The 219,606-nt window shown below is 40.7% G+C and overlaps 2 protein-coding genes, 2 non-coding genes and 1 pseudogene across 4 annotated transcripts; all 5 read right to left on the reverse strand.

Moving 5' to 3' along the window:
* Nucleotides 1-1,558: 1,558 nt before the first annotated feature.
* LOC100724642 (probable U3 small nucleolar RNA-associated protein 11) lies at nucleotides 1,559-72,236 on the reverse strand (annotated as a pseudogene).
* On the reverse strand, nucleotides 40,269-40,379 carry LOC111756191 (U6 spliceosomal RNA). Its single transcript, XR_002790667.1, has one exon. It is a non-coding gene; the product is annotated as a U6 spliceosomal RNA (small nuclear RNA).
* Nucleotides 72,237-79,693: 7,457 nt separating the features above from the next.
* Nucleotides 79,694-119,559, reverse strand: LOC101787904 (actinia tenebrosa protease inhibitors-like). The gene is made up of 10 exons (XM_063248268.1): nucleotides 119,436-119,559; nucleotides 102,472-102,585; nucleotides 100,567-100,770; nucleotides 96,628-96,831; nucleotides 92,627-92,830; nucleotides 90,107-90,310; nucleotides 86,108-86,311; nucleotides 83,575-83,778; nucleotides 80,317-80,508; nucleotides 79,694-79,954 (listed from the first exon to the last, which is right to left on the reverse strand). The coding sequence occupies exons 2-10, from the start codon at nucleotides 102,551-102,553 to the stop codon at nucleotides 79,920-79,922; spliced, it is 1,533 nt and encodes a 510-aa protein (XP_063104338.1). The 5' UTR covers nucleotides 102,554-102,585; nucleotides 119,436-119,559; the 3' UTR covers nucleotides 79,694-79,919.
* Nucleotides 119,560-122,272: 2,713 nt separating this feature from the next.
* LOC134475872 (NADH dehydrogenase [ubiquinone] 1 beta subcomplex subunit 11, mitochondrial-like) lies at nucleotides 122,273-127,516 on the reverse strand. The gene is made up of 2 exons (XM_063247923.1): nucleotides 127,032-127,516; nucleotides 122,273-122,588 (listed from the first exon to the last, which is right to left on the reverse strand). Exon 1 carries the CDS (start codon nucleotides 127,495-127,497, stop codon nucleotides 127,036-127,038), a length of 462 nt encoding a protein of 153 aa, XP_063103993.1. The 5' UTR covers nucleotides 127,498-127,516; the 3' UTR covers nucleotides 122,273-122,588; nucleotides 127,032-127,035.
* A 78,837-nt stretch (nucleotides 127,517-206,353) lies between these two features.
* Nucleotides 206,354-206,460, reverse strand: LOC111756195 (U6 spliceosomal RNA). The gene has a single exon (XR_002790671.1). It is a non-coding gene; the product is annotated as a U6 spliceosomal RNA (small nuclear RNA).
* Nucleotides 206,461-219,606: the final 13,146 nt, after the last annotated feature.

Consider the following 219,606-nt stretch of genomic DNA (forward strand, 5'->3'; position numbering starts at 1 on the left):
AGTGCACATTTGAGAGGTTGAAATGGTTACAAAATTGTAGTTCAACCAAATGAAACAACCTGTTATAATTAGGTCCAAAAAATATAGTGAGGATCTTGGCAGGGGTGAAACTTTCCAACAGAATGCCAACATTGCCATTCAATGTTTGAAATTATTTGTAACAGACAAAATGTACTGATGGAAAAATGGATGTCAGTGTGAAGCTTGCAGAATAATAATGACACTGAGGAGATTTGATTTCATTCAAGATTGCCTGAATTTGATGACAAAACTATTCACTAAGAAAGAAAAAGAACTGATAATCTGGCTGTAATCTACTCATTGTTTGAGAGACATGGGTAATTGGCAAACAATTTACCCATTATCTGAATGCATGACTAATTGAGGAACATGTGCAGCATTTCATGGTCATTGTAGCTTCATATTTAAGCTCTTGTAGATGTGAAGACTTATGCTTTTGATTTAGAAATTTATCCTGGAACTCAGCAACCTTATTCATATAGTAGATAAACTAAGTCACATTGTGAACAGATTTATTGCTCCCATCTCCCAAACTAATCAGAATGACATTCCACAATTGGTTTACTAGTTTCCAATTGATGTTATAGTTGCTAACAGAGCACAAGCTGGCCAGTGAAGGGACTGTACCTAGGAAGAAAGCAGAAATTCCAAATGAAATGTTTCAATTTTACAACAGAGAATTGTATAGTATAATTTTTGGATTTCAGAAAGTTATAACATTGACCTCATATATGGCAAAGAAAAACAAACTGGTACTGCTGATGTCAACATTGGATCATGAAGGAAATCTTGATAAGGAAAGTGTGACAAGCCAGAAGTCTGAGAGGAAACTCCTACAACAAAACCAAAGATGGAGTAGATGTTGTTCAGATATGTAGCAACTACAGTGCCAGTCAAAACACAAAATGTTGGCTGATGATTCTGTTTTACTTGATTCTAAACATATATAATAATATAAATATTTTGACAGTTTACCCAGAAAATGACACGTACAAAATACCACGGAGACATTTTCCTGGAGGACTGGGACTGGAACTCATAAAAGATCATTTGAAGCATAGGAAAAACAAAATGTTTTTGCCCAGAGAACTGTGCAAGAAAATTGTGGAGCATAGTGAGCTGACAGGTGAACGGAGAGGCACAGAATCACAAAGATCTACTGTTAGGGTAAACCAAGGCACAGTTGAAATTACCAAGACAGGCAAAATTTAAGCAATGTATGAGGACTTTATTGCAGACTGGGTGCAGCCAGGCCAAGTATGAAAAGATCACTGGCTCCAAGCAGGAGGTGAGAGCATGTTTTACAGGGGAGTTTACGTAGGGGACGGGACATTGCTGAGGGGAATGAAAAATTTTAGGTCTCCAAGTGGGGGCTCTAGGGCTAGGGGATAGACAGAGAGGTATTGGTACACAGGGTCCTGACAGACATAGCACGACTCTTGTAGTTTTCATGGAATCAGCTCTCTGCTGGTTGAGCTGCATGGGGAAGCTGCTGGCTTCCTGTTGAATGCTGCAGTCTTGCAATGTGAATAACAAGTTTGCTTGGGGAGTTTTTTTCTCCTAGCTGGGCAGGAGTGTAGTTCAGAGACTGACATTCTTATCTGTTGTGTTATTGAGAAAAGAGGTATTGGGGGTGTAGTTTTCAGGACTTCTTCTGAGGTATGACTGGTGGGCTGCACATGCATCCTAGAAAAGAGAGACAGAAAAAAATGAAATGAGAGAGGGGCTGGAGTGGTGGCAACATGACAAGGTACCAGATCAGGGCAAGGCAATGTAGTGCTAGGAACATGACGTTTTTTGGTTCTTGCTAGGGGTCAACTTGGGATTTCCATGGACCGTGGTGTAATTGGTTATCAGGAGGAGCTGTTTAAATGTTATGGACCAGACCTGTACTTGGATGAAATCTGTTAAGAGTTTTATTATGCAAAGTGCAAATAATAATAATAGCAGAAAAACTGGGACCAGGGGCCTGAGCATGGGGAGAAGCCAGTCTATTCAGCCAGTTTGGAACCAACCCATAGTGAAGCCACCCTTTGCCTGGTTTTTGAGACTGTGGCTTGGTCCCAGAGACTATGAACTATATGATTAAATCCCATCTGTTAACATAGAAGCAGAATCCCTCTGTGAGGAAGATGCTGAGGTCTCTTTTTTGTGGGGAGTAGATCCAGGGCTCAGCAGTTCTGGAAAGCCACCCCAGTTAGGGAATCTACTTCCTTTTGTAAATACAGGATGGAATCAGAAATCTTTGTGAGCCCCTCAGTCATTTCTTTTGAGAGTTGCTAGTGGGCTGTAGTGGAGACAGCTAACTCTGCAACTCCCATCCCCACGCCCACAGATATTTTATGGCCTACTAGTATGAATATGGATATTGGGCTCTTGGCCATTATCTGAGAGGCGACTGCACAGAGACCAGGAGCTCAGTTTGTCCAGGGGCTATACCTATTTTGGAGGCCAGGAATACCAGGGTACATGGTCCAATTCAGTTTGTGGGCAGACAGAGATAATAGATGTTCTGCACAGCCAGAAGACCTCAAATGCATTTAGGCAGAAAATGTTATGCATTATTATGCATTGTTTTTTTAACCTAGAACTCTCTTTTTGCCATTGTCCCATGCTGGTGGTAAACACAGCCTCAGTCAAAGGGAGAGCAGAACCTGTACAGTCCTTTTGAGTTGTACCTGGTGTTTTATCCTGCTAGTGTAAGATAAAGTTTACCATGTCAATGAGATAGCTCGGACCCCGGAATAAAATCCAAGGAAGCAAGGAATTAAGAAATTTGGAGCAAAGGCTTTTATTTCAGGCCTGGTGATGCAACCCCCTTAGGATCGACCCAGAGACTGCGTGCCTCACAGACTTAAGATAAAAAAAAAGGCTAAAAAAAAAAAAAAAACCCGCAGAGCTGTTAAGCTGTTGACTTAGTCCTGACAACATCTGGAAACTGTAAAACTGTCCACTTAGTTATGATAACATCTGGAGCTTTTGGTGCATTGTTACTCCCACCCTGAAGATAAACATTATCTCAGAATAGCACATCTGCTATAGCATGCAGAAAAGAAAATAGAGAGTTAATTATCTTGGAACAGCTCATTAGCAATAACATGTGGAAGGGGTAGAAAGTTACAAGAAGCTGAAACTTAAGCTTTTACAAGGATTAGAAACTTAACCCAATTGGCACATACAGAACAAGAGGAGGTGCATTGGTTAGAGTTAAGCCATAACATTCCCCTCTGATGTTGTGGCTGAGGCCAAATCTTTGGCCTAATGTTATGGGTCCTGGGGAATAAGTTCAGGCTTGCTGACAGATCATCATCAGCTTTATGTTCTGCATTTGTTGTCTAATATATGCAGTTAGTTTATTGACTACACAGGACCTACTGAAATCAAGAGTAGCAACCTTAGCAATGGTCCAAGCAAAGGCAGAAGATAAGGCAAAATTCCATTCCAGACACTCCAAAAGAGGTTTTCAAATAGCTCTCTTCTTTTTTTACCACATCTTCCTGCAATCTCCTGATTTTATCTCGAACAATGGCCGGACTTGTTTACATAAAAACAGCATCGTCCTTGCAATGCCGCACAGATCCCTCCTTGTTCTGCCATCAGGAGGTCTAGCCCTCTTCTATTTTGAAGAACCACTTCAGCTAATGAATCTATTTGATTTTGAATGTCCTGAATGGTACTAGATAATGCCTGCACATCATTGATGATCTGGTTGGAAAGTTGAGCAGAGACCCCCACCCCTGCTACCCCCATACCCAGGCTCTTGATATTCCCAGACCCACCAATAATGGGATAAATTGAACTGCCATCTTTGAGTTGCCTGTAATGTAATCCAGGCTAGGAATGGGGACTGGCTCATCCCTGAGTAAAACCTCTATGTCAGACAACAGGACAGCTGTGACACATATTCCTGACCAGTTGGTTGGGAGGAAAGTATGGGCCATATTGCCTCCACAGATGAACACTTGTCCTTTGGCAGGGCAAAGAGAGGTAGTCCGGTTAATTATAGAACTACAGTTAGCAAAAGCAACGAATCCCACGTCAATGTCAGAAGTATAATTATGAAAACTTCCTTGGAGACAAGGAGAGTCTTTAAACCCTACTGGTTGTACATTAAAGGGGAGACCAGCACTACAATTTAAGTGATCTGGTTCTTCAAGTGTGGTCAGGGGGGCATTAGAGGGGATTGCAAGAGGTATGAGAGAGCCTTGTGCCATACACAGCCAACAACATTTAGAAAAGTAGGGTTAGAAGCATTCAAGGCCCTATAAGTGGCTCCTAGAATATCAGAAGTCTGAGCATCCAAATCAATTCCCCGTGATTTAGGCAGCATCAAGGGGTGGTAATGTACCTGGGGAAATGTTATGTCTATAATCTGTTTAACCCGTTCTTCAACCATGAGTTCTCTGGTCTTATCCTGTGACCCGCCTCCATCAGAGACATGTATTGGGGCCACCTTACTCCAGCACACTGGTTTACCAATTGTGCCGTTACATAAAGCTTGGGCATACTTTGAATTTCCTATTACTGTCGGAGTGATGGACCAGTCACCCCCAGCCCTTCCAATACGTGTTCTCAGAAGCTCAGCAGTGAAATAAGTCTTGCTGTGCATTCCTGCACTGAGTCATAGCAAGAGGAATGCATTTCTAAATAATAAGGACAATCCTTAGGGCATGGCCCGGTTGGCCGCCTATTTTAAGTATCATGCGAGGTTTTTCTTTGCATTCCTACATTTGAGTTACTCCTATAGCTGTGGACCTAGCAACAAGAATGGCTATTTTGTTTCCACAATCTTTGTGATTGGTCTGAACAATTCGGTCCCCATTACTACCACGAAATTGGCCTCCTCTACAATCACAAGGACTCCCGTACAAAGATTTTAACAGCTGTTCTTGGCTTACAGGTGGTCCAAATCTGCTATGTGAGGTCGGTAACAGTGCTATGAAAATCCCCAGTAGTAGACTTGAAGGGGCAGAGACAAGCAACCTATAGCAGTACACACCTGATGCAATCTAACTAAGTCTAGTCAATTTTAACTTTAAGGGGTTACCAGTCTGCTGTACAGTCCATTGGATGTGGTCCTCGTCAACCTCCATTTCCAGTGGCTTTATGTGGGTATGGTGAATCCATGCAGTCTTTCCGACTACCTTGACTGCAGTGGGGGTACTGAGCACCACAGTGAAAGGTCCTTCCCAGAGGGGTTCGAGGGAGTATTGATGATGGTGTTGCACCAAGACTGAAGTTCCTGGCTTGATGGGTGTCTTTAATAGTGTCTCTGAAGGCAAGTCCGGGTGTTTTTGTCTAAACAGCTGGTGGATGGAAGTCAGCACAGGCTGGAGTGCCTGAAGGCACTTAATGAGATCTTGGTTAGTTATCTCAACTAATTTGTCCTCAGAGAGCCTTGGGACCAGTGGAGGGGGTCTCCCAAACATAGCTTCAAATGGGGAAATTCTGGAAATATAAGGGGTACACCTAGCTCTCAGCAGAGCAAAGGGAAGAAGGCTCACCCAAGTATCACCAGTTTCTAAAGATAGCTTAGCTAAAGTGTCCTTTAGAGTTGATTCACACGTTCTACTTGTCCTGAACTTTGTGGTCGATAGGCACAGTGAAGTTTCCAATCAATGTTTAATGCCTGGGCTAACTTTTGGGTAACTTGGGCTATGAAAGCCAGGCCATTATCAGACCCCATGGATAGTGGAAGGCCAAATTGAGGTATGATCTCTTGCAATAGTTTTCTAGTTACCACTAAGGCTGACTTGGACTTGGTGGGGAAAGCCTCTACCCAGCCAATAAAAGTATCTATTAATACCAAGAGATAGTGATGTCCCTGTAAACCAGGCTTTACCATGTTTGTAAAGTCTACTTCCCAGTGTTCTCCTGGGGCCATTCCTTGATACTGGATAGTCTCCAGTGGAGAGCTTCTGGTCGGGTTTACTAATAGGCATTATGGCCATCTGGAGCTCAAAGAGGCAGACAGTTTGGAAAGTCTTGGAATGAAAAAATGAGTTCTGAACAATTCAGCAAGTTTGGTTCCCCCTAAATGAGTGGTTTGGTGAGCCTGGTGTAGCAGCTCACATCCTAGTGCCTCTGGCAATAGCACTTGCTTATCTAGGAATTGATACCAACCCCCTGGAGTGAGGAGCTTTGCTCCCAGCTGAGATGCTAATTGTAAGTCTTTTTTTTTGTGTGTGTGTAAATCAGCTCTGATAAGGTGGGAGGAACCAACATTAGAACAGCTACTTCCTCAGTGGGCCCCTCTAATGTGGTTGCTATTTTTCTAGCGACTTGGTCTGCTAAATTATTTCCTTGGATGATAGGGTCTTCTCCTGTCTGATGAGCCTTGCAATGAATAATAGCAACCTGATGAGGTAGCCAGACAGCTGCCAACAAGTCTAGAATCTGTGGAGCATTTTTTATCTTAGTCCCAGCTGAGGTTAAGAGACCCTGCTCTTGATAGATGGCTCCATGTACATGTACAGTAGCAAAAGCATATCTACTGTCAGTATAGATATTTACCCTCTTCCCGGTGGCTAACTTTAATGCTTCAAAGCAGTGAGCTCAGCCTTTTGGGCTGAGGTGCCAGGCTCTAACCACTTAACCCAGAGAACCTTCTTTTCAGTGGTTACTGCCACTCTGGCTACTCGTTTGCCATCCTGGATGAAACTGCTCTCATTGGTGAAGTAGCTATCAGCATTCTCCAAGGGCCGGTTGGAAAGATTGGCCCATAGATTCTGCTGCATTCAATGAGGTCTGCACACTCATGAAGAGGCAGATTTTGAGTTCCAGAGTTGTCATCAGGCATAAGGGTGGCTGGGTTTTAAGGCTGAGGAAGTCTTAAAAACCACTGACTCTGGGTCTAAGAGTAGAGCCTGATAATGCAGAATTCTAGCATTCGAGAGCCACTTTTCAGGAGGGGTTTTGATAAGAGTCTCTAAACTGTGGGAGGTTACCACAGAAATCTTTTGTCCAAAAGTGAATTTCTTAGCCTCCTTAAGTAACATTGCCACAGCAGCTAGTATTCTTAGGCAGGGGGGCCAACCTCCTGCCACTGGATCAAGTCTTTTAGAGAGGTAGGCTACAGGTCTCTTCCAGGAGCCAATGTCCTGGGTTAGGACTCCTTTGGCAATGCCCCTGAGTTCATCTATGAACAAGGTGAATGGCTTGGTAATGTCAGGGAGTCCCAGAGCTGAGGCCTCTGTTAGGGCTCATTTAAGCTGCTGGAAGGCCTGTCCACATTCATCTCTCCAGTCCAAAGATTTTTGAGTTTCTCCCTTAAGGGAGTCATACAAGGGACGTGCTATCTCAGTAAATTTAGAATCCACAACCTACAGTATCCTACAGCTCCCAGAAACTCTCGTACTTGTTTTCTAGTTTCTGGGATAGGAATCTGTAATATGGCCTGGATTCTTTTCTTAGATAGAGTTCTCTTTCCCCCCTGTAACTCATAGCCTAAATAAGTCATGGTTTGGTAACACAATTGGGACTTTTTGACTGAAACCTCGTGGCCTAATTGTTCTAAGGTTCTTAATAGCTCCCCTGTGGCCTCTTGACAGGACTCCAAAGTGGGGGAGGCTATCAGCAGATTGTCTACATCTTGTAAAAGTGTCACCTCGGGATGTTCTTCATGAAACCCCAAGAGTTCTCTGGCCAGGGCCTCATCAAAAAGAGCAGGCGAGGGGCTGGGGATTTAGCTCAGTGGCATATGCGCCTGCCTTGCAAGCAGGCAGTCGTGAGTTCGATCCCTGGTACTGATAAAAAAAAAAAAAAAGACTGGGCGAGTTCAGAAAACCCTGTGGCAACTGAGTCCAGGTCAGTTGTTTCTTGACCCCAGAATCTGGGTCAGTCCATTCAAAGGCAAAAATGGGTTGACTCACTGGGGCGAGAGGCAGAGTAAAGAAGGCATCCTTGAGTCCAATACGGAGTACCAGGTGCACTCTGGGTTAAGAAGGCTGAGTAAAGTGTAGGGGTTAGGCACAGTTGGATGTAAAATTAATACCCACCTGTTGACCTCCCGGAGGTTTTGCACAGGGCAATAGTCAGTTGTCCCTGGTTTCTGGACTGGAAGCAGAGGCATATTCCAAGGGGAGACACAAGGAATGAGGATACCATTGTCTCTTAGTCTCTGTATGTGAACTTTAATTCTCTTTTGGGCTTGGAGACTTTTTGGAAACAAATGGGACATGCCCGGGATAGGAGCTCTACTACAAGGGGCACTTGGTTGATCGCCAGTCCTGGGGGGTTAGTTTCAGCCCAGACCTCTGGGATTTCTTGTCTCCATTTGTTTAATAATTCTAGTTCTAAGTCTGTAGGTGGCAGCTCAGGTAAACTGGACAAATTTTCCAGCAGGTGGTAACTTTCTCCTTCTGGGACAAGGGCTAAAACTCTAATGCTCTTTTCAGGACCTTGGGTTGAGCCCATTCCCAATCTTAGCCTCAGCTCATTTGTCAAGAAATCAATTTGCACTTGCAATTTATGAAGGAGGCCTCATCCTAGGAGGGGGTCTGGACACTCCATTGCCCATAGAAAATCATGCTGGACCAACTTGTGGCCCAGTCGAGCTAAACTGGCAGTTACCTTTGGGTATGTTCTTCATCCCCCTGTGGCTCCTATTACATTAACTGAGTCTCTAGTCAATCTTCCTAAGGGTTGGGTTAGTACAGAATAGGTGGCTCCTGTATCCACCAGGAAGTCTACCAGGTGCCCCCCCACTTGAGGAGTTATCTGAGGCTCAGGCAGTGGCAACGAGCCCGGACCTCCTCATTGTTGAGACAACAAAGACTTTGCTTCTCTCTCAAGTTTAGCCCTTAACTTTGGGCAATCCTTTTGCCAATGTTCCATTCTTTGCAATATGCACATTGTTCCTTATCTAAAGGAGGCCATTGTCCCTGGACTTCCTTTTTATTGGTATTGGCTGCCTTTTTAGTTTCTCTTTCACAGAGTAATTCTAACACTTTGGTCATTTTCTTGTTGGTGGCTTCTTGTACATTTTCTCTATTTTCAAAAACCTTTTGCTCTATTGGCTGAGGGGCATTCCCTCAAATCCCTCAAGCTTTTGTAATTTTCTTCTAATATTGGGAGCTGACTGGACACGAAAGCAATATTAATCGCGCATGCATTCTCAGGTGCCATCAGATTAATTGGGGTACGAAATCTATGTGCCTCTAGGAGGCACTCTAAAAACATAGCAGGAGATTCATCAGTTAACTGTCTTGCCTCACTCGGGACAAATTGGTGGGCTTCTTGGCAGCTGCGCAGAGGGCATCTAGAAGCCTCAGGTGATAATCATCGAGAGTCCTCTTAGCTCTGTCTGTATTGGGGCCCCAGTCAGGTCGGGAGGAAGGGAACAGCTGTTTAATCTTCTGCCGATCGGTGGACACTGACCCATCTGGGTCTCGGACTCCTTTTTGCCCAGGAGTGTAAATACGCAGCCTCTCTTCAGCCATGAAGAGGATGCACAGAATCTGTTGGCAATCATCCCAGGTGGGGCGATGAGTAGAGAACACAGATTCTAAAAGGTTAATCAGAGTTTCAGGACCCTTTGAAAAAGGAAGGTTCTGAGTTTTCCAATTATAAAGGTCTGAAAATGAGAAAGGAGTATACACAAACATTGAGCCCCCACTAGGAGCGGGGACCTCCTGTAATGGATAAAGCAGAGCCTCCGGCCATGGGTGTTGTCGCGTGTGAACGGGATGCAGTGGGGATGGAGCAGTGGAATCAGGTTGGGGATCAGAGGTGGGATATGAGGGAGGCAGCGGGAGTGCCTCCAGCAGGTCGAGGGGCTCTTCTTCAGAGGCAAGACTGGAGGCGCAGTAGGTTCAGAAGGCAGCTTTTTGAGTTTTTCTTTTGGTTTGAGGGCCGCAATGACTCCATCACAAGAGGGCTTAATCCAGGAAGGAGCAGCATAAACTATGTCTATCCAAATCTGAATATAGACAATTTGATCAGGGTGAGCAGGGGGCCCAAAAGCATACCAGCGAGTGGCTTGTGCTGTCTCCATGTTAAAAGACCCGGAGGGGTGCCAGACCCCCTGGGTCCCTAATGGCCATTCCTGTGTGACCAAAGTTGTTAATCTGGTTTTGTAAACCTTTTCCCCATATTCCTCCACTCACCACTTGAATTCTTTGAAGTGATCAAGCACAAGGCTGAGGGGCATGCTGGATTTAGATTCAGTTTGCCCCATGGCTGGCAAGGATGTCAGTTCTTTTCACCTGTGGGGGAATCTAAGAGACAGAGATAAGATTAGAAGGAAGAGAAAAAACAACAATGAGACGAGAATAATGGTCAGAATCATTTTCGCGCATTTTGGGCTCGTAGAAGGGGTTCCTAGCAGAAAATGTTCTGTTAGATTTGGGTAACCAAAAGGGGAACAGTTAGACCAAATAGACATACAGACAGACATGCAAGACAAGACAAGCTGCAGCAAAAATAGGTCAAATTTTGGGATCTGGAGGAATTATAAAATTAACCAACAGAGCAGCTCCCACCTGGGGAAGTCACAAACAGACGAGGCTCATCCCAAAAACCAATTGACTCTGCCCTCGAGAGGTCCTTGCTCCCCAAATTGAGGGTGTCCCCTCCCAAAGTACAAATTGACCGCAGTCCAAACAAACCCTCCAGAGTACTTAGTTTTAGGTGTTCAGAGTTGAGTCGGGGGTCTTGCTTCCATCCCAGATGATCCCTTAAATGAGATGGCTTGGACCCTGGAATAAAATCCAAGGAAGCAAGGAATTAAGAAATTTGGAGCAAAGGCTTTTATTTCAGGCCTGGCGACACAGCCCCTTTAGGATTGACCCAGAGACTGCACACCTCACAGACTAAGGAAGGGATTTTTAAGGCTAAAAAACAAAAAACAAAAAACCCACAGAGCTGGTAAGCTGTTGACTTAGTCCTGACAACATCTGAAAACAATAAAGCTGTCCACTTAGTTCTGATAACATCTGGAGCTTTTGGTGCATTTCGTTACTCCCATCCTGCAGATAAACATTATCTCGGAATAGCCCATCTGCAATAACATGCAGAAAAGAAAGTAGAGAGTTAATTATCTTGGAACAGCTTGTTAGCAATAACATGTGGAAAGGGGTAGGAAGTTACAAGAAGCTGAAACTTAAGCTTTTACAAGGATTAGAAACTTAACCCTATTGGCATATACAGAACAAGAGGAGGCGCACTGGTTAGAGTTAAGCCATAACATCAACAAGAAGCCATTAGGCGGAGTTTTTTAGGCTGAGCTGCAGGAGGCACTCGGCAGGGGTGGCATCCCAGTTGAGATGTCTGGCCAGAAAGTGTGGGGCCAGCTGTCAGAGGAGACCACAGAGGAAATTTAAAATATGAATGTTGATGGGATGAGAAGAACCAGAAGTTTATGTTTTGAGCTTGTTTGTTTCTATACTCAGGAGTCCTGACATTCTGCAGTGGACTAAGTCAAATGCTGTGTTCTTGCAGTCATGGGGGAAACTGGAGGTTTAAAATGAAGTTGCATTTAGAGGGGGATAAGTCTCTTAGGGTACTCCAGGGGAGCTGCTTCTGGAGAGGCATAGGTTTTTGCCTGTGGCTATTGGTGCTGTGTTACGACAATGTTTTGGTGCACTGGGTCCCATGAGCATGGACTCCCTCTAGGCCTCAGCTTCCCAAGTGTGTGCCTCAAAAATGGGAAACCAGTCAGACACGGCCATGGTCCATGTTGAGGGGGGAACAGATGTATCTTCAGTTGAGGAAATGGAAGCAGAGAAATAAATCCAGTGATTGTGCCAGTGATGGTTGGGAGTGGTTTAGGAGGGAATAGGTCATGTTTATAGTCTTATTGGGGAAGGAGGGTAGCTCTGGGGGATTGTCTGAGCCTAGAGATGCATTTGGGCTCTGGGTGGTTGGGGAAGGAGCAGTTGTGTCATTCTGGGGCTGGGGATACAAGATACATAGCAGGAAAATTAGGACCCAAATCATTAGGAGGAAGATGCTGTGAGAAAACTCTCTAGGGTAAGGTATTGCTCAAGTGCAGCCATTGGGATGTAGGTGGTGGGATAGTGCCTGAGAGTACACAAGGAAACAAGTATCGGTCCCACCAAGAAAAGGAAGATAACTGAGAGGAGGCGCCTTTTTGTGGTGCTCCAGTCAGCTGGGGATGCTGAAGTTAGGCCAGAAGTGAATATGAGAGGTAGAGGTATGAATGTGAGCAGGAAGGGAGGCGACAATGCCTGGGGTAGCGTAGGTGTTTGGCACCATTAGACAAAGGTGAAGAGGTTGACTTATTCTGGAGAGAAGTTACAGAAGGTTCCTTGGAAGGTGAGATCCTCACTCCAGGAGAAGAGGAATTCCAAAGAGTAGGATCAGAGAGGAAAACCAGGGGAAGTTGTGACAGATTTCTTGTAAAAAGAAAGAGTCTATGCATAAAGCAAGGGTTTGACATTGGGTATTGTTGAAGGATGTGAGCCAGATAGGTAAGAAAGTGCCTAGGAGGTGAGATCCACAAGATCTGTGAAAGGTCAAGCAGTGGGCTAGGAGAAGGATGAACAGATAAAGTTAGTACAAAGAGAGATAGAGAAGTTCCTTGAATGATGAGCTGTTTGACCCAAGGAAGAATCAATTTCAGAGTATGGATTGGAGGATGAGGGAAAAGGAGGCTGTCCAGGGCAGAAGAGATTCCAGGAAGTGAGCCTGAAGAAGTTGGGCAAGGGTCTGCCTTCAGGAACTGATGAATCAGCAGACTAGAAAGAGCATCTATTCCTCAGGAATGCAGGTGAAATGCAAGGAGGGGAGAGAGAATATTTGGAATTTCCAGTGAGACTCTTTGGAGGCAAGGTCATAGTGGAGGTCAGGGAGTGGGTCCAGGGAGTGGAGTTTTATATGAGAGTGATGAACCCAATGGGGTTGCTCCTATATCCAGGCTGCTGTTGGAGTGCTGTAGATGACTGTGTGGGGATCTGTCTATCTGAGTTTCAAGAGTTGAGAGTGTAAGATTTTTTACCAAAACTGATCTACCTGCAAGGTCATCCTTGTATGGCTGGATGCTGGGAAAAAGAAAGATGAGATTTTTCTGCCTTTTGGTTCTGTGGCCTGAAGGATGAGAAGGTAGTATCCAGGGGGTCAGTTTCATGGGCACTGCAGGTGCCCCAGAAGAAAGGAGTGTCCATAGAGCAGTTTGAAAGGACTGTTGCCTGGGGAGCTTCCCTGAGTCTGAGTAAAGTGATAAGAAGCATGGATATCCAGTAATTTTTATTGATAAGGAGAGTTTTGTAAGTTGAGCTTTAATTAGGTTATTGGCTTTTTTCTACTTTTTCTGAGCACTGGGTCCTGTAGGGAGTGTGGAGTTTCCATTCTATTCCAAGAGACCTCTAGGGTTATTTGGGCTGTAAAAGCTGCTTCTTACCTGACTGAATTGAGGTTGAAATATCAAATTGAAGGATTATTGATATTTGACAGGAGGCACTATGACTGCTTCAACCTTGTCAGAGGTGGTGGGGGAATGCCTCATTGTATCTTGTAAAGGTGTCCAGCTAGGAGACATTTGAGTTTTTTAACTCATAACATATGTGTGTAAAATCAGTTTGCCAGTCTTGGGCAGGGATAAACCCATAGGCCTGGTAGGTTAGGTAAGGTGGGGGAGCAGAGAAAGCCTTGGTGGAAGGCAGAGTGGCAGACTGGACAATGAGTGGTGGTCTGTCTTAGTGTAGCCTTTCAGGAGGGGGCTGAAATAAGAGGCTGGGGTAAGCAGCTGAGGTGTTTGTAGCCCATGTAAAAGTTATTGTGGATGAAGGAGAGTCTGATGAGTTTTGGAGACAGGAAGGAGATATTTCCCTTGGTTAAGGAGCCACCCCCCTGATAGAGGGAGTGTCTTGTACTACAAATATTCATCTGTGGAATAGTAAAGAGTGATTCCTGTCAAGGAGAAGTATTGCTGTTGGGGGCAGGTAGACTTCTGATGTAGGTATCAGCCTCATCGGCTGTCTGGTCTGCAAAAGTTTCCCTGTGTTATGGGGTCTCTGGGTTTTTGATGCCCTTTACAGTGAATCACTCCTGCCTGGGTGGGAAGGAGCAACACCTGTAGGTGTGAATTGATGATGGATCCTCTCTTCATAAGAAATCTTTCAGCCATATTGCTGCATGGTTGTGAAGAATGTGAAAATTGTATTTTGAGTCTATGTAGATGTTAAATCTGCTTCCCTTTTCCAGGGTGGGGGCTTGAGTCAGAGGTATGAGTTCAGCCTGTTGTGAGATGGTGTGAAGCTTGGACCTCAAATACCATGCCAATTGTAACTATTGCATCTCCTGCTCTCACTGCCATCTATGAACCAGGTGTGCTGTGGGTTCTGTACAGGAAGGTCTGAGATGTGAGGGAAGAGCCTGGTGTGTAATTGTATCAGGGGGAGGAAGTTATGCTCCCAAGGGGAGTGTGGATTGTCTTTTGCCTCCAGGGGGTGGCAGGATTAAAACTGGATCCTGAGGGCATGATAATGGTGGGAGTTTTGAGGAAGAGAGCATAGAGCTGGAGGAGCCTTGGAACTGAGAGTAGGTGGGGGAGATGAGAGCCAGTAAGAGCAGGGAAATCATGAGGGGAGTACAAGGTGATGGGAGCACGAAAAGAAATCTTTATGGCCTCTAAGAGCATAAGTTCAATGGTTGAAGTTGCCCATAAGCAGGGAGGCTGCCCCTTGACATGATAGAAAGGCAATGGGGTGAGGTGTCAAACCCTGACTCAAAACTGCAGCATCATTTGTCTCCTTTTTTTTCTGTGTGAAGCAGAAAGGGGAGGGCAGGGTTTGGAATAGATAGAACAGTGATCAGGGTTAAAGCCTTTTTTAATTTTGGAAAGAATGCCTTTTGATCTAAGTGACTTAAAAGATTGCTGTGAGTGAGCTCATAGAGTGGTTTTATGAGAATGGAGAAGTCTGGGATTCAGAAGCAGAAGTAACTTATAATTCCCAGAAAAGAAAGGAGTTGTTGGACAGTGGTAGGCATCTGGATTTTAATGATACATTTATGTGCTCAATGAAGGGTGGGGGAGTTTGGGTGCTTCTTTGTTTTTGTTTTTGTTTTTTGGTAGGAGGATGCATAGATATAGGGCTGATGGCTTTCAAATTTGGGCTTTGAGGGGGTACACTTTATTATCTAAATGTTGGAGGAGATTGAGGATATCTTGATGGTAATATTGGGCAGAAAGTCTGCAGAGAAATAGATCATCAGTATACTGGAGGGTATGGGAAACAGTAGGGTGGTAGGAAAGGAGATCATAGATGAGAATCTGGTTAAAATAGTGGGGACTACCATGGAAACCTTGGGGGAGAATCATTCACGTGAGTTGTTGTGATTTGTGGAAGTCTAGGTCTGTTCATGTGAAGGCAAAGAGCAGCTGTGATTTGGGATGTAGGATTATTATAAAAAGGTACCTGTGAGATCTAGGATGGTGTAATGGGAGGTGGATGAGGGGGTAGAAGACAGATCAGTGTAGGGACTGGGTCCTATAGAGTGGATAGGGAGCATAAACTGGTTGATGGCTCAGAGGTATGGGCTAGATAGTATAATTGGTCTGAGTTTTTGACAAGGAGGGGGCTGTTGAGAGTGGTTGACAGGCATGAGAAGGTCATGATTGAAGAGACAGATGATGATAGGCTTTAGTCCTCTGAGAGCTAAATTGGATATAAGGTATTGGCACTGAGTGAGGTACAGATGATTTGCTTTAAGAGCTATGAGGACAGAAGCTCAAAGTGTGGCTTCAGAAGGGGTAGTGATATTCCAGATGCATGCATTTAAGGAGGGAGAAATGATCAGGGAGAGGAATTTGGAGCAAGGAGGGGAGGACAGGAGTGCAATAGGGCATGTGGTGGTACTGAGGAAATTGGAGTGGCAGACAGTTTTAAGATGTCTGTCCTGTGGAATCAGGAAGACCAGGAAGGCCAGGAAGGCATGGGAGAATATGTGGTTCTGCAGGTGGCAGAGGAGCAAGGGAGTCTTGGAAGTCTAGATGTGGTGCAAGCAATTTCCACTTCAGAAATGTCACCCAAAAGGAGCTGTCTTGGAAAAGAAGAGACATTAGAATGGATTGCCCCTGTATCAATTAGGAATGAAACAATCTTACCTTCCATCTTAAATTATCCCCAAAGTTTGGTAGTTGTGATGGTCCAGGGAGTGACTGAGAATTTCAGGGTGTGCCAGTCATCAGAGATCCAACCAATCAGGTCAGAGAGAACCAGGTTGTTCTGTGGGGCATACTGGGGGGGGAACCCCTGTAACAATCCTGATTGACACAGGACAGTCCAACTTCCAGTGAGGGCCCCCACATGTAGGACAAGGCTTGGGAGAGGGTTTGGGGTTGAGGCACTATTTTACCCAGTAGTCCAACTGTTGGCGCTGAAAGCAGGGTTCCAGAGGGGTGGGTCCCCTTTTGTGACTCTGGATGTTTTGTTGGCATTTTGTTTGGGTATTGGGTTTCTTATGGTGGAGACAAGAAATTCAGGGATGAATTGCTGATAGGCAGCCTCATCTTGGTTTGTTATAGACCTTGAAGGCCTGGGTAACTCTTATTGTGGGGTCTGAGAGCCTCAATTTTTTGGAGGTGTGTGTGAATGTCAGGAGCTGATTAGATGTTAAATGCATTTTGAGAACCAATTGCCCCTCCATACTTTCCATATTCAGGGCAGTATATTTTCTCAGAGTGGTTGCCAGTCAGGACATAAGCTGAGCCCAATTTTTATCCATTTTTGAGTAATTTTCTTAAGTTTGTCATAATTGACCAACCTGTGGGCTGCTTTTTTTAGTCCTTCCATGAGGCAAATGATCACGTAACCTCTTGTCTTCTTAATGGGGAAGGTTCCTTCTTCATCTCTTTGGTTAAAGTCCCAAAGTCCCATGGCAACAGCCATGGCACTGTCTCTCAATATGGGCTCAGTCCAATGGTGGTCATTGATATAAGCTTGGGCTAGAGTCCAGATCTGCTCTCATTTCTCAGGGGAAAGGTAGAAATGAGAATGACATTGATGTCTTAGGTTTGACCTAGGTATTGAAATTCTTGGATGTAAGTGCAGGGTTCAGAGAGAAAGGAGCCAAGGTGGTGAGCAATTTGAGAGATATCAGTGAAAAAAATGCCCTCTGACCTTGTGAAGGGGAATTGGGGAGCAAGGGTCGAGGGACTTAAGCAGAGTCCAGAGTGGGTGTGAGAGAGAATGGGGTGAAAGGTGGGGGTATGGGTAGGAAAGCGTGGGATGGTGGTCACTAAGGTGAAATAGAGGGAGTCAAGAGGAAAGTTGGAGAAGCTGGTGGGGTGGAGGCTGGTGGCAGTTGAACAGCAGCCAGAGGGGCCCTAATCAGAGGATGGAGAGTAGCAGGTGGAAGACAGTCTGGCCAAGGAGTGAGGGAAGAGGGATCAGCAGTGAATGCTGATTTATAGCCAGGAGTGGGCAGAGAGGAAGCAGTTGGGAGTAAGTGAGAAGGAGTTTGGCAGGGTCACAGGAGGTGTAGAGGGAGGGGAGGCTGCAGAAATAAAAAAATTCCAAGACATATGGGACCTCAGACTATTTTTCCAGCTTGCAACAGTAATGGTCAACAGTAAAGGTCTAGGAGAATTGTCATGGAGTCTAGTTTGTAGGTTATTCATGCTAAGTAACAGAAATAGATAAGATATTTTGGCTTCAGGTTGGGGGTTAAGGTGGAAAAGTTTGAGATTTTTGAGAACATATGCCAGGGAGGGCTAAGCAGGAGCAGAGGGAGGTAAATTACCCATACAGATCTTAGATGCCAGCTGAATAGAGGTAACAAGAAAGAGAAAGGATATCGCCAATCAGTTCCTTGAAGCTGAGTGAGTGGATGGACAACCAAATCAGGCATCCTTTGAATTGGGGGAATCAGACTCCTGGGAGTGAGTATGATCATTACTGGGTTTTTAAGGAGCATGGGTCTAGAAAGCTACTTAGAGCGAAGGGGAGTGCAGAGACAGGTGACAGAGACAGAAGGGGTGATAGGATGTAAATGACACTTAGAGACCTGAAGAGGAAGCAGACTAGCAGCAAGTCACAGTGAGGAAAGGTCAAAGGTTAGATGTCAAAGGCAGTCTCAGTGTGCCCCCGTGGGGTCCAGAGAGGGAGATAAAACCTTCTAGGGGGGAATCTTCCTGAATTTTGGCACCAGACATTAGGAAACCAAGGCACCATTGAGATCCCTGAGACAGGCAGAATTTAAGCAATGTATGAGGACTTCTTGCAGATGGGGTGCAGCTGGGCCAAGGGGGAAAAGAACACTGCCTTCAAACAAGGGATGAGAGCATGTTTCATAGAGGAGTTTAGGTAGGCAATGGGGGCATTGCCAAGGAGGGTACAAAATTTTGGGACTCTGACTAAGGGGTCTAGGGCTAGGTGAAAAGGCAGAGTTGGGTACAGAAGATTCTGGCAGGCATAGTATGTCTCTTGTGGCTTCTGTGGACTCAATTATCTGCCAGATGAGCTGAATGGGGCAGCTGCTAGCTGGTTGAGCTGTGTGAGGAAACTTCTGGCTTCTTGTCGAATGCCACGCTCCTGCAGGTGTGAATAACAGATCTGCTTGGGGAGTTTTTCTCACCTAGCTGGGTGGGGGTCTAGTTGAGAAACTTAACAACTGCTATTATATCAGGAAAATAAAAAAGATATCAATTATGCCCTACAAAAAGGACAGGAAAACAAAAAATACATCTTATCAGTATAAGCAGTACTTGTGTATGAAACATGCAGGTTTCAAGTATGAAACCTGTCTTGGATGTGACAGGTAAAACAAAGATTATTTCTATGGTATACATTTTTATATTTGCATTGTAGCTCACATAGGTTTTTATTGCTAGTGTTATCTTTTAGGTTTTTGTAAGCGAGTAAACAGCTGATATGAAAATATTGATGTGTATTCTAAGCACTCTTACATATTTGATACTTTATTTTATTTATATTTTATTTTCCTGTTAAGTGCACATTGTACAATATAATAAGAAGCTCGTGACTGAAAAGGAAGACAAGAGAGATAACAAGAATTTTCTGTCACACAGGAAAGGAAAGCTAAGCACATATGTTGTCCGTGTAGATAAGACGTGTACTGAACATGTGGCCATGTGTGAATCTACCTTGGTTGTGACACTTGGAGTAAAGATTATTTTTGCTATAGAGTTCTATTGGCATTTTCATTGTAGTTCATGTAGAAATTTATTTCTAATGTTATCTTTTAGCTTTTGTAAGCAAGTACACAGATGATGTGAAAATGTTGATGCTTATTCTAAATGTGCAATATATATTAAGAATTTAATATTTTATGTTATAGGTATATTGTGTTCCTGTTAACTGGGCATTCTATAATACAATAAGAACCTTCTGACAAAATATTAAGACCAGTAAGAGGTCAAGTGCATCCTTTAAAAAGGCCAGGAAAGCAAAATGCTTGCACCGTCAATGTAAGCAATATGTGTGTATGGAGCTGTGATGTTGCTGTGTGTGAAGACTGCCTTAGGGTTCATCATTGAAATTAAGTTAATCTTCTGTAGAGTTCTACAGCTATTTTTATTGTTCTTATAGGAATTTATTTCTGTTGTTATTTTTTAGACTTTGTATACCAAAAATAGTCAATGTTGAAAATTTTGATGCTTTTTCATAAGCATTCAATAAATATTAAAAATTCAATACTTTTAAAGTACATTTTTCTTTTAAATCCTCATTATTTAATATAATAAAGAATACATGTGATTGTACATACCCATTGTAATATGTCTTTGTGACAAAACTGTGTTATGCTCCACATAACTAGGCCCCCTCATACAATACTGCATCTGCAACTTCATTGTTTATTTCATTGCACTTGAGAGCTTCTACAGGTTCTTATGAAACCTGTGTTTATGAAAGTTTGGATTATTCTGGTAGGTTTTTCTCTTCTGGTTTTTTTTTTCAACAGAAACTTGAGTCTACCCAATGGTTCACATTAAAAAGAAGTTTTGCATCATCTTCCTCCTGTTGAATTTACAAGACACAAGTAAAACATATAAAATGGAAATCAGTGTAATAGGATAGTGCAAGAAGAAACAACCCAGGAACATTCAGCTATTTGATCTTTGATAAACAAGGCAAAAACACACTGGAGGAAAGATAGCCTCTTTAATAAATGACACTGAAAAATTGGATATCTTATGTGAAGAAGATTGAGTCTAGATCCATATATCTCAGCATGTACTAAATTAAAATAATGGATCAAAGACCTAAGAGTTAACAAAGTTATATTTCATCTACTGGAAAATAAAATAGGTAAAATTCTGAAGACATAGGCATAGAGAAGGACTTTCTGAACAGAACCCCAATGTCACAAGAAATGATACCAAGAATCAACTAATGGGATCATATCAAAACAAAAATCTTCTGTGCAACAAAGGAAACAACCAACAGAGTGAGAAACAACCTATAGAATGGGAAAAAAATTTATCAACTATTCCTAGGACAAGGGAATCATATCTAGAATATATAAGGAACTCAAACAAATTAGAACTTCTCAAAAAAGACCCAATCAAAAAATGGGTAACCAAAATGAATAGATGCATTCCAGAAAAGGCACAAATGGCCAATAAATACATGAAAAACATTCAACATCTTTGACCATTAGAGAAATGCACATTAGGACCTCACTGAGATTCTATTTTCTCCAGAAAGAATGACTATCATCAAGAAATCAATTAACAGATGTTGGCAAGAAAAATGGATAAAAAAAACCTCTTCTACATTGTGGGCAGGAATATAATTATCATGGAAATTAGCGTGGCGATGCCTCCAAAAAATGAAAATACAAATTCCATTTGTTCCTACTATTCCTCTCTGAGTTGTCTTCCCAAAAGAGTTAAAGTCATTATATTGCAGCAATACATGTTCGTAGCAGCTAGATCTTGGAAACTGTGTGTGCCCATCAACAGATGTATGTACAAAGAAACACAGTATTTATGCACAATGAAATACTACTCTGCCACAAAGAAAGATAAATTTGGTCTTGTTCATGAATCTAGAGAGAAAATTTTAGCTTTTTCCCATTTAATATGATGTTGGCTTTTGGTTTATCATAAATGACTTTTATCAGATTGAGATGAAGTTCTTCTATATCTATTTTATTCTGGATTTTTTCATGAATCTATATTGGGTTTTGTTGAAAGCTTTTTCTGTGTTTATTGGCATTTTCATGTGCCTTTGGTCCTTGTTTCTGTTTATATGATGTATTGCATCTCTAGATTTGCATATGCTGAATGATTCCTGACTTTCTGGGATGAAGCCTATCTGGGCATGATGTATGATGTTTTTGATATTTTCTTGTAGTCTGTTTGCCTACATTTTGTTGAGGATTGTTGTATCTATGTTCATTAAAGAGAGTGGTTGTAGTTTTTTTGGTCTAGGTCCTTTTCTGGTTTTTGAATGCTAGCTTCCAGCACTGACTTTAAGAGTACTCCTTACAAAAGAGACACTATGGTAACTACTATTATGTCAGGTTATCTTGTGGTGAACCACTATGTTGCTTAAATTGTTCTGTTCTGACCTGTGTTGTTATGTTGTTATTCCTCTTTTATCTCAATCTCCTTTTATAAAATTTTATTTACTTTTTATTATTTTTTAATTAAGGAAAAAATAAACTAAGAAAATAGCAGGATATATTATAGTAACTTTTTTGATTTCCTATTAACTTGATTTGAAGCCCTGTATTGCTCTCACCATCTTGTTTTGACTGATTTTACTCTATTCTGTTTTGTTTGATAGTATCAAGTTTGAGGGTATAGGCAACTACTTTGAAGGCAATAAGATTTACTATGATGCCCATTCTGGTTTGACTATTGTCTTCTTTCGAAGTCCTGTAATGTCTCCAATGTTTAGATTTTATTGGTTTTGTTCTGTACTGTTTTGCTCAATTTTGTTATACCTGATGAAATAGGCAATTCTTTTTAAGGTAGCAAGAGACATTATGGTAACCATTGTTGATCACCTTGTATTCTGTTTTTATATCATGTACTATGTCCATCCTTTGTTTTGACTGACTCTATTTTGTTTTGTCTCATTTGGTTTTATTCTCTTCCAAAAAAAGTAATAAGAACTGTGGGAGTAATAAAACCCAAAATGTGTAATTGTTATTGTAAAAAAGAGAGGAAAATAAAGTGCTCTAAAGGATACAACTGCATGTATGTTTAAGTGTGTAAGATAGATAACCATATTACTGAGCTTTTGTTGAATCATTAAACACAACTGTTTGCAGTCTCACTGTTTGAATGTCCACTTTTATGCTTTAATTTTCTAACTTGAACAACTATTTCTAAGATGACAATATGTAATCTATTAACTAGTGATTTCTTAATGTTTATTTTTTTTAATTCTGTATTACTTGTGCACCTTTTCTGTTTTTTTTTCTTTAAATAAAATTTTTTTAAAAGGGTACTCCTTACCTTTTGGTTTTTATTATCTCATCCTTGCCAACTTGACCCACCAGTGGCACATGCATGATTGTTCCATCAGGTGGCTTGTTTCCCTGATACAAACTGATCTAATCAATTTTATTGGACTTTTTACTAATAAAATTAATTTTAAAAACTAAAAATGGTCATACCAGTGCTGCCAGAGGAGGGAATTGGGCTCCCAGTGGTAGTGAGTTCCTGCTCAACATCCTGAGCCCCAGGGGTGCTTAAAATCATCGCTCCCAGTGGTCAAGGATGCACGCAGTTTCCAGCCACACTAGACTGGGCTCTGCAGGTTTCAGACCTGCCTGGGCAATGCCCAGTGACCTCCTTTCAATCCAGGTAACTGTGCTGCTGGAAAAGGGAACTGTGCTGCCTGAGGAGGTGAGTTCCTGTACACCATCCTGAGCCACAGAAGAGTTTAAGATCATCGCTACCAGAGGTTAAGGACGTGCCCAGCTTCTAGCCACACTAGACTAGACTTGGGAGGTAGTGAGGTCCAACTAGATTACATCCAGTGACCTCCTCCAATCAGGGGAGTTGAGAGCATGTGAAGTGAGTTCCAGCACATGGGTCCTTGCCTAGGGAGAGCTCTGGACCATCGTCCACAGTGGTTAGATACCCACCCAGCTTCCTGGAACACTGGAGGTAACACAGGAGGACCTGTGAGCCTGACTGGACCATGCTTAGCAACCTCCATTCAGTCCCAGAAGCTGAGGGAATAGGAGACAATTTCCAACATGCCCAGGGGAAGCCTTGGAACAACACTTGAAACATGGAAATATAGGAAAATGACAAAATAAAAGACCAAAATGCAATCTCAAATCTCCAGCCCATTCCAAAAAAGCCTAGGAGCTTTTTTGGACTACTACATGTACATAGCAGAAAATATATGCCATACACCTGAAATACCTGAAAAAGTAGCAACTAAAATAAAGAAGCAATTTCAGGAAGCTTTAAAGGAATTCAAACTAGAAATAATCTGCCAGGTAAAAGAAGAAATAATAAAATTATGAAAGAGATGCTGAACATATCTAAAGAAGAAACAGTTAAAAATTAGAGGAACAAAACAGAAATATAGAACCTCTGGACGAATAATATAAGAAACAAACAGAATACATGTAGCAGATTCAAAGACATATACAGGAAATCAAAAATTCCATTGAAAGTTGTCAAAACCACTGAAACAAAAGTGAAGATAGAATTTCAGACCCTGAAGACAAGATTGCAGCTAGTGAACAGGAAAGGAGAGATCTTTTAAGAGTAACAAGGAATCAGGAAATAATTCCACAGCTGCAAGATGTTGCAAAGAAAAATGGCATAAGATTGATAAAGATAAATAAAAAAGGAGACAACACAAATGATATCAAGAGGCTATTTACAAAAGTAATAGCTGAGAATTTCCCAAACATGAGAATGGAAACTGACATGTGGATTAGTGAAGCATATAGAACTCCAAATAGCCATAACCTAAATAAAACTACACCCAGACATATAATAATCACCATCCCAGAAATCCAACATAAGACAGAATATTAAAAGCTATTACAGAGAAAAGAAATATCACTTATAAAGGACAACCTATCAGAATCACAGCAGACTTCTCAACACAAATGATGAGGTCAAGAAGAGCATGGAGTGAAGTATTTCAGATCCTAAAGGAAAATGATTTGCTACCTAGTCTGATGTACCCTGAAAAATGGTCCCTCAAAATGGATGGAGAAATAAGATACTTCATGACAAAGAACAGCTGAAGAACTTCATGAGCACCAAACCAACCCCGCACAGAATACTGAAAGACAGTCTAGACACACATAGGAAAAAACCACTAAGCAAGGCAGACAATTAAACAGAATCAAAAGATAAAGATGCAACAGCAGAAAGATAACATGTCCAAAGTAAGCCAATATGTATCATTTATAACCATTAATGTAAATGGTCTCAAATCACCAATTAAAAGAAACAGACTGGCAGAATGGATTAAGAAACAACATCCAACCATATGCTGCCTAGATGAAACCCATCTAACCCAAAAGGAAACTCACAGACTGAAAGTCAAAGGATGGAAAACAATACTTCATGAAACAGGAACTGAAAAAAGTGGGGGTAGCTGTTCTGTTTGCAGACAATGTGAACTTCAAAGCAAGAATGACTCTAAGAGATAAAGAAGGCCACTACATACTAGTTAGGGGAAAACTTCAAGAGGAAGAGATAACAATCTTAAATATATATGCACCAAATTCCAGAGCACCCCAGTTATACAAAGCAAGTATTAAGAGAAATGAAAATCAAATTAGGATTAACACAATTATAATAGAAGTCCTTAACACATCATTGACATCAAGGGACAGATCAACCATACACAAAATCAGCAAAGAAATAACAGAAATGAACCTCTGAACAATGGATTTGTTAGACATATAGAGTGGTCCATCCAACAACATCAGAATATACATTATTCTCAGCAGTACATGGGACATTCTCTAAAATAGAACATATACTAACCCACAGGACATATTTGAATAAATGCAAAAGAATTGAAATTATCCCATGCATGTTATCAGATCATAGCACCATGAAACTAGAAATTAATGATACAAGAAACTACAAAACCCCCACAAACAGGTGCAAATTGAATAATAGACTCTTGAGCAATCAGTGGGTCACAGGGGAAATTAAAGAAGAAATTAAACAATACCTACAAGCAAACAAAAATATTTCTAAGATGACAATACGCAATCTATTAACTAGTGATTTCTTACTGTTTTTTTTTGTAATTCTGTATTACTTGTACCCTGATACTGTTTTGTTTTGTTTTGTTTTCCTTTAAATAAAAAAAGAAAAGAAAACCCATAAACTGGGAAAAAAAATCTTAGTGAACTGTCACTCAGACAAAGGACTTCTGCCTAAAAAATACAAAGAATTAAAAGAAATCAGACCCTCAAAATTCAAAGACCCAATCCAAAAATGGGCATCTGAGATGAATACACAGTTCTCAGATAAAGAAATACAAATGGCAAATAACTACATGAAAAAATGTTCGTCATCATTAGTCATTAGAGAAATGCAAATTAAAACCACACTGAGATTCCATCTCACTCCAGAAAGAATGGCCAGGATCAAGAAAACTACAAACAAATGCTGGAGAGCCTCTGGGGTAAAAGAACACTCCTGCACTGTTGGTGGGAGTGTAGACTGTTGCAACCACTGCGGAGGTCAGTCTGGATGTTCCTCAAAATCCTAGGATTGGAAGTCCAATTAGACCCAGCTATTCCACTTCTAGGCATATTCACAGAAGAACTGAAAACATCATACCACAGTGTTATATGTGCACCCATGTTTATAGCAACACAATTTGTAATAGTCAGATCTTGGAAACAACTTAATTGTCCATCAGCTGAGGAATGGACAAAAAAAAATGTGGTATTTTTATATAATGGAGTACTACTCAGCTATAAAGAATGATCATATTGAGATATTTATAAGTAAATGAATGCAAGTTGAGACCGTACTCATAAGCAAAATAAATCAAACTCACATGTGTAAATACAGTATAGTCTCCCTAGTGTAAGAAATGATAAGAGTACATAAGTTTTCGTGGTAATCATGATTCCCCATCACACTGTATTGAAGCCTTATAATGTTTTCATTTATTAGTTGGAATGGTTTTATCCTGTTGTGCTTGATTTTATTATCTATGATGGTAATGAACAGCTATGTTGATGAAAACAAGACATTTGTTATATGTATATGTAATCTATTTTTTATTTTTTTAAATTTTATTTAAAGAAAAAAAACAAAACAGTAAAAGAGTACAATACAGAATTTCAAAAAATAAACAGTAAGAAATCACTAGTTAATAGATTACATATTGTCATCTTAGAAATAGTTGTTCAAGTTAGAAAATTAAAGCATACAAAGTAGATATTCAAACAGTGAGACTGCAAACAGTTGTGTTCAATGATCCAACAAAAACTTTGTAATACGATCATCTATCTTACACACCTAAACACATTTGCAGTTGTATCCTTTAGAGCACTTTGTTTTCCTCTTTTTTACAATAACAATTACACATTTTGGGTTTTATTATTCCCAAAGTTCTTATTACTTTTTTTGGAAGAGAATAAAACCAAATGTGACAAAACAAAGCAGTCAGTCAAAACAAAGGATGGACATAGAACATGATGTAAAAACAGAATACAAGGTAATCAACAATGGTTACCATAATGTCTCTTGCTACCTTAAAATAATTGCCTATATCATCAGGTACAATAAAATTGAACAAAACAGTACAGAACAAAACCAATAAAAACTAAACATTGGAGACCTTACAGGACTTCAAAAGAAGATAATAGTCAAACCAGAATGGGCATCACAGTGAATCTTATTGAATCAAAGTAGTTGCCTATACCCTCAGACTTGATACTATCAAACAAAACAGAATAGAGTAAAATCAGTCAAAACAAGATGGTGAGAGCAATACAGGGCTTCAAATTAAGTTAATAGGAAATCAAAAAAGTTACTATAATATATCCTGCTAATTTTTTATATTTTTCCCCTTAATTAAAATAATAATAATAAAATAAATACATTTTTAAAAAAGGGGAGATTGAGATAAAAGAGGACAACAACATAACAATATAGGTCAGAACAGAACAATTTAAGCAATATAGTATTTCACCACAAGATAATCTGACATAATAGTAGTCACCATAGAATCTCTTTCCTTGAAATATTTGAGCATAACTTCGTATACTATAGCATCAAACATATCAAGACAGTGTGAAACCATTCAAGAGGATGAAAGTATTACAGGGTATTTAGAACCAGCTAACAGAAAAATGAACAATGGTTTCTATATTATCTCTTTGCCTATAAAAAATTTTGTTTATACTATCACATATAATAAAATCCAATAAGAAACAACATGATAAAATGGTGGGAGTATAGACTGGTGCAACCATTGTGGAGGTCAGTCTGGAGATTTCCAAAAAGCTGGGATTGGAAGTCCCATTTGTTCCAGCTATTCCACTTCCAGGCATATTCCCAGAAGAACTGAAAGCATCATACCACAGTGATATATGTGCACTCATGTTTATAGCAGCACAATTTGTAATAGTCAGATCTTGGAAACAACCTAAGTATCCATCAACTGAGGAATGGATAAAAGAGTTGTAGTATTTTTATTCATTGGAGTACTACTCAGTTATAAAGAATGATCACATTGAGATAGTTATAAATGAATGGACGCAGCTTGAGACCATACTCATAAGTGAAATAAATGAAACTCACATGTATGAATACCGAATAGTTTCCCTAGTGTAAGAAATGATACAAATACATAAAAGTATGTGATAATCATGATTCCTCATTATATGGCTTTGAAGCCTTATAAAGTTTTCACTCATTAATTGGAATGGTTTTATTCTGGGCTGTTTGATATTATTGTCTGTGATGATATGAACAGCTATTTTGAAGAAAACAAGACATCATAATAGCTAGTGCTGATTTAATATCATCTGGTTTTGAAGTCCCATGAAACTGTTGTTCTTCTGTCTCCATTGTTTTTATATGTTGTATCTTATTGCATTTTAATATGTAATCTATTAACTAGTGATTTCTTACTGTTTATTTTTTTGAAATTCTGTTTTACTTGTACCCTTTTACTGTTTTATTTTTTTTCTTTAAATAAAATTTTTTAAAAAGATTGGCTAGAGGATTACCAATTTTGTTTATTTTTTAAAGAACTACTTCTTTGATACATTAAATCTTTGTATTTTTGAATCAATTCTATTAATTTCTGTTCTGATCTTAATAATTTTCTTCCTTGTCCTAGCTTTGGATTTGTACTTTTCTTATTTTTCTTAGAACACTAGATTGCATAATTAAATTATTTTTTGGCTACTCATTTTTCTTATGTGAGCATTTACAACTATAAGTTTGCCTCTTAAAACTTCTTTTACTGTGTTCCATAGGTTCCATATGTTGTAATAACATTATTGGTAGAGTCTAGAAATTTTCTAATTTCTTCTTTGATTTATTCTGTGATCAACTGATTATTCGAGAGGATATTGTTTAATTCCCATGTGTTTGTATAACTTCTGTGGTTTCTTTAGCTGTTTATTTCTAATCTAATTGTACTATAACCAGATAATATGCATGTGATATTTTAATTCTTTTGCATTTACTTAAGTAAATGCAGTCTATTTAGGAGAAAATCCTAGGTATGGCTAAGAAGAATGTATATTCTATTGTTGTTGGAACACTCTGTAGATACCCATTAAGTATATTTGCTCAAAGGTTTGGTTCAACTCTGATGTTTCATTGTTGATTTTTTGCCTAGTTGCTATGTCTATTTGTGGGGTATTAACGTCTCCCATTATAACTGTGCCAATGTATACCTGATCTTCTAAATTCAGTAATGTTTGTTTTATGAAGTTGGACACACCAATGTTTGGCACAGTATGTTTATCTACCTGTTGAATTGTCCCCTTAACCATTATGTGACCTCATTCATTTCTTCTGATCATTTTTGGCTTGAAACCCACTTTGTCTGAAGTTAGGAGTGCTACTCCTGTTTTCCTTCAGATTCCTGTTGCATGGAATGTTATTTTCTACCTTTTGATTTGGGGCGGGTTAAATATATGTCTCTATAGTATATCACTGGATGTTTTTTGTTGACCGATTCCCCCAATCTGTTTTTTTCTTGGGGAACTGAGACCATTTGCATTGAGAGTTCTTACTGAAATATGCTGACTTAGTCCTGCCATTGTACTGTTTTCTGTTGCTGATTCCTCCTCCACCACTTCCCTTAACTGCCCACCTTGCCTGGTGATTTAATTCTACAGGGTTTTCGGCTTGGTTGACCTCACCTATTTTTAGAATATCCTTGAGAATTTTTTGCTGGTTTCTTATTTCTGTTATTCTCTTTCCCTGTGTACAAACTTCTGTAGCCTTAAGATTTTTCCTTTCAGAAGTTAGAGGCTCTGAAGCCATTAGGAAAATGAGACCTTACATATAAAAGCATCAAAGATAAGAGACACTGGCTCCCTCAAAATATGGGGAAAGGTGTCGAGAGCTACCCTGTATGATCTGTAGCAGCCTCACTAGGTACTCTCTGAGGTCAACATACCCCATTGCTGGCTCAGATGTAACTAAAATGTGCTCACCAGGGAGATACAGATGCGTATAGACACATGCATTTTTTTCAAGCAAAGTCTTCCATACAACTGCTATGAGAAACCTACAAAAATTAGATGCAACATATAGACATGGTCCTAAAACATCATGGCGAACATTAGCCTTTGAGAGAACAGCTAAGATAACACTGCCCTTAAATCACACACATCATTGGGCCCTAACCATTTTAGATGCATGGAGACCGTCCAAACTGCTTTTCAAATCCCCTCCCAACATCTCTCAAAACTGAAGGACATAAATTCATTCCATCTGATGTCATGTCTCCTCTGCTTGGGTTGCTGGAAATATTTCCTCCTTTTCCTTATCTGAGTTATTTTTTCCTCTTTGAGCAGTTTCTTACCCTTTCACAATATCTAGTGAAGATTTTGCATTTTATTTACCCTTTCAGTGGAAACATTTCCTAAGTCAGGCAGGTTCAAATAGTCATTCAGATGATAACTAATGCTATTCTCAGGATCTGGTAACATCTTTTGGTTCAAATGAGAAGAAACCCACTGTTTTCCCCTTTTTCTTCACACAACACACATACACACACACACACACACACACACACCCTCCTCCTCCTCCTCCTCCTCCTCCTCCTCCTCCTCCTCCTCCTCCTCCTCCTCCTTCTTCTTCTTCTTTCCTACTTAAAGCCTTTTCATCTGTTGGACATCTCAAATCTTTTAACATTTTCCGATATTGGCTGACAGGGAGCTAAAAGTTGCAAAGAACTGATGGGGATGTTGAAGTTTAGAAAGTCTTTAACCATTCTGAGTGTAACTAGCATGCTGGTGCCTGTGGAGGAAGAAGGAAACCCCCTCATCCACCTTTCCACCATATGGGAGGAGGAGGAGCAGCGTGTAGCCCCATATTATATTTTCTTGCTTGTATCAGGCCACACACCCCATCAAAAGATGGAAAACAACGTTCTATGCAACAGGAGTCTGGAAAAAAGCACAGGTACCTATCCTAATTTCAGACAAAGTGGGTTTCAAGCCAAAACTGATCAGAGGAAACAAAGAAAGTCATGTGTTAGTTCCACTTCAGCCCTTCTGAGCTATTTTTCATGACCTTCCTGGGTCCTAGGCTGATTTCTAATCCTGCTTTATAGGTGGTTTTTTCTCCAGCCTCACAGGATCACTTTGGTAATGCTAGCTTGATCCCTCCTTCCACTTTATTTGGTTCTGGCATTCTTATGATAATTTGACCTTAAATTTATCTCCCTATTTAAAATGGTATGCAATTTGTTGTTACTAAGTGACATCTCCAGATTTTTTAAACCCTCTGAATTCTTGGGATGTTACAATTCCCTAGAGGTAAAGATATTTGTGGTAAATTTTGGAGTAAAGCTTAGTTGTTGAACACAACTTTTTCTGCCTTCCTAATCTGTTGATGAAGATTAGAGGAGCTATGTGCTAGGAACACTGAGTCTTGTTCTGGACATGAGCAACAAATTTGTGAACACTCATAGGAATGTATGGACTAGCCATGAATTCAGACAAGGCAGACCTGCCCTCTTATGGACAGATCCAACCCTACAGTAGCTGGCCGGAGTGACTAGTCACATGTGGCTCTGACCCTGTGGTGACAAGGTAGAACTGCCAGTTACACTTGGCTTTCACTTAGGAAATTTGACCATGGGATATCAGAGTGGCTGCCAGTCATAGGTGGCTCTGATGCTACAGTAATGTGGCAGAAGTGTCCTGGTCAGCTCCAGCACTGAAAAGCAGAGCAGGTTTTCACTTAGAAAATCTGACACTGAGATCCTGTCTTCTTTTCTTTTTTCCTTTTCTTTGTGTATGTTTCCAAAAGAGAGACATGAGAGAGGTCTTGAAGGCATACTACATCTTAAGCAACTATAGTTAACTCAATATCTATCCCCAAAAGGTTTAGATTATATTCTCAAAGCTTCGAATAAGTTTAAGATGAAGATGTTAAAGTGTTGATTTCTGTGTGTTTTTCTCTAATTGTATGTTAAAAACTACAAAACAAGATTCGATCCTTATAGTCTAAATATGAGCAGCTTATCCACTATTGCAATATGGTTTGCGTTCAGCATAAATTAAGAGATGGCTATAAAATGGCAACTTAAACTATTAGATTTTTCAGATAAATCATTTCTGCTTAAAACTTAGAAGGTGGGATTAAATCCCTGATGCTCAGGCTGTTAGGACATTTTATCTCAGGAAAAGCTCAGAAACTATGGTATTTAGGGTGACACTCAGGAAAGAGAGTGATAGTTTGGTGGGCCTGTCCTTCGTGCCAAACCTGTCTCTCAGAGATATGTGTGTCTCTTCCATTTGTTTAATGAATAAGCTTCAGATAGGTCTACTTATGACTCAATTGCTCAACATAGCCTTTTCTGCATTCAACAATCAGGACCTGGACAAGAGTAAAAAGATAAAGGATAAGATTATAGCTGTTGCAATTGGCAATTGTTTAAACTCAGCCAAGTCACCTAAGGGAAACCCAAGGATGATGGAGAATAAGAAATATGGGCACTGGGCATGCTACTACACCAACACACTGCCTGAGCCCTGCTCTAAGTGAGAGTCAGCCAGTATGCCAGACTTATGGCATTAGAAAGTTGACTATTCCTGCTCCCAGAGAGGGGACAGGCCAACCCAAACCCTCATTTCCTACTCTAAAGAGATCCAAGAGAACCTACAATGCCCCATCCACAGATATTACCATCTGCTGTGGAAAACCCTGGGTAATGCTAGACATCACAGGTGAGCCCATTCAGTGACTTCATTCTGCTTTGACTTCTGTCCCTGGACAACTCTCCTTTCGAGCTATTGTCATAGTCAGAATAGGAGGGAACCCCTAGTCAGAGATTCTTGACTACTGTCCTGACATGTCACTATGAAGGCCAAACGTTTACTGCGAGTGTCTAATTGTCCCACAGTGTTCCACTCCTTGTGTCTTAGTTACTTTTTACTCATCGTTGAGAGAAAGTACCTGATGCCCAAGTTAGAGAAGGAAAGGTTTATTTCTTATAGATCGGGGGATTCAGTCCATACTTAGCTGGTGCTGAGCAGCAGGGTAGCATGGCGGGCTGCCATTCATGGCTGGCTGAAAACAGCAAAAGTGAAAGTGGAAGAGTGAGACACACCTTCTTCCCACCTGCACATCCTATCATCTCTCCACCCGAGGCAGGTGGAACACTCACATCGCCAATCCCAGGGCTATACAGCAAACCAACCACAAACACGAGATTCAGCTGCATCCATATTATATGAGGCCTGGGGGCGGGGAGAAAAAGGAATATATTATCTATTACACCTTGCTAGGAAGATATTTACCAGCAAAATTAGGTGATATTTTCAAATTCTAACAAAGGGCAAAATAGATAGTACTGTTCAGAACATGCTGGGTCTTCCTGACCTACTTAGCTAGCAGACAGATCCTTTTACATGGTGTAATGGAATACTTGACTAAAAGAAGCCCTTCTTCCTCTACATATCAGAAAAGAGAAGAATTGCTTTGGATGTCTTGACCCAAAAACTAGTACAAGAACTCTTTCCAGTGTCATCATTTTCAAAAAGTTAGATGGAGTGCTGCAGGATTACCGCTTTGCCTGAGTGTAGTAGCAGCTACAGCTAGGCTAACAGAAAAAGCTGCCAAAATTAGCTTTAGGGCAGAGATTAGCAGTTCTGCTTCACTTAAGGTCAAGGCTATTCTGGAGACAAAAGGTTATTTGTAGTTAATAGAAGAATAATGTACCTAGAATCAGCCCACGCTCTTAGGCATTCCTGAAGTTATTATAAAAACTTACAGTACTCTTAAGCTGGCCTCTGGTGGCCCAAACGATAGCCATGCTTGTGAACAAATGATCTCCCAAATCTATACAAGCAGGCAGGACATCAGTGACCTGCCCCTCCAACCATACCTGAGGAGGCACGGTTCACTGATAGGAGTGGATTTGTCCAAGAAGGACATTAAAAGGATCCATGGAGATGCTCTGAATAGAAAATATACTAACCCTGAAAGAGGGTTAATAAACTGAAAGTCAAAAATGAGAAAATGATGCCGTATGTAACAGGGAACCAGAGAGAAATAGAGACAACTCATCCAGCAGCTACAGATAAGTTAGAAAGTCATGACACTTTTGTGCAGTGGAGAACTAAACGGCTATAAGGAAGGAAAACCTTGTGGCTTTAGTAAGTAAAGGAACACAGCTCAAGATCAAGCTCCGGGGTAAAAAGATTCAGCACCACTCAGATAGATAACAGGTTGCCCCCTACTCTAAAAACTAAAGGAGTTAGTGGGACCCAATATATACAAAGCACCCTGAGAAACAGAAAGGGGAGGAACTGCCTAAAAAAGGAAGGCAGAGGACATTGTTAATAGTGTATCAGGATTTAAAAGCCACAGTAGTCTTATCTCTCTGTTTAGTTTGATTTTTATTTTGTTCTGGTCTGTCTACTCATACTAGATTTGAGAGCACAGACAACTATCCCAAAAATAACAGTATATACTACGGTAAATATCCTTAATTTCCTATTAACTTAAATTGAAGCTCTGTATTACTTACATTGTCCTATTATGACTGATCTTATTTGAAGCTGGTTTGTTAGATTGCTGTTTTGTCTTGACTGATTTTATTCGAATTTGGTATGCTTGATAGTATCAAGTCTAAGAGTAGAGACAACTACTCTGAAGATGACAAGATGTAATTAGATACCCATTTCGGTTTGATTATTCACTGCTTTTGAAGTCCTACAATGTTTTCAATGTTGTGTTTTTATTGAAATTGCTATGTAATGCTATGTTCAATTATATTATGTCTGATGATGTAGACAATTCTATTGAAAATAAGAGAAAGCATAGTAGCTACTGTAGATCACCTAATATTGTGGTTTTATGTATCTTTTTCATTTCATGTTTTTCTAGGAATTTATTTTGCTGTCTTGTTTTGATTTATTTTTCCCTGTAATACAGAAAGGATAGGTATACATGTAGAGATTCACACATGTGGAGAATTTCTAAATAGTTAACAGGAACAGATTATATAATGCATGATGTAATGAACAGATACTCTGAAGAAGAAGAGACACTAAGATACCCCGTGATAATTCTGTAGCATTATGATACGAAATCTAGCAATACTATTATTCACTATTCAGAGTGATATTAGTCTAATCTCTTATGTTTAATGTCAGCATATGTAAAGATAAGGACAGCTACTTCAAAGAGAATGAGAAACATTATGGCAGCCATTGTTGAGTTCCCCAGTGTCAGGTCTTGAAGACCTAAAAAGTCTTCATCATCCTGTTCTGATTAGATTAGTACTATAATGTTTAGTATGTATTCACTGTGTATGAAGATGGGGACAACTATTTGGAAGAAAACTAGAGACAATATGATAGACAGTGAAGATCTCCAGTGGACTTGCTTTGAAATCCGTGTTTCTTAAAATTGTTTCTTTATGATCTGTTTTGTTCTTTTTTGTTATGTTTAATCTTACCCTTTTTAAAATTAAAAAAAGGAAGATTATGCAGTTGTCAGTTCAAAATGTGTCACTGAGGTCAACTTCACCCACAGATCTCTGTTCAAAAGGCGGAGCTAATAGGTCTTACTTAGGCATTGAGAAAGGCAGGAAGCTATAACTGTCCTGACTCCAAATATGCCTTCCTGGTGTTGTATGTCCATGCAACAATCTTGAAAGAAGGAGCTTGCTGACTAATAAGCAATCACTTATAAAACATAAACAGAAATTCTACAACTCTTAGAGGTATTTTGTCTTCTCAAGCAGGTCACTGGCACTCATTTCAAGGGACCCCAGAGACATGTCTAAAGTTTCCTTGGGAATCAAATGGCTGATAGGCAAGAAGAGCAGCCCCACAACCCCTAAAGATCTTAGCCTTTATCCTCATTTCCTGAGGAAGCATCTCGTCCTTCCTCAAAGGATGCAGTGACAAACTATAAAAATGTTACATGGAAACAGTCCCTAGAATTACCACAGGACTAAGAAGAACACTATTCCTACGAAGCTCTGGATGATCTGAGGCTCCTCTTCGGAAAAGAAGACTCCAGTATTGCTCTGGGAGCAAATAAGTAGAGTCATGAGTGACCCTAATTCATCACAGCTTATGTGAGCACCTGTATTGAGGTTTCCATTTTTAATTAAGGCCTGTAGGTGGGTACTCTTGCTAAGTGTACAGCTCTTAGGCTTTTAATAACTTATCTGCCCTCCCACTTTGACATACATTGTCATCCACAAGTCACATCAAAATATGTCTTTCTCCTCATATTTGGGCTTATAGAACAGTTTCCTTCTCCCACTGAACAGACAGCTCAACAGTGTTTTCTCATTGTCTTCTGGCAGGTTTATTTCCTTCAACCCAGCCAGGAAGCCACAACATCCCAACGTAGTTGAGAGCACATAATCCCCAGTATGTAGGGCCTATAGCTGCTTTCAGGCAGAATAAGCTATAGAAGACAGAGGCTTCCACTGTCTCAGCACCCTTAAGGAACTATGGGGGAAAAAAAGAATTATGGGTATTTGTATTTCTCATGGGAAAATGAGACAGGAAGTTAGGGTGTGGCAAAACTGACTGGAGAAGTAGGTGCTGCCTGTTAATTACCAAATCCCAGGACACATACAGAGGACAGTTCCCAAAGCCCTGCATGTGGACTTTTTATGGGAACTCAAGCGGGTTTTTAATAAGATGGCCTAGACTGGTCATTAACCTGAGGAGCAGATTTTATAAAGAGAACAGGCCATGGTGAAGTTTGCCTTTGTGTTTTGTTTTGCATGATGGCCCACCACGTCATAGTGTGTACTTCTTTTCCTACTTCTTACTTTGTAAAAAGGAAACAAAAAGTTGTAACTACCATAATTGTACTTCTAAGAAGATTGCAACTTTGGCAGCCGAGTCAGAGTCACCCAAGGTGATCCGTACCAGAATTCGCTTAGTGAAATTATGCTCCACAGGCTTGAAACCACAGAGAAATTTCTGTTTTCTTTGTTTTTATTGTTCATTTGCTTTTTCTTCTTGCTAATTTGTTTTTGCTTTTTTCACAAGTGTAGACATTATAGGGTTTTTGGATATAAAATTGTTTGTTAAAATTACCTCTACATAACACAAAAGTATAAATAAAAACAAATGCACAGTTTTATAAAATGAATGATGTAAACCAGAATGCTCATGGCAGCTGGTTGCCTCAGGAGTTCTAGCTCCTAATATGTAATAATTACTTGTTGTTCTTGGATAAGCATTGAATTAGAATGAATTCATCTATTTTCTACTTTGTTGTAATGAGATCATATAACTTTCATAGTGGAAAAGTGTAAGTACTGTATAAAACAAATTAAGACTAATTGCGATCTTTAAAAATCAGTCTTAAAATATTAATACAGATTTCAAACCAAAAACAGTGACATGGGGGAAGGGGCATTAATATTGCTCATAGAATGACATAAAATAATAATAAATCATGATTTATCAATAATAAATCATGGTTATAAACAGGAAGACCATGCCATTTGAACCAATGGAATTTGAAGCTATTACCAAAAATGGAATTATTTTTGATGCAGAACGGTAAGGCTTACCTATAGCACTCCAGCTTTTCTGGCCACTCTGAACCTTCTAAGTGGTTGGGCGTTCGCTATTTCTTTCTCCACCTTCACCTTTTGAGTTTTATCCATAAGATCTTTGCATTTGAATTTTCTATGCAACAACAGTTTCTCCTCTCCTTAATCAGCTGTGTCAGCCAGTTACGTTGCTTTTGTTTTTCTTTATCTATCCACTTGGGTCAAGTTTGGTGGGTAACTATCTTCACTTTTTCCTTCTCCGAGGTCTCTATCGTGGATCTGTTAAACAATCTAAATTAGTTTTCAAGGCTGCTTGCAGGTGGCAACGTCAAACCGTTCGATTTCTTTTTGCGTGTCAAACAGAATGCATGCTTATTCTGTTGCTTTCCCTGAATATCCAGCAGATGGCGCTCTGAGATTTTCTTAGCTTCTGCAACCATTTTCATTTCTATGTATCTGACATCTTGAGTCCTCATTAGCTGTCCTAGAGTTAATTCTTCTTTAGTTTCCTTAGTAATGTGAACTCCAACCTGGATCTTTAGCCAAATCATTTTGTAATAGAATTCATTTGGATTTTTTTTCAAGAGGCTTCTTTCAAAGATCATTGAAGAATTCTTGTTTTTCATGACAGTCATCTGCATGAAGTTTGTAATCTTTCTTTACTTCCAATAGGCCAGGGCTTTCTGAAAGCCAGGCTGGCTTCACTTTTGTTGTTCTTGCTGCCAGCACACAGTTGCCTTGTGAAAAGCTGCCACCACTTTCTGCCCACTGAGTCCTACAGCAGCTCAACAAAGAACTCACCGCTGGTTAGGACCAGGGTTAGGGATGGGGTCAGGGTTTGGCTTTGTTCTGCTTTGTTCTTGTTTTTGATTTTTCCTTTTTTTCTTTTCCTTCTCTCTTTTTCCCCGGTTTCCCAAACCTTGGGTAATCTTCCTTTGTCCTTTAGTGTTGTTTCTAATCTCTATTTTATCTCAAAATTGATAAACAGGATATTCTATGATAAATGAAGATGACAATTTCATGAAAAACTGCTACACATCACCATTCATTTGCATTATTTGAAAAATACAATCAAAACACATTGAAGTTCCATCTCACTCCAGAAAGAATGGCTACTGTGAAGAAATCAACCACTGACACATGTTGGCAAGGCTCTGGGGGGAAAAGAGCTCCTCTCCATTGCTGGTGAGAGTATAGATCGGTACATCCACTATGGAAATCAGTATGGAGAGTTTCAAAGTATTTAAACTAAAGGTTCTATTTGAGCTATTCCCCTTCTAGTTATCTTCCTGAAAGAGTAAAAGCATCACATCACAGTCATGTGTTCATAGTCATGTTTATAGCAACAGAGTTTATAACAGCTAAATCTTGGAAACAGCCTATACACCCATTGAAAGGTAGACAGATAAAGAAAATGTGGTATTTATATGCAATGGAATGCTACTCTGCCAAGAAAAGAGATAAACTTGAATCATTTGTAGGAAACTGGGTGGATCTTGAGACCATAATCTTTTATTTTTTGGTATTATGAGTCAAATTCAGGACCTTGTGCTTTCCAGACAGGTGCTGTGCTGCTGAGATAAACCCCCAGCCCAGAGACCATAATCTTAAGTGAAATAAATTGGACACATACGTTTAACTAATGCATCATTTCTTTTGTGTGAGGAAAACAAAGTGTAAATAAGGGGCCTAGTGGAGGATAGATGCTGACAAGAAGGAAGAACATGTTCAAGTAAGAAGTGCAACAAGAGAGCAGGGAGGAGCGAGGGAGGGATGGAGAGGAAGAGGAAGAGAATGGAGGGAAAACAGAGTCAAATGGGAACAAATGTAAATGAGAGGGAAGAAGGATTGAAGGGGGGAATGGGGAAAAGATTCAGATATGTTATGTACAAATACAAATTCCCTTTGATGAATGTGATCAACATATACTACAAATATGTACTATTAAAAAATATAGTTTAAAAAAAGGTGTTATGCACATGTACCAATTTCCTACAAGGAATGTGGTAATTACATACTGCAAACATACACTAATAAAAAAAGTTGAAAGGAAAATCCTACAGTGAGCTCCAAGCTGTCAACCTTTGGCTAGATTCTCTGGCTGTCCAGGAGTGGGCGGCATTTACTATTCTTCTGCCTGAGTCCACGGGTGGCCATCACTATGATGCCTAGTAAATCCCTGATGTAATAAATAAGTAAACTCGTTTATTTCATGCTGTCAGTTTCTCTAGTGAACCCTAACTGACAGAATATCCGTCCCTCACTACCTACTTCTGCACCGCTTACACCTTCTTTATCTAATAATAGTGTGTCTTCTTCTAATTGACTCAGAAAAACAAGTATCACGTTCCCCCCTAATATGTGGAATCTTTCTTTCTTTCTTTTTTTTTTTATCGGTACCAGGGATCAAACTCGCGACTGCGCACTTGCAAGGCAGGCGCTTTACCCCTGAGCTAAATCTGCAGCTCCAATATGTGCAATCTTAAAAAGAGAAAATAAATTGTGGCACTGTTTCTAAATGAGGTCAACTCGTTAACCTTGGCTACACTTGAGTCACCTGGGGACCCGAGTTCCAACTGGTCTGGGATGAAACCTCGGTTGTAAGAGGCTGTAGGAGGCAGAGACCAGGATTTGGAATTGGATCGAGATTTCAACTTCAGTCCCCAACATCCGGCTTTTATGACTCCTGGAAAATTGCCATACTTCTCAGGAACCTCAGTTTCTTCTTTGGTGAGATGGGGACAGTAATACATTCACATTAAAGTTGCTTAAACAGTGCAAGTGTGACAACCCTACCCCAGTACTTAGCATACAAGAGGTGCTTAGAAAAAAATACGCATTGTCTAATAAAAGGGCACATAAATAAATGACACTTCTTGTTTTTTCCTTGCCCCTGCGGCCAATCTCAGACAAGATACTGTCCACATATCCAACTCTGCTCACCCCACATCAGCCGCCTACAGTGAGAGGCCCTCAGCAAGGCCTGTCCCCACCAACAGTTCTATAATGTGCCAGGAGTTCAAATGCTGTACGTATCATGGTTGTTGGGATAAACAAACCATTCTGAGGTCACAGATCTGACGAATAGCACACAAACCTCCACAGGACAGGAAAATGTTTTAAACTGTGGAGCTCTACATGAATTTCTGTGTCATCCTTGCACAGTGGCCAAGCTACTCCTCTCTGTATCAGTCCAATTTTAGTACACGTGCTGATTATGATGAGGCCCACAGGAGGGCAGGTGTCTGAGAAGGTAGGTGAACAATCCAGGTTGCTGGCTGCAGTTCCAGGTCACTAGTCTTGGAGCCAAGATGGAAGCTGATTGTTCTTCCTTCCACAAACCAAGTTAAGAAGCTTCTGGAGACAATGTCTGCACAGTCCTGCACTTTGATAGAGACCTGTTTTTTCAACGTTCCTGAACTGAGGTTCTGTCTAAAAAAACAAAAAACAAACAAAACAAAAAACCACACAGGCATCCAGACATCTCTACAAGAGTTGAATTTTCCAAGGTGAAATGCCTGTGGCTGAAGGTGAAGGTTGTACTTCTCCATGCTACCACAAGGAGGCAGTAGAGCCCTTCTTAAGAGTGACTTTTAGGGCTCACCACTTCTGGTTCCAAAGAGAATCACCCCACCACGAGCTTGAGGGGCCAATGAGAAAGTAAAGTGCAAGTTACAATGGGAGAACTTTTTCCACAGTCTAAACCCTGTTGAGGCTCTCAAGGAAGCAAGGCAAGTTTAAGATCCCATTGAAAAAGTCTATACTCCATTTAGAAGGGAAGTTGTGGCCCTTCTGGGGAACCAGAGGGCAGACCCGAGCTGGTGATGCTACGAGAAATGCTACTTGTATTTTTAGTGAATAGACAACACACTGGGAAAGCAGTCAAGAGACAAGTGAACTACAACTACATATGATTTAAAATAAGTTGCATTGCCCTGTGGCATTCAAAACAGTCCAGCACCACAAGCAATGTAATATACAACACTGAATTTCTTGGGGCAGATAATATGACTCCATTTTACAGAGAAGGAAGCTGGATCAGAGAAGACTGTGCTCCAGAATCCTCATGGCTTACACTCCAAGCGCAGTGCCGGTGGCTTGATAACCAGTGTAGCTTGGCTTCCCTTTCTCTCTGTCCCTCTTCCACTGTTCTTGATGAGCTCTTCTTCTTCCTGTGAACTCCAAATGAGGCCCGGCCTGGGATTTAGATCTTGCAACCTGCCTGAAAAGTATGACCTTTAAATTTTCAGTCTTCCCCAAAGACAAAGGCTTGAACTCTATCCTAGGTTTGTGCTCTGCAACTTAATTGGCTGTTGTGGGTTAAATTTTGACATCTCATAAAGAACCCAGAGAGGCCTAACTTCTAATACTTCTGAATGTGGCCTTATTTGTAGATGGGCTTTTTTTTTTGTACCAGGGATCAAATTCATGATCTTGTGCTTTCCAGGCAAGCATTTATGCTGCTGAGCTAAATCCCCACCCCTAGACAGGCTTCTAGACAGAGGAATCAAGTTAGGGTGAAGTTATTAGGGTGAACCCTGCTGTTACATGACACGTTGCTTATTAAGGGGAGAAGGGGTCAGTGACGAGAAAATAATGCAATGACAGGGACAAGTCAACACCTCTCATTAATAACGCTCTGTATGAATGGCCTCAGCTCCTTGGTCAAAAGACATAGATTAGCAGGCTGGTTTTTAAAAACCAGTGGTATCCTGTGTATAAGAAACACACTTAATCCAAGAAGACATCCATAAACTAAAAATCAAAGAATGGAAAGCAACATTTCATGCAATGGTAGCCAAACAAAGTCGGAGTAGCGAGCCTATTTTCTGTCAAAGTTGACTTCAAACCAAACTGATCAGAAGAGGCAAGGAGAATCACTATTTGTTAAGGGAACATTTTAACAGGATGAGATAACAGTTGTATACATATGTGCACCAAGTCCTAGAGAGCTGAACATCATAAAACAAATACTACATGCCACAAAGTCAGATAAATACAAACACAATTATAGTGGGATATATCTTTTAAAACTTTTTTTATTTTAAAGAGATTAAGACAAAAGAGGACAGAACAAAGCAGATAAGAACAGAACAATTTAGCCAACACAGTATTTCACCACAAGACAACCCAATATAGAAACAGCTACCATGTCTCTTTTTGAAATAGTTGAGCATACCTTCATATACAATAGTATCAAACATAACAAAATAGTACAAAACCATTCAAGAGAATGAAAGTATTCATTCATATAGTATGGCTACTATATTGTCTCATTTTCCATAAAATATTTGTTTATACTATCACACATAATAAAATCCAATAAGATACAACATGATAGAACCAATGGAAACAGAAGAACAAAAGCATGGTAGGACTTCAAATCAAGATGGTATTAAATCATCACTGGCTATTATAATGTCCTATTTTCTTCAAAATAGGTGTTCATACCATCACAGACAATAAAATCAAACAAACCAGGATAAAATCATTCCAACTAATGAATGAAAATATGATAGAGCCTCAAAGCAATGTAAGGGGGAATCAAGATTACCATATACTCATAAGTACTCTTACCATTTCTTACACCAGGGAGACTGTGGTTTCATGCATGTGAGTTTGTTTTCTTTCACTTATGAGTATGGTCTCAAGTTGCTTGCATTTATTTATAAATATCTCAATGTGATCCTTCTTTATAGATGAGTAGTACTCCATTGAATAAAAATACCACAACTCTTTTATCCATTCCTCAGTTGATGGACACTTGGGTTGTTTCCAAGATCTGGTTATTAAAAATTGTGCTGCTATAAACATGGGTGCACATATATCACTGTGGTATGATGTTTTCAGTTCTTCTGGGTATACGCCCAGAAGTGGAATAGCTGTGTCAAATGGGACATCCAATCCCAGGCTTTTGAGAAATGACCTCCACAATGGTTGCACCAGTCTACACTCCCACCAACAGTGCACGAGAGTTCCTTTTTCCCCACAGCCTCTCCAGCATTTGCTGTAGGTAGTTTTCTTGATTCTGGCAATTCTTTCAGGAGTAAGATGGAATCTCAGTGTGCTTTTAATTGGCATTTTTCTAATGAGTAATGATGATGAACATTTTTGCATATATTTATTTGCCATTTGTATTTCTTCATCTGAGAACTGTGTATTCATCTCAGATGCCCATTTTTGGATGGGGTCTTTGAATTTTGGGGGTCTGATTTTTTTAAATTATTTATATGTTTTAGACAGAAGTCCTTTGTCTGAGGGGCAGTTCACTAAGATTTTTTTCCCAGTTTGTGAGTTTTCTTTTCACTGTGCTGGAGAATTCTTTTGACATGCAGAAAACTTTTTAATAAGATGTGATCCCAGTTATTGATTCTGGGAAGTATTTCCTGTGTGGTTTGATTCCTGTTCATAAATTCTCTACCTACCCCTATGTCTTCAAGATTTTACCTACTTTGTCTTCCAACAGATTTAGTGTTTCTGTTTTAGTATTGAGATCTTTGATCCATTTAGATTTTAGTTTAGAACATGGGGATAGGCAAAGGTCTAATTTTAGTTTTTGGCGTATGGAGAGCCAGTTTTTCCAGCATCGTTTATTAAAGAGATTATCATTCTTCCAGTGAACATTTGGCCCCTTTATCAAAGATAAGGTGGTTGAATGTGTTTGTAGTTGTTATATCTTCTAGTCTATTCCATTGACCTTCAGATCTGTTTTTATTCCAGTACCATGTTGATTTTATTACAGTAGATTTGTAGTATAACTTCAAGTCAGGGATTGAGATGCGTCCTGCCTTGTGTTTGCTGCTTAGGATTGCCTTTGCTATTCTAGGTCTCTTCTGGTTCCAGATGAATTTTAGAAATGACTTCTCCAAACCTATGAATTATATTGATGGTATTTTCATTGGGATTGCATTGAATCTGTTATAACAGTTTTGAGAAAATGGCTATTTTCACAATTTTTATTCTTCCTATCCATGAACAAGGGATGTCTTTCCATTTTCTGAGATCATCTTCAATTTCTTTTTCAGGGTATTGTAATTTTCCCTGTATAGATCTTTTACTTCGTTCATGAGATTAATTCCTAAGTATTTCATTTTTTTGGATGCTACTGAGAAGGGTGTGGCTTCTCTTATTTCTCTCTCAGTGATTTTGTTGTTAGTGTATAGAAATGCTATTTATCTTTGAGTATAGATTTTGTATCTAGCTACATTGCTGAATTTATTTATTATACCTAGGAGTCTTCCAATGGAGTTTTGGGGGTCTTCTATGTAGAGTATCATATCCTCTGCAAATAATGATAATTTAACTTCCTCTATTCCTATCTTTACTCCTTTTATTTCTCTCTGTCGTCTAATTGTTCTGTCTAGTAATTCTAGTACTATGTTGAATAGAAGCAGTGATAAGGGTCATCCTTGTCTTATGCCTGAATTTAAGGTAAAGGCCTTCAGTTTTTGGCCATTTAACATGATGCTGGCTGTTGGTTTGTCATAGATGGCCTTTATTATACTGAGGTAAAGACCATCTATTCCAATTTTCTGTAAGGTTCTTATCATGAATGAATGTTGGACCTTATCAAAAGCTTTTTCTGCATCTATAGAAACCATTATGTGATTTTTAGTTTTGGCTTTATTGATATGGTACATTACATTAATTGATTTTCATGTGTTGAATGATCCCTGCATGCCTGGGATGAATCTCACTTGGTCGTGGTGTATAATCTTCTTGATGATTTGCTGCATCCTGTTTGCCAATACTTTATTGAGGATTTTTGCATCTGTGTTCATTAGGGAGATTGGCCTGTAGTTCTGTTTTTCAGTTGGGTCTTTCTCAGGTTTTGGAACTAGAGTAATATTTGCTTCCAGGAATGACTTAGGAAGAATCGCTTCCCTTTCAATTTCATTGAGTTTAAGGAGTACTGGCATTAAGCCTTCTTGCAGAATTTCTCAGTGAATCTGTATGGGCCTGGGCTTTTCTTTGCAGGTAAGGACTTAATTACATTTTCAATTTCATTAATAGAAATTGGGTTATACAGCAGTTTTACATCTTCTTGACTCAGCTTTGATACTTCATATGTTTTTGGACATCTGTCCGTTTCGTCTGTGTTATTGAAACTATGAGAGTGGAGGTTTTTGAAATAGGTGTTGATGATTGTCTGTATTTCCACAGAGACTGTAGTGATTTCACCTTTTTCATTCCCTATTGCATGATTTGAGCTTTTTCTTCCCTTTTTTAAATAAAGTTGGCTGGGGGCTTATCAATTTTATTTATTCTTTCAAAGAACCAACTCTTTGATTCATTGATTCTTTGGATTGTTTTCTTAGTCTCTATTGCATTAATTTCTGCTCTGATTTTTATAATTTCCTCCCTTCTTTTGGCTTTGGGTTTGACTTGCTCTTCTTTTTCTAGATGTTTGAGGTGTAGCATTAGGTTGTTTATTTGTATTCATTGTTTTCCTGATGTGGAAACTCAGTGCAATAAATTTCTCTCTGAGAACTGCTTTTATTGCATCCCACAGATTCTGGTAAGTTTTATTTGTATTTTCGTTTGCTTGTAGGTATTGTTTAATTTCTTCTTTAATTTCCCTGGTGACCCACTGATTGCTCGAGAGTATTATTCAATTTCCATGTGTTTGTGGGGATTTTGCATTTTCTTTTATCATTAGTTTCTAATTTCATGGTGCTATGATCTGATAAGAATTTCAATTCTTTTGCATTTACTTAAATATGTTCTGTGGGCTAGTATATGGTCTATTTTAGAGAATGTCCCATGTACTGCTGAGAAGAATGTATATTCTAATGTTGTTGGACAGAACACTGTATACATCTATCAAGTCCATTTGTTCACAGGTGTGATTCAGTTCTCTTATTTTTTGCTGGTTTTCTGTCTGGTTGATGTGTCCCTTGGTGTTAATGGTGTGTTAAGATCTCTTGTTATAATTGTGTTATTGCTTATTTGATTTTTCACTTATGTTAATACTTGCTTTGTATAACTGGATACTCTGGAATTTGGTGTATGTATATATTTAAGACCGTTACCTCTTCCTCTTGAAGTTTTCCCAAACTAATAGATAGTAACCTTTTTTGTCTCTTTGGATCATTCTTGGTTTGAAGTTTACATTGTCTGCAAACAGAATAGCTACTCCTGCTTTTTTTTTTCAGTTCCTCTTGCATGAAGTATTGCTTTCCATCCTTTAACTTTCAGTCTGTGAGTTTCCTTTTGGGTTAGATGGGTTTCATCTAGGCAGCATATGGTTGGATGTTGTTTCTTGATCCATTCTGCCAGTCTGTTTCTTTTAATTGGTTATTTGAAACCATTTACATTAATGGTTATGAATGATACATATTGACTTACTTTGGACATGTTATCTTTCTACTGTTGCATCTTTATCTTTCCATTCTGTTTAACTGTCTGCCTTGCTTAGTGGTTTTTCCTATGTGTGTCTAGACTGTCTTTCAGTATTCTTTGCAAGGTTGGTTTGGTGATCATGAAGTTTTTCAGCTGTTCTTTATCATGGAAGTATTTTATTTCTCCACCCATTTTGAAAGACAGTTTTTCAGGGTACATCATTCTAGGTTGGAAATCATTTTCCTTTGGGATCTGAAATACTGCACTCCATGCTCTTCTAGATTTCAATTCTTGTTTTGAGAAGTCTGCTGTGACTTTTATAGGTTTTCCTTTATTGGTGATCTGTGTTTTGTCTCTTACAGCTTTTCATATTCTATTCTTATGTTAGAGTTCTGGAATGGTGATTATTATATGTCTGGGTGTAGTTTTATTTTGGTTATGGCTATTTGGAGTTCTATATGCTTCACTAATCCACATGTCAGTTTCCATTCTCATGTTTGGGAAATTTTCAGGTGTTACTTCTGTAAATAGCTTCTTGATATCATTTGTGTTGTTCCCTTATTTTTCATTTATCCCTATCAATCTTATGTTGTTTTTCTTTGCATCATTTTGCAGCTGTTGAATTGTTATTTTCTGATTCTTTGCTTTTTTAAAAGCTCTTTCCTTTCCTGTTCAATAGCTGCAATCTTGTCTTCGAGGTTTGAAATTCTCTCTTCACTTTTGTTGAGGTGGTTTTGACAACTTTCAATGGAATTTTTGATTTCCTATATATCTCTTTGAATCTGCTTCATTTATTCTGTTTGTTTCTTATATTGTTCATACAGGGATTCAATCATTTTGTTTTGCTCCTCTAATTTTTAATGGTGCCTACTTTAGATGTGTTCAGCATCTTTTTCATTACTTTTATCATTTTTTATTTATTTTATCTGGGAAATTATTTTTAATTTGAATTCTTTTGAAGGTTCCCAGAGTTACTTCTTTATTTCAGTTGCTATTATTTCAGGTATTTCAGGTATATGGCATATATTTTTCTTCTATGTACATGGCTCCTAGGCTTTCTTGGGATGGGCTGGAGGTTTGAGATTGCATTTTGGTCTTTCATTTTGTCATTTTTCTATATTTCCATGTTTCAAATGATGTTCCAATGTTTCTCCTGGGCATGTTGATAATCATCTCCTACAAGACATTATAATAGCCAGTGCTGATTTAATATAATCTTTCTTTGAAGTCCTACCATGCTTTTGTTTTCTATCTCCATTGGTTCTATCATGTTGTATCTTTTTGTATTTTATTATGTGTGATAGTATAAACAAAATTTTTTATGGACAAAGAGATAGTATAATAACCATTGTTCATTTTATGTTATTTGCTTCTGAATGCCCTGTAATACTTTTATTCTCTTGAATGGTTTTATACTATTTTGTTATGTTTAATACTATAGTGTATGAAGGTATAGTCGAATATTCCAAGGAAAGAAACATTATGGTAGCTATAGTTATGTCAGTTTGTCATGGTGAAATACTATGTTGCTTAAATTATTCTGTTCTGATGTTTTGTTATGTCCTCTTTTATCTTAATCTTTTTAAAATAAATAAAGAAAATAAAAATGTTAGTTAAAAAAAAAAAAGAAAAGAAAAGAAAATCATCTCCTATGCCCTCGGCTCCTGGGACTGAATGGAGGCTGATGAGCATGGTCCAGTCAGGCCCACAAGACCTCCCATGCCACCTCCAGTGTTCAGAAAGCTGGGTGGGCACCTAATCACTGTGAATGATGGTCCAAAGCTCTCCCTGAGCAAACACCAATGTGCTGGAACTCATTTCACGTTCCCTCAACTCCCCTGATTGAAAAAGATTGCTGGGCATGGTCTAGTTGGGCCTCAAAACCTCCCAAGCCTATCTAGTGTGACTGGAAGCTGGGCGGGTTCTTGACCACTGGGAATAATGATAAACTCTCCCAGGGCCTGAGCTGGTGTGCAGGAACTCACCTCTGGTAGCCCAGTTCCCATGATTAATAGAAGGTCACTGGGCATGGCCCAGGCAGGCCTAAAACCTGCAGAGCCCAGTCTAGTGTGTCTGGAAGCTGGGTGGGTCCTTGACCACTGTGAGAGATGATCTTAAACTCTCCCCAGGCTGGTGCTGGTGTGCTCCACTCACCTCCAGCAGCCCAGTTCCCATAGTGGGATACCTCAACTCCACATTTCACAGAGAAGGAAACTGGGCCAGAGAAATGTGCTCTCCCAGCATCCTCATGAGCTTATACTCCAGGCACAATTGTAATAAAACAACTAGACACAAATCAACAAAAGAACATCAGAGTTAAACTACATCTTCAAATAAATGGACTTAATAGATATTCATAGGCTATCGCAGCAACAACACAAAAATTTACATTTTTCTCTGCAGCACAGAGTACTTGGTAAAAATAGACCAAATTTAGCCCATAAAGCATGCTTTTTTTTTTCAATTTTATTTAAGAGGAAAAAGAGAAAAACACAAAACAAAACAAAGCGGTGTAAGGTTACACATAATACAGAACTACAAAAAAAAAAAACATAACAGTAAGAAATCACCTGTTAATAGATTACATGTTATCATCTTGGAAATAGTTGCTCAAATCACAGTATCACAGAATACAAAGTGGACATTCAAACAGAGAGACGGCAAACAGCTGTGTTCAATGATCCAAAAACATTAATATAGTCAGCTATTTAACACCCCTAAACACACTTGCTGTTATATCCGTTAGAGCTCTTTTTTTTTTCCTCCCTCTCTTTTTTACAACAAAATTTACACATTTTGGATTTTATTACTCCTTAGTTCTTATTACTTTTTTGGGGGGGAGAGAATAAAGTCAAATACGGCAAAACAAAGCTGTCAGTCAAAACCAAGGATAGACATAGCACATGATGTAGAACAGAGTACAAGGTTATCAACAATGGTTATCAACATTGTCTCTTGTTTCCTTAAAAAGAATTGTCTATCTCATTAGATATTATAAAGTTGGACAAAACAGTAGAGAACAAGACCAATAAAACTGAGGCATTATAAACATTACAGGACTTCCAAAGGAGACAATAGTCAAACCAGAATGGGCATCTTAGTGAATCTTATTGCCTTCAAAGTAGTTGCCTATACCCTCAAACTTGATACTATCGCACAGAATGGAACAGAGTCTAATCAGTTAAAACAAGATCGTGGGAGTATTACAGGACTTCAAAACAAGTTAATAGGAAATCGAAAAGAGTTACCATTATATATCCTAATTTTTTTAATTTTTCCCCTTAATTAAAATCAACATAAGAAATAACTAAATAATTTTTTTAAAGAATAAGGGAGAGATTGAGTTAAAACAGGACATAACAATATAACAATAGAGGTCAAAGCATGACTGTTTCAGCAACCTCGTGCTTCATCACCAAATAACCCGATTTAATAGTAGTTACCATAATGTCTGTCTTTTTCCTTGAAATATAGGGATAAAACTTCATACACTATAGCTCCAAATATTTCCATATCAAGAAGCTCAGAATAAAGCCTTTCTAATTAATAAGTGAAAATTTTATAAGGCTTCAAGGCCACATAATGGGGAATCATGATTACCACATATTTTTATATATTTGAATCATTACTTACATTAGGGAAACTATTCGGTATTCATACATGCGAGATTGATTTATTTCACTAATGAGTATGGTCTCAAGCTGCGCCCATTTATTGATAAATATCTCAATGTGATCCTTCTTTATAGATGAATAATACTCCATTGTATAGAAATACCACAACTTTTTTATCCATTCCTCAGTTGATGGACACTTGGGTTGTTTCCAAGATCTGGCGATTACAAATTGTGCTGCTATAAACATAGGTGCACATATATCACTGTGGTATGATGCTTTCAGTTCTTCTGGGAATATGCCAAGAAGTGGAATAGCTGGAAAAAATGGTATTTCCAATCCCAACTTTTTGAGAAATCTCCAGACAGACCTCCACAAAGGCTGTACCAGTCTACACTCCCACCAACAGTGCAGGAGAGTTCCTTTTTCCCCACAGCCTCTCCAGCATTTGTTGTTGGTTTTCTTGATCCTGGCCATTCTTTCAGGAGTGAGATGGTATCTCAGTGTGGTTTTAATTTGCATTTCTCTAATTACCAATGATGATGAACATTTTTTCATGTATTTATTTGCCATTTGCATTTCTTCATCTGAGAATTGCGTATTCATCTCAGATGCCCATTTTTGGATTGGATCTTTGAATTTTGGAGGTCTGAGTTTTTTTAATTCTTTATATGTTTTAGACAAGAGTCCCTTGTGTGAGAGAGAGTTCACTAAAATCTTTTCCCAGCTTGTGGGTTTTCTTTTCACTATGCTGGAGATTTCTTTTGACATGCAGAAACTTTTTAATAAGAAGTGGTCCCAGTTATTGATTCTGGGAAGTATTTCCCATGCGGTTTGAGTCCTGTTCATGAATTCTCTACCCACTCCTATGTCTCCAAGGTTTCTACCCAATTTGTCTTCCAATAGATTTAGTGTTTCTGTTTTAATATTCAGATCTTTGACCCATTTAGATTTTAATTTAGTACACGGTGATAGACATGGGTCTAGCTTTAGTTTTCGGCAAATGGAGAGCCAGTTTTTCCAGCACCATTTATTAAAGAGACTGTCGTTCTTCCAATGAACCTGCTTGGCTCCTTTATCAAAGATAAGGTGGTTGAGTGTGTTTGTAGTTGTGGTTGTATCTTCTAATCTATTCCATTGATCTTCAGCTCTGTTTTGATTCCAATACCATGTTGATTTTACTACTGTTGCTTTGTAGTATAATTTCAAGTCAGGGATTGTGATGCCTCCTGCTTTGTCTTTGCTGCTTAGAATTGCCTTTGCGATTCTAGGTCTCTTCTGGTTCCAGATGAAATTTAGGAGTGATTTCTCTAGATCTATAAGGTATGTTGATGGTATTTCTATTGGGATTGCACTGAATCTGTATAACAGTTTTGGGAGAATGGCCATCTTCACAATGTTTGTTCTTCCTATCCATGAGCAAGGGATGTCTTTCCATTTTCTGAGATCATCTTCAATTTCCTTTTTCAGTGTATTATAGTTTTCACTGTATAAGTCTTTCACTTCTTTCGTAAGAGTAATTCCTAAATATTTCATTTTTTTTGCTTGCTAATGTGAATAGTCCAGTTTCTCTTATTTCCCTCTCTGTGATTTTGTCGTTTGTGTATAGGAATGCTATTGATTTCTGAGTATTGATTTTGTATCCAGCCCCATAACTGAATTTATTTATTGTATCTAAGAGTCTTTCAATGGAGTTTAGGGGGTCTTCTATGTAGAGTATCATGTCATCTGCAGACAATGATAACTTAACTTCTTCTTTTCCTATCTTTACCCCTTTTATTTCTCTTTCTTGCCTAATTGCTCTGGCTAGTACTTCCAGTACTATATTAAATAGCAGTGGTGATAAAGGACATCCTTGTCTTGTGCCTGATTTTAAAGTAAAGGCTTTCAATTTTTGGCCATTTAGTATGATGCTGGCTGTTGGTTTGTCATAAATGGCCTTTATTATATTGAGGTAAAGACCATCTATTCCAATTTTGTGTAAAGTTTTTATCATGAATAAATGTTGGACCTTATTGAAGGCTTTTTCTGCATCTATAGAAATGATCATGTGATTCGTATTTTTGGCTTTATTGATATGGTGGATTACATTTATTGATTTGCATATGTTGAACCATCCTTGCATTCCTGGGATGAATCCCACTTGGTCATGGTGTATAATCTTCTTGATGATTTGATGCATCCTATTTGTCAATATTTTATTGAGGATTTTTGCATCTGTGTTCATTAGGGAGATCGGTCTATAGTTCTCTTTTGTAGTTGGGTCTTTCTCAGGTTTTGGTACTAGAGTAATATTTGCTTCCAGGAATGACTTAGGAAGGATTGCTTCCCTTTCAATTTCATTGAATAGTTTGAGGAGTGTCGGCATTAGGTCTTCTTTGTATTTCTTGTAGAATTCTGCAGTGAATCCATCTGGGCCTGGGCTCTTCTTGGTGGGTAAGGACTTAATTACATTTTCAATTTCAGTAACAGAGATTGGGTTATTCAACAGTTTTACATCCTCTTGATCTAGCTTTGGCACTTCATATGCTTCTAAGAATCTGTCTATTTCTTCTGTGTTATCAAACTTTTGAGAGTAGAGGTTTTCAAAATAGGTGTTGATGATCTTCTGTATTTGTATTGGGTCTGTAGTGATTTCTCCTTTTTCATTTCTTATTGCATGAATTTGAGCTTTTTCTTCCCTTTTTTTAATAAGGTTGGCTAGGGGCTTGTCGATTTTATTTATTCTTTCAAAGAACCAACTCTTTGATTCGTTGATTCTTTGGATTGTTTTCTTAGTCTCTATTGCATTGATTTCTGCTCTGATTTTTATAATTTCCTCTCTTCTTTTGGCTTTGGGCTTGACTTGCTCTTCTTTTTCTAGCTGTTTGAGGTGTAGCATCAAGTTATTTATTTGTATTCGTTCTGTTTTCCTGATGTGGGAACTCAGTGCAATAAATTTTCCTCTCAGGACGGCTTTCATTGCATCCCACAGATTCCGGTAAGTTGTATCTGCATTTTCATTTTCTTTTAGGTATTGTTTAATTTCTTCTTTAATTTCTTCTGTGGCCCACTGATTACTCAAGAGTGTGTTATTCAGTTTCCATGTGTTTGTGGGATTTTTGCAGTATCTTTTATCATTAATTTCTAATTTCAGAGCGCTATGATCCGATAATATGCAAGGGATGATTTCAGCTCTTTTGCACTTGTTTAAATATGTTCTGTGAGCTAATATATGGTCTATTTTAGAAAATGATCCATGTACTGCTGAGAAGAATGTGTATTCTGATGTTGTTGGGTGGAACATTCTGTATATGTCTATCAAACCCATTTGTTCACAGGTATGATTCAGTTCTGTTATTTCTTTGCTCATTTTCTGTCTGGTTGATCTGTCCCTTGGTGTCAATGGCGTATTAAGGTCTCCTGTTACAATTGTGTTACTGATAATTTGAGTTTTCTTTTCTGTTAATAATTGTTTTATATAACTGGGTGCTCTGGAGTTTGGTGCGTATATATTTAAGATAGTTATGTCTTCCTCTTGGAGTTTTCCCCTTATGAGTATGTAGTGACCTTCTTTATCCTTTATGGTCATTTTTGGTTTAAAGTTCACATTGTCTGCAAACAGAATGGCTACTCCTGCCTTTTTTTGGATTCCTGCTGCATGAAGAATTGTTTTCCATCCTTTGACTTTCAGTCTGTGAGTATCCTTCTGGGTTAGATGGGTTTCCTGTAAACAGCATATGGTTGGATTTTGTTTCTTGATCCATTCTGCTAGTCTGTTTCTTTTGATTGGTGCATTGAAACCATTTACATTAATGGTTATTACTGTTAAATGCTGGTTAATTGTAGGAATCTTATCTCTCTGCTGTTGCATCTTTATCTTTCTGTTCTGTTTAAATATTTGCTTTGCTTAGTGGTTTTTTCCTTTGTGTATCTAAACTGTCTTTAAATATTTTTTGCAGGGTTGGTTTGGTGTTCATGAAGTTCTTCAGCTGTTCTTTGTCATGGAAGTATCGTATTTCACCATCTATTTTAAATGATAGTTTTGCAGGATATATCAGTCTAGGTTGGAAATCATTTTGCTTTAGGATCTGGAATACTTCACTCCATGCTCTTCTTGACTTTATTATTTGTGATGAGAAGTCTGCTGTGATTCTGATAGGTTTTCCTTTATAAGTGATCTGTCTTTTCTCTCTGACAGCTTTTAATAATCTATTCTTGTGTTGGATTTGTGGGATGGTGATTATTATATGTCTGGGTGTAGTTTTATTTTGGTTATGACTATTTGGAGTTCTATATGCTTCACTGATCCTGATGTCAGTTTCTGATCTCATGCTTGGGAAATTTTCAGCTATTACTTCTCTAAATATCCTCTTGATATCCTTTATGTTGTCTCCTTCTTTTTCATTAATCCCTATCATTCTCATGTTATTCTTCTTTGCATCGTCTTGCAGTTGTTGAATTGTTGTTTCCTGATTCCTTGTTATTTTTAAAAGATCTTACCTTTCCTGTTCACTAGCTGCAATCCTGTCTTCAAGGTCTGAAATTCTATCTTCACTTTCATTAAGGCGGTTTTTACAACTTTCAGTGGAGTTTTTTATTCCTGTATATCTCTGTGCATCTGCATTATGTATTCTGTTTGTTTCTTATATTGCTCGTCTAGGGATTCTATCTTTTTGTTTAGTTCCTCCAATTTTTTATCTATGTTTTCTTTAGATATATTTAGAATCTCTTTCATTTCTTTTATCATTTCTTCTTTTATCTGGGAGATTATTTCGAGTTTGAATTTCTTTAAAGCTTCCTGGAGTTGCTTGTCAATTTCAGTAGCTATTGTGTCTGATATATGAGGTGGATGGGATATATTTTCTTCTAAATATATTCCTCCTAGGATTTCCTGAGATGGGCTGGAGGTTTGAGGTTGTAATTTGGTCTTTCGTTTTGTCATTTTCCTATATTTCTGTGTTTCAAGTGTTATTTGAAAGCTTCCTCAGGATCTGTTGAAAATCCCCTTCTATGTTTGCAGCTACTGAGACTCTGGCACCACGCTACCCCAAGCCATTGGGCCTGCAGAACCAATGGCCCTCCTCTGCTTGTTCAGAACTCCGCAGTTCCAGACAAGCTGGGCCTCAGGGACACTGTGCGCCCACCTGCCCCTTGGAAGCTCCACAGCTCTTCAATCGCAGCCGGGTTAGGGTACTCACCACAGGCCGCGGTGCCTCAGGAGCCTGTGATCCCTCCCTGCTTGCAGAGATATCCACAGTCCTCCAGACAAAGGAAGGCGCGGCAGCAAAACAGACTGGGCTCGGGGGATAGTGTGGGCCCGCCCACCCATCAGAAGCTCAGCAGACCTCCAAGTGCAGCCGGGATGGGGAGGCCGATGTAGTGGTCTCTAACCTGCTGCTCCACTTCACTGCACCCGGAAGCCTGGGGGGTCCGGAATAGTCTGAGATTTGGGCAGAGTGTGCTGAGCACTCACCACAGGCCGAGGTGCCTCAGGAACCTGCGATCCCTCCCTGCTTGCAGAGATATTCAGTCCTCCAGACAAAGGAAGGGGCTTCTGCAGGCACTCCAGATCCGCCCAGCTCCTCCTCTGCACACCGATGGCTAGGTGCGGCTGGGCTCGGGGGATAGTCCATAAAGCATGCTTAAATAAATACAAAAGAATTGAAATAATCCCATATATTATCAAATCATAGTGCAATGAAGTAGAAACCAATGGGAAAGAAACCACAGAAATTGTGCAAACATATAGACATTAAACAATACATACTTGAATAACAGTGAATCACAGAGAAGTTATAGAGTTCCTAGAATCAAACAGTAATGCTATTACAACACACCAGGACCTATGAGACAGAGTGAAAACAGTCCTAGGAGGTATTTATAGCTATAAATGCCAGTGTTCGAAAAACAGAGTGAGCTGCAAAAAATCTTAATAATATAATTCAGGGCCTTAAGAAACCCAAACTTAAAGCTAGTACAAGGAAAGAAATTATAAAGATCATAGTGGAAATTAATGAAATTTAGACTTTAAAAAAACCAATAAAAGCATTGTAGACCCAGAAACCGGCCAGTAGGTGGAATTGAGGTGACTAGCTTCTCCCCTTGCCACATCAAAGAGACCAGGCCACTGGAGGAATGCAAGTCGCACAGTAAGATCCTGACTGGGGTGCACAGGATGAACCAGCAGAAGTAGCAGGTAGAAAAGTCAAAAGCCATATTAACAATGCAAGTCAACAGGTAGTAAATAGGTGAACTAGAATTGTGCTTAGGAACAAAGACACATGGACTAGAAGCAAGTGGGTGAGGCTGCCCCATTTCTTTCTTCCTTTTTTATTGTATTTTTGTTTTTATCTTTCTTTCATTTCCTTTTTTCTTATATATTTTTTCTTTTTTTAAAAATAAATGGCTTGTGTGGAATCCAGCCACAGAAAGCTAATCCCATCCCCCCCAAACCCAGCGACCATGCTCAGATAATCCCTTGCTGACTCTTTCATTCTTTCCTTATTGCCTTGTTCTATAGTTTCTCAAAGCCTGTGTCATCATGCTTTGTCCTCCAGGTTGCTTCTACTTCCCTTTCAGTTATCTCTTTATCTAGTCTCCTTTTTAAGTTCCCCCACCACAGAATAAAACACTCTACCAAGAGGAAATACTTTGCATACAAGCTCCAATGTATGTTGTTATGTAACTGTAGATTTTGCTCCTGGGGTTTAAGGTACAAAATTAACAGTTACCACAACATGTCAGTTTCTAAAATGTGCTTGGTGGTAACGTTATTACTAATTATACTACTTAAGCGAGGAGGTCATATCTGCTGTAATCAGTTGTTCTCCTCTCTATAACAGTACTGGGAAACTCTGGGCTAATGATCTCACCACAGCCCAACACCAAAGAACTGGGGACTGAGTCAAACAGGTACCAACACCCTACTATTAATTAATTGAGAAGGCAAGATCTTAAGGCAGGTACAAATCCAGAACCTCCTACACACAGAAGACAACCCTGAAAAACAGACTTTTCCTAGAAGGACTTGATACTAGTAATATAATTACGTACCACAAAAACTTATAAGTATCAACACAGAACACAAAATAAAATTTTTTTAAATATAAAATGACAATATGCAGAAGAAAAATGCTATCTCAGCTCATCCCAGAACAAGTATAGGAGACAACAAGATAAAGGAAAATGGAAGTTACATACCTAAAATTTCTTAAATGACAGCAACCAAAGTAAAGAAACAAATCCATGAGGTTATAGATGAAATTAGATCAGAAATAATCTCTTACATAAAAAAAGGAATTTATAAAGGAATTGCTCAGCAAATGTACAGTAGAGACAGATAAAAAAGATGATAAGGAAAAGATGGACACTGTGAATGGCCAATACAGGAAAGAAATAAAACGCATGAAATGCATTCAAACAGATAGGAAGGAAATTTTAAATTCCATTGAAAGCTAGCAAAACCACTCAAATGAAACTGGAGATAGACTTTCAGACCTTGAAGACAGGATCGTGGCTAGTGATCATAAAAGGAAGGATTTCTTTAAAATCACAAACGATCAAGAAATCAGTCTGTAGATTCCTCAGAAAACTAGAAATACGAATCTCATTCCACCCAGCTATTTCCCTCCAGGCTATCTTCCCAGAAGAACTAAAAACATCATACCACAGTGATATATGTGTACCCATTCTTATAGCAGCGAAATTTGCTATAGTTAAATCTTGTAAATAACCCAAATGCCCATTAACTAAGGATTGGACAAAAGATGTGTAGTCTTTTTATACAATGGAGTACTGCTTGGCCATAAAGAAGGATAAGCTTGAGACTTTTATAGGTATATAGATGTGAGTTGAGATCATACTCATAAGTGAAATAAATAAGATGGGCACATGTAAACATCCTACTGTCTCCTTGGTGTAAGAAAATGAAAGAATAAATAAAGTATAAAATGTACAAGTAGATATTGTGAATGGGAAGAAATTGTTCAAAATGATTAAGGAATTAGAATGGGTGAAAGGGGAAAGGAAAATTGGGGGAAGGGGAAAAGCTAATTCAGTTATATTATTAGTATCTCTTAGTTCATTAAAAAGGGAGGTTTCTGCTAACATTGATTGGAGAAAATTTTATGCCCATATCTTGTACCCTGAGCAACTACTTTAAAGATAACAATATGTAATATATTAACAATTGCTTTTTTCCTATTATTTTGTCATGAAATTTCATTTTATCTGTTTTCCATTAGTAAAACCAGGTATGGCAGTGCGTGGCTATAATCCCAGGACTTGGGAGGTTGAGGCAGGAGGATTACTATTAGTTCAAGGCTTATCCAGTGCTACATATTGAGCTGAAGACCAGCCTGAACACAAAGGTATAGTGATCTAAAATTTTCAAAGACAACAGCACAGGACTGCCACAAAACAGACATGCATGACAATAGAGGCTGCAGAAATAGTTTCTATCATCTGATCTTTGACAAAAAATTTTTTTAAATATGCCACAGGGAAGTTAATGGTGCTGGAAAGACTGGCTATGACCATCTAGACCCTTACCTACCATCACGTATTACATAAAATCAAAATGAAGGGAAATAAACAAAATGCTCTTTATCTCAATCTAAGATAGAGCAGGGGGACCTAATCTTACCACTCGCTGATCATGGATGTGAGTCACGAGTCACGGAAACACATGTATTAGACATTAGCTGGCTGGCCAGAGGGTTGCTTGGTCCTTGGGTTCCTGATTAAAAGATTCAGACAGGACACAGGAAAGCATGTTTGGCTTAGAAGTTACTTAGAATGTCCATCTTTTACTGCTGCAAAGCATCATTCATTCTTTCCAGATGGTCAATGTTTTCTTTGAAATAGAGTATTGTTCCAGGCACTTAATCAAACAGTATATTTTCCTTTTTTAAACACTTGGAAATTTTACCTACTTCTTTTTCTTTAATTTATGAAAAAATATGGGACCTGAGATTAATCTCAATGGCTCAAGCACTTGCCTGTTAAGCTTGAGGTAATGAGTTCAATCCCCAGTACCTCCCCAAATTTACAATGTAAAACAAAAATCTATGAAAAAATAAAATGAAATTTCATAACACAATGAGAGAATAACAGTAGCTAATACATTGTGTATCATAGCATTAAAGGAGATGTTTGTGGTATATAAGGATTACATTTATTGAGGAAAGTTGGCACAAGTACACAATATTATCTTAATTCTTTTTTCATCCCCTACCCCTCCTCTCGTTTTCTTGCTCCCTTTAATTCCTGGACTCCTTCTCATTTTCAAAAGTTGTATTTTATCATTATGTTTTCTTTCAGTTCTTTTTTCTCCTACCCATTTCCCTCCCCTCCTTCTCTCCCTCCATCTCTTGTTCCCTCATCCATGTGAAAAGACTTTCCCTACTTTTATTTGTCTTCTACTTTGATTTTCATTTGTATATTTTTTTCAAAGACTAAGCAGCCAAATAAGCAGACACTTCTCGGAAGAAGCACAAATGACAACCAAATGCATGAAAAAATTTTCAACATTTCTGGCCATTAGAGAAGTGCAACTTAATACTACACTGAGGTACCATCTTACTAAAGAAAGAACAGCTATCATCAAGGAAACAAACAAATGCTAGTGAAAATGTGGTAGAAAAAGAACTCTTCTCCATTACTGGTTGGGAATCTAAAGTAGTACAATCACTATGGAAATTGGGATGGAGAGTCCTCAAAAAATTAAAAGCAGAAATTCTATTTGATCTAGGTAGTTCTCTTCTAGGTATCTTCCTTCCCAAAAGAGTTAAATCCATCATGTTTCAGGGATACATGCATACCTATATTTAGGGTAGCACAATTTATAATAGTTACATCTTAGAAATGGTATGTGTGTCCAGTAACAGATGAATGGACAAAGAAAATGTGACACTCATGATGGAGCACTACTCTGCCATAAAGAAAGATAAACTTGAGGCATTCATAGGCAAACGATGCAACTTAAGAACTTAATGTTAAGTAAATGACACACACTTAAATAATAATATATTTTCAAAAGAAATTTAAAGCAGAAAAATTAACCTATATCAGGTCTTAGTTTCATGTGGATAACCTGGATACATCCTGAAATATTACTTTTGCTCCATGTTTGGACCAATGGCCATGGCAACCAAAAATATTAAATATGTGACTGCCTGGTTTTAAGAATAAATGGACAGGGCTGGGGATTTAGCTCAGCAGTTCAAGAACATGCCTGTCAAGCATGAGGTCATGAGTTCTATCCCTGGTACAAAAAAAAAGAATAAATGGATTTAGCCATATATGGTGGCTCGTATCTGTAATCCCAGCACTTGGGAGGCTGAGGGAGGAGGATTCCTATGAGCTTGAGACCAGCCTGGGTTACATAGTGAGTTCAAGACCAGCCTGAACTATACAGTGAAATCTTATGTCAATAAATAAGCAAATCAATCAATCGATCAATGAACTTCTGGGTATGGCTGCCCATGCAGCGCAACTGCACTGTGTCTGATTTTAAGATTTCATTCTGATGTGTACAGAAATTTTTGATCTAACACCTGGTAGGTGATTACAAATACATCATACTCTGAGGTCTTTATCTCTTTAACTATAATTACTTGAATAATTAAAAACCTGACTTTTGCAAAAATAAATGGAACACTTCACTGCTATTATAGGATGAATGGCTGAGCCTGGCCTCTTGGACCACCAGAGCAAGAGCTTGTGCGCTAAACACCATTAACAAGTTTCGTTGTGTGTAAATGTTTATAAAACCGTGACCCATTTATTAGGAGATTTGTGAGGTGTATTTAATACTACAGAAAGCAAAAGACTGTGAGTTGCAAACGCTCCAAATGCACGGGGCTGGGCTGTATTTCCCAGCTAAACACTTGGGTCTTTCTTTGAGGTTGGGGGGCTGCAATAAAGTGAGGAAGGGACCTGCCTGTCTGAAGAGGTTGTAACTCTCCCCCAGATGAAATTCCATTTCCCAGTTCAGAACGATGGCACCTGGGGCAATTCTAAGACTCTGCCCAATCTTCTCATGCTCTCTTGCCTTCTTCATGCTGTTTCCTCTACCAAAAAAGGGAAATGATACAACCCCTCTCTTTCTCTTTTGAAGATATATGAAAATTCTGAAGCCACATAATGAAAAAGTACACCAGATGTCTGGCTAAATCTGTTCCTCTGTGTTTCTTTGAAATATTGGCTTGCATTTCAATACTAGTTTTTTAAATTTGCTTAATTTTTAAATGTTTAACTCTCCATGTTGCAGCCAGTGTGATCTTTTCATAAAGTAAATACAATCTATGATTTCATGTAATGAGTGCATAAACCATGAAATATGATGTTGAGTTTTTAAAAACTGTAAAAAAATGCTACTTACCACATGATTTCACTTGTGTTATGGTTTGTGGCTACTGGTCATCCCAAAGCCTCATGCAGTGATGAGTGGGCTTTTTTTCCCTTTTGGTTGAACTCAGGACCTTGCACTTGCCATGCAGTCACTTGTGCCACTGAGCTACATCCCCATCCCATTGGTGGGGCTGTTTCAGAGGTAGCTGAATCCAGAGAGGGTGACTGGTTCATGGAGCAGCACTAGGATTAAGGGTGAGTGATTACTAAATCAGTCCACTGATTGGTTTGGCACCACTCTCATCTCCATAGCCCGGATGCAGTATAAGGAACAGAAAGAGGATTGCCTTCTCTCTTTCTTGCTTGCTTTTGCTGTCTTCTGCCCATCATGAACTGGTTCTCTTCTGCGTTGTCCTACTGCCTAAGCCACCCTGCCTTGGAGTCAGTGGGTTGTGCCCTGAAACCTCTACAAACTGTGAGCTAAATAAGCCTTTCTCTCTTTAATTGTGGGTTCCAGTTATTTTGTCTCAACAATGGGGGGAAAGTACTTAAAATAATTTTCATAAGAAGTATAAAAACAAGCAAATAGTTGGAAGTGAAAATAATGTCTCTTGTGGCCCAGGGTGTCATGTGATGGAAGGTGCTTATGTGTAAGTAATGTTCTGAATAATGCATTAAGTTATACATTTACATATATATTATACTTCAGTATTAAATAAGTATGGAAAAAGAAAAGGAAGGTTATGTCATCTCCATATATATAAAAACTTCCAGTGGATTCTGATTCCTCTCGATATGAGTGGAAGTTAGTGTCAAAATAGAGTCCCTCTGTCAAACACTAGCAAATTGGAGATGGGAGGCCAGGAAGGAAGGGATTTTCATGCATGAACCATTGCCTGTGATAGAAACTATGCAAGGATTCCTGGATATTCTGGTATCTTAGAAAGGGCCTTTTGGTGCTCCATAACACACAACAGCCCTATTCTACTGACCCGAAAATAGCTATTTCTTTGAATGAATTAACTCATCTTCCTCAACAAACTTCTGTGACCAATTGTCTGTTCCAAGATAACTGAAGCTTAGGTATGCTTTGTCGACCATAGCATGTATACTGTGGATTGCATCCCCTGTTATTCCTGACTTAACAATTTCTTTGCTTTGGAGATTTTGTCATTCATTTTAGGTTGATGTGTGAAATTTGTACCCCAGTCCACCTGTTGCACTTGGCAAGAGAGAATTTCTTTCCATGTGAAACCTCACTGGACCTCTTACAGCTCCTCTGGTGCTTTCTGCTATGCTGAGAAGCTCTGGCCACATGGCAATTTACTTCACCTGGAGAGAATCCCTCCACCTGGGATCTCTTCCCTCTGTATCCTGTTGCCTTGAAGGCTACTTCTGCCCAGAGGCGGCGCCTGACCCCCCGTCTGAACTGTAACCCCACTGTTCCCTTATGAGTATCCTCTTTTTTATCTTCCCAAAACTGTGATTTCCATGTTTATGCTTATTATGCATCATTATTTGAGAAAAGATCCTTGCCTCACCTACCTTTTAAACCAAAAAAGGTTGGGTGCATACATAGCTCAGCCAGGACTGTATGCCCATACCTGGCCCAGCCTCTAACAAGAATAATACTTCCTAGTTGTTTGATTCATTAGTAAAAAAGAATACTCTGGGAGGAAAGACCAGATAAAAAGTATGTTGGGGGAAAAAGACAAAAATGTTAAAAGCTGATGTATTAGTATAGTAAAACCAAAGGTTTCTTTTTTTCTTTCACTATTACAACTATTTTAATATCTTGACTTTTTATAATGAAGCAAATGAAATTTAAATAATTTTGTACTATATAAATTTAAAACTTACAGATTTCTATAAAAAAGATAAAATGGCAAAATTGTCCTCAATTTTCCAATTTCCACTGAAGTGGATAGAAGGAAAAGCATGACCCTCTCACAATCACCAGTAGGAAACACGGGGACAGTTGAACTTCATTCTACAAACTCCAAAAAACTGCAGCAAAAGAAAAACACGGAGTACTGTGTTCCGTTGTGTTTTATCATGGGACCTAGCTCTACCTTTTGTGTCACAGAAGTGGTACAGAAGAAAGAGAAAATAACACGGAAATGTTGAGAATTTTTATCAATGAATCCTGTTTCTAATTATTCCCATGAGTTGCCCAACAGGACCTAAAATTAAAGGCATTTTATTATCGTGGATTCTAAAGGTCAGGAATTGAAACTGCATCCAAAACATCATTCTGTCACTCCTCCTGACTTTGTCTGAGGTCACCCAGTGGTGCCCAGGTGGTGGCGAGGTTGTCCTGGAGGCTCAGGAAGACTTCACACTCAGACCCAGGGCCTCAGCACGATGACTGAAGACTAATTCAGGTAGAAGTGCGGAGCAGAGTACCCAGTGAGGACATCCTTCTCAGCATAGTGCCTCAGGTTAGGCAGTGTGATGTATTAATCACTTTCTTGTCACTAGGAGAAACACCCAATATCTATGACTTTAAAACAAAAGGTTTCTTTCTTTCATTTCATTTCGTTTCATTGGTACCTGTTTACACACATCTTGGTGACACTCACTGAGGGCAGCTGGTACATGTACAGGACACACCATAGTTCTTTTTTCATTCACTTCCCATTCCCTTTCTCCTCTCCTTCCATCTTTAGGTCCCCTTCCTTATTGCAAAGGCCCTAGCTCTTTGTTTCCGGTTATCTTTTATTTTGCTCTTTATTTATATTTTAGTTTTCTCATACGAGAAAAAGCACATGATATTTAAGTTTATGTGTCTGACTTACCTCACAATTATGACCTCAGGGTACATCCATTTCTCTACAAGCGACTCAAGTTTATTGTTCTTCATGGCAGGACATTAAAAAGGGAAAGATCAAGCAGCTGAAGGTGCCTGGAGTATGTCTGCATCCTAGAATCTGTTTCACTGAACCCCATGTCTGTCTGCTTTTGCGCCAGGCCTTATAAATGCCACGTTGTCTTGAACTCTTTACCTGTTTTGGACATACAAGCTACTTCTGACATTTAGTCACTACAAGTTGTGCTGTTATAAATACACTTATGAAGATATTACTGTAATACGATATCTTTAATCCTTTCAGGAAGGTACCTAGAAGGGGAATAGCTGTGTCAAATGGAATTTCTAGGTTTAATTTGGAGGAATCTTCATGATTTTCATAGTGCTTGGACTAGTTTACATTCTCATCAACAATATAGAAAATTTTTTTCCCTGCTGCCTCACTAGAGTTTGTTATTATTGGATTTCTTGATGATAGTTATTGTTTTCCTAATTTCTTTCTTGGCAAGTTCATTTTTGCTGTATGTTGATTCTGTGTCCCCTTCCAGTACTGAATTTGATTATTAATTCTATGAGTTAATTGGTAGATTTAGGTCCTCTATGGAAAGACTTTATCTACAAATAATGATAATTTGACTTCTTTGTGTTCTATACATATCTCTATTATTTATTTTCCTTGTTTGATGGTTCTGGCTAATGTTTTGATAACTATATTCAACATGCATGATGGTACTGGACATCCTGGTCTTATTCCTGACTGTAGAGGGAAAGTTTTCAGCTTTTTATCATTTAATACAATGTTGGCCATTCATTAGTCATAGTTTTATGAAATTGAGATAAGGTCCTTCTATACTTACTTATTTTCCTTAGAGTTTTTTTCATCATGAACGAATGTTGGATTTTATCAAAAACTTTTTCTGTGCTTATTGAGATGATCATGTGATTTTTGTCTTGGTTTTATTTATGTAATTTATTACATTTATTGATTTGCATGTGTTAATTCATCCCTGAAACCCTAGGATGATGCCTAATCCATTACGATGCATAATCTTTCCCTTTTCTTTCTCTTTTTTTCTTCCTCCTCCTCCTTCTCATCCTTCTCCTCTTCATCCTTCTTCTTCCTCTTCCCTTTTGAGACTGGATTTTACTATATAGTGCAGGCTCTTCTTTGCGGCCCAGGCTGGCCTTGAAATCACAGCGATTCTCCTGCCTCAGCCTCCTGAGTGCTGTGTTCATTAAAGGAATTAGTCTGTTTCTCTCTTCTTTTCTTTCTCTCTCTCTCCCCCTCTGTGGTTGGATCCATTTCTGGTTTTGAAAATGCTGGCTTCTAGTGGCAACTTTGGAAGAATGCCTTTCTTGTCAATTTCATTTAACATTTTGAGCAAATTGGTGTTAAATTTTCCCTGATGTTCTTGTAGAATTCAGCAGTGAATCCATCAGGTTTTGGGGTTTCTTCGTTGGTAATTTTTTATTACTGCCTCAATTTCATTGCCAGTTATTGTATTATTTAGGGTTTTTATATCTTCTTTGCTCAGTTTTGGTAATTCATATTGTCTAGGAATTTATTCATTTCTCTGAATTCTCCAATTTATTTTAAGTGGAGCCTGGTACACAGGCAGTGCTAAGTTCCTAGGCATCTCTCATTTCTGTAACTGAGGAATCCCAGCTCCACGCTTCTCTTGTCCTCATGAACACACACAACCCCAAGGAGGGGATCCCTGAGACTCATGCTCCCTCCTTTCTCCTTTCAGCATGCAGGAGAAGCTGGGTGCAGCAGCCCCTTTCTGCAGTGACAGACACTTGGCAGATTGAGGTGGGAGGGTCACTTGGGTCCAGGAGCCCCAAATGAAAAATATAGGGGGAAAAACCCTCTAAAAAACACAAAGGAAAAATAACCAATACCACAATGGAGTCCAAGAAAACAACCTACCCTAGAATCTGACTTTCTGCAAAAAGTAATGAAAAAAAGTATTAATGGTAAAGGGTTAGTATAGTTAGATGCAATGGAGCTGAGAAGTCATTCCCTTGCCTCCATTTAATGCAAAGTATCACACTATGGTTATACCTGCTTCTGCTATCCTAAGAGACATAGACAATAAAATAACAAATCTTAAGAGACTAAGATCAATAACAAAATCCGAACTGAATCTCAGCCCAGTTGAGACATTTTGTGGGAGTTTCTTTTTGATATCTGATTTACTCACTGACACTAAAACCTCCCAACTCTTTCAACCTGTGTGACCCATTTAGAACTTTCCAATAGACAACGCTGTTAACCACTCCTGCCATTGAGTTACAGGGAATAGAGTTGGATTTACCTCTCCAGGTAAAGCCTAAGCTACCTGAGACCAGAAGATGAAAAAGAACAACCTCAAAGAAGATCAAATCAGGATGTGTTTAACAAGTCTTCTCTGTCTGTATACCTGTGGATAATTACCTGTTCATAGTCATGTCTTTTATCCTCAATTCCTTCATTAACTGGTAGAAATGTGGCAGGGTTTAAGGAGGAACATGTCTTTATTTAAATGACTGATCCTTAAGAGGTAGAGCCTGATGTTTAAGAACTTGGTTGTGCGATAGCTATAGGCTCCCTTTGGAAGAAAGCAGTCCCTGCCACATTGTGAGGCGTATATAGAGTGAGATCTTTCCTGAAAGTCAGGTTGGATGTCTCTCGTACCAGGACAGCTATGGGAGCCACAGATCTAAGGCACAGGCCATCCCTGTGCTATGATGTCTATTTCATGCCTCTGATATCTCACAGGTTGTTGAGTGGGTCCTCAATCCTGCATAAACACTTCCAAAGACATCAACATACAGATTGAAGCAGAGTCCTGTCAGTAGGCTCAATGCTGAGGCATTTAGAACTGCTTCTTTAAACTTCTGGAATGCAGTCTGGGAATCAGATTCCTAGACAGGGAATATGGGTATCTGTCCTTTGGCTTCCTTTATAAGATGACAGAGGGTTCATGCAAGTGTACTGTACCCTCATCTCAAAAAGTGACAAAAGCCTGTAAAAATTCCTAGAAATCCTTTTAACTATCTTAGGGTCTTTGGCTTCAGAAAGGAAAATATTGGTTGCATTCTCTCTTTTTTCAGGCATCAGGTTCTCTTAGATATGATAAGGCTGGACTACTCTACCTCAAGGCTGTAAAGTGTTGCCTTAGACCTAGAGACCTTACAACTTCTGTCTGCTAGAAAATTCAGCAAACCATGGATGCTTTGGCCAGAGAGATGTTCTGAAGGGGCACCTAACATTATATCATCTACATATTGCAGGACTGTGACTTGAGAAAACTCAGAACAGGCCAAATCAGGGGAAAGCATTTGTCCATAATATGGGGCTGCCTCTGAACCCTTGAAGAATCATAGTTCAAGTCAATTGAGAAGCCTGGTCCTGATCATGAAGATTTTCAAAGGCAAAAGAAAGCTGGGAATCTGTTTATAAAGGAATACAAAAGAATGTATCTTTTAAGTCCAACACTGAAAACCAGCTGGCATCTCCCAGGATCTGAGACAGGGGGTATATGAGTTAGGTACCACTGGGTGAATTGGCACATCTGTCTCATTCACCAGCCTAAGGTCCTGTGCCAACCTCCACTCTCCACTGGATTTTGAACTCCTAAGAATGGAGTATTTCAGGAACTGTTTCAGGGTACAAGTGAACTGTGTGTCCTTAAATTGTCAATTATAGGCAATAGTACTCTTTTAACTTCAGGCCTTAGGGGATATTGTCTTTGGTGTGGAAAATTAGATCTTTGAGATATATTTGTACTGGGGTAGCTCTATTCCACCCTTAGTTACCCATAGTTAAGGATTCATTTCTGACTCCATGACAGAAAAGCAGCATATCTGACTTGGGTTCATGGATATTACAGTATTCAAGCAATATATCTGTCCTCAGGAGGAAAACTGGACTTTCAGGTATAATAAAAAAGAATAGAAGAAGAGAAAGCAGTCCAGCCTAAGGGCAGTCACAAATAGTCAGTAGCCTCCTCTCCACTGAATCCTTAAGTATGAGGGCTGGAAAGAGGGCTGGGGCTGAAAAAGAAGGGCCAAGAAACATGTGCCAGTGTCCAGCAATAGGCTAGTTTCTTTTTCCTCCATAGTCATGAGTACATGGGCTCTTCTGTGGAGATGACAGTTTCTGGCTAGAGGGAGAAGGTAGAGTGCCCCGGGGATGTTCAGTCTTGCTGGACCAACTGGTAAGATTGGCCTGGTCCCTGGGACCTCCATCGCAGGAGGCATTCCAATATCCAGTGGTCACCTTTGAAACAAGGCATGGCACAAGGGGCCTCTTATCATGACACTTTTTATCATAGTCCCTCCTAAAGTGGCCTGGACTTCCACAGTGATAACAAGTAAGTTCAATTATTGAGCACTTCTTGGAGCCCTGAAAACCCGACTTGAAGACTACTCCTTTTGAGGCCACAAGGCAGTGACATTCTTTGGTCTCTTTGTTTTATCCCATTGGGCCAGGTATGATGATGCAAGCCTGTAATCCCAGTACTTGGGAGGCTGAAGCAGGAAGATTGCCATGAGTTTAAGGCCAGCCTGGGTTACATAGTGAATTCAAGGATAGCTTGCACTGCACAGTAACGCCTAGTCTAATAAACAACAACAAAGCATGTTTTATCCTTTTGACCGCCCCTTGGTCCCCATTATATAGCACTGAGGAAGCAATTCTCACTAAAATATCAAGTGAGCTATCTGGAACAAAAGCCATCTTTTGTAACTTTTTCCTAATATTGAAGCTAAGTAATAAACTTGTCTTTAAGGATGATCTGTCCTTCTAGCAAGTTAGGATTCAGGGTTATATCTTTTATCAAAGCCTCTTATAAACAATCTAAGAAGGCAGAGGGGTTCTCATCTTTCTCCTAAGGAATAGTCTATGACTTAAAATAATTAAAGGGCATAGGTCTTATTCTTCTTCAAGAATACATGTCTGAAGATGTTTCTTATTCCAATCTTCCGTTAGTTGGCAAGTTAGTAGGGATCTCATGTAGGGATTTTTTGGGCATGAGGAGGAATCTGTCTGTTCTTCTGGCTACCTGTCTTCTGGCCTTCTAAATTTAACAGTATGATATTTATCCCCAAATGTAATAGATCTTGTGATGCTGCTTGTCTCTTATTAGAAGTCAATGATTGATTTAAAGAGTAACTTTGTATCTTTTCAGTCTAGTTCATAGGTCTGAGTAAGTCCCCTAAAAACCAGAGTGTACTTGCCAGAATCACCTGAAAACTTTCCCAGGTCTTTTTAAATCTGTTTTTAGGCCCCTGAGAGAAAAGGTCACATGGACATGGGTAAGGTCAAATTCTTCAGCCACCTCCGTAAGGAACACTGTCCTTGAGGGGATTGAGTAAAATCAGATAGGGATAGATATAGATCAGTAGCGGCTTCAGTGAAAGTTGGCTTGAAGGATCTGCCCCTAGAGTCCAGAGGGCAACTAAGGGAAACCTCGGGCTCAGCAACAGTGGATGGGCTTTGATTAAGGTTGTCTTGAAAACTTCATCTGTAGGATCTGAAGGGCAAGGTAGGGGAACCTCAGGCTCAGTGACAGTAGATGCATGGGATAGTACCTTAAGGACCAGAGGTGACTGGTTTCCTTGTGATTTACATTTACACTTTGGACATAAGTAAGGATTATCTCTTAATGCAAAGAAAATATGAATAGAAGGCAATTTGGGCCATTTTCCCTCTCTCTCCAACAGTACAATTCTAGTTGTGAAACAGTATCATAGTCAATACTTGCCCCTGTATTCTGTTTTGCCTGTGGGGTAAGTTGACCCTAGAGGTTGTGCAGAAAAATACTAATGAGCTTTGTCTCAATATGTGAGAGTTGAACAATTTCCAGTGCTTGAGAATACATTCCAAAAGAGTAAGAGAATTTGACATTGAATTTCCCATCTGCAAAACAACAAGGGGAAAATAAGTATATCTTTCAATCCCTCCTTGGTTCCTGTACCCTCCCAAGACATTCCCCAAAGTACAGGTGGCTGCTATCTGAAAAGTAGCCCGAAAATGGGTCAGACTACTCACTCTTAATGATGTGTGCATCTACCTTCTCTGGAAACTCACATGCCTAACTCCAACATGTGTTTCCAAAAGCACAAGCTACAGTTGATTTCAGCTATAACAATCATGTTTAAGGAAGGATGCATACTAGCATAAATAACCATTAATTGAGAGACCTAAACAACTGCCTTCCCATTCTTTGAAAGAGAATAATATGGAAAAAATCAAAGGGCAAATTTGAAATCATGGAGCATTTCCCAGTCTGCAAAAGAAATCACCTCCAGAAATAGACAGAATCAATTAATGGCTCAGAAAAATGCCACCCGGCACCATAGGGCAAGGTTGTTTCTAAGACGTTTGTGCTGTCTGCTTAATATTTGTGCTGCCTACTTAGGTAATATTGTTTAGCAGCATGACAAGGCTAAGATTTACTCAAAATCCACTCTAAAATTTCTATGTTGCTGTATCTCCAGCACTCTCATGAACCTCACAAGCTAAATTTATACTCATTGCTTAGCAACCACAATTTGCACATTAGCAAAAGTTCTTCCCTTCTCTAAACACATAGATGATGAAAACCAGACCTAGGAGGGGAGAAAGAGAGCCAGGGGTTGGGAACACTCCATTAAATTAAATGTTTTGGTCCCTTAAATATCATGCTTGAGGAACCAAGCATGATATTTCTGGTTTCACCCACAAATTGGTTCTTCCCATCGGGTCTCAGATTCAGTTTCTCAGGATGGCCGTTGTCCAGAACACTAAGCAGGGACATTGTTTTTATGTGTTCTCCTGGATGAGCAAAATTCTGCTGTCTCATCTGCCTCAGAGATGGTTATATGTCCCTCATCTAAATTACTTTCCTGTCTTTGGCACTAGCAACTACTCATTTTCTATGGGCTCAACTTAAAAGTTCTTAGCTGATGGATAGGAAGGAAAAGTTTAGACAGTTCAGGGTTCCTCCCTCTTTAATGCCTCCAAAAGATGGAAAGTACAAAGTGACAGAAAAAGATCAGAAATGAGATTTTTTTTTAAAAAATGAAGCCTTTTCTTCGCATGCTCACAGTGAGTTGAGACAGCTTGCCCATGAGCTGTCACCTTCAGCCTGGAGAGATGACAGTGGAGAATCTCAAAAGCTAAGATTTCCTCCTTACCAGTGGAAGATCAGACCAGAAAAGAAACTGAAGCAGAACAGGCTTGCCTTCCCCTCTCTACTGTGTGTGAGCATCAGGCCAGACTGTCCCAGTGAAATTTGTCCTCCAAATTTTAGTAGGTCCCAACCTATTAACTTTTACCTGGGAGATGAACTCCCATAATTTATTATTAGATATGTATATTTCCTAAATATAAACTAGATTTCATAAAAAAAAAAAACACATTCTACAGCATTTAATAAACTCATTTTGGTTACTATGAGGAACATTCTATTACTTTTCCCCCTAGCAACATTGTCTAAAATAAGACAATGAACCACAACAGTCAAAACAAGTCAAACAGGTCAAGCAAGGGACACCAGTAAATTCAGCAACTAGCAACTCCATATGTGGTGTATACCAAACAGGAATACAAGGCCTTGCTTGCTGTGGTGGACTAACTAATGATCAACTTGTAACACCTAGCTAAACTGAATCAGTGTGGTGCTGGGTGGGGAAGGCCCACCTTTGCCATGGTTGCCGGCAACTTAAAAAGAGAATTGAAGGGAAGATATGCTGTTGATTCCCCTGGAAAACCTTGCCATGCTGGCTTTCCTGGTATGAACTCATTATCAGAGGTGTTGGGTCCTTGCTGTCACTGAAGTGGCTGCAGTTCTCTTTGGGAGAGATCCGATCTTTGAGCATTGCTTCCTGACTCCGGTGCAGATCTCCCAGCCTGGTGGCACAGATCCTTTGTCCTGCTGGCACAGGATAACTTCCACCACTGGCCTTTGGATCTTCCAGATCTTCCAGTGCAGATTCTTGAAGCAGACTTGCATGAGACATTGTCGTAGGCTCTAGTCCTCCAGTTGGACTGAGAGAGAATACTACGATGGGCTCTAGGTCTTCAGCTGGATTTATGGAGGACATTTCTGTGGGATCTGGGTTCTTGGCTGGATTCTTTGGATCTCTAGTGTGTAAACAGGTCTCTTGCATTATTTTGCATTTGATTTTTTATACTGTGCGTAGTGGCACACACCTGTAATCTCAGCATTTGGGGGACTGAGGCAAGAGGATCACCATAAGTTTGAGGCCATCCTGGAGTAAATAGTGAGTACTTGAAAGCCTGAGCTACATAGCAATATCCCATCTCAAAAAAAAGAATCCTATAAATTATGTGTCCTATATTAAATCTATTCCCTTGTAAACCCTAACTACCACTCATGCAAAAGTAAAATGTCCCATGAAAAAAAGAGTGTAATCTTCTTAAGTTTTCAATTTCAATTTACCATCATTTTAACAAAAAAGTATAAAAATTACAAGACATAAAAGATCAAGGCATTAAGAAATTAACCAATGAGATTGATAATTTCTGAATGCCTAAACAAGTCACAATCCAGATTCCATGAAACCAAAGCAAACTCTTACCTCCATCCAATTATCCCAATGGGACATCCAAATAATAGAGGAAAAATAAATGTAACACCCAACTGCCAGATGGTAGATACACTGAGTTTATATCACCCAAAATTAAAGGATGAATTCTAAGAAACAATGGAGGTTAAGAGTAGGAAAAATTAATTGAGAGAGATAGCTCTTGAGAGACAAGAAGGGACATGAATGTGGGTTGGTAACAAAGACACCTCTAAAAGTAGATTTTATAGAGCAAAATCATGAGGTGGGTACCAAATCATGAAGTGGCTTCAACGTGGGTCAAAACTACAATCAACCAATCAGATTGTAAGAATAGCTGCTTAGGTAATATTGATCCAATGGGACACACGTCATGTAGCAGTGTACATGGAAAGAACGTGGGCCTTTTTAGGAAAGGATGGATCAGGAGGTCCTAGTCTCCCACTCGGATGACTGATGTCTACTTGGACTTTATTGGACCAGGTGATACCAATTATACTATAATCTTCAATTTACTGATTATCCCTTGGGGAGGCACAGAGGCCTAGCCATTCCATCTTTATCTTGAGGCCTGACATTTGACAGTGCACCTCCAGCCACATTTGTAATGTGTTCTCATCTCCTACACTGACTCCCTTGAGGGCTTTAACTGCCTACAATATTTTTAGCAAATAGTTGTCTATAATAAAACACAAGTGCTATGTTTGTCCTCAAAAGAAGACTGTGTCTCTTGTATCAGTAAATCTAAAATACTAAAAGACATGGCACAAAAACTGGCTAACAATGCTTCCAAAACCCATGAAGAGTCATGAGTCATAGGTGACTTGGCCAAATATATGGAATCGGAGGTCTCTATTAACTATCCTGGACATAGCCTTTATTTATCTTTCTCATAATCTTATAATTTAAGTCTTACATAATCTTTTATTCAAATTGTTTCTTTTGTTTGACAGCTGTCAGACTACTGGTGATGACCTTAACTCAAGATCAAAACCTGCCCCTATGCCCATGATTAATCAAGAAATCTACACAGAAGAACCCAGCTCCCTTGAACTCAGATTATTCAGGGCAAGAGTTCCTAGGTCTCCCCTAGGTAACACCAATATCTCTATTTATCCTGACCTTTCTCCTTCAACACTCCTCAAATATTTCGGGGGACCAGGAATCTAAGGGAAGAATAATATAGTTAGAAACAATGGAGCTGAGACTCATGTCCTTCCTTCCATTGGATACAAAACAACACCCTAAGTTATTTTTACTTCTAAGAGAGGCAGAAAATAAAATAACAAAAGCTTAGATATCAATGTTCTAGTCAAGAGCGTATACACACTGGATCTCCCAGCCTGACAATGCAGTTAACCTTTTCCATTTGCACTTTATGACAGGCTCATGCACATGTACTATACTGCATAAATATAATTAAGATCAATGCATTCTGGGATGAGTATCTAAAATAAGGGTCACAAGGTAACTCAGTACACTGTCAATCAATCCTATCAGTCACACTGAGAGAGTCAGTGAGAAGCACCAAAAACAGAGGGGTCTGCACTTTAAATTGTGAAGTCTGTTATCAGCCCCATTTTTCTACTGCTGTTGCTACTTTTCACCTGTGTGCAGTGCTTCTTGGTCACCCCAGCTCCTTTCATGGTCTGTGTTACACATATATTAGCACAGATTAACTCTGAGCACTGTTTATACCACGATCTTCATGAAACACACTGCTCACTACAAAGTGTAAACTTGGCAATTCTTTCCTCCGTATCCATAAGAACTTGAACTATTATTTGCCCATTCAACAGTAGTAGAGTCACCCAGGTTTTGTGTATTTGGGATAGGTATCAAGAGGTAGATGCCACAGTTATGAGTTTATTTCCTATAACTGGTATGGTTCAGTCTACAGGAAAAAAGAAAGAGTTCACAAGCTTGCAGGACAATGGGAAATACCATATCTGAGGATAGTGTAAAATAAAGTTTGCAGCTGCAAACAACAGAATCCAGTCCGGTTAGTTTAATCACATGAATGTCTTGTGTGTGGAAGTAGCTCACTGGTAAAACACTTGCTTAGTGAAAGGTTCAGATCAGACTTGACTCACCCAGCCCCAACCTGTTTGTCAGCAGAAGCACTATTCTCTGCAGGGAACTCAGTTTGTACCAAAGTTGTCACTGGCAAGCACAGGATGTTGTGGAGGAGATAAGATAGGCTTTTTCAGATCCTGGGACATATGGAGATGCTTAAAAATTTACACCAGACACTTCAAGGACTCTGCCCACTGAGGTGCAAGACTGCCTAAGAACTTTGACCACAGATGTTTATTGAGATCTCCCCTTCTAATGTCCCCTGCCTTCTCTCCATTCCTATAAAAAGTAACACACTTTTCTTTGTTAGGGGCAGATGGCCTTATCATGCTCTCTGCCTGCATGCACCCAGGCACAATAAATTCTAAAACATGTTGCCTTTACACAAGCTTGATGATCTCTGCTGGTTCTTTCCATGTGTTACATGTTACACTTAGCATGATCAAGCTCTACACCTGAAGTACGATCCCTAATACAGAAAACACAGAGTAGCTGGGTATGGTGGTACACTCCTGTAATCTCTGCAGGGGATTGAGGAAGGAGGCTGAGGCAGAAGGGTATTTTCAAGTTCAAGACTAGCTTGGGCTACAAAGACGGCCCAAGGCCAGTCTGAACTACATAGCAAGACCCTGTCTCAAAATGACAACAACAACAAAAAAAAAAAAAAAAAAAAAAAAAACAGAGAGAGAGAGAGAAAGAGAGAGAGAGAGAAAGAACACAGAGTGGGAGTGTAACAGCAAAACATGAGATTCACCCACAAGAGACTGAGAGTTGAGAAACAAGTGAGTTTTATTTTAAGAGCTGCAGTGGTCAGCAGCAAATTTAGGAAATTGAAGTTGCTGACTCTGGTCCATTGTTTTGTTTTTTTAATATAATCATGTATAAGTTCCCAAGGCCAGGGAGTTGTCATGGATACCTCTTTTTTGCGGGGGACATTGGGGATCAAACTTATGACCACACACTTGCAAGGCAGGCACTTATGCTGCTGAGCTAAATCCTGGCCCCTGGACACCACTTTTATAAAACCATCATTGCTGGACTTCCGGGAGAACATGGCGGACAGATAACAGCAACTACCGGAGGCTCTCTGAAAGACTCGGCTCAGAAGCCAGGAATGGTGCGGACTAAGTAGACATAAGCAGGTAAATATATGCTCCGCTGACTCAGGAACGAACTGGGCTGAGAGAAACCAACTTGGAATGCAGTCCTGGTGCTAAAACAGGAACAGAAAAGTCTCGGTGTGGAGGCTGGACCCTGCGCCATTGTAATCCACGATTTGGGTTTCCCGCCGCGTGGCGGCTGGCTGCCTCTACAGTGGCTCGGCAAGGAGAGACGTGCAGAAGCTCTGAGAATGGCAATCTGCGAACGGCAGGGAGGCGTGCACTGACTTGTGGTGAGGTGAGTGAGAGAAGCTGACACTCTACCACAGTTTGACTCCAGCGGAGGACTTTCTGGGTCTGAGCAGTCCTGCGGGAGCAGGGCGCAGTGGCGACTCCAGCCACACATCCCCCTCTCGGGCGAGATTGGTGAAAAGTGCCTGGCCTGCGTGACGCTGCCGGCGGACCTGGTAGACTGTCCCAACTCAGATCCCAGAGCCTGACGGTGGCCGGGAGGGGAGACGCGTAGGCTGCCTGGTCCGTAACTCCCTGGTGCGCAGCGGTGAGCGGAACACCTAACTGGCGCAATTCGATCAGGCTGTGGCTGACTGGGAGAGAAGCTGGGCCTCTTATATAAGCTTGCATATATAAGGAACAGAGAAGAAGAGGCAGCATGGGAAGAGGCAGCAACAAGAAAGGCTCCTCGGCCCCCAATTCTGAGAAACAGGCAATAGCAGACACCGCACCAATATACATAAGGCACCATATAGAGAGCCTCATAGACCAATTCAGGAATGAAGTTATCAACGACCTGAAGCTAGAAGTATGCAGAATAGTTAGAGAAATGCTAAGTACCACCCAAGAAAAAACAGGCGGTGGAATGGAAGAACAGAAAAAAAGGGGAGAGTTGTTTGATGGAGAAAACAGAGAAAGCATAGAATACGTGAAACAGGTTCAAAGGGACTACCAAGATACTAGGAAGTCTATAGAAGACTGGCATAACAGCTTGAAAGAAACTAAGGACAGACTATCTGAACTGGAGGGCAGACTTGTAATATGGGAGAATGAAATGAAAAACTTCTTAAAAATAACAAAGAAACAAACAGCAATAATACAAAGACAAGAAGATGATAAGAGGAGCCATAACTTAAGGATTAAGAACATAAAAGAAGAAGTAGGGACACAAACAAGTGAACTACAAAAGCTACTCACAGAAATAATCCAGGAGAATTTTCCTAATTTAGCAAAAGGTAAAGATACTCAGATGTATGAGGCATACAGGACCCCAGCTACCTACAACCCAAACAGAGCAACACCCAGGCATATAATAATAAAAGTTCCAGAAATTCAATACAAGAACAGAATATTAAAAGCTGTAAGGGACAAGAAACAGACCACTTTCAAGGGAACACCCATCAGAATTACAGCAGATTTCTCGGCACAAACCATCAAATCACGAAGAGCGTGGGGGGAAATAATTCAAGCTTTGAAAGATAATAATCTCCAGCCAAGATTGAGATATCCTGCACAACTGTCCCTGGAAATTGATGGAAAAACAAGGTGCTTCCAGGATAAAGAGGAACTGGGCGAATTTGCAACCACCAATTCAACTCTACAGAGAGTATTGCAGGATATTCTAAAAAAAGAAAAATACAAAGAATCCAGAAATAATGGCAGAGAGGCCACAACGAATGGAGCAGAGAACAAAATGAAGAAGACAAACTGACAGCTACTAACAGAAAAAGAGCTCAACAGAAATGAGGCAGAGAAGATTGGATGATAGGAGAAAATGACATCTTAATAGGTAATACTGATTTAGTATCATCTTGTTTTGAAGTCTCATCTAGCTTTTGTCCTTCTGTCTCCAATGGTCTAAATAGGTTGTATCTTACTGGATTTTATTATGTATGATAGTATAAGCAAAAACCTTGTAAAGACAAGGAGATTATACAGAAACCATTATTCATTTTCTGTTAGTCGATTCTAAATACTCTGTAATGCTGTCATTCTCTTGAATGGTTTTACATTGTTTTGATATACTTAATGCTACAGTATACGAAGTTGTACTCAAGGATTTCAAAGAAAGAGACAATATGGTAACTACTTTTAGGTTAGGATTATCTGGTGGTGAAACACTATTCTGCTTAAATGGTTATGTTTTGATCTGCGCTGTTTCATTGTTATGCCCTCTTTTATCTCAATCTCCACTCCATTATTTACTTTTTTATCTTTATCCTTTTAATTAAAGGAAAAAAATAGCAGGATATATTATAGTAACCCACTTTGACTTTTCATTACCTTGATTTAAAGCCCTGTATTACTCTCACCATCTGGTTTTTAACTGATGTTCCCCTATTCTGTTTTGCTGGATAGTATCAGGTTCGAAAGTTTAGGCATCAGCTGTGAAGATAATGAGATTCATTATGACGCCCATTTTTGTTGACTTTTATCTACTTTTGAAGACCTACAATGTCTCCAATGTTTTGGTTTTGTCGGTTTTATTCTTTACTGTTTTGTTCAATTGTATTATAACTAACAATATAGGCAATTCTATTAGAGATAGCGGGAGGCATTATAGTAACCATTGTTGATCACCTTGTATTATGTTTTTACATTATCTATTATGTCCACCCTTTTGACTTGACCAATTCTGTTCTGTCACATTTGGTTTTACTCTCTTCCAAAAAAGTAATAAGAACAGTGGGAGCAATGAAACCCAAAATGTGTAATAGTCATGGTACAAAAGAGAGGAAAAGAAAGTGCTCCAAACTATATAACTGCATGTATATTTAAGTGTATAAGATAGAAAATGATATCACAGAGTTCTATTGGATCAATGAACAGAACTGTTTGCAGTATCATTGATGGAATGTCCACTTTACAAGCTTTAATTTTGTGACTTGAACAAGTATTTCTAAGATGACAATATGTAATCCATTAACTAGTGATTTCCTACTGTTCATTTTTTTCTGTAAATCTGTATAACTTGTACCCTTTCCCTGCTTTTTTTTCTTTTCTCCTTAAATAAAATTAAAAAAAAAAAAGAAAAAAAAAAAAACATCATTGCTTTGGAATATTATGAGACCTTTTCACACATCTGGTTAACCAACACAGGATAGGGGTACTGAGCAGTTTGACCACTTTGAGATAAAATTTTTTGTTCTTCTTTCCATAGTTTATAGCCAATTAAGGGAGAGGAAGCCTTTTGGGAATTGGACCAAAGTTCACTTGCTGTTTTAAAGTCAGCTAGCTAAGAATCTAAGCTATAATCAACAGACTATAAAGTAAGTGAAGTTTTTAAGGCTAGGGTTTTGGGGTTATGGATGCCCTCACAGGAGAAAGGAAGAGAGACAGAGAGAGAGAAGGAGAGAGAATATCAAGGAAACACAAGGCAGAAAGGAAATAAATGTACTTAAACATAAAGCCAGAGAGAAAAACAGGAGAGATGTCCAACATAGCAGGAGTTGAAGGAGGTTTTTTGTGAAAGCATCCTTCCCCTACTGCTCCATTTGATTGATGCTCAGAACTAGAAGCCAGAAACCCCACCACTGCACCCACGTGGAAGCATGGGTGAGGATGAAGGCAAGGAGGAAGAGCGGACGATGATTAGGCCTAGAGTCCTGCCTTCAGTGCCCTAGCTTTGTAGTCAGTCCTATGCAGATGAGATGCACTCATTCATTCATTCCACAAATAATTGTGCATTGTCTCCTTTGTGTTGAAAATTGGTATTTAATGAGGACAAAGTGATGACAAAAAAAAGACATATATTTCTTGTTCTGCAGGTGCTTAAGAAGTGCTAAACAGTGCTTAAACAAGTAAAGTGTGGGTAGAAGAAGGCAGGATCGGCTGGGAAAGTGATGAACTTAGCAGAAGAACCACTCTTCCAGAAGGGTATTTATTGCCATTGGAAAATGATTGTAGTGCTCTTGAGGGAGTCTCAGACTTAAGCATGCCCAGGAAATGCAGGTACCAGCATATCTACAAAAGAAAAAAAGCTTGCTGATTTTCTTTGATCTTATCTTTCACCCGGACTCTGCATATCAACAAAAATCCTACAGCAGTGATGCAAAACCTTTTAGAGTTTACAATGATACAAACTGCTCACTGTGACATACATACTGTGAGCTTGCCATGACCGTTCTAGTACATTCCTTAAATGAGCCAACTGTGGTCCTTGCTACAGACAGTAACGAAGTTCATAGGTTCATAGGAGACTTGCCAGAAGCCCCTTGGAGTCAAGAGAGCTTCAGCTTCAAAGTCACTATCCTGCTGTGAGGTGTGGGATCCCCTAGGATCCACTCCTTCCCACAGACCTTCCCTTTCAGCACCTTGAACTTTACCCAAAGACGTGAGCTGCTGTCCACAGATCTGGACACATTCCTCCTGGGTCGAGAAACGGTTCAGGTTTCCTCCACAGCCACCATATGCAAAGGTCTCACACAGCCCAGATTTGGGGTTGAAGAAGTATCTGGTAAACCGACCCTTGCAGGGACCTCTGTTGGGGGGCTGCAGGCAGAAATCAGATGGAGCGGCTGCAGAGACAAGAAAGTCTGTGGTCAACCAGGATGATGGTCACACAGCACAGTCTACACGGCGAGCAACAGGAAAACAATGGATCTAGTCAACAATTCCCACTGCTGATAATGACCCAGGGACAAGCCTACAGGATCATAAAACCTGGTTGCTACCCATCCTATCTACATAACCGGCATGGAAAATGTTTTCCATCTTCAACTACTGGGAAGAGCTTCACCCTGAGATCTTTCAAAAACATGAACTTCAATTCCTGTGTAATAAAAAAATGGCTTTGGAGGAAATGAGCTGAAGCCATTCCTTCCTCGCCTAGAAATAATGCCTTATTACAATTTCATTTTTAATATAAGGAATGGGAAAAATGGTCAGAAGTGCCATATGTGTTTGAGCCTTTAGGGCCCTCTGGCAGAGGCCTGATCTGTACCTAAGAAGTCATCATTCCTCAGGAGCTGCTGCTGCAGACGACCTGGTTTTCAGCTCCTCCTCCCTGCAGGTTACCGCCTCACCAGCCTGCACAGTAAACATCTTCGGCAGAAAAAGGCCATCTCCAGAACCTACCCCATATTAGATCTGGGTGTATCTATCACAAGGCTCCAGATTAAAGAAACCCAATCACTGCTGTGCTCCTGTGAAAAGTCGATCAGCTCCATACACTGGGGGAAAGCTGCAGGAACTCCAACTAGGCCCACACACTGGCAAAAGCCGATTGGTCAATGAAGCCTATTTGGCTTCCAATAACAGTGATGAAGTAGAAGACAAATGAGAGCCAGATTAGGAAACAAAGGGCTAAAACCAAGCTCGACCTGCCTGAGAACCCTATGACACAGCGTGAAACACTAGAGAAATTTCAAATAATCTAAAGAGGGACAGAAGCAAGTCAGAGTGCTTCAAGTGCAAATGAACGGAGCACTGGGCAAAGCAATGCTCCCCTGGACTTCTCTGGTCCTTCCTGGATCTATCAGAACATAGGAGGAAAATCTTTGGCATTAGAAGAAGGATTGGCATCACTCTCAGGGAGGGATGAGGTCCTCTTTTACCATGGTGGGCAGCACAGGAGGCCTGGGCACAAGTGGTGATGGCGTCTGAGGCAGTCTGCAAGGCTCCCACACAAGATCATCACAACTAACTCTCAGGAGCTTCTGTTACTCTAGGTGTAGGGGGCAAAGAGATTACAGTTCTCTGCAATATTGGGGTGACTTCAATCTAGTTTCTTATCTTCACGGGTTTTCATTCCATTTTAAAGTTATTGTAGGCTTTGAGAGAGCTAAGCAGACAGGTTTGCCCCTACTCTGAACTGCCACTTGGAAGATTTGTTTTTCTAAGCTGCCTTTATGGAGGGATTGGGGCACCCAATACCAATAATGGTAAGAGATATGTTCTTCCTACTCAGGCTACTCTGATTTCCTCAACCCTCTGGTGACTGATGTCATAATTGCTAGGGACCCAGCCAATACCAGTAATTAGAAGATATACTCTTTCTATTTAGGTCCACTCTGATACTCAAACCTCTGGCAACCTATGTCATAACTGCTAGGAACCCAGCCAGCCTGATTCCGGGGGGCCCAGTATCTGCCTGAAGATAATCCTTTAGCATGATATTATGGCACCATAGAGGGGGCTGTGAAAACCACTCCAGTGGTCATTCATCGAGTAGACCCTGACATACATCCTCACCCAAGACAGAAGAAAGAGGCTACGCTGAGGTTAAAGCATATTATTAACATGTTTTTGACAGGATTGCTGGTGTCACACCAATCCTCATTCAATATACCTATTTACCAATAGTTAATCGCTAAACAGAATGTTACCTAGTACAGCAGTGGTACCATTCTTCAATTAGTAGCAGACCCATATACCCTTTTACCACAATCCAAAGAGACACTAAATGGTTCTGTCCTTGATCTCAAAGATGCCTTCCTCCTCAAATTACACCTAGAATTCAGTGGGAGATGCAGGCACCTGAAGCCAAGAGGTATGGCCTTTAAATTGGGAAACTCTAACTTTTCAGCCCCATTTTTCTGTAGTTCTTGCTATTTTTTACCTATGTGCAGTGCTTTTCAGTTGCTCTGGCACATTTCTTGATTTGTTATAAACATCTGTTGGCACGGACTTGCCCTGAACAAACACCCTATGATCTTCCTGAACATAGCTGCTTCCTACTCACTACAGGGTGTACCCTTGGTAACACTTTCTTCATCATACAGAAGGAAACTGGGCTATTACTGGTGCATTTGACCGTAAGAGGGTCCCCCAGGTATTGTATTATTCAGCATCAAGTGGAAGATGCGACAATCATGGGTTCCTGTAACTGGCATGGTTCAGTCTGCAGGAAGAAAAAGGTAAGTTCACAGCCCTGAAAGTCAATAGAAACACTACATCTAAGGATGGAGGCAAATGAAGTTTTTAGTTACAAACAACAGAATCCAGTCTGCCTAGCTTAATCACAAGGTGAATGTCTGGGTGAAGAAGTAGCTCACTGATAGAGCACTGGCTTAGCATGCTCTGGCTCCAGACCCCAAGGACAGTTCTAACAGAAAACACAGAAAGAGGGAGAGCAGAAGAAAACCTATTGCCAGTGGAAAATGGTTCCAGTGGTTTTATTTTTGGAGAGGAGTTCAGATGTCAACACAAAGGCAGCACAGCAATCAGAATGTTTGCAAAGAATAAAAAGTTACTAGAAGTCATTTATTCTATGCTTGACCTGGACTCTACACACCACAACTATGGTCATCCCTGAGCCAGAGGACAGAGAGTAGTGAAATAGCTTCACTGACTCTGAGTCTTGATAGCTCAGTAGAACTTCATGACTACGGTATAGACTGGCTGCCTCTGTGCTCCCTCTGAAAAAGGGGAACAGTTTACATGGCTCCCATCATACTAAGGACACTTGTAACAGTAACCTTCTACCAAGCTCCAAGAAGACCTTATGCTCAGCCTGTGGGTTCTCAGGACACTTGTCACTTATCCCCTGAGTCAAGAAAGCCTCAGCTTCAGAGTTGCAGTACTGGTGTGAGGCTTTAAGTCCCTTATGCTCCACTCTTTTCCCTGACCTTCCCTTCCAGTACCTTCAACTGTGCCCAAGGATGTGAGCTGCTGTCCACAGGTCTGCAAACATTCCTCCTGGTCCTGGAAACGGTTCAGGTTTCCTCCACAGCCACCATATACAAAGGTCTCACACAGCCCAGATTTGGGGTTGAAGAAGTATCTGGTAAACAGACCCTTGCAGGGGCCTGTGTTGGGTGGCTGCAGGCAGAAATCAGATGGAGCGGCTGCAGAGACAAGAAAGTCTGTGGTCAACCAGGATGATGGTCACACCGCACAGTCTACACGGCGAGCAACAGTAAAACCATGGGCCTAGTGAACAATTCCCACTACTGATAATTACCCAGAGACAAGCCTGCAGGACCATAAAACCTGGTTTCTACCCATCCTATCTACATACGCAGCATGGAAAATGCCTTACCTATTTCTTATAATTCCGTCTTCAGCCACTGGGAAAAGTGTCACCCTGAGATCTTTCTAAAACATTAACTTCTATTCCTGTGTAATAAAATATGGCCTTGGAGGAAATGAGCTGAGGCCATTCCTTCCTCACGTAGAAATAATGCCTTATTACAATTTCATTTTTAATATAAGGAATGGGAAAAATGGTCAGAAGTGCCATATGTTTAAGCCTGTAGGGCCCTCTGGCAGATGCCTCATCTGTACCTAAGAAGTCATCATTCCTCAGGAGCTGCTGCTGCAGACGACCTGGTTTTCAGCTCCTCATCCCTGCAGCCTACCTCCTCGCCACCCTGCACAGTAAATATCTTCAGCAGATAAAGTTTAATCACAGCAGATTAAATGTGCTCTGGCACCTGAAGCCAAGATGTATGACCTTTAAATTGGGAAAGTCTATGTTTTCAGCCCCATTTTTCTGTTTTTCTTGCTATTTTCTACCTATGTGCAGTGCTTTTCAGTTGCTCTGACAAATTTGTTCATTTGTTATAAACATTTGTTAGCACAGACTTACCCTGGACAAACACCCTATGATCTTCCTGAACATAGCTGCTTCCTACTCACTACAGGGTGTACCCTTGGTAACACTGTCTTCATCGTAGAGAAGGAACCTGGGCTATTATTGGCCCATTAAACTGTAACAGGGTTCCCCAAGGTATTGTGTTACTCAGCATCAAGTGGAAGATGCCACAATCATGGGTTCCTGTAACTGGCATGGTTCAGTCTGCAGGAAGAAAAAGGTAAGTTCACAGCCCTGAAAGGCAGTGGAAATACCACATCTGAGGATGGAGGCAAATGAAGTTTTTAGTTACAAACAACAAAATCCAGTCTGCCTAGCTTAATCACAACGTGAATGTCTGGGTGAAGAAGTAGCTCACTGATAGAGCACTGGCTTAGCATGCTCTGGCTCCAGACGCCAAGTACAGTTCTAACAGAAAACACAGAAGGTCGGAGAGCAAAAAGATTGATGGATAGAGATAGCCATACAGAAAGAACAGACAGAAAAAGGAAAAGGAAAGAAGCAAGAAAGAGAAAGATCAAGCAAGCAAAAAAGGAGGAAGAAAATAAATGCACTTAAACTTGGAGCCAGAGACCAAGACAGGACAGAGATACGCTATCACAGGATTTGCAGCAGGGCTTTGTGAAAGCATCCGTCCCCGCACTGCTCCTTATGATTCATACTCAGAACCGGATGCCAGAAACCCCACCTCTCCACACCACACAGAAGGATAGGTGGAGGAAGAAGGCAAGGATGAGATGCTGCTGCTGCTGATTAGGTCTAGAGTCCTGGCTTCCGCACCCTAGCTCTGTCGTCAGTCCTGTACTGAGAGACACACTTGTGCACTTGTTCCACAAATAATCATGGACTGTCTTTTCTGTGTCGAGAATCATAGTACATGCTGAGCACAAAGTGACGACAAAAACAAAGACACGTATTTCTCGTTCTTGTGGTGCTTTCAGAGTGTGTAGCTGAATAACAGCCAATCAAGAAGCCTGAGGAGAAGAAAGAGGCGGGGTCTGCTGAGATAGAGAGCAGAATAAGGAAATAGGCAAGGGGATAAGTTTAGCTGAGAAAATATTATTTTAGAAGAAGATCTGGAAAATGGTTCCAGTGGTTTTATTTTGCGGGACGAGCTCAGACTTCAACACATGAAGGCAGCACAGGCATCAGAATGTTTGCAAAGAAAAAGAAGTTACTAGAAGTCATTAATTCTATCCTTGACCTGGACTCTACACACCACCACTATGGTCTTCCCTGGAGCTAGAGGACAGAGAGGACAGAGAGTAATGAAATAGCTTCACCAACTCTAAGTGTTGATAGCTCAGGAGAACTTCAGGACCACTGTACAGAGTGGCTGCCTCTGTGCTCCCCTCTGAAAAAGGGGAACAGTATACATGACACAGATCATGCTAAGGACATTTGTAACAGTGACCTTTTACCAAGCTCCAAGAAGAGCTTATGCTCAGTCTGTGGGTTCACAGGACACTTGTCACTTATCCCCTGAGTCAAGAAAGCCTCAGCTTCAGAGTTGCAGTACTGGTATGAGGCGTTTAAGTCCCTTACGCTCCACTCTTTTCCCTGACCTTCCCTTTCAGTACCTTCGACTGTGCCCAAGGATGTGAGCTGCTGTCCACAGGTCTGCAAACATTCCTCCTGGTCCTGGAAGCGGTTCAGGTTTCCTCCACAGCCACCATATGCAAAGGTCTCACACAGCCCAGATTTGGGGTTGAAGAAGTATCTGGTAAACCGACCCTTGCAGGGACCTGTGTTGGGCGGCTGCAGGCAGAAATCAGATGGAGCGGCTGCAGAGACAAGAAAGTCTGTGGTCAACCAGGATGATGGTCACACCGCACAGTCTACACGGCGAGCAACAGTAAAACCATGGGCCTAGTGAACAATTCCCACTACTGATAATTACCCAGAGACAAGCCTGCAGGACCATAAAACCTGGTTTCTACCATCCTATCCACATATGCAGCATGGAAAACGCCTTATCTATTTCTTATAATTCGATCTTCAACCACTGGGAAAAGTGTCACCCTGAGATCTTTCTAAAACATTAACTTCTATTCCTGTGTAACAAAAAAAATGGCCTTGGAGGAAATGAGCTGAGGCCATTCCTTCCTCACCTAGAAATAATGCCTTATTTCAATTTTATTTTTACTATAAGGAATGGGGAAAATGGTCTGAAGCCTGTAGGGCCCTCTGGCAGAGTCCTGATCTGTACCTAAGAAGTCATCATTCCTCAGGAGCTGCTGCTGCAGACGACCTGGTTTTCAGCTCCTCATCCCTGCAGGCTACCTGGGCAACAGCCTGCACAGTAAATATCTTCAGCAGACAAAGGCTGTCTCCTGAATCTATCCCATATTAGGTCTGGTTCTATCTATCACAAGGTCCCAGGTTAAGGAAACCCAACCTCTGCTCTACTCCTTTGCAAAGTGACAGGCACTGGTAGCACAGTCTAGGTACTAGTTCCTTTTGCAGTTATATAGATATTTAGTAGTACAAGAAAAAATCAGGTAGATTCTCTGAGGATCTTGAAAAGTTTGCTGACACTTTCTGCTCCCTGACAATGGCTTTTGATCTGGCCTGTGAGATGTCCAGTGCATCGTTCTCTACACCACACTGAAGCAGAAAGAGAAAGGGTTGTAAGGGCTGCCAGGTAGGACAAGGATGAAGCCTTTGCAGCTGTATTTTCTGATAATCAAAGAACTTCTAAATTATTTGGGGCCTGAGTGGGATTATGACACAGACAGATGAAGAAGTCAGATGAAAATTATACAGCAAACGATGCTGGACATGGTGGTACATGTTTGTAATCCCAGCACTGGGGAGGCTGAGGCAGTAGAACTCTTGCAAGTTCGAGGCCAGACTGGGATGTAAAGTGAGTTCCAAGCCAGCCTGACCTGCACAGTGAGACTCTGTCTCAAAAAACAAAACAAAGGAGAAAGATTAAAGGAAAGAATAAAATTATACATCAAGGCCACTTTGGAAGGCATTCAACAAGAGGTGTCCAAACCTGCAGTCACAATAAGCTCAGGTCTAATAGTTAGGACCGTCGAGAAAAACCCAGTTGGTATTCAGCTTCACCTTAAAAATGCACCCTGTAATTCAGACTCTGAGTTTAGAGATGGTCAGGTATTTCTAAAGCATATTTAGTCAGTCAGCTCCATACACTGAGGGAAAGCTACAGGAAATCCAACTGGGCCCACACACTGGCATAAGCTGAATGGTCAATGAAGCCGATTTGGCTCCCAATAACAGTGATGAAGTAGAAGACAAATGAGAGCCGGATTAGGAAACTACAGGCTAAAACCATGCTCGACCTGTCTGAGAATCCTTTGACAAAGCATGAAACACTAGAGAAATTTCAAATAATCTAAGGAGAGACAGAAGCAAGTCAGAGTGCTTCAAGTGCAAATGAACAGGGCACTGGGCAATGCAATGCCCCCCTGGACTTCTCTGCTCCTTTTTGGATCTATCAGAACATAGGTGGAAAGCCTTTGGCATTAGAAGACAGACTGGCCTCACTCTCAGGGAGGGATGAGGTCCTCTTTTACCATGGTGGGCAGCACAGAAGGCCTGGGCACAGGTGGTGATGGCGTCTGAGGCAGTCTGCAAGGCTCCCACACAAGAGGATCATAACTAACTCTCAGGAGTCTGTATTACTCTAGGTATAGAGGGCAAAGACATTATACTTCTCTGCAATATTGGGGTGACTTCATTCTAGTTTCTTATCTTCATGGGTTTTCATTCCATTTCAAACTTGTTGTAGGCTTTGAGAGAGCTAAGCAGACAGCTTTGTCCCTTCTCTGAAGTGCCACTTGGAAGATTTGTTTTTCTAAGCTGCCTTTATGGAGGGATTGGGGCACCCAATACCAATAATTGTAAGAGATATGCTTTTCCTACTCAGGGCACACTGATACTCAACCCTCTGGAGACTGATGTCATAATTGCTAGGGACCCAGCCAATATGAGTAATTAGAACAGATATACTCTTTCTATTTAGATTCACTCTGATACTCAAACCTCTGCCAACCTATGTCATAACTGCTAGGAAATCAGCCAACCTGATTGCCGGGGGCCCACTGTCTCTGTCTGGAAATACTCCTTAAGCGTAACATGATGGCACCATAGAGAGGGCTGTCAAAGCCACTCCAGTAGTAATTCATCAAGTGGACCCTAATCTACATCCACACCAAGACACAAGAAAGAAGCTACCCTGAGTTTTACACATATTATTAACATGTTTTTGACAGGATTGCTGGTGCCACGCTGGTCCTCATGCAATATACCTATTTACTAATAGTTAATTCCTAAAGAGAATGTTGCCCAGTAAAACAGTGGTACCATTGTTCAATTAGTAGCAGACCCATATACCCTTTTAGCATAATCCCACGAGACACTAAATGGTTCTGTCCTTGATCTCAAAGATACCTTCCTCCTGAAATTACACCTAGAATTCAGTGGGAGATGCAGGCACCTGAAGCCAAGATGTATAGCCTTTAATTTGGGAAAGTCTAAGTTTTCAGCCCCATTTTTCTGTGGTTCTTGCTATTTTTTAGCTATTTGCAGTGCTTTTCAGTTTCTCTGGCACATTTCTTGATTTGTTATAAACATCTTTTGGCACAGACTTGCCCTGAACAAACACGCTATGATCTTCCTGAACATAGCTGCTTCCTATTCACTACAGGGTGGACCCTTAGTAATACTTTCTTCATTATACAGAAGGAACCTGGGCTATTATTGGCACAGTGGACCGTAAAAGGGTCCCCCAGGTATTGCATTACTCAGCATCAAGGGGCAGATGCCACAATCATGGCTTTCTGTAACTGGCATGTTTCAGTCTGCAGGAAGAAAAAGGTAAGTTTACAGCCCTGGAAGACAGTGGAAATACCACATCTGAGGATAGAGGCAAATAAAGTTTTTAGTTACAAACAACAGAATCCAGTCTGCCTAGCTAATCACAACGTGAATGTCTGGGTGAAGAAGTAGCTCACTGATAGAGCACTGGCTTAGCATGCTCTGGCGCCAGACCCCTAGTACAGTTCTAACACAGAAAACACAGAAAGAGGGAGAGCAGAAGAAAACCTATTGCCAGTGGAAAATGGTTCCAGTGGTTTTATTTTTGGAGAGGAGTTCCGATGTCAACACATGAAGGCAGCACAGCAATCAGAATGTTGGCAACGAATAAAAAGTTACTAGAACTCATTTATTATTCTCTCCTTGACTTGGACTCTACACAGCACAACGATGGTCATCCCTGCAGTCACAGGACAGAGAGTAGTTAAATAGCTTCACTGACTCTGAGTCTTGATAGCTCAGTAGAACTTCATGACTACAGTATAGAGTGGCTGCCTCTGTGTTCCCTCTGAAAAAGGGGAACAATTTACATGGCTCAAATCATGCTAAGCACACTTGTAACAGTGACTTTCTACCAAGCTCCAAGAAGAGCTTATGCTCAGTCTGTGGGTTCACAGGACACTTGTCACTTATCCCCTGAGTCAAGAAAGCACCAGCTGCAGAGTTGCAGTACTGGTGTGAGGCGTTTAAGTCCCTTACACTCCACTCTTTTCCCTGACCTTCCCTTTCAGTACCTTCAACTGTGCCCAAGGATTTGAGCTGCTGTCCACAGGTCTGCACACATTCCTCCTGGTCCTGGAAGCGGTTCAGGTTTCCTCCACAGCCACCATATACAAAGGTCTCACACAGCCCAGATTTGGGGTTGAAGAAGTATCTGGTAAACCGACCCTTGCAGGGACCTGTGTTGGGTGGCTGCAGGCAGAAATCAGATGGAGCAGCTGCAGAGACAAGAAAGTCTGTGGTCAACCAGGATGATGGTCACACAGCACAGTCTACACGGCGAGCAACAGTAAAACCATGGGCCTAGTGAACAATTCCCACTACTGATAATTACCCAGAGACAAGCCTGCAGGACCATAAAACCTGGTTTCTACCCGTCCTATCTACATATGCAGCATGGAAAATGCCTTACCTATTTCTTATAATTCCGTCTTCAGCCACTGGGAAAAGTGTCACACTGAGATCTTTCTAAAACATTAACTTCTATTCCTGTGTAATAAAATATGGCCTTGGAGGAAATGAGCTGAGGCCATTCCTTCCTCATGTAGAAATAATGCCTTATTACAATTTCATTTTTAATATAAGGAATGGGAAAAATGGTCAGAAGCCTGTAGGGCCCTCTGGCAGAGGCCTGTTCTGTACCTAGGAAGTCATCATTCCTCAGGAGCTGCTGCTGCAGACGACCTGGTTTTCAGCTCCTCCTCCCTGCAGCCTACCTCCTCGCCACCCTGCACAGTAAATATCTTCAGCAGATAAAGTTTAATCACAGCAGATCAAATGTGCTCTGGCACCTGAAGCCAAGATGTATGACCTTTAAATTGGAAAAGTCTATGTTTTCAGCCCCATTTTTCTGTTTTACTTGCTATTGTTTACCTATGTGCAGTGCTTTTCAGTTGCTGTGGCAAATTTGTTCATTTGTTATAAACATTTGTTGGCACAGACTTGCCCTGGACAAACACCCTATGATCTTCCTGAACATAGCTGCTTCCTACTCACTACAGGGTGTACCCTTGGTAACACTGTCTTCATCGTAGAGAAGGAACCTGGGCTATTATTGGCCCATTAAACTGTAACAGGGTCCCCCAAGCTATTGTGTTACTCAGCATCAAGTGGAAGATGCCACAATCATGGGTTCCTCTAACAGGCATGGTTCAGTCTGCAGGAAGAAAAAGGTAAGTTCACAGCCCTGAAAGGCAGTGGAAATACCACATCTGAGGATGGAGGCAAATAAAAAGTTTTTAGTTACAAACAACAAAATCCAGTCTGCCTAGCTTAATCACAACGTGAATGTCTGGGTGAAGAAGTAGCTCACTGATACAGCACTGGCTTAGCATGCTCTGGCTCCAGACACCAAGTACAGTTCTAACAGAAAACACAGAAGGTCGGAGAGCAAAAAGATTGATGGATAGAGATAGCCATACAGAAAAAACAGACAGAAAAAGAAAAAGGAAAGAAGCAAGAAAGAGAAAGATCAAGCAAGCAAAAAAGGAGGAAGAAAATAAATGCACTTAAACTTGGAGCCAGAGACCAAGACAGGACAGAGATACGCTATCACAGGATTTGCAGCAGGGCTTTGTGAAAGCATCCGTCCCCGCACTGCTCCTTATGATTCATACTCAGAACCGGATTCCAGAAACCCCACCTCTCCACACCACACAGAAGGATAGGTGGAGGAAGAAGGCAAGGATGAGATGCTGCTGCTGCTGATTAGGTCTAGAGTCCTGGCTTCCGCACCCTAGCTCTGTCGTCAGTCCTGTACTGAGAGACACACTTGTGCACTTGTTCCACAAATAATCATGGACTGTCTTTTCTGTGTCAAGAATCATGGTACATGCTGAGGACAAAGTGACGACAAAAACAAAGACACGTATTTCTTGTTCTTGTGGTGCTTTCAGAGTGTGTAGCTGAATAACACCCAATCAAGAAGCCTGAGGAGAAGAAAGAGGCGGGATCTGCTGAGATAGACAGCAGAATAAGGAAATAGGCAAGGGCATAAGTTTAGCTGAGAAAATATTATTTTAGGAGAAAATCTGGAAAATGGTTCCAGTGGTTTTATTTTGCGGGACGAGCTCAGATGTCCACACATGAAGGCAGCACAGGCGTCAGAATGTTTGCAAAGAAAAAAAAGTGACTAGAAGTCATTAATTCTATCCTTGACCTGGACTCTACACACCACCACTATGGTCTTCCCTGGAGCCAGAGGACAGAGAGGACAGAGAGTAATGAAATAGCTTCACCAACTCTGAGTGTTGATAGCTCAGGAGAACTTCAGGAACACTGTACAGAGTGGCTGCCTCTGTGCTCCCCTCTAAAAAAGGGGAACACTATACATGACGCAGATCATGCTAAGGACATTTGTAACAGTGACCTTTTACCAAGCTCCAAGAAGAGCTTAGGCTCAGTCTGTGGGTTCACAGGACGCTTGTCACTTATCCCCTGAGTCAAGAAAGCCTCAGCTGCAGAGTTGCAGTACTGGTGTGAGGTGTTTAAGTCCGTTACACTCCACTCTTTTCCCTGACCTTTCCTTTCAGTACCTTCAACTGTGCCCAAGGATTTGAGCTGCTGTCCACAGGTCTGCACACATTCCTCCTGGTCCTGGAAACGGTTCAGGTTTCCTCCACAGCCACCATATACAAAGGTCTCACACAGCCCAGATTTGGGGTTGAAGAAGTATCTGGTAAACCGACCCTTGCAGGGACCTGTGTTGGGAGGCTGCAGGCAGAAATCAGGTGGAGCAGCTGCAGAGACAAAAAGTCTGTGGTCAACCAGGATGATGGTCACTCCGCACAGTCTACACGGCGAGCAACAGTAAAACCATGGGCCTAGTGAACAATTCCCACTACGGATAATTACCCAGAGACAAGCCTGCAGGACCATAAAACCTGGTTTCTACCCGTCCTATCCACATATGCAGCATGGAAAACGTCTTACCTATTTCTTATAATTCCATCTTCAAACACTGGGAAAAGTGTCACACTGAGATGTTTCTAAAACATCAATGTCTATTCCTGTGTAATAAAAAAAATGGCCTTGGAGGAAATGAGCTGAGGCCATTCCTTTCTCACCTAGAAATAATGCCTTATTTCAATTTTATTTTTACTATAAGGAATGGGGAAAATGGTCAGAAGCCTGTAGGGCCCTCTGGCAGAGGCCTCATCTGTACCTAAGAAGTCATCATTCCTCAGGAGCTGCTGCTGCAGACGACCTGGTTTTCAGCTCCTCATCCCTGCAGGCTACCCCCTCAACAGCCTGCACAGTAAATATCTTCAGCAGACAAAGGCCGTCTCCTGAATCTTCCCCATATTAGGTCTGGTTCTACCTATCACAAGGTCCCAGGTTAAGGAAACCCAACCTCTGCTCTACTCCTTTGCAAAGTGACAGGCACTGGTAGCACAGTCTAGGTACTAGTTCCTTTTGCAGTTATATAGATATTTAGTAGTACAAGAAAAAATCAGGTAGATTCTCTGAGGATCTTGAAAAGTTTGCTGACAGTTTCTGCTCCCTGACAATGGCTTTTGATCTGGCCTGTGAGATGTCCAGTGCATCGTTCTCTACACCACACTGAAGCAGAAAGAGAAAGGGTTGTAAGCGCTGGCAGGTAGGACAAGGATGAAGCCTTTGCAGCTGTATTTTCTGATAATCAAAGAACTTCTAAATTATTTGGGGCCTGAGTGGGATTATGACACAGACAGATGAAGAAGTCAGATGAAAATTATACAGCAAACGATGCTGGACATGGTGGTACATGTTTGTAATCCCAGCACTGGGGAGGCTGAGGCAGTAGAACTCTTGCAAGTTCGAGGCCAGACTGGGATGTAAAGTGAGTTCCAAGCCAGCCTGACCTGCACAGTGAGACTCTGTCTCAAAAAACAAAACAAAGGAGAAAGATTAAAGGAAAGAATAAAATTATACATCAAGGCCACTTTGGAAGGCATTCAACAAGAGGTGTCCAAACCTGCAGTCACAATAAGCTCAGGTCTAATAGTTAGGACCGTCGAGAAAAACCCAGTTGGTATTCAGCTTCACCTTAAAAATGCACCCTGTAATTCAGACTCTGAGTTTAGAGATGGTCAGGTATGTCTAAAGCATATTTAGTCAGTCAGCTCCATACACTGAGGGAAAGCTACAGGAAATCCAACTGGGCCCACACACTGGCATAAGCTGAATGGTCAATGAAGCCGATTTGGCTCCCAATAACAGTGATGAAGTAGAAGACAAATGAGAGCCGGATTAGGAAACTACAGGCTAAAACCATGCTCGACCTGTCTGAGAATCCTTTGACAAAGCATGAAACACTAGAGAAATTTCAAATAATCTAAGGAGAGACAGAAGCAAGTCAGAGTGCTTCAAGTGCAAATGAACAGGGCACTGGGCAATGCAATGCCCCCCTGGACTTCTCTGCTCCTTTTTGGATCTATCAGAACATAGGTGGAAAGCCTTTGGCATTAGAAGACAGACTGGCCTCACTCTCAGGGAGGGATGAGGTCCTCTTTTACCATGGTGGGCAGCACAGAAGGCCTGGGCACAGGTGGTGATGGCGTCTGAGGCAGTCTGCAAGGCTCCCACACAAGAGGATCACAACTAACTCTCAGGAGTCTGTATTACTCTAGGTATAGAGGGCAAAGACATTATACTTCTCTGCAATATTGGGGTGACTTCATTCTAGTTTCTTATCTTCATGGGTTTTCATTCCATTTCAAACTTGTTGTAGGCTTTGAGAGAGCTAAGCAGACAGCTTTGTCCCTTCTCTGAAGTGCCACTTGGAAGATTTGTTTTTCTAAGCTGCCTTTATGGAGGGATTGGGGCACCCAATACCAATAATTGTAAGAGATATGCTTTTCCTACTCAGGGCACACTGATACTCAACCCTATGGTGACTGATGTCATAATTGCTTGGGACCCAGCAAATACGAGTAATTAGAGGAGATATACTCTTTCTATTTAGGTTCACTCTGATACTCAAACCTCTGCCAACCTATGTCATAACTGCTAGGAAATCAGACAACCTGATTGCCGGGGGCCCCACTGTCTCTGTCTGGAAATAATCCTTAAGTGTAACATGATGGCACCATAGAGAGGGCTGTCAAAGCCACTACAGTAGTAATTCGTCAATTGGACCCTAATCTACATCCACACCAACACACACAAGAAAGAAGCTACCCTGAGTTTTAAACATATTATTAACATGTTTTTGATAGGATTGCTGATGCCACGCTGGTCCTCATGCAATATACCTATTTACTAATAGTTAATCCCAAAGAGAATGTTGCCCAGTATAGCACTGGTACCATTCTTCAATTAGTAGCAGACCCATATACCCTTTTAGCATAATCCCACGAGACACTAAATGGTTCTGTCCTTGATCTCAAAGATACCTTCCTCCTGAAATTACACCTAGAATTCAGTGGGAGATGCAGGCACCTGAAGCCAAGATGTATAGCCTTTAATTTGGGAAAGGCTAAGTTTTCAGCCCCATTTTTCTGTGGTTCTTGCTATTTTTTAGCTATTTGCAGTGCTTTTCAGTTGCTCTGGCACATTTCTTGATTTGTTATAAACATCTTTTGGCACAGACTTGCCCTGAACAAACACGCTATGATCTTCCTGAACATAGCTGCTTCCTATTCACTACAGGGTGGACCCTTAGTAATACTTTCTTCATTATACAGAAGGAACCTGGGCTATTATTGGCACAGTGGACCATAAGAGGGTCCCCCGGGTATTCTGTTACTCAGCATCAAGTGGCAGATGCCACAATCATGGATTTCTGTAACTGGCATGTTTCAGTCTGCAGGAAGAAAAAGGTAAGATTACAGCCCTGAAAGACAGTGGAAATACCACATCTGAGGATAGAGGCAAATAAAGTTTTTAGTTACAAACAACAGAATCCAGTCTGCCTAGCTAATCACAACGTGAATGTCTGGGTGAAGAAGTAGCTCACTGATAGAGCACTTGCTTAGCATGCTCTGGCGCCAGACCCCTAGTACAGTTCTAACACAGAAAACACAGAAAGAGGGAGAGCAGAAGAAAACCTATTGCCAGTGGAAAATGGTTCCAGTGGTTTTATTTTTGGAGAAGAGTTCAGATGTCAACACATGAAGGCAGCACAGCAATCAGAATGTTGGCAACGAATAAAAAGTTACTAGAACTCATTTATTATTCTCTCCTTGACCTGAACTCTACACACCACAACGATGGTCATCCCTGCAGCCAGAGGACAGAGAGTAGTAAAATAGCTTCACTGACTCTGAGTCTTGATAGCTCAGTAGAACTTCATGACTACAGTATAGAGTGGCTGCCTCTGTGTTCCCTCTGAAAAAGGGGAACAATTTACATGGCTCAAATCATGCTAAGCACTCTTGTAACAGTGACTTTCTACCAAGCTCCAAGAAGAACTTATGCTCAGTCTGTGGGTTCACAGGACACTTGTCACTTATCCCCTGAGTCAAGAAAGCCTCAGCTGCAGAGTTGCAGTACTGGTGTGAGGCGTTTATGTCCCTTACGCTCCACTCTTTTCCCTGACCTTCCCTTTCAGTACCTTCAACTGTGCCCAAGGATTTGAGCTGCTGTCCACAGGTCTGCACACATTCCTCCTGGTCCTGGAAGCGGTTCAGGTTTCCTCCACAGCCACCATATACAAAGGTCTCACACAGCCCAGATTTGGGGTTGAAGAAGTATCTGGTAAACCGACCCTTGCAGGGACCTGTGTTGGGTGGCTGCAGGCAGAAATCAGATGGAGCAGCTGCAGAGACAAGAAAGTCTGTGGTCAACCAGGATGATGGTCACACAGCACAGTCTACACGGCGAGCAACAGTAAAACCATGGGCCTAGTGAACAATTCCCACTACTGATAATTACCCAGAGACAAGCCTGCAGGACCATAAAACCTGGTTTCTACCCGTCCTATCCACATATGCAGCATGGAAAACGCCTTATCTATTTCTTATAATTCGATCTTCAACCACTGGGAAAAGTGTCACCCTGAGATCTTTCTAAAACATTAACTTCTATTTCTGTGTAATAAAATATGGCCTTCGAGGAAATGATCTGAGGCCATTCCTTCCTCACCTAGAAATAATGCCTTGTTTCAATTTCATTTTTACTATAAGGAATGGGAAAAATTGTCAGAAGCCTGTAGGGCCCTCTGGCAGAGTCCTCATCTGTACCTAAGAAGTCATCATTCCTCAGGAGCTGCTGCTGCAGACGACCTGGTTTTCAGCTTCTCCTCCCTGCAGGCTACCTGGGCAACAGCCTGCACAGTAAATATCTTCAGCAGACAAAGGCTGTTTCCTGAATCTACCCCATATTAGGTCTGGTTCTACCTATCACAAGGTCCCAGGTTAAGGAAACCCAACCTCTGCTCTCCTCCTTTGCAAAGTGACAGGCACTGGTAGCACAGTCTAGGTACTAGTTCCTTTTGCAGTTATATAGATATTTAGTAGTACAAGAAAAAATCAGGTAGATTCTCTGAGGATCTTGAAAAGTTTGCTGACAGTTTCTGCTCCCTGACAATGGCTTTTGATCTGGCCTGTGAGATGTCCAATGCATCCTTCTCTACACCACACTGAAGCAGAAAGAGAAAGGGTTGTAAGCGCTGGCAGCTAGGACAAGGATGAAGCCTTTGCAGCTGTATTTTCTGATAATCAAAGAACTTCTGAATTATTTGGGGCCTGAGTGGGATTATGACACAGACAGATGAAGAAGTCAGATGAAAATAATACAGCAAACGATGCTGGACATGGTGGTACATGTTTGTAATCCCAGCACTGGGGAGGCTGAGGCAGTAGAACTCTTGCAAGTTCGAGGCCAGACTGGGATGTAAAGTGAGTTCAAAGCCAGCCTGACCTGCACAGTGAGACTCTGTCTCAAAAAACAAAACAAAGGAGAAAGATTAAAGGAAAGAATAAAATTATACATCAAGGCCACTTTGGAAGGCATTCAATAAGAGGTGTCCAAACGTGTTAGTCACAATAAGCTCAGGTCTAATAGTTAGGACCCTCGAGAAAAACCCAGTTGCTATTCAGCTTCACCTTAAAAAGGCACCCTGTAATTTAGACTCTGAGTTTAGAGATGGTCAGGTATTTCTAAAGCATATTTAGTCAATCAGCTCCATTAGCTGGCATAAGCTGATTGGTCAATGAAGCCGATTTGGCTCCCAATAACAGTGATGAAGTAGATGACAAATGAGAGCCGGATTAGGAAATGGCTAAAACCATGCTTGACCTGCCTGAGAACCCTATGACAAAGCATGAAACACTAGAGAAATTTTAAATAATCTAAGGAGGGACAGACGCAAGTCAGAGTGCTTCACGTGCAAATGAACGGGGCACTGGGCAAAGCAACGCTGCCCTGGACTTCTCTGGTCCTTCCTGGATCTATCAGAACATAGGGGGAAAGCCTCTGGCATTAGAAGACAGACTGGCCTCACTCTCAGGGAGGGATGAGGTCCTCTTTTACCACGGTGGGCAGCACAGAAGGCCTGGGCACACGTGGTGATGGCGTCTGAGGCAGTCTGCAAGGCTCCCACACAAGATCATCACAACTAACTCTCAGGAGCTTCTGCTACTCTAGGTGTAGGGGGCAAAGAGATTACAGTTCTCTGCAATATTGGGGTGACTTCAATCTAGTTTCTTATCTTCATGGGTTTTCATTCCATTTTAACGTTGTTGTAGGCTTTGAGAGAGCTAAGCAGACATCTTTGCCCCTACTCTGAACTGCCACTTGGAAGATTTGTTTTTCTAAGCTGCCTTTATGGAGGGATTGGGGCACCCAATACCGATAATGGTAAGAGATATGCTCTTCCTACTCAGGGCACTCTGATACTCAACCCTTTGGTGACTGATGTCATAATTGCTAGAGACCCAGCTAACACCAATAATTAGAGGAGATATACTCTTTCTATTTAGGTCCACTCTGATACTCAAACCTCTGGCAACCTATGTCATAACTGCTAGGAACCCAGTCAGCCTGATTCCAGGGGACCCAGTATCTGCCTGAAGATAATACTTAAGCGTAATATGATGGCACCACAGAGGGGCCTGTCAAAGCCACTCCAGTGGTCATTCATCGAGTGGACCTTGATCTACATCTTCACCCAAGACAGAAGACAGAAGCTACCCTGAGGTTAAAGCATATAACACGTTTTTGACAGGATTGCTGGTGCCACGCTGATCCTCATGCAATACATATATTTACTAATAGTTAATCCCTAAAGAGAATGTTGCCTAGTACAGCAGTGCTACCATTCTTCAATTAATAGCAGACCCATATACCCTTTTACCACAGTCCCAGGAGACGCTAAATGCTTCTGTCCTTGATCTCAAAGATGCAATCTTCCTGAAATTACAACTAGAAATTCAGTGGGAGATGCAGGCACCTGAAGCCACGATGTATGGCCTTTAAATTTGGAAAGTCTAGGTTTTCAGCCCCATTTTTCTGTAGTTCTTGCTATTTTTACCTATGTGCAGTGCTTTTCAGTTGCTCTGGCACATTTCTTGATTTGTGTTAAACATTTGTTGGCACAGACTTGCCCTGGACAAACACCCTATGATCTTCCTGAACATAGCTGCTTCCTACTCACTACAGGGTGTACCCTTGGTAACGCTTTCTTCATCGTAGAGAAGGAACCTGGGCTATTATTGGCCCATTAAACTGTAACAGGGTCCCCCAGGTACTGCGTTACTCAGCCTCAAGTGGCAGATGCCACAATCATGGGTTCCTGTAACAATCTATAGGAAAAGGGAAGTTTACATCCCTGAAAGGCAGTGGAAAATACTACATCTAAGGATGGAGGCAAACAAAGTTTTTAGTTACAAACAACAGATCCCAGTCTGCCTAGTAATCACAACGTGAATGTCTGGGTGAAGAAGTAGCTCACTGATAGAACACTGGCTTAGCATGCTCTGGCTCCAGACGCCAAGTACAGCTCTAACAGAGAAAACACAGAAGGACGGAGAACAGAAGAAAACCTATTGCCAGTGGAAAATGGTTCCAGTGGTTTTATTTTTGAGGAGGAGCTCTGATGTCAACACATGAAGGTGGCACAGGGGTCAGCATGTTTGTAAAGGAAAGAAGTTACTAGAAGTCATTTATTCTATCCTTGACCTGGACTCTACACACCACAACTATGGTCCTCCATGCAGCCAGAGAACAGAGAGGACAGAGAGTAATGAAATAACTTCACCAACTCTGAGTGTTGAAAGCTCAGGAGAACTTCAAGACTACTGTACAGAGTGGCTGCCTCTGTTTTCCCCTCTGAAAAAGGAGAACAGTTTACATGGCTCAAATCATGCTAAGGACATTTGTAACAGTGACCTTCTACCAAGCTCCAAGAAGAGCTTATGCTCAGTCTGTGGGTTCACAGGACACTTGTCACTTATCCCCTGAGTCAAGAAAGCCTCACCTGCAGAGTTGCAGTACTGGTGTGAGGCGTTTAAGTCCGTTACACTCCATTTTCCCTGACCTTCCCTTCCAGTACCTTCAACTGTGCCCAAGGATGTGAGCTGCTGTCCACAGGTCTGCAAACATTCCTCCTGGTCCTGGAAACGGTTCAGGTTTCCTCCACAGCCACCATATACAAAGGTCTCACACAGCCCAGATTTGGGGTTGAAGAAGTATCTGGTAAACAGACCCTTGCAGGGACCTGTGTTGGGCAGCTGCAGGCAGAAATCAGGTGGAGGGGCTGCAGAGACAAGAAAGTCTGCGGTCAACCAGGATGATGGTCACACCGCACAGTCTACACAGCGAGCGATAGAAAAACCCTGGGTCTAGTGCACGGTTGGGAGGGAGCTCGAAGTGTCAAACCTCTACTTGACAGTTTGCTTTCTGGACATTGTTAATTTCATTATGCCATGATATGGTGATAATGTAAAAAATTTATTCATCCCTCTGAAGTTATTTATGAATTAATTAATTGGAGGATACCTGGATTTTATATTGAGAACTGCAGGAAATAAACTGAAAATAATAGGAGGAAGATATATGTATTTAGTGTTCTCCATGCCAACAATTGTTGTAGCTTAAAATGGGAACACTGAGGTTTATAATGCCATTCTCTTTACTTTTTGTATTTTTGCAAGTTGTAATTTACAAAGAAAAATCCTTTAACTGGTTATGCTGTCATGGAGGAAAACATGCTATTTGTTAATTTTGACTACTTTTTGCAGTCAATAGAATCATGGACTGTTTCATTTGTTTGTTTGTTTGTTTGTTTTGAGACAGATTCTCACTATGTGGCCTAGGTTAGCATGGGCTCAGGATGTCCTGGCCTCAAACTCGCAGTGATCCTCCTATGTCTGCCTCCAGAGTATAGGAATTACAAACCTGCACCACCATACTGGGTAAATAGTGGAATTTTGATGAGGAATCTGTCAATTAAGGTTTTAAACTTTATTTGTTTTTGGTTTTTGACACAAAATCTCAGTATGTAGTTCAGGCTGTCCTTGAACTCACTGTTTAGCCCAGCATGGTTTTCAACTCAAGGAAATCCTCCTACCTCAAGGTCCTGAGTGCTGGGATTACACGCCTGTGCCACAATGCTCAGTTAAAACCTTGTTTATATATCTTTATCTTTTTACTCCTTATTTAAAAAGCATACATTTCTCTTGTAATTCACCAATAAATAATTTTGCAAATTAATAAATATTTTATAATAATATTTATACCCATTGGAAAATACATGCAGTACATCATAAATTAAGAATAGCAATGTGGCTGGTGACATCCTATTTTTGTAAAAAATAAAATACATGCTAGGCAAGTGTGGCTGTCCATTCTTTGTAGCAGCAGACTTCACTTTTAAATGAAACCTGTTAAGTCAGTGGATGTGGACCCCAGAACCCCATCCTCGGCTTTCTCAAAGACTCTAATCACTTTGCCCCATCCCTGCCCATCCAGCTAGCTTCATGCATTGCTAAAGAGCCATTATGGAAAACTCAAGGCTACCGTTCTCTCAGTTCTCAGGCTGGCATTCAATGGCTGTTTGACTTGGCGGTAGAAAAATGAATGACTCTTGAGCCCGCTCTCTCATCAGACACCAGCTGCGAGTTCCAGGGATGACTCCTAATTCTACTGCACTGGGTATATAAATGTTATGGCTCCACTACCAATTCTCTAGAGCAATTCTAGAACTCAAGAAAGCACTTGAGTCTGGGGTAGTAGCCCATGTCTGTGATCCTAGCACTTTGGTGGCACGGACAGAAGGATCACAAGTAGGAACCCAGCCGAGGCAAAATTGTCTGATAAGCATTTGGTACAATAAATCTTTTAATTATGAAATGTCCTTGGATTTTCTAATTTCCCAATAAAAGACCCAGAGAGAGAAGCTTGCCACCATCCAGACCCACCCCAGCTTCTTCAGGGAGAGGGGAGAGTCAGCAGTTACCTTGGGAAGGCGTACTTGTCTCTTTCCCCTGGGTGCTGGCCATGAGGACAAGGAGAACTGCAGAGAGGTACAGCTGGTGCATCTTGGTGGCCCAGAGTGGAGGCTTCCGGAGAGCTGGGGATAGGCAGAATTTATCACATTCAAGATGAAGATGGGAAAGGATGGGAGGGGGGAATAGAGAAAGCGGGGGAACTGCTATCAGATCTAGGGGTTGCGTCTCCCCAGGCTTTGTGATTCTGTTGCCTGGGGTTAGCTGACTCAGCATTAGTGCTTCCCAGACACTAACAACCTGAGCTGCCTGGAATCTGCTTCAAATGCAGATTCTAACTTGACCAGTCAGTAAACTGTTATCTTTCCAACAGGGCCTCCACAACTTCAGTATCCTCTCCTATAAAATCAGCCACAGAAGTATCGGAGGTAGGAGGATGGCATTTTGAGGCCAGTCTGGGCCATTTAGTAAGACTCTTTCAAAATAAACCACTCAAAGGGCTCAGCAGGATACAAAATCAACTTCAACTTTTATTATACCCAAAATGAACTTTCTGAGAAAGAAATCAGGAAAACAATTCCATTCATAGTAGTCTAAAAAAATAAAAGTCCCATGAGTTGACCTAGTTAGGAAGATAAAAGATGTCTACAGTGAAGATCACAAGAGTGAAGAAACTGCAGACACCAGAAGATGGAAAGACCTCTCAGCTTCATGGATTAGAATTAATACTGACTGGGTTGCTAAAAGTGTAATCATCAGAAATTCCAATGACATTCATTACCAAAGTACAATAAAGAATCCTAAAATTTGTATGGAAACACAACAAGCCCAGTACAGCCAAAACAATCTGAAGAGGAGGAGGAAGAGGAAGAGGAGGAGGAAGAAGAGGAACAGGAAAAAAAGAAGGAAAAGGAGAAGAGGAAAAAGAAAGCTGGAAATACCACAATACATAGTTTCAGCTAAAATCCCAGCTCTTAGGAGAGTGAGGCAGGATGATATCTGCAGGCTCCAGGCCAGCTTGGGCTACATAGTGAGTTCAAGATCAGCCTGAACTACGTAGGGAGACAAATAAACAAATAAGAACATAGTTTCAAACTATACTATAAAGCCATAGTTTTTTGTTAACAAAATATGATAAGGCACAGAAATAAACCCACGCAACTACAATCATTTGATCCTTTACAAAGCAGTAAAAAATACATGGAGGAAAGACAGCCTCTTTAACAAATGGTGCTGGGACAACTGTAGAAGACAGAAACTAGACCCATCTCTGTCACTCTGTATAGAAATCAATACAACGTAGATTAAGGCCTTGGTGTGGATATAGGAAAAATATAACTCCTCTGACCCATTAGATGTCAAAGGTGTCTAGTTCATGGGCTCACAGTATGGAGAAATGAAGCTACAAATCAAAGGAGAAAATTAGGAAAGTCTTAACAGAAATAAGGAGAAGAAGAGTAGTTCCTGGATTTTCAGTAACAGTCCCAAATGGGTAGCCACTGAGGCTCTTTGTCAGGGGTAATGTATACAGCAAAATCACAAAGTGGGTAGAATGTGGGTAAAACTACAATCAACCTATAGGATTACAAGTACAGCCGCTTAGCTAATATTGATCCAATACAGAAAAGAGACATACCAGAAGGGTAGGTGGAAAGATCAAAGAATTCTTGGGAAGGGAGGAGATATGAGTCCAGGTATTCTGGTCACCTTCTTATCTGACACCTATCGGGGCCCACTGGATCAGGTGGTAGTAATTACAGTACACCCTCCAGTTGTTTGTCTCTAGGAAGGTATGCAGGTCTTGCTAATGCTTCTCTACCCTAAGGTCTGACTCTTCAGATTTGCCTCCAGTTGCAGTTCTGATGTCTTTATTTTTTGAGATGACTTCCCTGAAGGCCCAAGCCCACTGTTACTGTATATTAACTTCTTTCTAACTTAGCTGCCTATCACAGAATCTGAACTGAAACTCTAAAATTGCTAGAAGAAAACAGAGGAGACACTTGAAGGCATAGGCACAGGAAAAGTCATTAGAACTTCTATTGTAGGAGAAATAATATTGAGAATCAACAAATGGGATTACACCAAATTAAAAAGTTTCTGTACAGCAAATGAAAGAATCAATAGAGTAAAAAGTCAGCCTATGAATGACAGGAAATCTCCCATCTCTTCTTCTGACAGAGGATTAACATTTAGACCAATAAGAAACAATACCACCAAGAAATGAAGTAATCTAATCCATAAATATGAAAATAAATTGAAGACACTTTGAAAAAAATAGTTCAGGTGGCGAATAAATATATGAAAAAATGTTTAACATCGTAAGCTATTAGTCAAACTACATTGAGATTTCGTCTCTTCCCAATCAGAATGGCTATCATCAAATGAGGAACTGAATGGTTCTGATGGGCTGCCTGTAGGGTACTCAGGAGCTGCAAGTCATCCTGAATCCTGTGTTCTGCGCAGTGCCCTGAGTCTACATGACTTAAAGAGATTTCATCAGTTGTCCAACAGATTTTGCCACAGTCCTAATCTTCTACCTCAACTTGAACTGAGGAGAAATTGGAACCGATTAAAATCATCAGACCTAGGGAAAATTAGGACAACATAAGAAAATAGGCTTGATATGGAAGACCTAAAATGGTTGTGTGAAAAGCATACAAGGCAGGCACTGGGCCTGTTGGAGGTGGGGAGCACAGGGAAGTTCTGAGGGGAGTGGGTAGCAGCTGTCCACGGAGGCCAGGGAGCCCTTTCTGGGCCCTGTCAGTAGGGCAGTCTGGCCTGGGTGCTCCCTTCCCCACTTGCTACCTCTTCTCCAGCCTTCAAGCCCCATTTCTGGCTTTTTCAGTTTCCTCGGGGAGAGGCACAGGTTTCTGGGTGTATTGTCCCTGGAGACCCTGATGCGGCTGTGCTGTTTTTTAACGGATCCCCAGAGATCCAGAGTAGGGAAGAAGTAGTCTTTGCATGAGGGGGTGTGGCTTCCAGAGCCTTCTGGGACCATGATCTGAGCTGTGCAAGTTCTGTATCTGAAACTCAAAAGCTTGGTCACTTGGGCACCCCCCACTCCAGCCAGCATGGCATCTGGAGAAGTCTTCCTCAGAGCACTGGAAAATCTAGTGACAGAATTTTTCATGATTGTATGACCAGTGAAACAAAACAAGAGATAGGGGAGCTTCTCAATAACTTTGCCCAGCAAATAGGAACCTGAAGAGTCTGCCTATATTTTCTCTCCAGCACTAGGAATGACTACGGAATGACATACAGTTTAATGGTTGTTGAGAATCTGTTCCATAAGATGTGGCTTGGGGTACCACCTTAGGATAAGATGGAAACTCATAGCTTCCTGCCTACACTCCTTTCAGCTCACCATAAAACTTCACCTTGCTTTATACAGATCAAACTCTGCAGGTGTTGTCGATAATGGATATCAATATTGGCCTGTGTTCTGCCATGACTTTTTACTAACATTTAAGAGTTGATCCAGTCCCCTGTGAGAACTCCCTTTGGGCTGATCGGGCGGAAGACAACCTCAGAACAGCTAGATTATCCCCATGAGGACACCAGTGTGGCTTGGAAGCAGGAGTTTTGGAAGCTGCTGCTGGACCAAGTACAAGCCATGCTTGGGCTTTTGACAGATATCTTGGAGACTGTGTGGGACAAACACAGTGTTACTGCCACTGCTCCACCACTATCCCTGACCTCAGGAGAAAATGGTGACTAGCCGAGTAACCTGTTGCAGAGTCCTTAATCAGCCAAGGTGTTAAGTCAGCCAATCCCCATCCTAGATGCAGAGATGTCTGCTCCCTGGCCCTGCAGTGTGTGGTCTATTTCTTCAGCTGGATTTCTCTCTCTTCCAGTATCACCCCATCCTTCCTCACCATCATCTTCCATTTTGCACACTTTGGTTGTGATATCTAAGGCAGAAAGATGGTGTCAGTGAAAGGCAGCAGTGTCTTGGGTCAGGAGCATGGTCGGCTTGGCATCCTGCCCATGTCCTGCATCAATGAATTCATGCCCAAGAACTACATGTCTATGGAATTCGAGAAGAATTTAATGCATACGTTCCAGCAGATTTTCTAACTCTTGTAGAAGATCACCAAGGATAACAGTGACCACACAATGAGAAGTACACTTAAAGTGCCCAATGAGAGCTATATTAGGAAGTTTACCAATTTTCATGGCTCTTCATGAGTGTTTACCTAAGGAGAGGTGAGTCTTACTGATATTAGGAAAATACTATAACTCTCAACCTGCTAGATATCTGACATGTTGAGTTTATATCCCCCCAAATCAAAGATTGAATTAGATGATTCTGCTACTTAGGCACTACTCCCAGGAGCAAGTGAAGAACTTGTGTTTGATGTAGAGTCACTACTATTGCAAACCCTGCCTTTCTTGTTCCATTTTCTATAAAGGAACTGCTATTACAGAAGAGGGTCAGATTGTTACAGGGAGCTGAGTTAGAAATATTATAGGCAGTAAGACAGGATTAGGTCCTCAAAGGAACCAGTGCAGAAGCCCAGATACCTTGCAACTGTCAGGAAAACAGAGTATCTCCTGCTTTGGGCCAGGTCTCAAGACAAAAGATCAAACAGATGCACCCACACCCTAAGAACTAAATTCCAAATAGATTTCTATCACCCTGAGAAAGCCAGGAGTCACCATTCCAACCTCCTAAGGGAAGAGTCACTGCTCTTTAAGCATTTTGCTTGCTTGTTTCCCCATTTGTCCCTGATTTAATCAATTTTACCTGAGCAATTAATCTTATTGGTTAACCATAGTTCTGTCCCACCGTATGCCAACCTTGGGAGTTTCTGGGTTTTCCTCACCTTGGACCTGTCTCACCCCATGGTTTTGCTCATAAAAGTCCCTAGAATAGACAGAGTCGTAGGCAACCCTCTCGGGACCTCTCTGTCCTTCAGACAGAAGCTTTCTTTCTCTCAATAAATATATTCTGCTATTAACCCCCATTGTTCCTAAAATTCATTCTTTGATTTTAGAGAACATGAACTCATATGAGACATATAGTAGATTGGGAGTTTCATTCCCTTATATCAAGATAAAGGTCAGAAAGAGATGCGTCTTCTCAAGTCTTCTCTGACTGCATACATAAGTATAATTACCTGATCGTGGTCATGTCTTTTAGCGTGAATTTCTTCTGTTTCTGGTAGAAGAGTGGCATGATTTAAGGAAAACCACATCTTCATTGAATGACTGTCCTTATATAAATAGGAGCCTTGTATTTAAAAAGCCAGTTGTCTAATCCCTCAAAGGACTTATATCCAGAGTACATAAAGAATTGAAAAACATCAAGCCCCTCAAATTCAAAGGCCCTTTTCAAAAATGGCCACCTAAGATGAACATACATTTCATGGATGAAGATATACAAATGGCAAATAAATATATGAAGAAATGTTCACCATCACTGATCATTCAAGAAATGAAAATTAAAACAACATTGAGATTTCACTTCACTCCAGGAAGAATGGCTGCCATCAAGAAATCAACTGATAATAAATGTTGGCAAGGCTGTGGGGAAAAAGAAACACTTTTTCCACTGCTGGTGGGAGTGTAGACTGGTGCAGCCACTATGGAAATCAATATGAAGATTTCTCAACAAACTAGGATTAGAAGTTCCATTCAACCCAGCTATTCCCTTCCTGGATATTTTCCCCAAAAGACTGAGAAGATCATGCCACAGTGATATATGTGCATCCATGTTTATAGCGACACAATTTTTAATAGCTAAATCTTGAAAACAACTAAAATGCCCATGAACTTCAGAGTGGATGAAAAAGATGTAGTATTTTTATACAATGGAATATTACTTGGCTATAAAAAGGATGATCTTGAGGTATTTATAGGTAAATGGAGGCAACTTGAGACTATCCTCATAAGTGAAGTAAATAAGTCTTACATTTGTAAATATCACATGGTCTCTCTAGTGTAAAAAATAACAACTGAAAGACTAATAGATATTATAAAATAGATATTATATTATATAATAGATATTACAAAAATGAAAGGGAAGGAAAGTGCTGTAAAGGATATAACTATATGTATGTTTAAGTGTGTAAGACAGATGACCATATTATTGTTTCCTTTAGATCATTGAACAGAATGATTTTCACTGTCAATGTTTGAGTGTCCACTTTTTACCCTTTGATTTTATAACTTGAACAACTATTTCTAAGAGGACATGTATATGTATAATATGTAACTTGTCAACTAGTAATTTCTTAGTGTTAATATTTTTCTTTGGGAGTTGGACATGGTGGCTCACGCCTGTAATCCCAGAACTTGGGAGGCTGAGGCAGGAGGACTGTTGCGAGTTCGAGACCAGTCTGGGCTACAAAGTGAGCTCAAGGCCAGCCTGAACTGCATAGAGAGACTCTGTCTCAAAGAGACCAAAAAAATTTTTTTTCTTTGAAATTCTGTATTACTTCTACCCTTTTTTCTGTTTTGTCTTTTTATTTTTTTCTTTAAATAAAAAAAGTCAGTTCCATAGGTAGGCTCCCTTTGGAAGAAAGAAGTCCTGCCACATTGTGAGGAGTACACACAATGAGATCTTTGCCTACAGTACCCTTGGATGCCTCTCATACCAGAAGAGCTATGGCAGCTGCAGCGCTAAGGCATGCAGGCCATCCTTTTGCTAATTCATACCCTTTAGGCTGTTGAGCAGGTCCTAAATCCTGCATAAGCACTCCCAAAGACATAAACATACAGTTTGAAGCAGAATCCTGTCAGTAGGTTCAATGCTGAGGCATTTAGAAGCACTTGTTTAAACTTCTGGAATGTAGTGTGAGAATCAGATTCCTATTTTAAAATATAGGTATCTGTCCTTTGGCTTCCTTTATTAGCTGGTAAAGGGGTTGTCTGAGCTCACCATACACTGCTCTCCAAAAGTGACAAAAGCCTTTAATTCACAGAAATCCCCTTAACTATTTTAAGGTCTTTGGCTACAGAAAGAAAAGTATTGGTTAAATTCTCTATTCCTCCAAGCATCAGGTTCCTTTAGATATGATAAGGCTGGAGTATTTTATTTCAAGGCTGCAAACTGTTGCCTTAGACTTAGAAACTTTATAACTTCTCTCTCCAAGAAAATTCAGCAGAGCCTGGGTGCCTTTGCTAGAGAGCCCTTCTGAGGGGGCACATAACAGTACATCATCTACATATTGCAGATCTATGACTTCAGAAAATTCAAACACTCCAAGTCATAGGGAAGCATTTCCCCAAAAAGAAGAACTATCCCTGAACCCTTGAGGAAGCACAGTCCCAAATCAGCTGAGAGTCTCTTTTCACAGCAGTTCCTGTCATGGTGCATTCTAATGTGGCTTGGTCTCTGCATCAGTAACATGTGAGTTCAACTGTCAAGTTCTTCTTGGAGCCCCAAGAATCAGACTTAGGGTCTATTCCTTTTAAGGCCACAGCCAAGGCAGCCATTTTCTCTTGGTTTCTTTGTTTTCTCCCCTTGAACTCACTAAAGTATCAAGTGAGCCATCTGGAGCAAAAGCCACCTGTCGTAACTGTTCCTAAGATTTGAGGCTGACCAGGTAATAAACATGTCTTGAAGAATAATCTGTCTATCAAACCAGGAACCAAGGATGTGTTTCATTAGCTCCTCTCGAAATTATATAAGAAGGCAGAGGTGTTTTCATCTTTCTCCTGATAAATAATTGATAATTTCCTGATTATTGGTTTTGCTAGCAATCCTTCCTTCTTCAAACGTGAGTGTTATAGCTGGAATCAACTGTCACTTGTGCTTTTGGAAACATAGAGTTAGAAGAATATGTTTCTGAGGAAGGCAGAGTTATGAGTCAATTAGGATAGTTAGTCTGACTGATGTTTCTTCAGGTTACTCTCCAGAGGGCAACCACATACCTGGAGCAGGGTGCTTTGGGGATTCCTTAAAAGAAGATAAAAACCAAGTAGGGATTTAAAGGGATGCCTATTTTCTTCCTTGTGTTGCAATGGAAATTCAATGCCAACTTCTCTTACTCCTTTGAAGTGTATTCTTAAGCACTAAAAATGGTTCAACCCTCATATATTAAGAAACAACTGTTTAGTATTTTCCTGCACCCACACATGCCCAGCTTACCCTCTAGATGCGAAATAGAATGTAGAGGGAAGTATTGACTCTGATACTATTTCACAACTACAACTGTACTGTAAGAGAGAGAAAAAATGGTCATAATGACCTTATGTTCAGACTTTCTTTGCATTAAGAGATAATCTTTCCTTATGTTCAAAATGCAAATGTAAGTGAAAGGGAAACCAGATATCTCTGGGCCTTAAGGCACAGTCATGTGCAACTACTAGTACTGAGCCTCAATACTTGCTCTTTGGACCCTGAGGACAAGGTTTCCCAGGCAACTTTATCAAAATCTACATCCACTATTACTGTGCTGGATACTTTTCTCTTATTGCTGAGAAAAAAATACTTGAAACCCAAAATGAAGGAAGGAAAGGTTTAGTTAGCTCAGAGTTTGTGAAGGTATTGATCCATAATCTGCTGAGTCCAAGGCAGAGTGGCTCACGGCAGAGTTTATGGTGATGGAAGACAGCAAAAGCAGTTGAGAACAAAAAGGGAAGAGCACACAGACAAGGCTCTTTTCGTCCCTTATATTGTATGTAAGCTAACCACCTTAGGGTGGGGATAACACTCACACCCGTAGTCCCAGCATTGGACCACAAATCAATAATAAATTCAAGAAACCTGCTCCCATTACTGCATGAGGCTTTGGGGGGACATCCAGACACAAATCATGACAATTACTGAACGTGAGTTTCTTCCACTTGTCCTTTGGATATTAAGGGTGAAGTGTATAAATCCACTGTACTGAGGTAAACTTTTCAGATGATAAGCCTGTACTCAGGTAAACTTTTCAGATGACCCTGCTAAGAACATTGAGTCCTTTAGAGGACTTACTCAGGCCTATGAATTAGGCTAGAGTGTCCCAGTGAAGCCTATTCTTCAAGTCTTAAGCATGGCTACAGGAAGCAAGCAGCTCCCCTCCCTGGTAAGTGGCTGTGGTGTGGCAGACTGCAGCTGTTCCAGGGGGAGAACCACCAGCAGCATCTGAGATCCACGCCATGTTGGAATTTAGGATGGTGGGAAGCCAAGCAAGCAGCTCCCCTCCATGGTAAGTGGCTGTGGTGTGGCAGGCTGCGACCCCCCGCCAGGGGAAAACCACCAGTGTCTCCTGAGATACACACCATGTTGGAACTTAGGGCGTTGGGAAACCAAGCAAGCAGATCCCCTCCCTGGTAAGGGCTGTGGTGTGGCAGACAGTGGCCCCTCCAGGGGGAGAACCACCAGGGTCTCCTGAGATCCACACCATGTTGGAACTTAGGATGCTGGGAAACCAAGCAACCAGCCTGCCTCTCTGCTAAGCAATAGTGAGCCTACTGGTGCACTGGCTGAGAGTCAAACATCCCACTTCCCCTACCTCCCTTTACCCTGCCCCCCTGTTAGCAAATGGGAACCAGAGATCTGAGCATCTCTTGGGAGGTTGACCACAGCAAATAAGGAAGATTTCCTTCTACCATCTGTTTGAAGGCAAATATTTTTACTACTGTTTTGCTTCATTCTGATTAATGGTACTGCTCTATTCAAAATTCTGTTTTGATAAGTTCTATAATGTTCTGCATTTCATTTTATTTGATATATGTAATTGAAAGAACAACTATTGTGAAGATAATGAGATATACTGTGATACTTATTACTGTTATCCCGGTAACCTGCTGTGAAGTTCTGTACCAATTTCATTACAGTGTCTCAGTTGGCTCTGTTCTGTCTTATTCTGTTATATTTTACTACCTTCAAAATAAATTTAAAAAAAAAGAATGGCTGCAGGTTTATTGCCTTTTAACTGGCAGTTGGAGCCTCATGACTGCATTTTTTAAATTCACATTTTAGTTAGTATCAAAGTCCACTAGAGGATTCTATTAACATTACTTTTCCTAGCACTCTTGTCTAACAAATCAAAGAAGTCAAACAAGGAGCACCAATAAATTCAGCAATTAATAAGTCCAAATTAGCATATCCAAAACAGAAACATAGGATCTTCCTTGCAAAACAAAACTACATCATCAGAAAAACATCCTAATTTTCTTGTTCTCAACTTAATCATCATTTTAACAGCAAAAAATGCATAAAAGAAACAAGGTATAAAGATTCAAAGCATAAGCAATTGACAAACAAGCAATAATTTTTGATTACCTAAATGAGTTACAATCCAGAATCCGTGAAATAAAGGCAAACTCTTATTTCCATCCAGTTATTTCAGTCAGGCCTGAAATGATATAGAACTTCCAAATGATATAAGGGGAATATTATAATGCCCAACCTGCTACATGTCTGATATGCCAAGTTTGTGTTCCCCCAAATTGAAGAATGGATTCTAAGGAACTATGGAAGTTAAGAGTAGGAAAACTTTATTGAGAGAGAGCTCTAAAGATAGATGGGGGCCCAAGTGGGTTGTTGTGGACTCCACTTTACAGAAGTGGCTTTATAGAACAAAATCATGAAGTGAATACAAAATCACAAGGTGAGTATAATGTGAGACAAAATTACGATCAATCAATAGGATTACAAGTATAGCCAGCAGCCAGAAGAACCCTTGTCTGAAAGGAAAGTAACGCCCTTCTTGGAATGACTCACTCTTTTGCTTTTTACAAGTGGTCAAAGCTGCTTGTGGTGGACACGGGATGAATGGCTGATCTGGCTGCTACTTGGAGCAACCACCACCATAGTGAAGACTCCTAGGATGATCCAGGCCACAGAGCAAAAGGCTTTAGCATCTGTATGACTGAGAGGGCTCTTCTACCTGGAGGAAGGGCATTGTATCTGTGCAAACCCATTTGCTGTTGGTCCTTGCAGCATAAATGTTCTTTCAGTGGCTGGGATTTCCCGTATCCCTACAGAGGTGTCGCTGAAACAAGAAGTGAGGCAGCCAATTTATATGTGCCTGTGGCCCTGTGAACCAGCCTCGGAGCTGAGGCCAGGTTGGTTTGAGCTGGACAGTCCTCCAGGCATCTTTCTTGATGTTTCACTTGGGACTGTGAAACATGGTCTTGGGTCACCTGCTATTGTTTCTTTTTGAGGAGTACAATTGGCAGCAAGCCCAGGTGCATTTTAGGTGGCCACTTGGGTAGCATCAAGATTATGGGGTCCAATAGAGTTCACAGGCTCATAACAAGTGCCCTGCCAGTGAAACTCCCTTAGTGAAACTCGATTCCTCCTTGTCCCTGCTCTCCCCCTTCATCTATCTAAGAATTAAAGCATTCTTTGGCTTTTCTGGTCCTGGTGACTGACAGAGGAAGAAAGTTATAAAGTAGAGTACTAGCGTGGCACTTCCCCGTGAAGAAAATGGAAAGAAAAACACGGTTTTGTGCAGTTTTGTTCTGACAGTGAGGCAGAGGTGGCTAGAGGCAACTACATCCTCTTGGATCTTAACCTGGCTTAGCCCATCTATAACTAGCTCTTCCTGGGGTTATTTCTCTAATACTAGCTCTCTTTTTCTCTCCATTCAACTTTGCTTTTGTGTGATAACTGTGGCCTCAAGTTTAAGTCTCCATCTAAAAGGATACATCACTGGACCAGGCATGGTGGCGCACATCTGCAATCCCAGCACTTGGCAGGCTGAGCAAGAAGGATCCCTGTGAACTTGAGGCCAGTCTAAATTACATAATGAGTTTGAGACCAGATTGAACTACATAGTGAGATCAAGTAAATAAACAAATATTTTTTAAAACATATGTATAGACTGTAGTTGTTATTGTGAGGTTTTCCTTTGCCATCCAATATGTATCCTTTTTGTGGCATGATTTAGGGAAACGCAAGAGAGTTGGAGAAAGGAGAAGAAACTAGAAAGAGATGAGGTTCCTACACAAAGACACAAGTTTTAAAAAGTCCTGCAGGGACTACTAGCTGTGGTAGTTTAAATTACATTTTTGCTTGATGTTTATCCTAGAGACATGTCCTATTCCCTGCTCTTAGACTGCCACCAACTGACAGTTAGTGAGACATCATCTATTAAAATGCCCATTTGTTAGCCAAAGGCTCTAAGAGCCATATACAGCATATCCAAAAAAATTGTCAGGGTCATTGTGATCTCTCAGGGTGAACACTTACTATGCCTTTTTAGACAGATACACTGTGTGGTTAGATGGCTTTATCCAACCAGTACAGCATCCTTGCTCCAGACTCCTTGTCCTGAAGATGGGTTGTGGTTGTAAGGGGAGATACATAGGTTCCAAAGGAAAACTCACTGGTGCTCACACAAGGCCCTGGCTCACACTTCTGGACCCTGAAGACTTCAGCTTTACAAAAGATGCCCAGATGATATCCAGGCAAGTTTGTAGACCTACAGCATTATCTGTAAGATTCCCATGTGGAACCTGACCCAGGAAAATGTCCTGTAAATTGTCTATGACCAAAGCCTAAGGAGTTCAGTCCTATTGCACCTTCCCATGGGCTGAAAGGCTTGAGAAGTAACAGGAAATGCCCCATAAGGTCTCCACAAACAGACCAGGTATTGACTCAGGGATAGGTCTGTTAGATTTCCACAACTCTTCCTTTCCACAAAACCTATTTGGGGATATGCCTCATCCATCCCATCTAACTCCCTGTTTAAATGCCTTCTCCCCTTTTTAGTTGTGGATATTCAGCAATTTTTAAAAACTGGGTAGATTTTCCAAGGAGTTGGAAAAGTTTGCTGGTAGTTTCCACATTCTAACAATGGCTTTTGATCTGATCTGGGGAGATGTCAAGTTCTTCCTGGCAATTTGCTACAGGAGAAAGAAAAAAGATTATAAGAGCTACAAAACAGGCTAATAACATCTTCATGGCTTCACTGCTGATAATCAACCAATTGATTCCTTGACCCAAGAGGAGCCTGAGTGAGATTATAACACAGAGAGCAGAAGAATCAAATGGGCATATCAGAGGCTATGTGCCAGGGGATGCCCACGCCTGTATACTACAATAAGCTTAAGTCTTTCTAACTATGGCTTCAAGAGATACTCTATAAATACACTAATTTAGACCTGAAGTCTAGGGAAGTTTAGATTGTTGGGAGCCATTGAAGCTGGAAATTGCACACATGCACATGGCCGACCCAAGAACAAAGAGACACCTCAAGGGCAAGATAAGGCCACAGCTGAGGATACCTGGCTCCAACCTCAATTAACAAAATAAAGACTGTAGCTACAGGCATTTCATTCCTGTAGTGAAAGTCATCCTGGAGACTTTCTCCTAAGATACTTCTACTAAATTAGCACAAGAGAGTTCTCCTAAATTAACATAATGTGTTACTTGGAAAAGTCCTTGAACCAGTCCCAAGACCCTGCTCAATTTCCTGCATTTTCTATTCTAACCCCTTCTTTGTTTGAAGAACTAAATAAATATGGGCTTCCCAGAGACATTCCTGGTCTTAGCCCCCAGAGTGTCCACTCTGCTAGAGGGCTTTGATTCTTGGGGAGCCATACCACTTGTCTCATTTATTTAAGCCTTCACTGTACACTCATTTGGGATTTTGGGAATCTTGACTAGGTCTTTGATATTAGATTATCCTACAATGATATTTCACTTGTCAGTCAATTCCAGATCTCCAGATCTCAACAGGCCTCACGATCTGGATTAAGTTGATTGTTTGATGTGGTTTATTAGGTCTTTAATAATTGTGACAAGTTAAGATACAAACAAAAGTTGAATAAGAAAGAGGCAAGCTAAAGCTATACTCACCCTAATGCATACAAAACCAGTAGTTCTAATAAGCACTGAGATTTTAAAGGGTGATAAAAGCAAGTCAGAGTGCTTAAAATATAAGCAACCTGGACAGTAGGCAAAAGAGTTCCCTCTATATCTACCAAATCCTTGTCAGATCACAGAAGGACCCTGGCATTGGAGAAGAAAATGTCATTGTTTCCAGAGAAAATATTATCACAATAGCCAGGGAAGATGCCCAGACACTCAATCGTGATGCCTGAAGAGGCCACATGGATATCATTACCTTATGAGAGCCTTTGGTGACCTTAGATGGAGCCTCTATGACATTGGGGCATCTTAGTCAAGTCTAATTTTTTATTGGGGTGTGTTAATCATCCTATTCCTGTTATTGTGAGCTTGAAGGAGTTACCTGGTCAGCTTCCTTTACCTTCATTTTGAACTGATGTTTCCAAGATTTCCTTTCCATGCTGCCTTTGTTGTGATACCAGAGTGCCACATACCAGTAATTAAAAGAGACATACTACTCAGAGTACATCTAAGGGAGATTCCTTCTCAGAGTTACTCTGTCATTCAAATCTTTGGCAACTCATGTCCTAGTTGTTAGAAATACAGCCAATATGATGGTAGCCTGGAGGAGGCTGTCAAGGTTGCTCCAGTAGTCATTCAGCTAGAACAGTCTATTAGGGCATAGCCTTACAAAGTACTATTAGTTTAAAAGAGAATCTAGGCAGGAGATAAACCCCATTGTTGATTAAATATTGACTATAGTGTTGCTGGTGCCATGCCAGTCCCCATATAATACACTCCTTTAAGCAACAGTCAAGACATCAGGAAAATATGACCTAGCACAAGACTCAAGAGTCATCAATAAGGCACTGGTACCTATATACCCACTATAACAGATTCATACACCATGTTAAACACTAACTGGCTCTCTCTCTCTCTCTCTCTCTCTCTCTCTCTCTCTCTCTCTCTTTCTCTCTCTCTGGTTCTTTGTTCTTCATCTCCAAGATCCTTTTCTATTGCAGTTGATCTTACTGAAAGAGGTTTGGCCCAGACAGGACACTGTAGCTGGTAAAGCCTCAGGCGGAACCAAGGAGCTCAATCTCCCCCACCCCTAGGAATTTACCTATGGCACCAAACAAAGACCAATGGGCCACCTGTGCATCCCTAATGCTCCCTTAGGTTCCACCCCAAACCGAGGCTATATGCTCCACTCCACATGCTCCACGGAGAGATCGCTGACCCTGGGGGGGGGGGATGCCGCGCTCCACGGGATCGGGAATGTCTCTCCCCACATTCTCAAAATAAAGGTCATTTATATTTCATACTTCTTATCTTTTCAGCCACCACTGGTCCCCCAAAGTTCTATCACTTACCTCACAATACTTGTTTGCCTTTGAATAGGAAGATTCTCAAACAAGTCTTGCCTCAGGGTATTAGAGATGGCTCCCACTTGTTTAGCCTGAGACCTAAAGCTAAAAGGGAGGCCTTTTATAATATGTAGATAATCTCCTCATTTTGTAGCCGCACCGAAGAGCTATCTGATTAAAAACACCCTTAACACTGTCAATTTTTTTTTAGCACAAAGGGGTTATAGGACACCCAAAATAAGGCCCAGATTTCTCAACAAAAGTGACATATCTGGAATATATCTTAACTCCAGGACAAACACCAACATCCTCAAAACAACAGAGGCAATTTTATCTGGGTTCGCTAGAGTCTAAACAGCAATTAAGGCATTCTTGGGAAAAGCAGGATTCTACTACTTATGGATACCCATTTTAGAATAATAGCTAAACACCTACATTAGGTGACTCTGTAATAACTCAGACCCTGGTATAAAATCCAAGGAAGCAAGAAACTGAAATTTGGGAAGCAAAGGCTTTATTAGACCAGGCCTGGTAACAAGTCTCCGGGAGTCAATTTGGAGACTGCGTGCCAGAGACTGAAGGGAGGACTTTAAAAAGAGGCTGGAGGAAAAGGGCGGGGGGGAGAAACAAAGAAAAGTGCAGAGCCATCAAACTTGTTGACCTGAATCTGGAAACTGTATAGCTGTCCACTTAGTTCTGACAACCTTGCGAGCCTTTGGTGCCTTTTGAGTTACTCCCATCCTGCAGATAAGAATTATCTGCAATAACATTTGGAGAAGAAAGCTAATTATCTCAGGACAGCTCGTTAACCCTAACAGGTAGGAAGGGGTCAAAAGTTACAAGAAGCTGAAACTTAAGCCTTCACAAGGATTTGGAACTTAACCCTTTTGGTGCATTAGGGTTAAGCCACAACATTTTCCTGTAATTTCTCTGAAGCTAAGGCACATTTTATGACAGACCACCACCAGGTCAGGAAGAGGCCACCAGAAACCCAAAATCTTTATGGCCTAGCCTAGATAGATAGGTAAGGGGAGAAGGGAAGCAATAAGGTGCTCAGGCAAGGGAGCAATACAGAACAGAACAGGTGCTCAGGAGAAGGGAGGCAATACAGAACAGAAAATGGCGGTTATGTTTTTCTTTCTTTCTGGGGAGGGGGATCAAGGTCAGGTAAAGGGTTATGCTAATAAGCAAATCTCCCTGCACACAAGCAAGTTACTTCAAACAAGTGTAAATTAGAGGGCCATCCTAGTTTTCTTTAGCTCTTTAGCGGAGAATAGAGGCACCTAACAGTGATTAACAACACTTGTTAGCTTGTTTTAGCACCACTTCTGTTATGTAGAGGGCAACAATGGTTAACATATCAATTAGGTAAGGTTTTACAGTTCTTTACAGAGGAGAGCATTGTTTAACATATCAATTAGGTCATCGAAAGGGAAAAGGAAAACACATACATAAGCCATGTTTCAGGTTTTGTTATAATACGCAAATAACGAAGCTATTTTCTTAGAGTACAACAACTCAAAGATCATAAGCTTAGTCCTTGAAACAGACAGGAGTTTTGGTATTAAGATAGGTTATGCTACAGTCAGCCTTACCTAGATCACTGAAGCAAGAAATCTCTCTTCTGGGACTTCTTCACAAAAAGCAGTTATTATTGCCTTCACTTGGCTCTCCAATTTCCCCAGGGCAAGAGAGCCTATAAATACTGACTCTAAATATGTCTTTCTGGTTTTCTGTATACATGCAACCATCTAAAAGGAAAGTAGACTTTTGACTGACCCCTAGTAGCCAATGAAACAGACATGCTTAGCCTCCTTAAAGCAGTAAATCTCCAAAGTTAAGTCAGCAGTTGCCCACTCCCAGGAATACCAACCTTCCTTGGACCCTGTCCCACAGGGTAATTCTACTGGGCTGCCAAATGGGCTGAGTTTGGAGAGCAGAATCAGCAGGAAATGAGGATAAAACACAGAATTTAAAGAGGAGAGGAGTTTACCACCTTGAGGAATTTGGGGGTGGAGTTATTGTGGTTGTCCACCAAATGGGCAAGGCATGCAAGCATGATCATTTCTCAAGAAAGGGTGCACAGATGACGTGGCTTTTTTCTTCTTCTGTGGTTTTCCACTGTGCCTGCCAGTAATAGCCTCACCTGTTTTTGTCTCTTTGTTATAAAGAAAAGGCAGTAGGGGAAGTGGGTGCTGTTTCTCATGGGTTATTTGTGTGGGTGATGTGGGCAGCATGGACACCTTAATCTAAAGAGTTTTGGGGGGATGGGATGATACGGGGTGGTGAGGTTAGTAAGGACCCAGACCTGGGGAGAGACTGGAGTGGCTGAAGATACAGAGATATAAAGCCAATAATCTTGCCTAAGGAAGGATTGGACCAGCTTAGTGGAAAGTGACTTAACTGCAGGTCCTGAGAGGTGATCAGGGACCATCAAGAGGAGTGGTAAGGACGGAACTATGCAGTGTGGTGAAAGGTCAGGAGGGATAGCTCTGTGAAAGAGCACAGAAAAGAAAACAATCTGGGGCTGGGGATTTAGCTCAGCGGCATAAGCGCCTGCCTTGCAAGCAGGCAGTCGTGAGTTCAATCCCTGGTACCGGTAAAAAGGAAAAAGACAAAAAAAAAAAAAAAAAAAAAAAAAAAAAAAAAAAAAAGACAATCTGACTCCATCTGGGGAGAAGTCATACACAGTGTCCTGAAAAAGATCTTTATCCACATAAGTACTTGAAGGTGGGAACCTGAAGGTGAACTAAGGAAGATCAAGGCAGACGAAATGAAAGACGTAGGTGAAGCAGCAAGATAGGCTGGGTCAGGGCATTCAAGCGTCTTCTGGAATTTCAGTCATCCTGAGAGACATAAGGGAGATTACTCATGGTTTTCACAAAAAGGAGTCAGGCAAGTTATCAACAGGACACAGCTTCACTCAGGAGTGAGAGAGTCTCACAGATGGACCACCACAATTGTCATGCTGTAGATGACCAGGAAAGGTCTTGTCTAAGTAGGCTGTAGGGTCTGGAGATATAAATCTTTGAGAAATTTGTTAGTCAAGCTATCTTCTTAAGGCTGGTGTTAAGACAGGAAAAGATTAGCAGCATGTCATCACTTTTTGGGCCTGTTGCAGAACTGGGAGATAGTCCCCAATGGGGCTGGCCTCTGAACTGAAGTTTGGCCTGAGCAGAAGCATGCAACCATATTAAAGTTCAAATGGACTCACCAGGGAGACTGAGGCAAGATAACTGTTGCAAGTTCAAGACCAGCCTGGGTTACAAAGTAAGGCCATCTTGAACTTCATAGCAAGACCCTGTCTCAAAAAGCAAATTAAAAAAAATAGTGGAGGCTAGTAGGGGGTGTAGAGGTTTTGTTGGACACCAAGAAATTTGGACATCTAGGTAATTTGAAAAATGAAAGCTGGGGAAATCTCTTCCAAGTTTATATCCCCCATGTTAAAGTTTGTTCATTTAACCTCCTGGAGGGAAAGAAGGTCTCCAATCAAGACGTTTAAAGTTATCTACTGGCAAGTTGGAGAAAAACTACGGTTTTAAGAGTCTGAAGAGAAAGATCTCAGACAGTGGCCGCCTGGGAGAGGTCAGAGAGGAACTGGGGCTTTTGTGCTTGCCACTTTTTAGATATAGAAGGGCAGAATGCAAGGGAGTAATGTGAAACTAGTCTGGACTCGGTATGTGGTAAAGTAGGTGTTCAGAGAGCAGGTGGTAGAGGGTTAAAGAAGCAGAGTACAGCCCAGGCAGCCCAAGCTCTTCAACTTGGCTCTGTGGTGCTATGATTGTGGGTCTTAGGAAGGTGGCCCAGGGTGGGCTCAGGCCAGGCAGAGATCAATTCACTCAGAGCCATGCAGCCACAGTGTGGTGGCAGTAGAGAGGGAAGGGAGGTGCAGAATGGACCAGTGTGGCGGATGGGCACGGACACAGAAGCAGTGTACATAGGACTGGTGGTGCAGAATGAAGTGAGGATGAAGCAGGGTGTGGTGAGGAGAGCACAGGCTACATTTTCCTTTCCTGGTCTGGGCTCAGATGTGCTTACGCCAAAGGAGGGCTGCACACACAGTTGTGTGGGCGGCTTCCAGGTGACAGACAGTAGGCTATGTACACAGGCACTGTGGTCCTACTATGCACACAAATGATGGTTGGACCTTGGCCTTTATGGTGGTGCTGTCTTGGCTATGCCATGCTGTCAGGGCTGAGGGCAACAGATGGGCTTGGCAGGGTAGGCTGGGTATGGCAGGGACAGATGGGTCACAGGCCTGGTAAAGTGTCAAAGTGTCTGGAGTTGGGAGATCCACTGCCAGGCCCTATCTGCCAAGCCTCCGACTGAATGATGGTGGTGGGAAGGAGAGGTGAGGAAAAGTCAAGCGGTGGCCGTGGGTACAACCTAGGCTTGCACTGGGCTCTGTGCACTTCCTCCCCTATAAGGCAGAGGTCACAGTAGCCAACAGCATTATCACTCAGGACTGCAGAAGGTGGGGAGGGCCGAAGCTGGAGACAAATGGAAAAGTCTTAAAGGCAAGAAGTTTTACTTGATCTAAAGGTGGCAGGGAGTGTGGAGTGTGGTCTGAGAAAACAAAGTCATTAGGTTGACTCAAAGACATCTGGGGTTAGAGATAGGGCTTCAAGTCCCTATAAGAGGATTACCTTGTCCTGGGTTTCAGTACCACATATGTTAAAAGTTCAGAGGAAAAAGACCAACTGAGAAAGCTTAGTATAAGCAAACACGGTTGTTTATTCACTCTCATGGGAATGAGCTGAGTTCAGAGAGCAGAAGTAGCAGGAAGAAAGGTAGAACAAAGAATTTAAGGGGAAGTGGAGGAGTTTTCAGCCTGGAGGAATTCGGGGGCTGAGATACTGTAGTTGTGCTTCTTCCAATCAGCAAGGCAGATGCAAATGTGGTCACATTTCTCAGGAAGGATGTTGCAGAGTGACATGGCTTTGTTCTCCTGCGGTTTCCCACAGTGCTTGCTGGTAACAGCCTCACTCGTCAGCCAGGACAAAGGCCAAATCCTAGGTTGTAAACCCTGTAATAAGTTTTAGTGGATAAATGTTCATGTAAAAACTATACAATCATTTTTAGTTAATTTTTATCAAAATTAACACTAGACTTATCACTATTAATAAGATAGAGAGGAGTCTATATACTCTACCTGATATACCCCGGTACATGTCTCAAGACAAATAGAGGTTAATATTAAAGATTATTCACCATTCTATTTTTAATTTTTAGCCCCTCCTTATTCAACATGTTTGTAACATTTATATCTTCCAGACATCTCACAGCTGATGCTCACCTGTGCTATTATTAAAATTATACGTGTGTGTATATATATATATGTATATATAGTCTTCTGACAATTCTACAAATGTGTTTTCTACATTACAAAATGTTCACAGGTTAATACAATGACAGATTTTGCCTTAAGCCTTACTGCCATGCTCATTATAAACCCTATACTGTTAGGTCTCTTAAGTTAATCATGAAAAGACTTTTGATCCCTGACTAGGCAAAATCAGTGCCTCTCTTCAACCTGAAGCAGTCATTCAAAAAAGGCCTTTTACTACTTTACGTCTGTTAAGAATAAGGGAACAGAAGTGATGGGGTTGAGGCAGGATCTCAGAAATAAAATGGGTGGAAAATAAACAAGGAAAATCATAAATTTAAAGTTTGACTTTCAATAAAAACTGCAAGTTCAAGACACAAATACAGCCAGAAATTCCTAAGATCCTCATAGACACAATAAGCTTGGGCCATTCCTCTTTACCTGTAAATGGGCCCTTTTCATCTGTAAAACGGGCCTTTCCCCTCGGGACAGGCTACAGAACTACCATTCCACTACAGATTGTTATAAATGGGCCTTTACCTTTCTCCTGCAGAAAGAGCCGTTGCCTTTCATCTGAAAATTTAATCTCTTTTTTTCCGTAGATTCACAAGTTCCACAGGTTTCTACCCCCAAAAAACTCAAAATACACCCAATCTCAGACCCATGGTATCTCTAAGCCTGCACTCAGTTTGAGTGTGTACTTTTAAAATTGTACCTAATAAACCACTTTGTTACTCTTACTGACACATCCAAAAACTTTGTGTGATGGAAATCACCTACCCTGCAATCTGCTCTGTGAATGGGGTAAGTCAAGGCTCCCCATCTCCACTCTGGGGACCCTCTCAGACTCCATCCAGTTATGGAGGGATGGGTAAAAAAGTTACCAATTATTTCATTAAAAGAATGTGATACGGATATAAATTTACAGAGATGAAAAAGCTGTCCACTATACTCCATTAAGTGAATCAGCAGGTTACAAAACAGTATCAACATTGTCAAATTTTAATTTTCAAAACTGTGTCAATGTAACACTTGGTATCTCTACATACAGAGATACTAAGAAATTATCAGAAAGGTTTTAATCTCTGAGTGTGAGATGCTGAGTACATTTCTGTTTCTCTTTTAAGACTTTCTGACTGGGCCTATTATAAAATACCTCTAAACAGAGGAAATTAAGAATTGATAAAAGTACAGGAAGTGATAGATATGTTAATGACCTTATTTATAGTAATTTGACAATCTACTTGTATTTCAAAACCAGATGCTGCATACCTTAAGTATACATGATTTTTTGTTACTTATACTCACTTACATTTTTTAAAAAGTGCTTTAGTCTTATTTTGAGCTAGTACTAAGTCAACTAGATGCTTATTAATTTTTTATTTTTTTGATACTGAGGATCAAACTCACAACCTCACACCTGACAGGAAGGAACTGTGCTGCTGAGCTATATCCCCAGCCCATATTCACTTATATTTGAAAAAGGCCAAGGATATACATTAGTCCTAGGTTCGATCCTTTGTCCCACCAAAAAACAAACGAGAGCTACGCGTGGTGGCATATGCCAATTATAGCAGCACTTGGGAGGCGGGGGCAGGAGAGTTGATTGGTACAAGGTTGAGGCCAGCCTGGGCTACAAAGTAAGTGTAAAACAAGCATGAACTACATAGTGGGACACTGCCTTCTCTCAAAAAGGAAGATGGAAGAAAGGAAAAAACAAAGAAATAAAGAGACAGAGAGGTAGAGAAAGAAAAAAAGAAAAGAGAAAGAGAAAGAAAGAAAAAAAAGAAAAAGAGAGAGAGAAAGAAAGAAAGAAGGAAGGAAGGAAATGGAAGGAGCAGAGGGAGGAGTGTGGAAGGACTTTTTTTTATTTTTTAAGAATTTAATTTTCTCTTTTTCAAAAAAAGAGGTAGGAAAATTCTTAAGCCACAATAATGAACAAAGCCTACCAAAAGTCTGGCAAAATGTTTCTTTTAAAATTTGGTTTGGTTGGAAGGAAGGGAGGGGAAAAAAAACAGGCCACAGAGTCATACTTTAACTAGACAGACTACAAAAAAACCTCATCTGTGTGAACAAAGAGGTAGAAGCAGAGAGAGAGCATCTCCTGATTATAAACTGGGGAAGGTCAAGAGCCTTGAAGGATCCCACCAAATGCAGCAAAAGAGACAAATTGGGAAGATGTGAGTCTCTAGGAACCTCAAAATCCCTCTCCCACTGGAATTCCCTTTTCCCTGAACCTCCACCTTTATGTCTCTTGGAATACTCTACTCCTACCCTCAAAGCATGTCTGCCTTGATTCCAAGATGTTTGGACTATCCAGCACTATGTGTACAAATCAGTGAGAATGACCTTTATGACGGTGCCCCCACCCAGCTACCTTTAAGATTCTCAAAAGTTGCTTTTGTTCCCCTTTTCTGTAAAACCCCAAAGAGTCTGTTAACCTTCCAAAGACAAGTCTTGAATATGTTCATCAGTGCTGCCCAGCGTGGGCATGCTCATTAAAGCTCCTGCCCTTCACCATTTCTTGCCTCCTGAATCAGCATTAAGGGACATGAGACCTAGTCTAGCCTGTTGGGAGCATCAGAGTAGAGTTTGCCCTAAAACATTGATAAAAAGTCACCTGGTCTGTAAAATGACACTGCTTGCCAATTCAATAGCCATTTCATAGAGTAATTCAGACTTAAGAATGCAGAGCCCTCTGAAGAGTAAATGCTGAATTCACATTCCATCACCACTATCACATCAAGCTCCCAGTAGCAAGGTTTGAATCTGGCCCCAACCCTCATACAAGGATTTTCCCATTTCTTTACAGGCCAGATGTAGAAACAGGATGAAGCCAGATTGGGAGAAGAAGCCCCAGACTTTACCTGCGTGTCTTCTGAGGTCACAGGAACCCAGACAGATAAGACAAAACAAATCTCCTTTCCTTGTCATGAGTTTAAGGGAGCTGCCAATGAATCAGCCATGGATGAGCAGGGTGGTATTCCTGCCATGGGAAACCAAGGCTTCAGAGAAGAAAGATGTCTGACCCAAGCCCACACTACCCTGTGGTGGAGACAAAACCATTGGTGATCATCCCACAAACACTGATTCTTCTGGTAGGTCTCAAGATTGCATCTTGCAGAGATAGAGAAGCTCCCATCAATATAGACTACTAGATACAGGAAGGGAAACTCCCATTCCAGACTCTACCACATGGCTAAGCTAAACCAAGTCTTGGTTCACACTTAGCAGGGCATGGAAAAACCACTGGGCTTCTGTCCCAAACTTCTAGATGCTGCTCTAGGGGCCACAAACTGGAAAGTCCCTCACTGAAAGTGCTCAGGGATGGGTGTTATCTCCCAGTGGGGAAACATGGACCCATTAATAGGGTGGGGTGGAGCTGCCTGAGTTTGGGAAGGGGCTCATACCTGCCTGTACTATCCAGAGCTAGTAAGCATCCAACATTCCTTTTTCAAGTGGTGGCTAGATTATGACTCCTGGGGTAGTTCTAATAGTCAATTTGAACTGGGCATCCTTCCCTGCCTTCCTGATTTGTTTCTTCTTATGGAAAATGGAAATGCTACTGCCACTGTGAGATGAAAGTAGAAAACCATTTTAAATCATTTTTCAAACTGTAGAGAACACTGCAAATTTAACATTAGAAGACTTTTTTCCTTTTCAAGAATTTTCTTTTTTGGAAAAAAGTGGACAAATTCTAGAACCACAATAATGAACAAAGGCTATCAAGAGTCTGGCAACATCTGTTTGCTCAATGTTTTTTTTAAAATCTGGTTTGGATTTTCTTCAGATTCTTAATTAATTTAAATTAATATTAAATTCCTAATTCTCTGTGATGCAACCAATGTGATGTTTTAAAATTGTAAATATGACCTACAACTCCACGTAATTAATGGATGAACAGCAAGAGCAAAATGTTAAATTTAAGAACCAAAATAGAGAGGGGCATGGTGGTAAAGACTTGTAATTCCAGCACTCTTTAAAAACTGGAAAAAGTTCGATCCCCTGTACCAATAAAAAGGAAAAAGACAAAAAAAAAAAAAAAAAAAGTTTTTAAATTTTTCAGTCCCTTTAGGTATGTGCTCTGAGGAGTGAGCAGAATGGAGGGCCGGGGGGGGGGGGGTGGCTGTCCTTGCGGCCTACCTGGTCAGTCATCAGTTGGCAGCTGGACCTTGCTAGGGTCAAAGCAGTTTGAGTCCATGAGGGGCAGGCCGTTGGCCTCTCGGCATTTCACCAGCCTCTCTGCCTCTCGGCGGGCCCACCCGTGCATCCTGTAGTCAGGCAGGTAAGCCACAAAGGTGGTCCCAAAGACGAGAACAATGGAGAAGCCAAAGAAGAAGACAACGCGCATGTTCCAGACATCCAGGACCGGGTCCTGGTGGAAGCCATGGGAGTTTGGGTTCTTCTCGTACAAGCTTTCTTCCTTGGCTTCTGGGTCCTCCTGCCATTGCATGGCAGGTTCTGGAGCCAGCTTTCCGGGCACAGTGGCTGGAGTGACCACAACCCTGGAGGAGCTGGATTCCCAGTGAACTCGGGCACCACAGAGCCCTCGCTTCGCTGTGGCTGACAAAAGGCTGTGAGCGCGCAAGCCGAACAGCCTGGTCGCCATGATAGAGTGCGCGCGTGTCACGTGGGCGCGGACGGACTGCGACTGCGCGCGCAGCCGCAGTTGATCCTAGCGCGCTTGTGGCCCCGCCCTCACCTCGCTAAATAGATCTTGGGTCCTGAGTTTTCCGTGGAGGTGAGATGCTAAGAACCCTCTTTTCTTTATGTATTATGGCCTAATGGGACTAATCATTCGATCAAGCTGAGGAATTTCATCTTGATCAATCCCTGTGCTTTAGCACTCAGGTGACTGATGCAGGATGATTCCCACGAAGTTGAAGCCTGCTTGCATTGCATAGGGAGACTTTTCTTTAAAAAAAAAAAAAAAAGAGTGAAAGAGAGAGCCAGGTGTGGTGGCCATGTTCCTGTAATCTCAGGATTTGGGAGGCTGAGGCAGGAGGATCGCCAGGAGTTTGAGGCCAGCCTTGGCTATATAGTGAGTCCAGGCCACCCCGAACTACACAGTGAGACCCTGTCTGAAAAGAGAAAGAAAAGAGAAAAGAACACGGATGAAAGAGTGCCCACTGTATGATTTCACTTGTACATAGTGTGTTTAAAAGGGCAAACATTTAGAAGTGAAGATAGGGTTTCTTGGACGGATGGGCGCTGTTAATGTTCTGCAAAATCGAGTCCTACATTTCTGTGTACTTTCTTGTATACATATTATCCTTAAGTATAAACTAACTGGGAGAAGAAAGAGAAATTCATCATGACTCCACTCGCCTAAAAGCGCTTCTTCTCAATGCGAGTAGAAGTTAGTATCAAAATGCAGCATCAATGTCAAACCCTAATTCTCGAGTTGGGAGCCCAGGAAGGAAGGGCCCTCATGCTAGTATGGCCGTGAGGGGAGCTATGCAAGGACTCCTGGGGACCGTGGGATTCCAGACAGCCTCCTTGAGTGCGCCACAGAAGCGTCCTAGCACAAGGACACTGGCCTGATAGTGGCTCTCCATGGATGACTTAACCACTTTCTGCAGCAAGGCTGTCACCAACTTTGCTCCAACACAGATGAAGCTTCTACAGACCTGTCAGTCGGTGTAGTATGTGTAACCTTGATTGCAGTCCCTCGCTACTCCAGCATAAACAAACTCTGTCTGTTACTCATTTTGGGTTTGCATGCAAAATTTGCATTCTGTTCCTGCAGTGTAAGGCACATCTGCCTTCCTCACCTCGTGAGGCCACACTGGGTCTCTTCCTTCTACATTCCTGTTTCTGCATTGTGCTCAGTTTGAAGGCCGCTGCCTCTTAGAGACTGTCCTGAGCCCCAATCTAAAAGAATTCCATTATTCCTGAGTATCCTGGTCTTACCTTTATAACACCAGTTTGCTTATATAAATGCTTTTTATACATCATTTTCAGGAAAATAACCTATCCAAACAGACTCTAAGTCAAAAAAGGGTGGGCTGTTCTGGGACAGGAGATTAGGGCCTGCAAAACTGGCTGAGGAAGTAGGCATGACCTGTTAACTATAAGATCCTGCACACCCGAGCAGAACAGTCCCATAGCCCTGTACAGAGACTCTTCGTGAGAACTCTAGCAGGTTTTCAATAGGAATGTTTAGACCTCACCTCAGCCTGAGGCATGGGATCCCTGCACTGCCTCTTGGGATGTGCATGTAGAAGTTCTGAATTTCCTCAAGATTTGGACAGCATAAAAGAAAGGTGGCCAGCAGGAGCAGTGCTATCCTAACTTTCCACAATGGCACACACTATTTCTTACATGCAGCGTATACTTTTATTTTTGCTTTTACCTCTTTTTCTCTTTACTCAGCCCAAGCTCACTCTGCAGAGCCAGTTTCTCCCGTGCTCTTCATTTTTGCTTCTTGAATAAGCTTTACTTTTTTGGTCATTTTGTTCAGTTCTTTTGGGACAAGAAGAATCCGGGATCTAACTCCAGAAGAGGTGAGCAACCCAGAACCTGGTAATGTTTAGTTGGCAAGCCACCTTTAGAGGCAAGCTACCCCATAATTGTCTGGCTATTAAAGTAAAAAAAAGAAGGGGCAGAGCTAGCCACACTGAGCGTGAAAGGTATCAAGAGGAGTCGGTGCTTCTTGTTTGTGCTATTCAATGTAACTTGGTGCTTTAAATAAACATGATTATTCATATAAAACAATGATCTCATGATTTTAAAATTATATAAATGAACCAATAGACAATTGTTTTCCTGCCTGGAATGTTGAGACAATTGACAGGCTCTAAGTGGGAACCAATAGAATGGAGAGCAGTTCCTCTGTTCTCTCTTAAGGACATGTTTCCAGGCCACTTATTTTCAGATGGGGAAACTGACACCTCTCAAGAAATCACTCACCAGTCCAAGGTCTCCTGGATTCGAGTCAGCAGTAGATAAGGCTGAAGACATAATCCTGGGGTGGGAGACAGGAGTACTGACTTAGGAGACAGATCCCAGAAAACTCTCCAGTTTGAGTAGTCCCACCTCCAGATATAATGCAGTTCCACTTATTCCAAGAAATGAAAGAGAAGATTCTTGGCTCAGACCATAGACTAGGGCCCTGGTCTAGTCACTGAACCTGTGAACCTGTGAAGTTTAGTATTCACCTTGGCCTCTGACAGGAGGGTTGGAAAAGACATAAGTGAGCAGAGTGCTTGGAAAAGATGATGTCTGGGAGCCATAATCTAGGGGTGGGGTCTGGTTTGCAAAGGTCACCTGGTCATCCTCAGAGTAAATCAACTTCTCCATTTTTAAGATCAGAATCTGAGAATATACAGCCATTCTGGGTATTGAGAAAAACGAAGGTTTCAGCAAGCAATTTGGAGACTTTGCTAGATATTGTGTTGTTTAGATGAAAATCCAAAAGTTATCAGCTTCTTTAAATGTTTTCTGCCAGTATCTACCTGGATATAGTTGTCAGGATCACTGTAATGATTCTGTTCTACCAAACCACTGAGTATGATCAGCTTCTATGTCCCTTGACACCCACGGGGTCCTGAGAAGGGGCGATAGGAGGTTAAGAAAAGACAAGATACATAGGAAAAGGAAAGCTGAGGCCAGGTGGAACTCAGCTCTCTGATAGGTGGTGACCGCATCCTGGCCCCGCGTCTTTATTTATATAATGTAAAAAGGGAGGAAGCATGGAGTTGAAAATGCAATGTCTCATGCTTTTCTGAGAGCATGGAAAGAAAAATGTTCTCAGAGCTACTTGTGCTGTAGTTAACAGGGAAGAACCCCAGGGGCCAGATACTTGCTGATAGGCAACGGAGCAGGAGGTCAACTTGTTTACAAGTCTGTGTTCCCAGGACTGGCTTCGCTCCAGTCCTAACAATTTGTTCACGTGGTTCAATCCTGGTGCTCCATATTCTCAGGACTGGCCTTGCTCCAGCCCCAAATGTGGGGCTGGTTCGGCCTCTCCCCACAATCAGCAAAAGGTGATTTTTTTTGCATGTCTTTTTAGTATATTCACAAAGAAAAACATACCCAAAATGCAGTCAAGATCTTTTCCAAAACAAGAAATTCAAAGATATAATAGCAAAATAACCAAAATACTCCACAAACTATAGGAGTCCTTTAATTTTATCAAGCATCAGAATTCATCGGATTGTTGCTCTCTGCCTCAAGTTCCTGGGGCAGTGGGGCAGTGGAACTCATAATGCTGCATTTCTAGAATTATCACTTATGCTTCTAATGCTAATAATGAGCACACTATTAACTCCACTTCAGCAGAATGTGGAACGCACACTTTTACTGTAGAGAGAAGAATGCTCTCAGCCAAAGCTACAGGACTTAAACACACATCAGTGGTGGGAAATTTTTCCCCATAAACATTTGTATGAACTTTGGCTTTAGATTAAACTCTTTAGAGTTTGGAATTCTCCTTGCATAGAGGGAGTGGCAGTAAGTGAGGCAACCAACGAGATTTGTGCAAGGAGGCAATGTAGTGAGAGACTGAGAAGTCTTCCCCTTATCAACAGCTCTTCAAAGATCTCATTATCCATGTAAAAGAAGATATACCCAGTACATCTAACCTTCTGCACCAGGGACTCTGAGATACTTGATACTGTAGATCATTGTAAGTGAACCAGATCCACCTTTTAAAATCAGAGGCATCATGAATGATGGTATTTGCACTATGGCTGCTGATACCAATGGGCCAGGGGGTATGATCTGCCTTAACAGCCTCTCTCTCTCTAGTTCCTAGTTAATTTTGTCTTCTTATCTAAAATATCTTCATTTCTGAGATTAGCCTTCTGTTGGAAGACCTCCAGATAGTGTCTGTTGAGAGGTTTTTTTTAATGGATTCTTGTTGGAGAACACTATGAAGTGGCTCTGAGCAGGATTTAAATTTTACTAATTGGCTTTCTATGTTTATCTGTGAGTCTGTCCTAGGCCTAGGCCCCTTGCCTGGCAACAGGAGCTGATTCATAGTAAGTGGACCTCTATGAATCACTGGTCCTGGCTGAGGCCTGTAGTAGCCTGTGAGGCCAGAGATACCTCAAAGGGCAAGATAAGGCCACAGCTGTGGACACTTGACTCCAACCCCAATTAACTAGGTAGAGACTGCAGCTGCAAAGATTACTCCTATAGTCTCACTTCTACCATGTCTTCATGATAAGACAGTGCTACTAGTTGACTTGATTCATGACTTGGAGATGTCCTTGAAGTGACTCCCAAGGTCCTGCTCATTGCCGGCACTTTCCTCAGTCTCTCTGCCCTTTGTCCTTGGTCCTAAAATAAGTGGACTGATCCAGAGAATCCTTTGTCTTTACCCTCGAAGCTTCAAGCTTAATTAAAGGGTTTTGACCCTCTTGGAACTCTGAAAATCATACAATTTGTCTCTTTATATTTAACCACCGTACACTCATTTGGGAGATTGGGGATCTAGGACAGAACTTGATAGATTCTTATCCAAGCCTGTTACCTGTCATCACTCAGTACATGAGTAGCTGCTGTTGTCATAAAAGAAACATTTCTGTCACACACCTTCCCCATCCTCCTAACACACACACACACACACACGCACACACACGCACACACACACACACACACACGCACGCACACACACACACACACCCAAGCAAACAAAAAACAAAAAACCTGGTAAAACAGTCCAGGAGAACAACCTGCTCTCAAATCTGACTGTACCCAAAAACAAATGATGAAATACTGTAACAGTGAAAGCTCACCCAGGTTTTGTGTAGCCATCAAGAGAAAGATATTGCCATCCTACCTTTGCTTCCTATAGCTGGTAAAGCACAGCCTGAATATAAAAAAAGAAAAGTGCCTGTACCCTGCAGAACAGGGGTAAATGATACCATGTTGGAGGATGGTGCCATTTAAGGTTTATAGTTACTAAAAACAGAATGTACTCTGGTTAGTCAAATAAAAGATGAATAAATGGAGCTAGGCTAGGAATATAGTTTAGTGGGCCAGCATTTGCCTAGTGTGGTCAAGGTCTTACATTTGATATTTGATCTTTAGTACCAGGAAGGAGGGTGAGGGAGTGGGAGAGGGAGATACACAGAGAGACAGACAGACAAAAAGAGACAGAGACAGAGAGAGAGTACTCACAGGGTTGTAGGGAGCACTGTCACTATAACAACCTTTCTACCACTGTTCAATATGGGTGTTTCTCAGAGCCAAATGCCAGCAACCCCACCTCTGTCATCCTAGTGAGGGCAACGTAGAAGATTAAGGTGAGGGTGAGGGTCAGGCCTTGATCCTGGCTTTAATCATGGCTATTGTGCGTGCAGTGAACAGAAGATAAGCTCATTCATTCGTTCATTCATTCCACAAATATTTATGGGCTGTCTCCTTTGGAATTCTGCTAAGCACTGGGGAAGATGTACAAAAGCCAAAGCACATGGTTTTTGTTTTTGTGGTACTTAGAGTGCACTATATAAGACAGTGCTGAAATAAGTGAAGCTAAGGGAGGGGAGGCGGACTCTGCTGGGAAGGCCAGAGTGAGAAGGAAGTAGGGAAGAATGCAGTCCAGCCCTGATGAACCTCAGAATTGAGTACCTCACACAAGCACAGCACCCAGCATCAAGCATATGTGGATCAACTGTTAGCATCCCTATGAAAGAACAGAACTTGCTGGCTGTCATTGTTGGTAACCTTGACCTGAACCTTGCATGCCCTGGTAGACCCTGTATCATTCCACAAATGACCACTGTGCTCCTCCCTATAGCCAAGGAAAAGACAAATAAGAAGTGAATTCACCAAGCCCAGATGGTGAAGGCTCAGGAACACTGCAGTGGCTGCCTCAGAGCTCCCATTCAGAAAAGGGAAGTAGCTGAAATATCTCAAATTATCTTAAGGTCACTTGTCATTGTGACCTTCTGCCAAACTGCCTGAGGAGGATGTGCTAAGTGTGTGTTTCACAGGACACGTGACACTTCCCTCTTCAGAAGTTAGGGTAACTTCAACTTTAAAGCCACTGTGCAGGTGTGATGTGTGTGAGGCCCCTGGGCTCCATCCCTTCTCCCAGGCCTTCCCTTCTTCCAACCCTATCCTTACCCAGGTCCCTGAATGTCCACCAACAGATTCTGGTGCATTCTTCATCAAATAGGAAGTGGTTCTGATTCCCTCTGCAGCCACCATATGCAAAGGTCTTGCAGACCCTGCAGCTGGTGTTGAAGAAGAACCTAAAGTATACTGACTGACCTGCAGGGACCAGAGTAGGAGGCTCCAGGAAGCAGGTAAGTCACAGGACTGCAGGGACAGAATTGTCCATGACCAGCAAGGAATATGGTCATACAGTGGTCTACACAGCAAGCAACAGAAACAACTGATATATCCAGTAGTGGAGAATAGGGACCAGTGGAGGGGTTTAGAAATATGAAACCTTCATTTGATTGCTTGCTTTCTAGGATACTGTAATGTGTTAGGTATGACATTTATATGGTGATAATGTGAAAAATATATTCTCATTTAGGTATTTATGGATTAATTAGGATGATATCTGAGATTTGATCTTTAAGCCTCCAACCAAAAAAAAAAAGGAGAAAGAAATACACATACAATATTCTCCACATATCAGCAATGGTTGAAGCTGGATGTTGGATATACTCTTTATCTATTTCTATTATTTTTTAAAAAGGCCTTAACAAACCATGCTGTCATTGAGGAAGACACAAAAGAAACATACCTGTTTTTACCTTCAGCTACCTTGTATGCACCAGAATAATGGAATTTTGAGGGTAGTCTTAAAACTTTCTTTAGACATTATCATATCCCTTAACTAAATATAATAAGCATGTATTCCTTTTGTAGTTAAATAGTTTGCATATTAGTAAATAACATTTTAGAAAAATATTTATAACCATTGGAAAATGATTATAGTGTATTGCAGAATTTTAAAAATGTACTGTATCTGGTGATAACATTTTTTTTGAAAGACTAGAATACATGCTAGGAAAAAGTCAATCCTTTGTAGCAGCAGAATTTACTTTTAAATTAAACCTGGTAGGCACAGCCAATATCCTTGGCATTCTCACCAGCTCCAAGTCTATCATTCTACCCCTACCCACCCTGATACCTTATTGGTCCAGAAGCTTATGAAAACCCCTAGACTACATGTTGTAGTAAGTGTTTACAAAGGAAAAATTTAATACAGAACACATAGTTTACAGGATTATTTTATAACATTCACCGTAAGAGTCAAATGCAAGAGTTCAGGAGATCTCTCCACACAGTAGAGACCCAAAGAATCCAGCTGAGGACTTGAATCCCATGGCAATGTCTTGTAGAAGTCTAGTTGAAGGCCTAGAATGCATGGCAATGTTCTCCACGAGTCCAACTGGAGGCCTAGAGTCCATGACAATATCTCATGCAAGTCTGCCTCAAGGATCTGCACTGAGAAGGCCCAAGGGTCAGTAGTGGAAGCCAGAAAGTCTGTGCTGGTGGGATGAAAGATCTGTGCCAGCAGCTGAGGGATCTGCCCTGGAGCTAGGAAGTGAGGTTCAAAGTAAGGACCAGAGCTCCCCAAAGAGAACTGCAGCCATCATCAGTAACAGTGAGGGTCTAACTGATGATGGCAACAACTGAGCTCAGATCAGGAAAGGCAGCGTGAGGAGCTCCTACAGAAGGATCCACAGCACCCCACCTTCCCCTCCAGTTCTCCTTTCATACTGTTGGCCACAATCCTCAGAAGGGCCTTCCATACACTGATTCAGTTCTGCTGGGTGTTACAAATTGCCCATCAGTTAATCCACCACACATGTTCTCTAAAGTCTCTTAGGATGACCCTCAACAACTCTGCCACTTTAGGTAAAAAATTTAATCGCTGCAAGTTAGCTGTTTCATGAGACACCAGCTACTAGACCCAGGGGCTACTTACAATCCTGACTGAGATAAAATAAATATTTAGGTTCTACCACCCATCATAACTTTGGTGACTCTCTGCAGTGATTCATAGAACCCAAGCAGGCTCTTTGCATACCATTGTGTTTATTATAAAGAACACAACTCAGTGAGAGCCCAAATAAAAAGATGCATGGGGAAGCAGAATGGCCTGGGGGATGAGTGTGAGAACATAGATGCAATCACCAACCTGGAAGGGATCCAAACTGACCAATTAGGGAGTTTCTATGAGGCATAATTAATAGACATAATTATTCAAATGTTGACCTTTGGTGATTGAACGCAGTCTCAGTGGCCCACTCTCTTCCCTGGAGGGCAGGGATAGGAAGGAAACATCTAAATTTCCATCACCTGATTCTTTTCTCTGACAACACTCCTGACCACAGCTCCCTTCAGCTGTATCATTAGCATTCACAAGACAGAAAATGGCCAGGGTTCCTCAGTTGGTTTCCAGAGTTAGAGTACAAAGAAAAGATATGTATATTTTACTGTTTTAACAAGGACCCACAGGCTGGACTGCAGATGGCCAATAGATAACCAAAAGCAACTAAAACTTAGAATCCTTTCCTTCATTTTATGTCTCCTTATTACCTGGAAACTTTGGATGAGAATAATCTCAGCTCTGCATACAGGCATACTAAGTACTTAAGGAGTGGCGGTATTACAAGATTGATTTGCCTTATATTAACAGCCTATTTCTTCCCTCCCTCAAGATAGAGAACACCACAAAAGAAACCAAAACAATTTTCAAGATTGGCAGGGACACCCAATTGCCAGCCTTTACAATTTCTATTTCCATACCCCCCAGAGCAACACCTACACGTTTCTAGTCACAGTCTTAAAGCCATAATCATCAAAGGTTTCAGGAAAAGAAGAATCTTCTGAGGAGATCATGCCCCCCAAAAGGGCAATTACCCCATGACATAAAACTAGGCTGCTCCTCTAAGGACCCTCATAATAGGAACCCAGCTGCCCCCTCAAGTAAAAATGGCTCTTCCGACTTCCGGGAGAACATGGCAGACAGATAACAGCAGCCACAGAGGCTCTCTGAGATTGTCAGCTTAGAATCCAGGAATGTGCGGTGTGAGAAGTCCTAAGCAAGGAGAGATATACCCTGTCGACCCAAGAACAAACTAAGCTGAGAGAAACCAACTGGAAATGCAGTCCTGATGCTATAACAAGAACAGATAAAATCTCAGCATGGAAGCTGGAACCCACACCTCTGGAAGCCGCAATTTGAATTTCCTGCTGCTGCTGCTACGTCCCAATTGGCACAGCAGGGTGAGAGATGCAAAAGCCCTGAGAGCAGGAATGGCGAACCAAACGGAGTTGAAAGTGGGACTGGAGGGGAGCCCTGCATCGGCCTGTGGTGAGTGAGAGGAACAGGGACCCTTTCATAGACTAGGAGGCTCCAACACAGGACATTCTGGGACCAGACAGACTGGCTGGAACAGGATGCTGCAGTGACTTTAGTCACATATTCCCCTCTCAAGTGGGATTGGTGGGGAGTGCCTGGCCTGGGTGACACCATGGACTAAGATCCAGTAGGCTAGCCCAAACCACGTCCCAGCACCTGGTGGTGCACCCTAGCAGTGAAGCCTTCAATAGGTTGACCTGGAGGGGTAGGCCCAGCAGAGGCTGCCCAGGTCTGTGTCTCCCTAGTACACTGCAGTGGGTGGGAACACCTAGCCTGCATGATTCAAACAAACTGTAACAGACAAAGAGAAAAAAACTGGGCCTCCTACATATGCTTGTATGGAAGGAACACAAAGTATGGGAAGAGGGAGCAATAAGAAAGGGTCCTCAGTCCCCAATCCTGAGAACACTGATCCAGGAAAGGTAAATGCAAAGGAGAATGAGAACAGAAAACATGCAATATCAGACACAGCACTAATAGATATAAAGCGATATCTCTGGAGCCTCATAGATGAGTTCAAAAGTGAAGTATTTAATGAAATAAAGCAAGCTATAAGTAGAATAGTTACAGAAATGCTAAGCACCACCCAAGAAAAAGCAGATGGTGGAATGGAAGAACAGAAAAAAAGGGAGAATTGTTTGATGGAAAAAATAGAGAAAACATAGAATATGTGAAACAGGTTCAAAGAGATTACCAGGAAACTAAAAAATCTATTGAAAGCTGGCATAACAGCTTGAAAGAAACTAAGGATAGATTATCTGAACTGGAGGACAGATTTGTAAGGTGGGAGCATGAAGTGAAAAACTTCCTAAAAATAACAAGAAAACAAAACAGCAATAATACAAGGGATAAGAGCATCTATAACTTAAGAATTAAGAACATAAAAGAAGAAGTAGGGACACAAACAAATGAACTACAAAAGCTATTCACAGAAATAATCCAAGAGAATTTCCCTAATTTAGCAAAAGGTAAAGATAGATGTATGAGGCATACAGGACCCCAGCCACCTACAACCAAACAGAGCTACACCCAGGCATATAATAATCAAAATTCCAGAAATACAATATAAGAACAGAATATTAAAAACCATCAAAGACAAGAAACTGATCACTTACAGGGGAACACCCATCAGAATTACAGCAGATTTCTCAGCACAAGCCATCAAATCACGAAGAGCGGCAGTGAAGTGGAGAAGTGGATTTGAGGCCTCTACATCTGCCTCCTCATCCCGGCTGCACTTGGAGAACAGTGGAGCTTCCAACAGGTGGGCGGGCCCACGCTATCCCCGGATCCCAGCCTGTTTGGGACTCCCGCACCTCGCCATCGGTGTGCTGGGCGGATCTGGGGCACCGGCATCAGCCTCCCCGTGTGTCTGGAGGACTATGGATATCTCAGCAAGCAGGGGAGGATCGCAGGTTCCAGAGGCACCGCAGCCTGTGGTGAGTGCTCAGCACACTCTTCCCAAAGCCCAGACTGTTCAGGACCCTCCAGGCTTCCGGGTGCAGTGAAGTGGAAAAGTGGGTTTGAGGCCTCTATATCCGCCTCCCCATCCTGGCTGCACTTGGAGAACAGTGGAACTTCCAACAGGTGGGCGGTCCCACGCTATCCCCAGAGCCCAGCCTGTTTGGGACTTCCGCACCTCACCATCGGGGTGCAGAGGAGGGGCTGGGCAGATCTGGGGCGCCTGTATCAGCCTCCCTGTGTGTCTGGAGGACTGTGGATATATCAGTGGGCAGTGGAGCATCGCAGGTTCCATAGACCCTGCAGTCTGTGGTGAGTGCTCAGCGCACTCTGCCCAAAGCCCAGACTGTTCGGGTCCCTCCAGGCTTCTGGGTGCAGTGAAGTTGAGAGGTGGGTTTGAGGCATCTATATCCACCTCCGCATCCCAGCTGCACTTGGAGAGCTGTGGAGCTTCCAACGGGCAGGTGGGCACACAGTGTCCCTGAGGCCCAGCTTATCTGGAACTGCAGAGTTCTGAACAGGCAGAGGAGGATCATTGGTTCTGCAGGCCCAATGGCTTGGGGTAACGGGGTGCCAGAGTCTCAGGAGCTGCAAACATAGAAGGGGATTTCCAACAGACCCTGAGGAAGTTTTCAAATAACATTTGAAACACAGAAATATAGGAAAATGACAAATTGAAAGACCAAATTACAACCTCAAACCTCCAGCCCATCTCAAGAAACCCTAGGAGCAATGTACATAGAAGAAAATATATGCCATTCACCTCAAATATTGGACATAATAGCTACTGAAATTAACAAGAAACTCCAGGAAGCTTTAAAGAAATGCAACTCAAAATAATCTCCAAGGTAAAAGAAGAAATGATAAAAGAAATGAAAGAGAATCTGAATATACCTAAAGAAAACACAGATAAAAAATTGGAGGACCTAAACAAAAAGATAGAATCCCTAGATGAGCAATATAAGAAACAAACAGAACACATAATCCAGATGCACAGAGATATACAGGAAATGAAAAACTCCACTGAAAGTTATAAAAACTGCCATAATGAAAGTGAAGATAGAATGTCAGACCTTGAAGACAGGATTGCAGCTAGTGAACAGGAAAGGAAAGATCTTTTAAAAATAACAAGGAATCAGGAAACAATTCAACAACTGCAAGATGATGCAAAGAAAAATAACATAAGAATGATAGAGATTAATGAAAAAGAAGGAGACAACATAAAGGATGTCAAGAGGATATTTAGAGAAGTAATAGCTGAAAATTTCCCAAGCATAAGATCAGAAACCGACATCAGGATCAGTGAAGCATATAGAACTCCAAATAGTCATAACACCCAGACATATAATAATCACCATCCCAGAAATCCAACACAAGAATAGATTATTAAAAGATGTCAGAGAGGAAAGACAGATCACTTATAAAGGAAAACCTAGCAGAATTACAGCAGACTTCTCAGCACAAACAATAAAGTCAAGAAGAGCATGGAGTGAAGTATTCCAGATCCTAAAGCAAAATGATTTCCAACCTAGACTGATGTACCCTGAAAAACTATCATTCAAAATTGATGGTGAAATACAACACTTCCATGACAAAGAAAAGCTGAAGAACTTCATGAACACCAAACCAACCCTGGAAAAAATATTGAAAGACAGTTTAGATACACAAAGGAAAAAACCACTAAGCAAAGCAAATAATTAAACAGCACAGAAAGATAAAGATGCAACAGAAGAAAGATAACATTCCTACAATAAACCAGCATTTAACAGTAATAACCATTAATGTAAATGGTCTCAATGCACCAATCAAAAGAAACAGACTAGCAGAATGGATCAAGAAACAAAATCCAACCATATGCTATTTACAGGAAACCCATCTAACCCAGAAGGATACTCACAGACTGAAAGTCAAAGGATGGAAAACAATACTTCATGCAGCAGGAATCCAAAAAAAAGGCAAGAGTAGCCATTCTGTTTGCAGACAACACGAACTTTAAAGCAACAATGACCATAAAGGACAAAGAAGGCCACTACATACTCATAAGGGGAAAACTCCAAAAGGAAGAGATAACTATCTTAAATATATATGCACCAAACTCCAGAACACCCAGTATTGTTATATTGTTATGTCCTGTTTTATCTCAATCTCTCCCTTATTCATTAAAAAAATTATTTAGTTATTTTTTATGTTTTTTTAATTAAGGGGAAAAATTTTAAAAATTATCAGGATATATAATACTAACTTTTTTTGATTTCCTATTAACTTGTTTTGAAGTCCTGTAATACTCCCACGATCTTGTTTTGACTGATTAGACTCTGTTCCATTCTGTATAATACTATCAAGTTTGAGGATATAGGCAACTACTTTGAAGGCAATAAGATTCACTAAGATGCCCATTCTGGTTTGACTATTGTCTCCTTTGGAAGACCTGTGATGTTCACAATGCTCAAGTTTTATTGGTCTTGTTCTCTACGGTTTTGTTCAACTTTATAATATCTAATGAGATAGACAATTCTTTTTAAGGAAACAAGAGACATTGTTGATAACCATTGTTGATAACCTTGTACTCTGTTTTACATCATGTGGTATGTCTATCCTTGGTTTTGACTGACAGCTTTGTTTTGCCATATTTGATTTATTCTCTCCCCCCCCCAAAAGTAATAAGAACTAAGGAGTAATAAAACCCAAAATGTGTAAATTTTGTTGTAAAAAAGAGAGGGAAATAAAGAGCTCTAAAGATACAACAGCAAGAGTGTTTAGGGGTGTTAAATAGCTGGCCATATCAATGTTTTTGGTTGGATCATTGAACACAACTGTTTGCAGTCTCACTGTTTGAATGTCCACTTTGTATGCTTTGATACTGTGATTTGAGCAACTATCTCTAAGATGAAAATATATAATCTATTAACTGGTGATTTCTTACTGGTTTTTTTTTTTGTAGTTCTGTATTACTTGTACCCTTACACCACTTTGTTTTGTTTTGTTTTTTCTCTTTTTCCTTTTTAATAAAATTTTTTTAAAAATCACGAAGAGCATGGGGGGAAATAATTCAAGCTTTGAAAGATAACCTCCAGCCAAGATTGATATATCCTGCACAACTATCCCTAGAAATTGATGGAAAAACAAGGTGCTTCCAGGATAAAGAGGAACTAGGGGAATTTGAAATCACCAATTCAGCTCTACAGAGTATACTGCAGGATATTCTAAAAAAGAAAAATACCAAGATTCCAGAAACAGTGGCAGAGAGGCCACAATGAATGGAGCAGAAAGCAAAATGAAGAAGACAAACTGACAACTAATGACAGGAAAAGAGCTCAACAGAAATGAGGCAGAGAAGGTTGGATGGTAGGAACAGCTATTTTGGAGAAAACAAGACATCATAATAGCTAGTGCTGATTTAATATCATCTTGTTTTGAAGTCCCATTTAACTTTTGGAAGAACAAAATTCTTCCATCAGTCTTAACATGTTGTATCTTATTGGATTTTATTACATGTGATAATATAAACAAAAACTTTTATGGACAAGGAGATTATACAGAAAACATTGTTCATTTTCTGTTAGTTGATTCTAAATACCTATAATACTGTCATTCTCTTGAATGATTTTACATTGTCTTGATATGTTTGATGCCACAGTATACAAATTTATACTCAAAGATTTCAAAGAAAGAGACCCTATGGTAACTACTTTTATGTCGAGATTATCTTGTGGTGAAACACTATTTTGCTTAAATGGTTATGTTTTGACCTGCGCTGTTTTGTTGTTATGCCCTCTTTTATGTCAATCTCCTGTTTTTTATTATTTACTTTTTCATTTTTATCCTTTTAATTAAGGGAAAAATAAATTAGAAATATCAGGATATATTATAGTATCCCACTTTGATTTCCTATTAACTTGATTTGAAACCCTGTATTGCTCTCACCATTTTGTTTTGACTGATTTTCCTCTATTCTGTTTTGCTTGATATTACCAAGTTCAAAAGTATAGGCAACAACTGTGAAGACAATAAGATTCATTATGACACCCATTCTGGTTAACTATTATCTTCTTTTGAAGTCCTCTACTGTCTCCAATTTTTTGGTTTTATTGATTTTGTTCTTTACTGTTTTGTTCAATTTTATTATAACTGATGATATAGGCAATTCTTTTTAAGATAGCAAGAGGCATTATGGTAACCATTGTCGTTCACCTTGTATTTTGTTTTTACATTAGGTATTATGTCCATCCTTTGATTTGAATGACTCTGTCCTGTTACGTCACATTTGGTTTTACTCTCTTCAAAAAAAAAAGTAATAAGAACTGTGGGAGTAATAAAACACAAAATGTGTAATTGTCATTGTACAAAAGAGAGGAAAAGAAAGTGCTCTAAAGGACATAACTGCATGTATATTTAACTGTATAAGATAGATAACCATAATACTGAGTTTTGTTGGATCATTGGACAGAACTGTTTATAGTCTCACTGTTTGAATGTCTCCTCTATATGCTTTAATTTTTTAACTTCAACAACTATTTCTAAGATGACAATATGTAATCTATTAACTAGTGATTTCCCAGTGTTTATTTTTTATGAAATTCTGTATAACTTGTACCCTTTTTGTTTTTTTCTTTTCTTTTTTTCTCCTTAAACAAAATTTTTAAAAAATGGCTCTTCCAAGACCTATAGACTTAGAAGTGCGTCCTTGGACCACAACTTTGCCACTGCCTATGAAAATTCCCTAAAACTTGCTATTGTTCTCCTTTTGTTGCAAAACCACAGAACTTCTCTCAAGCCTGTCTGTCATCAGAATCTGTTGCCCTTTGATTCTCCTGGATGGCTACACCAAAGTGTCATCAGGTGGCCCATTTATAAAAGTGCCTAACTTGTAATTAAACGTTATGGGGTTCTGGGCTGCCTGCCTCTCTTTCTGGAGTTAGATTCCAGTATTTTACGTTTCAAACAAAGAATGTAATGAAACAAGTAAAAAGCAGTGACAACATTCAGTGGGAAAAGTAAAGTGAAGGATGAGAGAGAAAACCTCTCTGGAAAGCAAGTCTGGGCCGGGTAAAAGAGGGAAACGCAAGATAAAAGAACACCCAGATGAAGCAGGGGAGCTACCGTGAAGAGTCCTGAGAGGTGGCCCTGGGATCCCACATCTCAGGCTGACATCAGACTCGACGCCAGCCAGTTGAAAACCTGCGTGAGTTCTCATGAGGAGTCCACATGCAGGGCTTTGAGAGCTGTTCTGTACACGTGTTCTGGGATTTGCAATTAACAGATCACATCTCTTCCCTCAGACAGTTTTGCTGAACCCTCACCTCCAATGTCACCTTGAAGACAGATTTAGGAATGACTTCATCTGTACTTCATGGCTGCGCTATCTGAAATCTTCCCTGCCCCTTCACCAATGCTTGTCTCCTTCCTTGGTGTTAGGGGATCATCTAACACCCTTGTGATCCCCCTAGACCCCAGGCTTTTGCTCCCACAAGCTGGCAATAATACCACAGTGAATTTGAGGGACAGGGCTAAGGAGGAGGGCCAAACGTCAGGAACAGAGAAAGTCCCAGAACTGGAGTCCAAGTTTGACAGAGCTGTCTGATCAGCATTTGATTATAATGAAGTTTTGAATCATAAAATATCTCTCAAGTTAAAACTTCCGAATTTCCCAGGAAAATTCCAGAGAGAGGTTTGCCTCCACCCAAGCCCCAGCCCCACACCTTCAGCTTCACCCACTGACCCACACTGTAGTGGAGAGGTAGGGCTCACCCTCAGAAGGGGTGCTGGTCTGAGTCTCTTGGGTGCTTGCCCACAGGTGGCTAGGAGGACAAGGATAGCTGCAGAAAGGCAGAGCTGGGGCATCGTCGTGATGCAAACTGGAGGCTTCTGGGGTAACAGGAGCCAGGAAGAGCTGTACAAATGTAAAGTGAGGGATGGGAACTGATACAAGGGGAGAGGAGGAAGGGGATCAGATCCTTAGGTTGCATGACCTCCCTACACCCCCAGGCTTCCCTCCTCCGCCCTGTGGACCAAAAGGCTGGGAATACAGCTTCCCAAACAGTAATGCTGAGAGCAGTTTGGGTCTTCTACTAATGCAGATGCTGGCTGGAAAGGTTTAGGGTGAGGCCTGAGCCAACCCTTCCAAAAGATGCTTCTGAAGCCCTAGTGTCCTTTCCTGTGAAACTGGCCCTGGGAGAGGCTGAGGTAGGAAGATGGCACATTTGAGAACGTCTGGGCAACTTCAAGAACATGTCTAAAAGATAAAATAAAAGTGGCTGTGGATGTAGGGCCCCCACCCCTAGTTTCAATCCCAAGCACCTCCTGAAAAAAAAAAAAAAACCCAGCGGAAAGTATGATGTCACATACCTGTGGGAGGCTGCACAAAAGAATTCCAAATTCAATGTCAGCCATGCAATTTAGACAGATCCTGGCTCAATGTACCATATAAAATGGCTGAAGATAAAGTTCAGTGAAAGACCTGCAAACACAGATACAGAGAGGGAGAGAGAGAGAGAGAGAGAAAGAGAGAGAGAGAAGAGAAGAGAAGAGAAGAGAAGAGAAGAGAAGAGAAGAGAAGAGAAGAGAAGAGAAGAGAAGAGAATCATACTTTGAATAGGAGGAAACTTGACCTATGTGGAGGGGAGAAAAGGCAGGCACCTTTAGAAACCTGAGAAAAGAGACAAAGGAGACGAGGTCAGACAGCAGTGTGTGTCAGAAAATCCCAAAACCAACCTCGTCTCTCTCTCTCTCTCTCTCTCTCTCTCTATCTATCTATCTCTCTCTCTCTCTCCCCGGAACACCCCTACTTCAACCTTCACCTTTCAGTCTCTTAGCATCCTCAGTGCAAGTCACAGAAATTCTGCAGAAATGATTGGGGCAATAAATATTGTGAACACAGCCATTCTCCCAAAACTGTTATACAGATTCAATGCAATCCCAATCAAAACACCATCAACATACCTCATGGATCTAGAGAAATCAATCCTGAAATTCATCTGGAACCAGAAGAGACCTAGAATAGCAAAGGCAATTCTAAGCAGTAAAGGAAAGGCAGGAGGCATCACAATCCCTGACTTCAAGTTACACTATAAAGCACCTGTAGTAAAATCAACATGGTACTGGAATCAAAACAGAGCCAAAGATCAATGGAATAGATTAGAAGATACAACCGCAACTACAAATACTCAACCACCTTATCTTTGATAAAGGGGCCAAATATGTTCACTGGAAGAATGATATTCTCTTTAATAAACAGTGCTGGAAAAACTGGCTATCCACATCCTGGCTCCACCCCATGTGGGTGGAGCATTGACACCATCAATCCAAGCACTAGACCATGAGCCAATCACAAATGCACAATGCAAACTCATGAGGCCTGGGGACACAGATATAAACCGTGACATTCCACCCCTGGCCCCCAGGATTCATGTACATCCTTTATTCAAAAGACATTTAGTCCACCCACAAGAGTTGTCAAAGTCCTAACAGTTTCAGCAATGCTGTATAGTCTAAGTCCCAATATCTATGGTAAACTCTTAACTGTACCCCCTGTACAAATGAAACAAGGTTAAACATATCTCAAATGCAAAGGCACAAAATAAACATTACCATTCCAAAAGTTACAAATGGGAATATAAAGCATCAGAAACAAAGAAAGTCCAACATCCAGCAGGACAAACATTAAGTCCTAGAGTTTCATGCTCAGCATCTGAAGCAATCTGGTTGCAAGCTCCAAAAGGCTTGGGTGATTCCACTCCCACGGCACTTTTGGCAATTTCAACTACTGTAGCTTTTCACTTAAATCTTTTCTGCTTGCTTTTTGTAGCTTCCCTTGGATCATCCACATTCCTGTCTTTTCCAAACTTCTGGGGACTCCACTGCACCTTTGGCTTCACCCTTACATCTTCACAAATTGCCCTCCCAGGGGCACACTGCTTGGCCTCCCAGGCCCTTTGCAATCAAGGTGGAAGCCGTCTTACCCTCAGAATTCGTGCATTTTCCTTGCACCTAAAATCAGCACCTTGTGGATGCTGCCAAGGTTTGCTGCTAGCTGAAGCAGTAGCCAGGCTTTTCTCTTTCTTCGCTGTAGGGGTCAGTTGCCTGGATTGCAGGGCTCTGTTTGCCTGATTGTGATAAAAAGCTTCTCTACATTGTCACCATTCTGGAACCTCACGTGGCCTCTTTTGCCATTCTGGAACCTCACGTGGCCTCTGTCACCATTCTGAAGCATGGCACTCTATAGCTTTTTTCTCTGAGCAAATTATTTCACCTTTGCTGTAAGGCTGCACAGGGTGGGGACCCGCTTCCTGGGATGCCCAGGGGCCATCTTTCTTATCTCTCTGTTTCCCATCAACAATCAAAATCTAAACTCTGTCTTTATAATTCACAGCCTTCCTGGAATTTTCCTGCTGGCCAGACTCACAGCATTGTGAATTATCCTGCTGGGCTCTTTGCTCTTCATTTGAAACATAAAGCTCACTAAAAGCCGCCAACAATAGCCACGCCACAGCCTCAACATTCGATTGCTTTTTAATTTCTTTTTCAAGGTTAATCAGTCCATTGCCATTTGTCTCAGTCTCAGGGAAAGTCTCTGGGCAGGAGCAAAATGCAGACAAACTTTCTGCCAAGCCATAACACACATCATGTGGAGTCCAACGACCAATGCAGTCCTTCCCAGCAGAAACCTCCCAAGCCTGGTCTTTATCATGAGGCTTTCTATCAGCCTTCTGGTCTCCTGAGCTCTGACCAGAATCTCCTCTACAGAACAGCCTAAGCTGCTCCAGCTCTGTGCATCCAGGCCACATGTCTGAACCTTTCCAAACTCCTCCCACAAGCCATTTCCAAAGCCTCTCGAAAAACATGGCCAGGTATAGTCACAGCAAATGACCGCACTACTTGGTACCAAATTCCTGTCTTAGTTACTTTTTGCTCATCTCTGAGAAAAAATACCTGAAGCCCAAGTTGGGAAAGGAAAGGTTTATTTCTTACAGTTTTTGGAGGTTTCAGTCCACACTCAGTTGACTCCAAGGCAGGCGGGCATGGCGGGGCTGCCGTTCATGGCAGCTGCCAACAGCAAGCTCAAACCAGCAAAGAGCAAGACACACTTTCTTCTGCCATTACATCACATCCTGGCTCCAGCCCTATGTGGATGGAGCACTGACACCATCAATCCAAGCACTAGACAATAAACCAATCACAAATAGACAATGCAAACTCATGAGGCCTGGGGGACACAGACATAAACCATGACACAATGAGTCACACATAAAATTAGACAGTTTCTACAATTAAATGATAATGCCAGTATAACATAGTGGACCTTGAGAGCATGCAAGGAAATCAGTCCTATAGGTGAATTCTCATTTCCGAAAAATAGAGCAACCTCAAATAATCAACCTAATGTTGAACCTTAAGCTTCTAGAAAAATAAAAGCAAGTCAAGCCCAAGCTTGTACAAGGTAGGAAATTATAAATATCAGAGCAGAAATTAATGCAATGGATACTAAGAAACAATAGAAAGAATCAATGAATTCAAGAGTTGGTTTTCTGAGAGATTAAGTAAAATTTACAAGCCATTAGCCAGCCTTATCCAACAAAGGAACAAAAAGTCTTAGGAATGAAAAGGGTGAAATTACAACAGGAAATCCAGAAGATCATCAATACCTACTTTAAGAACTTCTATTCTAATAAGATTGGAAAACACAAAGAACAAATGGGCAGATTCCTAGATCCAAAACTGAATCAAGAAGATATAAAAATTCTAAATAAACCATTATCAGATGTAATAAAAAACCTACCAACATAGAAAAGCCTAGGTCTTACGTATCCACTGCTGAATTCAATAAGAAATTTAGAGAAAATTTTATGCCATTACTCCTCAAACTCTTTAACAAAATTTAAAGGGAAGAAATATTCCCAAATTCATTCTTGAAGCAAGCATCACCCTAATACCAAAACCAAAGGACACAACCAAAAAAGAGAATTATAGGCAAATCTCCCTAATGAAGAGAGACATAAAAATCCTCAATAAGATACTAGCAAACAGAATATAGCAAATCATGAAGATTATGCACCATGACCAAGTGACATTCATCCCAAGGACACAGAGATGACTCAATGTATGCAAATCAATAAATGTAGTATACTATATTAATAGAGCCGAGGGCAAAAAACACATTATCATCTCAATAGACACAGGAAAAGCATTTCACAAAGTCCAATGCTTATTCATGATTTAAAAAAAAAACTACAGAAAAATTGGGAAAGATGACCTTTATCTCAATTTGTTAAAAAGAATCTATGACAGACCAACAGCCAACATCATACTAGAGAGATGTAAACTGACAGCTTTCACTTTAAAATCAGGAACAAGATAAGGGTGTCACTGTCAACACTCTTACTCAATATAGTTCTGGAAACACTGGACAGAGCAATTAAACAAGAGAGAAAAATAAAATGAATATGCACAGGAAAGGAAGAAGTTAAATTATCGTTATTTGCAGACAACAGGACACTCTACATAGAAAATTCCAAACTCCATCACAGGACTTCTAGATTTCATAACCAAATTCAGTAGTGTAGCTGGATACAAGTCAACACTTGTATTTACAATACAATCTATTGTCTTCCTGTACACAAATAGCAAACTTATTGAGAAATTGGGGAAACAACACCTTTCACAGTAGCATCCAAAAAGATGAAATACCTGGGAATAAACCTAATGAAGGAAGTAAAAGACCTTCACGTTGACAACTATAGTGCTCTTAAAAAGAAAATTAGAGAGATAAGAAAATGGAAAAGTATACCTCATTCATGGGTAGGAAGAACCAATACAATGAAAATGGCTCTATTTCCAAAATTGTAGCCAGACATGGTAGTACATATCTATAACCCCAGCACTCAGGAGGCTGAAGCAGGAGGATCACTGAGTTTGAAACCAGCCTAGGCTACATAGTGGGTTCAAGTCCAGACTAAACTACAGTAAGACTATCTCAAAAAAATATTGCTATACAGATTTAATGCAATCCCAATCAAAATATCAATATCATATCTCACAGAAATAGAGAAACCAATCCTAAAATTCATTAGGAACCAGAAGAGAGCTATAATAGCAAAAGCAGTTCTGGGCAACAAAGGCAAGACAGGGGCATCACAATCTCTGACTTCAAATTGTTCTACAAAGCCACTGTGATTTAAAAAAGCAAATAAAACAGACCCAATGATCAATGAAACAGATTACAAGATGCAGAAATAATTCCAAACATACTCAGTCACCTTATCTTTGACAAAGCAGTCACACACTTCCACTGAAAGAAAAATAGCCTTTTAATAAAGGGTGCTTAAAAAACTGGATTTCCATATGCTGAAGATTAAAATTAGACCCATATCTTTCACTGTTCACTAAACTAAAATGAAAATGGATTAAAAATCTATGATTTAAAAAAGAAACATTAAATCACATGGAAAATACAATAGGTAGAATTCTTGAAGACATCAATGTAGGCAAAGACTTTAGGAACAAAATCCTGATCACACAGAAACTATCACAAAGAATCAACAACTTGGAACTTATTTTATTTCACAGTAAAGCAAACTACCAACAGAGTAAAGAAACAGCCCACAGTATTGGAAAAAAATCTTTGCCAGCTGTACCTCAGACAAAGGACTGCTATCTAGAATATATTAAGATCTCTAAATAATAATAATAACCCCAATTTAAAGACCATCCAAAAATTGGAGTCTTTATCATATGAAGAAGTAGAAATGGCAAATAGACACACACAAAAATGTTCAATATTACTGATAATTTGAGAGTTGCAAATTAAAACAACACTGAGATTCCATCTCCAGAAAAATAGCTATTTTCAAGAAATCAACCAATACAAACACTGATGGGGATGTGGGGAAAAGAAACCCTTCTGCACTGTTAGTGGTAGGTGGACTGGTGAAACCACTATAGAAATCAATGTGGAAATTTCTGAAAAAACTAGGACTACAGGTCCTGTTCAACCAGCTATTCCCTTTCTTAATATCTTCCCAAAAGAATTAAAAGCATCATACCAGAGCATTATATGTGCCCCCATGTTTATAGTGGCATGGTTTGTAATAGCTAAATCTTGAAAACAACCCAAATCCCCATCAACCAATGAATGGATAAAGATGATATGGGTTTTTTCAAGAATGGAGTACTACTTTGCCATAAAGAAGGATAAGCCTGAGGTATTTCTAGTTTAAATGGATGCACCTCAAGACACACATGATTAAATATCACATTGTTTCTGAGAGCAACCAAAGGTGTATAAGTCTGTGAGCAACCAAAAGTATATTAGTCTAAATAAGAACCAAAATGTATAACACATATTCGGAAACGGAAAGAAAAGTTCAAATGAGAAGGGAAACAAGAGGAGAGGGGAAAGAGGGGACCACAAAAAAAGAATACAAGGGTAAAAATTAAAACAAAGCTTTTGTAAATAAGCAAGGGATGAGAGATTGAAGGGAGGGGAAGGGAACAGGAATAAAAGAAGCAAGATACACCACATAGAGGTGCAAAGTCCCTATGATGAATATTGTCACTCTGTGTATCTAAAATGCACCAATAACATTTTTAAAAATGCAAAAAGAAAATGAAATAAATTTCAGGATTTGAGAATCCCCTGATTGCTTGTTTTCACCACATCCAGTTTCAGATTCCCAAGAGCGATGCCTAGAAATCTCTAGCCTTTGTCCTCTAGTGCTCACCTTGGATACCTCAAAAAGCAGAGCCTCACAGACCAGCCCACAATGAGGCCACCCATTAAGGACGAGCAATGTCCCCTCAGGGAACCAAGGTTGCCCCACCTCATCCATCATCTCATCATGGCAAACAAATTGCAGGTAAGTGCTGACGGCTCTTCCAGAACCAGGTAGAACCAGTCCTCTGAACCTGTCCATCAACCAGATAATGACTTGACCTATGACGTGCCACCTAGCAAACCCACTGATCCTTGCTTTGGTTTCCCTTTTACAAAATCTTGAAGCTTCCCTCATTCTCTCAAAGACAAATCTTGAATACTTACAGGGTTTCCCATCACAGATGTGCTGACTAAACCTCCTTTCCCGTTCTTCACCATTACTCATCTCCTTGATTGGTGTCACAGGGTAGATATCTAACCTTCTTGCGTTGGGACTGCCAGACCAGGGCCTTTTGACACTCTGTATGTGTGCAACACCCATTTCATAAGAATGTCGTGAACAGCAGTATTTGAGACCAAAATATGCAGAGTGCCTTGGATTGTGCCAGTAATCTCATTCCATCGTCACTATCACATGCAGCTCCAAATGGAAAAGTTTGTATCAGAACCTCAGACCCGCTAGAGATTCCTTTCCCTACAGGCCAATAGTGGAAAGAGAAGAAAACCAGATGGGTAGATTTTTCTAAGCCCACAATTGTGTCCAGAGAGCTGAGATGCAACTTCCTTTCCCGGCCATATGACTCTAAGCAGCCAATAAATCAGTCACGGATAGCAAAAGTGGTACTCCTGTTATGGGAAATGGAGGCCCCACAATGGGGCCAAGAATGAACCCATCCTATAGCCTAGTGTGGAGACAGGATCACTGATAAAACTTCCAGAAATGCTGGTGATCCTGCACGATCTCATGTACACAGCAGGAGAAGCTGCCATTCTTCAGGGTGCTGAGGTAGGCAGTAACCCCTACACTCACCTGTTTATAGCAGCACAATTTGTAATCGCCAGAACTTGGAAACAACTCAAGTGTTCATTAACTGAGGAATGGATAAAAAAGTTGTGCTATTTCTATACAATTGAGCATTATATAGCTATAAAGAAGGGTCACATTGAGATATTTATCAATAAAAGGGCGCAGCCTGAGACCATACTCATAAGTGAAGTAAATCAATCTCGCATGTGTGAATACCGAATAGTTTCCCTAATGTAAGTAATGATTCAAGTATATTAAAAAATGTGGTAATCATGATTCCCTATTATGTGGCCTTGAAGCCGTATAAAGTTTTCAATTATTAATTGGAAAGGCTTTATTCTGGGCTTCTTGATATGGAAATATTTGAAGGTATAGTATATGAAGTTTTATTCAAATATTTCAAGGAAAAAGACAGACACTATGGTAACTACTATTAAGTCAGGTTATTTGGTGGTGAACCACTAGGTTGCTGAAACAGTCATGCTTTGACCTGTATTGTTATATTGTTATGCCTTGTTTTATTTCAATCTCTCCCTTATTCATTAAAAAAGTTATTTAGTTATTTTTTATGTTTTTTTAATTAAGGGGAAAAATTTAAAAAATTAGCAGGATATATAATAGTAACTTTTTTAGTTTTCCTATTAACTTGTTTTGAAGTCCTGTAATACTCCCACTATCTTGTTTTGACTGATTAGACTCTGTTCCATTCTGTATAATAATATCAAATTTGAGGATATAGGCAACTATTTGAAGGCAATAAGATTCACTAAGATGCCCATTCTGGTTTGACTATTGTCTCCTTTGGAAGTCCTGTAACGTTTACAATGCTTAAGTTTTATTGGTCTTGTTCTCTACTGTTTTGTTCAACTTTATAATATCTAATGAGATAGACAATTCTTTTTAAGGAAACAAGAGACATTGTTGATAACCATTGTTGATAACCTTGTACTCTGTTTTACATCATGTGGTATGTCTATCCTTGGTTTTGACTGACAGCTTTGTTTTGCCATATTTGACTTTATTCTCTCCCCCCCAAAAAAAAGTAATAAGAACTAAGGAGTAATAAAACCCAAAATGTGTAAATGTTGTTGTAAAAAAGAGAGGGAAAAAAAACAGCTCTAAAGATACAACAGCAAGAGTGTTTAGGGGTGTTAAATAGCTGACCATATTAATGTTTTTGGTTGGATCATTGAACACAACTGTTTGCAGTCTCACTGTTTGAATGTCCACTTTGTATGCTTTGATACTGTGATTTGAGCAACTATCTCTAAGATAATAATATGTAATCTATTAACTGGTGATTTCTTACTGTTTTGTTTTGTTTTATTTATTTTTTATTGTAGTTCTGTATTACTTGTACCCTTACACCGCTTTGTTTTGTTTTGTTTTTTCTCTTCTTCCTTTTTAATAAAATTTAAAAAAAACCACGAAGAGCATGGGGGGAAATAATTCAAGCTTTGAAAGATAACCTCCAGCCAAGATTGATATATCCTGCACAACTATCCCTAGAAATTGATGGAAAAACAAAGTGCGTCCAAGATAAAGAGGAACTAGGGGAATTTGAAACCACCAATTCACCTCTACAGAGTATACTGCAGGATATTCTAAAAAAGAAAAATACCAAGATTCCAGAAACAGTGGCAGAGAGGCCACAATGAATGGAGCAGAAAGCAAAATGAAGAAGACAAACTGACAACTATTGACAGAAAAAGAGCTCAACAGAAATGAGGCAGAGAAGGTTGGATGGTAGGAACAGCTATTTTGGAGAAAACAAGACACCATAATAGCTAGTGCTGATTTAATATCATCTTGTTTTGAAGTCCCATCAAACTTTTGGAAGAACAAAAGTTCTTCCATTAGTCCTAACATGTTGTATCTTATTGGATTTTATTATATGTGATAATATAAACAAAAACTTTTATGGACAAGGAAATTATACAGAAAACATTGTTCATTTTCTGTTAGTTGATTCTAAATACTTATAATACTGTCATTCTCTTGAATGATTTTACATTGTCTTGATATGTTTGATGCTACGGTATACAAAATTATACTCAAAGATTTCAAGGAAAGAGACCCTATGGTAACTACTTTTATGTGGAGATTATCTTGTGGTGAAACACTATTTTGCTTAAATGGTTATGTTTTGACCTGCGCTGTTTTGTTGTTATGCCCTCTTTTATCTCAATCTCCTTTTTTTTATTATTTACTTTTTTATTTTTATCCTTTTAATTAAGGGAAAAATATATTTAAAATAGCACGATATATTATAGTATCCCACTTTGATTTCCTATTAACTTGATTTGAAACCCTGTATTGCTCTCACCATCTTGTTTTGACTGATTTTCCTCTATTCTGTTTTGCTTGATATTACCAAGTTCGAAAGTATAGGCCACAACTGTAAAGACAGTAAGATTCATTATGACTCGCATTCTGGTTAACTATTATCTTCTTTTGAAGACCTCTAATGTCTCCGATTTTTTGGTTTTATTGATTTTGTTCTTTACTGTTTTGTTCAATTTTATTATAACTGATGATATAGGCAATTCTTTTTAAGATAGCAAGAGGCATTATGGTAACCATTGTCGTTCACCTTGTATTTTGTTTTTACATTAGGTATTATGTCCATCCTTTGATTTGAATGACTCTGTCCTGTTACGTCACATTTGGTTTTACTCTCTTCAAAAAAAAAAAAGTAATAAGAACTGTGGGAGTAATAAAACACAAAATGTGTAATTGTCATTGTACAAAAGAGAGGAAAAGAAAGTGCTCTAAAGGACATAACTGCATGTCTATTTAACTGTATAAGATAGAAAACTATATTACTGAATTTTGTTGGATCATTGAACAGAACTGTTTACAGTCTCACTGTTTGAATCCCCCCTTTATATGCTTTGATTTTTTTAACTTCAACAACTATTTCTAAGATGACAATATGTAATCTATTAACTAGTGATTTCCTACTGTTTATTTTTTGTGAAATTCTGTATAACTTGTACCCTTTTTGTGTTTTTTTTTCTTTTTTTCTCCTTAAATAAAATTTTTTAAAAATGGCTCTTCCAAGACCTATAGACTTAGAAGTGCGTCCTTGGACCACAACTTTGCCACTGCCTATGAAAATTCCCTAAAACTTACTATTGTTCTCCTTTTGTTGCAAAACCACAGAACTTCTCTCAAGACTGTCTGTCATCAGAATCTGTTGCCCTTTGATTCTCCTGGATGGCTACACCAAAGTGTCATCAGGTGGCCCATTTATAAAAGTGCCTAACTTGTAATTAAACGTTATGGGGTTCTGGGCTGCCTGCCTCTCTTTCTGGAGTTAGATTCCAGTATTTTACATTTCAAACAAAGAATGTAATGAAACAAGTAAAAAGCAGTGACAACATTTAGTGGGAAAAGTATTGTGAAGGATGAGAGAGAAAACCTCTCTGGAAAGCAAGTCTGGGCCGGGTAAAAGAGGGAAAAGCAAGATAAAAGAACACCCAGATGAAGCAGGGGAGCTACCGTGATGAGTCCTGAGAGGTGGCCCTGGGATCCCACATCTCAGGCTGACATCAGACTTGACACCAGCCAGTTGAAAACCTGCGTGAGTTCTCATGAGGAGTCCACATGCAGGGCTTTGAGAGCTGTTCTGCACACGTGTTCTGGGATTTGCTATTAACAGATCACATCTCTTCCCTCAGACAGTTTTGCTGAACCCTCACCTCCAATGTCACCTTGAAGACAGATTTAGGAATGACTTCATCTGTACTTCATGGCTGCACTACCTAAAATCTTCCCTGCCCCTTCACCAATACTTGTCTCCGTCCTTGGTGTTAGGGGAGCATCTGTTGTGATCCCCCTAGACCCCAGGCTTTTGCTCCCACATGCTGGCAATAACACCACAGTGAAGTTGAGGGACAGGGCTAAGGAGGAGGGCCAAACACCAGGAACAGAGAAAGTCCCAGAACTGGAGTCCAAGTTTGACAGATCTGTCTGATCAGCATTTGATTATAATGAAGTTTTGAATCATAAAATGTCTCTGGAGTTAAAATTTCCTAGTTTCCCAGGAAAACTCCAGAAAGAGGTTTGCCTCCACCCAAGCCCTAGTCCCACACCTTCAGCTTCACCCGCTGACCCACACTGTAGTGGAGAGGTAGGGCTCACCCTCAGAAGGGGTGCTGGTCTCAGTCTCCTGGGTGCTGGCCATCAGGTGGCTAGGAGGACAAGGATAGTTGCAGAAAGGCAGAGCCGGGGCATCTTGGTGATTCAAACTGGAGGCTTCTGGGGTAACAGGAGGCCAGGAAGAGCTGTCCAAATGTAAAGTGAGGGATGGGAACTGATACAAGGGGAGGGGAGGAGGGGAGATCAGATCCTTAGGTTGCATGACCTCCCTACAGCCCCTGGCTTCCCTCCTCCACCTTGTAGACCAAAAGGCTGGCAATAGAGCTTCCCAAACAGTAATGCTGTGAGCAGTTTGGGTCTCCTACCAATGCAGATGCTGGCTGGAAAGGTTTAGGGTGAGGGCTGAGCCCCAACCCTTCCAAAAGATGCTTCTGAAGCCCTAGTGTCCTTTCCTGTGAAACTTGCCATGGAGGAGGCTGAGGTAGGAAGATGGCACATTTGAGAACGTCTGGGCAACTTCAAGAACATGTCTAAAAAATAAAATAAAAGTGGCTGTGGATGTAGGACCCGCACCCCTAGTTTCAACCCCAAGCACTTCCTGAAAATAAAAACAAAAAAAACAACCCAGCGGTTGGTGTGAGGTCACATACCTGTGGGAGGCTGAACAAAAGAATTCCAAATTCAAAGTCAGCCATGCAATTTAGCCAGACCCTGGCTCAATGTAGCATACAAAATGGCTGAAGACAAAGTTCCGTGAAAGACCTTCAAACACCAATACAGAGAGAGAGAGAGAAGAGAGAGAGAGAGAGAGAGAGAGAGAGAGAGAGAGAGAGAGAGAGAGAGATGAAGAAGAAGAAGAGAAGAGAAGAGAAGAGAAGAGAAGAGAAGAGAAGAGAAGAGAAGAGAAGAGAAGAGAAGAGAAGAGAATCATACTTTGAATAGGAGAAAACTTCACCTGTGTGGAGGGGAGAAAAGGCAGGCACCTTTAGAAACCTGAGAAAAGAGGCAAAGGAGACTAGGTCAGAGAGTCGTGTGTGCCAGAAAAATCCCAAAATCAATCCTCTCTCTCTTTCTCTCTCTCTCTCTCTCTCTCTCTCTCTCTCTCTCTCTCTCTCTCTCTCTCTCTCTCTCTCTCTCTCTCTCTCTCCCCGGAACACCCCTCTACTTCAACCTTCACCTTTCAGTCTCTTAGCATCCTCAGTGCAAGTCACAGGAATTCTGCAGAAATGATTGGGGCAATAAACATTGTGAACACGGCCATTCTCCCAAAACTGTTATACAGATTCAATGCAATCCGAATCAAAACACCATCAACATACCTCATGGATCTAGAAAAATGACTCCTAAAATTCATCTGGAACCAGAAGAGACCTAGAATAGCAAAGGCAATTCTAAGCAGTAAAGGCAAGGTAGGAGGCATCACAATCCCTGACTTCAAGTTACACTACAAAGCACCTGTAGTAAAATCAACATGATACTGGAATCAAAACAGAGCCGAAGATCAGTGGAATAGATTAGAAGATACAACTGCAACTACAAACACTCAACCACCTTATCTCTGATAAACGGGCCAAATATGCTCACTGGAAGAATTGATATTCTCTTTAATAAACAGTGCTGGAAAAACTGGCTCTCCATATGCCAAAAGCTAAAACTAGACCCATGCCTATCACCATGTACTGAACTAAAATCTAAACGGATCAAAGATCTCAATATTAAAACAGAAACACTACATTTGTTGGAAGACAAATTAGGTAAAAATCTTGAAGATATAGAGGTAGGTAGAGAATTCAGGAACAGGAATCAAACCACATGGGAAATACTTCCCAGAGTCAATAACTAGGATCACATCTTATTAAAAAGTTTCTGCATGTCAAAAGAAATCTCCAGCATAGTGAAAAGAAAACTCACAACCTGGGAAAAAAAGTCTTAGTGAACTGTCCCTCAGACAAAGGACTTCTGTCTAAAACACACAAAGAATTTTTTTTTTAATTTTATTTAAGAGGAAAAAGAGAAAAACACAAAACAAAACAAAGTGGTGTAAGGGTACACGTAATACAGAACTACAAAAAAAATAACAGTAAGAAATCACCTGTTAATAGATTACATATTATCATCTTGAAAATAGTTGCTCAAATCACAGTATTAAAGAATACAAAGTGGACATTCAAACAGGGAGACTGCAAACAGCTGTGTTCAATGATCCAAAAACATTAATATAGTCAGCTATTTAACACCCCTAAACACACTTGCTGTTATATCCATTAGAGCTCTTTTTTTCCCCCTCTCTTTTTTACAACAAAATTTACACATTTTGGATTTTATTACTCCTTAGTTCTTATTACTTTGGGGGGGGGGAGAATACAGTCAAATATGGCAAAACAAAGCTGTCAGTCAAAACCAAGGATAGACATAGCACATGGTGTAGAACAGAGTACAAGGTTATCAACAGTGGTTATCAACAATGTCTCTTGTTTCCTTAAAAAGAATTGTCTGTCTCATTAGATATTATAAAGTTGGACAAAACAGTAGAGAACAAGACCAATAAAACTTAGGCATTGTAAACATTACAGGACTTCCAAAGGAGACAATAGTCAAACCAGAATGGGCATCTTAGTGAATCTTATTGACTTCAAAGTAGTTGCCTATACCCTCAAACTTGATACTATTATACAGAATGGAACAGAGTCTAATCAGTCAAAACAAGATCGTGGGAGTATTACAGGACTTCAAAACAAGTTAATAGGAAAAGAAAAAGAGTTACTATTATATATCCTAATTTTTTTAAATTTTTCCCCCTAATTAAAACAAACATAGGAAATAACTAAATGATTTTTTTAAAGAATAAGGGGGAGATTGAGATAAAACAGGACATAACAATATAACAATAGAAGTCAAAGCATGACTGTTTCAGCAACCTAGTACTTCACCACCAAATAACCCAACTTAATAGTAGTTAAAATAGTGTCTGTCTTTTTCCTTGAAATATTTGGATAAAACTTCATATACTATAGCTTCAAATATTTCCATATCAAGAAGCCCAAAATAAAGCCTTTCTAATTAATGAGTGAAAACTTTATAGGGCTTCAAGGCCACATAATAGGGAATCATGATTACCACATTTTTTTATATATTTGAATCATTACTTACATTAGGGAAACTATTCGGTATTCACACATGCGAGATTGATTTATTTCACTTATGAGTATAGTCTCAAGCTGCGCCCATTTATTGATAAATATCTCAATGTGATCCATCTTTATAGCTCAATAATACTCCATTGTAGAGAAATACCACAACTTTCTTATCCATTCCTCAGTTGATGGACACTTGGGTTGTTTCCAAGATCTGGCGATTACAAATTGTGCTGCTATAAACATAGGTGCACATATATCACTGTGGTATGATGCTTTCAGTTCTTCTGGGAATATGCCTAGAAGTGGAATAGCTGGAATAAATGAGATTTCCAATCCCAACTTTTTGAGAAATCTCCAGACAGATCTCCACAAAAGCTGTACCAGTCTACACTCCCACCAATAGTGCAGGAGAGTTCCTTTTTTCCCACAGCCTCTCCAGCATTTGTTGTCGGTTTTCTTGATCCTGGCCATTCTTTCAGGAGTGAGATGGTATCTCCGTGTGGTTTTAATTTGCATTTCTCTAATGACCAATGATGATGAACATTTTTTCATGTATTTATTTGCCATTTGCATTTCTTCATCTGTGAATTGCGTATTCATCTCAGATGCACATTTTTGGATTGGATCTTTGAGTTTTGGAGGTCTGAGTTTTTTTGATTCTTTATATGTTTTAGACAAGAGTCCCTTGTCTGAGAGAGAGTTCACTAAAATCTTTTCCCAGTTTGTGGGTTTTCTTTTCACTATGCTGGAGATTTCTTTTGACATGCAGAAACTTTTTAATAAGAAGTGGTTCCAGTTATTGATTCTGGGAAGTATTTCCCGTGCGGTTTGAGTCCTGTTCATGAATTCTTTACTGACTCCTATGTCTCCAAGGTTTCTACCCAATTTGTCTTCCAATAGATTTAGTGTTTCTGTTTGAATATTCAGATCTTTGACCCATTTAGATTTTAATTTAGTACATGGTGATAGACATGGGTCAAGCTTTAGTTTTCAGCAAATGGAGAGCCAGTTTTTCCAGCACCATTTATTAAAGAGACTGTCATTCTTCCTGTGAACCTGCTTGGCTTCTTTATCAAAGATAAGGTGGTTGAGTGTGTTTGTACTTGTGGTTGTATCTTCTAATGTATTCCATTGATCTTTGGTTCTGTTTTGATTCCAATACCATGTTGATTTTACTACTGTTGCTTTATAGTGTAACTTCAAGTCAGGAATTGTGATGCCTCCTGCTTTGTCTTTGCTGCTTAGAATTGCCTTTGCGATTCTAGGTCTCTTCTGGTTCCAGATGAAATTTAGGAGTGATTTCTCTAGATCTGTATGGTATGTTGATGCTATTTCTATTGACATTGCATTGAATCTCTATAACAGTTTTGGGAGAATGGCCATCTTCAAAATGTTTGTTCTTCCTACCCATGAGCAAGGGATGTCTTTCCATTTTCTGAGATCATCTTCAATTTCCTTTTTCAGTGTATTATAATTTTCACTGTATAAGTCTTTCACTTCTTTCATAAGAGTAATTCCTAAATATTTCATTTTTTTGCTTGCTAATGTGAATAGACCAGTTTCACTTATTTCCCTCTCTGTGATTTTGTTGTTCATGTATAGGAATCCTATTGATTTCTGAACATTGATTTTGTATCCAGCCACATTACTGAATTTATTTATTGTATCTAAGAGTCTTTCAATGGAGTTTAGGGGTTCTTCTATGTAGAGTATCATGTCATCTGCAAACAATGATAATTTAACTTCTTCTTTTCCTATCTTTACCCCTTTTATTTCTCTTTCTTGCCTAATTGCTCTGTCTAGTACTTCCAGTACTATATTAAATAGGAGTGGTGATAAAGGACATCCTTGTCTTGTGCCTGATTTTAAAGTAAAGGCTTTCAATTCTTGGCCATTTAATACGATGCTTGCTGTTGGTTTGTCATAAATGGCCTTTATTATATTGAGGTAAAGACCATTTATTCCAATTTTCTGTAAAGTTGTTATCATGAATAAATGTTGGACCTTATCAAAGGCCTTTTCTGCATCTATAGAAATGATCATGTGATTCTTATTTTTGGCTTTCTTGATATGGTGGATTACATTTATTGATTTGCATATGTTGAACCATCCTTGCATTCCTGGGATGAATCCCACTTGGTCATGGTGTATAATCTTCTTGATGATTTGCTGGATCCTATTTGCCAATATTTTATTGAGGATTTTTGCATCTGTGTTCATTAGGGAGATCGGTCTCTAGTTCTCTTTTTTAGTTGGGTCTTTCTCAGGTTTTGGTACTAGAGTAATATTTGCTTCCAGGAATGACTTAGGAAGGATTGCTTCCCTTTCAATTTCATTGAATACTTTGAGGAGTGTCGGCATTAGGTCTTCTTTTTATTTCTTGTAGAATTCTACAGTGAATCGATCTGAGCCTGGGCTCTTCTTGGTGGGTAAGGACTTAATTAAATTTTCAATTTCATTAACAGAGATTGGGTTATTCAACAGTTTTACATCCTCTTGATCTAGCTTTGGTACTTCATATGCTTCTAAGAATCTGTCTATTTCTTCTGTGTTATCAAACTTTTGAGAGTAGAGGTTTTCGAAATAGGTGTTGATGATCTTCTGTATTTATATTGGGTCTGTAGTGATTTCTCCTTTTTCATTTCTTATTGCATGAATTTGAGCTTTTTCTTCCCTTTTCTTAAGAAGGTTGGCTAGGGGCTTATCAATTTTATGTATTCTTTCAAAGAACCAACTCTTTGATTCATTGATTATTTGGATTGTTTTCTTAGTCTCTATTGCATTGATTTCTGCTCTGATTTTTATAATTTCCTCTCTTCTTTTGGCTTTGGACTTGACTTGCTCTTCTTTTTCTAGCTGTTTGAGGTGTAGCATCAAGTTATTTATTTGTATTTGTTCTGTTTTCCTGATGTGGGAACTCAGTGCAATAAATTTTCCTCTCAGGATGGCTTTCATTGCATCCCACAGATTCCGGTAAGTTGTATCTGCATTTTCATTTCCTTTTAGGTATTGTTTAATTTCTTCTTTAATTTCTTCTGTGACCCACTGATTACTCAAGAGTGTGTTATTCAGTTTCCATGTGTTTGCGGGATTTTTGCGGTATCTTTTATCATTAATTTCTAATTTCAGAGCGCTATGATCTGATAACATGCAAGGGATGATTTCAACTGTTTTGCATTTGTTTAAATATGTTCTGTGAGCTAATATATGGTCTATTTTAGAAAATGATCCATGTACTGCTGAGAAGAATGTGTATTCTGATGTTGTTGGGTGGAACATTCTGTATATGTCTATCAAACCCATTTGTTCACAGGTGTGATTCACTTCTGTTATTTCTTTGCTCATTTTCTGTGTGGTTGATCTGTCCCTTGGTGTCAGTGGTGTATTAAGGTCTCCTATTACAATTGTGTTACTGATAATTTGAGTTTTCATTTCTGTTAATAGTTGTTTTATATAACTGGGTGCTCTGGAGTTTGGTGCGTATATATTTAAGAAACTTTATAGGAGTTTTCCCCTTACGAGTATGTAGTGACCTTCTTTGTCCTTTATGGTCATTGTTCGTTTAAAGTTCACGTTGTCTGCAAGCAGAATGGCTACTCCTGCCTTTTTTTGGATTCCTGCTGCATGAAGAATTGTTTTCCATCCTTTGACTTTCAGTCTGTGAGTATCCTTCTGGGTTATATGGGTTTCCTGTAAACAGCATATGGTTGGATTTTGTTTCTTGATCCATTCTGCTGGTCTGTTTCTTTTGATTGGTGCATTGAGACCATTTACATTAATGATCATTATTGTTAAATGCTGGTTAATTGTAGGAATGTTATCTCTCTGCTGTTGCATCTTTATCTTTCTGTTCTGTTTAATTATTTGCTTTGCTTAGTGGTTTTTTCCTTTGTGTATCTAAACTGTCTTTCAATATTTTTTGCAGGGTTGGTTTGGTGTTCATGAAGTTCTTCAGCTGTTCTTTGTCATGGAAGTATCGTATTGCACCATCTATTTTGAATGATAGTTTTGTAGGATATATCAGTCTAGGTTGGAAATCATTTTGCTTTAGGATCTGGAATACTTCACTCCATGCTCTTCTTGACTTTATCATTTGTGCTGAGAAGTCTGCTGTGATTCTGATAGGTTTTCCTTTATAAGTGATCTGTCTTTTCTCTCTGACAGCTTTTAATAATCTATTCTTGTGTTGGATTTGTGGGATGGTGATTATTATATGTCTGGGTGTAGTTTTATTTTGGTTATGACTATTTGGAGTTCTATATGCTTCACTGATCCTGATGTCAGTTTCTGATCTCATGCTTGAGAAATTTTCAGCTATTACTTCTCTAAATATCCTCCTGACATCCTTCATGTTGTCTCCCTCTCTTTCATTAATCTCTATCATTCTTATGTTATTCTTCCTTGCATCGTCTTACAGTTGTTGAATTGTTGTTTCCTGATTCCTTGTTATTTTCAAAAGATCTTTCCTTTCCTGTTCACTAGCTGCAATCCTGTCTTCAAGGTCTAAATTCTATCTTCACTTTCATTAAGGCGGTTTTTACAACTTTCAGTGGAGTTTTTTATTTCTTGTATATCTCTGTGCATCAGCATTATGTATTCTGTTTGTTTCTTATATTGCTCTTCTAGGGATTCTATCTTTTTGTTTAGTTCCTCCAATTTTCTATCTGTGTTTTCTTTAGATATATTTAGAATCTCTTTCATTTCTTTTATCATTTCTTCTTTTATATGGGAGATTATTTCGAGTTTGAATTTCTTTAAAGCTTCCTGGAGTTGCTTGTGAATTTCAGTAGCTATTGTGTCCGATATATGAGGTGGATGGGATATATTTTCTTCTGTATACATTGCTCCTAGCATTTCTTGAGATGGGCTGGAGGTTTGAGGTTGTAATTTGGTCTTTCGTTTTGTCATTTTCTATATTTCTGTGTTTCAAGTGTTATTTGAAAGCTTCCTCAGTATCTGTTGAAAATCCCCTTCTATGTTTGCAGCTATTGAGACTCTGGCACCACGCTACCCCAAGCCATTGGGCCTGCAGAACCAGTGGCCCTCCTCTGCCTGCTCAGAACTCCGCAGTTCCAGACAAGCTGGGCCTCAGAGACACTGTGCACCCACCTGCCCCTTGGAAGCTCCACAGCTCTTCGATCACAGCCGGGTTAGGGTACTCACCACAGTCCGTGGTGCCTCAGGAACCTGTGATCCCTCCCTGCTTGCAGAGATATCTACAGTCCTCCAGACACACAGAGAGGCTGATGCAGGCACCCCAGATCTGCCTAGCTCCTCCTCTGTACACTGATGGCTAGGCGTGGCAGCAAAACAGGCTGGGCTCGGGGGGATGGTGTGGGCCCGCCCACCGGTCGGGAGCTCAGCAGTTCTCCAAGTGCAACGGGGATGGGTAAGCAGATGTAGAGGCCTCAAACCCACCTCTCCCCTTCACTGCACCTGGAAGCCTGGAGGGACCCAAACAGTCTGGGCCGAGATATCCACAGTCCTCCAGGCACACAGAGAGGCCGATGCAGGCACCCCAGATCTGTCCAGCTCCACCTCTGCACACCGATGGCCAGGACACAAAGAATTTTTTAAAAATCAAAACCCCGAAATTCGAAGACCTAATCCAAAAATGGGCCTCCGAGATGAATACACAGTTCTCAGATGAAGAAATACAAATGGGAAATAAATACATGAAAAAATGTTCATCATCACTAGGCATAAGAGAAATGCAAATTAAAACCTCACTGAGATTCCATCTCACTCCTGAAAGAATGGCCAGGATCAAGAAAATTATGAACAACAAATGCTAGAGAGGCTGTGGGGGAAATGTAACTCTCTTGCACTGTTGGTGGGAGTGTAGACTGGTGCAATCACTCTGGAGGTCAGTCTGGAGATTCCTCAAAATCCTAGGATTGGAAGTCCCATTTAATCCAGCTATTCCACTTCTGAGCATATTCCCAGAAGAACTGAAAACATCATACCACAGTGATACATGTGCACCCATGTTTTTTTGTTTTTTTGTTTTTATTTATTTAAGAGGAAAAAGAGAAAAACACAAAACAAACCAAAGCGGTATAAGGGTACATGTAATACAGGACTACAAAAAACCAAAACAAAACAAAACAAAAAACAAACAAACAAACAAAAAAAACATAACAGTAAGAAATCACCTGTTAGTAGATTACATATTATCATCTTGAAAATAGTTCCTCAAATCACAGTATCAAAGAATACAAGGTGGACATTCAAACAGGGAGACTGCAAACAGCTGTGTTCAATGATCCAAAAACATTGATATAGTCAGCTATTTAACACCCCTAAACACACTTGCTGTTATATCCATTAGAGCTCTTTTTCTTTTTTTTTCCCTCTCTTTTTTACAATAAAATTTACACATTTTGGATTTTATTACTCCTTAGTGCTTATTACTTTTGGGGGGGGGGGAAGAATACAGTCAAATATGGCAAAACAAAGCTGTCAGTCAATACCAAGGATAGACATAGCACATGGTGTAGAACAGAGTACAAGTTTATCAACAATGGTTATCAACGTTGTCCCTTGTTTCCTTAAAAAGAATTGTCTATCTCATTAGATATTATAAAGTTGGACAAAACAGTAGAGAACAAGACCAATAAAACTTAGGCATTGTAAACATTACAGGACTTCCAAAAAAGACAATAGTCAAACCAGAATGGGTATCTTAGTGAATCTTATTGTCTTCAAAGTAGTTGCCTATGTCTTCAAACTTGATACTATCATATAGAATGGAACAGAGTCTAATCAGTCAAAACAAGACCGTGGGAGTACTACAGGTCAAAACAAGTTAATAGGAAATCAAAAAGAGTTACTATTTATATATCCTAATTTTTTGAATTTTTTCTTTAATTAAGACAAACATAAGAAATGACTAAATAGTTTTTTTAAAACAATAAGGGGGAGATTGAGATAAAACAGGACATAACAATATAACAATAGAGGTCACATCATGACTGTTTCAACAACCTAGTACTTCACCACCATATAACCTGACTTAATAGTAGTTACCATAGTGTCTTTTTCCTTGAAATATTTGGATAAAACTTCATATACTATAGCTTCAAATATTTGCATATCAAGAAGCCCAGAACAAAGCCTTTCCAATTAATAAGTGAAAACTTTATAGGGTTTCAAGGCCATATAATGGGGAATCATGATTACCACATTTTTTAATATATTTGAATGATTACTTATATTAGGGAAACTATTCGGTATCCACACATGAGAGATTGATTTATTTCACTTATGAGTATGGTCTCAGGCTGCGCCCATTTATTGATAAATATCTCAATGTGATCCTTCTTTATAGCTGAATAATACTCGATTGTATAGAAATAGCACAACTTTTTTATCCATTCCTCAGTTAATGGATACTTGGGTTGTTTCCAAGATCTGGCGATTACAAATTGTGCTGTTATAAACAGGTGCACATATATCACTGTGGTTTGATGCTTTCAGTTCTTCTGGGAATATGCCTAGAAGTGGAATAGCTGGAATAAATGGGATTTCCAATCCCAGCTTTTTGAGAAATCTCCTGACTGACCTCCACAAAGGCTGCACCAGTCTACACTCCCACCAACAGTGTATGAGAGTTCCTTTTTCCCCACAGCCTCTCCAGCATTTGTTGTTGTTGGTTTTCTTGATCCTGGCCATTCTTTCAGGAGTGAGATGGTATCTCAGTGTGGTTTTACTTTGCATTTCTCTAATGACCAATGATGATGAACATTTTTTCATGTATTTATTTGCCATTTGCATTTCTTCATCTGAGAATTGCGTATTCATCTCAGATGCCCATTTTTGGATTGGATCGTTGAATTTTGGGGGTCTGAGTTTTTTTGATTCTTTATATGTTTTAGACAAGAGTCCCTTGTCTGAGGGAGAGTTCACTAAAACCTTTTCCCAGTTTGTGGGTTTTCTTTTCACTGTGCTGGAGATTTCTTTGACATGCAGAAACTTTTTAATAAGAGGTGGTCCCAGTTATTGATTCTGGGAAGTATTTCCCATGCGGTTTGAGTCCTGTTCATGAATTCTCTACCTACTCCGATGTCTTCAAGCTTTCTAGCCAATTTTTCTTCTAATAGATTTAGTGTTTCTGTTTGAATATTCAGATCTTTGACCCATTTAGATTTTAATTTAGTACATGGTGATAGACATGGGTCTAGCTTTAGTTTTCGACAAATGGAGAGCCAGTTTCTCCAGCACCATTTATTAAAGAGACTGTCGTTCTTCCAGTGAACCTGCTTGGCTCCTTTATCAAAGATAAGGTTGAGTGTGTTTGTAGTTGTGGTTGTATCCTCTAATTTATTCCATTGATCTTCGGCTCTGTTTTGATTCCAATACCATGTTGATTTTACTACTGTTGCTTTGTAGTATAACTTCAAGTCAGGGATTGTGGTGCCTCCTGCTTTGTCTTTGATGCTTAGAATTGCTTTTGCTATTCTAGGTCTCTTCTGGTTCCAGATGAAATTTGGATTTCTCTAGATCTATAAGGTATATTGATGGTATTTTTATTGGGATTGCATTGAATCTGTGTAACAGTTTTGGGAGGATGGCCATTTTCACAATGTTTGTTCTTCCTATCCATGAAATCAATGTGGAAATTTCTGAAAAAACTAGGACTACAGGTTCTGTTCAACCAGCTATTCCCTTTCTTAATATCTTCCCAAAAGAATTAAAAGCATCATACCAGAGCATTATATGTGCCCCCATATTTATAGTGGCATGGTTTGTAATAGCTAAATCTTGAAAACAACCCAACTCCCCATCATCCAATGAATGGATAAAGATGATGTAGGTTTTTAAAACAGTGGAGTACTACTTTGCCATAAAGAAGGATAAGCCTGAGGTATTTCTAGTTTAAATGGATGCACCTCAAGACACACATGATTAAATATCACATTGTTTCTGCAAGCAACCAAAAGTGTATAAGTCTGTGAGCAACCAAAAGTATATTAGTCTAAATAAGAACCAAAATGAATAACACATATTCAGAAATGGAAAGAAAAGTTCAAATGAGAAGGGAAACAAGAGGAGAGGGGAAAGAGGGGACCACAAAAAAAAGAATACAAGGGGAAAAATGGAAACAAGGCTTTTGTTAATAAGCAAGGGATGAGAGATTGAAGGGAGGAGAAGGGAACAGGAATAAAAGTAGCAAGGTACACCACATACAGGTACAAAGTCCCTATGATGAATATTGTCACTCTGTGTATCTAAAATGCACCAATAACATTTTTTAAAATGCAAAAAGAAAATGAAATAATTTTCAGGATTTGAGAATCCCCTGATTGCTTGTTTTCACCACATCCAGTTTCAGATTCCCAAGAGCGATGCCTAGAAATCTCTAGCCTTTGTCCTCTAGTGCTCACCTTGGATACCTCAAAAAGCAAATTGCATGAAAGTGCTGATGGCTCTTCCAGAACCAGGTAGAACCAGTCCTCTGAACCTCTCCATCAATCAGATAATGACTTGACCTATGACGTGCCACCTAGCAAACCCACTGATCCTTGCTTTGGTTTCCCTTTTACAAAATCTTGAAGCTTCCCTCATTCTCTCAAAGACAAATCTTGAATACTTACAGGGTTTCCCATCACAGACGTGCTGACTAAACCTCCTTTCCTGTTCTTCACCATTACTCATCTCCTTGATTGGTGTCACAGGGTAGATAACTAAGCTTCCTGCGTTGGGACTGCCAGACCAGGGCCTTTTGACACTCTGTATGTGTGCAACACCCATTTCATAAGAAAGTCGTGAGCAGCAGTATTTGAGACCAAAATATGCAGACTGCCTTGGATTGTGCCAGTAATCTCATTCCATCGTCACTATCACATGCAGCTCCAAATGGAAAAGTTTGTATCAGAACCTCAGACCTGCTAGAGATTCCTTTTCCCTACAGGCCAATAGTAGAAAGAGAAGAAAACCAGATGGGTAGATTTTTCTAAGCCCACAATTGTGTCCAGAGAGCTGAGATGCAACTTCCTTTACCGGCCATATGACTCTAAGCAGCCAATAAATCAGTCACGGATTGCAAAAGTGGTACTCCTGTTATGGGAAATGGAGGCCTGTAGCACCTATGCCACAGCAGGCTATCTGCATCACTTAAAGCTCTAAAAGGTTCACCATCTCTGGTCTAGGCCATGCTGAATGCTCACAAGGGCCAAAAATTTCACTTTACTCTAAGGTTCAGATGTTTCAAAGCTGCCTGGGAATCACAAATAGGAAGGATCTTCCCCCATCCCAAAAGTGCTAGGCCACACCACACTATCCAGCTGCAATGGAGTGAGGTATGAGAGGGGTGCACCTTTGATTGCACAGCCCACAGAACTTCTCTGCTTGAGATTCTACCTGCAGAGAGCAGTGGATGACACCTGAGATGATCTTAGGACTCTACCTGACCTGTGCATCATTCCTGGCTTCTTTCACAGTTTCTTTTTCAGAAAATGGAAATAATGCTTCCACTTAGGCTATTGCAGGATCAAAGCAAAAGAAATCATTAGAAAGCCTTTTACAAATTGCACATAGAGAGAAGTCACCTGCACAGGAACACAGGCCTGACAATGGTTTTGTCACGGATGAGTTAACCAACTCCTGCAACAAGCCTCAGTCAGACTGATGGTCTTAGTTTCAAGATGGTGAATGCTTACACAGACTTCTCTGCAGGTCACAGGATAGACAGCCTCGATCACAATTGCCTGCTATGTTTTGAATTAAAAAGCTCTTTGCTTTGAGAAGTCTGTCACTCCTTTTAAGTTGACATGAAATTGGGACTCCTTTCACCTGGTACACTTGGCATACCTGGCTTCTTTACCATAGAAGGCCATGCTCGGCCTCTTGCAGCAAGCTGTGAGGCCTTCACCCATGCTGAGCATTCTGGCAGCTCAGCAGCTTGCTCCAGTCCTGAGAGCATCCCTCCGCCTGGGGGCTCCTCCCTCCTCCTGCTTCCTTCCTCTCACCTTGAAGGCCACTTCCCTCAGGGACTGATTCTGAGCCCCAGTTTAACTTGTAGCCCCATTCTTACCCTCTGATTGCCCTTTTTTTGTCTTTGTAACACCACTATTGGTATTTGACTACTTGATAGATAGCCTCCCTACCAAAACTCTAAATCAAAGAAGTCTGGATCTATATCTGACTCAAGCAAGAATTTAACCCTAAAACCTGGCAAAGCGAGCCCCGCCCGCAGCCACTCCAAATGGAGGAGCACACCACAGGGGCCAGCAGGAAGGAGAGACAACAGCTGAGCAGACAGAGGGAGTCTGCTCAGCCCTGCCTGCTGCCTCTCCAGTCTCAGCAGCGCACCACAGCTGCCAGCAGGAAGGAGAGAGCTGGGCTGAGCTGCTGGAACCTGCTCTGGACTCATCTGTGACCTTCTTTTGACCTGGAGAGCACCAGCACTACTGCCACTGCCTGGAGGAGGGACCAGCCCTGCTGAGGAGGTTTGAGGCCTACCTAGGTCTTAGGGGGACCCTCTATCAGCCTGGGGAGCTTTGCCATCCAAAGACCTGGATGACTACACAACATCCAATCCCTGGGAGAGTATGAGACCCTGGCTTTGGTGGGTTGGGAGTCGGCTGGGCTTGCAGTCACACTATATTGGGCTTAGCAGGATTTGGGATTGTCTGGATCACACCAGGTGGCCTTCTTTCAATCAGGGGAGCTTTGCTACCAGAGGGGGAAACTGTGCAGCTTGAGGAAGCTTTAGATCTACCTGAGAGGAGCCTGGAAACTCTCTTTTAATCCAGGGGCTCTGCTGCCCAAGTAGGGAGCTACACTACCAGAGAAGTCCCAAGAGCCCAGGTCATAAGAGACAATTTCCAGCACACCCAGGGGAAACTCTGGAACAATACTTGAAACACGGAAATATAGGAAAATGACAAAACGAAAGAGCAAAATGCAATCTCAAACATCCAGCGCATCACAAGAAAGCCTAGGAGCCATGTACATAGAAGAAAATACATGCCATATACCTGAAATACCTGAAATAATAGTAACTGAAATGAAGAAGCAACTCCGGGGAGCTTTAAAGGAATTCAAACTAGAAATAATCTCTCAGGTAAAAGAAGAAATGATAAAAGAAATGAAGGAGATGCTGAACATATCTAAAGAAGACACAGTTAAAAAATTGAAGGAACTAAACAAAAAGATAGAATCCCTGGATGAACAATATAAGAAACAAACAGAATATATAAAACAGATGCAAAGAGATATACAGGAAATCAAAAATTCCACTGAAAGTTGTAAAAACCACCTCAATGAAAGCGAAGATAGACTTTTGGACCTTGAAGACAAGATTGCAGCCAGTAAACAGGAAAGGAAAGATCTTTTAAAAATGGCAAGAAATCAAGAAATAACAATTCAACACATGCAAGACGACGCAAAGAAAAACAACATACGCTTGATAGGGATAAATGAAAAAGAAGGAGACAGCATAAAGGATGTCAAGAAGATATTTAGAGAAGCAATAGTTGAAAATTTCCCAAACATGAAATTGGAAACCAATCTCAGGATCAATGATGCATATAGAAATCCAAATAACCATAGCCAAAATAAAACTACACACAGACATATAATAATCACCATCCCAGAAATCGAACAAAAGAATAGAATATTAAAAGCTGTAAGAAAGAAGAGACAGGTCACCTATAAAAGAAAACCTATCAGAACCACAGCAGACTTCTCAACACAAACAATGAAGGCAAGAAGAGCATGGAGTGAAGTATTTCAGATCCTAAAGGAAAATGATTTCCAACCTACACTGATGTACCGTGAAAAACTGTCCTTCAAAACTGAAGGAGAAATAAGATACTTCCACGACAAAGAACAGCTGAAGAACTTCATGATCACCAAACCAACCCTGCAAAAAATATTGAAAGACAGTTTAGATACACAAAGGAAAAAACCACTCACTAAGCAAAGCAGATAATTAAACAGAAAAGAAAGATAAAGATGCAACAGAAGAGAGATAACATGTCAACAATAAACCAGCATTTAACAGTAATAACGATTAATGTAAATGGTCTCAATGCACCAATCAAAAGAAACAGACTAGCAGAATGGATCAAGAAACAAAATCCAACCATATGCTATTTACAAGAAACCCATCTAACCCAGAAGGATACTCACAGACTAAAAGTCAAAGGATGGAAAACAATACTTCATTCAGCAGGAATCCAAAAAAAAGGCAAGAGTAGCCATTCTGTTTGCAGACAATGTGAACTTAAAAAAACAATGACCATAAAGGACTATGAAGGCCACTCCATACTCGTAAGGGGAAAACTTCAAGAGGAAGAGATAACTATCTTAAATATGTATGCACCAAACTCCAGAGCACCCAGTTATATAAAACAACTATTAACAGAAATGAAAACTCAAATTATGAGTAACACAATTGTAACAGGAGACCTTAATACACCATTGATACCAAGGGACAGATCAACCACACAGAAAATGAACAAAGAAATAAAAGAACTGAATCACACCTGCGAACAAATGGATTTGATAGACATATACAGAATGTTCCACCCAACAACATCAAAACACACATTCTTCTCAGCAGTATATGGATCATTCTCTAAAATACATCATATATTAGCTCACAGAACGTATTTAAACAAATGCAAAACAGTTGAAATCATCCCTTGAATGTTATCGGATCATAGCGCTCTGAAATTAGAAATTAATGATAAAAGACACTGCAAAAACCCTGCATACACATGGAAAATGAATAACACACTCTTGAGTAATCAGTGGGTCACAGAAGACATTAAACAATACCTAAAAAAAAAAAGAAAATGCAGATACAACTTACCGGAATTTGTGGGATGCAATGAAAGCTGTCCTCAGAGGAAAATTTATCGCACTGAGTTCCCACATCAGGAAAACAGAACGAATAAAAATAAATAACCTGATGCTACACCTCAAACAGCTAGAAAAAAAAAGAGCAAGTCAAGCCCAAAGCCAAAAGAAGACAGGAAATTATAAAAATCAGAGCAGAAATCAATGCAATAGAGACTAAGAAAACAATCCAAAGAATCAACGAATCAAAGAGTTGGTTCTTTGAAAGAATAAATAAAATCAATAAGCCCCTAGCCAACCTTATTTTAAAAAGGGAAGAAAAAGCTCAAATTCATGCAATAAGAAATGAAAAAGGTGAAATCACTACAGACCCAATAGAAATACAGAAGATCATCAACACCTATTTCGAAAACCTCTACTCTCAAAAGTTTGATAACACCGAAGAAATAGACAGATTCTTAGAAACATAAGTACCAAAGCTAGATCAAGAGGATGTAAAACTGCTGAATAACCCAATCTCTGTTAATGAAATTGAAAATGTAATTAAGTCCTTACCTACAAAGAAGAGCCCAGGCCCAGATGGATTCACTGCAGAATTCTACAAGAAATACAAAGAAGACCTAATGCCGACACTCCTCAAACTATTCAATGAAATTGAAAGGGAAGCAACCCTTCCTAAGTCATTCCTGGAAGCAAATATTACTCTAGTACCAAAACCTGAGAAACACCCAACTAAAAAAGAGAACTATAGATCGATCTCCCTAATGAACACAGATGCAAAAATCCTCAATAAAATATTGGCAAATAGGATGCAGCAAATCATCAAGAAGATTATACACCATGACCAAGTGGGATTCATCCCAGAAATGCAAGGTTGTTTCAGCATACGTAAATCAATAAATGTAATCCACCATATCAATAAAGCCAAAAGTAAAAATCACATGATCATTCCTACAGATGCAGAAAAAGCCTTCAATAAGGTCCAACATTTATTCATGATAACAACTTTACAGAAAATTGGAATAGATGGTCTTTACCTCAATATAATGAAGGCCATTTATGACAAACCAACAGCCAGCATCATACTAAATGGCCAAAAATTGAAAGCCTTTGCTTTAAAATCAGGCACAAGACAAGGATGTCCTTTATCACCACTCCTATTCAATATAGTACTGGAAGTACTAGCCAGAGCAATTAGGCAAGAAAGAGAAATAAAAGGGGTAAAGATAGAAAAGAAGAAGTTAAATTATCATTGTTTGCAGATGACATGATACCCTACATAGAAGAACCCCTAAACTCCATTGAAAGACTCTTAGATACAATAAATAAATTCAGTAATGGGGCTGGATACAAAATCAATACTCAGAAATCAATAGCATTCCTATACACGAACAACAAAATCACAGAGAGGAAAATAAGAGAAACTACACTCTTCATATTAGCAAGCAAAAAAATATTTAGGAATTACTCTTATGAAAGTAGTGAAAGACTTATACAGTGAAAATTATAATACACTGAAAAAAGAAATTGAAGATGATCTCAGAAAATGGAAAGACATCCCTTGCTCATGGATAGGAAGAACAAACTTTGTGAAGATGGCCATTCTCCCAAAACTGTTATACAGATTCAATGCAATCCCAATAAAAATACCATCAACATACCTTATAGATCTACAGAAATCACTCCTAAATTTCATCTGGAACCAGAAGAGACCTAGAATCGCAAAGGCAATTCTAAGCAGCAAAGACAAAGCAGGAGGCACCACAATCCCTGACTTGAAGTTATACCACAAAGCAACGGTAGTAAAATCAACATGGTATTGGAATCAAAACAGAGCCGAAGATCAATGGAATAGATTAGAAGATACTACCTCAACTGCAAACACACTCAACCTTATCATTGATAAAGGAGCCAAGCAGGTTCACTGGAAGAACGACAGTCTCTTTAATAAATGGTGCTGGAAAAACTGGCTCTCCATTTGCCGAAAACTAAAGCTAGACCCATGTCTATCACCATGTACTAAATTAAAATCTAAATGGGTCAAAGATCTGAATATTCAAACAGAAACACTAAATCTATTGGAAGAAAAATTGGCTAGAAACCTTGAAGACATAGGAGTAGGTAGAGAATTCATGAACAGGACTCAAACCGCACGGGAAATACTTCCCAGAATCAATAACTGGGACCACCTCTTATTAAAATGTTTCTGCATGTCAAAAGAAATCTCCAGCACAGTGAAAAGAAAACCCACAAACTGGGAAAAGATTTTAGTGAACTCTCTCTCAGACAAGGGACTCTTGTCTAAAACATATAAAGAATTAAAAAAAACTCATAACCCCAAAATTCAAAGATCCAATCCAAAAATGGGCATCTGAGATGAATATGCACTTCTCAGATGAAGAAATGCAAATGGGCAAATAAATACATGAAAAAATGTTGATCATCATTGGTCATTAGAGAAATGCAAATTAAAACCACACTGAGATACCATCTCACTCCTGAAAGAATGGCCAGGATCAAGAAAACCAACAACAACAAATGCTGGAGAGGCTGTGGGGAAAAAGGAACTCTCATACACTGTTGGTGGGAGTGTAGACTGGTGCAGCCTTTGTGGAGGTCAGACTAGAGATTTCTCAAAAAGCTGGGAGTGGAAGTCCCATTTATTCCAGCTATTCCACTTCTAGGCATATTCCCAGAAGAACTGAAAGCATCATACCACAGTGATATATGTGTACCTGTTTATAGCAGCACAATTTGTAATCGCCAGATCTTGGAAACAACCCAAGTGTCCATTAACTGAGGAATGGATAAAAAAGTTGTGCTATTTCTATACAATCGAGTATTATTCAGCTATAAAGAAGGATCACATTGAGATATTTATCAATAAATGGGTGCAGCCTGAGACCATACTCATAAGTGAAATAAATCAATCTCACATGTATGAATACCAAATAGTTTCCCTAATGTAAGTAATAATTCAAATATATTAAAAAATGTGGTAATCATGATTCCCCATTATGTGGCCTTGAAGCCTTATAAAGTTTTCACTTATTAGTTGGAAAGGCTTTATTCTGGGCTTCTTGATATGGAAATATTTGAAGCTATAGTATATGAAGTTTTATTCAAATATTTCAAGGAAAAAGACAGACACTATGGTAACTACTATTCAGTCTGGTTATTTGGTGGTGAAGCACTAGGTTGCTGAAACAGTCATGCTTTGACCTGTACTGTTATATTGTTATGTCCTGTTTTATCTCAATCTCTCCCTTATTCATTAAAAAAATTATTTAGTTATTTTTTATGTTTTTTTAATTAAGGGGAAAAATTTTAAAAATTAGCAGGATATATATTAGTAACTTTTTTGGATTTTCTATTAACTTGTTTTGAAGTCCTGTAATACTCCCACTATCTTGTTTTGACTGATTAGACTCTGTTCCATTCTGTATAATAGTATCAAGTTTGAGGATATAGGCAACTACTTTGAAGGCAATAAGATTCACTAAGATGCCCATTCTGATTTGACTATTGTCTCCTTTGGAAGACCTGTAATGTTTACAATGCTCAAGTTTTATTGGTCTTGTTCTCTACTGTTTTGTTCAACTTTATAATATCTAATGAGATAGACAATTCTTTTTAAGGCAACAAGAGACATTGTTGATAACCATTGTTGATAACCTTGTACTCTTTTTTACATCATGTGCTATGTCTATCCTTGGTTTTGACTGACAGCTTTGTTTTGCCATATTTGACTTTATTTTCTTCCCCCCCCAAAAAAGTAATAAGAACTAAGGAGTAATAAAACCCAAAATGTGTACATTTTGTTGTAAAAAAGAGAGGGAAAAAAGAGCACTAAAGGATACAACAGCAAGAGTGTTGAGGGGTGTTAAATAGCTGACCATATTAATGTTTTGGTTGGATCATTGAACACAACTGTTTGCAGTCTCACTGTTTGAATGTCCACTTTGTATGCTTTGATACTGTGATTTGAGCAACTATCTCTAAGATGATAATATGTAATCTATTAACTGGTGATTTCTTAGTGTTTTTTTTTTTTTTTGTAGTTCTGTACTACTTGTACCCTTACACCGCTTTGTTTTGTTTTGTTTTTTCTCTTTTTCCTTTTTAATAAAATTTTTTTAAAAAATCACGAAGAGCATGGGGGGAAATAATTCAAGCTTTGAAAGATAATAACCTCCAGTGAAGATTGATATATCCTGCACAACTATCCCTAGAAATTGATGGAAAAACAAGGTGCTTCCAGGATAAAGAGGAACTAGGGGAATTTGAAACCACCAATTCAACTCTACAGAGTATACTGCAGGACATTCTAAAAAAGAAAAATACCAAGATTCCAGAAACAGGGGCAGAGAGGCCACAATGAATGGAGCAGAAAGCAAAATGAAGAAGACAAACTGACAACTAATGACAGAAAAAGAGCTCAACAGAAATGAGAAGGTTGGATGGTAGGAACAGCTATTTTGGAGAAAACAAGACATCATAATAGCTAGTGCAGATTTAATATCATCTTATTTTGAAGTCCCATCAAACTTTTGGAAGAACATAAGTTCTTCCATCAGTCTTAACATGTTGTATCTTATTGGATTTTATCATTTTTGATAATATAAACAAAAACTTTTATGGACAAGGAAATTATAAAGAAAACATTGTTCATTTTAATACTGTCATTCTCTTGAATGGTTTTACATTGTCTTGATATGTTTGATGCTACAGTATACAAAATTATACTCAAAGATTTCAAGGAAAGAGACCCTATGGTCACTACTTTTATGTCGAGATTATCTTGTGGTGAAACACTATTTTGCTTAAATGGTTATGTTTTGACCTGCGCTGTTTTGTTGTTATTCCCTCTTTTATATCAATCTCCTTTTTTTATTATTTACTTTTTCATTTTTATCCTTTTAATTAAGGGAAAAATAAATTTTAAAAAGCAGGATATATTATAGTATCCCATTTTGATTTCCTATTAACTTGATTTGAAACCCTGTATTGCTCTCACCATCTTGTTTTGACTGATTTTCCTCTATTCTGTTTTGCTTGATATTACCAGTTCGAAAGTATAGGCAACAACTGTGAAGACAATAAGATTCATTATGACACCCATTCTGGTTAACTATTATCTTCGTTTGAAGTCCGCTAATGTCTCCAACTTTTTGGTTTTATTGATTTTGTTCTTTACTGTTTTGTTCAATTTTATTATAACTGATGATATAGGCAATTCTTTTTAAGATAGCAAGAGGCATTATGGTAACCATTGTCGATCACCTTGTATTTTGTTTTTACATTATGTATTATGTCCATCCTTTGATTTGACTGATTCTGTCCTGTTATGTCACATTTGGTTTTACTCTCTTCAAAAAAAAAAAGTAATTAGAACTGTGGGAGTAATAAAACCCAAAATGTTTAATTGTCATTGTACAAAAGAGAGGAAAAGAAAGTTCTCTAAAGGACATAACTGCATGTATATTTAAGTGTATAAGATAGATAACCATATTACTGAATTTTGCTGGATCATTGAACAGAACTGTTTACAATCTGACTGTTTGAATGTCCCCTCTATATGCTTGAATTTTTTTTACTTCAACAACTATTTCTAAGATGACAATATGTAATCTATTAACTACTGATCTCCTACTGTTTATTTTTTGTGAAATTCTGCATAACTTGGACGCTTTTTTTTTCTTTTTTTCTCCTTAAATAAAATTTTTTTTAAATGGCTCTTCCAAGACCTATAGACTTAGAGGTGCGTCCTTGGACCACAACTTTGCCACTGCCTATGAAAATTCCCTAAAACTTGCTATTGTTCTCCTTTTGTTGAAAAACCACAGAACTTCTCTCAAGCCTGTCTGTCATCAGAATCTGTTGCCCTTTGATTCTCCTGGATGGCTACACCAAAGTGTCATCCGGTGGCCCATTTATAAAAGTGCCTCACTTGTAATTAAACGTTATGGGGTTCTGGGCTGCCTGCCTCTCTTTCTGGAGTTAGATTCCAGTATTTTACATTTCAAACAAAGAATGTAATGAAACAAGTAAAAAGCAGTGACAACATTTAGTGGGAAAAATAAAGTGAAGGATGAGACAGAAAACCTCTCTGGAAAGCAAGTCTGGGCCGGGTAAAAGAGGGAAAAGCAAGAGAAAAGAACACCCAGATGAAGCAGGGGAGGCTACCGTGATGAGTCCTGAGAGGTGGCCCTGGGATCCCACATCTCAGGCTGACATCAGACTCGACGCCAGCCAGTTGGAAACCTGCGTGAGTTCTCATGAGGAGTCCACATGCAGGGCTTTGAGAGCTGTTCTGCACACGTTTTCTGGGATCTTGCAATTAACAGATCACATCTCTTCCCTCAGACAGTTTTGCCAAGCCCTCACCTCCAATGTCACCTTGAAGACAGATTTAGGAATGACTTCATCTGTACTTCATGGCTGCGCTATCTGAAATCTTCCCTGCCCCTTCACCAATACTTGTCTCCGTCCTTGGTGTTAGGGGAGCATCTGTTGTGATCCCCCTAGACCCCAGGCTTTTGCTCCCACATGCTGGCAATAACACCACAGTGAAGTTGAGGGACAGGGCTAAGGAGGAGGGCCAAACACCAGGAACAGAGAAAGTCCCAGAACTGGAGTCCAAGTTTGACAGAGCTGTCTGATCAGCATTTGATTATAATGAAGTTTTGAATCATAAAATGTCTCTGGAGTTAAAACTTCCGAGTTTCCCAGGAAAATTCCAGAGAGAGGTTTGCCTCCACCCAAGCCCCAGCCCCACACCTTCAGCTTCACCCGCTGACCCACACTGTAGTGGAGAGACTCACCTTCAGAAGGAGAGTGTAGGGCTCTCCTTCAGAAGGGGTGCTGGTCTCAGTCTCCTGGGTGCTGGCCATCAGGTGGCTAGGAGGACAAGGATAGCTGCAGAAAGGCAGAGCCGGGGCAGCTTGGTGATCCAAACTGGAGGCTTCTGGGGTAACAGGGGGCCAGGAAGAGCTGTACAAATGTAAAGTGAAGGATGGGAACTGATACAAGGGGAGGGGAGGAAGGGGGATCAGATCCTTAGGTTGCATGACCTCCCTACACCCCCAGGCTTCCCTCCTCCAACTTGTGGACCAAAAGGCTGGGAATAGAGCTTCTCAAACAGTAATGCTGTGAGCAGTTTGGGTCTCCTACCAATGCAGATGCTGGCTGGAAAGGTTTAGGTTGAGGCCTGAGCCATCCCTTCCAAAAGATGCTTCTGAAGCCCTAGTGTCCTTTCCTGTGAAACTGGCCATGGAGGAGGCTGAGGTAGGAGGATGGCACATTTGAGAACGTCTGGGCAACTTCAAGAACATGTCTCAAAAATAAAATAAAAGTGGCTGTGGATGTAGGGCCCCCACCCCTAGTTTCAATCCCAAGCACTTCCTGGAAAAAAAAAAGCAAAAAAATAAAAAATCCCAGAGGTAGGTATGATGTCACATACCTGTGGGAGGCTGAACAAAAGAATTCCAAATTCAATGTCAGCCATGCAATTTAGCCAGACCCTGGCTCAATGTAGCATATAAAATGGCTGAACATAAAGGTCAGTGAAAGACCTTCAAACACAGATACAGAGAGAGAGAGAGAGAGAGAGAGAGAGAGAGAGAGAGAAGAGAATCATACTTTGAATAGGAGGAAACTTCACCTATGTGGAGGGGAGGAAAGGCAGGCACCTTTAGAAACCTGAGAAAAGAGGCAAAGGAGACGAGGTCAGACAGCAGTGTGTGTCAGAAAATCCCAAAATCAACCTCCTCTCTCTCTCTCTCTCTGGAACACCCCTCTACTTCAACCTTCACCTTTCAGTCTCTTAGCATCCTCAGTGCCAGTCACAGGAATTCTGCAGAAATGATTGGGGCAATAAATATTGTGAAAATTGCCATTCTCCCAAAACTGTTATACAGATTCAATGCAATCCCAATCAAAACACCATCAACATACCTCATGGATCTAGAGAAATCACTCCTAAAATTCATCTGGAACCAGAAGGGACCTGAATAGCAAAGGCAATTCTAAGCAGTAAGGAAAGGCAGGAGGCATCACAATCCCTGACTTCAAGTTACACTACAAAGCACCTGTAGTAAAATCAACATGGTACTGAAATCAAAACAGAGCTGAAGAACAATGGAATAGATTAGAAGATACAACCGCAACTACAAACACTCAACCACCTTATCTTTTATAAAGGGGCCAAATATGTTCACTGGAAGAATGATATTCTCTTTAGTAACAGTGCTGGAAAAACTGGCTCTCCATATGCCAAAAACTAAAACTACACCTGTGCCTATCACCATGTACTGAACTAAAATCTAACTGGATCAAAGATCTCAATATTAAAACAGAAACACTACATTTGTTGGAAGACAAATTAGGTAAAAATCTTGAAGATATAGAGGTAGGTAGAGAATTCAGGAACAGGAATCAAACCACATGGGAAATACTGCCCAGAGTCAATAACGAGGGTCACATCTTATTAAAAAGTTTCTGCATGTCAAAAGAAATCTCCAGCATAGTGAAAAGAAAACTCACAACCTGGGAAAAAAAAGTGAACTGTCCCTCAGACAAAGGACTTCTGTCTAAAACACACAAAGAATCTTAAAAAAATCAAACCCCTGAAATTCAAAGACCTAATCCAAAAATGGGACTCCGAGATGAATACACAGTTCTCAGATGAAGAAATACAAATGGGAAATAAATACATGAAAAAATGTTCATCATCACTAGTCATAACAGAAATGCAAATTAAAACCTCACTGAGATTCCATCTCATTCCTGAAAGAACTGTCAGGATCAAGAAAATTACCAACAACAAATGCTGGAGAGGCTGTGGGGGAAAAGGAACTCTCCTGCACTGTTGGTGGGAGTGTAGACTGGTGCAATCACTCTGGAGGTCAGTCTGGAGATTCCTCAAAATCTTAGGATTGGAAGTCCCATTTAATCCAGCTATTCCACTTCTGGGCATATTCCCAGAAGAACTGAAAACATCATACCACAGTGGTAGATGTGCACCCATGTTTATAGCAGCACAATTGGTAATAGCCAGATCTTGGAAACAGCCTAAGTGTCCATCAGCTGAGGAATGGATAAAAAAGTTGTGGTATTTTTATGCAATGGAGTACTACTCAGCTATAAAGAATGATCACATTGAGATATTTATGAATAAATGGACACAACTTGAGACCATACTCATAAGCAAAATAAATCAAACTCACATGTAAAAATACCATATATTCTCCCTACTGTAAGAAATGGTAAGAGTACATAAGACTTTATGGTAATCATGATTCCTCATTACATTGCTTTGAAGCCTTATAATGTTTTCATTCATTAGTTGGAATGGTTTTATTCTGTTTTGTTTGGTCTGATTATGTGTGATGGTATGAACAGCTATTTTGAAGAAAACAAGACATTATGGCAGCCATTTCTGACTTAGTATCATCTGGCTGTAAAGTCTTACCAAGCTTTTTTTCTTCTGTTTCCATTGTTTCTATCATGTGTATCTTATTGGATTTTAATATTTGTGATAGCATAAACAATTTTTTATGGACAATGAGATAATGTGGTAGCCACTGTTCACTTTCTGTTATTTGGTTCTGAATGCCCTGTAATACTTTCATGGTTTTTTACTATTGTGTTATGTTTGATACTATTGTATGTGAAGGTATGCTCAACTATTTCAAAGAAAGAGACACTATCGTAGCTTCTGTTAATATCAGGTTGTCTTGTGGTGAAGTGCTGTGTTGCTTACATTGTTCTGTTCTGATCTGCTTTGTTCTGTCTTTTGTCTTAATCTCTTTAAAACAAAATAAAATAAATTTTAAAAACAGAAATGAATGGGCCCCAAGCTCCCTCCCACAGAGGATAAGGCATAGATTTCAGTGCACTTGGACTGTTCTTCTGTGTCCACAAGTTAGTGAAAGAGGTTATTCCAATGTGGCCCCCAGTCAGCTACATTCAAGACACTTGTGGACTTGATGTTATTGAATTGCCAGGGCTGGGTAACAAGCTGCAAGCATACACACTTGTGTTTTGGAGAGGAGTGCCTTAATTCCTGTCTTACTCTACAAACAAGCTCTCAGCCAGACACGCAGGACACCCCCTCGAAGAGTGTGGGATTCAAGTGTACCTAAGTTTGGGAACTGAGTGTTTTTGGGGCCCTCGGTTTGTAACAGGAACTTGACACCTGGCTCCGCAGTTGTTCAATGGGTAACTAAAAGATGGATAATGTTTTGTTGTTGTTGTTTTTGTTTTTTTGAGGCAGGGTTTCACTCTATGGTTCTGGATGGCTTACAGGATAATGTTTGATATCTTTGCCTTCAGTTTCTGAAATTTTTCTTGCATTATATTAAAATTTTGTCAGATCCATGCTCACTTCTGCACACAGGCATGCTAGTCACCAAAGGAATATCTGAATACAGAGTTCCTGAGGCCTAAATTTTACCTAGCCTCACCAGATGTAGTCATACATGCCTTAATCTCAGCACTCGGGAGGCTGAGGCAGGAGGATTACCATGAATGTGAGCCAGCCTACACTACATAAGTGAGTTCAAAGCCAGCCTGTACTAAAAAATGTGACCCAATGCCAAAAAAACTAAAAAAACATTAGGGCCAGAGATGTAGTTCAGTAACAAAGTGCCTGCCTGGCAAGTATGAGGTTGTGAGTTTGATTCCTGGTACGAAAAAGAATTTTTTTACCTTGTCTATCTCATCTTCTTTCAAGGAAGATGACATCAAGATAAAACAAAGTGAAGGAAGATGACACAGGGGTTGTCTTAGTTACTTTTCTCTCATTGCTGAAACAAAATACCCAACACCCAAAGTTAACAAGAAAGGTTTATTTTGCTCACAGTTTGTAGGGGTTTCTCTCTATAATCAGCTGATTCCAAGGCAAGGTGGCTTGGCAGAGGGACATCACAGAGATCAGTTCACTAAGAGCAGACTAGCAAGGCAACAAGGGAGGAAGAGAGACAAGCCTCTTTCAACCCCTTTTATCTTATCCAGACTGCTGGGATTAGGACAATGTCAATCCAACCAGTGGATTGATCCAGCAATAATTTACCCTTAATCCTAGCAATGAACAATGCATCAATCACAAACTTTAGATTCAGCTACCTCCAAAAAAGTTCCATTTAAAACTTTATGAGACACATCATAACAGTGGTAAACAGCAGAAAAACAGTCTTTCTAAGATTTAATGTCCAGTTTCTAGATTATAGCAACATGAGTAAGTGTAGAAGGAGAAGTGAGTCCCCAGAACCCAGCAAGGATCTGAAGTAAAAACTGAAGCTCACAAGTAGAGCAAAGAGAGAGACTTCAACAAAGGAGATGGCTGGTGGTGCTTCCCCCATGAGCCCTGGCTTCCTGCCTGGGTGAGGCAGCTCAAATCTGCAGACACACAGTAACTACTGGAAACCCTAGACTCTTCACAGAGAATGCACCAGTGGAGCACAGCAGTGGGCACAGTGGAATGTTGTACTCTAAGAAAAATACCTTCATTATATTTGTATTATAGCAAACTACCTGTAACATGGCCATACCCTATATGTGTTTTCCTTTTCCCCCTGGGTGACTTAATTTATATGTTAATCAACGCTCTTCTCTGTAAAGAATTACAAAACCTTACCTAATTGACATGTTAACCATTGTTGCCCTCTACAAATAACAGATGGGGTGCTAAGATAAGCTATCAGGAGTTGTTAATTACTCCTAGGCTTCCCCATTCTCTGCTGAGGAAAACAGGATTTCTTCTTATCTAAACTTGCTTGTATGTGGGGAGACTTGCTTGTTAGCACAATCCTTACCTGACCTTGCTCTCCCCAAGGAATGTAATCTCGCCATATTTTCTGTCCTGTATTGTGCTGCACTGCCTTCCCCCTTTCCCTCCCTGGTGGTAGTCTGTCATAAAATGTGCTAATTGCGCTGTTCTTAAGAAATGCTTGACTTCAAAGAAATTACAGGAAAAATGTTGTGGCTCAACCCTAATGCACCAAAAGTGTTAAGTTCCAAATCCTTGTAAAAACTTAAGTTTCAGCTTCTTGTAACTTTCGATCCCTTCCCATATGTTAGTGTTAACGAGCTGTCCTGAGATAATTAACTTTCTACTTTTTTCTCCAAATGTTATTGCAGATGTGCTATTCTGAGAGAATGCTTATCTACAGAATGGGAGTAACTTGAAAGGCACCAAAGGCTCCCGATGTTATCAGAACTAAGTGGACAGCTTTACAGTTTCCAGACTTGAGTCAACAGTTACTACATTCTTGTGGTTTTTGGCTTTAAACCCCAACCTTTCTAGCTGTAAGGTGTGCAGTCTGAAAATTGGCTCCCAGAGACTCATCACCAGGCCTGGCCTAAATAAAGCCTTTGCCCCCCAAATTTAAATTCTTACTTCCTTGGATCTTATTCTGGGGTCCAAGCTATCACATGGACTACAGTGGCTGCCGAGTTATTTGGGTTCAGATGTCCCCTAGGAGAGGGTGACTACCTGGTAGCCATCTTGGAGAAGGTCCAACTGAGCTCAGAACTCAGAGCAGTTAAGGGCTCTAGCTAGCACCTCCTAGTGTGAGAGTGAGGCAGAGCTGAGTTCAAGCCAGCAGGAGGCACAAGGGTGCTGCAGGCTGGACAAACTGGATGCCGGCCACACAGCCAAAAACCAGCCTGAATTTCAGGGGACTAAAGCTGAGGTCTTGCTGAGATTATCCAGTACCCTGCCACAAATCTGTAGCTGGCTGGCTGCTCACTGTGGCTCCCAGTGACAGCAGAGACATGCCTTGAAATGGATAGTGCTTCCTCATTTTCTTCTTTTTTCTTTCTTGCTTTTCCTTTTATTCTCTATTGTTTCTCTCTTTCTTGATTGTTCTTGCTTTTATATGAGTTGAACACAGTTTCTAGGTTTTTTTTGTTCTGTTGTTTTTATTTTTATTTTTATTTTTTCCTTCTCTTTCCTGCCTGTCTTCTTTACCAGTATCCCAAAGTTTGTGCAATTTTTGTCCTCCAATCTTGCTTCTAATCTCTTCTTCTTCTTCTTCTTCTTCTTCTTCTTCTTCTTCTTCTTCTTCTTCTTCTTCTTCTTCTTCTTCTATTTTTCTATTTCTCCCCCCCCTCATCTCCCTTTAAAATTTTTCCCCAATGGTAAAGTCACCATACTACAGGCAGGCAGGCATGGCTGGGCTGCCGTTCATGGCAGCTAACAACAGCAAGCTCAAACCAGCAAAGAGCAAGACACACTTTCTTCCACCATTACATCACATCTTGCTCCACCCCTATGTGGGTGGAGCACTGACACCATCAATCCAAGCACTAGACAATAAACCAATCACAAATAGACAATGCAAACTCATGAGGCCTGGGGGACACAGACATAAACCGTGACACAATGAGTCACACATAAAATTAGACAGTTTCTACAATTAAATGATAATGCCAGTATAACATAGTGGAGCTTGAGAGCATGCAAGGAAAGCAGTCCTACAGGTGAATTCTCATTTCAGAAAAATAGAGCAACCTCAAATAATCAACCTAATGTTGAACCTTAAGCTTCCAGAAAAATAAAACCAAGTCAAGCCAAGGCTTGTACAAGGTAGGAAATTATAAATATCAGAGCAGAAATTAATGCAATGGATACTAAGAAACAATAGAAAGAATCAATGAATTCAAGCATTGGTTCTTTGAGAGATTAAGTAAAATTTACAAGCCTTTAGCCAGGCTTATCCAACAAAGGAACAAAAAGTCTTAGGAATATTCAGGAAATTCATGACCTGAATATTCTGTGTGAATAGGGTGAATGAAAAGGGTGAAATTACAACAGGAAATCCAGAAGATCATCAATACCTACTTTAAGAACTTATATTCTAATAATATGGAAAACACAAAGAACAAATGGGCAGATTTCTAGATTAAAAACTGAATCAAGAAAATATAATCATTCTAAATAAACTATTATCAGATGTAATAAAAAAAAACCTACCAACACAGAAAAGCCTAGGTCTTACGTATCCACTCCTGAATTCGACAAGAAATTTAGAGAAGATTTTATGCCATTATTCCTCATACTCTTTAACAAAATTGAAAGGGAAGGAATATTCCCAAATTCATTCTTGAAGCAAGTATTACCCTGATACTAAAACCAAAGGACACAACCAAAAAAGAGAACTATAGGCAAATCTCCCTAATGAACAGAGACACAAAAATCCTCAATAAGATACTGGCAAACAGAATGTAGCAAATCATGAAGATTATACACCATGACCAAGTGACATTCATCCCAAGGACACAGAGATGATTCAATATATGCAAGCCAATACGTGCAATGCACTATATTGACAGAGCCAAGGGCAAAAATCACATTATCATCTCAATAGACACAGAAAATGCATTTCACAAAGTCCAACACTTATTCATGATTTTTAAAAAAAACCTACAGAAAATTGGGAAAGATGGTCTTTATCTCAATTTGTTAAAAAGAATCTATGACACACCAACAGCCAACATCATACTAGAGAGATATAAACTGACAGTTTTCACTTTAAAATCAGGAACAAGACAAGCGTGTCCACTGTCAACACTCTTACTCAATATAGTTCTGGAAACACTGGCCAGAGCAGTTAGACAAGAGAGAAAAATAAAATGAATATGCACAGGAAAGGAAGAAGCTAAATTATCATTATTTGCAGACAACAGGACACTCTACATAGAAAATCCCAAAAACTCCACCACAGGACTTCTAGATTTCATAACCAAATTCAGTAGTGTAGCTGGATACAAGTCAACACTTGTATTTGCAATATAATCTATTGTCTTCCTGTACACAAGTAGCAAACTTATTGAGAAATTGGGGAAACAACACCTTTCACAGTAGCATCCAAAAAGATGAAATACCTGGGAATAAACCTAATGAAGGAAGTAAAAGACCTTCACGTTGACAACTATAGTGCTCTTAAAAAGAAAATCAGAGAGATAAGAAAATGGAAAAGTATCCCTCATTCATGGGTAGGAAGAACCAATACAGTGAAAATGGCTCTATTTCCAAAATTGTAGCCAGACATGGTGGTACATATCTGTAACCCCAGCACTCAGGAGGCTGAAGCAGGAGGATCACTGAATTTGAAACCAGCCTGGGCTACATAGTGGGTTCAAGTCCAGTCTAAACTACACAGTCAGACTATCTCAAAAAAATATTTCTATACAGATTTAATGCAATCCCAATCGAAATATCAATAGCGTATCTCACAGAAATAGAGAAACCAATCCTAAAATTCATTAGGAAGCAGAAGAGATCTATAATAGCAAAAGCAGTTCTGGGCAACAAAGACAAGACAGGGGCACCACAATCTCTGACTTCAAATTATTCTACAAAGCCACTATGATTTAAAAAAGCAAATAAAACAGACCCAATGATCAATGAAACAGATTACAAGATGCAGAAATAATTCCAAACATACTCAGTCACCTTATCTTTGACAAAGCAGTCACACACTTCCACTGAAAGAAAAATAGCCTCTTTAATAAAGGGTGCTTTAAAAACTGGATTTCCATATGCTGAAGATTAAAATTAGACCCATATCTTTCACCGTTCACTAAACTAAAATGAAAATGGATTAAAAATCTATGCTTTAAAAAAGAAACATTAAATCACAGGGAAAATACAATAGGTAGAATTCTTGAAGACATCAATGTAGGCAAAGACTTTAGGAACAAAATCCTGATCACACAGAAATGATCACAAAGAATCAACAACTTGGACCTCATTTTATTTCACAGTAAAGCAAACTACCAACACAGTAGAGAAACAGCCCACAGTATTGGAAAAAAAATTTTGACAGCTGTACCTCAGACAAAGGACTGCTATCTAGAATATATTAAGATCTCTAAATAATAATAATAACCCTAAAGACCAGTCCAACAATTGGAATCTTTATCATATGAAGAAGTAGAAATGGCAAATAGACACACACAAAAATATTCAATATTACTGATCATTCGAGAGTTGCAAATTAAAACAACACAGAGATTCCATCTCCAGAAAAATAGCTATTTTCAAGAAATCAACCAATACAAACACTGATGGGGATGTGGGGAAAAGGAACCCTTCTACACTGTTAGTGGTAGGTGGACTGGTGAAACCACTATAGATATCAATGTGGAAATTTCTGAAAAAACTAGGACTACAGGTTCTGTTCAACCAGCTATTCCCTTTCTTAATATCTTCCCAAAAGAATTAAAAGCATCATACCAGAGCATTATATGTGCCCCCATATTTATAGTGGCATGGTTTGTAATAGCTAAATCTTGAAAACAACCCAAATCCCCATCAACCAATGAATGCATAAAGATGATGTAGGTTTTTAACACAGTGGAGTACTACTTTGCCATAAAGAAGGATAAGCCTGAGGTATTTCTAGTTTAAATGGATGCACCTCAAGACACACATGATTAAATATCACATTGTTTCTGTAAGCAACCAAAAGTGTATAAGTCTGTGAGCAACCAAAAGTATATTAGTCTAAATAAGAACCAAAATGTATAACACATATTCAGAAATGGAAAGAAAAGTTCAAATGAGAAGGGAAACAAGAGGAGAGGGGAAAGAGGGGACCACAAAAAAAGAATACAAGGGGAAAAATGGAAACAAGGCTTTTGTTAATAAGCAAGGGATGAGACATTGAAGGGAGGAGAAGGGAACAGGAATAAAAGAAGCAAGATACACCACATACAGGTACAAAGTCCCTATGATGAATATTGTCACTCTGTGTATCTAAAATGCACCAATAACATTTTTAAAAATGCAAAAAGAAAATGAAATAATTTTCAGGATTTGAGAATCCCCTGATTGCTTGTTTTCACCACATCCACTTTCAGATTCCCAAAGGCGATGCCTAGAAATCTCTAGCCTTTGTCCTCTAGTGCTCACCTTGGATACCTCAAAAAGCAAATTGCATGAAAGTGCTGATGGCTCTTCCAGAACCAGGTAGAAGCAGTCCTCTGAACCTGTCCATCAACCAGATAATGACTTGACCTATGACGAGCCACCTAGCAAACCCACTGATCCTTGCTTTGGTTTCCCTTTTACAAAATCTTGAAGCTTCCCTCATTCTCTCAAAGACAAATCTTGAATACTTACAGGGTTTCCCATCACAGATGTGCTGACTAAACCTCCTTTCCCGTTCTTCACCATTACTCATCTCCTTGATTGGTGTCACAGGGTAGATAACTAAGCTTCCTGCGTTGGGACTGCCAGACCAGGGCCTTTTGACACTCTGTATGTGTGCAACACCCATTTCATAAGAATGTCGTGAGCAGCAGTATTTGAGACCAAAATATGCAGACTGCCTTGGATTGTGCCAGTAATCTCATTCCATCGTCACTATCACATTCAGCTCCAAATGGAAAACTTTGTATCAGAACCTCAGACCCACTAGAGATTCCTTTTCCCTACAGGCCAATACTAGAAAGAGAAGAAAACCAGTTGGGTAGATTTTTCTAAGCCCACAATTGTGTCCAGAGAGCTGAGATGCAACTTCCTTTACCGGCCATATGACTCTAAGCAGCCAATAAATCAGTCACGGATTGCAAAAGTGGTACTCCTGTTATGGGAAATGGAGGCCTGTAGCACCTATGCCACAGCAGGCTATCTTCATCACTGAAAGCTCTAAAAGGTTCACCATCTCTGGGCTAGGCCATGCTGAATGCTCACAAGAGCCAAAAATTTCACTTTACTCTAAGGTTCAGATGTTTCAAAGCTGCCTGGGAATCACAAATAGTAAGAATCTTCCCCCATCCCAAAAGTGCTAGGCCAGACCACATTATCCAGCTGCAATGGGATGAGGTATGAGAGGGGTGCACCTTTGATTGCACAGCCCACAGAACTTCTCTGCTTGAGATTCTACCTGCAGAGAGCAGTGGATGACACCTGAGATGATCTTAGGACTCTACCTGACCTGTGCATCATTCCTGGCTTCTTTCACAGTTTCTTTTTCAGAAAATGGAAATAATGCTTCCACTTAGGCTATTGCAGGATCAAAGCAAAAGAAATCATTAGAAAGCCTTTTACAAATTGCACATAGAGAGAAGTCATCCGCACAGGAACACAGGCCTGACAATGGTTTTGTCACGGATGAGTTAACCAACTCCTGCAACAAGCCTCAGTCAGACTGATGGTCTTAGTTTCAAGATGGTGAATGCTTACACAGACTTCTCTGCAGGTCACAGGATGGACAGCCTGGATCACAATTGCCTGCTATGTTTTGAATTAAAAAGCTCTTTGCTTTGAGAAGTCTGTCACTCCTTTTAAGTTGACATGAAATTGTGACTCCTTTCACCTGGTACACTTGGCATACCTGGCTTTTTTACCATAGAAGGCCATGCTCGGCCTCTTGCAGCAAGCTGTGAGGCCTTCACCCATGCTGAGCATTCTGGCAGCTCAGCAGCTTGCTCCAGTCCTGAGAGCATCCCTCCGCCTGGGGGCTCCTCCCTCCTCCTGCTTCCTTCCTCTCACCTTGAAGGCCACTTCCCTCAGGGACTGATTCTGAGCCCCAGTTTAACTTGTAGCCCCATTCTTACCCTCTGATTGCCCTTTTTTTGTCTTTGTAACACCACTATTGGTATTTGACTACTTGATAGATAGCCTCCCTACCAAAACTCTAAATCAAAGAAGTCTGGATCTATATCTGACTCAAGCAAGAATTTAACCCTAAAACCTGGCAAAGCGAGCACCTCCCCTCGCAGCCACTCCAAATGGAGGAGCACACCACAGGGGCCAGCAGGAAGGAGAGACAACAGCTGAGCAGACAGAGGGAGTCTGCTCAGCCCTGCCTGCCGCCTCTCCAGCCGCAGGAGTGCACCACAGCTGCCAGCAGGAAGGAGAGAGCTGGGCTGAGCTGCTGGAACCTGCTCTGGACTCATCTGCGACCTTCTTTTGGCCTGGAGAGCACCGGCACTACTGCCACTGCTGGGAGGAGGGAGCAGCCCTGCTGAGGAGGTTTGAGGCCTACCTAGACCATAGGGGGACCCTCTATCAGCCTGGGGAGCTTTGCCATCCAAGGAGTTGGATGACTACACAACATCCAATCCCTGGGAGAGTATGCGATCCTGGCTTTGGTGGGTTGGGAGTCTGCTGGGCTTGCAGTCACACTATAGTGGGCTTTGCAGGATTTGGGATTGTCTGGACCACACCAGGTGGCCTTCTTTCAATCAGGGGAGCTTTGCTACCAGAGGGGGAAACTGTGCAGCTTGAGGAAGCTTTAGATCTACCTGAGAGGAGTCTGGCAACTCTCTTTTAATCCAGGGGCTCTGCTGCCCAAGTAGGGAGCTACACTACCAGAGAAGTCCCAAGAGCCCAGGTCATAAGAGACAATTTCCAGCACACCCAGGGGAAACTCTGGAACAACACTTGAAACACGGAAATATAGGAAAATGACAAAACGAAAGAACAAAATGCAATCTCAAACATCCAGCCCATCCCAAGAAAGCCTAGGAGCCATGTACATAGAAGAAAATACACGCCATATACCTGAAATAATAGTAACTGAAATGAAGAAGCAACTCCGGGAAGCTTTAAAGGAATTCACACTAGAAATAATCTCTCAGGTAAAAGAAGAAATGATAAAAGAAATGAAGGAGATGCTGAACATATCTAAAGAAGACACAGTTAAAAATTGGAGAAACTAAACAAAAAGATAGAATCTCTGGATGAACAATATAAGAAACAAACAGAATATAAAAAACAGGTGCAAAGAGATATACAGGAAATCAAAAATTGATTGAAAGTTGTAAAAACCACCTCAATGAATGCGAAGATAGACTTTTGGACCTTGAAGACAAGATTGCAGCCAGTAAACAGGAAAGGAAAGCTCTTTTAAAAATAACAAGAAATCAAGAAATAACAATTCAACACATGCAAGACGACACAAAGAAAAACAACATACGGTTGATAGGGATAAATGAAAAAGAAGGAGACAGCATAAAGGATGTCAAGAGGATATTTAGAGAAGCAATAGTTGAAAATTTCCCAAACATGAAATTGGAAACTAATATCAGGATCAATGAAGCATATAGAACTCCAAATAACCATAGCCAAAATAAAACTACACACAGACATATGATAATCACCATCCCAGAAATCGAACAAAAGAATAGAATATTAAAAGCTGTCAGAAAGAAAAGACAGGTTACCTATAAAGGAAAACGTATCAGAATCACAGCAGACTTCTCAACACAAACAATGAAGGCAAGAAGAGCATGGAGTGAAGTATTTCAGATCCTAAAGGAAAATGATTTCCAGCCTACACTGATATACCCTGAAAAACTGTCCTTCAAAATTGGAGGAGAAATAAGATACTTCCACAACAAAGAACAGCTGAAGAACTTCATGGTCACCAAGCCAATCCTGCAAAGAATACTGAAAGACAGCTTAGATACACTTAGGAAAAAACCTCTAAACAAAGCAGACAATTAAGCAGAACAGAAAGATAAAGATGCAATGGCAGAAATATAACATCTCAGTAATAAACCAATATATAACACTTATAACCATTAACATAAATGGTCTCAATGCACCAATTAAAAGAAATAGACTGGCAGAATGGATCAAGAAACAAAATCCAACCATATGCTGTCTACAAGAAACTCATCTAACCCAAAAGGATACTCACAGACTGAAAGTGAAAGGATGGAAAACAATACTCCATGCAAAGGAATCCAAAAAAAAGCAGGGGTAGCTATTCTGTTTGCAGGCAATGTGAACTTCAAACCAATAATGATCAGAAGAGATAAAGAAGGTCATTACATACTGGTTAAGGGAAAACTTCAAGAGGAAGAGATAACTATCTTAAATATATATGCACCAAATTCCAGAGCACCCAGTTATATAAAATAAGTAATATCAGAAATGAAAAACCAAATTAGCAGTAATACAATTATAACAGGCGATTTCAACACACCATTGACACCAATGGACAGATCAACCAGACAGAAAATCAGCAAAGAAATAAAAGAACTGAATCGCACCTGTGAACCAATTGATACACATATACAGAGTATTCTGCCCAACAACAACAGAACACATGTTCTTCTCAGAAGTACATGAGTCATTCTCTAAAATAGACCATATATTAATTCACAGAACATATTTATATAAATGCAAAAGAGTTGAAATTATCCCTTGCATGTTATCAGATCATAGCGCTATGAAATTAGAAATTAATGATAAAAGATACTGCAAAAATCCCACAAACACATGGAAACTGAATAACACACTCTTGAGTATCAGTGGGTCACAGAGGAAATTAAAAAAGAAATTAAACAATACCTACAAACAAATGAAAACACAAATACAACTTACCGGAATCTGTGGGATGCAATGAAAGCTGTTCTCAGAGGAAAACTTATTGCACTGAGTTCCCACATCAGGAAAACAGAACAAATACAAATAAATAACCTTATGTTACACCTTATCTAGAAAAGAAGAGCAAATTAATCCCAAAGCCAAAAGAAGGGAGGAAATTATAAAAATCAGAGCAGAAATCAATGCAATAGAGACTAAGAAAACAATACAAAGAATCAATGAATCAAGGAGTTGGTTCTTTGAAGGAATAAATAAAATTGATAATCCCCTAGCCAACCTTATTTTAAAAAGCGGAAAAAAAGTTCAAATTCATGCAATTAAAGAATGAAAAAGGTGAAATCACTACAGACCCAATAGAAATACAGAAGCTCATTAACACCTATTTCAAAAACCTCTACTCTCAAAGGTTTGATGACACAGAAGAAATAGATTCCGAGAAGCATATGAAGTACCAAAGCTAGATCAGAAGATGTAGAACTGCTGAATAACCCAGTTTCTATTAATGAAATCGAAAATGTAATTAAGTCCTTACCCACAAAGAAGAGCCTAGGCACAGATGGATTCACTGCAGAATTCTACAAGAAATACAAAGAAGATCTAATGCCGACACTCCTCAAACTCTTCAATGAAATTGAAAGGGGAGCAATCCTTCCTAAGTCATTCCTGGAAGCAAATATTACTCTAGTAAACCTGAGAAAGACCCAACTGAAAAAGAGAACTACAGACCAATTTCCCTAATGAACACAGATGCAAAAATCCTCAATAAAATATTGGCAAATAGGATGCACCAAATCATCAAGAAGATTATACACCATGACCAAGTGGGATTCATCACAGGTATGCAGGGATGTTTCAACATACGTAAATCAATAAATGTAATCCACCATATCAATAGAGTCAAAAGTAAGAATCACATGATCATCTCTATAGATGCAGAAAAAGCTTTTGACAAGGTACAACATTCATTTATGATAAGAACTTTGCAGAAAATTGGAATAGATGGTTTTTACCTCAACATAATAAAGGCCATCTATGACAAACCAACAGCCAGTATCATACTAAATGGCCAAAAATTGAAGGCCTTTAACTTTAAAGTCAGGCACAAGACAAGGATGTCCCCTGTCACTGCGCCTATTTAATATGGTACTGGAAATTCTAGCCAGAGCAATTAGGCAAGAGAGAGAAATAAAAGGGGTAAAGATAGAAAAAGAAGAAGTTAAATTATCACTATTTGCAGATGATATGATACTCTACATAGAAGACCCCCAAAACTCCACTGAAAGACTCCTAGATATAATAAATAAATTCAGCAATGTAGCTGGATACAAAATCAGTACTCAAAAATCAATAGCATTCCTATACACTAACAACAAAATCACAGAGAGAGAAATAAGAGAAGTCACACCCTTCACACTAGCAACCAAAAAAATGAAATATTCAGGAATTATTCTCATGAAAGAAGTGAAAGACCTATACAGGGAAAATTATTATACACTGAAAAAAGAAATTGAAGATGATCTCAGAAAATGGAAAGACATCCCTTGCTCATGGGTAGGAAGAATAAATATTGTGAAAATGGCCATCCTCCCAAAACTGTTATACAGATTCAATGCAATTCCAATAAAAATACCATCAACATACATCATAGATCTCGAGAAATCACTCCTAAGACTCATCTGGAGTGAGAAGAGACCTAGAATACCAAAGACAGTTCTAGCAGCAAACGCAAGGCAGGAAGCATCACAATCCCTGAGCTGTAGTTATACTACAAAGCATCTGTAGTTAAATCAACATGGTACTGGAATCAAAACAGAACCCAAGATCAGTGAAATAGATTAGAAGATACAACCACAACTACAAACACACTCAACCACCTTATCTTTGATAAAGGGGCCACACAGGTTCACTGGAAGAATGACAGTCTCTTAAATAAATGATGTTGGAAAAAATGGCTCTCCATATGCCGAAAACTAAAACTAGACCCATGCCTATCACTATATACTAAAATAAAATCTAAATGGATCAAAGATCTAAATATTAAAACAGAAACACTAAATGTATTGGAAGACAAATTGGGTAAAAACCTTGAAGACATAGGGGTAGGTAGAGAATTCATGAACAAGATTCAAACCACACGGGAAATACTTCCCAGAATCAATAACTGGGATCACGTCTTATTTAAAAGTTTCTGCATGTCAAAAGAAATCTCCAGCATAGTGAAAAGAAAACCCACAAACTCGGAAAAAACCTTAGTGAACTGCCCCTCAGACAAAGGACTTCTGTCTAAAACATATAAAGAATTAAAAAAAATCAGACCCCCAAAATTCAAAGACCCCATCCAAAAATGGGCATCTGAGATGAATAAAGAATTTTCAGATGAAGAAATACAAACGGCAAATAAATATATGAAAAAAATGTTCATTATCATTAGTCATTAAGGAAATGCAAATTAAAACCACACTGAGATACCATCTCACTCCTGAAAGAATGGCCAAGATCAAGAAAACCACCAACAACAAATGCTGGAGAGGCTGTGGGAAAAAAGGAACTCTCCTACATTGTTGGTGGGAGTGTAGACTAGTGCAACCATTGTGGAGGTCAGTCTGGAGATTTCTCAGAAAGCTGGGACTGGAAGCCCCATTTGACCCAGCTATTCCACTTCTAGGCATATTCCCAGAAGAGCTGAAAGCATCATACCACAGTGACATATGTGCACCCATGTTTATAGCAGTACAATTTGTAATAGCCAGATCTTGGAAACAACCTAAGTGTCCATCAACTGAGGAATGGATAAAAAAGTTGTGGTATTTTATACAATGGAGTACTACTCAGCTATAAAAAATGATCACATTGAGACATTTATAAATAAATGGACACACCTTGAGACCATACTCGTAAGTGAAATAAATCAAACTCACATGTATAAATACCGAATTGTTTCCCTAGTGTAAGTAATGATAATACATAAAAGTACGTGGTAATCATAGTCCCCAGTCACACTGGTTTGAAGACATATAATGTTTTCACTCATTAACTGGAATGGTTTTAAATCTGGGTTGTTTTATATTATTGTCTGCGATACTACAAATAGCTGTTTTAAAGAAAATAAGACAGCGTAATAGCTAGTGCTGATTTAATATCATCCTGTTTTGAAGCCCCATCAAGTTGTTGTTGGTCTGTTTCCATTAGTTTTAACATGTTGTATCTTATTATATTTTAATGTATGCAATAGTGTAAGCAAAAATTTTTATGGGCAAAGAGATCACATAGAAACCAAAGTTCGGTTTCTGTTAGCTGGTTCTAAATACCCTGCAATACTTTCATTCTCTTGAATGGTTTCACACTGTCTTGATAAGTTTGATGCTATAGTATATGAAGTTAGACTCAAATATGTCAAGGAAAGAGACACTGTGGTAGCTACTATTAATGCCAGGCTATCTGGTGGTGAAACACAATGATGCTTAAATTGTTCGGTTCTGACCTGTGTTGTGCTATTGATATGCTCTTTTTTATCTCAATCCCCCCCTGTTTTTGTTTTTTTAAAACTTAATTTATTTCTTAGTATCTTTTAATTAAGGGAAAATTAAATTAAAAATAGGGATATATTATAGTAACTTTTCTGTTTTCCTATTAACCTGATTTGAACCCTTGTATTGTTCTCCACGTCTTGTTCTGACTGATTTTACTATATTCTGTTTTGTTTAATAGTATCAAATTAGAGGGTATAGGCAACCACTTTGAAGGCAACCAGATACTCTTTGATGCCCATTATGCTTTGACTATTATCTTCTTTGGAAGTCCTGCAAGGTCTCCAATGTAGGTTTTACTGGTCTTATTTTGTACTGTTTTGTTCAATTCTTTTATACCAGCTGATATAGGCACCTCTTTGTAGGATAACAAGAGGCATAATGGTAACCATTTTTTATCACCTAGTAATCTTTTTTAGCATTGTATAGTATGTCCATTCTCTTGTTCTGACTGTTTTGCTTTGTCACATTGGGGTTTTGTTTTGTTTCTTGTTTTATATATATTTTTTTCTTTTCCTCTTTAAAGAAAAAGTTATAAGAACTGTGGGAGTAATGGAACCCAAAATGTGTGATTGTTAGTGTAAAATAGGGAGGAAAGAAAGTGATCTAAAGGATACAACTGCAAGAGTATTTAAGGGTGTAGGATAGAAAACCATATTACTGAGTTTTTGTTGGATCATTGAACAGGTCTGCAGTCTCATTGCATTAATGTCCACTTTGTATGCTTTAATTTTGTAACCTGGACAACTGTTTCTGAGATGACAATATGTAACCTATTTACTAGTGAATTCTTACTGTATATTTTTTCTCTTGAAATTCTGTATTACTTGTAGCCTTTTACTGTCTTCCTTTGTCTTGTTTTGTTTTTCTCTTTAAATAAAAAAAAACCTGGCAAAGCACTGAAAACAAATAGCATTGATTTGTGGTTTGGCTTAAATAATAAAACAGTTCCTTAGTGGGGAGGAATAAAATGGACAAAAAATAAAAATGTGTCGATGACTGTAAAACAAAATGTTAACCATTGTTGTTTTAGTGTAGTGAGACCATGGATTTTTTTTTCCTTTTGCATTACAATGTGTTTTCTTGAGTTATTTTTATGAAGCAGAAATTTTAAAAAATTGAACATAAGACTTCAGGGAAAATGATAGAGAGGTGAGCAGCAGAGAAAGAACCTCTCCAGCTTTGGTGTCCAGACCCTGGAATACAGCAATGTGAGGAAGAGAAGGGGGAGAGGGATGGGTCCCATAGACACAGGAAGGATCTGAACGGGTGCTTGAAGCTTGTGGTGACAGATAATTCAGGTAAAATAAGAAAACCAGCGGTGGTGGCCCTGCCGGATGAGGATAAACAGCAAGAGCCATGCAGCCCCCACCCCATGCACCAGTGGAGGCCCTGCCAGCCAGAGAGAAACAGCAAAGAGGCTGTGTAGCCTTTCTGTGTGCAGGTGGAGGCCCTGCTGGCCAGAGAAAAGCAGCACCAAAGTTGCCTCCGTTTCCTGCCCTCTCTCACTCATAAACAGCCAGATGCGACACAGGCTGGGATAATAACTGATGTAGGGGAGCAACTTGATGTTTATGTTGTTTGATTGACTTTGCAAGCCTGGGGCTAGATGTCTGAGCAACTATTTAGAGGATAACAACATGCAATATAGTAATGATTGTGGATTTCCTATTGTCCTATCACTGTTTTGTTTCATTTTACTGTTCTGTTTTACTCTCTTTAAAATAAAAAAATAAACATAATTTTGTACTTTATTAACTTGTTTTCATTTTTAAAGTCATTAGCATAGATTTCTGGGTAAAGACACAGATGGAAAAATTATGGATAATTCCTTTTCCAATTTCCATTTAATTTGATAGAGGAAAAGAGCAGCCCCCTCAAAAATGACCACCAGCAAACAACTATGCGAACAGGCCTCTCCTGAAAGACCAACAAGCATACAATATTCTGAACATTTCAGTATGGGATCTAACCTGGGATCTAACCCCAACTGCTCTGTCCCTAGAAGAGGTGCGGGGGGAAAAGAGGGAATCATACAAGAATAGTGACAACCCCCATGGTGAGTTGCCCAACAGGATCCAAACTTAGTGATATGAAGCAACAATTACGTTATTGTGCTCATGAACTCTGTAAGTCAGGAATACAGGCTACATTCCTAAAACTTTTGTTCCTCGTGACTTTGTCTGAGGTCATTCAATGGTTCCCAGATTGTGGCTGGACAGGGTAGCAGGCTCAAGATGGTTTCCCTTGTGTATGCAGAGCCTTGGTAGAAAGGCTGAAGACTAAGTCAGGACAGTCGGACAGTGTCTAATGGGCATGTCCTTGCTCGCATAATGGCTTCACTTTAATCAAACTTCTTATGTGGTGACCAGCATTCCCTGGAGTGAACATCCCAAGAGAAGCAGATGGGAGCTTCAGATATCTCAGGCGTCAGACTGGGAGTGTAGCTCAGTGGTAGACCACTTGCCTAACATGTGCAGTGCCCTGAATTTCATCTCCAATACTGGGGATGGGGAGGGGAATCAAACAGCATCTCTTCTGATGTATCCTATTCATTATGATGGATTCACTACTGGCAACCAGGATCAAGGAGAGAGAAATGACTCTTTTTGTCAGTATTATGATTGTCAATGGATTTGTGCAATTTTTTTGTACAGAAAATGGTTGCTCCATCCAAGACACCCTGCCATGCACTTTGGAAAACAAATGTCCTCCCATTTTGGTGTCAGAATCAAGTCCCAAATCCAAGATCTCCTTATATGAATCATGTTGGGATCAGCTCCTTGGGGTTGACAGCATGGGTACAGTTCCCCGCTATGCTATGTGAAGATCCAGGAACTAAAGAGAACTATAATATGAATCATGTGCACCCAACCCTCAATGTTGGAATGGACACAGAATTCCACTACCAATGCTTTTGTTTAATAAAGAAACAAGAAGTTTGATGTCACCACAGAGCCAGGTGAATTGCGAAATCAAAGCGTGCGCCCGTTGCCAACAATTCCATCTGGCTCTTGGCTCCACCCTCTGATTCCTCCTCCTTTCGCCATAAGAAATGACTCATGTTAACAACCGAATAAATTTCTCTTTAAGTTTCTGCGCATCATTGATGGAGGGGTGGTGTCCACTAGCCTTTTTTCATTTAGTAAACTATTCCTTTTAGTCCAATGACAGCGTATCCATGGATACAATTATTCTAAAAGCTTTGTGGGTTTCTGTCAGTGACTGAGGGGACAGTGTTGAGGACTGAACCCAGGATCTCCCCCCAAACTATATCCCCAGCACATTATTGTTTTATTTTGAGACACAGTCTCCCTGAGCTGCCAGGTCTGGCCTCAAACTTGCAATCTTTTCTGCCTTGGCCCCTGAAGTAATTAGGCTAGCGGTGTGCACCCCGTGCAATGAATCTTATTAAGGTTCATTCCATCAGGCAAAGCCATGACAAAAGTCTCTTTGAAACAAGCCTCTCTTTATGCTGGGCCCAGTGAGTATACTGAGGGGCTCCCCAGATTCTTTAAAGGTTTGCTGTTTAGCTGGGGATTTAGCTCAGCAGCATAAGCACCTGCCTTGCAAGCAGGCAGTCGTGAGTTCGATCCTAGGTACCGATAAAAAAAAAAAAAGGTTTGCTGTTTAATACGGATGAGCTACCTACATGTCCTTAATATCTTCAGAAGATGATTGGAGTTGTAGCTCAAATGGTAGAGTACATGGTTAGCATGCTTGAAGTCCTTGGTTCAAACCCCAGCATCATAAATAAATAAATTCATGTATAATACTATATATCCATGGGTATATATTCATATGTTTACATATATATTTATATTCAGTCATATGTATAAACATACATATATAGCCTTAAAGATCCTTTGCCAGGAACATCTACACATAGCCTCTCATGCCATTTGTCTGTCTCAGAAAATGGTAGCCTCACGAGAGTTAGACGTCTACATGTCAGCTTTTAGGGATCTAAAGAAAAAGGCTCAAATAGTATAATTCCACATTAAAAGCCTCTAAAACCAAGAGAAGAATTAGTTAGCTGAATACTGACTGTCACAATGAATCCATAGCAAATTCCAGCCCCTAGTTCTCACCCAAACTCTTAGTATGTCATCAAAGCAAATGACCCAAGTCTTGACATTTTCAAGGCTACAGTTTGAACTGATTGATTCAAAATTCCTGAGAATCTCTGCAAAAACAATATTGCCACCTAGAGGCAACCAAGTGTGGCACTGAGTTAAGAAACTCTACAAGGGAGCAGGGTCAACCCTGCCCATCACAGTGCAGACACCTCCAATATCCTCCCCTTCGTTCCCCATCTCTTCACCTGATGGCTACGTAAGGGTGCATAGAAGCAAGTTTCAGACCGCAGTTTGGTGCTGTGGATAAGAATAATGTCAGCTCTTAGGTATAGTGAGAGGGAAATTGGTGAGACTATACTGACACAAATTAGAGTAAAGAAACGGACAGGGCAGAGCTTCTCACACAGAGCATGAGTGACTTGGGAGCTAGCACAGAGGAGCCATATAGGTACCACAGTGAGTGCTTCTGGTTTGTACTATTCAGTGTAGTTTGCTCTTTTACCATAAGTATGAACTCTTGATTTGAAAACTGCATAAACAAAGCAATCAATGAGGAGCTTTCCTCTGGGATGCAGAGAGAACTAGCTGGAGCTCTGGTCTGAACCAGTAATGCTAGGTGGAGAGCAGCTGCTCTGTTCTCCCTTAGGGATCATTTTGTCCAGCCCACTCATTTTATATGTGGGGAAACTGAGGCCTCCAGGTGCTATTCACCAGTCCAAGATGTCCTAGACTCAAGTCTGCAGTACATGAGACTGAGACTGGTATTTCAGAAAAGACAGGGGTACTCATTTAGGGGACAGGCTCAATAGCTCCCCACAAGCCTCTCCAAGGTGAGTGGGCTCACCTCCAGACAGAGTCCAGCTCTTGCTCCAAGAAATGAAAGCCAAGATACTTCCTTCAACCACAGGAAGAAGACCCTTTCCCCCCCAGCCGCAGGCGTCAGTCAGCCTCCCGGAGTGCTGAGCTCCTGGTACCATAGAACTCAGCAGTGCCTTCCCATCTGCTTGGTAGGCACCACATGCTTGGAAGAGACTTCAAGAGAGCTGAGGAGCTGGAAAAGAGGGGCCCTGGGAGCCATATCCTAGATAAAAGTCAGGGTCACACAAACCACCTGTTCACTTCTATTTCAAGAGGAAACTAAGGCTTAGATAGGAAAAAAGCATGGCCCCCCATGGTCTCCATTCATTCTGGGGGAGAATCTGGGGTCGGACCTCTATTTGGTTTGTCTTCACCAAATTTTAATATTTATTTTGTAGCTAATACATATTTTTTTTAAAAGACAAGTGATGCATAACTTAGCATAGCTATAAAGTTAAAAACAGACAGCATGTGGTAGCTCACGCCAATAGTTCCACCCCTTGGAAAGGACAGGGAGTCTGAGGTCAGCCTGTGTTAAACAGCATAAACCTGTCTCAAAAAATGGAAGAAAAAACAAAAATAAAGTTAAATATAAAAGTGGGCTTCCATTACCGAACTTCAAATACGCTTTCTCTGGAGGTATTCTTTGCTTATGAGAATCAATTCTTTTTCAAATGGATTTTACTAGAGCATACTGATTTTTATAAAACACTGAGTTTGAATGTGGCATTTTCATGTAAGCATATAAGGTAGCAGGAGCGGATCTAGGATTGTTGTGATGTGTCAACTTGAATGGATTAAGAAAAGCCTGCCATGATGGCAAACCTATGGCACACATGCTACAGTGAGCACACAGCCCTCTCCATGATATCATGAGTTCTATGAGGTTTTCTCTAAGCTAAAACCTCAGCATTTAGGTTTAATTGCATTGTTGGCACTTTGAAATGAATAAGCAGGTTTAGGATTGCTGTTTGGTCTCTAAAAGCTTTGCCAGATTAGTGGAGCCCAGCTCTGGCTACGTCTGTGGATGACTGACACATAGGCTGCATACCAAGAAGGGAAGACTTGCCCTGGATGGTAGGTAACACCACCAATGGGCTTGTAGCCTGAATAGAATAAAAAAGAAAGACGTTTTCCCTTTTGTTTTTCAGAAGAGTGCTGGTCTGTGCCATTGCCCTTGGACATTCTTTCAGGCTTCCACTACAGACTCTGCAGCTTTCTTTCACAGACTTACACCAGATTCTGCAGTGAGCTCCAGGCCTTTGACCCTCAACTCGATGAGTGATGCAAAATCTTTTAGAGACTGATTGCCAAATTGTAACCCAAAACCCAAACCTTATCACAAAGCACCACCACTGCATTTAAACCTGAACACCGGGTTTGCCACCACTGGACTAGTGCAGGGACAGTCACTCTGCCTTTCTTCCACCCCTGAAGAGTGGAAGGGTCCATTGTAAGCCTACCTAGTAAATCCTTGGCAGAGCTTCCTCTTGGTAACTCTTCAGACTCAGAAAAATAAGTATTATATTTTTCCCTAATATGTGGAATCTAAAAGAGAGAAAATAAATCACTATACTGCATCTAAATGAGGTCAACTCATCAAACTTGACTACACTTGGGAGTCATGTGGGGACCTGGTCTAACTGGTCTGGAGTGAAAGCTGGGCTCCTGATATAATCTTTTTCTAAGGCTAAATATGACTTCCAGGAAACAGTTTCCAATGGAAAGCTTCCAACTCCCTGCCCAGAGCAGCCTCCTCCCTCTTCTAGGATTTAGATTCTCTAGCGTATCCTGCATAGCATTGTCCCCACTGTTGGGGATTTACAGAACAATAAGAGGTGGCTATGTTGACCCACCCGCTTATTCATCCGAGACACACTGGCTGCGTTAGTGAAGATGTGCGTATCAAAAAGGTATCTGTTACATCCCACAAGGACTCACAATGGGCCCCCAAGTATCAAAGGTGAAATGTTGAGTGGTTTGTGTATGTGTGTAGTTCTGGTGACTGGGCCCAGGGCCTTGCAACACACTGTGCTCTGCCACTGAGTAACTGTTTTTTATTTTCAATGTTCAAGCAAGGTTTTGCTAAGTTGCCCTAAATGGTCTTAGATTTGCAATATTCCCACTTCAACTTCCCACGTAGCAAGAATTTCAGGCATGTACTACCATGTCCAGTTAAAGTCATTTTTTAAAAATATCATCTAAAGTTCTCCTCCAGATTAACTACTCTGAACATGTTGGTGAACAACCTGGCATGGTGGCAAACGCCTGTAATTCCAGTACTCAGGAAGCTGGGGCAGGAGGATTGCTACAAGTTCAAGGCCAGCATGAACTACACAGCAAGACCTTATCTCAAAAAGATAAAAAGCTATTTAAAAAATATTTTGGTGAACAAATTTCAAGTCATCATTTTATGGGGTTACACATACCTCCTTTAGGGTTTGATTTGATTTGATTTTTTGCTCGTCCAAATCTTTGGCCACCTCTCCAGGTGATGCATACAGACCAGAAATACTATTTTTAATGATGTCACAGTACCTTTAAACTTCCTGTTGGTGGATATTTATGTTTCTTCTCCATTTTCTGCAATTATGAACAGAGCTACAACAAATATCCTGATGCTTGCTTACAAGAGCCAGTAGGATGCAGAGACTGGGATTTGGAATTGGATCTAGATTTCAGCTCCCAGTTCTCAACTCCAGGTTTTACGGTTTCTGAAAATCTCCCATTCCTTCCTGTGCCTCAGTTTCTTTGTTGATAAAGTGGGGCAATAACGCCTCTCATAAGAGTTGTTTAAACAATGCAAACAGTGGCAAACATCTAGGCCAGTGCTTGTGTGCAAGAGGTGCTTGGAAAAATAATTCTACTGGGCTAATAAAAAGGACACATGAATAAATGACACTGTTTTTCCTTGCTCCTACAGTGATCACAAGTAAGATGCTACCCACTCACCCCAACTCTTCTCACCCTGTAATAGCTGTCCAAGCTATGTGGGGACCCCATAATCTGCCTTGAATTCAAATCATTGAATTCATTGTTGAGGCAAGGCCAACAAGTCTGGGATCACAGAGATCTGGTTAACAGCACACAATAGCAAGTCCTTTTATAGCACAGGGAGTTTTTTCTTCACTTGTGGAACAAGACAAATTTCTGTGTCATCCTTGCACAGGGGTCAAGCTATTATTCTCTGAATCGCTCCAATTTTAGTGTATGGGCTGCCAAGACAAATACAGAAGATTAATGGGGGGTGAGATGCTGGGTGAGTGAAGACAGGGTGCAGGTGGGGTGGCAGTGGTGTGAACGTGGTCACAGTGGGGTGAGGGACGCATCACCAAGGCTTGGCGCTGTGGTGGTGGTAACAGTGCAGGAGGTGAGGACAGCAAAGCTGTGGTTGGTGGCGGCGCGGAGGTAAAGAAAAAAGTAATCTGGGTCATTCTAGTGAGATCTTTCAAGGTATGTGGAGGTGGCGCTAACGGTGAAGAAGGCAATGTAATCTTCACGGAGGACGTCACGCCGGCAGAGATGCTGAGCCACTGTGGCAGTGATCACAGGGAGGTGATGGCAGTGATGATGCCCACAGGATGGCAGGTGCTGAAGAGGGTGGCTGAGCAACCGAGAGTGCTGGCCCCAGTTCCAAGAGGGGGCCAAGAAGAAAGCTGATTCATTTCTCCATTAGTTAAGAAAGAGTTAGACAGCATCTTCTTAACTTTTGCCCAAGTTGAGAAACATTTGAAGACAGTATCTGAACCTTGTTAGAAACCTGGCTCTGGCAGCATTCTTGCACCTAGCTCCCCCCTGAAAAATCAGATACCTAAATAGTTGAATTTTCCAAGGTAAGGGGTAGGATGCCCCCTGCCGGAAGGTGAAAGTTGTGCTTCTCCCTGTTACCACAAGGGGGTGGGCAGAGCTTTTCCTAGGAGTGACTTTTAGGGCTGAGGAAGGGGTATTTCTAGCCCCAAAGAGAATCACCCCACCAGCCGCCACCACCACCACAAGTTTGAGCAGCCAGAGAGCAAGGAGAGGGCAGTGTGGAATGGGAGGGTTTTTCCTCAAGGACTAAACACTACGGAGGCTCTCCGGGAAGCAAGGCAGGTTTAAGATTCCCTTGAAGAGTCATATTCCACTTCGGCTGGGGCCCTTCTGCAGTACCAAGGGGCAGATTTCCAGGTGGTGACACTACAAGAAATGCTACTTGTATTTTTAGTGCAACAGCACCACACTGGGGGGAAGCAGGAGCCAAGGAAGATACAACTATACGTGATTTTAAATTGCTTTGCTCCCTGGTGTTCAAAGCACCCCAGCACCACAGTCAATGCTATACGCAGAAGTTCTTGGGCAGATAATATTACTCCATTTTACAAGAAGGAACCTGGGTCAGAGAATACTGTCCTTCCAACATCTTCATGGCTTACAGGCACAGTGGCAGTGGCTTGATAACCCAGTGTAGCTTGGATTCCCTTTCTTCTGCTCCTCTCCTACCTGAACTAAGCATCTCCTGGCCTTTCTTTTCCTGTGAAATCCAAATGAAGACAGACTGGGGTTTGGACCCTTTGCAACCTAGCTGAAGATTATGACCTTGAATCTTGTACTTTCTTCCTTCTGCCCAAAAGCAAAGGCGTGGGGTCTGTCATATAGGCCTGGGTTCTGCAACCTATTGGCTGCTGTGAGTTGAACTTTGGTACCTCATAAAGGGTCCCCAAAGTCCTAACTTCTAGCATCTCTGAATGTACCTTATTTGGAGATGGGCTTCTTGACAAAGGAATCAAGTTAGAGTGAATTCATTAGGGGGGAACCTACTCCAACAGGACTGGTGCCCTTATTAAATGGGAAAAATGGGAGACAAACAGAGTGTCTTCACATCTTTCAAGGCCTAAAGTTACGAGCCAAGGAACTTTTAGAAGCTTAAAGAGAAGCCTGAAGGGGTGTCTGTGTAGCATATTTACAAAAAGCATGATCCTGTTAATGCCTTGATGGTTGACTTCTGGCCTCCAAAGCTGTGAAAGAACAAATTCCTGCTGTTAAACACTCAGTTTATAGCACTGTAGGGCTATCCCAAGAGGCAAATATGCTACTAGCTATGTGAGCTGTGTGACATCTCCGTTCCTCTACATTCACCCCTATAAAATGGGGATAATAATGTACTCTCTCACACAGAATTTGTAGGATATAAAGTATGAAACCAAAGAATCTGTGTAAAATGCTAAGCATGGGGTTTGGTATGGAGTCAGCTCCCACTACATGGGTAACTGATACAGTGCCTGAAATAGCAGAGCCCTACACTTTCCCTGTGGTCACACACACACACACAACCTCAAGGAAAGGTCCAGCTGGGTGGACCTTTTCATTCCCCTTCAGACAGTCTAGGAGGAGCCAGGCTCAGAGGTGTATTTTTGCAGTCCCAACTACTCAAGAAGCTAAAATAGAAGGATAGCATGATCTCAGGAGCTGTGGACCAAAGGTGGCCCCTCTCCAAAAAAAAAGAGGAAAAGAGAACAAATCTTTTACTCCATTAGAACAACCTGCCCCCAAATCTACCTTTGTCTAATAAGTAATGATATTTTTAAAAGCTTTGATGTTGAAACATCATGCAGGTTTTGCATAGCTTGGGTCAGCCATCAACAAGTAGATGCCACGGTCACGGGTTTGTTTCCTGTAACTGTTAGGGTGCAATATGAGGCCAGAAAAAAAGAAAAACACCACTGACCTGAAGAACAGTGGGGGATACGACAGTGTTTGAGATTTGCAGTTGCAAACAGTAGGATCCACTGTGGTTAGTTCAATTAGAAAATTAATATAATTGTCTAGAAAAGCACTTGCTTGGCATGTGGGACCTCTGAGGTCTATTCACAGTAATGCAGATGAAGGAGGAAAAAGAGGAAGAGGAGGAGGAGGAGGAGAAAAAAGGAGGAGAAAGAGAAAGAAGAGAGGAGGGAAAGAAGGAAGAAAGAAAGAAAGAAAGAAAGAAAGAAAGAAGAAAGAAAGAAAGAAAGAAAAAGAAAAGAAAAGAAAAGAAAAGAAAAGAAAAGAAAAGAAAAGAAAAGAAAAGAAAGAAAATCTAAAGTGTACTTGAACGTAAGGCCAGAAAACAGAGACAAGAACAACGCCCCCCATCACAGGAGTTGCAGGAGCTCTTTCACGGACGCTCCCTTGGCACCACAGCTCAGTATGGCTGATGCTCAGAAGCGGACGCAGAAAGCCCAAGGAGGGCTTGGCTGGAGGCGGAGGGTGAGGATGAGATGGTGAGGTCAGGTCCAGTATCCTGGCTTTGTACCCCTGCCCTGTAGTTGGTCCTGTGCAGATGAAATGGGCTCACTCATTCATTCATTCTACAAGCATCTACAGACTGTCTTGCACAGTCTACAGACTGTGCCAGGAATGGTGCTAAGTATGGGGGCAGCACAGTGACAAAAGCAAAGGCACACAGAACATTGGATAAGACAGCCTAAAATAAGTGAAGCTTGGGGATAGAAAGGAGGCAGAGTCTGCTGGGAAGGACGGGATGAGAAGGCAGCAGAGAAGGGGGTGAACTTGTCAGAGAAGAGAACAGCCCAGCCCTGGTGGGCCGAGAGTCCAGCACCTCACACCGGCACCGCTGGCATCTCTGCCACAGAAAGAAACTTTCCAATTGTCATTGCTGGTGCCTTTACCTGATCCCTGCACCCTTGAAAGATCCTAGGCCACCCCAGCAATGAGCAACTGTGCTCACCCTAGCAGCCAAGGGACAGAGAAATAGGAAGTGAGTTCCCCAAGTGCAGGTAGAGAAGGCTCAGGAGCATTGCAGGCCCACTGTGCAGACTGCCTGCCTCAGTGTTCCCATCTCAGAAAAGAATCAGGTGGGGAGGCTCAGATTATGCGATGGGAGCCAGTTGCAGTGACCTTGTGCTAATTGCTGAGGCGTGTGTGCTCAGTGCATTTCATGGAACAGACTGCTTGCTACCTGCCTCCTCCAAAGGCAGACAGCTTCAGCGTCAGGGTCCCTGTGCAGATGGAAGGTGTGGGGGCTGCCCAATGCCACTCCTCCTCTAGGGCTTCTTTCCCACTGCTCTCAGTCCTCAGCTGTCCCCATCTGGTCCTCCTCCTTCAGAAAGCAACTCTGCTCTCCTCGTACACTTTTCCAAGGTCTGGCAGAGCCCAGAGCTGTTGCTGAAGGAAAGCCTGGTCTCCTCCTTGGGGATGTATGTAAGGAGCCTCCAGGCAGCAGGCAGGAGCAGGCCTGCAGCTTGCCGTCACCTGAGAGAAGGGCCACACAGCACTCTCTACACAAGAAGCCACAGAAACAACCCACGTGCTCAGCAATAAAGAACAGGCGGATGGGGTGGGGGAGTGTGAAACTCACATTTGACAGCCTGGTTTCTAGGACACGTCATTATTACTGTTAGGTGTGACAAGTAGCTGGTGAAAATGTGGAAAAGCTGTGTATTCCCACTGATGTGTCGTGGCTAATTGGGATGATGCATAAAAATCTGAAATTTAAAACTCCAAGAAGAAAAAGAGGAAGATGAATGGTATTCTTTATATGTTAGTAATGGTTTAAGCTGGCTACATCAAGATTTAATATAGTATTCTCTTTACATTGCACATCTTTACAACCTCCCACTAAAAAAAAAAGAAAAAAGAAAAAAAGAACTTGAAAGACCTGAGCTGTCACAGAGGAGAAAATATATCAGTTTGTTAACTGCAGCTACCTTGTAGGCATCAGCACAGGGGAATGTTGGAGAGTCTCAACCTTCTTTTTACATTTTACATCATTTTACTGGTTATAAGAATGTATTCCTTTTGAAATTAAAAAAAATATTTACAGAATATACTACAATTTTTGTAAAATTTTTTTTGTTTTTGAGACAGGGTCTCACTATGTAGTGCAGACTGGGCTTAAACTCACAGTGATCTGGCCTCGAACTCACAGGGATCCCCCTGCCTCAGCCTCCTGAGTTCTGGGGTTACAAGCATGTGCCACCACACCCAGCAGTTTTTATAATTAATAAGCAGTATTCTAGAGCTGAACATAGTGGTGCATACTGTAATCACAGCATTGTGGGAAGCTGAGGCAAGAGACTCACAAGTTCAAATCCAGCCTAGGAAACTCAGTGAGACCCTGAGTCAGGGTAAAAAATAAAAAGGATCTAAGATGTAGCTTATCGTAAAAGCCCTAGGTTCAGTACCCAGTACTACAAGCCAATACATATATAAATAATGCGTAATTAAATAAATAACATTCTAGAAGAATATTTGTAGCCATTGGACAGCTGTAAAGACAAGAATTATGCAAACAGAGTGTGGCTGTCAATTCTTGGTAGCAGCAGCCTCGCTTTGAAGTGAAACCTGATAGGGCCATGGGTGTGGCAGCCAGGGCCCATCTCAGCATTCTCACTGGCCCCGCCCCACCTCTCCCCGCTCCACCCTCGCCCACCCCCTTGCCTGTTGCTCAAGAAGCATGATAGAAACCTCTGGACTGCATGCTCTCCCAGGTCTCAGCGGTGTCCATGAGTGGCTGTGTGACCTAGGCAGAACAATGAACCACTCTAGGCCAGCTGTCTAATCAGACACCAGCTGCAAGCTGCAGGAGTGACTCATACTACTAAATGATCGGGAATAAAAACACTGCTTCTGCCACCGGCTTCCACTTTGATGATTATAATGATTCACAGAACTCAAGAAGGCACTGTATCTACAGTTACTGTCATAAAGAACACAACTCAGGATGCTCTCAAGTGAAGAGGTGTGTGGGATGGAGCGGGGCGGCATCCACACTGGGTGTGCCCTCCTCCCAGAACATCAATATGTTCACCAGCCTCGAAGTGCTCCAAACCCACCATTTATTGGTTACACTGAGGTTTCATTGTGAGGGCAGGATAATTCAACCATTGGCCACTGGCGATTCAACTCTGCCCCAGGAGCCCACTGACTTCCCTGGAAAAGTCTAGGTCTCCAATCACCTGATTGCTTTCTCTAGTATTGATATAGGGGAACAAATTTCCGACCTACCATAGTCCAGAATGAATTCATGTTCTCTAAAATCAAAGAATGAATTTTAGGAACAACGGAGGTTAAGAGCAGAAATATTTATTGAGTGGATCCCAAGTGGGTTGCCGAACAGTGTGTATTTTCTTGGGATTTTTACAGAGTAAACCCATGAGGTGAGGCAGGTCTAAAGTGGGAAAAACTGGGAACTCAAAAGGCAGATGGGCACCAGGTGGGACTATGGTCAACCAAAAGTTTGATGGTTTAGGTAAAATTGACCAAAATCAGGGACAAATGGGGAAGCAGTCACATAGCAAGTAAGCATTCTTTATGGATCAACAACTCTTTCTGTAGGGTTTTGGGATGGTGACTCCTGGCTTCTCAAAGTGATCCATATCTGACCCTAAGGGTGTGATTGCATTTGTTTGGCTTTCTGTCTTGAGATCTGGCCCAGAGCAAGAGATGTGTATCTCCAATGTCAGGAGACATTTGGCCCTCTGTGCTGGCTTGCTTGAGGGCTTAGCCTGTCTGGCCACTACCTATAATATTTCTAACTGGCTCAGCTGCCTGTAACGGTATCAGCCCCTGCCTTCAGTTATGTCATTACACACGCACAACAGGAAATGCCTAGAGTTTCCTTATGCTTCATTTCAGAGATGGAGTACAAGGGTCAAATATTTTTTTTTTTATTGTACTGTAGCAGGGTAAAGGATGTACCTGCAGACACTCAACAGGAAGCTAAAAGTAAAAAATAAAATAGATGGTATCTTTGCCTACCTGTCTCCTTAATTACCATAAAACTTGTAGTATCTCCCTGCTCAGGTCTGCATAAAGGCATGTTAATCACTTGCATGTACCTGTATGACAAGGTTTATTAGCCTTAAACTTACGTGGCCTATCTCATCCCCTTAGAAGACAGAAGACACCAAATGAAAGTGACCAAGATAATTTTCAAGATTTGCACTGGCATCTTTTCGCCAGCTTTTACAATGTTCAGTTCTAGACCCTCAGCCTACCAATCTCTAGTCTTTGTTTTAAACCTGAGGTGGCAGGCTAAGTAGAGGCTAACAGGCCTCCCGCTAATGAGGTCACCCACAAAGCAGGAACCCTCGCTCCACGCCTTGTTCCTCTAACCAGGAGGCTGCATCTCAGGACAGAAAATCCCTTCTCTGTGAAGAGATGATGTTTCCTCCACGATTTCACAGAACCAACTCAGAGTCATCAACAAGACTACACCACCAGCTGCAAACTCCCCAACCGTGGTTTTGTTCCCCTTTCCTATAAAACCACAAAACCCCTCAGTCACATCCTGACCCCCTTTCTCAGGGCTTCGCAGCATAGCTGTGCCGGCTGAAGCTCCTTTCCTGTCCTCCACCTTTGCTCATCCTCGTGACTGCTGTTACAGTCGGCTGAAGCTGTCTGGGGACTTCCAAACCAGGGACTTTTGCCTGAATACAAATTTCATGTCTGCAAAGTCACAGTGTTTATCAGATCAACCCTCCGTGCTTAGGAATGTTGTGGAGGGTTTTTAAGACTCAAGAATGTAGAGGGCTCCGGGCAGTAGATGTTCAATAACACACATTCCATCATCCCTGTCATACCTAGGTTCCCCGGGGAAAGTTTAAGTCTGATCTCAGGTCTGAGAGAAGGACCCCCATTTATCCACAGGCCAGAAATAGAGAAGAAAACCAGAGGAGTAGATGAAATCCCAAACCCACCCGCACCTTTCTTGAGTCCTTAGTACATTCAAACAACTGAGACACCATCTCCTTTCTCTACCTGGTCCCTCTGAGCCGCCAGTGAGCCAGCCACAGACAGAAGGAGTGCTGTTCCTGCTGTGGAAAGCGAGGCCCCAGGGCAAGGCACCAACAGCCTGAGCCAGCTCTGCCTCACTGTAGAGGCAAGCTCACAGATGGCCATCCCAAGAGGACAGGCTCCGGGCTCCCCTGAGCCCAGCATGCCCTGACCTGAAGAAGCTGCCATTCGCCGAGGAGACCACGCGGGGGCAGCACACTCTCTCCCAAGCCTTCTTTTCCTCCACCTAAAGATTCAGATCATACCCTGAGTCCAGATCACACAGAGCCTTGACCCCTCCTCAAAAGCGCCAGAAAAGCTCACTTTGCTCCAGTATCCAGACTTCTCAGAGCTGCCTGGGAGCAACAAACTGAAAGCATCTGCTCCCCCTCCTTGCCCCATTGCTCTGGGCTGGACCACATTACCCAGCTGCAAACCTGACGGCTTTCTGAGATGGTGGGGTGGGGTGGTCAGACTGGGCTGGGCTGGGGCTGTGGCGCACCTTGGGCTGTACAGCCCGCTCTTCTCGGTTTGAAACGCCGCTTCCCGGAAGAAACGACAACATGGCAGGGCCACCACTACTGGCCTGTGCGTTTTCCTCCACCCTAAAAGGGGAATGACACCGCCACGTGGGCTATGGTGGGATCCAAGCAAAAAACCATTATCAAACTGCTTCCCTAATTGTAGAGGACACTATAAGTGTTACTTATCAGGGTTTAATTTTTTAATTTTCTCTTTTTTTTTTTTTTTTTTTGAAGAAAGGAAAATTTTGGAGCCACAATAATGAGCGAAGTATACCGGATTTCTGACAAAACCTGTACTACTATGTTTCTTTTAAAAATTGGTTTGGATTTTATTTCAGTTCTTTTCAGTGCTAAAAATCTCTTGGAGGCCTCTGACTACGTTGGGCCACTGTGAGTATTGAGGGACACTTACAGTTCTTAAAATCCCTGTTGCTTTACAGAGAAGGGCTACAAAACGTGCTCTCAAGAGCTTCGGAAGAGGGCTGAAGTGTAGCTCAGTGGTAGAGCTGTGGTTAGCATGCTCAAGGCCCTGGGTTTAATCCTAGCATAAAATACAGGAGTTACATATATACTCATGTTCAATAATATATTCATATACGTCTCCTTATACGGCATTTGTCAGGAACATCGACAAAGTGCTCAGCCATGCTGTTTTGCTTTCTCAGAGATAGACTTTCTACCTGTCAGCCTGGGGATCCAAGCAGACGGGTTCATACAGTGCAATTACTCCATTAAAACCTCCTAAAATCAAAGCATTTTATTATTTTAAATTAAATAAGTCAAATTGAATTCTTAAAAAAAAAAATTCCCACTCAAATTCTTAGTACCACAGCAGAGATCTGTGGTCGTGCCATTCCCGATGCTCAACGTTTGAACCGACTGATCTCCAAACCTTTAGAGAAACTCAGTGAAAATACGAAAAGCCCCACCTAGAAGCAGCCAAGCATGGCACTGAGCCTTTGAAAACTTTGTCAGGGAGCAGAGCCTGGGCTGTCTGTCACAGCACGGAGACGCCGCCCACATCCTTCCCTTCTCTCTCCAGCTCCTCAGCCCTGGCTACACAGAAGGGCACAGAAGCAAAGATCAGACTGCAGTGTGGGGCTGCAGGTGAGGATGACAACCCTGGGTACAGTGAGCAGGAAATGAGTGAGAAAATCCTGACACCAGCTGGAGAGAAGACACAGACAGGGCAGCGCTGCCCATGCTGAGGAGCAGCTCAGGGAGCTGTGCACGTACCACAGCCAGCGCTTCTCCGTGGGGTTCAGTGTAGCTTTACCTTCTAAAGTAAGTGTGACTCTTCATATGAAGCCATAAACCCATAATTTCAAAATGTTAAAAGGAAAGCAATATACAAAGACTTATTTATCTCTTCTGACATATTGAGACAAACAGCTAAGAGGCTCTGGATCTGAACAAGTAAAATGGACAGCACCTCCCTTGGGGTGCTTGGTCCAGCCCATTCATCTTGCAGATGAGGAAACTGAGGCCCAAAGGGAATGCTCAAGGTGTCCTAGACTCATCTGCCCTAGCTGAGACTGAGACTAGTATTCCAGCCAGGGCAGGCGTCCTGACTTAAGGGACAGCTCGGTTGCCCCCCACCCAGCTTCTCTAAGATGAGAGTCCAGTTCTTCTGAGTTTGTACTTCCTGCTCCAAGAAATGAAAATGAAAGTATTCCTCTCCGACCATGTTGTTAGGGCCTGCAGCTTTAACTCCCTGTCACTGAGCCCCTGCGCCCCTGCATCTGCTTCGCCCTCTGCGTGGTGAGCGTGGTGAGCATGTCAGGCTGGGGAAAGACCTCAAGTGAGTGGAGGGGTTGGGAAAGGGGAGCCCTGGGAACAGCAGCCCAGGGGCGGGGCCTGCCTCCCACCGGCCTCCTGGTCACTTCCATCTCAGGGGAGCTCTCACGTAGAAGGAGGATGGGGCCTCCCAAGGGTCACCATCCATTCCAGGCGAGTATTGGGGCCAAACTTCCAAGATGTCTGTTTGGCTTAAGTACTCACCAAATGTTAATTGTAAATATAACACATATTTTGTTTTAAAGCAAAAGCTTTCCTTGACAAGTGGAAATGTGGGCTGTGGATGGTGGCAGTGGATACTTGTAACCAGGCACTTAGGCAGAAAAACTGCCCTTTGGAAATCAGCCTAGGCTACCTAGGGTGTTTGAACCAAGCCTCGGCCACCCAATAAAACCCTGTCTCAACAAAATAATAAAATTGCTAAAGGTCCTGTCTTTTTTACAGCATGAGATTCCTATTCTACAGAGGTATCCTTTGTTAGGATACTTACAAGAAAAATAAATTCTTTTTCAATGTATTTTACTAGTATAGATTTTATAAAATAGAGTTTCAATGTGTATTTCATACATGCATATAAGGTATTTTGATCATGTCTGTTCCCCATTATCCTCCTCGATAACCCTTCCCACCTCCTCCATCTCACTGTCTAATAAGCTCCCTCTGTTAGTCTCATGTTTGCCCTAATATTTGGAATCTAAAAATGACGACGAAATAATTCTTTAACTCCTTTTGAAATGAAGTTACATTCTCACAGTTGGGACTTAGGGACCCTATGGGTGGACCATGGGATCCCCCCATGTGATTGTAATCTGTCAGCAAGGCTGAATGTAGCTTCCAGGAGGCAACAGCTAATGGAAAGTTTCTTGTTTGCTTCCTGAAGTGGCCCCTTCCTTCTACTGAGATTGAGCTTTCCCAGTATACCCAGCATAGCCATGTCCTGTCCACTGAGGACTCACAGGAGGGTAAGGTGGGGATGTGTTGATCCACCTGCTTATTTCTCTGAAAGATGCTGGCAGTTATGGCTGTGTCTAGATGTCCCCCCAGAGCCACATGCAGTCATAGGAGGGGCTTTTCAGAGGTGACTGGATCTAGAGTGTGGGATGCTGGGGTAAGAGTGTGATACTAAATTAGTCCACTAATTGGTCTGGCACAGTTCTGGGTGTGAGTGCTAAGGGTGGGTAGCAGGATGGATACAAGGGACAGAGAGCGGGCGGCTGCCGTCACTTGCTGCTTCTTCCCTACTTCCTACTTTGCTCGTGCTGCCTGCCGTGGGCTGCTTCTCCTCTGTGATGCCCTTGTGCCATGGCACCTTGCCTCAGAGGCTCTACAAACAACAAGATAAGTAAACCTTTCCTTTACTCTGAGTGTCGCATATTTTGTCTCAGCAATGAGAAAAGTAACTAAGACACTGACCTGATCAAGGAAGATGGACTGGGGAGGACGGCCACTTCACCCTGCCCCAGACTCAAATGAGGCTGCTTCCTCACGAGCAATGCAGGCTGTATCGAGGTGACTTTCCTAAATTAAATTGGCTTTCAGATCAGTTAGTGAGTCTGGCCAAGACTGTGCGTGTATCTTCACAAAAGCAGGCAGGTGATGACTGATTAACATAGTTTAGCGTCAACGGCCATGAATAAGCTATGAGATAACATTCCATGAGGTCTACATGACTCCAGAGGAAATTCCTCCCCAAAACTGGCTACAAAGCTGGTTACTTGTTAACTGTAACCTAAATCTGGCTGCTCCTGTCCCTCTTGCAGGAATGATTTGTCTCCTCTGTTATAGGCCTTGCCTACCACATCCAGCCACAATCCCCTTGCCATTTTCCTCAGTGAATGAATACCACGGTTCTGGGTGACTCATGGCCCTTCGTTCCCCAACAACAATTGGTGGGTGCCCCCAGATCCCTGCCTGCACCTCTGTTTCATCTTTTGCTTTTTCTTCCCACCATATGTCATAACCCTGGGCAGGAGATCAGGACTCATGGCAGGGGTCCCTGATAACTGGCACCATGGAAGGAATCTCCAGTAATGGAAGTATCAAAATGGTGTTAGTTGTATCTCATAATGTGCTAACCAGTCCAGATGTGAAAGTATTTAAATTTTCTAGTGGATGGGGGGACTGGGACCTGAACCCAGCTCTTACTGGACCATATTTTCAGTCTATTTCTTATTTTGAAACAGGGTCTCACTAAGTCACTAAATTATCCAGGATGGGTTTAAACTTGCAATCCTTAGGCCTCAGTCTCTCAGCAGGCTGGTTACAGCAAGTGTCACTATCCCAGGTCAAGGGTATTTAAAATAAGACTCAGCCAATGACATTTGTTCATTAAATAATTCTAAAATGTTCTCTCTCTCTGTCTCTGTCTCTGACTCTCTCTCTGTTTCTCTCTCTCTCTGTCTCTCTCTGTCTCTCTCTGTCTCTCTCTGTCTCTCTCTCTCTTTCTCTGTCTGTTTCTCTCTCTCTCTCTCTCTCTCTCTCTCTCTCTCTCGCTGTGCTGGGGATTCAACTCAGGGCCACTCATATAGTAGGCAACTGCTCTACATTTAGCTCTATCTGTACCACTTCTTGTCTATTTTGAGACACAATCTCTCTGCCTGACCCAGGCTAGCCTGGAATCCTCCCGCCTCAGTCTCCCAAGTGGTGGGAAGATAGTTGTGCATCACAATATCCAGAAAAATAAATACAAGTTTTTAAAATAAAAATCTTCTGAAACTTTATCAGAGATCCATACTCCAAATATCTTGGAGGTTAACATCTAATTCATTGTGCTGTGGTCTGCACATAGGTCCATACTATGTCTCTGCATAGGATTTGAATTTTTGCTCAACGAAATTTCCAGGCATCCCACCATGATGATGTGCACAGACTGACAGTGAAGCTTTATGACTTCACAGTAGCCATCAGTTTCCTGTTGGTGAGTGTTAGGTTCCTTTAGGGTTTTCCTTAATTACTTGTAACTTTAAACCAAGCTAAAATTAATGTCCTGATTCTGAATTATAAAAGCTTAGGGTATGGAATTGGATCTAGATTTGAGCCTCAGTTCCCAAGTTACAGGCTGATGATTTCTGCAAAATTACCATACTTCTCTGAGCCATTTTTTTCTTTTTTCTTTTTCTTTTTTATCTAGAGCACTTGTCAAATTTTAACAACATCTTAACATGTTAGGTGACTAAAAAAAGAAAATTGGACAAGCTCATAGCAGCTACAAAGCCTCATTTAGGTAGGAAACAGAATAGTTACATAAGAAACTAATTTTTTTTTTGTCTTTTTCCTTTTTATCGGTACCAGGGATCGAACT

Source organism: Cavia porcellus, unplaced genomic scaffold, assembly GCF_034190915.1.
Source record: "Cavia porcellus strain 051 isolate PalLab524CR breed Dunkin Hartley unplaced genomic scaffold, mCavPor4.1 scaffold_5, whole genome shotgun sequence".
NCBI lineage: Eukaryota > Metazoa > Chordata > Mammalia > Rodentia > Caviidae > Cavia > Cavia porcellus.

Bases quoted from the DNA above. Each gene is read 5' to 3' on its own strand.
- LOC101787904 (XM_063248268.1), bottom strand. From the start codon at position 102,553: ATGCACCAGCTGTACCTCTCTGCAGTTCTCCTTGTCCTCATGGCCAGC. The intron at 83,779-86,107 runs GTACTGAAAGGG...TTGTCTCTGCAG, and splicing joins ATCCTTGGGCACAGTCGAAG to CCGCTCCATCTGATTTCTGC. The intron at 79,955-80,316 runs GTAAAGTTCAAG...TTTCTTTTGTAG, and splicing joins ACAGCAGCTCACGTCTTTGG to ATATGCTGGTACCTGCATTT.
- LOC134475872 (XM_063247923.1), bottom strand. From the start codon at position 127,497: ATGGCGACCAGGCTGTTCGGCTTGCGCGCTCACAGCCTTTTGTCAGCC.